The following is a 288,358-nucleotide window of genomic DNA, read 5'->3' as shown; positions in this document are numbered from 1 at the left end:
AATGGCGAGACAACAGCAGCCTATGCTGTTACTACTTTGCATACAGTAGTAAAAACTGCACGCATTACGGAGAATTCAGAGTTAATTGCATTAACAAGAGCATGTGTGTTGGCGAAAGGGAAAAGAGTGACTGTTTATACAGATAGCCAATATGCCTTTGGCGTTGCTCATAGTTTCGGCCGTTTGTGGAAGGAAAGAGGATTCTTTACTTCCCACGGCACTAAAATACAGCATGGTCAGTTGGTAACTGACCTTCTTGAATCATTGCCTTGCCTACTCAAGTAGCGATTGTGAAGTGCAGTGTGCATAAAAGGATAACCGATGATGTGGGTCGAGGGAATGCATTTGCGGATGAAGTAGTGAAAGAAACACCGAAAGATGTTAGAAGTCACATGTATGTTGCAGGCCCTGCAAGATGGGTCGCAGAAGGAGGTATGTGTGAAGACACAGTAGAAAGTGTGAAAATGATCCAGAAGGAAGCAACTGAGAAAGAATTAAGTAAGTGGAGAGAGAGTACGGGAATGTTAGACACAACAGGATGTTGGACAGAATTGTCAGAGCACCAGTGGTGGTTGTTACCAGACGCGTATGAATTACCTGTAGTTACTATGGCGCATGGTTCAGCTCATATTAATGCAAGGGGTATAGGTAAACTTCTGGCTCCAGTATGGCAGAATGAAGGTATTCCCAAATGCACAGAAAATGTGGTGAAGCATTGAATTGTCTGTTTGATGCACAATCCAGGAAAGGGAACACCAACTCCGGCAGGTAATTTTGCTCCCCCTACGTACCCTTTTGAGGTATTGCAAATAGATTACATTCACATGGAACGTTCCAACAATCTCAAGTATGTCCTGGTGGTGGTTTGTGCCTTTTCCAGATGGATAGAGGCCTACCCCCTAAAGGACAATACTGCTTTGTCCACTGCCAAAGTCCTTTCGAAGGAATTCTTCCCGAGGTTTGGTTTGCCGTGCATTGTCGGGAGTGACAATGGGAGTGAATTCGTAGGCCAAATTATGCAGAAGGTGTGTATGGGTCTTGGTATTAGACAGAAATTCTATGCGGCAAATCACCCTCAGTCAGCGGGTTTGGTAGAGTGTTATAATGGCACTAAGCATGGGCGGAAAATCTGTTCCGCTCGCGTATTTTGCGGATTGCAGCGAGGTGTAATGAGGCCATGCCCCGTTTTACACCTCTCTGCAACACCCCCCTGGCACATAGTAGAGGTTCCTTGTGGGTTAGTTGGCCCCCAGGGACCCCCAGAATTCAAGGGGACTTAATCCCCCAATTTAGATCGTGCCACAGGGCGTGTTTTCACAGTGGTGAAGGTAGGGGCGGGGCTTGAGGTGATGTTTGTGCAAACATGCCCTATGGCGCATTTTAAGTTGGGGAATTAATTCCTCTTAAATCCAGAGGTCCCCTAGGGGCCAACTAGCCCACCAGGTGTAGGACAGTGATTCACCACCCAATGTATTGCGGAGGTAGATTCTGCAGGAAGTATAACTTTTATTTATCGCGTTAGAAGAGCGCCGGGACCACATATGCAACCTTTGCGGGCTCCGCGTTCATTGCCAAAATGGTGGTCATGCTCTACGTAGTTGCGTCACAGCACAATGACTAGAGCGCAACACTACATATCTACCTCCTTTATAGATTGAACAAACATTAAGGAATAGTGTCACAGTGTCTATGCGCTTCCTCACTCATTCACCTCACCCATCTCATAGTCTCTGTTCCTCGCTGGTCTTACCACTGTCCTGCCAGCTTGGGTACGTCTCACCGAGGTACTGGAGGCGTTTTCAGTATCTTCTTGTGGAGTTCTTGAACCTATTCTTTCCGCTCTCACCGGATTCTCCCTCGGGGGTGATTCGCCTGTGTTTCTTAGGCTTTCCCCGGTGATGGGGTCGTTCATCCTTCACAGCTCTTCTTCTCTCTCAACTTCACCAGAGTTTGCCTCTCCTACCCCCTCTGGGGTGCTCTCAACATGGTGATCTTGCTGAACTTGCTGTCTCCCTTTCTTCTCAACTGGGCCAGTTTGACTCAGACCCACTGACCTCTCTCTAGCACAGTCTCCTTCACGTTCCGCCTTTTGTTGAAGTGTTTGGTGTATATTCTTTGAGCTCTTTCCAGATTTTGGTGGACTACAGCCGGGGACCATTTGCTTGTGATGGTGCATTCCTTCCACGCAGCATTGTCCTTGGTGAAAGGGTCCCTACCCCTTAGGATTTGGAAAGGACTGTATCCCGTGCTGCTTGGTGTGATCCTGTAGGCCCACAACGTGCTCCTCAATTATTTCTCCCAATTCTTTCCTGCTCCAATGGCCGATTGTATTGAGCCCATGATGACCCTATTGAACCTTTCGGCTAAGCAATTTCTGGCTGGATGATATATCGATGTGTGCCTGACCTTAATGCCATTCCTCCCCATGTAGGTGTTCCATTTTTCCGACGTGAACCTGGGCCCATTGTCGCATAGAATGGAGCGTGGAATACCCTCCCCCAGGAAGGTGGCAGTAAGGAACTTCAACACATTCTCTGTGTCCATGTCCTCTTGCAGTCTATCTCCGGCCATTTGGAGTACCTGTCTATGAGCGCCACCACATATTTCGGGATACCTTGTGAGTCCAGAACCGGACCGAGGATGTCTATCGACAATTCCTCCCACGGATTGGAGGGGTTGGCGAACTTCCCCAGGGATGGGCGCATCAAGCTTTGTGACTTGTCTGCATTTTGGCATTGTAAACACTCCCGGACATGCCTTTTTATCTGGCCATCCATAGCTGGCCACCAGTACATCTGTTTTTTCTGTAGTTTAGTTTTCACGATGCCTAGGTGCCCCTCATGTAGGTTGGCGAGAAGGCGCAGCACCAAGGATGTGGGGGGGACCACTTTATCTCCTCTCAGCAGGAAAGTCCCCTGGTCTCCAATAGATAATTCCTCCTGTACTTTAAAGAACTTCCTGTGCTCTGCCCTCAGGTGACTCTTCTCCGGCAATTCTTGTAGTATAAATTGCTTGACCATCTTGATGTCTGAGTTGCTCTCATAAGTTTCCTTCCGTTCCTGCGCGCTTATCACTTTTTCATGGTCCTCCATTAAGGCATCGCTGACATCCTCTTCCTCCGAGCAGAGTGGAGCCTCCTCCATGGCAGACTCCCGACTGAGATAATCAGCCACTTTGTTTTTCGTTACCGGGATGTATTCCACATCATACCTGTAGTCCAACAGTTTTAATGTCATCTTTGCAATGCGCGGGGTTGCATTTGCATGCCCACATGACGTGAGAACTTTGACCAGTGGCTTGTGGTCCGTCCTTAGTCTGAATCTCGTGCCCCAGGTTAATTGGCAAAACTTCTCCATGGCCCAGACTGCTGCCAACATCTCTTTTTTTACCACGCTGAACTTCTACTCCGTTGGAGACAACGACCTGGACGCGAAGCTGATGGTGGACACTTCCCCGTTCGTTGTCTCCTGCATCAGGACTGCACCCAGTCCCCTTTCACTGGCATCCATGGTCAGTATGGATCGTGCTTGTGGATCAAACCCATGTAGAGGGACTGCCGTGCCAATGTCCACTTTGATCCTCTGACATTCATCTTGTGTCTCCTCCGTTCACACAAAGGATGTCTTGACCCAGAGGAGTTGGCGCAGGTAGTGCGTCTTGGTAGGTAAATGCGGCATGAATTTACTATAAAACTCGGTCAACCCTAAGAACGAGTGAACATCTTCTTTGCTTTTCATTGGGGGCGCCTCCCAAATAGCTTTAGCGTTGGCGTGTTTGGGAGTGATTCCCTGATCGCTGATCTCATGGCCCAAGTAGGTGTCTGACGACATTCCGAACCAACACTTCTCCCATTCAGCTGGGAGCCCATTGCATTCCAAGACATGCAACACCAAGGACAGCTTTGCATCATTGTCAGTCTTGTTCTTGCCCATTATCAGGATGTCGTCTTGAAAGTACTGTACCCCTTCGGTGTTCTTGAATAGTCTGTGCATAAGCTTCTGAAATACGGCCGCCGCCGATGCCAGCCCGTACAGCATCCTGCGAAATTGACAACACCCAAATGGGGTAATGAAAGATGTCAACTTGCAGCATGTGTGATGCAAGGCTATCTGGTGGTATGCCGAGGTGAGGTCAATGGTGGAAAACCATTTCACCCCCTTCGTTTTTGCCAACATCTTTTCTATTCTCGGTAGCGGGAACTTTTCAACTATTATGTTATTGTTCAGTTCTCTGAGATCCACACACAGGCGAACCTTGCCTTTTTTGGGCTTTCTCGTCACAACCAACGGCACCAACCACTCTGCACTGTTTATCGGCTCAATGATACCATTGTCCTCCAGTCTCTGTAACTCCTCTTGTACCGTCTCTCTGATTGCCAGCGGGATGTTTCTTAGTTTGTGGCACACAGGCTTGGCATCCGCTTTGAGGTCAATCTTGTACGTGAATTTGGTCAATTTTCCCACTCTGCCTCCAAACACCGTGGGGAAGTTTTCCTTCAATCTGGCAATCTCTGGCTGTTGCTCAGGGCTGGTCATCAGAACTTGTGTGGTGCTCCCTCTGGATTCAGCTGTATGCCCAAGTCTCCTTGGTCGACCCATCCTAGAACTGACGGTCCTTTTTCGGCCACGTATAGCTTGCAGTCTGCACTTCGATCCTTAAATTCAAATTTCAGGGTCCTATACCCTACTATGGAGATGGGTTCTCCTGTGAACGTGACTGGTCAAATGTCTGGAGGTTCCAGGTTAGGTCCTAGGTGTTGTTTGAAACAATCGTCCCAAACCGTTCGTTGTATTATGGTATACGGGGATCCTGAGTGAGCCGCCATCTTTATTCGCGCTCCTCCTATAATCAGGTCGCATTGTGGCTTCTTGGAGCGGGCGCTATCGATGCCTAGTATGTGTTCTTCTATGCATAACACGTTATCTTCATCTTCCTCATCCTCTCTTTCAGCCGCTGGCCCCTGCGCAACGTACTTGACTGCTGTTCTTCTCTGTTTGCGGCAACACACTTTTGCAAAGTGCCCCATGATTACACAGAACATGCATTTGGCACGGAAAGCTGGGCAACGTTTGTCATGGGATGCATGGGAAGGGCTGCTGCACCTGTAGCACGTGTTCTTGCCGTCGCTTGTGGGTTTCTTCCCTTGAGAAGGTCTGAATGTCCACCTGACTTGTGTCTTCATGTCTCCTGCTTCTACTTTGCCCCCGTCTGGTGGATCTGCTTCAGTGACCCTGTTGACCATGGGCCTTGCGGCAATTTTCCTCTTTGCTGCCTCCGCGCACCTTTTGGATAGTTCCGCTTTCTTCACCATGGCAATGACTTACTTCAGTGATGCATCTCCGTTCACCCACAACTTGTCCTGGATTGCGGAGTTTGTGGTGTGCATGGCTATTTGAACTTTAATTAATTCATCATGATTGGTGCCGAACTTACATGTGACTGGCAGTTTCATTAGTGCTGCTACGTATTCGTCTATAGATTCCCCCACTGCTTGTTTTCTCTGTTGGAAGTTGTACCTATCTATGGACGTGCATACCGCTGGTCTTTAGTGGTTGTTCAGGTCTTCAATGGCGTGTCGTCGTCATCTGACGCTTGTCATGGTGTGGGAACCAGATTCTGGGTTACTCTAATGCCATCCTGACCTAGGTTATGGAGTAATATTCTCTTTCTTCTTTTGCTTCCTCGTTGGGTGCTGTGGGGGGGTCCCCAAGCCCCCCACGGTCCCTGCCGGCTCCCCACATCCTGCGGGAGCCGGCACTGCTTTTCTGCTTGGGGAGCAGCATGTTAGCAATCGCTTTGGTTTTTAAAAAAGAGAGTAGGCTCTCTTTCAAAAACCACAGCAGTTGGCTATGGTTGGGCGGGAGCCACGAGGCTCCCGCCCTACCATAGCAAACAGCATTGTCCCAGGGGCAGCCACCCTGGGACAATGCAGGAGCCAGCCCTGGGGGTGGCGGTCCCCAGGGCCATCAAGGGCTCTAGGAGGGGGCCATGTGGCCCCCCCCTCCAACCAGTTAAAAGCCCCGGGGGTGGTGGTTCCCGGGGCTGGAGGGTCTGTCACGGACCGCCTATTTAAAATATTAGTGCCCTGGGAAGATGGCGGTCCACGGGGCATGTGGGGGGCTTGAGCCCCCCCACACAGGTTTAAAAAAAAAATATTTAAATGAGCCCCCTGCATACTTCAAAATAAAGCCCTGTGGGTGGCTGTCCCTGGGGCTCGGGGGGCCTAAGGCCCCCCATCATTCACATCTAAGCCCTGGGGGTGGTGGTCCCAGGGCAGCGTGGGGGATTAGGGCACCCACACACATTTTTTTATAAAGCCCCTGGGATTTGGTCCCCCTGGGGTCTAATTTGAAAAAAAATCAGACCGGGGTTTTTTTTTTAGGGGTATCCCTTGGTTTTTTAAAAAATAATAATTTTTTGGGGCCTTGGGGGTCCTTGTGGGACCCCCTAAGCAGGCCTAGGGGGTCAGGGTGTTTCTACCCCACCCCCTTTGCGTGTTTTTTACGTTTATTTTGCTGCATTTGAGGAAAAAGATGGCTGCCAACACTTCCTGGTTTGGAGGGTTGACAGCCAATTAGCATAAAGCTCGTGCTCAGGAAGGTACAGAGTATGGTACTTCATCTCTAGATATATCTATGATTTTACTTTTGATTTTCTCAGGAACTACAGAACGGATGTACACTATTTAACAAAAAGCGTAATCTGCTAACCAAATTCTACCTTTTTGCCAAATTTGGTGTAATTCCGTTCAGCAGTTCGGGCTTTAGCCTCACTTAAAGTTCCCTATGGAAAATTGCATGGGGAAAACACATTTTGAGACCACCCTTTTTTTCACCCCCCACTTGACAAATCACCCCCAATCTTTTAGGGAAGGAGCGGAGCGGAGCAGGCCATTTTCTTGGAGAATTTCGCAAAGATTCCTCGACCGGCGCCAAAGTTATTCCAAATAGTATGTTAAGGATTTCCTATGGAAACTAGGTCCTAACTATAACTACCTACTGGCGACCGCCAGTAGGTAATATATATATATATGTATATATATATCTATATATTCAGGTTTCAGGCCTGATATAGTTAGGAATTAGCATTTAAAAAACCTTAGAAATTAACTGAAAAAACCATAGGTTTGAGGGGTGTTATAGTTAGCTGGACATTTTACTCGTACAAAACCATTCAAATTCCTCCGATATAGTTAGTTGGACTGACTACATCTCGCGCGTCCGCAATCCACTGCTGATGATGTCACATATTACATGATTCATGACATGGTCAGTGACATCACTGATGACATCTCAAATGACATCACTGATGACATCACATATGACATCATCCAGTGAATGTGGTTTGTTTCGTTATTTAAATATCTATTATATACATATATATAGCAATTTGCATTGAAGAGTGAGTGGATATATAAATATAAATATCTGGATGGAGGATTTAGCAGCAAATTTCGAAGGTTTTTTAAATGCTAATTCCTAACTATAACGTGGCTGAAACCTATGTTTTTTTCAGTGAATATATACATATATATATGTCTATCCTCGTAGGTGTCCATGAATAGATCAGCTATGTCTGGAGAAAATCCAACTTTCTTGGCCACTCCCTTTGTCTGGAAGAAAAAATAATTCCTGAACACAAAAACATTTTTTGTCATCGCTATCTCAAGAAGGCTCACTATAAATTCCGGAGGGACCAAAAGTGGCCTCTCCGTTTGCCCAAGGACTTCCTGGACTACCTCTGACGCCTCTTCATGTGGGCTACTGGCGTAGGGAGAAGCTATGTTCAATGTCACTAATCACTGTTTTTCTCTGTCAAAGGACTGATTTTCAACCAGTTTATTGACTTCCTTGGTGTTGTGAATGTAGGATCGCATCTTGGACACCCATGGTTGCAGGAACAAGCCAATATATTGACAAAATGGTTCCAAGATGGATCCAGAACTGGAAACAATGGGTCTACCTGGTGGTTCTCTTTGTTTTATGTACCTTAGGGAGGGTATAGATAGTAGGGATAAGGGGATCCTTTCTATTCTAGTGAAGTAGTGTGGCTCACTGGTTAGAGGCGGCAGACCCGAGAGCAGAGGACCGCCCGGGACCAGGGTTCGATTCCCGGCGCGGCAGGTTTCTGGACCAGGGTCAGCGGACTCGATAATTCTCTCGCATCGGTGCCCACTCTGATCAGCGATCACACTCGGCAAGTCTGGGCATTAGCTTGCCTCATCTTCACTAACGGCCCCACCAGACCGCCGGGGATGCCTGGTCTCACCCTGGAGATACCCATTAAGGGACCATCTCTCAGGGAAGACAGGAAGGGTTTCGCAGCGGTCGAAGCGCCTTGGGACCCTCCGGGTAAGTAGTGCGCTATATAAATAAAATGCCTATACATTCAGGTAACCAAATTTTACTAAGGTAACCCTCATTGAGTCCCGTGGAGGTCAGCTGATGTATAAGCTTAGCCACCTCCTCAGTGGGGTCGCCCTAAATCTTTCTGTAGTGTTCTGATACCTGTAGCTGTGTCATGATCTCTGTAAAGTAATCCAGGATATCCTGGATTGCGATGGCACGCCTTCATCCGCTGTCTTGATAACTATGCTAAGTCTCTCATCTCTCGTAATATGCTTAATGTAGCTCTTTGTTTCATACAGTTTCATCACAACCCTCATCACCACTTGCCCGAAGGCCAGTAGGCCATTACATTGTTGGACATAAGGTGTGAGGGAGGTAGGAAAGAGGAAGGAGTCATCAAGTAAGTGGCAGAAGGCCATGTATCCCGCATAGGGTCAGGATTTTTGTAAAAACAATGGCATACTTTTCTACTTTTCTAAAGAATTGATGTAGTTCAACTTTGTTACTGAAGCAACATGTGGGTGCTTCAGTTACTAAGGGGTAAAGACAGATGTGTGAGGCAGTAGTAAAATCTTCACTAGGTATTTATTGATAATGCAAGGGAAAAGAGAGCCGTCCCAACTGGTACAGCCACAGCACAGGTCCCAACTGACAAGTAAAGAATCCTGCAATCTGAACACTCCAGGTGACATCATATTCTATACAGGGTTCCTACAAAAATCATCATATCACCACACCTCCCCCTTTTTTATATAAAAAAATGAAACAATGTTTCAGTTTAAAAAAAATAAGAACTTTTGTACTGAAACGTAGTCTTGAAGTTTGCTAGGTCTAGTATGAATTCTTGTGCTTTTTCTGATACCACTATCTCTACTCAAAATATTTTTGTCATTTTTCACATTTCTATCAAAAGAGCAAGGGTCTTTTGCTATACGAGAGATATTCCACAAATTGCCATTTGCTAGTTTAACAGCATTCCTTCGGATTTCAACAACCTGCTGACTCTCTAAAAATTTAGAAAGACCTTTCCTGACAGAGACCTGGTTTTTCACTCTAACCCAATCTCCAATTCTAATCGTGTGAGCTTCTTTCTCAACTGTAGAATCAATTTTTTTATTGTTGAACTCAGAAGATCTTTTGTTGGCTGAATTCCACACGCTCTTCATATCACAACCATGGTAAAATGATTTCACCATCCAAAATGGATAGACTCGTGAAGAAGCTATCTTCCCCTCATGTGTTCAAATGGGATAAAATGTGTTGCTGCATGAGGAGAAGTGCGATATGACTAGACAAGATCTTTCACTGCTTCGAAAATACTTGATCTAAAAGCTGCTTGTACACATTCTACTACAACTCTATTAAACCTTTCAGTTTTACCATTGCTTTGTGGATGGTAAAGAGGAGATCTGGTGTGTTTAATGCCACAAGAATGCAAAAATAATTTAATTTCTTGTGAAATAAATTGGACACCATTGTCTGTGAGAATGTCCTCTGGATAACCTTCTCTAAGAAAAATCTTGTTAAGACAAGTGATAACACTTTTTGAATTTGGAATACTGATTGGTCCGACTTCAACCCAACTAGATAAATGGTCAACAAGAACCAAAAAGTACTTTGAATTTGAAGGAAGAACGTGAAAAGGTCCATGAAAATCCATGCCTAATTTTTGCCATGCTCTCCCAGGAGGAGATACAGGGCGTTCAACAGCACCCTCCAAAACAAGAACTTTATCGCTGGTACTACATTGTTTAACCAAATCATCAACTAGAATGTCCATTCTGGGCCACCAAAAGTCAGATCTGACGTTCCTTTTAGTAATGGTGGTGCCTAGATGGCCAGAATGAGCAGCCAAAATGATTTTTTCTCGGTAACAAGTGGGAGGGACAAGTTTGTCACCTCTAACCACTTTTCCACCTTCAATTGAAAGTTCATTGTTGACCTTCCAAAACATTTGAAGATCTTGAGAAAGACATTTCTCTTTGGGCCAACCTTTTTTTATCAACAAAGCAACCTCTTTAAGAATAACATCTTTATCAGTTTCAGTAACCCAATTTTCTTCAGCAAAGGAAGGAATGTCATAATTAATACAAGCTACGAAACATTCTTCTTCATCGGTTTCCCAGTTTTGTTCATCCGTATCATCAATCGGAAGCCTAGATAAGCAGTCTGCTCTGCTGTTCTTTCCTCCAGGGATGTACTCTACATTAAATGTAAACTCTAGCAATTTTGTAGATATTCTGGCCAACCGTGCAGTGGTGCGTTTGACATTTTTCCCTCATAAAATGTCAACCAATGGACGATGATCAGTTTTGAGGGTAAAAGATCTGCCGCATAGATACGATCTAAATTTCTCGCTACTCCAGATGCAAGCTAGTAGTTCTTTTTCAATTACTGAGTACTTTCGTTCTATAGGACGAAGTGTCCTAGAAGCAAACCCTACTGTGTACTCTATACCCTCAGCAAACTGCGATAAAACAGAACCTAAGCCATACTCGCATGCATCAACTGTAACTACAGTTTGTCTACCTTCTACAAAAGCTTGCAAAGCTGGTGCTTTGACAATGTGATTTTTAATGGATTGAAAACCCTTTTCACATTCTTCTGTACAGATAAATGTTGCCCCTTTTTTGAGTAGATTTCTAAAACACTCTGTGGTTTTAGCAAAATCTTTCATAAATTTTGCGTAAAAAGAAAAGACATGAGTTGTTCTTTATTCTGGCCACAGTGCTTCTGTGATGCTTTTAATTAAACCAAGTCTAGGCTTAATTCTTTGCTCCGAGATAATGTGACCTAAATAATAAATTTCTTTTGTTTTGAAAAAACATTTACTTTTTTGTAAGGTCACACCTCTGTCTTCTAACACAGTGAAAACTTCATTAAGAACTTACCCCCAGATGCATCAAGCATCTATTTTGTGATTCCTTACTAGCGAAAAATAATGGATCGCTAATAAGGAATAGCAAAATGGTATGCAAGAAGAAATCACTTTAAAAGTAGCGATTTCTTAAAATTCCTTAATTGCGATTCGCAAATTGCGAGTCGCAATTAAGGAATACCTCCCCATTCATTCCTATGGGCCTAGAGAAAATGAGAATGCGATTTCAAGGGTGCAGGAGTGTCCAAAGGACACCCCATTGCACCCCTGAAATTGATCTGTGCACATATGTTGTGCACACACATGCACTTAGGGCATGTGTGTGCGCAACATGAAACTTTGAAAAATGCACGTTAGTGCATTTTTCAACGTTTTTGCAAATTTGCCTGCCCTATTAGCGAAATCGCTATTTTTTAAACTTTAATGCATTACATTGCATTGCATATAAGGAATCTCAATTTGAGATTCCTTAAATGCAAGTAATCGTAATTTAGCGAATTCTCAATATGCGATTTTTGCATTTGGGATGCAAAGGTCGCAAAGGCAGAGGGGTAGATTCTGAGAATTTGCCCCTTTGCGACCAGATTTTCCTTTGATGCATCTGGGCCTAAATCATGTTCAGTTACATTTTTAGTAAAAATAAGAATGTCATCCTGAAAGACCACGACATTGGGATTGTGTTTAAACATTTCGGTCATGAGTCTTTGAAAGACTGCAGCCGCTGAGGGTAAACCAAACGGAAGTTGGCAAAATTGAAAAAGCCCATCAGGAGTGACAAATGCTGTGAGATGTCGAGCCTGAGGATGAAGTTCGACCTGATGATACACGGCTTTGTGGTCGAATTTGGTAAACCATGAAGAAGTCCCAACTTTCGCAATAAGATCTTCAATGTGTGGTTGGTTGTGAGCACTAACAAAGCAGTCCTAAATTGCACAGACACCCCCATTGTATTTTAACTCTCCAGCCCACAGTGTTGGGAAGTCTATCTCCTTGCGATGTGGTACAGGATACTATGGAGCCTACTATAGGAAAATGTAAACGGGGGAGGGAGGAGTGCTTCCAACCTTCACAGCCATGGCACTTTAACAATACTGTCATGGAATCTGGCTGGCCTCAGCAATAAGATCGATTGCCTAGAGTGGGGGCATTTATAGACGGGAATGATGTGTGTCTTTTCCAAGAAACAGGGGCCAGAGAGGACAAGACACTCACTGGATATGCCACCTATTCTGTACTAGCAAGATGGGGTGGGAGGGGACGCCCTTCAGGGGGCCTTGCAATCTGGGTGGGTTTCCACCTAGGCTGCACGGCCAAGCACCTGAACACATCATCCGATGATGTGCAATGTGTGATCCTGGAATCACCTAATGGTTCTAAGCTCCCACTGGTTAATGTATACTCTAGACCAGTGAGTGTCACCGCGGAGTCTAACACAGTGGAGGAACTGTCCTCATTCATAAGTTCCATACCCAGCGGCACCCAGTTTGTGATTGGGGGCGACATGAATTGCAACTTCGAGCCACTGGCAGGCCTCACAGATGGAGGTCTCCTTGAGGAGGATGTTTGCTGGGCTATACCCACTCTGGAGTCCTCGCCTTCCAGGCCTTGGACACCACTGGCGGTACAAATCACGTCATTAACATTCAAGCACTCCATCAGGGCATGCAATGGCTGGGTAATACAGACCTACCCCCAAAAAGCACTTTTAATAAGCATGGCCATGAGTCCCGGCTGGACTACATATTTGTGGAAACTAGATCATGGGCCACAATAAGGGACTTTTCCGTAATTCCACGGGATGACAGCGATCACAACGCCCTAAGCTTAAAAATACCTATGCCTGGTGTTGTAAGGGAGACTCTTGATGCAAGTGGTGCCCCAGACTCGAGAATGATCCTAACCAACGATAGGAGAAGAATAAAGTGGGCAAAAATAGTGGAAAGGCCGGAGCGAATCTCGGAGCTTTATGCTCTTATCCTCCCTATTTTAGAGGAAATTAGCGTTGCACTAAATGATGGATCCATCTACGACAATTCTTGTAAGGTAGGGACCTTACATGAATAGTTAATAAATATTTTGTCAGATGTATTCCACCCTCCCACGGCTAAGCAGCGCAGAAGGGTATTAGTCCTAATTAGTACAGCTCTGCCTGTAGAAGAGCTAAGGCTGCACTTGTTAGTTCTATTAAAAACAAGGCTACCAAGTCACTAGTTCAGACCCTGAGAGCTAATCATAAGCGCGTAATGAAGTGTGCAAGAGAGGAATGGGACCATGATATTTGGACTGGCCTATCTAATGCCCTTGCAACCAGAGACTTACTCAGATATTGGTCCATTGTAAATAATGGCTCAGCAGAGCCAGCTGCAGCTGTGGAGGCTACCATAGCTGAAGGAGTCTGGGAAGAACACTTTTGTGCACTCTACGCAGCAGGACCAATGAACCCGCAGGGAGACCTTGGGGGGATGCCGTTAGATCAGATACGGCAATCTGACATTATTGACCTCATGGTGAAGAAGGTCGGTAACGCCATATCCAAATTGGCAACTGGGAAAGCCCCAGGCTGGATAAGCTACTGGGTGATCTTTTTAAACATCAACCCACAATTTGGGCCCCATACCTACTAGTAATATTTAATGCAGTCCTGAGAGGGATGCCAGTGCCTGGTACTTGGCTGGTCGCAGAGATTGTCCCTATCTTCAAGAAGGGTTCACCTCTGCTCCCAGCCAACTACAGGCCGATCAGTTTGATCGATGTCCCGCAAAAAATCTTAGGAAGACTAATACTGGACCGTCTGCAGGACTGGATGGAGGAAAATTCCATACTAAGCCCATTTCAGTCAGGGTTCAGAAACAAATTATCGACCATGGACCAGATTTTACGGTTGAATATGCTATTCTGGAAGTCGGTTATTTTTGAAGGGGGTAGCCTCTATACTGTGTTCGTAGATTTGAGAACAGCTTTTGATTTGGTCCCAAGACACAAGCTTTGGGCCGTTCTTGCCGAATTGGGTGTTCCCCACCACTTGTTGCACATTCTAATACTCCTACACCAGGACAATTTCGCACGGGTCAGGTGCGGAAGAAATGGCCACCTTTCAGCAAAATTCCCGGTTGACAGGGGGTTGACAGGGTTGTGTCTTAGCACCTACCCTGTTTTGCCTTTATGTCAACGGGGTAATTTCCCACCTAAATGGGATAAATCATACTGACGACCCCAAACTCTCTGGTAGCAGGGTGCCGGTGATAATGTTCGCAGATGACACCCTGCTGCTTTCAAAATCCCCAATGGGTATTCAGAGGGTTTTGGATGGCTTTGTGGGATTTTGTGAGGAAAGGGGTCTGGAAATCAACGCTATGAAAACTAAATGTATGATTTTCAATCCCCCTGCACGGACGAGACCTAACCCGCGCATTGGAACGATCAGGCTGGAAAGAGTCCATATTTTTGAATATTTAGGGACAACTCTTAATGAAAATATGACGTGGGCCCCTCACCAAATAAAGTCTCAACTTAGGCAATCCCAGCTCATAGAAGGCATCCTAAAACTCTCTAACAGCTCCACAATAAAACCTATTCGACCTGTTGTGGAGATCTACACAACAAAAGTGAGAGGGGCTGTCACCTACGGGGGTGAGACCTGGGGACATGTCTGCAGTCCGGCGATTGTTGTCACAGAAAATAAATTCCTTAGACAACTGCTGACTCTCCCCACTAGCTCCCCCCTGCTACCTATTAGACTGGACATGGGTCTAAGACCGATTGATGAGGTGGTGGGCTTGAAGCCTTTAATGCTTTGGAGGAGATTATGGAGTACCCCGGAGCTTTCTGTTTACAGACAGGAATTATTAGAAATTTTAAATACAACTAATGCGGGGAAAATTACTTGGCTAGCTTACATCAAATATGAATTTATCAAGCTGGGCCTCCCGCAAATCCTGAAATTGGTTGCCCTAGAACCTCACGTAAAAGTCTGTCTAAACTTTTTTATGAAAGTAAATGAACTGCCTCGATATCTAGTACTCATAGCAGCACTTTAACAGATTCTTTTTTAAAGGTAAAAGATTTTTATCATTTTGAGACTGTCCTAGATGTTATCTTCCCGGTCTTTACAAGGAAGTTGTATTTGCAGTGGAGGTATGCTACATTACCAACCAGAGCTTTCACATGCAATTAGTCTCCATCTGCTTTGAAAAATTGTCCTAATTGCAGTTGTGATATTGAGAGTGAAGTACATATCATGTTATTTTGCTCTGCATATCGGAGAATGAGAAGGTGATGGTTGGTGCCCTTGTGTAAAAACATGTGAATCAGACATTGTATGCAAGCCCTCCGCATACTTAAAACGGATTTGTCACCTGTAGTTGTTTTAGCTGTTGCAAAATATCTGGCGGCGGTGTGGCTCAAATGCAGGGGCATGCTAAAAACTATTCAAAATTGCTAATGCACATGCACTTTATATGGAAATCTATCCAATTGATTTTTGGAAAGGCTACTGACTGTTTTGTATTTTCTGTTATACAGATCCTGGACAGCTGAAATTGAACACTGTTTTTAATGTTTTCTAATGAAATGACAAATGTTCTTTTTATGATTGTATGCTTGTCTTTTATGGCATGTATTGCCAAAATAAAGATTAATATGATGATGATTAGAACCTAGAGAAAATCTTGGATAGAATCTTGGCAAAGAAAGGAAAACCGTCAACCCAGATGGCCTCATTGAGATTCGCCACTGTAAAAACGGATGTCTGAGGCAATAGTAATACCTTCAAAAGATATTTATTGATAATACAAGGGAAAAGAGAGCCGTCCCGACTGGTACAGCCACAGCACAGGTCCCAACTGACAAGTAAAGAATCCTGAAATCTGAACACTCCAGGTGACATCAAATTCTATACAGGGTTCCTACAAACATCATCATATCACCACAAAAGGTGAAACTTTTCACGAGTACTGTCTGTTCATTGGGAGATAACCTGTATTTAGATAGATTGATGATGGGATCAGTTCTATAAAATGACTTTGCCCCTCCTGTTGGGTCCAAACCTGTGCTTCTGCTTCAATCACTGTAAGGGCTTACCATCTGTAAGTCTGTCGTCTGGTTTAGATCTCTCCATGTGCCACTTGTGGGTAGATTTTCACAGCCTCCCGTCCCTTCCCTCTGCCCCTGTTCCAACCTCTGTTCTGGCCCCTGTCGTGATTCCAAACCTGATCTAGTCCACCTCCCCTGTGTGTCAACGATCTTCCGTCCCCTAAAAAAGGACACAAAGATAATTCATGATAGTTTTGTCCCTGATCATATTAGTGGCAAGTCGTACTAACACCAGGTTGTTCACGGTCACTTGACCACAGGTAGTATTGTCAACAAGGCCTATAATGATGAGCTTTGAAAGTTGCTCCAAAAATATATTTTGTTTCTAGTTCAAACGTGACCCTGAAGTTATACTGAAGTTATACTGAATATCTTCAAAGTCAATCTCCCAATAGTGTGGTCAACATTTGATAGTGAGTGTTAATATGACACTGATTCACACTTTCACTTGCTTTATGAATAAACTGGCTAAAAGTATCAACAGTTTAAATTGTTCAGCATCTCCTGCGATGAGTAGTTTATAAATGCCGATGATTCTGTCGCAGACAGGGCTAAGGGTGGTTTGTTGACCCTGATTTCCACTGGGCTTACAGAATTCAAATTAGGTAAATGCCTTGAGGTCGGGCCTTATGCACTACTAACATGTCTCGAGCACCAGAAAACCGACGATTTAGTCATTGTCAATTTTTTTGACGATAGCAGAGGTTCAGTGGTACAGGATATAGAAGGAGCAATAGACAAACTTCTAGGAGATCATAAAGATTCCCCAGTTATACTCTGGGTAGGAGATTTTAATTTGCAAGTTTGCAAATATGCCCAGAAGGGGATCTGCGGCACTATCTATGATCACAAGGATAGAGGCACTATTATCTATAACCACTTCCCACACAACACATATGGACTGGCATTGAACAACCTAGCCGCCAAACTAGATTTAGAATTACTGGACTGCTCAAAAAAAAGGGGCAACATTAGGTTCCCTACCTTCAAAGGCAGGGACTTTATTTCCAACATCGATCACATATTAGTTTCTAGTGGCACGGCGTACTGTGATTTATGGATTGTTGAGCAAGCAGTGAGTGATCACAATAGCATCATATTGACAATACTAGGTTGGGGTTGTAAAACTCAAATTTATAGTAAACCGACACAGGAAATCACGGCCTCTAGACCGAATGGACCAAGATTTAAGTGGGCTAAAATTAATTCTAATAAGCTCCTAGCAGAGGTAAATACTAAATGTGGTGCTGAAATAAGTTATTGCCTTAAAGACGTGACTACCCTAGAAACTGTGCTATCTATGATCAGTAAAATAAATGTAACAATAGAGGGATTATTGACTGGAAAGAACCACAAACACAGAGCCAAACAATCGGGCTGGTTAATCAAAGACTGTACACACGCTTTTTCCTGATTAAAACATGCGTTGTCAATAAAACCAAGAGATCTGGAACACGTCAGGGAAAAGGGGCATATTTTACAAAATTACGCTAGAGGTAAGGAAATAACAGCTACCAGATGAGGCATGGCAAAATTTAGATATGGCTGTAACTACAAAAAATTGTAAACTGTTGTGGGAGATAATCAACTGCCCTTTTTTAAAGAATGAAACTATACCTGTAGTATCTTCCAACGTTAACTGCAGCACATGGATAGAACACTTTTCTAAGGTTTTTAACTCAGATGGGTTGATTTTAGATACTTTTGGTTCATGGCCGACCACCTCGTTATCTATTACTTTGAATGAGGTTCAGGCAGGACTTGAGAAAAGCAATGGTGGCAAGGCTCCCGGGCCGGATGGAGTGCCGATAGATCTATACAAACTTGAGATGGACTTATGGGCGCCCATCCTAAAACGCTTTTTTAATGCCGCAATTGAATTTGAACTCCCTCAGACTTGGGGCCAATCAATTATTGTACCCCTTTTTAGGAAGGGTTCAAGGTCAGAGGCATGCAACTACCGTCCCATCTCCCTTCTTGACTCATCGATAAAAGTACTAAGTAGAGTCCTCCTAGACAGATTAGGAGTTCTGCTTTTGATTTGGTTGAACACTTGGTTGAACACTCACTTTTATGGCCTGTTTTAATAGATATGGGTGCACCAAAAGAGATTATATACTTCCTGGCCAGATTATATGAAACATTGACATGCAAGGTGCGCTACGGGATGGCCGGTGAGTGCACCCCGTATTTTAAAGTTAACAGAGGTATAAGGCAAGGATGCGTTTCAGCACCACTTTTGTTTTCTTTGTTTATTAATGAGATAGATGCAATACTCAGAACGTCCGCTGTGGATGCACCTCTAATTGATGGTAAGCCTATCCCAATTCTGCTTTACGCAGACGACCCAGTCCTTTTATCACCCACCCAAAATGGCCTGCAACGTCTCATGGACAATTTTCATACGTTTATAGCTAAACGGAAATTGTTAATCAATAAAGACAAAACTTTTACAATGACATGTGGGAAGAAGACTAAACAAAATAGGGCCTTCTTTTTAGACAATGTTAGGTTAGAACCCGTCAAGAAATTTTGTTACCTAAGGATTACTTTTTCCGGTGATGGGGGATGGACCAGTGAACAGGAGAGTGTCCAGCTAAAAATGATTAGGAACACCAACAGTGTTTTCAGATTTGCCACCAAATTGGAGAACTGCAGAATAAAAGAGATGATCCATATTTATATTATGAGGTGCACTGTATGGGGCAGGTGTGTGGGGACATCAACATCAGGAAAACCTTTTTTTAAACTGCTTATTATGTACCCCCACTTCTGCTTCCATTGAGATCATACACAAGGAAGTAGGCTTACACTATATCAGAGATTTGGTCGCCCTATGCCCACTGTCCTTATGGCGGTCAAAAGCCGAAACAGAATTTACCCAAGGTGTAATTAAGGATTGCCTAAAATTGGAACACTGCATGCGTATCCTCTGGCTCAGGGACATCTGGTTCTGGTACAAGTCAGTTTTTGATTTTGACCCTTTTTAAAATATGGAACTGGGTGTTCCCTTCTCAAAAAAAGAGTTGAAGGAATCGTTTTTAGAACATGCAGAGAAGGCCAGGGCTGTCAAATATGCAAGTCAACGTACATATGCATTTTATCAAGAACATAATGCCAAAGAAGGTCTCCAGCAATATCTGATAGCCGTTACAAGAATCTCCCACCGCTTTGTATTGACACGGTTGAGATTAGGCACTGTGCACCACCTAGTGTCCTTTCCTTATACCGGGCGGAATAGTACCTTACCTTGCCCAAGTGATGGGACATCTAAAAAGAGTTGTTGCCATTTTATGCTTTTTTGTAAATTTTATATTTTCTTAAGGAAATTGTATTTAAAGCCCATATTTTTTAAATATTACAAAAGAACAACTAAAGATGCTCTGCGGTTAATGTTTGAACTGAATAGTACGGATATATGTTTTTATGTAGCTACCTATATTTTAAAATGCGTTTCAAGAAGGAAATCTATCATTATATGATTAAGAATTATACGATTCCTCTGTAATATTTTAACAAGTTTATGTATCGTTATTAGCACAGGTCACTTTAATATTGCACTTTTAGAATCAGAATTGTGTATTCAAGATGAAATTTGTACTATTAGCACATGTCACTTTAAATTGAACTTTTAGAATTAGATTGTATTTTCAAGATGAAATTCGTACTATTGTCATTAACATAGGTCATTTTAAATTTACACTTTTTGAACTGGGATTGTATATTTTAGAGTTTCATATAAGCGCCCACAAGATGGTAAGACTGACTATATTGCGAAATTTGCACATTTGGAAAATGTTTTACATTTATTTTGTCTGTGGAGACTTATCACATGCCCTCGTACAGTATGGTAATTGTATTTCAATCTAATGTACTACAATGTACTACATTTATACAATGTGTAATTTTATTTTGTCTGCTATATGGTTATAGTCTATATTCTATATACCGAATAAAGCATTTTGAATTTGAATTTGAGTAGTTTATCTTGAAAAAGGATCAGAATGTGTATGGCCAAGGAGGTGAAACTGCTTCTTCTAGATGCCAAACTGGCCTGTTTTTATGAAACCATTATTGTCAACTTCTAATTCTGCATAATTAAAGTGGGAAAATGACTCTTGTATAGCGGCCCTCCAGAGAGTTGGCTATGTACAGTGTCATTGCTGTAATTGAGAATACTCTTCATATAGGCTCTGTAAGCATACATACTATTATGTAAGCATACATATGATCACTTTGAGTAATGAGACAATCACCTAGAGTGTTGTCTACTTGGTTAATCAAAATAGTAATGAAAATAGTAGTAATGGGGTAAGAAATTGTTGCAACTCTGGTATCCACATCTATGTGGTCCCATATTTTTTCTGATTTTACATATCAGGTGTAAAAGAGTATGGATGAGATGCATATACATGTCTGCAGAACTCTATAAGTGCCAGAGGTGGTAAAGCTGCTTGAGACAAGACTTCCATGAAGAACTGCTTCCAATGCTGGTCTATGTGGGCTTGAGGGAAACAAGTCCAACTTGGCACATTCTTTGAAAGCACAATGTGCGAAGGCAATGCTATTGTCTACAGCATCTTCTTGATTTCACGTTTAAGTACTCTGAGGCTAACAATTGAAATATCAAACTGGAAAAAAACAAAACCATAACAATTAAAAAGAACCTTAAGAAAACACCTGTCTGGTTTTGGGATAAGACTCGTATAGACTCAGTTACAGAGTGCAAATACCTGGGGGTGATTATTGATAAAGGTGGGCACTTTGTAACCCAAAGAGATACAATTAAAAGGAAGGGTATAGCCCTAGCCGCCTCAATGAGAAACCTTAATTGTGTGGAGTGGTGTGGCTCACTGGTTAGAGGCGGCAGACCCGAAAGCAGAAGTTGGCCCAGGACCAGGGTTCGATTCCCAACGCGGCAGGGTCGTGGACCAGGGTCAGTGGACTCGATAATTCTCATCTCGGTGCCTACTCTAACCAGGGGTCCCACTCGGCAACTCTGGGCATCAGCTTGCCTAATCTCCACAACGGCCCCCTCAACGCCGGCGATGCTTGGCTCCACCTTGGGGATTCCCAGCAGGGACCATCCCACAGGGTAAGCCAGGACGGGTTCCCCAGCGGTATACAGAGCCAGGATGCCGGCTGGCAACAGTGCGCTTTACAAGTATACACATTACATTATTAAATCCAAACTGACTGGCCCCTCACTTGCCCCATATATTGAAGTTATACAAGCACAACTTCTACCTACAATAACCTATGAGAGGGAGGCACAGAGGGGAAGGAACTCGAAGCTCTTGGATGTGGTGGTCACAAAAGTGCACAGAATAATTTTTGGTTTACCAACACAAGTCTATAAAGCACAAATCAGGCTCAAGTTTGGTGTTCAAAAACAGACTATTGCAAGAAAAGGTGTGATAATCTTCTTCTGGGATAAAGTAAAGAAATCCTAAACTGGCATTTGTGGTCTGAGTTACAACAGAAAGAAGCATCACCAGCAGCACAATACTTAGCAACTAGTCTGTCCACTCTGGGTCTTACCGAACTCTGGGTAACTCCTATAAGTCACTGCCTCCTTTAAAAAAGCAACTAAGAAAATAGTAAAGAATCAATCTTGGTTGGAGGACAAGGCAGCTTTAACAAAAAGGTCACATGGATTTATGATCTTGAGCTCCAATACCTCCTTGGCTGCACAAAAGTATCTAGCTCTGGGGTTTGAAAAATATACTCAAATGCAATTTTTAAAATACAGATTAGGCCTGCTGCCATGCACAAAGCAGTTTCCACATTGGGTGAAAAACCAATCTATTCCACTTGTCCCCTATGCGGTATATCGCAAAAAGATATCCTACACCTTCTTTGTACATGCAAAGAACTAACAAAGGAAAGGAAACAATGTTTAAAACCATGTTTTAATCAGAGAGATATCTGCATATGGAGACGGGCTATGCTGGCATGTTTTTCACCTGAGGATACACAGTTTAACTGCCGCTTTGTAAAATTTATGACACAAGTGGAGAAGAAAATTCCTAGACAGAACAGCAATACAGCAGCCAAGGAAAGGTTGCACGCTGCTAAATAACTGCTTATTCTTTCAATGTATCACAAACATTAATTACTTTGTATTAATTTTTAATTGGTTTTATTATTTTAAAAATTGATGATATGTAATGAGAAATTTTGTAGCAATGGTTTTAAGTAACTGTGATAAATAAAATAAACTGCTCCTTAAAAATGGTGCACCTGGTACCTAGGGCATGGTACTGAAGATGGTCCACTGGGGTTGCAGCACAAATTGTGCCACTCCAGGGACTCCTCACAAAGACCATCCACACTGCCATTGCAGGCTGCATGTCTTTGTGCAGAGAGTACTGAACAGGCAACATGGCGCACAGCGCTGTATGCCATGTCACCAGGGACTGCATGAGGTATAGGTAAGTCACCCCTAATGCAGACCTTACAGCACTAAGGCAGGGTGCGATGTATCCCATGTGTGGACATATATGCATGAGTAGATATGGCCCTACAATATCAAGTCCATTCTTAGATATTGTAAGTTCCCAGGGTGGCAATAGAGAGAGCATCGGCTAGATACGAGTCTCCTAGCTCCATGATGGCTTCACTGTACCCTAAGATGTTTGGTAGCAAACAGCTTGTGCTAATAAATCCACACTTATGCTAGTGATGGATTTATTATTAAATGCACACAGGAGACCCTTTAAAGGGTCCCCTTTAAACCTATCAAACATTGATGTAGTCACTGACTTGTTTGTTTTAGCCAGCCTGCCACCACCTGACATGTGTCTGACCTCATGGGGTGAGGGCCAGTGCTCTCAGAGGCCAGACCTAAAGCCTGCTCTGGGCGGAGGTGTTACACATCTCCTCAAGGACAGGATGACCTTCCGAGGCAAGAAGCTTCAAAGGCGAAGTCACCTTTGAAATGTAACCCGGCATCCCAGAGAGTAAAAGATGCCACCCTTTTTCCTACTCCACTTATGGTGGGACAAAAGGCTGAAAAATGTGTTAAATGAGGAGGCGTGCCCACATTCAGCCAGCACACCCCTAAGGTGCAGCAGGCGATGTGGACCCCACTTTTGCAAATCCTCCATCTTGCGATGGTAGGAAAACAACCGATCAGGGCTAGGGTAGTGCATCTTCCCACAGGAACTCATCACTTAGAGGGCGTAGAAATCCTAAAGGAAGGTAGCCCATCGGCTACTACCTGTCTCCACCTTTAACACCCCTAAATGTAGTATTTAGGTGGCATCCCTTGACCCTGAATTTTAGATTCAACCGACACAAAGAAGGAAATGCCAAAGAAGTGCTGCTAATCCAAGGATTGAGCCAAACTCTTTCTGATGCCTTAAGGACTCAACAGTCATGGCGTGCTGTCTAGTTCCGCAACTGTGAGGACTCCAAGAAACGCAGAACCCTGCCAGACTTCAACAAATTGCCAAAGTACTTCCCTAGGAGTAGATGCTCAACTCCCCTCTGTCAGCAGGCCCTGAATGTCAGACTCTGATTTCACTGACTTGCTGCTCCCCAGAGATTCTGACACAACACTTTACCGAAGGTGGTATACCAGCTCTGAAGGGTCAGATCTTTTCTCATACCAAGTATGTGGACACCGGGACCTACTGAAGCCATGCTCCACCAATACCCAGGGTGCCGGACCCCTGCAGCATTCACAAAGACAAAGAGTTGGCTCTGGACTACAACTGCCCAGGAAGCAAGCACTAGTCAAGGGGCATCGAGTATCCTGAGACCCACTTTGCGAGTAGCCCAGCTGTCCCGAAATCGCCTCTCCAAGCTGCCTGTTCCTGACAGCAAGGACATCTTGAAGCACACTGCCCAACTGACCTATCTACTAAAACCCGGCCCAACCATGATCCAGCTGTACTCCCATGGTCATGAGGCACTTGCAACCTGCTCCTGACGAGTTGGACCCCTAATACTTACCTATAAGTCCTCTTGTGTAGTGTCTTTTCAGATGGCCCCCTTCTTGATAGCGCACCAGCTACGAACAAAATCAGCTCCATGCTCTCAGCCAAATCCAGGATGCTCCTGAGAATCTGCTGGTGGAACATTTGGCCTGGCCTTTCTGACCACCAAGATCCAAAATATGAACCTTGAAAGTCAACTACGATTTTACATGCATTTTTGTCTTTTTTCCCATTGACTACAATAGTGTGTAATTGAACACACAAGTAATTTATTTTGCGAACTCTAAAATTCATAACAAAAAGTACTTACTGTAGAACAAAGTTCTTGGTGAAATTATATAAAAATCAGGATTACTTTTGCAAATTGGTCTCGGATTTATTCTTGAGTGTGTGTCTAATTTATTGCCTCTGTGAGTACAACAAAACGCTTAGCACTGCCATCTGACAAGCCTAACTGCTCACCCACACTACCACAAAGATCGTGTTCATATTATCTACTTTTGTCTCTGTAAACCAGTCTGGGTCTCACTGGACTCTCTGCTCAGTGTACTTAATTTTAGTGCACTATATTGCAAGCCAGCATCTTCCACTAGGGTTTTGTTGATTGCACCTACCACTTCTGTCATGCTTGTAAAATACCCAGAAGGGAATCCAGCATGGAGTTACTGTACCACCTGGTGCCACTTAATTGTGAATTTAGCCCCGGCTCTAGCAAAGGTATTCCAGGTTAGGGGGTACTGTATTTACCGGAAGGAAACTTTCCAAACCCCTTTTATATTGACAGGCTTAGCCAGTTTCATTTACAGTTAGAGATTTGTTTGTTGGGGAACATATCTGGTCAAGTGTTTGAAGGCAAAGTGATGTAAAAGGATGAGGTCACCATATTTAAATTTTTTCAAGAGCTTTTAATGTGTATGTCCTTTAGAGATCTAGCCTCCACCCAACGTTACATTTCTGAGGCCACTCCTGCCATTTTATGAGCTCTTGCTTCTTTGCAGTTTAACCTATCTATTGTAAAGATGAGGTCCAGAATAATGAAGTGGAAAGTATTTTATTAGCCCAACAGGGAGGCAAGTCGTTCTCATCCAAGACCATGTAGCAACTGACACTACAAACACACCACATTCTAAAAATGACATGGCTGCATTCCCAACAAGGAATGCACATAATTAAAGGTAAAGATACAACACATCTCCCTTATTATAATAACAAAATGAAAGAGAAATGACAAGCAAGAAAAGAGAAGAAAAGAAAAAGAAAGTGTGGAAAAAAAAACAAAGAGAAGAAAACAGGAAAAAATGGGAACAAACAGAGAACAACGATCCAGGGAAAGGAATGAGTCACACAGGATAGTAATCTTGAAGATACAAAGGAGGTCTCCTAATTCTAGAGTTTGTCCGACGAGAAGAAACATGCTCATCTTGAGGAAGTTGAGACGAGCGTTCATGAACCGAGCATTTCACTGGAGCAGTTTCCCCAACACATTTGCCCGGAACAGGATCAGGTTCCTCAGAACCAGGTTTCACAACACCATCATCCCCCTCCATACACCTTGACAAACGTGACATGCTCCAGACACCTCCCCCAGCAAGCATAACCACATCCTTCATGACCTTAACAATTCGTCTAGGCCCAAAATATTTTGACTCACCTTTAGGGGACCAAACAGCCTTTTTGATAAACACAAAATCACTCACTTTCCAAGAAGAATTCTTTGCACCCTTCAAAACGTCAAACCGGCGCTTGTACTTATCTTGATAGTCTTCCAACCTAGAATCCTTGATCACAGAACCTCTATCCTGAACAGAAAACCACAAAGGATTAAGCTTGGAACCAGCAACCCTACCTTTGAGTTTTTTGAAAGGGGAAACACCAGTTACACTATTGGGAGTGTTCCTGTGCGCCCAAAGCTTTTCTCTGAGAATAGGTTTCAAAGGGAGTCTTCTCTCCAAAGCAGTCTGGGCACACGCCCTAATTAACCTATTCATGCTCTCCACCAAGCCATTTGCCTGCGGAGAAGACAGGGCAGTCTTATGATGAGTGATAGATAGATCCTTAAGAAAGTCAGACATTTCCTGGGAGGGGAATTGGACACCATTATCAGAGACCAAAATGTCAGGTACCCCTTCGCAAGTAAAAGCATCCTTTAAAAACTCAATAACATTCCTACTTAAAACAAAACCCATGCAAGAAGCAGACAACCACTTTGAAGTGTAATCTACTAGAACAACAACAAATCTCTCAGAGGGTCCAAGGTTCTCAAAGGGTCCAATAATGTCAACAGCAACTTTAGACCCAGGACGTTCGGGTATAGCAACAGGAGAAAGAGGGGCGGTGTTCACCTTCCTGGATTTATCATTACCAGCACAAATGTGGCAATCCTTTACAACAATTTCAACTTCATGGTCCAACTCAGGCCACCAATAGGATTCCCTGACCCTTGCTTTGGTGAGGCTACTACCCAAGTGTCCCTCGTGAGCCAAGTTAATTATCTTCTCCCTCATTCCAAAAGGGGAAATCAACCTGTCGCCTCTGAATAATTCGCCTTGAACAATGTTCAATTCAGCCCTCACATTCCAATAACCCTTAGCAGGATCAGGAACTTCCTTCAAAACAGGCCAACCACTGACCGTTGCTTTCAAGGCAAAATCCCTGTCCGGATCATCAGAAAAACTATCTTTCCATTCCACCTCATTTAATGCAGACTCCCTTACCCAAGAAACAGTAGGGGAATCAGAATCACACATGACCAGCTTCTCAAGGGGTGACCTAGAGAGAAAATCAGCGGGGACATTCTTAAGACCAGGTAAATATTCAACACAGAAATTGTACTCCATAAGTCCTTCAACCCATCTCTTAATTCTAGGAGTTGTACATTTGACATTTCTACATGAGAACAGCTGCACAAGGGGTTTGTGATCGGATCTGACCACGAAAGGTAGACCCCACAAATAAAACCTAAAATGCTTGATGGCCCAAAAACAAGCTAAAGCTTCGCGCTCAATGACCGAATACCGCTCCTCAGCACCCTTCAAAGAACGAGAAGCTAAACCAATGACCTTTTCCGAACCTTCCACAAGCTGTGACAAAACAGCCCCCAAACCACGTAAACTTGCATCCGTGGACAAAATAGTTTTCTTGTGCACATCAAAATGCCCCAAAGTAGGCATTTTAGCAATTTCAGACTTCACAGTTTCAAAAGCCTCAGAACAATCCTTGTTCCAATTGAAAACAGCACCCTTTTTCAAGAGAAGTCTAATTGGCTGCATCACACTAGCAAAATTTGGAATGAATTTAGAATAATATTCCGACAACCCATTGAAAGATTTTACTTGATCCTTGTTAGCAGGAGGTTGAGCTTGAAGAATAGCCTCCGCAAGGTCAATCTTCAGACTGATACCCTCCCCAGATATATTGTGTCCCAAATAAGACATAGACTTAACCCTGAATTTGCATTTTTCCCGTTCCAAGGTTAAACCAGATTCCTTGAGTCTAGCCAAAACAGCAAATAAGATGTCATCATGCCTGCCAACGTCAATCCCGTGGACCAAAATATCATCCTGGAAGAAAAGAACAGAATCAATCCCTGATTAGACATTCTTCATGATTCTCTGAAAACAAGCAGCTGCACTGGCTAAACCAAAAGGCATCCTCATAAACCTGTAGGCACCAATGAGGGTTACAAAAGAAGTCAAATGTCTTGACTCCTCATGCAATAAGACCTGGTGGTATGCTGCTGACAGATCCATAACGCTAAAAACAGTAGCACCCCCCCAACTTTGTCAAGATCTCATTGATTTTAGGCAAAGGCTGCCTGTCAACCCAAATAGAACTATTTAAACTCCTGAGGTCCACACACATCCTAATTTTGGTACCCTTGTCCTTAGGTGCCAAAACAATTGGCACAAGCCATTCTGAGGATTCTATCTCCTCACCTACACCAAGCTTCAACAACCTATCAATTTCATTTTGAAGAGGTTTTAACATGAGATTGGGCACCTTCCGAACCCTATGTACAACAGGCTTTGCATTCCCTTTCAGAATTATCTTGTGCTTGAAACCTTTTAGAAGACCCAAATCTTCACTAAAAACTTCAGGAAATTTCTCAAAAATGCCTGAAAAATCACCCAAATGAGAAACTAACATAACCTGTTCAGGAGCGTTTGGATTCAAAGTGATTCCTAAATTTCTTTGATGACGCCACCCAAGGAGGTTATCTCCCCTTTTAGCAACGTAAGCCTTACCAACAGTTTCTCTGCCTTTAAAAGCAATGATTTGGATGGAGTATCCTAACACCTCAATCTTTTGCTTAGCATACCCAACGGGATTAATGTCAGGAGCCAAAAGTTTGATCCTATCTCCATCAAAATTGGTAAACCAAAACTTATCACTGATAAGAGTGAATAGGGAATCAGAGTCAGCAAGTACGGGAACAACCTTGTTGGCAATTTGGATGTCACAAGAAGGCATACATACTTCATCATCATCAACTTGACTCACACCATTAACAGCATCATTGGTAATACAATGAATAGAATCCTGAGAGTACACTTCATCATCATCAATACAATTAACTTTGTTGCTTTTACACATCCTAGCATAGTGGCCTTTTCTTCCACAATTTCTACAGACAGTACTTATAGCAAAACAGTTCGGATAGTTCGGTCCATGTTTCTCGCTACCACATCTGGGACCTCTAAATGTATTCTCTTTGTTAAAACTGTTAGAATTGTAACTTTTTTTTAGGTCTTTCAACTTTAAGAGTGGTTTTCTCTTGTTTGGGAGGAGCTTTACTAACGGCAGCAACACTAGTCTCTGGTTGCAAAATTTGACGATGTTCATGACTTACACTGGAAACAGGATCAGTTTGAGAAGGACCCTTCCTAATCTCCTTAACCCAAGTAGAGGTATGTTCAACACTCTCAACAATAAGTATGGCCTCTTTCAAATTTGGATTTTTAGACAAAAGTTTTTCTTGGATTTTGAGATCATTAGTACAGCGAACAAGTTGATCGCGAATGAGAGAGTCAGTCAAAAGTTCAAATTCGCAAGTGTGTGCAAGGGATTTAAGTGCTGCAACATAGTTTCCAACTCTTTCACTCTTAGCCTGTGTGCGCATGAAAAATTTGTGTCTCTCCATGACAACGTTAATACGTGCACTAAAATGATTTTTTAATAGGAGTACACTCATTTCATACACATCCGAAGGTTCACCAGCACCCCTGCCAATAGGTATTGGATCCAAACTATCATAAATATTTCTTCCTTCGATACCAAGGTTGTTCAACAAAACAGCCTGTTTCCTGACGGCAGAAAACTTCTCCCCACCAATGGCAAGCAAGTAAGAGTCAAAAATAGGTTTCCACTTTTTCCACCGTAAGATAGGTTCACCTTGCTCACCTAAAAATTGGGGAGGTTGATTCATTCCACTGGCAGAAGATGACATGCTGAAAAGCAAAAATAACTAAACAAACTAACACAAAAAGTTAACTAAATAAGCTAACACAACAATCTAAAATAATAATTCAAAATAATGAATTAAAATAACAACGAGAAGAACTTCTCAGCAGCTTTCAGTTTTCTCCGTACTACTTTTCTTGGGTACTTCTTTTCCTTAAACAAACTACTTTTCTTCAAATGAACATCAATGAATTCCAATGTAAAAGGAATGACTTCCAGCTGATTTCCAACTGACTACAAGAATCCAATGGTCAAATTTGTATCAAAACATAAAAATATGACTTGCCTCAATCTATCCAGTAAACGAGGTGAAATGCGCAAAATGAAGAGATAATAACGCGCTTGTCAGGTGCCACACGCACGTCTGTAGACTGCTCTAGCAACAAACAATGCGCATCAGGACGGCAAAGGACGCGGTTGCTAAGGAACGAGGCAGCAACAACAATGCACGTCAGGACGGCAAGGACGCGGTTGCTAAGCAACGAGGCAAAGTGTTCAGCGTGTGGTTGCGTGTGACGACAAGACGCGCTTGGACACTGACAGCTTGTGCCGGTTTCTATAGTGACGATTGGACGTTCCAAGGAAATGGCAGGCACGCTCCAACACAGCTTGCACAGTTCACGTGCAGGATTTGAAACACGCTGACAAAATGAGGTAGGCACAACTTCAACAAATAATCCACAAACAATAAGTAGAAAGTTGTACTTGCCGCTGAGTGCCGCTAAGAAATCGCCCAACGAAGTCAAGCAAATCACACGAAAAACATATTCGAAAGTCCATGTAAATAAAATGTACAGCCGAGGGTTTTTCAAAAAAAAAAAAAATCCTTATCACGCTGGGTTCTCAATCGCCTGCTGGGCTCATCGTCGCCAGTATTGTAAAGATGAGGTCCAGAATAATGAAGTGGAAAGTATTTTATTAGCCCAACAGGGAGGCAAGTCGTTCTCATCCAAGACCATGTAGCAACTGACACTACAAACACACCACATTCTAAAAATGACATGGCTGCATTCCCAACAAGGAATGCACATAATTAAAGGTAAAGATACAACACTATCCATTTTAAAACCTTTTCGACCATAAAGACCCTGTGTGGCTCATCCAGAGTATTTTTTCAACTTCTCACCATAAAAGCCACCTCAGACAGCTTCACCATCATAATCTTGTAAGTGATAAATATAAACGTCTATTTTAGATGACCTTTCTTCACTATAAATGTTCCATCGCTAAAAGTCTGCTGATAACCCTTCATAAATACATCTGTCAGCTTAGACACTGTTATGTGATCACCTTCTTTCAGAAAGGGTTTCTTTAACCTCAGTATGAATCGATCACCATACACTGGTGGAGGAGTGTGGCTCAATGGTTAGAGCGGCAGACCCAGATGCAGAGGTCTGGCCTGGAAACCAGGGATCAATTCCCGGCTCAGCGGGGCTTGGGCTCAATTTCCTCGGACCCGATAATTCTTGCCTTGGTGCCTATTATAATCATGGGTCCCACTCTGCAACTCTGGGCAATAGCTTGCTTAATCTCCACAACGGCCCCAACAGCGCTGGGATGCCTGGCTTCACCTTGGGGGTGCCCAGGAGTGGACATTTCACAGGGAAAAGCCAGGAAGGGTTCCACAGCAGTATGCGGTACAGCACCAGGACACCCCATTTGGGGTATTAGTGCGCTTTACAAGTACAAATTACATTACATTACATTACACTGTCCTCCAAACAGCTGAAACATTCTGCCCTGATACCCAATCTTTGTATGCAGTGAGGCCCACTTGGACCCATGTTGGTTCCTTATTTTTGCTTTGTTTTATATTTCAGATTTGACACATTATAGCTGCGTTTCTTTTTCAATCAATCAATCAATCATGAGCTTGTAAAGTGCAGACTACTCACCTGGAACGGGTCTCAAGGAGTTGGGGGAAGAAGGTGGAGAGGGAGACCACAGTAATCTGGAGGGTGGTCACTGACTTTTTAGCAGTGGCATTTTACATACTTTGCTTGTACAATATTCTACGAATTGCTCATTTTAGTTTGCCGTTTCTCGACATATATAAACCGTATATTCTGTTCAAAGCTAGGAACAGAGTACATGATATTCTAATGCTGGCAAAGCCCATTCAGGAATTAGCTCCTAACATCTGGACATAGCATTACATCAGAGCTGCGCTTCTGACACAATGTGACTTTTATTATATAAAATATGCACTGACCCAGAAGGGGCAGAGGAACACTCCAGCAGCGACCGTCCTGGCACAAGTGCTGTGTTCGACATGCAGCTCTGCTGGTGCTAATCATCCAGCCTCCTGGCCGGATTGCCATCCACACAAGAGGCTGACTCCAGACACAGTTTCAATGTATGGGGAATATGCAAATCCTTTAGATCGGGCAAAGGCAGAGGCAGAATAGTCTCAGGGTTATGTAGGAACACCTAGAAATCATTTATCATTGTTGGTTTATTCATCCTCTTTACCAGGTTTGTAATGCTGGTTACTTTGCGTTGTTTCGTCTGCCTATTTATTACAGCTCATCCTCTCTATACAAGACTACGATTGTTTCAATGAATACATTGAATACCTACCTCGTTTCTCTCTTGTGTTTCATCTGCGCCTATATAAGTAATATAATGAAAGGGTGAGATCTGCTTCCATGACTTGCTTGGGAGCCAGATTTTCAAGCCCCGGCTGCCATAATCGTCTTCGAGCCTGTTAAGGTTAGGGGCTTTGGGTGAGTACTGTGAGCTAGCCAGGAACTGGACTGACAGGCCCGTAATGGTGTGGACGGACTTAGGGCCTAATTACGCAGTCCGTGGCATCCCTAGACTGCCAGACTGGCGGTCATCTGCTGCATTACAACTACAGCAGTGGGACCGCCACAGGACTGCAGCAACTACTGAAGATCCCTGGTCCTGCAGCAGTGTGAATCTGTAAGCTGCAGCACCTCCAAGCATGTTATGTTATGTTAAGAGTACTTATTGAGCGTACCTACACCAAGCGGTTTCATGTCTCTAAGAGCAAGGAGGATGCAGCATTGACAAGATAGTTGGCTTACTTGAATGCCTGGGAAAATAGATGGGTCTTCAGCATTTTCCTGAACTGTGCATAAGGAGTTGCCGATCTGACTTCCACAAGAAGCAAATTCCAGAATTATGGGGCCAAGACCGCAAACCTGAGCCCCGTGTTTTTTGGGTTTAAATGAGGGAGTGGTCAACAGATTTAGATTGGAAGAACACAGTTACCGAGAAGGGACATAGCACTGGATCCTTGAGGAAATATTGGCTGGGCCATTCCCCCCTGGGGCTTTAAAGATGGTACATCCCAGCCTAAATGCAAAGCGTTTAGCAATTGGAAGCCAATGTAGACTCTTCATCAGAGAATGTTGTCTAGGCTGGTGGGCAATTAACCTGACCGCATGGTTTTGCACCAACTGTAAACATTGTAATTGATATACAGGAATACCAGCATATAATGATTTGGTGTAATCAAATATGCGAGATTACCAAGGCTAGGATGACCAAAGTCAAGGCCTCAGTGGTCAAGAATCTGCTGATCTTCTGGATTCTTCGGAGGTGGAAAAAACAAGCGGAGACCACAGATCCAATCTGGGCCTTCATGGATAGATCGTTACTGATCTCAATCCCTGAGCTCTTAACAGAGCCTGCTGGTAGGGGGCTACCCACACTAGGAAGCCAAAACTTTGCTGTTCCACCTTTAAGAATGGGCTCAGTTTTATCTAGATCTAATTTCAGCTGGTTGTCATTTATCCAGTCACTGAAGAAGCTCAAGGAGGATTGGAAATGAAACACAGAGGAAGTGGAAGAATTGATGTCAAACATCAGATGTAGGTCATCGTCATAATTAAAAGTTTTGACCATTTTTTCGCGCAGAGACCAGACCAAGGGCAATAGGTACAAATTAAACAAAAGGAGCGATAGGGAAGACCCTTGGTGAACCCCACATGTTAGTTTTGTTTTGTTTTTTGGGAAGAAAAATTAACAAGGCGAACTGCTTGGAATCGGTTGCTGAGAAAGGAGAAAATCCACTTCAACCACAAAATATGCGAAACCTCTTGACAGACCTCTCTAATTTATCAAATGGTATTTAATCCACAAACAATTTCAACACAGATACAAAATTTCAGAAAAGAGTGACTTTCATTTAAATTTGTATTTTATTTTCACAATACATTTTTTCTCTCTTTTATTGTATACATATATCTATTTTTTTGTTTTTTGTTTTTTTGAATCAAAACAATTTATGAATGTTTACAATAACTTGTGAAAACGGAAAAAGAAGATCAATTAATGTTACAATTTTCATAGAATATCATTTCTGTGACCCCCACAAAAAGTACACACATCTGAGAATACCATCTAAGATTTAAATCAAGACAAATGACTATCTATACATGAAAATTATGGACTGATGCCCTTTGAAAAATACAAATATAGAACAAAGAGATTCTTTGTAACAGGTCTTTTTCTCAGATGTTGCTGTTGTCTTCATCATCATATTTGCACAGTATGATTTTGACTGTAATTGAGCTTTTAACTTTTTGTGGGGGTCAGAGAAATATTATTCTATGAAAATTGTAACATTAATTGATGTTCTTTTTCCATTTTCACAAGTTATTGTAAACATTCATAAATTGTTTTGATTTAAAAAAACAAAAAAGAAAACAATTGATATATGTATAAAATAAAAGAGAGAAAAAATGTATTGTGAAAACTAAAATACAAATTTTAATGAAAGTCACTTTTTTCTGAAATGTTGTATCTGTGTTGAAATTGTTTGTAGAGTAAATACCAATTGATAAATTAGATAGGTCTGTCAAGAGGTTTTGCATATTTTGTGGTTTGTCTGTCCCCCTCCTCCTGGACCTTAAAGCAATAGGGGATATCGTAGTCTCATAGGAAATCCACTTCACCGCCAGACCCTGGATCCCGGCATTGCAGACACGGTCGAGCAGGAGACCATGATCGATTGTGTCAAAAACAGCTGACAAATCCAGGAGTACCAAGGCCTGGGTAAGGCCCTTGTCAGCCCTCCTCTGAGCTCGTCCATAACTGCAAGAATAACTGACTCGGTTGAATGTGCAGGTCTAAATCCTGCCTGATGAGAGTCAAGGAAATGCGATTGTTCAATGAAGGAGCTAAGGCAGTTTGCCACATGAGCTCCCTAGGTAAGGCAATAGTGAGATGGGGCGATAATTGCTGAGAACCAGTGGATCAGAGTTGGGTTTCTTCAAGATCGGGATAATTTCAGCATATTGAAGATGTTGAGCACAATTCCAAGTTTAAGGGAATTATTAAGGAATGAAAGGGGAGGGTCCGGACAGGTGAGGAAAGCATTGCGTAAAATGTGAAGCAGGCAGCAATCAGTAGGGGAACCAGAACTAACTTTTTAAGGTAAAACAAAGAAGTTTTCCTTGAAATTGAGGGAATTTGATCAAGTACAAGTGAGTTTTTACAGAGGGCTGGGGAAACCATATTGGAGATGAGAGGAGGAATGCTGGCCTTGATTGTAGCAATTGCCTCAATGAAATAGGAATTGAGAGAGAAGCATAGGATTGCGAGGGAAAAGGTTTCGCCATGACCCCATCCAGATTAGTGAGTTCATCAACTATGGAGAAGATATCCTTGGACTTATTAGCTGAATTTATTATTTTTGAAGAGAAGTATTTATTCTGCCTTAGTCTGGAGGATAGCATTTTTATATTCTTTGAGCAGTGTTACATAGGAGGCTTTTTTGTCCAGGGAATAGTCAGGTCACCACCTACATTCAGCTTACCTTAATGCTAATTTCTTTAATTTTAAGTCATTAAAGAACCAACGTTGGGCGTTGTGTGACTGCATAGTTTTGATTTTCTTGAAGGGGGCAATGAGATCACTGGCGGATTCAAGCCACATTTTTTGCCTGAATGTGGAGAGACTCCTGTGCAGCAGGGGCTTTGGCAGTTAATAATGAGCAAACAGCTCCAATATTAGCACAGATCCAGTTTCTGGCCAGCAGATTTTTGGTCTGTAAATATTTAGTAGGGGAGATACTAGATATCACAAATGTGATAAAATGGTGATCCGACCAAGTACATGGGGAAATTATGAACTTAGAGATTTCCAGATTAAATGTCCACACTTGGTCTAAAATATGCCCCTTTATGTGAGTAGCTGTCTTCACATGCAGGGAACAATTCATTCCAGTAAGAAGATCGGTAAATGCTGTAGAGTTAACACTTTCCCGTGCATCATTTGGCCAATAATTAACGTCTCCAATTATTAGAATTCTGGCATGGTTGAGAGCTAGATGGGAAATCATTTCGCCTAGTAGTTGAGGGAATGCAGGCATGTGATGAGGGGGTCTATAAAATGAAGCACAAATAAAAGAAGACTGAGGGGATTCAAATTTCAATATTAGGCTGTCAACTGAGCGAATGCCTGTGATTCCCAATGAGGTGAACTTGAGTTTCTAGTGAATAATGGCTGCAACCCCTCCCCCGGCTTTACCCGGGGGCCTATTGGCCTGAAGAATATAGCAATTATCAGGTACTGCTGCCAGGATATCGGGGACAGACTTGGCAGTAAGCCATGTTTCAGAAAGGAGGAGGATATCTGATTTTTCAGAGTCAACAAGCTGGAAAATTTCAACCTGAAGTTTTACCATTGAGTGGGTGTTCAGGTACCTAATCATAATTCTGTTTGCCTCCTGTTGCTCGGGGATAGCTATAACTTGCAGGACCTTGTCATTGATGGGGACACCCCAATGCTAGATATGTTTTGAGATTTCTGAGTGGATATCCCTAAGACTCAGAATCCCTACCTCGTGGAGAATGGGTCAGGTCTCAGAATCTATGATCAAGTTTCTCTGCAGCCGCCTCAAGTCTGCTGACGGGTAGGTAGAAAAACAGGCTAGATGTATGGCACCTGGTCCCGGTCGACCATGGATGGGCGCAGATGGGCTTGCCTTTGGCGCGCCTCCAGCCCTACGGTAGAGCGCCCGCTGCGCAACAAGGAAGGTATGCGGTTTATGTAGGCTGCAGGCGCTTGAACGCTGACCATCCTGCTCCACCCCCAACAGCCCCCAGCAACCAGAAACCAGGATTCCTAATCGCCGGCACCCTCCACAGCAATCGGGGAAACCCCGTGGTGGACCAGGGTGCAGGCTTGAGCACAACTGACAAGCTAAAGTGCAAGTGCCGGTAGGAAAAAGCAGCAATACACGTTTTTAAAAGCAGTTAATCAAGTAACAACAGTGGGCTAAAATTAATGCTAGGCTTTAATAGGTTGCTGAGACTTAATTAATTTCACCGACTGACTTGTGGCTGCACGTGTCCGCTGCGCGACAAGGAAGGCATGCGGTTTATGTAGGCTGCAAGCGCTGGAACGCTGGCCCTCCTGTTCTGCCCCCCACAGTCCCCAGCAACCAGAGACCTGGATTCCTAATCGCCGGCACCCTCCACAACAATCAGGGAAACCCCGTGGTGGACTGGGGTACGGACTTGAGCACAACTGACAAGCTAAAGTTCAAGTGCGGGTAGGAAAATCAGCAATACATGTTTTTAAAAGCAGTTAATCAGAAAAAAACAGTGGACTGAAATTCATGCTAGGTGTTGCCTAACGTAAACAATTTTGCCGACGGACTCGTGGTTGCGCGTGTCCGCTGCGTGACAAGGAAGGCATATCCTTTATGTAGGCTGCACGCGCTGAACGCTGACCATCCTGCTCCGCCCCCAATAGCCCCAAGCAACCAGAGACCAGGATTCCTAATCGCCGGCACCCTCCACAACAATCGGGGAAACCCCATGGTGGACCGGGGTGTGGGCTTGAGTACAACTGACAAGCTAAAGTGCAAGTGTCGGTAGAAAAAAGCAGCGATACACGTTTTTAAAAGCAGTTAATCATGTAAAAACAGTGGGCTAAAATTAATGCTAGGATTATAGAGTTGCTGAGACTTAATCAATTTCGTGGCTGCGCGCGTCCGTTACGAGTTTCCTCACTGTGACACTTTACATTGCAGTGTCCATAGAAAATCCGGATTGTTACAGGAGGGCGGAGCGCTGGAGTGACAGTTATACCACCAAGCACCCCCAGGCACAAAACCATGGGGGGAAAAAACCACGGCACCGGGCTAAAACGTAGGATTTTTCGAGGCCTTGGGGTGTGGCCTGACAACCATGGAGTGCTAGTGCTGGTGCTGATGAAACTGGGAGGCTACCAACGGAGTTGAATTTGCTGAGGGACCGACAGTACGGCATCGCCGACTCCCATTCTTTGTACTTCCTTCTACAGAGACTGAGCCTAGGATATTCCCTCCATTTGTTGGTAAGAGGGAGTGGCCAAAATAAGTGGAGAGCCACAGGACATGGAACCCCTGCAAGGCAGAGGAGTTGGAGCAGATGTTTGTGTAGGTCAATATATTAATAATGTAATTAAGAAAATGATAATCAGAAACACATGGTTTTACCTTTTTCAAATTTAAAACGTGCAATTCGGAAGGATATTTTAGTGTGCCAACTGCCTGTCATCCATGCCTATAACATGAAATATTATGAGTGTGCTTTAAATAGATGCATTGAAGTAAAGTCACCAGTTTAGCATTTTTTTAGTTATAATATTAATGGCATAAAATAGGGTGTCCCTGTCTCCATGCCTATACAATTTGTATCCATAATACAATTGAGGCATTCAATAGTTGATACATTTCTTGGTCCATTCCTATTATTGAAATGACCAAGCAAACGTTTAAACACATCTTGCACTCCGATCATTTGTGGTAAAGTCAATCCATTTATTTATATGACACTTGAACAAATGCCAATATTGATCAATGTACTAACTAGGGGGGTCATTGCGATGGCGGAAGGCCGCCACTGCCAGCAGGCCGGCAAGCAGTACGGTGGCGGACCTTCCACCATCGGAAAACTATTTTGCCCGCCACATTACGATGGCGGGGGTAATCTGACCGTAACCGTGACAGGTGCAAAATCCGCCGGCAACGGATCTGCCACAGGTCATCATTACAATTACCTGGTGGACCGTCCAGATAGGCTAAAATGGTGGCGGTGCATACCAGGCACCATCTGCCAAATTAGGATGCACCGTGTGGTGCCTGCCAAGTAGTGCAGTGAAAGGCACAATCTGCTCTTTTGGCATTGCAGTGGGTGCTGCAGTCAGCAGCACCCGCCACAGTGTTAAATAGCCCGATACAACCGCCATGGTGTCAGTCATATCCTAATTCGTAGGGCGGGACCGCCGTATGCATGGTGTGCGGACCTGATCCTTGGTGTTTACTCATAAGTTGACAATGCACAATAGGCTATTACAGTATGTTTAATCCGTTGAAACAAAAAATATAAAATACTTCAAAGTTACAGGTTGTACTTCTGCTACTATTTAAGAAGCAGATATAGCAATTTTGCAATGCATATGTATCTATATGTAGCCTTATGTAAGAGTCAGACTGCAGACAGTCATTCTGTAATTTGTCCTAAAAGGTGAGGGCATAAACGTGTGTAACATTGATACATAGGCATAGCATTTTTTTAATACAGCCTTCTAAGGGCTAAACAACCTACAGGATGTTTAGTCTTTATAGAACATCACGCACATGTTTTCTACAGCTCTTTTAACATTAGATGAACATTTCCCATGTACACTCTAGTTTTATGTGAAGTCTCCATAAAGTTTGAATCCCTTTGAATGCGCTTGACAAGATAGAAATCAAATCAGGAGGCAAATGCTTTTCCAATCAAACTATACAACAGCCTAAGCAACATGTAAACGACGTGAGCTTCTTACAAAAACATATATGTCAAATACTCCTCAAAATGTATGATTTTGTAGGCACTTATGGGCATCTTGTTTAGGATCATTGATGTTATGTCCAGACCAGCACATGAAGAAATCATGTTTAAATTCCCAAGCATTATTGGGGGTATACCCCAGGAGTCCTTTTCAAAATCTCCAATATCATGAAAACAAATGCAATTCTTCCACATTTCTCTGTTTTGGGTAGGGGGAATTTCATTCTGTTTTGAACAGCATAAGCAGTAAAAATGTAGATGTGTACTCCGTCAATTTTTGTTGCTGGTTCCTTCCAGAAATAATTTTTTTTATTAAATATGTACAAACAAGGTGGCATGGCCTGGAGCCATCGGAAATGGCCACACACTAAAGGAGCTCCAGGGACCAGAGTATAAAAAAGCCAGATATCCGTAGAAAATCCGGAATGTTACAGGAGGGCAGAGCGCTGGAGTGAGTTATACCACCAAGCACCCCCAGGAACAAAACCATGGGTGGAAAAAGGCCACGGCACCGGGCTAAAACGTAGGATTCTTTGAGGCCGTGGGGTGTGGCCTGACAACCACGGAGTGCGAGTGCTGGTGCTGATGAAACTGGGAGGCGACCAACGGAGTTGAATCTGCTGAGGGACCGACAGTATGGCATCACCAACTCCTGCACTTTGTACATCCTTCTACAGAGACTGAGCTGAGGATATTCTCTCCATTTGTTGGTAAGAGGGAGTGGCCAAAATAAGTGGAGAGCCATGGGACATGTAACCTCTGAAAGGCAGAGCAGTCGGAGCTGGGGTGCTGTGGGAGTGGTGAGAGCGGAGTAAAGTGCCTCTGTAGAACAACCAAGAAGAGGCGGTCACTCATTGGGGTAGAGAGCACCCGAGATCCCTGAAGTGAAAGGTGCAGGGAATACAGTGCAGCTATTACAGATCTGAAGGAGTCACTTAAACCTAAAATAGACACAGTAATAGTGGAGATGAATCTCCTCAGGGTGGATTTCAGGGAAATGTCTGAAAAGGTAACCAAAGCAGTGGGGCACATTACCCAGCTAAAGGGCACTACACAAAACTTGGAGCAACAAGTGAAGCAACTGAAGCAACAATAGGATATGCTGGCAGCAAAACTCAATGATCAGGAGGGGCGGGCATGCCAGAACAACATATGACTGGTGGGTGTGCTGGAGGAGACGGAAGGACCTAGCATTGAAAGGGCACGTAAGGCCCCATCCCAAAACCAAGGTCAGGAGCTCAGCCACTAACAAAATTTGCCAAAATCCTTAATTATAGGAATAGGGATGTGGTGCTGCAAACAGCGAGACTACACAGGGACCTTAAGTATGAAAACACAACTATTCATTTCTTCCCCGACTTTACATTCCAAGTCCAGAAACTGTTTCAAAGCTTTGAGGAAGAGAGTGATGAGATCAAACTCATTCAATATATGATATTCTAACCAGCACGTTTGCGAGTGATAGCAGAGTGCAAAGCCTGGTACGTTACTGTACTGGAAGAGGCCTGGGAATGGTTGGAGGGCTGGCGAAGGGTAAAGCAAAACCCAAGAAAGATGACTGATCAGAGGAGACTCCAGGATATAGAAGAGACAGATAAAACTGAGAGTGATTGCAGAATGAATGATAGAGACATATGGTAAAGAAGAAACCTGATATCTAATTGAGAGGAATATACGTTTCCAAAATATTAAGTGGAGACGGGCATTGGGGGAGCCCTGTCACATATGCTTGGTGACTGGGGGAGGAGCGAACAGCAAAAAAGAGAGACGATGGTCTAGGACTTGAAATTCTAGACAGTGTGCAATGGAATAAAGAATAGCACGTTTTAAAGGGGCTGTCAGAGAACGAGAGTGAAACTGACAAGCCCTCCGGCCTACCCTAGCGAAAAGCAGGTTCTATGTCGTGACAAGCTCCCCGCAAGTTGTGAGGGCGGGTAGATGAAAATCTGTCTAGCAGGGAAGCGTGGAGTGGGGGGGCATATTTTAAAATCAGGGACATTACAAGTTAGCAGGTTTACTGTAAAAGTTATTAGTTATAGGCTCAGAGACAGTAATCAGGGAAATGTACTAGGGTATATCAGCAGAAATGTCCAGACATGCCAACTGACGATAGGAGTGGAGCCCACAGTACATAGTAGTACAGCTGACGGCCAGATGATCTGTATTTATCAAGATACAACCATTTTTCTAGGATGCCTCTTAGGGTGCTGACGTGGAATATCAATGGGTTGGGAAGTAAAACAAAATGATCACTAGTACTGCTGTACCTTCGGAAACAGTCCATAAATGGGGCTCCTCCAGGAAACCCACTTGTGGGGTAACTACTGTGGGGCACTAGATCTATATGGGTACAAACTACAAGTGCACACGGGATATACCTCTGGTTCCAGAGGTGCAGGAATACTAATCAACACCTCTGTCCCGCTGACTGCAAATAAATAATGGCAAAATAGGCTAGCAAGATATGTGGCAATGACGGCCACATGGGAGAGGAAAACTTTAAATGCATGCTCAGTGTACGTTCCACCGAGCCTTCACAGTGATACCCTGAGAGCGTTGGGAAGCATTATTTTCGAGATGCCCCTGGACATGCTCATACTGGGAGGTGATATGAACGCAGTCATGGATACGCACTGAGATAGGATGGCAGGAGCTACTGGGACACATGAAAGAGGACTGTTAGAGGGGGTTTGTAACAGCAATGGGCATGGTTGATTTGTTGCGTGAACACAATCCCATGGAGCGGAAATACACACATACACCGGCTGTACATAAAAGTCATTCCAGAATAGATTATATTTCTACATTCTTAGCGCAGGTAGGACAATTTAGAGGATCTGTGCAGAAGGCAAGGGGCATTTCATATCATTCCTCGGTTGAGGTGCAGCTGCAGGGACCGGTTTGAAGTAATACACTCCCAGCAAGTATAGACCCATGTCATTTTAGAAACAAACAATTCGCACAAAAAATAAAAACATGTGCGGCACAATATTTCCAGGAGAATGAGGGGTCAGTGAAATCGACAGCCATGTTATTATTTATTTTATTTATACCATTTATAAAGTGTGCAAATACCAGTGGGTGTCTCGGCGCTACGGACAGCGAGCAAGAACCAGGATCTGTTGACTATTGGCTAACAAGCCATGTTTTTATCATTTTCCTGAAGGCAAGCAAGGTCGGGTTTGTTTTGATGTGGAGAGGAAGAGTATTCCACAATTTGGCAGTGGCGACTGTGAATCGTCTGTCACCCCGTTACGTTACGTTAAACGTTACGTTAAAAACATTTGTACTGCGCACGTTCACCAACGGTTTCATGGCGCTCTTGACCAGGGAGGAGGATTTACTCAAATGCTGACTGAAATAACAGGGTTTTTAACAGACTGCAAAAGCAGTCGTAGCTGGGGCAGAGACGAAGTGCAGTTGGAAGGGAATTCCAGGTGGTGGGGGCCAAGACAGAGAAACTCAGCCCTCCATGCTTTTTCCGTCTGCTTTTGGGAACCACAAGATAATTAAGAGATGTTGAGCGGAGATCTCTGTGGGGAACATAACGTGTCAGGCAAGATGAGATAAAAGCGGGGGCTGAATCGGATAGGGCTTTGAAGATGGTACATCCAAGCTTGAAGGTGCAGCGTTTGGAGACAGGGAGCCAGTGAAGGTTACGCAGAAGGGGGGTGACGTGCTGATGTTTCGGCTGGTGGAAGATCAGGCGGGCTGCCTGGTTCTGCACCAGTTGCAGCCGGTGGAGGTGGAATGCTCACCCCATGAGGCTTTCTTAGTGCGGGGGATCTTCAACAGGTTTGTTGTTGATGAATGTAGGGATCTATTGGGGGTGTAGGCACCAAGAGATTCCTTCAACAACACAGGTCCAGTATTGTGCGTGGCCTTATAGGCGATGCAGAAGGCCTTGAATTTGATTCGGCTTCCAGTGGAACTGCTGCAGCACCTTTGAGATAGATTTATACTTAGGGGTGCCTGATAAAATCCTGGCAGTTGAGTTCTGCACCAGCTGTAGTTTGTTGAGGACCTTACTTTGAGCATTCATGAAGAGACTGTTGCAATAGTCAATTTTTGACATTAGTAAAGTACTGACAAGGGTTTTTCCAGCACTGAGTGGGAGGAATTGTAAGAGTTTTTTTTATCATTCTCAGTATGTAAAAAGATGATTAGACAACAGTGTTGACATGAGGTGCAAAGGACAACTTTTCGTCAAAGGTGACACCCAAATTTCTGACCTTTGGTACGGGGAGAGGAGGTGGTCCAAGTTTGGTAGGCCACCAGATGGAGGACCAACCCAGGGACAGATTGCCAAAAATCATCACCTCTGTTTTTTCAGAGTTTAACATTTAAGCAAATATTAGCCATCAACATACTGATGGCCACCATTCGATCCTGAAAATTGGCTGCAACTGCTTCTCCATCTTTATGCACTGCAAGCACCAATTGTGTGTCATCAGCGTAAGATGTGAGACCCATCTTGTGTGCTTTGATGACTCTGGCTAAGTCCGACACATAGTTGTTTAATAGTGTCGGACTCAGAGATGATCCTTGTGGCACACCACATGGGAGGGTAAATGATCGAGAGTTAAAAGTGCTAAGACTCACTAGTTTGGTGCGGTTAGATAGGAAGGAGACTAAGAGGGCTTTAGCCCTGTGACTGATACCAATAGTTGAGACACGGTCGATCAAAGTGACGTGGTCGACCATGTCAAATGCCGTTGACAGGCCCAGCAGCACCAGGACAGCGGCACCACCTTGATCTAGTATCGTCCTGATTTCTTCTGAGGCCTTAATAAGGGCTATCTCGGTTCCATGGCCCTAACGAAAGCCAAATTGTGTATCATCCAGTAAATTACTTTCTTCAATATATTTGGACAACTGGGAATTCAATTTTCAGATTTTTTTTGCTGCAAATGGAAGGCTGGTGATGGGCCTAACATTTTTTGTGTCTGTAGGATCAAGATTGTGTTTCTTAAGCAAAGGTTTGATGATGGCCTTTTTCTATAAGTGCAGATAGTAACCTGTTCTAAACATCGCATTACAGATATTTGAGAGGTTGGGGGCTATGAGATCGGCGATAAGTTTCAAAACCGAAGGTGGACAGGGGTCAGTGGAGGATCCTGATATTATAGGAAGCCTATTGCACTGCAGTGAGAAGATATGCAGAGGCTCAAATTGGCACACAGAAAAAGGAACAGAATGGAGAGCTGGAAGGACTTGAGGTGAAAATTGAAAATCTGGATAAAACAGGGGAAGAGTATTTTAGAGGAGGAATCAGTGTTTCAAAGACTTAAACTTAAACGACAGCAGTGAAAAGACTTACGGGAAGAAAAGGTGAGAACACAAGCACTAGCCGTTCAAAGGAAAATATACAAAGTAGGGGACAAAGCCAACTAGAGGATTGCCTGGCTGGAGAAGAGAGATAGGGACAGAAATTGGGTAGTGGAAATACAAACCAAAGGGAGAGGAGTTAAAAATACAAGTACAGAAATAGCAGATGCATTTGCACAATACTATGAGGATGTATATACGTCGTAAAAGATGAGAACAGCAGAGGATTGTAGTGAACTAGTGCGTGAAATAACACTCCCAGTCCTAGGGGTGGAAGACAGGCAGACATTTGAACAAGATATTAAAGTGGAAGAGATCACTGGGGCCATAGTGGGCCTGCGATCAGGAAAGGCAGCCGGACCTAATGGGCTCCCAACAGAACTCTATAACAGTGTAGCAAGCAAGGTTGCTCCCCATCTTCTTAATATGTATCAAGAGTCAAAAGAAACGGGGAAACTTCCACTGGACCAGCGTATTGCCACAATAGTAGTGGTCCCCAAAAAAGGTAAACTGCCGGAGGAATGTGGATTATATAGACCAATATCTTTGCTAAACATTGAAGTAAAGGTGCTGGCGAAGGTGTTGGCAACCAGACTGTGGGCAGTCATAGATACATTAGTACACCTGGACCAATCTGGGTTTATGCGGCATAAGGGCACACAACTGAATCTCCGAAGGTTGTATGGGGGTTGTGCCTGACAAAATTGGATACCACTGAAAAGGCAGTGCTGCTTTCTCTAGATGCACAAATGGCATTTGATAGTATTGAACAGCAATTTAATATTCGCAAAATTAGATAGATTGGGATTTGGACCCAACTTCACAGAGTGAGTAAAGCTCCTATATCAAGACCCACAGGCAAGGGTAAGGGTCAATCGGGAGGTGTCTCGTACATTCCAGCTTCGAAAGGGCACTCGTCAGTGTTGCCTGCTCTCACCGATGATCTTTGTCCTGGCATTGGAATCTGTGGCCGCGTGGGTCAGAAACGACCCCATAATGCAAGCATACAGGCAGGGGGCAACTGGGAGGACAGGACTATATGCTAATGATATACTCCTGTATTTGACCAAACCCAAGAGATCAGTCCACAGTGTACTCCAAATATTTCAGCTGTTTGGCACCTACTCAGGGTATACAACAAATTGGAATACATCTCTACTCTTGCCACTTGCCGGGACGGTACCCCAAAGGGTGGAGGGCTCCACGCAACTGGTAACTAAAACAAGATTCACAAACTTGGACATTTAAATATGCACGAAAGCGGAAAACTTCCTAACAGATAACCTAGATGCCCAAATAAAACAGCTGGAAACTGACGTGGAACATTGATGAAAACTACGGTCTCCCTGATGGGCAGGGCAGTTATTTTCAAAATAATGTCCCTGCCTCGGTTGCTGTATGTGTTACAAAACACCCTGTATAAAATACCCAAGTAGGTATTCCAGGATATAAATACTGAACTGTGAAAGCTCTCATGGTATGGAGGCAGCCCTAGAATTGCACTTAGTAAGCTCCAGAGAGGAACCTATGAGGGGGGCTGGCATTCCCGGACATAAATAAGTACTACTCTGCCTCACAATTAATAGTAAAAAATTACTGGGAGACCCAGCTTATAGGGCAGATCACTGGGCTATGGGGGAAAGGGGATATTTACCAGCATTGTATAATAGACACATAGGAAAAAAGCTTCCACCAAACAAACCAAACAGTGATACAAACCTGTAGAGAAGTACAAAAGCATATAGGCTGGGAAGGGAAATTTACGGGGAAAACTCCACTGTGGGATACCGACTAACTGACAGAAACAGGAGCACTGAGGGGATTCTTCAAGAAACGGGAGATATTGGGAACTGCAAAGCTTGAGCACATTTGGAGGGGACAACGCTGGCGTACCTTCGAGGACCTACAAAAGGAATATAAAATGGTAGAATCAGAACAATATCGATACATGCAACTGAACCACGCTATGAGCCAATACCTCGGGGGGGATACTCTATCTGATTATTCGCCATCAGAAGATAGCTTACTGATGGATCCGGTTACTGCACAAGCCACCTCACTAACATACAAGAAATTAATGTGCTACTCACTCAACCCAATAGTCTCCCTTGGGAGACAGGCTTGAGACTTTTGGAGGACGATGACTTGGAAGAGGCAGTGCAGAGCCCAAGGGAGGTAGCTATAAGAGCCAGGTTTTGCCTGATCCAATTGCTTATACTCCATGGACCCTATGCGTCCAAATCACTGCCGCACCGAATGGGGCATGAAGAGTTGCAATATTGTGTGAGGGGATGCGGGGAAATAGGTTCCTTATTTCACATCCTTTGGGAATGTAAAGGTATCCAAATCTTCTGGAGAGAGGTGACAAGAGTTATGACTGAAGTCACTAGCGTAGAGGTACTAACAGACCCGAGGAGAGGAAAACTGGCCAAAGTACTCACTAATATGGTTGAAAGTAGCAGCAATGGAGGCAAAAAGGAATATAGCTAAAAAGTGGGGGATGTGTCAGATACCGGAACTTGGGGAATTGCAGGCACACTTGGATTGGTGCTCTGGGGCAGAAAAAGTAGTCTATGAAAGTAGAGGATGTCCACAGAAATGCCAAAAAGTCTGGGGTAAATGGAATGAGTATAGAGGCCACTAAATAGGGAAGGAAGGAGGAATAGGGAGCTGAGACAGTGTATGTATATAAAATAAGGCAATTGTATTCTGCGATTTAACAGAGACAAGAGTGTTTCTGAAAGGGCGGGGATAAAGTGTTGATGTATGCTTATCTCCTGTATGATAAATGCAAATATAATCTGTAAAATTGTTTAATAAAAAGAGTTAAAAATATGTACAAGCATGCAGTTGAAAAACACAAGTGAAAATGTTTTACCCACTTCAGAGCCTGCTGCTTGTCCAATTAAACTTCCAAGCTCCTGAGAGTTGTGCACTTCCATAGATACATAACATGCATCAGGGTTTGTCTGTGGTCTCTGTATGAGAGTAGCATCAGAAAGGAGTTCATCCATAAACCCCACATCTAGATACACGAGTTAGGAACATTTGTAGATTCTTCCATAATTTCCACATCATCAAAGTTATTTTCAGATGGGTTGTCATCATCAGAGGCATCACTGCTTCGGTCTACCTCAATAGGTGAAATCAGCAGCACACATCATACAACCTTACGGTTGATAACAGCAGACCGAGCTCTTCTCATAACCTTTGATCTCATGACCAGGATCTTTAAATATCAGGTGCTGCCACTCCTCATCTGGCAATGGCAGCCTCAATCAATTGTAATATTTATACGGCTGTACGAGTGAGATCAGCCTGCACTATGAAGAGATCTAGCTTCTACAAGAAGCTTTTTTCTGGTAGTGGTGTCTATACTATTAATAATTATTACTATTGATTGAGGCTGCCATTGCCAGATGGGGAGTTGCAGCACCTTTTATTTTTTATGTATATAAAACTCTGTTCCTTTTTGTTAGAAGGGTATCTCTCTCACAATTGTTGACTTTTGGGTACAGAGTCATGAGTGACGTCAGTTGGATTTCTGGGTCAGGTGACATGGGTGTGATGTTACTTCCTGGCCACATGGACTGAACGTTATGTTACTACCATGTTGGGCAGGGATAGTTCAAGGGCAACATAATTTTTGTCTCAAGCGCCATTGATGACTTCATTTCCATGGAAAGAATTCCGGGTCAGGAGTCACAGGTGACATCACTTCTTGGTCGCATGGGGGTGGAAGTGATGCCACTACCTGGGAGGGACTTTTTAGGCACAGCCACCTCTCACATTATGCAAACCATGCCTACTTTTATACTTATGCTTTTACCATGACTATAAAGTGGTACATGATATTCTGGATTTAATCTTTTCAGGTGTTGATATAAAAACTTGATATTTGGATGTGAAATCTCTAAATGTCAATAGGTTTTAGAGGTGGTCCTCGAATGAGCTGGAATTGCAATCCATTCCAAAATGCAATTTCTGTAGCAATGGGTTGTGAGTCTCCATCAAAATATTATGTGTATGGTACAAACAATAGACAAGAGAAATAACATAAGTTATAAATCTGTGAAACCTTTGTGGCTATGGCCAGTTCCAGTGCAAATTGCAACAGGACACCGAACCAATAGATCACAAAATAAACCAACTGAATAGTAAGTACCTAACTCATTGAAGTATCTTTCGGTTGTTTCTCAGTCTGCATGGAGCCAGGGTTGCTCATTTGACTGTGCTGTTCCTTATTCATTTCAGGCTTGTAAATGTACTGCACAAGGGGGTAGGCCCAATTGACAGGACCCAGGAAGGGCCTTTTTACATTAAATTCAACAAGAAATACCTGGAGTCCTATTTCTTTATTTGAAAGAAACCACACTGTATGCTTTTAGTGGTTTAGGTTATTTATCTTACCCTTCAATCAATATTTTAAGAATTTATTCAATAGAAATTCTATTTTTCCAGAGAAATACATGTATTCAACAAAACAACTCCACGTTCAATATTTAGACATTACTAGACTCAAAAAATATGCAACATTATTACTTTCACATAAACTCATAGTCCACAACATGTAGAAAAACATAAGACAAATTAGACTCATATACATCACTTATATATATGGATAAAAAACAGCACATCAATTTTTCTATCTTTCATCAGGGCTTCTTACTGTGAGTCCTATTGGTCATATCTATTGCCTTGGCGTTTATCGTCTCCCAACCCCAATGCTGCCAGCAAGGTGTTTATATGTATTTTCTTTGAAAACGAGGCTAGAAACGCGTCGGCAGACATAATCAATTTATGCCTTTGAATTAAAACAAATAAATTGTTTCTTAGAAATCAGGATTGAATGAATATTTGGAGATTAAATATCTGTTTTTAGATATATATGTGCACTAAGAAAAATTGATGTGCTGTTTTTTATCCATATATATATAAGTTGAATTGAACCTTGTGCAATATTACTTGTGTGCTTAAGGTGCAGTTTTTTCTGGGCAAACAATGCTCCAGTACCTTTCACAGGCAAAAGATGTTCTTCAGTCAGAGCAACGCTAGTGGTTATACTCCCTAAGAGTTGGCTGATGAGTCCAGTGGCTACCATTAGTGCAGCAGATGCAGTGAGGTATCCCATGAATAATGATAGTGGCTGTATTTTTCTACACAAACAGCAACCAAAGGAGTTATTATCCTCTTAGACATTCCAGAGATGTTGGAAAGATTAAAAGAAGGACAAAGAGTACTTTCTCTCTCTACCCATCTTGGAGAGTGCAAAGAGTTAGAAGTGAACTGTAAGGCACCTTGCATTGCTAAAAAGGCTTATTGGAACAGGCTGCAGTTAGGGAGATTTCACCCTTCCAAATCAAAGTTCTTCCTGACAGCTTCATTATCTCTCCATAAAAATGTAGAGGTTATTTTATCAATATCCTGGATAAAAGTGTTGGACAACTTCAATGGGAGCATAGGGGATACAAAATTCACAGTGGGCGTTATCATAATCTTGAATGCTTGAAGTCTACCCCACGGTGAAATTAATTTAGGTGGCCAGTAAGAAAGTAGATCCTTAACTTTAAAAATGGTCTGGCATTTATTATATCGAAGTGTTTCAGACAAGTCCTTGCAGAACCAGATCCCTAGATATTTGAGTTGCTTGGGTAACACCTAAAACCGAAGTTACCTAAATGTGAGGAGAAGCCTAAGGGATTCAAAGAGAAGACTTCAGCCTCATCTTTATTTAGGGTCTATTTGGAAACATGAAAAAACCTCTGAATAATGCTAGTGATGCTAGAAATCGCATCTTCAATATCGTCGTTAAAAATAAAAACCTCATCCACATATGCTGCAGTTTTATAGATCTAGGAGTCAAATTGGAGACATTTTATATCTGTTGACAAATTAAGAAGTGCAAGTAAAGGGTCACTGGTGATTAGGAATAACAAGAGAGAAAGAGGGAAACCCTGTTTCGTACCTTGATGGAGGTTGAAAAGGTAGAAGTGGTGCAGTTAACTGTATTGTTAGGTTTGTGATTATCCTATGAAGCCATAACCATATTAATGAAAGGAGTACCATGGTTGAGCGATTCCAGAACTGCATGAAGGAAAGGCCAGGAGACCTTGTCGAAAGCCTTTTTGGCGTCAAGAGCAATCAACCCTGTTGGTGCCAAAGAGAGGTGGCCTTTTTCAATTATATGACAAAATGTGCGCATATTTTCTCTAACAAGCCTTCCTCTGATTAACCCTGTTTGAGAGATGTATGGTTAGATGGTTCCAGTCTTTTAGCAAGTATTTTAGCAAAACGTTTTTGATTCAATATTTAATAATATGGGGCGATAATTCTTATTTTTTATAAAAATTCATGGTGAACCCATCAGGTTCTGGAACCTTTCCAGAGCGAATTCAATTTATTATTAAGGTATTCTGATCCAAAATAACTGGTTTATTAGAGCATTCTCTATCTATGTCCGAAACAAAGGCTATAGGGAGGGATTTAAAATCCACTTTTGATCAGTTTGTTCTGATGCTTATATAAACGTGTGCAGAAATCCGTAGAAACCTCTAGTATTTCTTTGGGTTTAACTTTTTGTGGACCATCTAGAGCTGTGATTAACTTGTGATGATTGCCTATGTTTTGGGATTTAAGTGCATTGGCAAGTGCTTTACCCGTCCTATTATGGAAGAGGAGCTGCTTGATTTTTGGTCTTGCACAAAAAGACTGACAATTGTATTAAATGTGTATTTTACAGATATAATTTTCTCTAGTAGGGCATTATTATTAGTATGCCTGATAGCTTCCTCTTTCAATTTTATTTCTGCACCGAAGGATTGTAAAGAGTCCTTGATGTCTGTGTTCATTTTTCCTATACGTTAAATAATTTGACTTCCTATGACAAATTTAAATGTGCCCCAAAGCATCATTTCCTCTGAAAAAAAGGATAAATGTTCTTGTTCAGGTGTACATGCACAGATTTGCATATACACAGGTATTCGTTATTTACCACCAACTAATAGTTGGTGGTAAATAACGAATCCTTAAAGCCCTGTGGCACTGTTTACAGTGCCAGCTACATCTCAAAATACAGATTCTGTAATTTTACCGAATCGGTAAATTTACTGATTCGGTAAATTTACTGATTCAGTAAATTTACTGAATCTGTATTTTGAGATGCCCTACATCTCAGTATCCAAATACCGGTCGGTAACGGACGAAAATCGGTATTTTCAGCCGTTACCGACCGGTATTTGGATACCTACATCTGGCCCTTAGTTTTTTAGTAAGAGAAAGCCAGAATATTGGCTCATCAATGTTGGGAGCATATATATTCGTCACATATAAATCTTGATCTTCATTATTTAGCCTAGAGAGAAGACATTGACCATTGGAATCATGTTTTGATGCAATCACTGTTAAGCCAGATTTCCTGGAGAGAAGGGTGAGCACTAATTTTTGGGAAGAGAACTGAGGGAAAACAAAGAACATTGTGAAGCCTTGCAGACTCCAGGAAATACTGAAAATCCGCAAAGGGGTCTACCCAACAGTGAGATCTGTTACAGACAATATGCATGGGGGATGTCGTGGAGGAGTGCGAAAGAGGCAGCAATAAAACTGTCAAAGAGAGCTGGACGGATACAGACATTGTGAGCAGCAAGAAAAACTAGGCGTGTATGAAGGAAAATGTAACATTGTATCAATGGCAGCTTTATAGAGGGGGAACCCAGGGTGTTGTAATCGCAAACAGCGAAAATATATATAAAGACCGACAATCATCACATCTGACTGAAGATATGGAATATTCCTCCCGAATAGATAACACATGACACATTAAATATAGTCTTCTCTTCCACTAGCAAGAATCACAAATCACAATTCATACACCTTATACACTAGAGAATTAAAAAAGCAACTACCCCATGAAAACTCGATATAGGGATCCCAGTTTGGGACAATAAAACGGAAAGGCATAGATGGTTAGACTTATCATAGTGCGTATCCATGCCGAACATTTGCATGTGAGTCTAGACATAATGTTTGAAAGGAAAAGCATCACTTCTGTTTAGTATTTTGTACTGAATTATGATAGCTGTTTATGGGGTGTTTTAAAGGAATAGTATAAAAATGCAAAAATTAGAGTAAATGACTATCGCACTAGGATATAATACTATAGCTCAATATAAAGTATCCCCAGCCTAACAGATAGCTACAATCTTCTTCCTTTACAAGGACTAGTACATTAATAATCATTGGATTTTTTTTGGTACTCACCACTACCATGTCTCTGTTTCAATGCACTATGACTAACGTACCTACAATAGCTCAGTTTATTAGTACTGAATTTAACACCACTGGAAGAAAGAAGGATGTGATAGCCCTGCTGGAATTCATACTTATTTTCTGTAGCTCACTCTGCGATATCAGTAGTGAGTCCTTAACTCAATGAGCTCAACTCCTAAAGCGATTCCATCTATAATGATAGTCTACCAAGGTAGAAGAATATTATAGGAGGGGCACAACATTATAGTAAAATAAACAAACACTAGCTCTTACATGGCTTTCACTAATGGCCTCAATGTGAATCTTTGGGTGCAAGATGTGCAAGAATGGGTAGAAACGTAAGATATTGATCTATATATATAGTAATCCTCCAATTCCCAATTCGGCAGCCACCACATCAAAGCGACAGCCCTCATCACAGCTATTGACGACATCCAAGTTCTGCTCGACTAAGGAGAGACTGTGGCTCCGATCCACCTAGACCTCTCTGCAGCCTTTGATACTGTCTCCCACCACTCACTCATCACATGGCTGCGCAACATAGGCATCCAAGGAGCTGCCCTCAGCTGGATTGCCCCTTTCCTCACAGAAAGAACCCAAAAAGTCCCCTTCACTTCTGAACCTAAGGAAATCATCTAAGTGCTTTTCCAAGGATACGTGCTCTGCCCCACCCTCTTCAACACTTATAGAACACCTCTTGCCAGCATCACCAAAACCATGGACTCAACATGAGTTCCTATTCTGAAAACACACTACTCATCTCCTGCTCCGAGGACACCACCAATACCAACACCAACACAAAAGTTCCACAACTGCATGACTGACGTCGCTAACTGGATAAAGGACAACTGCCTGAACCTCAACACATACAAGACAAAGGTTCTGATTTTTGGAAACAAAAAAACTGCCCATGGGACAGACCCTGGTGTCCCTCAGAACTTGGACCTACTCCTAACCCCACTGATCACGTTAGGCACCAAGACATCATTCTGGACAACAAGCTAACCAATCCGGTAAACTCTGTCTCCTTCTCCTGTTTCTTTATCCTCCTCATGCTTCATAAGATATTCAAATGGCTACTCAGAACAGAACGCTGTAGCTAGACCCCATCCTGGTTCTCACGAGTGAACTCACATCATCTCCTACCTCAGGAACTCCACCGGCTCCTTGTATAGAAAAGATGCTAGGCTAGACTCCTGACATGTTCATACAAGGCTCTGCATAACTACAGGCCCGCCTACTTGAACCACCTTTTAAACTTCCATCCGCTCAATTTATTTATTTATTTTATTTATTTAAATTTGTATAACAGCGCACAGCTACCCCATGGGGTTTCCCGGCGCTGACAGTGAACAACAGGGGGAAAAGGAAGCTATTGGCAGAAGAGCCAGATTTTATAGATCGGCGAAAAGGCGTAAGGTCAGATTGTAGGCGGAGGGGCAGGTGTTGCGAATTCCACAAAGAAGGGCCAATGTAAGAGAAAGAACGCCCTCCCATCCGAGACAGTTTGACTCTAGGAACTTGGAATTTTTCTTGAAAAGAGGATCTAAGGGTGCGGGAGGGGGCATAAGTGATGGCAAGCTGTTGTACATAGTCAGGAGCCTTTGCATGCTTAATGCGGAACATGTACGTGAGGGCCTTGAATTTGACTCGATTTTCCAGTGGAGATCGGTCAATGACTTGGACGCTGAAACAGTTTTTGGAACTCGACAGAGTAATCTCTTCTCTTCGTGGAGAAGTGTGGCTCAGGGGTTAGAGGCGGCAGACCCGGAATCTGAGATCGGTCCTGGACCAGGGTTAGATTCCCCGCCCCGGCGGGTCTTGGGCTAAAAATTCCACGGACTCGATAATTTTCGTCCCGGTGCCTCCTCGACTCACGAGTTCACACTCTGTGACTCTGGGCAATAGCTTGCTTAATCTCCACAACGGCCCCTCGCGGCGGGATGCCTGACTTTCACCCTGTGGACACCCTGTCTGGGCTTCACACGGGGGAATACCAGGACGGGTTCCCTAGGCAAGCGCCAGGAAGCCCTTTGTGGTGACAGGTTGCGCTATATAAGTATACCTACATTTACATTTACATTTACATCTCGCGGCAGAGTTTTAAACTTGCTGTAGTTTGCATGTAATTTCCTTGTTAATGCCCAAATAGAGAATATTCCCGTAATCCAGCCTGGACGTCACTAAGGCTTGGACCACGGTACGCTGGGTGTGAGCTGGGAGCATCCACACGATCTTCCTTAACCATTTCAGAATGGTAAAGCAGGTGGCAGCAACCTTGGTGGCTTGCTGCCGCATGGAGAGAGAGTCATCCATGATGAAGCCAAGGTTACGCACCTGGGTAGCCGGTTGGGGTAGCGTACCCATTTCTGGGGGCCAGTGTTGAGGGCCCCAAAGACCGCGGTCTTTGCCAAGGATCAGAACCTCAGTTTTCTCACCATTGAGTTTCAGAAAATTTGTGTTCATCCAGGCCATCACTTTACTGAGGCTGGTTCTGAGTACCGAGGGCTCAGCTTGTTTGTCGGCTGACAGGCAGAAGAGGATCTGGGTATCATCAGCGTATGAAAAAAGCGACAACTCTGATTCCTCCACTAATACTGCCAGCGGTTGGATGTAAATATTGAACAGCAGGGGGCTGCGAATGGAGCCCTGGGGGACACCAAATGGCAGGGATGAGGTTTGGATTCAGAGGTAGCTGAAAAAACCTGCAAGGCGCGGTCAGAAAAGAACGACCTAAGCCAGCTCAGGGCAGAACCTCTGACACCCGAGCGATGAAGGGCCTTAATAAGTACGGTATGAGAGACTGTATCAAAGGCCGCGCTGAGGTCAAGAAGCACTAAGGCCATGGTCTTACCCTTGTCGGTGTTGTGACGAAGAGCAAAGTGGACTCAGTAGAATAACCGGTCCTAAAGCTGGACTGGGTGGGATGAAGCAGCTAATTTGTTTCAATGAATTTGGACAGATGACCATTGGCGTGTCTTTCAAGAGTCTTGGAAAGAGCCGGTAAAAGAGAGATAGGGCAAAAGTTAGAAGGAAGAGCAGGGTCCGCATTTGTTTTTGTCTCACAATGGGACCACCATTGCATGCTTCCAGCTCAGAGGAACGGTGGCGGTCATTAAAGAGGTGTTAAGTACACTGAGAACATGGGTAAGAGAGGATTGGTCAGTTTGACGCAAGACTGAGATGGGCAGTGTGTCGCAGGGAGATCCCGATTTAATGTGGCCGAGGTGAAGTGTAAGTGCCTTCATGTCCAAAAGTGGCCAAGATTCGAGGGTGGGCACCGTAACCAAAATGGTGCAGTTATTAAGGTTAGGGCAATCGGCGAATACAGTGGGGGGGGGATCAGGGAGGCAGGGGTAGAGCTGGTCAGGGAAGAGTAGATATTCTCTACTTTGCTCACGAAGAACTGTGCAAGATCTTTGCATTGAGTGGAGTTAAGTGTGGGAGAAGGTTGTATTGTGGTTGAGCCGAATAAGTCCTTGACCATATTGAGCAAAGTTTTGGGACAATTTTTTGCCTGTAGAATGGAGGCGGAGACATAGTTGGCTCGCGCAGCTCGACAAAGGGAATGATAGGCCCGTTTATAAATATTGTAGGCCAGTTTTGCTTCAGCAGAATAGTTCTTGCGCCACCGACGCTCCAAATTTTTGCATTTGGTTTTCTCTATCCTAAGTTCATCGGTGAACCAGGGGGCCGGGGGGCGGTGGTTATTGAATTTTCTAACAGTGGTCGGGAAACAGATATCGAGGGCCGATCCAACTTTGAAAAGCTGCTAGATCTGAAGTGACATTATTGTGAAATATGGGGGGATTAAGGGATAACAGTAAATTCAATTTAGTAATGTCCAGCTTCGTCCAATTCCTGGAAGGTATGGCAGAGATGTTGCAGGAAGTGGTCAGTCCAACTAAGGGGGGTGGACATACTACAGTGTAATGAAGATAAATTGGAATAAACGGGGTCAAGAAAGTGTCCTGCATTGTGTGTGGGCCCACTATTTAAGAGAAAAATGTTCATAGCTGCCAAATCAGAGATTAAGGTACTGGCAGTGTTACAGTTGGTGTCCTCAAGATGAAGGTTGAGGTCACCTAGAATAGAGAAATTAGCAGCTTGAAGTAACAGAGGGGAAATGAAATCAGGAAACTTTGTAACCCAAGGGCCGGCCGGTCCCGGGGGGCGGTTCACAAGTATACCTGACAGGGTGAAGTGCGGCATCAAAGTAAGATTAAAAGCAGCGGCTTCACAGTCTGGAATTAGGAGAGGATCGAATTTACAGCAAAATGTGGATTTAAAAATTATGGCGATTCCGCCTCCTAACCTGCCTTCTCTGTCCTTCCTCACAATGGCATATTTGGAGGGCAGGGCCCGTGCTCGATCAGGACCTGATCAGCCGGTAAGCCATGTCTCCGTTAGGAAAATGGCATCCGGTCGTGTGTCCATAAGGAGGTAAAAAATGTCTGCCTGGTGTTTGGGGAGAGAGCGACAGTTGACACTCAGAAAGGAAAAGCTTTTAGAAGATCCTGACCTGTCTTTAAGGGTATAGTGTATAGACTGGGGAATTGTTGTATACGGTTTAATAGCTTTAGCTGAATCCTCAAGGTGGGCATTGAAAGTAAAACTACAGCCAGGACAGGCACTGAAATTATCTGCTATCTTGAGACAGACGCACTGGGGATGTGGGTACGTACACAAATGCAGCAACTGGGTAGAAGTATACTTAGGGACCATGATTTTGCGGGGGCAGGGGTTTGGGCCCCGTGTCCCGGCCTGGCACAGACAGGCGCAAACGGGCTTGCCTTTGGCGCGCCTTCGGCGTGCCTTTGGCGTGCCCGCTGCGCGCATCCTCTGCGCGCTAGCCACATAGGGTGCTTTTAAAGGTCCCGCCTTGGGAAGGGAACGCAAAGACTAGAGCGTCCCTTGCCCCAAGATGGCGGCCACGAATGGCACAACCCGGAAGTGGGTTGAAAAATCGAGTGCTGGGTTCCCCTGTGACTTGCCTCCACTCAAACAGTCCGCTCTTGACTGCGGTGGACTGGGGGGCCACAGGTAATACAGTGCAATTTTTCAGCAGCAACACAGGGTAAGGCGAACTTTACAAACACATCCAAATTCAGCCCACTCTGAAACACGCCCCCACAACAATTAAGAACATGTACAATGTTATCAGGCACAGAAAAAGGTTAAAACAGATAAAAAATTATTTTAAAAAGAAAGCAGCAATTTAGAGAGTTGACTCGCAGCGCTAAGTTGTTATGAACTGATTTCCAGCGCGCGAGCCACAGAGCCTCCCTTTAAAGGTCCCGCCTTGGGAAGGGAACGCAAAGACTAGAGCGTTCCTTTCCCCAAGATGGCGGCCGCGTATGGCACAACCCGGAAGTGGGTTGAAAAATCGAGTGCTGGGTTCCCCTGTGACCTCCCTCCACTCAAACAGTCCGCTCTTGACTGCGGTGGACCGGGGGGGGCACAGGAAACACAGTGCAATCTTTCAGCAGCAACACAGGGTAAGGCGAACACAACCAAATTCAGGCGCACTCTGAAACACGCCCCACAACAATTAAGAACATGTACAATGTTATCAGGCACAGAAAAAGGTTAAAACAGATAAAAATGATTTTAAAAAGAGAGCAGCAAACACCCCAACTATGCGCCCCTTTCTCCAACCCTCACCCCTTTCCTACACCACAGCAGATGCGGAGGTCACTCCTTCTCCTACCTAGCAGTAAGGACATGGAACAAATTACCCTTTCATCTACAGACCTTCCATTTCTTCTGGAGTTCCAAAATTCTCAAAGACAAGCGATTCTGACGAGCAACGTGTGGCCCAGCTCTCCCATGGTCCTTGGGTCTCCAAATTATACGCTTCGAAAACTCTTCGTCTTATCTCGCATCTTCTACGAAATTCCATACAAAACTTCAACTAATGCGACTCCGATTCGGCCTAATTCCACTGATGGCCTAGAAGTTTGGCCAAGGATACAAGAAAGAAGTATCTTCGCAATGTCGCTTTTGCAAGCTGGACGACGAAAACCTTACTCATATCCTGTGCATATGTCGAAAACTCCAAGCTCAAAGAAACTTTTGGCTGCATCCAATTTGGCTGCTTCTTAACATCAGGACTTGCCAAGAAGCATTATACGCTTGCATGAGGGGCGACTCCCCGCAGTTGGCGGTGCGTTTTGTTAAGTTTATCTCAGAAATTAATTCCCCTAACTTTGTCTTTTGAATAGTCTGCGTCTGTTTCCCCCCCAGTGACATTATCATCTTAATTTCCAATTCTTCTGTGTTCGTTGGTCTGGCTCGATCAGCTCGTTATCAAATGCCGAGACGCCGAGTGGTTTCTGTAGCAGGCACAGGCTCTATTGGGGGAAATCAGACCCTTGCCGCCAGCAACCTAATCGGGCCTCCCCTGCCTCACCTGGAGAAAGCTTGTTTTACCGCTGGTCCCTGCCTTCTGTCTCCCCCCGCTGTCGCAGCCTGTGACATCCCGGCGCGGCCGCTGAGCGGGGGAAACTACGACCCCCAGTGTCCTTTGCATCAGGAAGCCGCCTGATTCCGTTTCCGCGCCTGGAGGCGCATTAAATTCAATCAGCAGCCCCTGTGGAGCGGGCTCTATTGGGGGAAATCGGACCCTTGCCGCCAGCAACCTAATCGGGCCTCCCCTGCCTCACCTGGAGAAAGCTTGTTTTACCGCTGGTTCTGCCTTCTGTCTCCCCCCACTGTCGCAGCCTGTGACATCCCGGCGCGGCCGCCGAGCGGGGGAGACTACGACCCCCAGTGCCCTTTGCAGCAGGAAACCGCCTGAACCCGTTTCCTCGCCTAGAGGCGCCTTAAATTCAATCAGCAGCCCCACGTCGCGGGACGTGAGCGGGACGTGCGCCGGGCCAAGCCCGGGCAAAGGGCGGGCCCTCTGTGGCCCTCGGAGGCCAGAGGAGGACGGGATAGGTCACCCCCCTTGGCACCTCGACAAGAGGAGGTATTTCGATTAGAACTATACATTGACACTCTATGGACACTCTATGGACAGTGTATTCTCCCCTTAAAGCCACCATCATCGCTAATATAGTACCACACGGTATTATGACATGCAAGGGGACTAATAAGAAATCTCCTTCACAGTGCAACCCAGGTCAGGGTACTTTAAATTTTACAGTGACCAGTAGAACATTGCCCACCTCTAGCGAAGCTGAGAATGACCCGCGCCAACCCATAGATACTAGGCAATCTCCCCCACTGATCCCTGATAGTCCGCAGAAATTGCATTTTTGGGAGGAAATACATGCTTTGTGTGGCACTAAGTATGCCCCAGTGGTATTACCATCCACCGTAAAAGGCATCAGAACCACTACCCCAATTAGGAAACCTTGTGACTCATTTTTACCATCTCAAAAATACAATACACAAGGTATTGCATTGTTTCAGGGCCCAAACGCCAAAAGGAAGCATGGCGGGACTATTGACAGCGGGAATCACCCGAAAATACTAAAACTGTGTGCTGGCCCTACATCGCCAGTCACTAACCCCACCTTAACTAAGGTGGAGGCAGGAAAATGTGACGACCAAGTATCTTCTCCCCGTTTCCCTTTATTGTCTCAGTTAGAGCTATTGTTAAATTCTATCATATTACCATTGGTAGAAAAAATTAACGCCATGGGTGATAGACTAACAGGTATTGAGAAAATCATTCAAGCCAACTCTCCACCAACCACTAAAGATCTATCTAGTGGGGGAAGAGCCCCTTTGCCAACTACCATAAGAAAAGAGAAAACCACTAAAATCAACTCTCCGTCCACTTCTAAGAAGGTAATACCCAACGGTTCTGACCTACTTATTGCCCCCAATGCTCCTTTGCCTGTTAACATAAGTAAATATGCCCAAACCCCTCCACAATTTCCTAAAAAAACCACTAATACTGCCCCTAAAGTCGCCCTTAAATCTGGGTTTACTAAGTATACTGCTGCCAGAGTGGACCCAAACAGAGCAGCATCCATACACTTACCCCCAGAAGCCGCCCCATTTGTTCTCGTTCTCTCAGGAATACCAGCACCCTCCCACGGGAAACCCGAAAGACGCCAGGAACTTTTAAATAAGGTAATATTCTGGCTATCTAAAAACAGACCACTCACACCCAATCACGACGGTGGAATCCGGTGTGTTAGAAGGGTGGGCTGGGTAGGGTCTTTAACCAAAGACACTAGCGGGGACCTGGTTCTAGTGAAATTCAGAAATAGGAACATTGTCCCCTATCTATGATCCAACCCGCCCCAAAAAGGAGACGGCCCCATATCTGTGTGGGACTTACATGACTTTTACCCAAGTACCCCATATATCCCGCCAACAAGATCAAAGGCAGATAATAACTATCTGCTGGGAAGTGGTTCTCATGCTCTCAGTGGTAGCAACTTTTTTGCATCTAAGAGACTTGATTTGCGGTATAATAACTGTAACTGCTGATGAAATTGTATAAAGGGACAGCCTCATGTATTAGCTTAGTTGGTAATCCCAATTTTAAACACAGCACGTTTTTAAATTTGGAAAGTACCTCAAAAGTCTGGGCACATGTTTTCTTTTTAACTTATAGTTATTTTAACTTGTAGATATTTGACTGCATTTTATCACTGTTTGTATGTTTGCTGCCTTTTTTAATTATGATTGTCTTTTATTTGTACGCTTTTATGATTTTGAAACAAAATCGAATAAAGCATTATCTGATCTGATCTGATCTGATCTGTGTTCGTAATTGATATGTGTACCTTCTCTCCTTTTTACTATGCAATGGTCATTTCTGTGAGTGCACTTTGCAATGATTTAAATTAATTGTGCAATTAAAAAACTTTACTTACTTACTTACTCTCAAAGACTTGGCTATTTAACTCTTCAAATGGGCGCTGCCAGGGCCTGGATAGTTGTGGCGTTCTATGTGCTTTACCATCTGATGTACTAACCCTGCTCTATGTGACAGTTAGGCTCCGGTGCCTTGGGCGTTCCAAGTCCTATACAATTGATGTACTAACCCTACTGTACGTGCCTGGTCAGCTCTTCCTCTAGAAATGCTTTGCATCTAAGGGACCTTCCGGGGCTCTGTTTACCTGCAGTCATCCTATGCCAGGGCTGTACTCTGCATCATCACTGTTCTAACTGTGCAAACATCTGTTGTGCCAAGAATGCTCCAGTGTCTGGGAAGCTGAATGTGTTATTGGTAATTTCATGCCAGGTTCCTTCTTCTGCCACGTCCACTAAATAAGCAACTGGTGCTCTATTTTTGGGGAAATGTATCTTGAATTAAAAAGAATTGAGACAATAATGGGTTTTTCAAAGCGGGTGAACCCTTTCACTGCGAGGATACCCCCACACAGCCATTCTAGGCTATTTTTTGGCTATGTGGGACAGTTAGCGCTGAGGTCTCCTTAAGTTTTTATTCCAATTAAGCTATACACGCCAAATTTCTGATTTTTAGGGGGGAACAATAGGAATTAAGTGCTCTGGATAAAAGTGTTAGTTTTTTTCATAAAGATGGTATAAAAAACGATTTGCTTTGCTAAAGCCTACATGCTTTCAGCAGCATGTCAAGATGAGTAAAAAAACAATATTCACCACAATTTTGGCATTTTTCAAAGAGGGAGGCAATTGTTTTTATTTTTTGTGCTTTCAACCTTCAGTTTGTGGTGCAAACCAGTGTGAAACCCACGGTTGATCCAGGAAAGCTATATATTTCTGAAAAGTAGACAACATTCTGAAGTCTGCAATAGGTCATATGTGTAGATCCCCAAAAAACGAACTGCTGAAATAAAGTAATATTGTAAATGAGTAGGAAAAACAGCCATTTGTGATAATATTTTCATCTGTAACTTTTTGTCACAATGGCCGATTTACAAAAGTAATGAACATTCACTAGACACTTTTGGCTGTGGGGATATTCAGGGTTTGTAGGTTCTCCAAGAGCCTGAGGTTCCCTGAGCCAAAAACAGAACTGGACCGTACAATGGTTTGTCATTGTGTACTGAGTACAGACCAGTTCATATGTAGAGTGAAAAATAGGGATCAAGGTCACTTATGTATTTCTGAAATGGGTCCAAGATATGGAATTAATGAGCAGTGGGTTTTTGTCCATCTCTGGATTTGTGGGTACCCATATGAGCATTTGATTTAGAGGGTATTTTTCCAAATTGTACTCTTTCTTAAATAATAGTGTACATTTGGATGGAACAAATGCAGCAAAATCGAACTGGTAATAATAAATGTCCACTATTCTACACTCCCACATGTCTTTTGATGAAAGTGGCATTTTACTTGTGCAGGAAGGCCTAGTGCCCATGACAGGAAATGACCCAAACCGCAACATGGATACATCACATTTTTTCACTCAAAACGCACCTGTGTGTTTTTTTAAGCAGGTAGCTGTGGATTTTTGGCCCTATCTCAGCTGGCACTTAGGAAAATCTAGCAAATCTGTAAATTTTTAAAACTAGACAACTAGATAAACCTACAATGAGGTGACTTGTGTGGCTCTCACCAGGTTGTTTTCATCAGAGTCCCTTGCAAATCTCAAGCTTTGACTGAAAACACATTTTACTCACATTTCTGTGAACAAAAGTTCTGGAATCTGAAGGGAACCGCAAACCTCCTAACATTCTACTAAAACTGGTACCTCCCTTGTATGGGTAGGCCTAGCGCCCGCAACAGGAAATGGCCCAAACCGCAACATAGGAACATCACATTTTTCCACAAAAAACGGACCTGTTTTTTGCAAAGAGGATAGCTGTGACATTTTGGGCTCTAGCTCAGCAGCACCAAATGAAGCCTACCAAAGCCATACATTTTTTGAAACTAGACAACTAGAGGAACCCAGAAAGGGTTGACCCACATGGCTCTCAATAGGTTGTTTGACCCAGAATCCCTTGCAAACCTCAAACTAGGAGGAACAAAACACATTTTCCTCACATTTCGGTGCTTGGAAGTTCTGAATCTGCAGGGAGCCACAAACGTCTTTCTACTCAGCCTTCTCCTGTGTCGTCTGATAAAAATGGTACCTGACTTGGGTAGGCCTACTTCCTGCAACAGGAGAGGTGCCAAAGTACAATGTGGAGACCAACATTTCCTGTCACAAAAAGGATCTGATTTGGCATGGGAGTAGGGGTTTTGTCTCTGCCAAGTATCAATGGCCACCCAGGGAAATGTACCAAACCCACAAGGTTTTCTGACTTACAGTGCTCTGCAAACTTAACACTTTGCCTAAAATTGCACATTTTCCTTCTTGAATTTCTGTGATGGAAACTTCTGGAATCAACAGGAATCCATAAAATATCTACTACCCACCATTCTCCCATTTGGACTGATTCAAATGCTACATCATGTTCTGCCTAGTGAGCTTTCTGCTCTCTGGGGGGAAGATTGGAGTTAAGAAGCTCCAATCTGCTTCTGGGGGCAGAAAGACTTTTGTTATAGGGGAGGAGGGTTCAGAAACCCATTGCCAGGGGGCACTCCCCCCCTTCAAATACTGTGCATGGTGGTCTTGTAGACAGTAGAAAGACTGGTGAATGATATAGGGGTAGGTGGGGGCTTGGCCCAATGCCTCGTAAGCCACCCACCCACTTTTTGCCCATGAGAAAATCCCTGGTGCCAGACAGTCCTCCTGCCAATACAGACAATCCTCCTGCCAATACCACTCATCAAACTCCCACTCAACATTACAGAACATATGCTCCAAATTCAATCTCAAAGGCGCATGGAGACTGCAACACCCCGATACGAGGGACTATACCTTCTACTCCAACTCCATAAATCACATTCAAGGATAGACTATATCCTAATATCAGAAAGCCACACACACTTGATTGAAGAATCGGCAATCGAACCAAGGTTAGTCTCAGACCACTCAGCCATCAATCTAAAACTAAGCGGCTGCCATTGCGAAGCTATCCCCAGAAGATGGTGGTTTAGAAACAACACTATCTCGAACTCAAGCAACAAAAAAGAAATAGAAGAAGCCATAGAGGAATTGTTTTGTATTTAAAAATATATAGTGCATGAAATAGCACTCCTAGTCCTAGGGGTGGAAGACAGGCAGACAATTGAACAAGATATTACAGTGGAAGAGATAACTGGGGCCATAGGGGGCCTGCAATCATGATAGGCAGCCGGACCTAAAGGGGTCCCAACAGAACTCTATAAGAGTGTAGCAAGCAAGGTTGCTCCCCACCTTCTTAATATGTTTCAAGAGTCAAATGAAACGGGGAAACTTCCACTGGACCAGCGTATTGCCACAATAGTAGTGGTCCCCAAAAAGGGTAAACTGCCGGAGGAATGTGGATCATATAGACGTATAGAGCAATATCTTTGCTAAACATTGAAGTAAAGGTGCTGGCGAATGTGTTGGCAACCAGACTGTGGGCAGTCATAGATACATTAGTACACCTGAACCAATCTGGGTTTATGCGGCATAGGGGCACAAAACGGAATCTCCGAAGGTTGTATGGGGGTTAAGCCTGACAAAATTGGATACCACTGAAAAGGCAGTGCTGCTTTCTCTAGATGCACAAATGGCATTTGATAGTATTGAACGGCAATTTATTATTTGCAAAGTTAGGTAGATTGGGATTTGGACCCAACTTCACAGAGTGAGTAAGACCCACAGGCAAGGGTAAGGGTCAATCGGGAGGTGTCTCATACATTCCAGCTCGTAAAGGGCACTCGTCAGGGTTGCCTGCTCTCGCCAATGATCTTTGTCCTGGCATTGGAATCTGTGGCCGCGTGGGTCAGAAATTACCCCAAAATCCAAGCATACAGGGAGGGGGCAACAGGGAGGACAGGACTATATGCTGATGATATACCCCTGTATTTGACCAAACCCAATAGATCAGTCCACAGTGTACTCCAAATATTTCACCTGTTTGGCACCTACTCAGGGTATACAACAAATTGGAATAAATCTCTACTCTTCCCACTTGCCAGGACAGTACCCCAAAGATTGGAGGGCTCCACACAACTGGTAACTAAAACAAGTTTCAAAAACTTGGACTTTTAAATATGCACTAAAGCGGACAACTTCCTAACAGATAACCTAGATGCCCAAATAAAACAGCTAGAAAATGACGTGGAACATTGATGAAAACTACGGTCTCCCTGATGGGCAGGGCAGTTATTTTCAAAATGATGTCCCGGCCTCGGTTGCTGTATGTGTTACAAAACACCCTGTATAAAATACCCAAGAAGGTATTCCAGGATATAAATAGTGAACGGTGAAAGCTCTCATGGTATGGAGGCAGCTCTAGAATTGCACTTAGTAAGCTCCAGAGAGGAACCTATGAGGGGTGCTGCCATTCCCGGACATAAATAAGTACTACTGTGCCTCACAATTAATAGTAATAAATTACTGGGCATTTACAGACCGTGGAGACCCAGCTTATAGGGCAGATCACTGGGCTATGGGGGAAAGGGAATATTTACCACCATTGTATAATAGACGCATGGGAAAAAAGCTTCCACCACACAACCCAAACAGTGATACAAACCTGTAGAGAAGTACAAAAGCATATAGGCTGGGAAGGGAAAATTATGGGGAAAACTCCACTGTGGGATACCGACTAACTGACAGAAACAGGAGCACTGAGGGGATTCTTCAAGAAATGGGAGATATTGGGAACTGCAAAGCTTGAGCACATTTGGAGGGGACAACGCTGGTGTACCTTTGAGGACCTACAAAAGGAATATGAAATGGTAGAAACAGAACAATATCGATACATTCAACTGAACCACGCTATGAGCCAATAACTCGGGGGGGGGATAACCTATCTGATTATTCACCATCAGAAGATAGCTTACTGATGGATTCGGTGACTGCAAAAGCCACCTCACTAACATACAAGAAAATAATGTACAACTCACTCAACCCAATAGTCTCCCTTGGGAGACAGACTTGAGACTTTTGGAGGACGATGACTTGGAAGAGGCAGTGCAGAGCCCAAGGGAGGTAGCTATAAGAGCCAGGTTTTGCCTGATCCAATTGCTTATACTCCATGGGCCCTATGCGTCCAAATCACTGCTGCACCAAATGGGGCATGAAGAGTCACAATATTGTGTGAGGGGATACGGGGAAATAGGTTCCTTTTTTCACCTCCTTTGGGAATGTAAAGGTATCCAAATCTTCTGGAGAGAGGTGACAAGAGTTATGACTGAAGTCACCAGCGTAGAGGTACTAACAGACCCGAGATGGCTAATACTCCTTTCACAGGAGAGGAAAACTGGCCAAAGTGCACACTAATATGGTTGAAAGTAGCAGCAATGGTGGCAAAAAGGTATATAGTTAAAAAGTGGGGGATGTGTCAGATACCGGAACTTGGGGAATTGCAGGCACACTTGGATTGGTGCTCTGGGGCAGAAAAAGTAGTCTATGAAAGTAGAGGATGTCCACAGAAATGGAAAAAAGTCTGGGGTAAATGGAATGAGTATAGAGGCCACTAAATAGGGAAGGGAGGAGGAATAGGGAGATGAGACAGTGTATGTATATAAAATAAGGCAATTGGGTTCTGCGATTTATCAGAGACAAGAGTGTTTGGGAAAGGGCGGGGATAAAGTATTAATGTATGCTTATCCCCTGTATGATAAATGCAAATGTAATCTGAACAATTGTTTAAAAAAAGAGTTAAACATATGTACAAGCATACAGTTGAAAAACACAATTGAAAATGTTTTACCCACTTCAGAGCCTGCTGCTTGTCCAAATAAACTTCCAAGCTCCTGAGAGTTGTGTACTTCCATAGATACATAACATGCACCAGGGTCCGTCTGTGGTCTCTGTATAAGAGCAGCATCAGAAAGGAGTTCATCCATAAACCCCACATCTAGATACACGAGTTAGGAACATTTGTAGATTCTTCCACAATTTCCACATCATCAAAGTTATTTTCAGATGGATTTTCATCATCGGAAGCATCATTGCTTAGGTATACCTGAACAGGTGAAATCAGCAGCGCACATCATACAACCTTACGGTTGATAACCGCAGACCGAGCTCTTCTCATAACCTTTGATCTCATGACCAGGATCTTTAAATATCGGGTGCTGTCACTCCTCATCTGGCAATGGCAGCCTCAATCAATTGTAATATTTATCCAGTTGTACGAGTGAGATCAGCCTGCACTATGAAGAGATCTAGCTTCTACAAGAAGCTTTTTCCTGGTAGTGGTGTGAATACTATTGATAATTATTACAATTGATTGAGGCTGCCATTGCCAGATGGGGAGTTGCAGCACCTTTTATTTTTTATGTATATAAAACTCTGTTCCTTTTCGTTAGAAGGGTATCTCTCTCACAATTGTTGACTTTTGGGTACGGAGCCATGAGTGACGTCAGTTGGATTTCTGGGTCAGGTGACATGGGTGTGATGTTACTTCCTGGCCACATGGACTGAACGTTATGTTACTACCATGGTGGGCAGGGATAGTGCAAGGGCAACATAATTTTTGTCTCAGGCGCCATTGATGACTTCATTTCCATGGCAAGAATTCCGGGTCAGGAGTCACAGGTGACATCACTTCTTGGTCACATGGGGGTGGAAGTGATGTCACTACCTGGGAGGGACTTTTTAGGCACAGCCACCTCTCACATTATGCAAACCATGCCTACTTTTATACTTATGCTTTTACCATGACTATAAAGTGGTACATGATATCCTGGATTTAATCTTTTCAGGTGTTGATATAAAAACTTGATTGTTGGATGTGCAATCTCCAAAAGTCAATAGGTTTTAGAGGTGGTCCTCGAATGAGTTGGACTTACAATCAATTCCAAAATGCAATTTCTGTAGCAATGGGTTGTAAGTCTCCATCAAAATATAATGTGTATGGTACAAACAATAGACAAGAGAAATAACATAAGTTATACATCTGTGAAAGCTTTGTGGCTATGGCCAGTTCCAGTGCAAATCACACCAGGACACCGGACCAATAGATCACAAAATAAACCAACTGAATAGTAACTCATTGAAGTATCTTTTGGTTGTTTTTTAGTCTGCATAGTGCCAGGGTTGCTCATTTGTCTGTGCTGTTCCTCATTCATGTCAGGGTTGTAAATGTGGCAGTTTAATTGTACCTTGTGCCATATTACTTGTGTTCTTAGGGTGCAGTGTTTTCTGGGCAAACCATGATCCAGTACCTGTCACAGGCAAAAGATGTTCTTCAGTCAGAGAAAGGTTTGTGGTTATACTTCCTAAGAGTTGGCTGATGAGTCCAGTGGCAGAGCTACCATTAGTGCAGCAGATGCAGTGAGGTATCCCATGAATAATGATAGAGGCTGTATTTTTCAACATAAACAGCAGCCAAAGGAGTTATTATCCTCTTAGACATTGTAGAGATGGTGGAAAGATTAAAAGAAGGACAAAGAGTACTTTCTCTCTCTACCCATCTTGGAGAGTGCAAAGAGTTAGAAGTGAACTATAAGGCACCTTGCATTGCTAAAAAGGCTTATTGGAACAGCCTGCAGTTAGGGAGATTGCACCCTTCCGAATCATGGTTCTTCCTGACAACTTTGTATGAGATCCTCACTTTATTATATCTCCATAAAAATGTAGAGGTTATTTTATCAATATCCTGGATAAAAGGGTTTCGCAACTTCAAAGGGATCATAGGGGATACAAAATTCACAGTGGGCGTAATCCTTATTTTGAATGCTTGAAGCCTACCCCACCGTGAAATTAATTTAAGTGGCCTGTAAGAAAGTAGATCCATAACTTTAAAAATGGTCTGGCATTCATTATATCTAAGTGTTTCAGACAAGTCCTTGCAGAACCAGATCCCTAGATATTTGCGTCACTTGGGTAACACTTAAATCCAAAGTTACCTAAATGTGAGGAGAAGCAAAAGGGATTCAAAGGGAAGACTTCAGCCTCATCTTTATTTAGGGTCTATTTGGACACATGAAAAAACCTCTGAATAATGCTAGTGATGCTAGAAATCGCATCTTCAATATCGTCGTTAAAAATAAAAACATCATCCACATATGCTGCAGTTTTATATGTCTAGGAGCCAAATTGGAGACATTTTATATCTGTTGACAAATTAAGAAGTGCAAGTAAAGGGTCACTGGTGATTAGGAATAACAAGGGAGAAAGAGGGCAACCCTGTTTCGTACCTTGATGGAGGTTGAAAAGGTAGAAGTGGTGCAGTTAACTCTAATGTTAGGTTTGGGATTAGCATATGAAGCCATAACCATATTAATGAAAGGAGTACCATGGTTGAGAGATTCCAGAACTGCATGAAGGAAAGGCCCGGAGACCTTCTCGAAAGCCTTTTTGGCGTCAAGAGCAATCAACGCTGTTGGTGCCAAAGAGAGGTGGCCTTTTTCAATTATATGACAAAATGTGTGCATATTGTCTCTAACAAGCCTTCCCCTGATTAACCCTCTTTGAGAGTTGTATGGTTAGATGGTTCCAGTCTTTTAGCAAGTATTTTAGCAAAATGTTTTTGATTCAATATTTAATAATATGGGGCGATAATTCTTATTTTTTATAAAAATTCATGGTGAACCCATCAGGTTCTGGAACCTTTCCAGAGCGAATTGAATTCATTACTTAGGTAATCTGATCCAAAATAACTTGTTTATTAGAGCATTCTCTTTCTATGTCCGAACCAAAGGCTATAGGGAGGGATTTTAAAATCCACTTTTGCTCAGTTTGTTCTGAGGCGTATATAAACGGGTGCAGAAATCCGTAGAAACCTCTAGTATTTCTTTGGTTTTAACTTTTTGTGAACCATCTCGAGCTGTGATGAACTTGTGATGATTGCCTATGTTTTGGGATTTAAGTGCATTGGCAAGTGCTTTACCCGTCCTATTATGGAAGAGGAGCTGCTTGATTTTTGGGCTTGCACAAAAATATTAGCTTTTTTATTGACAATTGTATTGAATGTGTATTTTACAGATTTAATTTCCTCTAGTAGGGCATTATTATTAGTATGCCTGAAAACGTCCTCTTTCATTTTTATTTCTGCACCCAAGTCCTTGATGTCTGTGTTCGTTTTTGCTGTACGTTAAATAATTTGACCTCCTATGATAAATTTAAACGTGCCCCAAAGCATCATTTCCTCTGAAAAAAGGATAAATGATCTTGTTCAGGTGTACATGCACAGATTTGCATAATCACAGGTATTCGTTATTTACCACCAACTAATAGTTGGTGGTAAATAACGAATCCTTAAAGCCCTGTGGCACTGTTTACAGTGCCATCTACATCTTAAAATACAGGTTCAGTAATTTTACCGAATCGGTAAATTTACCGATTCTGTAAATTTACTGATTTGGTAAATTTACCGAATCTGTATTTTGAGATGCTCTACATCTCAGTATCCAAATACGGGTCGGTAACGGACGAAGATCGGTTTGTTCGGTCGTTACCGACCGGTATTTGGATACCTACATCTGGCCCTTAGTTTTTTAGTAAGAGAAAGCCAGAATATTGGCTCATCAATGTTGGGAGCATATATATTCGTCACATATAAATCTTGATCTTCATTATTTAGTCTAGAGAGTAGACATTGACCATTGGAATCATGTTTTGATGCAATCACTGTTAAGCCAGATTTCCTGGAGAGAAGGGTGAGCACTAATTTTTGGGAAGAGAACTGGGGGAAAAACAAAGAACATTGTGAAGCCCTGCAGACTCCAGGAAATACTGAAAATCCGCAAAGGTATCTACCCTACAGTGAGGTCTGTTACAGACAATATGCATGGGGGATGTCATGAAGAAGCGCGAAAGAGGCAGCAATAAAACTGTCAAAGAGAGCTGGCCGGATCCAGTCATTGTGAGCAGCAAGAACAACTAGACGTGTATGAAAGAAAATTTAACATTGCATCAATGGCAGCTTTATGGAGGGGGGAACCCAGGGCGTTGTAATCGCAAACAGCGAAAATATATATAAAGACCGACAATCATCACATCTGACAGAAGATATGGAATATTCCTCCCGAATAGATAACACATGACACATTAAATATAGTCTTCTCTTCTACTAGCAAGAATAGCAAATCACAATTCATACACCTCATACACTAGAGAATTAAACAAAACAACTACCCCATAAAAACTCCATATAGGGATCCCAGTTTCGGACAATAAAACGGAAAGGCATAGATGGTTAGACTTAGCATAGTGCGTATCCATGCCGAACAGTTTCATGTGATACTAGACATAATGTTTGACAGGAAAAGCATCACTTCTGTTTAGTATTTTGTACTGAATTATGATAGCTGTTGATGGGGTGGTATAAAGGAATAGCATAAAAATGGAGAAATTAGAGTGCACGACTATCGCCCTAGGATATAATACTATAGCTCAATATAAAGTATCCCCAGCCTAACAGATAGCTACAATCTTCTTCCTTTACAAGGACTAATACATTAATAATCATTTGCTTTTCTTTGGTACTCACCACTACCATTTCTCTGTTTCAATGCACTATGACTAACGTACCTACAATAGCTCAGTTTATTAGTACTGAATTTAACAACACTGGAAGAAAGAAGGATGTGATAGCCCTGCTTGAATTCATACTTATTTTCTGCAGCTCACTCTGCGATATCAGGAGTGAGTCCTTAACTCAATGAGCTCAACTCCTAAAGCGATTCCATCTATAATGATAGTATACCAAGGTAGAAGAATATTACAGGAGGGGCACAACATTATAGTAAAATAAACAAACAAGAGCTCCTACATGGCTTTCACTAATGGCCTCAAAGTGAATCTATGGGTGCAAGATGTGCAAGAATGGGTAGAAACTTAAGATATTAAGCTATATATATAGTAATCCTCCAATTCCCAATTTGGCAGCCACCACATCAAAGAGACAGCCCTCATCACAGCGACTGACGACATCCGAGTACTGCTCGACTAAGGAGAGACTGTGGCTCTGATCCACCTAGACCTCTCTGCAGCCTTTGATACTGTCTCCCACCACTCACTCATCACAAGGTTGCACAACATAGGCATCCAAGGAGCTGCCCTCCGCTGGATTGCCCCTTTCCTCACAGAAAGAGCCCAAAAAGTCCCCTTCACTTCTGAACCTAAGGAAATCATCTAAGTGGTTTCCCAAGGATACTTGCTCTGCCCGACCCTCTTCAACACTTATAGAACACCTCTTGCCAGCATCACCAAAACCATGGACTCAACATCATTTCCTATTCTGACAACACACTACTCATCTTCTCCTGCTCCGAAGACACCACCAATACCAACACAAAACTTCCACAACTGCATGACTGACGTCACTAACTGGATAAAGGACAACTGCCTGAACCTCAACACATACAAGACAAAGGTTCTGATTTTTGGAAACAAAAACTGCCCATGGGACAGACCCTGGTGGCCCTCAGAACTTGGACCTACTCCTAACCACACTGATCGTGTTAGGCACCTAGACATCATTCTGGACACCAAGCTAACCATGATGAATCCGGTAAACTCTGTCTCCTTCTCCTGTTTCTTTATCCTCCTCATGCTTCATAAGATATTCAAATGGCTTCTCCAGAGCTCCAGATACAGCATCACCCAGGCCCTCATCTTCAGCGACTTGACTACAGCAAGCTCTCAATGCTGGGATTGCAGATAATTTCCTATGACAATTAAAGACCATACAGAACGCTGTAGCCAGACCCCGTCCTGGTCCTCACTAGATGAACTCACATCATCTCCTACCTCAGGAACTCCACAGGCTCCTTGTATAGAAAAGATGCTAGGCTAGACTCCTGACATGTTCATACAAGGCCCTACATAACTACAGGCCCGCCTACTTGAACCACCTTCTAAACTTCCATCAGCTCAAGCGACACCCCAACTATGCGTCCCTTTCTCCAACCCTCACCCCCTGCCTGCACCACAGCAGATGAGGAGGTCATTCCTTCTCCTACCTAGCAGTAAGGACATGGAACAAGTTACCCTTTCATCTACAGACCTCCCCATTTCTTCTGGAGTCCCAAAAGTCTCAAAGACTTGGCTATTCAACTCATCAACTGGACCCTGCCGGGGCCTGCATAGCTGTGGCGTTCTATGTGCTTTACCATCTGATGTACTAACCCTGCTCTATGTGACAGGCAGGCTCCGGTGCCTTGGGCGTTCCAAGTCCTATACAATTGATGTACTAACCCTACTTTACGTGCCAGGTCAGCTCTTCCTCTAGAGATGCTTTGCATCTAAGGGACCTTCCGGGGCTCTGTTTACCTGCAGTCATCCTATGCCAGGGCTGTACTCTGCATAATCACTGTTCTAACTGTGCAAACATCTGTTGTGCCAAGAATGCTCCAGTGTCTGGGAAGCTGAATGTGCTATTGGTAATTTCATGCCAGGTTCCTTCTTCTGCCACATCCACTAAATAAGCAACTGGTGCTCTATTTTTGGGGAAATTTATCTCGAATTAAAAAGAATTGAGAAAATGATGGGTTTTTTAAAGCGGGTGAACCCTTTCACTGCTAGGATACCCCCACACAGCCATTCTAAGCTATTTTTTGGCTATGTGGGATAGTTAGCGCTTAGGTCTCCTTAAGTTTTTATTCCAATTAAGCTATACACGCCAAATTTGTGATTATTGGGGGGAATAATAGGAATTAAGTGCTCTGGATAAAAGTGTTCATTTTTTTCATAAAGATGGTATAAAAAACGATTTGATTTGCTAAAGCCTACATCCTTCCAGCAGCATGTCAAGATGAGTAAAAAAAACAATTTTAGTATTTTTCAAAGACGTAGCCAATTATTTTTATTTTTTGTGCTTTCAACCTTCAGTTTGTGGTGCAAACCAGTGTAAAAGCCACGGTTGATGCAGGAAAGCTATATATTTCTGAAAAGTACACAACATTCTGAAGTCTGCAATAGGTCATATGTGTAGATCCCCAAAAAATGAACTGCTGAAATAAAGTAATATTGAAAATGAGTAGGAAAAAACAGCCATTTGTGATAATATTTTCATCTGTAACTTTTTGTCACATTGGCCGATTTACAAAAGCAATGAACAATTGCATTCACTAGACATTTTTGGCTGTGGGAATATGTAGGGTTGTAGGTTCTCCTAGAGCCTGAGGTTCCCTGAGCCAAAAACGGAACTGGACCGTACAATGGTTTGTCATTGTGTACTGAGTACAGACCAGTTCATATGTAGAGTGAAAAATAGGGATCAAGGTCACTTATGTATTTCTGAAATGGGTCCAAGATATGGAATTAATGAGCAGTGGGTTTTTGTCCATCTCTGGATTTGTGGGTACCCATATGAGCATTTGATTTAGAGGGTATTTTTCCAAATTGTACCAATGGTCAAAGCAATGCCTACCTTTCTCCAAGACACTAAAGATGTCTTAAGACTCCTTCCAACGATACAATATAACATCGAAACTGACATGCTAGTATCGTTCGATGTAGAGTCTCTTTACACATCGATCCCCCAAACTGAGACCTTAGAAGTAGTGGGTACACTTCTGGAGCAGAACAACCATCAATCCATGACACCAATACCCTTCATCATGCATTTAGCAGAAATTGCAATGAAGGAAAACTACTTCCGCTTTGAGGATACATTTTACCTGCAAACGTCCGGGACCAGCATGGGCAGTGTTTTCGCGCCGAGCCTGGCGAACTTGTACGTGCACCATTTTGAACAACAGAATGTCTTAACAACCACCAATCCATATCTACCATCAATATATATATGGAAACGCTATATTGATGACATTCTGGTGGTGTGGCGTGGCACGGAAGAAGATCTTATGTCATTTCACGGTTGGTTGAACAGCAAGAATGCATACCTCAAGTTCACCATCGAGCACAGCAGAACATCTCTGGCTTTCCTTGACCTGAAATTGCACGCGACTCCCACCGGCATTGAATCGGAGCTATATCGCAAACCCATGGCCAAGAACGCATTGTTGCGATACGACAGCTGCCATCCACGAGCCCTGAGGGACAACCTACCCTTTGGTCAGTTCCTCAGGGTACAGAGGAACTGCTCGAAAAAGGAATCTTTTGAGGTGCACTCCAAAAATTTGGAGGAACAACTGAAGGAGAAACAATACCCTAAGAAAATCATCCGCAGGTCTAAAAAGAGGGCCTCAAACAACCACAGGGAGGCCCTACTTGAAATCCACCCTCCAAAGGAGAAAACGGATCGCATTGCCTTCGTTAACACCTTCAACAGCCGATCAAACCAGTTGCAAAAAATCATAAAGAAACACTGGTCTATCCTCAAAACTGGAGGTGACGACATTCCCCAGCCCATGTTTGCATACAAGAGAGGACCGAACTTGAAAGATCAACTGGTCCACACACGCCCACGCAGCAAGGAAGGGAGGCAAGTGGGTACCCTATGGGACCTACCACCTGTGGTCGGACACCATCCATGCGGGAATTGTACCGTCTGTCCCCAGACCAATAAATCCACTGAGGTCGACATCGGCACTAACCGCCCATGGACACAAAACAAGTTTACGAATTGCAACAGTAGTAACTTGATTTACCTGATCAAATGTCCGTGCCAATTACAGTACGTCGGGATGACAACCAGAAAGGTACGGACACGTATCCAAGAACATAAAAGCACAGTGCGGTGCCTAAAACAAGCTACCAGACTGACCGCACATTTTCTGGAGAAGGGTCATGGTCCTGAAGAGTTTTATTGGACAGTCCTTGAGCAACCGCACATCCCTGACTCTTGTGCGGATGTTAGCCGTTTTTTGTTCAAGATTGAACAAAAATGGGTATACCGCCTCAACAGTGACAAGGAGGGCCTCAATGAGCCTATACCCTGGATGTCCCTCTGAATGGTGTCCTGTATGGTGTCCCTCTGAATGGTGCTTTGTATAATGTCACTATGCATCGTCTACTAATATTTGTCAGTAAGCCATCAAGCAACCATACTCCAGTATACATACACCACAATACTCATGCCATAGCAGTTGCGATACCACGGAATGAGTTTTGCAATATATACACAGTGTGGTACAACTTAAAAGCATACCTTCTTCCATCAAGTAGAGGTTGAACTGGGCAGCAAACTACATCTCCCAGAATCCCAAGCATCACGTGACTGCTTTGGTCACGTGTTGTCTGTAGAGTTAGAACCATACAAAACATTACCTCACTCCGCGATCGGCGCCCCCCCGAGCAGTACTGAAGACTGCCCGGAGACACCGACGGAGAGGTGAGTGAACGCTAAGCGCGTGGCGTTGGTTCTTTCCCTGCGCGGATACGCCGCTAGAGGCCACTCCGCTATCAAAAATACGAAGGGTTACAGGAATCGAAATGACTTCGTTTTGTTTGTGCGGTTTTAAACAAAATCGACACGGAGCGCTTTCCATGCATAACAGGTCTCTACTGGGTAGTCATCCCTACGGACTGTGATAGATTACGGCGGTTACGCCTAGCCTGGTCACCACTTGATTTTACAAGAGGTTTAGACTACCTCTCGTCTCGAAGTACACTCTATTTTTCATTCACTTTATTTTGTCTAGTGTCACATCACTAACCGCTCTGTAAACATCATATGATTATCCAAGGAGCGGTGCTCCTTTTACCTGCGCTGCAGCCAGGTGGGGTGAAGCTCCTCAACCTACACATAAGGGTGAGTGTATACTTGAAATGATGTCCTAGTATGATTGAACATATTGCAATGCCATTATCAATACAAACAGAAACAATGTGAATAACATTAAGTGCCCTATTTGTTTCTTCGTTTGTTTGTTTGTTTGTTTTACATGTTGGATCCCCTGCCATTATGCACTGACAGTATACGGTTGAGTACGCCTGGATGTCCAGGTGATATCTTTATTATTCATTCTTTTACAAAGCAGTAGTGTATCTTTTTTAGGTCCTGAGGAATGCATTAAGAAAATCTTGTGAAATGCTGAAACATGTCGACCACCATTACGTGCGGTTATTATTTAAAACCTGCACCTACACCTGCCTTTTAATCTTAGGGTTTGGGGGATATTAATAAAATTTCTTTTTTCCACCCATTCACCTAATTTTATAATTACCCTTCACTTTTCCACTCTAATCACTATACACTGCTTTTGTCATTAGCCACTATCATACCCTTCTGTTCTGCCCTCACATCACATCTCGGTCACGGTAATCATTTACCGGCCGTCTTGCCTCCTGGGTAAGGAGATCCCATATGATGACAACAAGGGCGGTACAGTGTGGCTTCTGATGGGAACAATACATTTTTCTCCATGTACTCTTGAGTCTTGACTTGACCATTCACTAACTATTATTTCTCACCGATACTGTCCTGCATGCATTTGGTATAGTGGTCCTTCCTGCTAGACTTACTGACTCTCTTTTTGACTCCCAGATATTATTTGTTGTGGTATATTGAGTTCGGGGCTCATATCTGGTTGGTCGGTAAACCTGCCCTTAGACCCTCCCTAATTTTTGTTGAACGAGTACAGCAAGTGGCCTGGGGAAGTGCACAAGGCGGCATGCCTTTGAAGCCTTCCCTGCCGATCCTGTTGGAGGAGACCCTGCACCTCGTCCCAGGATGTGCATTGTTGCAGGCCCCAGAGAGCAGAGGGATCTCTTCCCAGGGGTCCAGCAACATGTCTGCTGGGTGGCAGCCTAGTCAGCCTCTCAGTCCAACCACAGGATGTGGGTTAGTTTCAGGGGGTAATTCTAAGTTGCTCTCTTTCCTGCATTTTACATTAAATCCCACACTGGCATCAGTGTGGGCTTAATGTGCTGAGAAGTTTGAAAACCTCCCAATGCCAAGGAATGGACCCCGGTACTGTAGGGGCACAGAGCTGATGCCCTTGTACCAACACCACTGGCATAGTGCACCCAGCTGGAGGGGTGACTGAGGTATGCCAGGGCAGTGTGTTTGTGGGCATGGCACACAGGGATGTGTACCATGTCGACTCTCTGTTTTGTTCTGCACCAAGACACTCAGCCCGCAAGGGCAGTATGTTTGTGTCAAGGTTGAGGGCCTCTAAGGGTGGGACAATAAGTGCTGCAGCCCTTAGAGGTCTTCCCTGGTCACAGTGCCCTGGGTACCTCTGGTACCATTTACCAGGGGCTCACTTGTGGCCAGAGATGCTAATTTGGTTTTGGTTTTGGGGAAAGAACACAGGCCCTGGGAGCCTGATTGGCAGGGACCCATGGCACATCAAGTCAACGTGCATCAGAACTCTAGCAAAAAGGGGGGGTTTACTGCAACAAACACCCATTTCTTCACACAATCCTTCTGTCCAGGTCAGTCCCTTTGGGGAGCTGACCTACCTCAACAGTTTCAGGACCTAATTCCCAATGCTCCTTTCCTAGCTCTCCACCCATCTGTTTTGTTTGGGTTCAGAGGTGCCACCCTCTGAAAATTCTAATTTAGCTAGGGCAAGGCCTAGCTTACCCACAGAGGTTACCCACAACTTGAGCAACCCACCTCTTCACAAACTGCCTTCAACACAAAATGGCCTATACATTCACTGTGAGTGATTCAGAAACAGTTAGGGGAGAATGCATGCAAAAAAACAACTCTCCTCTGCAAGAATCTTCCTGTGTGAACTGGAGAGCCTGGGATTGAAGCTGTCTTCAGTGTGTGGGTGAGGGTTCAAGGTCCTGTGTGAGCATTGTCAGCATTTATCAATCTGCATAATGAATACTCCAATTATTTTTACACAACTGGATTGCCTAATGATGAGTGTTGTTTCCAAATTTGGATAGGCCGCATCAGGGCAATCCCGGCTCCTCTCTCTCCCTCTTTGGGTGTACCAGGAGGGACTATCATGTTTGAACCCTCTTTGGATGTACCAGGAGGGACTATCATGGTAGAATAGACGTGTAAGGTTCTGCATCTGGCACTACTGCCAAGCAGGCTTGTTGATTGGATGTCGAGGCTGCAGGCTTGTTGATTGGATGTGAAGGCTGGGGGTCCCAAATGGTTTTCTATTTCAGGAAGCTGAAGTAGAAAGTGAAGTGTAGTACAGAGTTTGGGTCAAACAAGGAATAGGTGTGCTGGGTGGAGGCGGCTAATTAGTAACAATCTTGTAATCAAGTGTAATGTGAAGCAAACAAAACAGGAACAGATGACGTGAAAGGCTCCACAACCCAGGGACTTCCTCAACAGAAAAGATTTTTCTACACTCTGCTATATTATAAAATCCCTCCTAAGTGTCCCTACTAAATCGACTGCCTCTGAGCCAAGGTGGTTTGATTGTTATTGTTCAGCAGCTAATAAAGCCCTTCGTAGGGCTTTAAACTATAAACCTAGAAGTATAAGGGATGTACGGGCCGCTAGACAAAATTATAAAACAGCTATAGGTTCAAGGAAGGCGGCTTTACTAGCTGAGCAATGGGAGGCACTAACAACTGCTGCTGCACTAGGGAGCAGTACGACTTTCTGGCCTGCTGATAAAAAGATGCGGGACATGGGTAAGCAGCTAACTCCAACTAGCTGTACCATAGCAAGTGAGCAATGGGAATTGCATTTTTCCAAAATATATGCTAGCCCGGGAGCTGCCGTAGGAGATTATGCCCCATGAACACTGGAATCTTTAGAAATTACCTTGGGGGAAGACACCGTGGCCATTAATCAGAGCCTTGGTAACAAGGCACGTGGGCCTGATGGCTTCCCAATAGATATAATCAAGTATAAGCCGGTACTCTGGGGACCAATTTTTGTAAACATTTTTAATAGTCTACCGTTTGTCTCAATACCTGCAACCTGGTCCACGAGCATAATTGTGCCCATTTATAAAAAGGGCAAAAGATCTGATCCTGTAAACTACAGGCCCATTTCGCTCCTGGACAACACACTGAAGATCTTGGGTAGAGAATTGTACAATAGGGTTAATGACTGGGCTGAGGAAATGGGGGTACTAGACCGTTGTCAAATGGGTTTTAGATGTAAGGTTGGGACTATCGAACAATGCCTAAATCTAAATCTTTTAATAAGTAAATACAACATAGCCAAGGCATCGCCCATCTACCTTGCATTTATGGATTTATCGTCCGCATTTGACCTGGTAAAATGGTCAAAATTGTGGTCGACTCTTTTGTCCTACGGCCTAGATGCCCCCCTGGTACACTTCCTCGCCCACCTGCACAAAGATACAAAGGCGCAAGTACGGATTGACATGGAGGGTACAGTTTCCGGGCCAATTAATGTTGAAAGAGGTGTGAGACAGGGGTGCGTTTTAGCACCCCTGTTATTTATTATCTATATAAATGGCCTGAGCAACTCCCTGAAGAATGCTACCTCAGATGTTCCCAAAATTAAAGGAGGCTTACTACCCTGTCTTTTGTATGCGGATGACGCTGTGTTCATGGGATTAACACCTAATGCCCTATGCGCATTAGTCAGGGATTTTTCTTCCTATATGGGGAACTTGGATCTTAAAGTAAATTTAAAAAAATCATTTATTATGTCCTGTGGGCCGGGTGCCAGGCAACTAAATTCTATCACGATAAGAGCTGATAAGTTGCTCTCAACTAAAACTTTCCCATACTTTGGTATAGTCTTTGCTGCGAACGGCCTGTGGAGTGGGCACATTGCCCACGCCACAAGCAAGTTCTCAAAGGCCATAAACTCAATCCTATCCCTTCCCTGACCGAGGAAAATTGGAGCAACTAAGGCAATCCTAAAGATATACAGGCTACAATGCACTCCTGTGGCAACCTACGGCGCCGAAATCTGGGGGTTAGTAAAAACCCCTACATTACAAAGAGAAGAGAATCGGCTCTGTAGGAAACTACTGGGGGCTCCCATTTCATCATCAGGGTACATTTGTCACTCAGAGTTGAATATACCGTATATCAGTGATTTTATTGCTGCAAGGCCCGCACTACTTTGGTTGGCTATTTGGGCAAATGACTATGCTAGTTTAACACAGGATATCCTGAGGGAGTGCTTAGCCTGCGATAAATGGAACAGGATCCCATGGCTTTGTGCTATACAGGGAAGTTTGTCTAGCATAGGCAGAGGTAATCTCTTTGATAATCCATCTCACATTAAGAGTAATGATAAAATTGAAGTCCAATTTGAATTATATGCCACCTATAATGAAAAAAGACTGTCAGATGAGATGCGGAAACAAACTGCTGTGTCCTATACCAACAACAGCTTATTTATTCAACAACTCCCATTGTATTTAATACTGCCAATGTGTAATTGGGAAAGATCCTTACTCTTCAGAATGAGAGCTGGAACGATTAAGTTTTCACTCTGTTTCCCTCTGGGACACAGCACAGCTGGAAATATTCTGTGTCCTTGCAACGGAATCAGTAAACAAAACGACTTACATTTCTTTTTTATTTGTACGTTTTATATGAAATATATTAAATGGTTTTTAGCCCCATATTTTAAAAAACATAGACCGCTCTCCTTGAATCAGTCCTATTTAATGCTCCTAAAATTAGAGGATGATGAACTTATATTCCGCACAAGCACTCTCTTAAAAGTTATTTTTATCGTATGCAAAACTATGGAATGTCCCTGATTTATTTGCACTCTTCATGATTGTTGACCTCCTTTGCACTTTATACAATGGAAATATGTTACTTTGTAATTGTACTGATATGCACTTTATAACATTTATTACATTTACTGTAATTGTAAATATGTTGAATTGTACTTTAAACTGTGCTTTTATGGATTTCTTGTAATCCGAATAAAGATTTTGAATCAAATCGATTGGATGTGGAGGCTGTGGGTCCCAAATGGTTTTCTATTTCAGGAAGCTGAAGTAGAAAGTGAAGTGTAGTACAGAGTTTGGGTCAAACAAGGAATAGGTGTGCTGGTTGGAGGTGGCTAATTAGTAACAATCTTGTAATCAAGTGTAATGTGAAGCAAACAAAACAGGATCAGATGACGCAAGAGGCTCCACACCCGAGGGAGTCCCTCGACAGAAAATGAATAAAATGAAATTCTGTCAAGTTGTAGCATTGCCTTAAAAACTTTGAAGAACAGTCAATCACAACTTAGAATGTTACGAGGGAATTCTATGAGATTACATACATTCATTCAGCCATGCTCCAAATCACATTGAACAAAGGTGCTGTTTGTTATGTAGGTAACATCTACAGTGAGACAAGAAGAAAATCAGAGTTTGATGCCTCAGAGAGAAGTTGAATGAGAATTTAAAAGATAATAGATTTGGACATTAGTATTTCTTTTAGCAATTGTTAACCTACTTTGCTCAGAGCTTTTGTAAAAGAAGCATGTACCTTTACTTATTTGTGACATGTATGAAATTTGATAAATAGATTATCATGCATTGCTTCACGAGTGGAAAAACACTTTTACAGACGGAATATTTTAAAATCATAATGCAATTTTTTGCTATGAATGAAACGGTGCATATGACATAGAATACATTTAGAATGTGGTAACTACATATCTAGTAAATATTTCAGCAATTTGTCAGTGGTCACAGTAGTAATGAGTGCATTTCCCTTCAGAGCCTATGTTTATGAAATGATGATAGGTAGACACAATCTGAAATACAGAAAGACACTGATGCAAAAGACAAAAACTTGTGCACATTCTGAAAGAGCACAAATGACAAAGGGCCCGATGTAGGTAAATCCCATTTACCGATTTTGAAATACCGAATCCTACCGATTCGGTATTTCAAAATCGGTAAATGGTATGTAGGTCCCAACATCTGGATTCGTTACCGAATCCTTAACAATTCTTTAATTACCGATTCGGTAAATACCGATTCGGTAATGCCCATTCATTCCTATGGGCTTTGAAGCCCATAGGAATGATTAGGCATTACCGATTCGGTATTTACCGAATCGGTAATTGAAGAATTCACAAGGGTGCAGGGGGTGTCACTTTGACACCCTCTGGCACCCCCAAAACAGGCACAGGTGCCATGTGGCAGGCATACCTGCCCTAAGGGCAGGTCTGCCTGTCACATGACATAGGTGTGCATGCACACATGTGCATGCACACCGGAATCGGTATTTTACCATGGATTTGTATTCCATGGTAAAATACCGATTCTGTAAGCCATGTGCAGAAGGTACATTGCCTACCTACATTGCATTTTCGGTAATTTTACCGAATCGGTAAATATTACCGAATCGGTATTTATTTTACCGATTCGGTACATATTACCGAATCGGTAAATTTACCGATTCGGTAATGATACCAATTCGGTAAAATTACCGAAAATGTGCCCCTACATCTCAATAGCCCTTTACCGATCGGAAACGGACGAAAATCGGTATTTTCGGCCGATTCCGATCGGTAAAGGGCTACCTACATCTGGCCCAAAGTCACTACACTTTGTCAAATAAATAATTCCCTCTGGCCACATTAATCAAAACAACATAAATTACAACAAACAATGCAAGCAAACTTACTAGTGCAGTAGAAACCAAAACTTTGAAACAGCAAATAAATTACCAAATGCATAAGTTTATTAAAATATTATTAAAAACCGAACAAATAATATTAGTAAAATCAAGGGAAAACAGACAATATAAGGAACAAATAATCTTCACAAATCATCACACAAGTTCCTAAAGCACAATGGAGGGAGGAACTCAATAAGGTTATATTCAGCTTCAATCAGAATAGTCCTCAATTAATCATATGAATTCTCTCCCCCGATCCTCAACGCGTTTCGACGGGCTAGAAAAAACTTGCAGCCGTCTTCTTCAGGAAAATAATTAGCTGTGTTCCCCAGAAATACTTTAAAAAGGTGCAAGATCGCTCCTGTTGGTTAAAAGGGGGAATATTTTCTCTTCTCTATGCCTTGTATACACGAAAGGTATGATATTTATTATATTCCTCTCAATAATCGGCGCTCATCATCACTCGAGCGTAACCCAACGATCGGTATATTCCTAATGTATTTTACGTCAAGTGACGTCTAGTAATCTAGTGATCACGCGGTAGTGGGGTGATACGTCTTAAATCATCCCGACAATGGAGGCAATGGAATAATCCTAACGCCAACTCGAGACTGAAATGGGGCTGCCTTCGTCCTCCCAATCAGTGGTGGCTACTGCCTCTGTTGAACAGAATCTTTAGGCTTCCCGCGTGTCTTCTCCGTGGAGTGCTTTCCGCTGGGATAGCGGAAAGCACTCCACGCGGGAAGGCTAAAGATTCTGTTCAACAGAGGCAGTAGCCACCACTGATTGGGAGGACGAAGGCAGCCCCATTTCAGTCTCGAGTTGGCGTTAGGATTATTCCATTGCCTCCATTGTCGGGATGATTTAAGACGTATCACCCCACTACCGCGTGATCACTAGATTACTAGACGTCACTCGACGTAAAATACATTAGGAATATACCGATCGTTGGGTTACGCTCGAGTGATGATGAGCGCCGATTATTGAGAGGAATATAATAAATATCATACCTTTCGTGTATACAAGGCATAGAGAAGAGAAAATATTCCCCCTTTTAACCAACAGGAGCGATCTTGCACCTTTTTAAAGTATTTCTGGGGAACACAGCTAATTATTTTCCTGAAGAAGACGGCTGCAAGTTTTTTCTAGCCCGTCGAAACGCGTTGAGGATCGGGGGAGAGAATTCATATGATTAATTGAGGACTATTCTGATTGAAGCTGAATATAACCTTATTGAGTTCCTCCCTCCATTGTGCTTTAGGAACTTGTGTGATGATTTGTGAAGATTATTTGTTCCTTATATTGTCTGTTTTCCCTTGATTTTACTAATATTATTTGTTCGGTTTTTAATAATATTTTAATAAACTTATGCATTTGGTAATTTATTTGCTGTTTCAAAGTTTTGGTTTCTACTGCACTAGTAAGTTTGCTTGCATTGTTTGTTGTAATTTATGTTGTTTTGATTAATGTGGCCAGAGGGAATTATTTATTTGACAAAGTCAACAGTTGGTACCCCATCCCTTTGGTAGAGGGTCCCTCTCTCTTTTATTAGAGCCAAAGTCACTACACGCCAAAAGTAGTAGAGCACAGTAAAAAGGCACATACTTTAGAGGCAGCCTTAAAAAAGCATGTGTGTGCACATCTTTATATTGTCAAATGCAAATATCATTGGAACATACATAAAACACCAGTGTTTGATTTACATCTTTATGAAAGCCTGTGTGTATATCTTCAACAACAAGGTATTGTGATATAGAAAAAAACCTGAATTACCTAGCAAGGGCAGTTAATGTATAAAACTGTGTTTTATAAAAGGATATGACATCCAAAGAGCACACGGTTCATCAGTTAATCAGCTATAAAGCAGTAATTAAAATGTCGCCACTCATGCAAAGTAAAAACATTAAATAACACACAGAGGCTCTTAATTACAAAATATGCTCCGAGTCACGTATGCAGTCAAACAAAGTCCCATCTCAAAAACCTAAGTCGAAAGTAATGTTTATTTAGACCTTGGTTTTAAAAGAACAGTAAAAGCGAGGTGCACAATATTGATATTAAGGGGTCTATTATAATGGCAGGCGTATCGCCACCGCCCGTATGGCGGTGGCGATCCACCCGCCATTATTTACCCCCTGCCATTGTAATATGGCAGGGGGCACCCCGGCGGACGGAAAGACCGTCCGCCAGTTTTCTGCCGGTCGAAGAGTCGACCGGGCGGAAAATGGGCTGGATATGATGGTGGTGTCTCCAAGAAGACCGCCATCCATATTACAATTCAGGCAGAGAAGTGGCAGAGTAGTGCCTTTCCATGGCGGCGTTGCCACCATGGAAAGGCATACGGAGCCTGAATGTGGGGTCAGTTGCGGGCCCCCAGGGTGCTGGGGAAGTGGGGGGTGCACACATGGAGGGTACCTATGGTACCCCCCTGCATTTTCATGGCCAAAGTGGCAGGCACCACATTGTGCATGCAAATGCACAAATGCCTTTTTTTACATTGAGGCAGGTGCTGCTGAAAGCACCGCCCGCTGCAATGTAAACAAGCATTTACAATGCAATGGTCTCAGCATTGTTAAAGTTAGAGCTTTTGGCATTGCTCATGACATTATTTTTATTTATGTTTTTGTTTTTAAAACATAAATACATGGCATTGTCATTTACAATGCCAATTGCTTAATCGCTCACAAATGCGAGACCTATTGCATTTGCACCCACACAGAGCCACACACACAAAGCCACCCACACAGAGTCATTCACATAGAGCCACCCACACAGAGCCACCCACACACACACAGAGCCACCCACACAGAGCCACCTACACATACACAGAGCCACCCACACACACACACAGCCACCCACACACACACACACAGAACCACCTACAAAAAAGCTACACACACAGACAGAGCCACACAGACAGAGCCCAACACACGAGCCCCTCCCACACACACACACAGAGCCCCCCCCCCCACACACACACACACAGAGCCCCCCCACACGCAGCCCACCCCACAACCACACAGTGCCACCCACACACACACAGCCACCTACAAAAAAAATACACATAGACAGCCCAACACACACAAACAGCCGAACACACACAGAGTATAATTCAGAAATAATATTTGTAATTTACGCGGCTCGCAAGCTGTACATTATACAACAACATTTATTGCTATCTTTTGTTATAATTATTATGAGAAAAAAAAGGACCTGGAGATAAAAGTTAAAAACGAGCAGCAGTGGCATTAGCTGAAACTATTCATCACATACACGCCCTTCCCTATAGAAATACAATACTCGCCCAAAAGACACCGGCACAAAAAACAGTCTAGACTAGAGCAACACTAGCCACTACTCACATGCTTCTGACGGCGTTCACCCATGACACTCGACTCGTGATGTTGTTATTTTCTAGTCATTCATTTGACATAGAGCTCTGGCTGGGGAGAAGATGTCTTCGCCTGTGATAGAAATCTTCCTGCAGCTGTTACTTACATGAAGGAAAGGGAGACACACCCTCCTCAGAGGTTGGAGGGGTTCAAGTGGGGAGGGCAATGGGTGGAGTACCGCTGTCAGCACCACACTCACAAGGGACATTCACAACTGTAAAGAACGCAGAGTTCATTTTACCCATCCAGCACCTGCTGAAGGCCAAACCCAAGAGTGTAGTTTGGGCAGCATCACACAGAACTACGGAATCTCCATTTAGAAACTCTAGGGGTTGGAAAGTAATGGATTGGTGCTGGAACATAAGCATGCAAGACCATGTCCACAATGGAAGGGTTTTGGGACGAGCTTTGTTACGGGGTAGATTTTTGGGAACAGAAGCATGCCAAACCATGTCCACAATGGAAGGGTTTGGGGACGAGCTCTGTTACTGGGTAGATTTTTGGGAAGGTGACCAAATTATCGTTTTTGAAGCGGTTTTTCGTGCAGCTGCTCGGATATACTAGGGGGCAGGACAGCAAGCATAAGCAACGAGGGGGCGGGGGGGGCAGGAGAGCAAGCACAAGCAACAAGGGGGGCAGGAGAGCAAGCACAAACAACGAGGGGGCAGGAGAGCAAGCACAAGCAATGAGGGGGGGCAGGAGAGCAAGCACAAGCAACGAGGGTGGGGGGGCAGGAGAGCAAGCACAACCAACGAGGGGGGAGGGTCAAGAGAACAAGCAAAACCAACGAGGGGGGGCAGGAGACAAGCACAACGAACGAGGGGGGGTGAGGAGAGAAAGCACAACGAACGAGGGGGGTCAGGAGAGCAAGCACAACCAACGACAGGGCAGGACAGTAAGCACAACCAACGAGGGGGCAGGACAGCAATCACAACCAACGAGGGGGGGGCAGGACAGCAAGCACAAGCAACAAGGTGGCAGGACATCAAGCACTAAGAATGAGGGGGGGGCAGTACAGAAAGCACAAGCAACGAGGGGGCAGGACAGCAAGCACAATGAACGAGGGAGGAAGGGCAGGACAGCAAGCACAAGCAACGAGGGGGGATCAGGACAGCAAGTACAACCAACGAGGGGGGGTCAGGAGATCAAGCACAGCGAACGAGGGGGGGGTCAGGAGAGCACGCAAAACCAACGAGAGGGCAGGAAAGCAAGCACAAGCAACGAGGGGGCAGGACAGCAAGCACAACAAACAAGGGGGGGCAGGAGAGAAAGCACAAGCAACGAGGGTTCAGGACAGCAAGCACAATGAACGAGGGGGGCAGTACAGCAAGCACAAGCAACGAGGGGGCAGGACTGTAAGCACAATGAACGAGGGGGGAGGCAGGACAGCAAGTACAAGCAACGAGGGGAAGGACAGCAAGCACAAGCAACGAGGGGGCAAGGGCAGGACATCAAGCACAAGCAACGAGGGGGCAGTGGCAGGAGAGCAAGCACCACCAACGAGGGGGGAACAGGACAGCAAGCATAAGCAACGAGGGGGCAGGACAGCAAGCACAACAAACAAGGGGGGCAGGACAGCAAGCACAAGCAACGAGGGGGTAGGACAGAAAGCACATTGAACGAGGGGGGGCAGGACAGCAAGCACAAGCAACGAGGGAGCAAGCAAAAGCAACGAGGGGGCAGGAGAGCAAGCACAATGAACAAGGGGGGGTCAGGACAGCAAGCACAAGCAGCGAGAGGGGGGTCAGGACAGCAAGCACAAGCAACAAGGGGGCAGGACAGCAAGCACAAGCAACGAGGGGGGTCAGGAGAGCAAGCATAAGCAAAGAGGGTGCAGGACAGCAAGCACAAGCAACGAGGGGGGTCAGGACAGCAAGCACAACCAACAAGGGGGGGTCAGGAGAGAAAGCACAACGAATGAGGGATGAGGGGCAGGATAGCAAGCAAAAGCAATGAGAAGCAGGACAGCAAGCACAACGAACGAGGGGGGACAGGACAGCAAGCACAAGCAACAAGGGGGCAGGACAGCAAGCATAACGAATGAGGGGGGCAGGACAGCAAGCACAAGCAACGAGGGGGCAGGACAGCAAGCACAGCGAACGAGGGGGGAGGGCAGGACAGCAAGCGCAAGCAACGTGGGGCAGGACAGCAAGCACAAGTAACAAGGGGGCACGGACAGGACATCAAGCACGAGCAACGAGGGGGCAGGGGCAGGAGAGCAAGCACAACCAACAAGGGGGGGTCAGGACAGCAAGCACAAGCAACGAGGGGGCAGGACAGCAAGCACAATGAATGAGCCGGGGCAGGACATCAAGCACAAGCAACGAGGGGGGCAGGAGAGCAAGCACAAATAACGAGGGGGGCAGGAGAGCAGGCACAAACAACGGGGGGTAGGAGAGCAAGCAAAAGCAACGAGGGGGAGGACAGCAAGCACAACGAACGAGGGGGGAGCAGGACAGCAAGCACAAGCAACGAGTGGGCAGGACAGCAAGCACAACGAACGAGGGGGGCAGGACAGCAAACAAAAGCACCGAGGGGGCAGGGGGGCGCAGGGGCACAAAAATTGGATCACAAGCAGGGCACAGCCCTCTGCACTCACCGGGCTGCTCTGGGAACTCCGCTCTCCGGGTTGCGATGCCGGGGCCAGCTTCCTCCACGTCGAAACGAGGCTTAGACCTGCTGGGCTTTTCCCTAGCACGGGAGTCCCGCGGGTCAACCTGCTTACTTCCTAGAGCTTCTGCCGCAGCCCCGTCCTCTTCCGGGTCACCTCCGGCAGTGCAGCGGCTCCCGCAGGCTTCTCCCCGTGCCTCGGGGCAGAGGCAAGAAAAGCGAGGCAGAGTCTGCTCACGCTGCCTGCACGCGCCAGTCAGCCCTCTGATTGGTTAATAAGGAACACCAACCAGAGGGTCGACTGGCACGTGCAGGCAGCGTGATGAGAAGCGTGCTCTCTCCCGATGACGTCAGGGAGAGAAAGAAGAGCAAAAACACACCCCTCTGTCCCAAAAAGACGGGGCTTAAATGGAGTGACGCCCCTCTCCTCCAATGGCTGGCCAGCATTTATGAGGCCAGCCAATGGAGAAGAGGGGCGGGTTTAAGCCCCCAATACTGTAAACATTAAATCTCGGCTGCCCGAACACTGCTGTGCAATGTAACGCTAGGCCGAGTCCTAAAAGTGAGGTAGGCGCATCCTAATTGGATATGCCGGACCGCCGCTGCACACATAGCAGGCAGTCCCATTTGCCGATACGATGGCGAGCGGTCATAATAGACCCCTAAGTCTAAAAGCAGTATGTATCCTTAAAACCACTAATTCTAACAATTACTTTATAAACAAGTCTTCCTGTTTTCCGTTTTTACTGATTTTTACAGATAAATACAGACAGAAAACTATTTACTTTCTTGTCTGTATTTATTTTTAAATGTGGATAAATACAGAAATTCAGTGCTTTGTGAGTGATTCTAAATACACTTTGCCATGACTGCCATGCCAATAACTGTATGGATTGATATGTAACAGGGTTAAAATAGCACAAATTTTAGGAAAGAGGCTTAAACAGCAGTAGTATCTTCTGCGGGTGTTCATATCACTGAAACCTGGCAGGCATTCAAGCATGACTGCATAAATATACTTGTTTCAGCTTTACTTTTTTCACAAACACCATAATAACAAGCATTGGCATAGCCAATAGGTCTCGCCTTTGTGACCTTTTAAGTGTTTAGCCATGCAACAGTTGTTATTGCACCAAGAATATTGTTAATGTTAATGTTAATGTTAATTGTCATTTATTGAGCGCTCGTACGCCCGGAGGCTTCATGGCGCTGTAGGAAGGAACAGGGCGCGTCAGTCAATTAGTAGAAAAAAGCAGCTCAATGATGTGCCTGAGAAAAAAGCCAGGTCTTCAGGAGATGTCTGAAACTGAGGAGATTATCACTAAGTTTTAGGTGAGGGGGGAGAGAGTTCCAGAAGGCAGCTGCAAGGTGGTCAAAGCAGCTGCCTCCGAGACGTTTCCTTTTGTACGGAGGAACAATCCGGAGGGATTTATGGGTGGACCGGAGGTTGCGGGGAGGGCTGTATCTTTGGAATAAGTCTCTGATGAATTGGGGACCAATGTCATGTAGAGATTTGAATAGAATGCAGCCCGCTTTGAAGGCCACGCGTTGCTCCACCGGCAACCAGTGTAGCTGTTTCAGGCCAAGTCTGACTGATTGCCTTCTAGGGATGTTCAAAAGAAGTCTGGCTGCTTGGTTCTGAACCAGCTGGAGGCGTCTAAGCTCTCCCTTTTGGAGCCCAAGATAGAGACTGTTAGAGAAGTCCAATCTGGACAGGACCAAGGAGATGACGATCTGAATGAGGGCGGCAGAAGAGAAGAAACAGGCAATTTTTTTGATTTTTTTCAACTGGAAAAAACTGGAGGACACGACTGCTCCCACCTGTTTTTTTAAGGAAAGGTCTTCACTGATGTAGATGCCCAGGCTCTTGACCGAGGGTGACTTAGATGGGGGGGCACCCATGCAGGAGGGCCAGAAGCTGGGATTCCAACTATGTATACTCTGTCCAGGCAAGACCAGTTCGGTCTTGCCTGGGTTAAGTTTCAAATGATTGCAGCTCATCCAACTCAGAATGTGGGACATGGTGTTTTGAAATTCTACCACAGAGTCCTTGGTGTTAAGAGGAAAGATGAGCTGCAAATCATCAGCATAGTTGAAGATGGTTACCTTTGCGTTTCTAAGGGAGAACAAAAGGGGGCGCAGGTACAAATTAAAAATCAGGGGAGATAACGAAGAGCCTTGAGGTACTCCGCAGATGGTGGATATGGTAGGAGCTGTAAAAGTGCCCAGTCTAACCGATTGAGTTCGGCCAGAGATGAACGAGCGGATCCAGCTCAGTGCCGGGCCCCTGAGGCCTGCCTGCTCGACACGGTCGACCAAGATGGTATATTGTGCTGCATAACTAAATACTTAGAAGATCCCAAAAGCGAGAACTATTGGCTGTGCCACTACTTGTTTTTTCTTGTGGCAGTCATCTCTTTTGCCCCTTCTGACATGACATTTAGAATCATGGTATGCCTATTATTTTTCCTATGTTGGTTGTTGGTAGCTGTTAGAATTGGGGGTCTCTGGTTGGCGCAAGCATGCACTTGTGACAAGCAGGGACCCTCTCCTCCAAGTCAGGGCAAAGGATGACCCCTTAGAATTACCCTTGCTCACCCTCTAGGTGCGTGGCGTGAGCAGCCAAGGCTATTCTTCAGGCGTTAGTTAGTTAAGCATTTGTAATCACACACACAGTAAAATGTACCAATCCCCCCACAAATGGACACCAGGCTGTGAATAAATAAAAAATGTGCTTCTTTATGTAAAAATATATATATATGTATCTCAGCAGACTTATCACAAGACCAAATAACGTTTGTGGTGAGGCCACAGATTGTAAATAGGCAAGCTTTTCTTTGGTTCCAAGTTCAAATGTGGATTTCCTTGTAAAATCACTTCTAACACAGTTCTCTCAGTTCCAGTTATGCAATAATGGGGCCTCTTGCCCTGTTCCTGGAAGGTATGGCGCTCCCAAGCGCCTCTGTGGGCTTCGCAGCACTCCTCTGTGCTCCACACGGAAGAAAAGCCCGGGCCCTACCAATGCTCACGCATCTCGCGGTAGGCTTTGAATGGAGACCAGACAGGGCCTCGAAAAACCCTGGGCCTTTTCCAGAGGTGGGGGCTGAGCTGCAGAGCAGCAAGCAGGCGATGAGAGGAGCCTGGAGGAGCCCGGGCCTTTTCCAGAGGTGGGGGCTCCTGGCTGCACTGAGGAGCAGGGAGGGATGAGAGGAGCCTCTTGGGCCAAGGCACAGTTACAGGCTGACGGGGAAATAAAACATTGTGGGCCCCGAGCCCGTTTTTTTTGTAGAGACTCTTCTCTGGCAGTGTCTCCGGGTCTTGTCTGCAGCAGGTGGGTGCACACAGGCGGGCGCGGCCCACGACCCCGGTACTGGGGTCTCCCAACAGGGGGGCAGCCGGCCTGTAAACTCCTCGGGTTGGCGAGCGGGGGCAGCAGGGCACCTGCAGTCCCGGCTTAGGTCACCGGCCTGGAGGAAATTCCGGCGGGAGGGGCGAGAGCACTTCACCGCTCCAGTGGCAGGCAGGGGCAGAGGAGCAGGCAGCCTGACCCGGGGCAGAGAGCGACTCCAAGGAGCAAGGCTCTCACGGGTGAAGGGCAGGTGAGCTCCCGAGTGCCACAGCCCTAGGAGGGGGCGATGAGGGGTGCAGTCTAACTCCGGCGGGAGGCACACACGGCTGGCAGATAGAGACGAGCGAAGGCACCATGAACCCACTAGTCCTGGGGTTCAGATCAGGGGGCAAGCTCAATCAAGCCCTTGGAGAATGTTTCAAAGCACAAGTCTGCAAAGTCTTTTAGAAAAGTCTTCTCCTCTCCTTCCTCAGCAAGGCAAGCAGCAGGCCAGTCCTTCCAGCGTCTTCTTCTCCTTCTATTCGGGCAGAGGTTCTTTGTGGGAAACAGGATTCTGATTTCTTAGGAGCAGGGCTCCTACCTTTATACTGCATTTCTTTTGTTCTTACAGGCCAGGGGGCCTTTGCATAACTACTTTCAGTCTCTGAGCACTGTGTTTGGGGTACTCTGACTCTTGCTTTCAGTGTGAGGGGCAGGTACATCAGACGCTCCACAGGAGGTGGAGCCGGCATTGTGTGGACAGGGGCAGCCAGGAGTACCTTGTTGATGGTGCTTCGCCCTTCCTGGGCCAGGTGCAGGCTGAGTCATCAGTTGCTCCCCAGGGGGGCGGAGCCAGCATTGTGGTGGCAGAGCACAGCCTGATTAAGAATCCAGGGCCACTCCTACCTCCCACTAAGGTGTAATCCTTGCATTCACCACCTGTCATCCCCCATCCCTGTCACTCACACATCCCAGACAGTCAGATACACATACTAGCAGAGGCGGGCTGAAATGGTTAGGCAAGCAAATACTAACTTTCTAAAAGTAGCATTTGCAAACCCAGGATATTAAAATAAACTTTACTAAAATAAGTATTTTAATATTCTGAGTTCAGGCATACTAAACATTAATTTCTACCATGTTCCCTGAGCCTGCTGGGATTATAGAGTGTAATAATTCCAGCAGCCCATCTTGGCCTAAGAGAACAGGTAGCCTTACAATAGTGAAAAACGAATTTGGCTGTAATTCACTATTAGGACATGCCACACACATCAGGGCTTGTCCTACCTTACACTTACAATGCACCCTGCCCTAGAGCCTACCATAGGGGTGACTAATATGAAGCAAAAGGAAGGTTTAGAGGCTGGCAAGTGTGTGCACTTGCCCAGCCAGAATGACAGTACCAGACTGCACGCAGGTTCTGCAATGGCAGACCCTAGATACATTTTAAGGCTGCTTCTGTGGGTGGCGCAACCAGCGCTGCAGTCCCACTAGCAGTATTGGTATTTACAAGCCCTGGCACTCCAGGTGCACTTTACTGGGGACTGACAGTAAATCCAATGAACCAATCAGGAACATCAATCACCCTCAGATGAGGAATTCCGGCGGGAGGGGCGAGAGGGAGCACACAACGCGCTCCAGTAGCAGGCGGCAACAGAGGAGCCTGGCAGCCCATGTCCTGTGAGAGCCTCGCTCTTCTTTGAGTCGCTCTCTGCTCCGTGGACCGGGCCGCCTGCTCCCCTTTTGCCGCCTGCTACTGGAGCGCGTTGTGTGCTCCCTCTCGCCCCTCCCGCCGGAATTCCTCATCTGAGGGTGATCTACGCCTCGGGCAGCCGCCGTACGTCTACAGCATACCCGGCTGCCTCGCTTCGCCCTTTGCCCCGAGGAGAGGCCGTGCCGCCCCCTGAAGTGCTCCCAGTACATGTGGTACTGCCAGAGCCGGGCCGCACCTGCCTCCTGAAGCCGCCGCCACCTAAGAGTCCGAAGGTGCCACCGCCGCGCACTAGAAGAGTGCGGGCCGTCCTGCTTCCCTGGGACATCAAGAGAAGGTACGTCTCCCTCACAACGGGCTCGGGGCCCGCAACGCCTTCTTTCCCCGTTATTTCATTGTGCGCCTTCATCGTGCGCGGTACGCCTATCTGCCACCTGGAAAGCCGATGGAGTGCGACGCGTACCCGGGACAGCTGTCCCCCTTTGTTCACATCTAAATAGACGGTGCGCGTTGACCTGTGCGCTTCGTCCCTTTCATTGTGAACTATACGCTGAGTGATCTATGCGCATTGTAGTGCCTGAGTGATCTGTGCGCGTTGTAGTGCCTGAGGGAACTGTGCGCTTCGTCCCTTTCATTTAAACTGTACGCTGGATATCTGTGCGCATTGGATTGCCTGCGCTAGCCAGGACGCTTCCTTTTCCTTGATGAAGCTGTACGTCGCGTACCCCGTCTCACGCGAGATGCGTGAGTGTTGGTAGGGTCCGGGGGTACGCTTCTCACGCGAGATGCGTGAGACTTGGTAGGGGCAGCCGATTCCACCCGTTCTAAGCGCACAGAAGCGCTACAAAGCACCCAGAAGGCCTAAGACTGGTCTGAAGTCCTAGGAACTGCCCAAGAAGCATTTTCAACGGACTGCCAACCTGGTCAACCAAGAACTGGGGCATTTTCCTGTCTGATAAAATACATTGGACTAAGAGAACTATTGAACTGGAGAGAAAAGCAGTTTCAAGTGAATAAAATACCGGAGGACCACATTTGAACTGTAACATAAGAAGTTTGCCTATTTACAATCTGTGGTGCTAGAAAAACGTTATTTGGTCTTGTGATAAGTCTGCTGAGATACATATATATATTTTTACATAAAGAAGCGTATTTTGATATATACTTCCAGCCTGGTGTCCATTTGTGGGGGGATTGGTACATTTTACTGTGTGTGTGATTACAAATGCTTAACTGAATAACGCCTGAAGAATAGCCTTGGCTGCTCACCCCACGCACCTAGAGGGTGAGCAAGGGTCATTCTAAGGGGTCATCCTTTGCCCTGACTTAGAGGAGAGGGTCCCTGCTTGTCACAAGTGAATACTTACGCCAACCAGAGACCCCCAATTCTAACAGTAGCTTTCTACAGCACTGGTGGAAAGGAAACCTTGGGGGTGAATGATCGCCGAACACATCAGACGTTGCATCAGGAGTCGGTGGTCACGGTAGCCTGTGTTAAAGCCGGTTCCTTCCGCAGCCTGAATAACTGCTGTGTGTGCTGCAGCCTGCTCTTGACCAATATTCTAAAAGTGAAGGGTTGAGTTGGTTGTGCAACAAAGTGTTGCTAGCTCAATGCAGCAGCGTAACTTGTGTTATAAGATTTTATATGAATCCTGCATCTTGGGTGGGCTTTGCAGGCTGTTTCAATGACAGTTCTGTGGCGGAAGATGCTCTCTCTGATAGTAAGATGTGGCTGGGTCTTAATGGGGATTGGTTGTCCTTTACGTTTTAATAGTTTCAATATTCCTATTTTATACCATTAAATATCTCATTTCATAGGGCTGTCGGCCCCAGGAGATACTAGCATCCTGTAATAAACACTGATTCGGTTCACCCTGGAGTGAATCTCTCAATATTTGTAATTTCGGCCGCAGCCAGCATTCCCGAAATATCAGCCTATTAGACGGATCCGGAGCCGCCGCTCGGCCAAGGGTGAGTGCAGAGTGGGGTCTCCACAGAGGTCTGAGCGAGGGCAGCGTGGAGGCTGAGGAGAGGGGGGCGGGGGGCTGTGGAGAGGCAACCTTAGGGGAGAGAGCGTGGATGATAAGAGGCAGGTGAGGAGAGAGTGGGGAGGAGAGGGGGGAATGGAGGAGGGCCCCTGCACTGGGATGAGTGGGGTTTGAACGAGAGAGCTGGAGAGGATAGAATAGCTGCGGGGGAGCTGAGGTGGCAGGGGGTGAGTGGGAATGGAGAAGGGAGTGAGCTCAGAAAGGGCACAGCAGGGAGAGGAGAGGGGGATGAGGGCCATTGTCCGAGTGAGAAACAGGGAGAGGCGAGAGAGAGTGTGTGCGTGCGCGCGGGCGTGTTGTCATACCAGTTCATTTTGTATTAAAACATGCATGTGCCACTAGGCCCAGTGATACCATCCTGGCGTTCTGCTGACAATTACAAATGTCTCCTGAGATACCCAGCCCCTCCCCTTCCAAGGAGAGCCTGGTACCCTGTCCCTCTGCCGCTTCCGGCGGCTCCCTGGCAGGACCGATAAGAATGGCACACTGGGCACAATCCAGGGCATACACAGACCATAAACTCTTTAAAGCCCCTGCCTGCCGCTGACTCGTAACAATTGTGCCATAAAATAAACATGCTTGTTGTAAACATTAACCGGTGAGCCAGACATGCAGTGTTTACCTCTGCTGTCCGAGAGGTCGTGCCCGTGGGGTCTATGTGCAGGATCACACAGAGAGAAACGCATCGCCAGGCCCCAGAGACACTGCACGGACCAGTGGAGTAGGAGGGGCAAGCACTGATATACCAAAATATAAACTACAATTTTAGTGATAATAATTTCCAGACATTAACGTACTCACATCCCCTTTCTTTTTTGACAGTTGCGCAAGGAGCCAATATCTGGCGCACTATAATGCCGCAAAAAGTGACGTACACATCTCAACTACCGTGCTTGGTATTCGTCTTATAGCAGTTTATCGATGATAATTAACGCTCTTTGTTTGTGGATTCAAAATCTAGGATGTATTGTTTTGACCTGGGGCTGCACTGGGCTCTTTTTCATTGCTGCGCTTCTGTCTACTTTCGCTGGCGGGCACGTTAGAGGGAGACATCGAATGCCAGCTTCCCCACACGTCCCCAGTGTGTGTGTGTGTGTGTGTGTGTGGGCATGAGGGTGTGCTTGTGCGCATTATATCCTGAGAAAACAAGCTCACCCTTTGCTCCTGTCGGCCAAAATTAAAGTTCTTACCATTGGACTACCTGAAAGCTATTATGACCCTGTTAAAATGCACACGTACCGTGCACATGACAAGCCATAGAAGATGGGCAGCCCCTGTGCCCTCTGAGCAGCCCCCACCCCCACGAAGGGTTGGTATGGTTAGAAACCGTACCGCAATTTTATTTACCTAGACTATTTCACGCGTCCCACTTCAGCAGGTGAACACCTGTGAAAAAGGCTTCAAAATCAGAATTAAACCAAACTAGGGGAACAAAAAAAGCACAGAGGTAAGCAAATAAACATATCACAAGAGTTTTGCTTTGCAAGAGGCAGGGAACCTTTACAACATAAAACAAGCGCTGAAACACAAACACGGCCAAGCGGCCGTGAAAGTGAAACAGTACTGGGCTAAATGGGAGGGGTGGGGGGAGGGCGAGACAACACACAGCGATTCCCTTTCGGCAGCAGGCAAACATATGTTGCCAAAGTTTGCTCCCACAAGGGAATCGCCAAACATGCACGCATTGTCATTGAAAGTAATGCAATGCGTGCAGCTTTTTGGCTGAAAAGCCGAAGCCATTTCTATAGGTCTTTTTCCTACGCAGCGCATCTAAAAAAGCATAAATACAGATAAAGTTGATAAAAAATAAATATGGATAAATACAGACTGAAATGTCAAAAAATAAATACCATAAACTGGGAGCCCTATTTATAAAGTACTGTAAGACTGAGTTAAAAGGTACTACATTTAGAAGGTAGATAAGAATGTGCCACCAATACAATGTATGCCTAAAAACACTACCCCCAAATACCTGATTATAAACCCTAAACTGGGGTAAAAGTCCCTCTCAGGAGCCATAAATCTCCACAAGGCACAAGGAATCTCATATCAGTTCAAATACACAGGGGAATATTCTCAAGAACGTGTGATAATGACCGCAAAATTAGCTTAACGCAACTCTTCATATCGCTGGAAAACAACGCAGTGTTAACTCTGTATTTACAGCACGGAGGTACCATGCGATAGGCCCACGACAACGCATCAAATGTCCGTGATAAACACAACGTAACGCTGCAAAAATGCAAAACACCAACCCAAAAAATGTTGCGATGGGGCCAATTGCGATACAAAAAGCAGCGAAAACCGGTGACAGGCCTGCAAATCCCACACATAAGGCAGGAAAATGCACTATAAACACAACAAAAAGAACACACCAAAAACAATTCAAAGTACCCAGACCTAGTGCAGAGGCCTTCACAAACCCCACAAGCCCCACAGACCACCAGCAAGGAATCTCGGGGTCAGGGAAGGCCAAGGAGAAGAGGAAGAGGAAGACAGGGTGCAGTCCGCAGCAAAACTAGATCAGCGTCACAGAGGTGACAGTACACTACCATCAACTGACCCACAAGTAGACTAACGTGAATGCAGTTGAAGTGTCGAGGAGGTCAATGGAGGAGACCAAGAGGTGCTGGCATGATGTGAAAAGCAAAACCAAGCACAAACCCACTGCCAACAGCAAGACAGCAACAGCAACAGGAGGTGAGAGTCCTGCACCAAGGGAGGAGCTGGAGGAAATGAAGGCCACAGGCATCAATCTGGAGACGGTGCAAGGAGTTGGGAGTATGGACTCAGCTCGATAGGACCTGAGACAACATCAACAGGGTGAGTAATGACCAGGCACTGGGGGGACAGGTGGAGATGGGCACAATGACACACAGGCACAATGACATGTAGCACACTGCACACCCACATGTCCCTGATCCCAGTGGCACACTGCAGCACACAGATAGCAATCACAGCACATCCGACGACAATGTGGTACAACACCGACACTGCAGAACAGGGGACACAACTGGGTCCGCTCATGCGCATAAACAGGCCTATCGCATCTAACAGATCAGGAAACTGATTGAAATGTATGTGGACATCCTCACATCTGTCACGTAGTCCTAATGTCCACTGTCCCGCATCAAATTGCCAGCACCTCCCAAACAGTCGCAATGTACATTGTCATACAGTCTGCATGTCAACAAGAACAATGTGCCAACATACATGTCAACACATGTCAACATGCATCTCCCCTTCACATTGCAGAGGGACATACAACACCTCCAGCAGAACAGATCAGACAAATGATCAGTGATGCTGAAGACGACCGCCACACCTTCTACATCGACGCCCTGCAACAGCTCATGGACATCTTAGGCAACCCACTCCCAGGAGCAGGGCAGCCAATCTACATAGAGGAGAACCCCGCCCCTCCACAGATCACACAGCAGGAAGAACACAGCAGGAAGCACCCGCCACCATGGCCTGCACCCAAAACTCCACCAAGGCACACATCGAATTCAGAAACCAGGTGTCAGAATGCCAAAAGAAGGTGGCCAAACAGCTGCAGGTGGGGACAGAGCTCAGGAAAGCTGAACTACATCACATACAGTGTGTCTAAGTACCATCAGGGACCACCTACACCCCACAAAGGAGACCCACACTGCGATAGAGACACATGTAATTGCACATTTCCTGTACTGAACCACGCCCAGAGCCCCCGAAGTACCATTCACACACCCACGCTGGACCTCCGTTCGACGGCCCAGTACACTCCTCCTACGTATTGAGTGGCTGACAACAAAGCTTCATGTCCAAGGTTGTACCGGCTGCCAGCGGGGGCATGGTTGTGCCCGCTCTACACAGCACAGTGTAATGTTGTAAGGCCCGGGCCCTCATGCACACATTATGACCACATGGACACACTTATATAGTTGGTGGGACTGGCTACGGGTGCGTGCACCCAACCCTTTATTGGCAGGGTCACATGTACAGTGATGTCTTTGCTGGATGTGTGTAGAGTGAGTGAAAGCCAGCCCTCACAGAGTTGTTTATGCTGGAAACAGAAAACACCAGCATTACAGAGCCACAGCGGAGCATCATGGCGGTAGCCGGAGCAAGTGCAAAGGTCACCCAATGAGCAAACAGAAGTGTCCATGAGTTGCAGTGCACTGAGGTTGGGGCACTAGAGATGAGCGCGCTCGTGAAGAAAATGTCTAGGATTGTGTCCCTTCGGGATATTTCTGATGCAGCTGCAGTGGGGGGTGTCACCCCTGCATCATCTCCCTCATCATCGTCCCAATCTCCCCCACTCCTAGAGGTGGCATTGCTTCGTGAGCTCTCCACAGCAAATAACCAAAACAAAAATGGACAATGACTCATGGTGCACTGAGTCAATGGCACCTGGAGTGCTGAGGAGGGTATCAGGCAGATGATGGCATCCACGACAGGTGTGAGCAACTCCGTTAGTCTGCCAGTACAGCTGTTTCGACTCTGGCAGTTGGCGTTTGGAGGTGGTCTGGCGGTGGATGCGTGTGCCTCCTGCGGTGATGCGACGTCCGGGCCGGTCAGGACTCAATTTAATGTGTGAGCCCTGGTGGACTGCAGTGTAGGCCGGAGGCAGCGGACAGAGCAGGGCCACAGACACATGCCGTTGATTACCCAAGGCCATCGTCTCAGAGGCCATCCAATATCTCAGATGGCAGAGTCCCTGACTTGAGCTGCACAGAGTTAGTGGCCCCGATTGCACTGCGGCCGGCATAGGCACACCGCCACAGGACAGTGACTTGCGGTGCACTGAGGTAGGGCCACGCAGACTGAGCAGGTCCTCATCGATGTCCAAGGGGAATTTGGCAGGGGGCTGCTGGGGACAGTGGAAGGTGTCCTCCAGGGCATGATGCAGAGGGCAGAAGCCACCCGGAAGTGGAAAATTGAGGAGTTTAATGCTATTGCCTCGTTACTACGACCAAGTCTGCATCAGCTACATGAGAATGAAGACAACCCCTCATAGACTCAGATGTCACCAAAGTTCACCCAGAGAGTGTCCATGAATGTCTGGAAACAGACTTATTGGCACCGGGGCTGAGGTGATGCAGTTTGCGATGAGGCTGGTACAATGATATGGACTCTGCCATTGTAAAATCAAGACTCAGTCCCAAATGTGTGACCAACTCGACTGCAGTGTAGGCCGGAGGCAGCGGTCAGCAGTGGCCTACAGCCACATGTCTTTGGCTCGCGATGCACAGAGTTAGTGACACCATGGCAGTTGTCGGTATTGTTCGATCACTTTCGCAATGATGATCCTTTTTTTCCTCATGACTGAAATGCATCATCCTGTTACATCACTCCTTGCTTGCAATGATATGTACTCTGCCACTGAAAAATCAAGACTAAGTTCGAAATGTGTGACCTACTCGAGCTTAGTGTGGCCCAAGGGTAGTAGTCTGCGTGGGGCCACAGACATGTGTGGTTGTAATGTTATGCACAGACTTGTCACGCCGGTGTCAGCAGGTGAGCAGTGAGGCCTTGCTGCTCAGGGGCGGGCAAGACTGGTCGGGGACCAGCGGCCTGGGGTGCAGCAGGTGCACAGGATCACAGGTAACACCACTCATGGCGACGGCATTGGCCTCGTGGCGGGGCGAGGGACGGCGTACTGGCAGAGATGTTGGGCTTTCCAGAAGAGAACCAGGCCCAGAGCTACGTGATTTTATTCACACACCTACGCTAGCCTGGCGTATGCCTGGCCAGCCCACTCCTCTCACGCTTACAGGGGGGATGTAACAAGCTACATTTCCGCGATCTTCTCCAATGGCTGGGGTGACATGGTTGGGTCCACTGTCCACTACACTCCAAATACCAGTGGTGTATGTCGACATGAATATGTTTGTGGTCTGCATACTGCAGTCTGTCCATCATATCCAGGGCACACTTGGCATAGTGTACGTTCTCATTCATCTGTCACTTACCTCATTCGCACATGCCTGGTTCCCACCTCTTCCCACAAACTTCTATCGTGTGGCTGAGGTGCCATGCCATTGCTGGAATATGTGTACGGCTGGCCCAGGTTCCCACACTAAGTTTTGCTATTGTGTCTGTTGGTTGGGCATGTTGTTTGGCATGTTGTATGTGAATTTGTAACATGTGCATTACCAGTGTTGTCAGTTGCATGATTGTGGAGTTGAGGTGTGTTCATTTGGTACTTGCCAACAAGCAGTGCATTTCCTAAGGTGCCATCCTGGTGACGCTGGTTGATGATAGACTGTCGGTAGATGAATGAATCATGCACACTGCCTGGGTGGGTGTCGTCGGCGTTAGTGGAGATTCCCCAGTGGTCCACTATTGCCTGCACATTGATGGAATACGTGTGCTTTCTGTTGTGGGTAATACGTGCAGTGTTGCCAGTGGACACAAGTAGGACACGTGTGCAGTCAATTGCCCCAACACGTGTGGGAAGCCAGCTATGGCATAGATGCCTTGCTAGGTCTCCAGCTGTTCCTGTGCAGTGTGGGAGAAGTTAGGATAGTGGGGTACCAAACAGATGATGTCATCCACAACCGTTGTGAAGAACTTGGATTGGTCTGGCTGTGAGACTCCTCCATCTCTGGCAGTTGTTGATTGGAAGGTACTAGAGGCCAACACGTGCAGCACGGCTAGCAGCTTTGTATGAGGTGGGATGTTGGTTGTCCGCTGTGTTGGTACTGTCAGCCTGTGGGCAATGGTGGTCAGGATAGGGTGGATGGTTGTTCCTTTGAGCCTGTGGTGGGCAATGACATTCTCTGGTGTTGGGTCTGTGAGGTTGGTGCGTTTTCAGGCGGTCACTTTCTTTGTCTGCGCTGCCTCAACGTTGGTCCGGTTCCGGTAAGGGGGGTCCTGGGGGTGGTGGCAGTGGGTGTAGTAGCCCTCTTGGGTGTCCGTGCTGCATGATCAGTGTCTCCATGGCATCTGTTGTTCTTCAGGTGTGGCTCTGGCCTGGGCTCCCTTTTCTGGTTCAGGCTGTCGTTCGACTTTACACCAGGTAAGAGCAGGTGTTACATTCCTACTGCTGACGTGCCTTATCGCCTGTTTTGGGATCTTATCGACGATCTGGCTGGTCTTTGAGAATGTTGCAGAGTGGTGTTGTCGCTGCTTTTGGCTCAGGAACGCCAACTCTGCATCTCATTAGTGATTGTTACATGGGTCATCTGTGGCAATGTTTTTTGCGGCTGCTATCGCAGGTAAACTTGCGATATGGGCTGCTATCACCACTTTGTGAATGGGGCGTTAGGTTGATCGCAACTTTGACTGCGATTAAGTGCCGATGACGCGGCAATATTTTCTTGAGAATATGCCCCACAGTTTCTTGCAGGAGATCCCGAATGTCGAACTTTAATAAGAGTGGCAATAACACTTTTTTATATGGATTGCGCAGTTAGACAGTTCAATAGGATATATAGGCAGTCACACCTAATTAATAAATCACAGGTGCAGTTTTCCTATCACGGCCAGTTTCACCTTACTGCACTAGAAAGGATTAAGGTCAGTTCTTAATCTGTGTACCTCATGTAATGCCTCTATGTCTGGGAACCATTCCTAATTTTACCACGAGTCACATACAAATTGGGGGATGTCTTACCCCTTAAATTCCCCACGTCATGTTCTCTGGTTGCATTTATTGTTAAAGTGGGAAGCTTCCTCTTAGTGGTCTTAATTTCCAGATCTTGTCTATGTATAGCCAACACTACTCTGCTACATGAGCCTCCCAGTTTTTACTCTGACTACCTTGGCCCATTTCAGTTCACTGTGTGTTATCTCATTTTTACAGTGTGTTGCTACCTTTTGTCAATCACCTGTTGTTAGGAAAAGCCAGAATCTCACCACCTCAGCATCTGCAGAGTAGCTCCAGGAGGGTAAATCCGATTCCATCCTTTTAGACTGTATCATTGTTGTCTTGGGTAATGTCTGTCGGTTGATGACCCAACAGACCTCAAGAACTTCAGACCCATCTCCCTCCTCCCCTTCCCAGCCAAGGTCATTGAGAAGGCCATCAACGTGCAACTCTACGAGTTCATTGAAGTGAACCACTTCCTGGACACCTCCCAATCCAGCTTCAGAAGTAACCACAGCCTGAAGACCAAACTCCTCGCCGCCACCGACAACAGCCCCTCTCCCTCCACAACCGGGCGAGACCGCAGCCCTCATCCTACTAGACCTCTCAGCCACCTTCAACACCGTCTCCCACCCTAATCACAAGACTCCACAACGCCGCCATCTGCAACAAGGCACTGGACTGGATACATTCCTTCCTCCCCGGCCGGACACAGCGAGTCAGACCACCACGTTCCTCTCAGAACCTCAGAGATCAGCCGTGGAGTCCCACAGGACACCTCCCTGAGCCCCTCCCGCTTCAATGTATTGATGGCCCACCTCGCAGCCATCATCAGAAGCCATGGACTCAATATCATCTCCTACACCAACAACACCCAGCTGACCTTCTCCCTCACCAATGAAACCACAACTATCAGAACCAACATCCACAGTGGAATGAAGACCGTTGCTACCTGGATGAAAGACAGTTGCCTCAAGCTCAACTTGGACAAGACCGAAGTACTCATCCTTTGACCCACCCCTTCAGCTTGGGACGACTTCAGGGGGCAAGCTGCTCTGGGCACCCCCCTGACCCTGACGGACCAACCTCAGCATCATACTGGGCTCATCGCTCACTATGAACCGCCAAGTCAGTGCAGTTTCCTCAGCCTGCTCCCACCTGCTATGAAAGACATTCAGATGTATCCCCAGTGAATCCAGAAAGACGACATCCACGCATTTATCACTAGCAGACTTGACTACGACAACGCATGGTATGTCCTACCACTGCATAGCCTCATAATTCTGTTGTAGGTTGCCTGGAATCACCCGGAAACAGCTCAATAAACTACAGAAAGTCCAAAACACCACAGCCTGACTAGCCCGCAGCCACATCACGCAACACCTCCAACAACTCCACTGCCTCCCAATCAACAAGAGAGCCACTTTCAGGCTCCTCACTCACGCCTACAAAGCTCGACATGACGAAGGACTAGCATATCTAAACCACAGCCTCACATTCCACCTACCTGTCAGACAACTCTGATCCTCCCAACTTGCCCTTCCCTCTGTCCCCAGGATCCACATGGCCGGAACTGATGGAAGTTTATTCTCCTACCTCGCCGCCAAGACCTGGAACACCTGGCATCACCACCTCAGGCAATGCGCAATGCCGAACCTATTCAGGGCAGACCTAAATATCTGGCTCTTCGAATAATCCTCTACCTAGTCCGACCAGCAGCCCCCGCGCCTTGAGGCCCTCACAGGTGAGTAGCCACGCTATACAAGACCCTGATTGATTTATTAGCTGATTGATTGACAGCAGGCTCTTTAAACATTTTCCCTCTTCCTACTTCCAATCCCACTTTCCACTTAAATTTAACATCACAACATAGTGGAATTGCAGGCAAACCCTAGCCACATATGCATTTAGCACAGGTCCTAAATACATACCACTGTAACCTTTGTTTTTCATTTTTTTTAGACCTCTTACTGAGACTATTGCTCTTGTTTTTAATGCTTCGATGAGCTCTTTTCACAAAAGCTTCTTTGCAAACCATACTCCTAGGTATTCATATTTGCCTACAATCTCTAGTTTATTTGTACCTTCCTATTTGGCTACTTTTTTCCCTAACACCATCCCTTTCATTTACCACATTTCTTCTTGTGATAATATTCCATAAAGACATCCAAGTTCCAATAATTACAAGATCGTCCGCATATAATAAGCATGCCAAATGTGTGCTGTTCATATGGGGGCTTAACCCTCTTGCTGCAGCGAGCAGTGATGGCGAATCTGCTTTAGACAGGGAGAAAAGAAGCTGGGCCAAGACACAGCTCTGGCGCAACCTGTTAGTGATTGGTATTTTCCGGGACAGTCTTCCTTCAGTGTCCGTTATTACCTGCGCCCTTTTCTGACAATAAAGTGCTTTGAAAATAGCCAAAAGCTCCCAGGGATACCTAGATTTGGTCATTTTTCCCAAATGCAGTGATGATCCACTCGATCAAACGCTGCACTGAAATCAACAAAGCAGCAGCCAATGGATCCCTTTGTTCTAGAACCTACAGTGAGAGCCCATAGGCTAAAAGAGTGATCTGTAGTCGAATGGGCTCCTGAACCTCTCTCCCGTCCTAATGGGACTGAATTATGCTGTTCTGCCCATTCTTTGGGCCTTCCCAACATTACTTTAGAAAAACATTTTCGCCCACTTTAAGGAGGTTCACTAAGTTATAGTTTTTGGGGTCCCTAAACTCCTCTTTATTTTATATATTCACTTTATTTTTGCAGTATTCCAGCTGTCTTGGATCTTAACAGTTGCTAAAATGTTCTGGAAAGCTATGTAGAAGGGTGTGGCCCTCCAATCTATCTTGGTTTTAATTGTAACAGCTGCGCAGATTGCCTGGCTCCACTGTCCTGGTTAGTTTTAGTGTCCCTATGGTGGCTTTAATAATCTGTCCTAATTTTCCCCGCTACAGTCGACCTTTCCTCCCTTTCTTTTGCCTTCTCCTCACACCCATCACCAGACAGTTCTTGTAGGTGCTTTACTCATTCTTCTTCTTCTACAACTCACCTCAATGACCTTCCTGTACCTTTCTGCGCCCGCTGCCAGACCTTTCTTGTATTTTTAGTTTCTATTGCTTTCTGCAGGTTTGTCCAGCAACTCTCCTTAAAAGACCTTTTCCTAACGACTATTAATGTTCTATATCTCCGCTTAGCGCTGAGTAGCTGGGAGTGTTTCTCGTGATCATGTTTTATCTTCAAACTCTTCTCCCATTTTCATATCTGGCTTTTTCAGTTTCTTCATTCCCTATCAATCCATAGGTTCTCTTTCACATACCTACACTGGTCCTTTATTCTAATATTCTATTGCTTGGGTAATCATATTACACAAAACAGTGGTCCCTATTAGTGGACAGAATAATGTACAAGAACAATAATCATACACTTGATAAGTGATATGTCTTTTGTCCAGTTGGACAAGAAATTTATTTTAAACGTTCAAATGGATTTCACAAGATGATGCGAACCAATTAATGACAAGCGGGCACAGCCGTGACCCTTAACATTCAAGACAAAACAACGAAAAATTGGCCAAAAGGGCAAAGCAAAGATCTGTCTGTATACTTGTAGTCAGTGTTACAGACTTAAATTATTTAGAACACACCAATGCAATTTCTCAATATTACATTAATATATTGCATATGGAGTTTTTTGGTCGACGACGTTTCGATGCCGTTTTACATATAGGGCATCATCATCAGGACAAGAGATAACATCATTGTTGTCTTACACATGAATTATTTGCACTATGCCTTTTGTCGCATTATTTCACACAAAAAAATTACATGGGAGGAAAGGGGAGAAAAAACAAAAGATAAACATGAATTTTAGGCATGTTAATTTAAACCTCAGAAAGTTGTGTGAAGTGATAAAAAACGGCGAGTGAAGAAGTCCGGTTTAAAAACCAAGTGAAAATCATGGCGATTATTTTGAATGCGGCACAAGTCGTTCGTGTGGTCAAGGGGGAGTGATAAATGGAGCAAGGTGAAGGTGAATCATTTTGTTAGCAGCAATGGTACTATGGCAAAGAGTCTGGGTCCTAAAACTGACGGTCTAGGTGTCATAACCAGGCACGAAAGAAGGTTCAATGTTAAATGATAAAAACAGTAAATAGTGGTTTATATTCACTTTTTTAACCCGCGTACTGCAATGTAATAAATACCACCAGTCACTGTTTTTACCATGCCCGGGCATCCACCATTGAACCTTCTTTCGCGCCTGGTTATGACACCTAGACCGGCTGGACAAAAGACATATCACTTATCAAGTGTATGATTATTGTTCTTGTACATTATTCTGTCCACTAATAGGGACCACTGTTTTGTGTAATATGATACTGCCCAAGGTCCCCATGGCATACCTTTTGGGTTCCCTTGTCTTTTTGTAAATGGGTAATCATATCACTATTTCTTGCTATGACGTTCTCAGGTATGTCTTCCCACTGCATCACCTCAGAGTTCTGTTGTAGGTTGGCCAGACCTTGCAGCTAATCTTCCAAGGGGTCTACCTTTTTAGAGCTGGTCCCCACTGAAATTATTACCAGATTCAGGGGCTATGATCCATGCAGCAGCATTACCTTAAAGCTTATGATTTTATACCATGAGTTTCAAAAGATATAATCAATCAGACACAATTGCTTTTTCCATTTCAAAAGGTCTGTCTAACGGGACTATCTAGGTTATTGCGGCCATTTATACTGAACTTTCCCATTTGGCCCAGATGTTTTACCAGTGCAGCCTCACACGCTGTAGTTTTACATGCTGGGAATCTTGCAGCCCTAATAGTATATGCTTTGGAGTAACTTTGACCGAGGGGTCTCTTTTACTTGGATCCAATGTATGATTAAAATCTCCTAGTAATATGATCATATATTATGTTATGTTATTATAAGCTTGTAAAGCGCTATATCACCCAGAGGTATCTATGATCATATCCTTACATATAATTTGTGCAAAGCAATTTAAGATCATCCTTGAAAATTCTTAACTCTGACCCGAAATCCTCCAAGCTCCCTGCATGAATTATACAATAATTATGATCAGATCATCATAACCCTTATGCTTATTATGCACCCCCACTTGACAGATCACAGACCAATTCCTGTTTGCCTATATTTGTATTATTTTCTTTTCAATATTTCTTGAGATTGGAGTTATCAGCCCTCCCCCAATGGCCGTCCCAAGGCCCCATTTTTATTTAACCTGCAAAAACCCATCGACAGGAGATTCATCACACAGCTATGATTGTTGTAAGCATATTATCCCATATAATTCTGTAATTTCTTTAAATACTGCTCAATGTAGCGTTTTTGTTAAACCTGACACATTCCAAGATAAGATGCATAGGCTGTTTGACAACCTTCATTCCTTCTCTAGCTCTGCTGCGGGGATCCTGCACATACACAGAACTATGCGCAGGAATTGTACCTTCCTACCACCTTAGTGCCCAAAATCCCCAAACCGACTAGCTGTCGTGTCTCACTCATTCTCCTATATAATCACAAAGCTACAAATGATTAGACAACCCCGAACACAAACCTCCTGACTCTCTCAGGAATCGCGGTAGCAAGACACATCCTTTTGCTCACTCGTTCTTCTCCACAACAAGGATTGTCAGAGTCACTGTATAGTTCAAAATGTTTATTTTAACTATCGTGCTCTGTAAAGCAGTATACGAGCCGATATCAGCAGCATAATGCATAAGCCTAACACAGTTAGCATTGTTACAATACCATAGAATATGAAAGGGGGTGTCATTATATACAGACAGTGGAAAAACAACTATAAGGCCTAACCACCCTCCCCTTGGTAAGTTGAGGTTTATTATATAAAGGAAGATCTCTGGGCTTTGTCAGCAAACCCCATATCTTAGAGCCTAGATGGCAGCTTTACATCAAAGGAACAGCATAGCTCTTCTCCAAGGAAAGATTTCAATCCAAGTCTGTGTGAACAACATGCAACTCCGTAATATCAAAGCACGAGCTCTCCAGCAGTGCAGCTGTGTGTAGCATGTTTTGTCTAGGTAATAGGGACTGACCAGAACAGAATAACAAGGGGCATGTTTATCGACCTTGCACATCGTGTTCAGAATAAACTCCAGGATAAACAGAGAACACAGAAAGCAGACCGTTCACATATGAAAGGCACCAACAGAGTCTTGCAAAATAAAGTCATGTAGTAACGAACGGAAAAGCAGCATCATGGCAGCAGAGCTCATGCTAACTTAGCAATGTCGAGAATGACCCTAACGTCCATATAACAGCTCGCTCAGCCACCTCTCCACATTATAGGCAGGGGAGGCTAAGATCGCATTACAAATCCCCACTCCCTTTGGCTTCTAGTTTTCTTTGAACCAGTACTGTGAAACGGGGACTTTTAATGTTCCTTCTTTATTGTTCTCTACCTGTCTTCTATGCCGATTCTCTTGTTGAGCCAATCTTACTTCGCTGTTCCCTAAACCTGCCGGTGTTTCAGAAAGGGGTTGTTCGAGTCATCCTCATCTACTGTTTCATTGTTGGGGACCAATTTAATTCCTTCACTTTACACCTCCTCTTCCGCTCAATCAAATGCGTCTTTCATCATTTCCGAATAAACTAAAACTTTTGTGACCTCCTTCCCTGCTTTACTTTTAGTAAAACCTACTAGCCTTATATCCCTTGATGCTAATGGTTTCAGACTAGAACATTTAGCTAGGGAGAACAATAACTGTGTGCACTGTATGGGGTATTAACTTCCTCAAATTAACTTCCGGGTAAACTCCTCAGTGGCCTCACTTACCTCCTAGAAGCTGATCGATGTATTATTAGCTGTTGCTTCCATTTAATAACATCCAATTGAAACAAGCTCATGATGTTAGCTTTCGATCTTGGCGGAACACTATACGTTTTCATCATAGATTAGACTGTAACTATGTCTCACCTGTATTGTGCTGGGTCTGGTGGCTCAGTGGACTAATGCATCCACTGCAGCGGCCTGTGCTGACCTCATGGTCTCAGGTTCAAATCCTGGTGGGTCCACTCAGCCTTCCATCCATCTGAGGTTGATAATGGTGTCTCAGTGGACTAATGCATCCACTGCAGTGGCCTGTGCTGACCTCATTGTCTCAGGTTCAAATCCTGGTGGGTCCACTCAGCCTTCCATCCATCTGAGGTTGATAATGGTGTCTCAGTGGACTAATGCATCCACTGCAGCGACCTGTGTCTGACCTCATTGTCTCAGGTTCAAATACTGGTGGGTCCACTCAGCCTTCCATCCATCTGAGGTTGATAATGGTGTCTCAGTGGACTAATGCATCCACTGCAGCGACCTGTGTCTGACCTCACGGTCTCAGGTACAAATACTGGTGGGTCCACTCAGCCTTCCATCCATCTGAGGTTGATAATGGTGTCTCAGTGGACTAATGCATCCACTGCAGCGACCTGTGTCTGACCTCATTGTCTCAGGTTCAAATACTGGTGGGTCCACTCAGCCTTCCATCCATCTGAGGTTGATAATGGTGTCTCAGTGGACTAATGCATCCACTGCAGCGACCTGTGTCTGACCTCACGGTCTCAGGTACAAATACTGGTGGGTCCACTCAGCCTTCCATCCATCTGAGGTTGATAATGTTGTCTCAGTGGACTAATGCATCCACTGCAGCGACCTGTGTCTGACCTCAAGGTCTCAGGTACAAATACTGGTGGGTCCACTCAGCCTTCCATCCATCTGAGGTTGATAATGGTGTCTCAGTGGACTAATGCATCCACTGCAGCGACCTGTGTCTGACCTCACGGTCTCAGGTTCAAATCCTGGTGGGTCCACTCAGCCTTCCATCCATCTGAGGTTGATAAAATGAGTATCATTTAGTTGGGTAGCAATCAGCATCTGTTATTCAGCCCCAAGATACCTATGGGTGAACGTGTTATGTTGGCTAAGCAGAGAGATGTGTTATTGCTTCCACTTCCTCCTTATTCATTCCTCTCTAGTTCACTTGTAATTAAAACCATTACTGTGTCTGCTGAAGTAAGAAAGCCCCCTTTAACTCACTCATCTGCCTTTTTATATTTTATTACTATACAGTATACAAATATGTATAAGTAATATTTGCTTTTCTCTTTTTCATGATGTCTAGAGTTTCTATTGTTATTAGCTTAGTTACATATATTCTTATTCTTCCCACCTTTCTCTGCCCATATGCACCTTATACATTTACAAGTTTTGCAGCGTAACATGTATTTTTCACCATACTCATATATTTCAATAGGATTTTATATTTATTACTCCTGTCCTATTTGATTATCTTTGAATTTGTCAATTATTATGTTCTTTTCTTTTTTTTCGATTTCAAAGTATTGTGTTACATTTTTAAATACAGTTATCATCGCTTTACCATTACAGGGTATCATCCCAAACTGTCTGACTTTGCCAAGGATACAGGTAAGTGGTTTACATGTTTGGCTGTTCCCCTTTCCGCTGTCTTGCTAGGAGAATACGAGTGGATGAAAGGGAAAAGAACGAGAATAGAAGAGAGAAGGGAGGAGATAGTATTCAAGAAGATTACTTTAGTCGTGGGTCTTTTCTGGGCCTGTGGGGATATGCTTTGTGGGCAGGCGCCCTTCTTCAGCTGAGTTCATGGGAGTTCGTAGGGGTCCAGGTACTCGTCCAGTGATGCCCACATTCCCAGAACCCTTTAATTTTTGGACAGTAGAAGATGAGGTGTGCTAGGTCCCCCTTTTCGTTGTCGCAGTTCCATCACAGGTTGTTTTCCCATGAGGCCTAGCGCTGCTAGGCGAGCTGGGGTCTTTTCTTTGTTCTAAATCAACTCGAATTAACACAAAACAAAAATGAGTTTCTGTTCTAGAGGGATATTTCCACGTCGTAATATAGCGAGAATCCTATACCTCCCATTGTACACTAGCGCCATCTTGTGGCCTTTGATAAACAGTTCTAGAGTATAGCTTTTAGGTGTCCCAGCTAAGTGGGTAATTGGAACTGCACAGTTTTATCCCACTTCAGGACACGGTTCAACACACAGTTTCATCTCATCAGCTGTAGAGGCTTTCCCAAGTGTAACTCTTTTGCGTGACAATCTCGGGTAATCTGGGAAAATTACCGAAAGTGTGTTATTCTAACGTGAGATGCGTGGCACTTGGCAGGGATTCTAAATATTATATCCCTAAGATCATAGGGGTTGTGAAAGATCCAGGCATCATACCAAAAACAGTGCAGCACATGTGCCATGCACCTTCAGCGGAAGAGTGGCACGGGTGTGGCATGAAGCTGGAGATGTATTTATGAGCACTAGTGTAGTAGCGTTTGTGTTTCATGAAAATTAATCATTTGCGCATCACCAAGTAAAGTTGTTGATTCTAACAAAATCTGTGTTTCAATCACATTGCAGAATTACAAAAAACATGTTTAATTTGTGCTTTCCTAATTGCTGATATAATTTAAAATATGTGTAATTACTGTATTGATTACCTACAAATAGTAGGTGCAATCCCGATAGATCAGCCCCATTAAATTGTGTTGAGTTGGACCTGGCTCATTCTGCAAGGTTATCCCCAAACTTTTTGCCTTCCGGCACCTATTTTTCTGACTTCTTTTGTTGTCATTAGGACTCTGGGCACTTTACCACTGCTAATCAGTGCTAAAGAGCATGTGCTCTCTCCTCTAAACAAGGTTTAATTGGTCATATTTGATTTACTTGTGAATCCCTTGTAAAATGGTATCCCATATACTGAGGGCCTGCAAATTAAATGCTACTAGTGGGCCTGCAACACTGCTTATGCCACCCACAGATGTAGTCTTTCAAACCTGACTCAGGCCTGCCACTGCAGGGCCTGTGAGTGCAGTTTACTAACACTGTGGCCTGGCATTTAAAACTTCTTTTCAAACCTTAAATTGCCCTTTTATTACACATAGGTCACCTCTAAGGTAAGCCCTATGTCGTCCCTGAGAAGGGGGTGGTCAACATAAAATAACATGTGCATTTATGTGTGGCATGTCCTGGTAAAGATAAACAATCAATTCTCTCACTGATGTGAGACCTACTCCTCTCATTTGTTAACAATGGGAATTCCATTATAGATTTTTTATGGTAGCTCCTGATCTGAAGGGAGTAGTGTTGCCATGTTTGGTATGTTTAGAATGGTGGTAATGAAATCTGGTTACTGGTGCAGTTAGATTTTACATTACTATTTTAGAAATGCCACTTTTACAAAGTAGCCAATTCTCTGTGCATATGGCTCTTTGTGCTTTGAAGCCTGACTCCAACACACATCTAGGACTGAGTGTCAGCTACACGTGGTGCATACTTTCCAGACAGCCAAAACACAGGAAGGGCAAGGTGTGACAGGGTTACATCTGCATTCACCATCATACTGATGGTCTCCATGGGTTGGGAGAGAGAAAGGTTGTTCACACTTTACATTTCAAGAGGTTGTGTCCGGCCCTCAAACAAAGGGCTGATTTACCCCCCATTGATCTTCTAGAGCCAAGGCTGGGCTGAAAGTGATTGTTGCGCACATCCAAGGGGTCCTTTGAAGTCACCACTTAATCAAAGATAATTTTGAGTATAAGTATTGGGGCTCTGACCCCATGTTTTCTAGACACTGTGTGGACTGCTGGCTTTACAACTGCACATTGCCAGAGGACAGCTGTACTGCCAGGAGGAACCACCACTTGGACTACTTGCTTTGTTGTGCCACCCTGCTTCCTGCTGAGCTGCAAGAGGAACTGCCACTCTGCTACAAGTCACTGTGTGCGCTGGCCTACTTGCTTCTTTTTGTGCCCTAAGTGTTCTCCCACGAAATATTGGCTTTCCCGCTGTTCTCAGAGTTTCAGGCCAGAAAAGACTTGCACCATTGCTATTGCTTTTGGACTTGGAGTCTGTCAATTAAACGAATCATCAAAACCCACCAGAGCTCTACCCTGCCCGAGCACCGTGCTTTGTGCTACCTGGAATTCATGCGCTCTGGCCTGATTGACAATGTGTTTTGAGGAGCACTGAGGTGCACGAGTTTTCATGAGGACCGAGAGTCCTGGATGGTGAAACTGGACCAAAAGCACCAAAGAATACCCTCCAGCGCGGCCCACTCTGTGACAACTAGCCTTACGGGTGGAGGTAAAGTTAGTGCTGGCCGATTGCCAGGTGGGTGTATCGCTCAGTTTGTATTTCACCCAAAAGAAATGGACCTGAGCCCTGGGTCCCGATGACAGTCACCACACAGGGACCGAACACAACACATCTCCCACATGGCTCTAAGCGAGGAGGACACTGCTCCCATTGTCTGTAAGATACATGTTGTTTTTGATTCTTGCATTGTATAGCATTACATTTGTGGTGTATTCATTGTGTTTCTGTGTGAGTGTGATGCACTTTATACATTGCCTCTGATGATAATCCAGCCTGCTCTGCGCCAGCCCACCGAAGGGTGAGCACAGGTTATCTTCGGCTTGTAAGAGTGGTGGGTTAAGCCTAGTTAGTATTTTTCTGGGCCCACTGACTGCAGGTCAATTGGCCATGCTGTGGCTTGCCGATGGCCTAGGATGCTTGATTCCGGTCCAGGGAAGTCATGGCTTGGCAGTTCGGGCTGGACTGTTCCCATGAGGCACAGGGTCAAGGCTGATTTGCATATGGCCATGTCTGAACTGGGGTGGTGTGGAGTGCAAAAAACGATGGATTTAGGCCCAGATCTCTGTACTGGGGTGAATGCATGACATTGTTCTGCATTCTGTCCATTAACTGTTGTTTTTGCATTTCTCACCCAAGCCTCATTTTTCTTCTGGCCCGAGGTCTTTTTGTTTTCTCCTTTCTGAAGCTGCCGTTGATAGTCTGTGCAAGTTTCAGACTATACTGCATGGCACACTCTTCCCCTACTTGCAGTGCTTGATTTGTGAAATTAAAATCAAGTGTCAGGGCCTTCGTCAGGAGGCCATGCAGCGTGCACCACCCATTGACCCTGGCGGCGCTGCCAGTGACAGTGCCAACACAACTACTAACCCTCACATTCCTACAAGTCTGGTAATTCAGACTATTCCAGGAGCCCAATGCTATGAGAATGGCCCGGGAGGCAGGTATTAGTTCTTAATGTATATTGAAGTAATAAACAACTGTTGTTGTGCTAGCTTCTAAATTAGACAGACAGAACCACCACGTGGCAGTCTCTTGTAAGTGCCTTTGTTGACAATTAAGTGCTGGTGCTGAGCACGGGAAACCACTGGTTCAAATTAAGCTCTATCTACAGGCATTATCGCTTCAGTCATCTCTAGTTTTCGACCCACTTGCCTGCTGCTATGGAGAGCTGCTTGGGTTCAACATTCTGAAAGCCTGGCATGTGCCACCTGTGCTCCTGAGGCATTTTACCTGAAGGCGTTGGGACTGAAAATGACACATTTTAAGCCGCTGCAAGATGTAGAGAATCAGTGCCCATCCCCGAGCTCAGGTATGGGCGACCTCTTGCTGTGTGTTACTCTTCCGAACCGGTCCTGTTTGCTCAGTAACTCAAGGCTGTCGCAGGTGTCTAGGCGCTATATTAGTGACACGAAGGAGGGCCCTGTGAGTAGCCTGGCCTCTGTCCTGTGTACTGTTTGCCAGCGTCATCTTTAGGTTTTATGAGGCCCTGGGGGGGGGCATAAGGTTCCCCGTTCAGAACATCATCAAATGTGTTACTTATCTTTAGCTCGTCCAAGCCCTTGTGATTGGTGAGTTGAGGTGACGAGGGGCGGGAGCCGCGCTTGAGGCAGAGAGAGGCGACATTCTACAATGTGGAGGTAGAGAGAGATGAAGTGGAGGAAGGTGAGGTTGAAAGAGAAGAGACAGACAGAAAACATCAGGACATAAAAGTAACTTGTAGGGAGGTCGACAGTAATGTAGGGAGCGAGAGATGATAGAACCAGCGATGAGTGTGGAACAGAAAGAGAGGACAGTAGAAAGGTAGAGAGTGGAGCTTCGGGACAGGTAGCGAGAGGTAGAGAAGGGGGTAGGTGGAGAAAGAGAAAGTAACTGAGGAGAGAGAGGTCAACATAGAGAGGAAGTGGGAGAGGAAGAGAGAGAAAGAAAAAAGATACAGAGAGAGAGAGAAAGAAAGATACAAAGAGAGAGAGAGAGAGAAGGGGAGGGAGAAAGATACAGAGAAAGAGAAATATGGAGAGAGAGAAAGAAAGAGTGACAGGCAGAGACAGATAGAGAGAGACAGAGAAAAAATGGGAGTGAAAGAGATACAGACAACAGAGAGAGAAAGTGAGATACATTGAGACAAACAGAACACCAGAGAGAGTAAGAAAGATACAGAGAGACAGACAGGTAGAGAGCTCTGACCATGGATTTCCCCAGACCCCCCCCCCGACGCCCCTCCCAATCCCTGGCACTGGGGGTTCCCTCCTGGTCCACGCTTTGCAGCTCCTCCTCTGTGTCTTGCTGTACAGTTCATGGCTGCAGCAAGTTTTGTCCGCACGAGTGCGTAGCTCAACTGAATACTGGAATTTTAAATAATTTTCTCCAGGAACCCATCAATTGGGGTTAAGGTGTGGTAAAGGAAAGGAAGTGAAGTCATGAGGGGTGGAGTTTAAAAACAAGAGCCTCACTGTTGGACAGGCCCCAGAAAAGGGCTTGCTCCCTCCCCGCATGGCAGAGCCAGGGCACCGACCCTCCAGAAGCTACCCACAGAAGCAACCTGTGACCCGTCCCACACGGGCCGCCGGCCCCCGAACATCTCTGTATCACTGGCCCAGGCCACCGCCAGCACCATTGCCCGGGCCCAGCCGCCATCTTGGACACTGCACCACGAGGCCGCGTGGCCTCAGCTCGACCCTAACCCTGGGCCTGGCCAGGCCCCGACATCCCGGCACCACCATCCACCCAGGAGGTGAACGGACCACTTGGCAGGTCAATGGGAGAGAGGAGTTTCGATGGCTCTCCCCCGCCAGGTGCCGATCGCCCCCAGCCTCCCCGGGCGCTGGCTCCACCCCCCTGCTGGGTGTCTGGACTCCCTCATCCCGGACCTCCCGACCTCCAAGTGCGAGGGTCCGGACATCAAAGGGCACCAGACCTATAACTGGGGCAGCTCCAGAGCAGGAAAGCAGTTGTATCCTGGAGTCGAGAGACACTGTGAAGAACTCATCCTTGACGGACTGCTGGCGCTGCCGCAGCCCTGCCTTGTGAACCATCGTCCTGCCTGCTGGCGCTGCCGCGGCCTTCTGCAACCTTCATCCTTGTCGGGACCTGCTGGCGCTGCCGCGGCCCCTTGCAACCACCATCCTCGTCGGGACCTGCTGGCGCTGCCGCGGCCCGTTGCCACCTACGATCTCCTCGGGACCTGCTGGCGCTGCCGCGGCCCGACCTACTAGAACGCCGAGCTCGAGGATTGTGAGCTAACCATCATTCCATCTACTACCAGTTCGGTAACAAGACTGTCCCGCTACCCCCTTTTTCTTCAAAGAGACTAGAACCGAGGGGACCCCTGTGTCCTGACCTCCTTGTACCATACTACCGTACTTCAAGATTTGCTTATAAAGAACGTTAAACCTTATCTTTGTGTGGTGTCCATCTGTGGGGGGGAAGTTACTTGTCTGTACGATCGCTGGAGACGGCTCTCCCCGGAGGCCTCTCCCCCTGTCCTCGGCCGACCCTCCAGGTCCCGTCTAACACTCACAGTCAGCAAATGATTTTTTTTTAAATCTGCTGGAAAGAAATTGACAAGGACAAATGTGACAGCAAATCTGGTGAGAGTAAGTCATTGGTCTCAGGGAGGCGACATTGTCAAATATCTTACAGGGTTCAGACACCTGCTGCAGAGATCAATGTGTGCCCAGCAAGTTACCATGGACAGCAGGGCCAAGACTGGTTTGCATATGGGGTGCACACTGGAATGGCGTGGTGAGCAAAGAACAATGGATTAACCAAGACCTCTGTCCTGGGGGTGAATGTTTGTGAATGTTCAGCATCCCCTCCATCATTCCTTTGAGTTGCTTTGTCTTCACCCAACATCTGGAGCCGCATGTACTGGGCCACGTTAACCTGACCGTTCACCTTTGATGCTGTCCTGGTGTCTTGCACAAGTCCTCGTCAGGGCACAGCTGCACAGGACACACTAAATGGTTGCCTAGATAGACAAGGATGGTGATAGTGAGAGAGAATGGAAAAAACAAAAAGAAGTGTGAGGCAAATGGAATGACGAAGCAAAGAAAGGATGGAGAATAGAATGAAAATAAGGAAAGAAAGATGAAAAGACAGAAGAGGAGAATAAAAACAAGGAAGGAAAATAAAGACCGGATTTTATGAAGGGTAGAAGGAAGGGCAAAAGCATGATGAAAGAAGAAAGGAGCAAAAAAGTATGAAAGAATAAGAATAGGGAAATATGGAAAGGGGACAAAGTATGACTATAAAGAAGAACAGACAGAAAGGATGAGAGACAAGATGAAAGGACAAACAGAAAGATGGAAAAAAGAACAAAATGAAACTGGAAAGAAGAAAGAATAGAAAATATATGAAGAAAGATGGATAGAAAGAAAGACAAGATAAAAGAAGAAAATAAGGACAAAAGAAGATTAAAATGAAAAACTGAATAAAAGAACTGCTAGACACATTTCTTTCATGCTTTAACATTCAAAATTAAATGCAAATTTCCACCAGAGGATCAATTCTCACTGGCTTCCAGAAGGAAGGCCAGGGTCGCTCACTCTGCTCTGTTAATTAGTGTCATACAAAGTGGCAAGTATGTTATTGTCCTGGCTACTCCATCAGTGTGAGAACCTCCAGGCCTTGATCTGGTATCGTATGCTTTCCTAAACGGGCATGAACCCATCCATAGGGGTTCTATCCAGCAGGCAGTGGCGTCTTAAAGATTTAGGGGGGCCCTGTTTGTACAGCTTAGAGCTTATGATCCAGTTGAGCTCTTTCATGCCCTCTTTGGCCACGTCACTGACAGTGCACTGTCCAAATTCAAAATCTAAATACATCTGATATTCAGAAATTGTGACGTGTGTTTTCAATAGTGTAATAGAGCATCCCTCAGTAATAGTTCTGACAATAATCTCTGTGACACGCTCCTATTCACTGAAGTGAGGTCTTGTTTTGACCTGAAAGAAACTTTTTTATGGATGTTGCATGAAATATAAACACACATTTCTATGAAAAATGTCTGTAATAAACACTCACACATCAGCCAAAATAAAGAGAAAGGAAAGGAGCATGGTCCTTAAAACAAGCTTATCAGGGCAAGACTCTGTAGAACAGAGCTGACTCTATCAGGGGCCCCTGGAAGGCTGGGGCCCCGGGCCAGAGCCCTCGTTGCCCATGTCAAAGGTGTCTGCCAGCAGCAGTGTTACCAGCCCTGACTCTCGAGCTTTGCCCGTGTCAGAGGTCTCTGCCAGCAGGAGTGTTACCAGCCCTGACTCGCGAGCTTTGCCCATGTCAAAGGTCTCTGCCAGCTGGAGTGTTACCAGCCCTGACTCTCAAGCTTTGCCCACGTCAAAGGTCTCTGCCAGCAGGACTGTTCCCAGCCCTGACTCCCGAGCTTTGCCCATGTCAAAGGTCTCTGCCAGCAGGAGTGTTACCAGCCCTGTCTCTCGAGCTTTGCCCACGTCAAAGGTCTCTGCCAGCAGGAGTGTTACCAGCCCTGACTCTCAAGCTTTGCCCGTGTCAGAGGTCTCTGCCAGCAGGAGTGTTACCAGCCCTGACTCTCAAGCTTTGCCCACGTCAAAGGTCTCTGCCAGCAGGAGTGTTACCAGCCCTAACTCTCGAGCTTTGCCCATGTCAAAGGTCTCTACCAGCAGGAGTGTTACCAGCCCTGACTCGCGAGCTTTGCCCACGTCAAAGGTCTCTGCCAGCAGGAGTGTTACCAGCCCTGACTCTCGAGCTTTGCCCATGTCAAAGGTCTCTGCCAGCAGGAGTGTTACCAGCCCTGACTCTCAAGCTTTGCCCATGTCAAAGGTCTCTGCCAGCAGGAGTGTTACCAGCCCTGACTCTCAAGCTTTGCCCACGTCAAAGGTCTCTGCCAGCAGGAGTGTTACCAGCCCTGACTCTCAAGCTTTGCCCACGTCAAAGGTCTCTGCCAGCAGGAGTGTTACCAGCCCTGACTCTCAAGCTTTGCCCATGTCAAAGGTCTCTGCCAGCAGGAGTGTTGCCAGCCCTGACTCTCATGCTTTGCCCATGTCAAAGGTCTCTGCCAGCAGGAGTGTTACCAGCCCTGACTCTCGAGCTTTGCCCATGTCAAAGGTCTCTCCCAGCAGGAGTGTTACAAGCCCTGACTCTCGAGCTTTGCCCCTGTCAAAGGTCTCTGCCAGCAGGAGTGTTACCAGCCCTGACTCTCGAGCTTTGCCCATGTCAAAGGTCTCTGCCAGCAGGAGTGTTACCAGCCCTGACTCTTGAGCTTTGCCCATGTCAAAGGTCTCTGCCAGCAGGAGTATTACCAGCCCTGACTCTCGAGCTTTCCCCTGTCAAAGGTCTCTGCAAGCAGGATTGTTACCAACCCTGACTCTCGAGCTTTGCCCATGTCAAAGGTCTCTGCCAGCAGCAGTGTTACCAGCCCTGACTCTCAAGCTTTGCCCATGTCAAAGGTCTCTGCCAGCAGGAGTGTTACCAGCCCTGATTCTTGAGCTTTGCCCATGTCAAAGGTCTCTGCCAGCAGGAGTGTAACCAGCCCTGACTCTCGAGCGTTGCCCACGTCAAAGGTCTCTGCCAGCAGGAGTGTTACCAGCCCTGACTCTCGAGCTTTGCCCATGTCAAAGGTCTCTGCCAGCAGGAGTGTTACCAGCCCTGACTCTCGAGCTTTGCCCATGTCAAAGGTCTCTGCCAGCAGGAGTGTTACCAGCCTGACTCTCGAGCTTTGCCCATGTCAAAGGTCTCTGCCAGCAGCATTGTTACCTGCCCTGACTCTCGAGCTTTGCCCATGTCAAAGGCCTCTGCCAGCAGGAGTGTTACCAGCCCTGACTCTCGAGCTTTGCCCATGTCAAAGGTCTCTGCCAGCAGGAGTGTTACCAGCCCTGACTCTCGAGCTTTGCCCATGTCAAAGGTCTCTGCCAGCAGGAGTTTTACCAGCCCTGACTCTCAAACTTTGCCCATGTCAAAGTTCTCTGCCAGCAGGAGTGTTACCAGCCCTGACTCTCGAGCTTTGCCCACGTCAAAGGTCTCTGCCAGCAGGAGTGTTACCGGCCCTGACTCAAACTTTGCCCACGCCAGAGGTCTCTGCCAGCGGGAGTGTTACCAGCCCTGACTCTCAAGCTTTGCCCATGTCAAAGGTCTCTGCCAGCAGGAGTGTTACCAGCCCTGACTCTCAAGCTTTGCCCATATCAAAGGTCTCTGCCAGCAGCAGTGTAACCAGCCCTGACTCTCAAGCTTTGCCCATGTCAAAGGTCTCTGCCAGCAGGAGTGTTACCTGATCAAAGAAGGACAAGGGGAACCCATAAAATCGCTCGGGACCATGGGTGGCAAGTACTTATCAAAACAACAAGTGGTCCTGACCTTACAAGAATGAGGGAAACAAATGTATATAGATCACAATGGAATTCTATATAGTTCAGGATTCCTTTACCAGCCGGCCAGGGAATGTTTATTTGTTCAATGAGTATAGAATCTCAGAATACAACATATAACCCAAAGTATAAGGGTTACATTAGGGCACAGTCCTGTGCCAAGCGAGAGGAAGAGAGGTGAGAAGGTGAAGGCACGTGAGGAAAAATATCAGGCAAACAGAGTGAGCTTGCAGGTCACTGAATTAAATTTACATTGACAGTGTATCCTGGAGTCATTCATACAAACAATAGTATCAGGGAGTTAACTGTATGAACTACTCTACGGTCGTCGACGTTTCGATCCCCAGCTCAGTTACAACGGGATCATCATCAGGACAAGTAAAATAATTTTGCCTGAACAAAAGTCAATTACAACACCTGTTTTTGAATAAAAAGGAGGGAAAAAAACAGAAATATATGTACAGTCATTATTAATCTTGTCAGCGCTCATATTGTAACTACAGACATTGCATTCGGAATCGCAGTGTTCGGTGTTGCCGTGAGGCGTGAGTCTTCTGTGAAAGGTCTCTAATACTCATGCAATTTTTGAAAGTATGCTTCCTTAATTTGTGAAATGCCACACATAGATTTGTGGTAGTGAGTACACAATTGGCTGTGACAGGTGAGACCGGTTGTTGGAAAGAATGGTGAGCCGTGAAAATTGTGAGGCTTGTGGTAGTGAAACAATTGCGGTGTCATTCGGGCGTGCTGGGGCCAGTGCTATCAGGTCGGGGCGTGTGACAACTGTTGGCTAATCGAACCTTCCAAGTTGGTGGGTTGAAGTGCGATTATCCTCAATGGGCAGGTCTTGTTTGTGTCATCAATGCGATTTGTTCTGTTGAGAATAAAAGATATCAAGGGATGTCCTTTGCAGATGGAAAGTGGGGACATAAAGCCAATTCTGGCCTATTTACCATTATATGGGAATCGTTCCTTTTTGGGTTGCAGTCAACCGGAGATTCTGTGCAGGCGCAGGGATTAATGTAGAGTCATGCCTGATCTGTAATAGATATTAAAGTGACGACAAGAATTTTACATCAGGAAACACATTCTCTTTGTGGGCAAGGTCGGGGAAGTTAAATTACCAATTGACTTTCTGGGGAGTATGCCACCGAAAAACCGTCTTGTGAATAGTCAGCCAGGGACTGTGGTCCTTAAAAATTACCTGGCTGTAGAGATACACAATGCAGTTAAATAAGGCAATCCACTGTTCTCAGAGGATTAGAAAAACGTTGGCAGGGCAGTATTACCATGGTTAAAATTGGAGGTTTCAGTGGTTTGCAGAAGGTCTGGTGAGTTGGCGTACAGTTTATAAAGCCAACCTCTGTGGAGAAAGAAAATAAAGGTTTTTTAAAGAAATAGTGAGGGGATCGTGGGGCCACCAAAAGCAGAGCGCTAAATTACCAGCAGCTTCTGGGCAGGATCGCCTTCCTCCAATGGTATAGATAACCGGCGAATACAGTCGTGCGGCCAGGCGGATCCCTGGTCCGCTCTAGGACAAAGTAACAATTGTTAAAAGATACCCGTGCAGGGTTTTAGCTTGCTGCTCTGCTTAGATGCAGTGGTTTCGCAATCTTACCGGGTTTCAATGTTCGGTTCTCCTCGGGAGCTGCTCACGATGGGGCGCTTCCGTGTGTGGAGAAACCTGCCACGTTATTGGTTTGGTAGGGAGTCACGTGATTCGGGCTGGCTGGGACTCGCTCCATTTCATTGGTGGACCGCCGGACATGTAATAGGTAGGGAGTCACGTGATTCGGGCTGGCCGGAGCTCGCTCGATTTCATTCGTGGCCCGCCGGACATGTGATAAGGGGGAGACCAAGAGCCAGATCGGCTTCATTGTTTAGGCGAGAGGACATTTTGGGCAGGGAAGAGTATTCTATAGAAGGCAACAATTGAATACTTCCTTCAGTTCGAGGGAGTAGAATTTGGCAGAATTATTTGCGGGGGTGTGAGATTTTAGGTAATTGGAGTGAAATAATTGTAATAAAAAATAAATAATAAAAAAGTGCTCATACGGTGACCAACATCATTTTGGTGAGCCCTGTGTGGATGGTATCAAATTGTATAATTGTCTTTAGTTCCTCTCGATTGAGGAGTTGTGCCAGGTTGCCCCCTCTTTTTGGAAGTTTCACTGTTTTTAACACCGTCCACTTGATGTCATCTGCCGTATGCTTCAGTTCTGCATAGTGTTCAACGAGGGGTGCATTTGGAGTTCCACAACGTATACGGCTTCTGTGCTGGCCGATGCGGGTCTTTATTTTCTGGGTAGTTTGGCCAACGTACATTTTTGGACATGGACACATAATGGCATAAATGACATTGTGGCTATTGCAGTTGGTGAAGCTTTTCATTGTCAATGTCACATTGTTATGGCTAAAATTTCGTGCCGGTGTTAAAAACAGTGAAACTTCCAAAAAGAGGGGGCAACCTGGCTCAACTCCTCAATCGAGAGGAACTAAAGACAATTATACAATTTGATACCATCCACACAGGGCTCAACAGGAGTGAGGATTGGACAACCCTGTTGTAAGCCTACAAAGTGCCCTCAATTATAAACTTTGGCCCAGAACAGCCGGAATTCAGAAAGGACTTTTTGGCAAAAATCTGCAAAATGTTTTTATGCATACTGTGTTATACTCATGTATAAATCTATAAGTTTCTTTAGAATTAATCACCCAAAAAAATGTTGGTCACCTTATGAGCACTTTTTTATTATTTATTTTTTATTACAATTATTTCACTCCAATTACCTAAAATCTCACACCCCCACAAATAATTCTGCCAAATTCTACTCCCTCGAACTGAAGGAAGTATTCAATTGTCGCCTTCTATAGAATACTCTTCCCTGCCCAAAATGTCCTCTCGCCTAAACAATGAAGCCGATCTGGCTCTTGGTCTCCCCCTTATCACATGTCCGGCGGGCCACGAATGAAATCGAGCGAGCTCCGGCCAGCCCGAATCACGTGACTCCCTACCTATTACATGTCCGGCGGTCCACCAATGAAATGGAGCGAGCCCCAGCCAGCCCGAATCACGTGACTCCCTACCAAACCAATAACGTGGCAGGTTTCTCCACTGTTAGACGGACCGGGAGGGTCGGCCGAGATTACGGGGAGAGGTCTCCAGGGAGAGCCGTCTCCAACGACTGTACAGACAAGTAACTTCCCCCCCACAGACGGACACCACACAAGGTTGAAGGTTAACGAGACTTTATATGCAATTCTTAGGTTACGTTGGTATGATACAAGGAGGTCTGGACTCAGGGGTCCCCTCGATTCTAGTCTTTGGTTGAGGAAAGGGGTAGCGGGACAGTCTTAGTTACCAATGAGTACAAAATAGCTCTCAATCCTCGAGCTCGGCGTTCTAGATGATCGGGCCGTGGCGGAGCCAAGCAGGTCCCGAGATGGACGAAGGAAAGACGACGGTCCGCGGCGGAGCCTGCAGGTCCCGGTGAAAGATGACGGTTACAACGGTCCGCGGCCACGCCAGCAGATCCCGACGACGATGAAGGATGAAGGTTACGACGGCTGTGGCAGTGCCAACAGGCAGGACGATGGTGCACAGGACAGAGCTACGGCAGCGCCAGTAGTCCGTCCAGGATGAGTTCCTCTTTACGTCTCTCGACTCCAAGATACAACTGCCTTCCTGCTCTGGAGCTGCCCCAGTTATAGGGCTGGCGTGTTTTGATGTCCGGACCCTCGCACTTGGAGGTCGGGAGGTCCGGGATGAGGGAGTCCAGACACCCAGCAGGGGGGTGGAGCCAGCGCCCGGGGAGGCGATGGGCGAGCGGCACTTGGCGGGGGAGAGCTATCGGCACCTCTTTCTCCCATTGACTTGCCAAGTAGCCCGCTCACCTCCTGGGTGGAGGGTGGTGCCGGAATGTCTGAGGCCGGGCTAGGCCCAGGGTTGAGGTCGATCGGGGGCCAGGCGGCCTCGTGGTGAAGTGTCCAAGATGGCGGCCCAGGCTGGGCGCGTGGGCCGGCAGTGGATCGGACCCACGAGGTTAACGTGCTCGAGGGCAGGGGTCCCTGAGGGGATGGAGGACGTGCAATGGTGGTGTGTGGAACTTGCGTGACCGGGCTCGGGCCTGGTTGAGCCGGGGGAGAGCGGCCCTTCATGTGGCCTGTCCAACATGCGTCCCCCCCAGCTGAAGGCGGGGAGAGTTACCCATCCTCTTGGGGACTCTCCTCGTCGAGGCGGAAAAACCGGGACAGGCCATCTGCGTTGGCGTGATCTGGCCCAGGCCGGTGTTCGACTGTGAAGTCCATACCTTGCAAGGAGATGGACCAGCGTAGCAACTTTGGGTTTTCCCCCCGCATATGCATCAGCCACTGCAGGGGTCGGTGGTCGGTCTGCACCCGAAAGTGGGTGCCAAAAAGGTAGGGCCGGAGCTTCTTGAGGGCCCATACCACCGCGAAGGCTTCCCTCTCTATGGTGCTCCAGCGTTGCTCCCGTGGTAGGAGTCTCCGGCTGATGAAGGCCACCGGTTGATCAAGGCCTTCGGTGTTCACTTGAGACAGGACCGCCCCAATGCCCTGGTCGGAGGCGTCCGTCTGGACGACGAACTCCCGGCTGTAGTCTGGGGCCTGGAGCACAGGAGCGGAACACATGGCGGCCTTCAACTGTTCGAATGCCGTTTGACACTCTGGGGTCCAGTTCACTTTCTTGGGCTGATTCTTTGACGTGAGTTCTGTGAGAGGCCCCACTATGGTACCATAGTCTTTCACGAACCTTCGGTAATAGCCCGTGAGGCCCAGGAAGGCTCGTACCTCGGTTTGGGTGATAGGGGGCTGCCAGTCCTGGATGGCGGCAATTTTCAGCTGTAGAGGGGCCACTAGGCCGCTTCCCACCTGGTGTCCGAGGTAGGTCACAGACCCTTGTCCAATTTGACACTTGCTGGCCTTGATCGTGAGGCCAGCTCGCTGAAGGGCTTGCAGCACTGCTCGGAGGTGGTGGAGGTGCTCGGTCCAATGGTGGCTGTACACAGCGATGTCGTCTAGGTAGGCGGCGCTGAACCCTTCGAGCCCCGCCAGGACCTGATTGACGAGCCGTTGGAAAGTCGCTGGGGCATTCTTCATGCCGAAGGGCATGACCGTAAAATGGTAGTGGCCATCGGGGGTGGAGAAGGCAGAACGTTCTTGTGCTCGTACGCCAGTTTCTTTTCCTCGAGCTCCCTTTGTCTCTGTTTCTCCTCTCTTTCTTCTCGGAGACGTAGGTGCTCTAAGTTGATTTTTTGTTCGGCCAACTTGAGTTCTACGTCCATCTTGAGTCGGGCCATTTCTAGCTCGTGTAGTCGGGCTTTTTCTCTTTCTTGGATCTCGTCTTGCGAGAGACCGGTTCTTTGCCCTTCAGGGGCCGTGTTGGTTTTTTTCGCGGTGCTTTGCTCAGGGGCTTCGGCATTCCCGGTCTCTGCCCAAGATTCTAGGGCATGCTTAAAATCGTCCTTGGTGCTTAGTCCGGTAGTAGCGATACCTAGTTCGATGCAGAACTGCTTTAGTTCACGATGACTGTACTCCTCTAGTTTTTCCATTTGGAACTTCTCAGTTGATCCGCTTTCTTTAGTTGTCATTGTGGTTCGTTGTGGGGTGAGCTACTCTCTGTACGTTATGCGGTGATTCGGATCGCGCCGCTGGCCACCAATGTTAGACGGACCGGGAGGGTCGGCCGAGATTACGGGGAGAGGTCTCCAGGGAGAGCCGTCTCCAACGACTGTACAGACAAGTAACTTCCCCCCCACAGACGGACACCACACAAGGTTGAAGGTTAACGAGACTTTATATGCAATTCTTAGGTTACGTTGGTATGATACAAGGAGGTCTGGACTCAGGGGTCCCCTCGATTCTAGTCTTTGGTTGAGGAAAGGGGTAGCGGGACAGTCTTAGTTACCAATGAGTACAAAATAGCTCTCAATCCTCGAGCTCGGCGTTCTAGATGATCGGGCCGTGGCGGAGCCAAGCAGGTCCCGAGATGGACGAAGGAAAGACGACGGTCCGCGGCGGAGCCTGCAGGTCCCGGTGAAAGATGACGGTTACAACGGTCCGCGGCCACGCCAGCAGATCCCGACGACGATGAAGGATGAAGGTTACGACGGCTGTGGCAGTGCCAACAGGCAGGACGATGGTGCACAGGACAGAGCTACGGCAGCGCCAGTAGTCCGTCCAGGATGAGTTCCTCTTTACGTCTCTCGACTCCAAGATACAACTGCCTTCCTGCTCTGGAGCTGCCCCAGTTATAGGGCTGGCATGTTTTGATGTCCGGACCCTCGCACTTGGAGGTCGGGAGGTCCGGGATGAGGGAGTCCAGACACCCAGCAGGGGGGTGGAGCCAGCGCCCGGGGAGGCGATGGGCGAGCGGCACTTGGCGGGGGAGAGCCATCGGCACCTCTTTCTCCCATTGACTTGCCAAGTAGCCCGCTCACCTCCTGGGTGGAGGGTGGTGCCGGAATGTCTGAGGCCGGGCTAGGCCCAGGGTTGAGGTCGATCGGGGGCCAGGCGGCCTCGTGGTGAAGTGTCCAAGATGGCGGCCCAGGCTGGGCGCGTGGGCCGGCAGTGGATCGGACCCACGAGGTTAACGTGCTCGAGGGCAGGGGTCCCTGAGGGGATGGAGGACGTGCAATGGTGGTGTGTGGAACTTGCGTGACCGGGCTCGGGCCTGGTTGAGCCGGGGGAGAGCGGCCCTTCATGTGGCCTGTCCAACATCCACACACGGAAGCGCCCCATCGTGAGCAGCTCCCGAGGAGAACCGAACATTGAAACCCGGTAAGATCGCGAAACCACTGCATCTAAGCAGAGCAGCAAGCTAAAACCCTGCACGGGTATCTTTTAACAATTGTTACTTTGTCCTATAGCGGACCAGGGATCCGCCTGGCCGCACGACTGTATTCGCCGGTTATCTATACCATTGGAGGAAGGCGATCCTGCCCAGAAGCTGCTGGTAATTTAGCGCTCTGCTTTTGGTGGCCCCACGATCCCCTCACTATTTCTTTAAAAAACCTTTATTTTCTTTCTCCACAGAGGTTGGCTGTATAAACTGTACGCCAACTCACCAGACCTTCTGCAAACCACTGAAACCTCCAATTTTAACCATGGTAATACTGCCCGCCAACGTTTTTCTAATCCTCTGAGAACAGTAGATTGCCTTATTTAACTGCATTGTGTATCTCTACAGCCAGGTAATTTTTAAGGACCACAGTCCCTGGCTGACTATTCACAAGACGGTTTTTCGGTGGCATACTCCCCAGAAAGTCAATTGTTAATTTAACTTCCCCGACCTTGCCCACAAAGAGAATGTGTTTCCTGATGTAAAATTCTTGTAGTCACTTTAATATCTATTACAGATCAGGCATGACTCTACATTAATCCCTGCGCCTGCACAGAATCTCCGGTTGACTGCAACCCAAAAAGGAACGATTCCCATATAATGGTAAATAGGCCAGAATTGGCTTTATGTCCCCACTTTCCATCTGCAAAGGACATCCCTTGATATCTTTTATTCTCAACAGAACAAATCGCGTTGATGACACAAACAAGACCTGCCCGTTGAGGATAATCGCACTTCAACCCACCAACTTGGTAGGTTCGATTAGCCAACAGTTGTCACACGCCCCGACCTGATAGCACTGGCCCCAGCACACCCGAATGACACCGCAATTGTTTCACTACCACAAGCCTCACAATCTTCACGGCTCACCATTCTTTCCAACAACCGGTCTCACCTGTCACAGCCAATTGAGTACTCACTACCACAAATGTATGTGTGGCATTTCACAAATTAAGGAAGCATACTTTCAAAAATTGCATGAGTATTAGAGACCTTTCACAGAAGACTCACGCCTCACGGCAACACCGAACACTGCGATTCCGAATGCAATGTCTGTAGTTACAATATGAGCGCTGATAAGATTAATAATGACTGTACATATATTTCTGTTTTTTTCCCTCCTTTTTATTCAAAAACAGGTGTTGTAATTGACTTTTGTTCAGGCAAAATTATTTTACTTGTCCTGATGATGATCCCGTTGTAACTGAGCTGGGGATCGAAACGTCGACGACCGTAGAGTAGTTCATACAGTTAACTCCCTGATACTATTGTTTGTATGAATGACTCCAGGATACACTGTCAATGTAAATTTAATTCAGTGACCTGCAAGCTCACTCTGTTTGCCTGATATTTTTCCTCACTTGCCTTCACTTTCTCACCTCTCTTCCTCTCGCTCGGCACAGGACTGTGCCCTAATGTAACCCTTATGCTTTGGGTTATATGTTGTATTCTGAGATTCTATACTCATTGAACAAATAAACATTCCCTGGCCGGCTGGTCAAGGAATCCTGAACTATATAGAATTCCATTGTGATCTATATACATTTGTTTCCCTCATTCTTGTAAGCTCAGGACCACTTGTTGTTTTGATAAGCAGGAGTGTTACCAGCCCTGACTCTCGAGCTTTGCTCATGTCAAAGGTCTCTGCCAGCAGGAGTGTTACCAGCCCTGATTCTTGAGCTTTGCCCATGTCAAAGGTCTCTGCCAGCAGGAGTGTAACCAGCCCTGACTCTCGAGCGTTGCCCACGTTAAAGGTCTCTGCCAGCAGGAGTGTTACCAGCCCTGACTCTCGAGCTTTGCCCATGTCAAAGGTCTCTGCCAGCAGGAGTGTTACCAGCCCTGACTCTCGAGCTTTGCCCATGTCAAAGGTCTCTGCCAGGAGTGTTACCAGCCCTGACTCAAGCTTTGCCCATGTCAAAGGTCTCTGCCAGCAGGAGCGTTACCGGCCCTGACTCAAGCTTTGCCCACGTCAAAGGTCTCTGCCAGCAGGAGTGTTACCAGCCCTGACTCTCGAGCTTTGCCCATGTCAAAGGTCTCTGCCATCAGGAGTGTTACCAGCCCTGACTCTCAAGCTTTGCCCATATCAAAGGTCTCTGCCAGCAGCAGTGTAACCAGCCCTGACTCTCGAGCTTTGCTCATGTCAAAGGTCTCTGCCAGGAGTGTTACCAGCCTTGACTCAAGCTTTGCCCATGTCAAAGGTCTCTGCCAGCAGCAGTGTTACCAGCCCTGACTCTCAAGCTTTGCCCATGTCAAAGGTCTCCGCCAGCAGCAGTGTTACCAGCCCTGACTCTCGAGCTTTGCCCATGTCAAAGGTCTCTGCCAGCAGCAGTGTTACCAGCCCTGACTCTGAAGCTTTGCCCATGTCAAAGGTCTCTGCCAGCAGCAGTGTTACCAGCCCTGACTCTCGAGCTTTGCCCATGTCAAAGGTCTCTGCCAGCAGGAGTATTACCAGCCCTGACTCTCGAGCTTTGCCCACGTCAAAGGTCTCTGCCAGCAGGAGTGTTACCAGCCCTGACTCTCAAGCTTTGCCCATGTCAAAGGTCTCTGCCAGCAGGAGTGTTACCAGCCCTGACTCTAAAGCTTTGCCCATGTCAAAGGTCTCTGCCAGCAGAAGTGTTACCAGCCCTGACTCTCGAGCTTTGCCCATGTCAAAGGTCTCTGCCAGCAGGAGTGTTACCTGCCCTGACTCTCAAGCTTTGCCCATGTCAAAGGTCTCTGCCAGCAGAAGTATTACCAGCCCTGACTCTCGAGCTTTGCCCATGTCAAAGGTCTCTGCCAGCAGGAGTGTTACCAGCCCTGACTCTCGAGCTTTGCCCACGTCAAAGGTCTCTGCCAGCAGGAGTGTTACCAGCCCTGACTCTCAAGCTTTGCTCATGTTGTGGGGTGCGTGTCTTACAATGGAACTGTGCCCGCGTGGACACACCCTGCTGCGCTCTGCTGTGCGCTGGAAATGCTGGCACCGGCTCCAGGACGTCAAACACCGGGACAGGCAGGGACAGGGGGCGGCGACTCTTAATGGGAGGCGGAGTCAGTGCAAGAAACAGGTCCATCCTCCGCCCCTATTGGCCAGCCTTGCCAAACAGACAGGCAGAGGCCTATAAATATGGTGGTTCCACCACTTGGAGTTCAGAGCATCCCTCGGATATCAAGATGAAGAGCGCTGGCTGTTACCTGCTTGCCCTGGCCCTCGTGCTGGGCCCCGTGCTCCAGATGTGTGCAGCTCGTGAGTACAGACTCTGTGTGGCTTCTCTACACACTGCCCAGGGGCGGCTCCTCTGCTATGGTAGAGGAGGGTCCCCCACTGCTGATGAGGGAGAGGGTGCGAGCTTCCTTGGGAGGGAGCTGTGTGCAGCTGAAGCACATGAGGGAGAGGGTGCGAGCTTCAATGGCAGGGAGCTGTGTGCAGCTGCAGCACATGAGGGAGAGGGTGCGATCTGCATTGGGAGGGAGCTGTGTGCCGCTTCATCAGATGAGGGAGAGGGTGCGAGCTTCCTTGGGAGGGAGCTGTATGCAGCTTCAGCATATGAGGGAGAGGGTGCGAGCTGCCTTGGGAGGGAGCTGTGTGCCGCTTCATCAGATGAGGGAGAGGGTGCGAGCTTCCTTGGAGGAAGCTGTGTGCAGCTGCAGCAGATGAGGGAGAGGGTGCGAGCTGCCTTGGGAGGGAGCTGTGTGCAGCTTCCGCACACAAGGGAGAGGGTGCGAGCTTCAGTGGCAGGGATCTGTGTGCAGCCTCAGCACACGAGGGAGAGGGTGCGAGCTTCCTTGGCAGGGAGCTGTGTGCAGCTTCCGCACACAAGGGAGAGGGTGCAAGCTTCAGTGGCAGGGAGCTGTGTGCAGCTGCAGCACATGAGGGAGAGGGTGCGAGCTTCCTTGGCAGGGAGGTGTGTGCAGCTGCAGGACATGAGGGAGAGGGTACGAGCTTCCTTGGGAGGAAGCTGTGTGCAGCTGCAGCACATGAGGGAGAGGGTGCGAGCTTCCTTGGCAGGGAGCTGTGTGCAGCTGCAGCACATGAGGGAGAGGGTGCGAGCTTCCTTGGCAGGGAGCTGTGTGCAGCTGCACCACATGAGAGAGAGGGTGCGAGCTTCCTTGGGAGGGAGCTGTGTGCAGCTGCAGCACATGAGGTAGAGGGTGCGAGCTTCCTTGGGAGGGAGCTTTGTGCAGCTGCAGCAGATGAGGGAGAGGGTGCGAGCTTCCTTGGGAGGGAGCTGTATGCAGCTGCAGCACATGAGGGAGAGTGTGCGAGCTTCCTTGGCCGGGAGCTCTGTGCAGCTGCAGCACATGAGGGAGAGGGTGCGAGCTTCCTTGGGAGGGAGCTTTGTGCAGCTGCAGCAGATGAGGGAGAGGGTGCGAGCTTCCTTGGGAGGGAGCTGTGTGCAGCCGCAGCACATGAGGGCGAGGGTGTGAGCTTCAGTGGCAGGAAGCTGTGTGCAGCTTCAGCAGATGAGGGCGAGGGTGCGAGCTTCCTTGGGAGGGAGCTGTGTGCAGCTTCCGCCCACAAGGGAGAGGGTGCGAGCTTCCTTGGTAGGGAGCTGTGTGCAGCCGCAGCACATGAGGGAGAGGGTGCGAGGTTCCTTGGGAAGGAGGTGTGTGCAGCTGCAGCACATGAGGAAGAGGGTGCGAGCTTCCTTCGGAGGGAGCTGTGTGCAGCCGCAGCACATGAGGGAGAGGGTGCGAGCTTCAGTGGCAGGGAGCTGTGTGCAGCTTCAGCAGATGAGGGCGAGGGTGCGAGCTTCCTTGGGCGGGAGCTGTGTGCATCTTCTGCACACAAGGGAGAGGGTGCGAGCTTCCTTCGGAAGGAGGTGTGTGCAGCTGCAGCACATGAGGGAGAGGGCGTGAGCTTCCTTGGGAGAGAGCTGTGTGCAGCCACAGCACATGAGGGAGAGGGTGCGAGCTTCCTTGGGAGGGAGCTGTGTGCAGCTTCAGCAGATGAGGGCGAGGGTGCGAGCTGCCTTGGGAAAGAGCTGTGTGCAGCTGCAGCACACGAGGGAGAGGGTGCAAGCTTCCTTGGGAAGGAGCTGTGTGCAGCTGCAGAACATGAGGGAGAGGGTGCGAGCTTCCTTGGGAGGGAGCTGTGTGCAGCTTCCGCACTCAAGGGAGAGGGTGCGAGCTCCCTTGGGAGGGATCTGTGTGCAGCACATGAGTGAGAGGGTGCGAGCTTCCTTGGGAAGGAGGTGTGTGCAGCTGCAGCACATGAGGGAGAGGGTGCAAGCTTCAGTGGCAGGGAGCTGTGTGCAGCCGCAGCACATGAGAGAGAGGGTGCGAGCTTCCTTGGTAGGGAGCTGTGTGCAGCCGCAGCACATGAGGGAGAGGGTGCAAGCTTCAGTGAAGGGGGATGTGTGCAGCTGCAGCACATGAGGGAGAGGGTGCAAGCTCCCTTGGAAGGGAGCTGTGTGCAGCTGCAGCACATGAGGGAGAGGGTGCGAGCTTCAGTGGCAGGGAGCTGTGTGCAGCCGCAGTACATGAGGAAGAGGGTGCGAGCTCCCTTGGAAGGGAGCTGTGTGCAGCCGCAGCACATGAGGGAGAGGGTGCGAGCTTCAGTGGCAGGGAGCTGTGTGCAGCCGCAGCACATGAGGGACAGGGTGCGAGCTCCCTTGGAAGGGAGCTGTGTGCAGCTGCAGCACATGAGGGAGAGGTTGCGAGCGTCAGTGGCAGGGAGCTGTGTGCAGCTGCAGCACATGAGGGAGAGGGTGCGAGCGTCAGTGGCAGGGAGCTGTGTGCAGCTGCAGCACATGAGGGAGAGGGTGCAAGCGTTAGTTGCAGGGAGCTGTGTGCAGCTGCAGCACATGAGGGAGAGGGTGTGAGCGTCAGCGGCAGGGAGCTGTGTGCAGCTGCATCACATGAGGGAGAGGGTGCGAGCGTCAGTGGCAGGGAGCTGTGTGGAGCTGCAGCACATGCGGGAGAGGGTGCGAGTGTCAGTGGCAGGGAGCTGTGTGCAGCTGCAGCACATGAGGGAGAGTGTGCGAGCATCAGTGGCAGGGAGCTGTGTGCCGCCGCAGCACATGAGGGAGAGGGTGCGAGCTTCCTTGGAAATGAGCTGTGTGCAACTTCAGCACATGAGAGAGAGGGTGCGAGCTTCCTTGGGAGGGAGCTGTGTTCAGCTGCAGCACATGAGGGAGAGGGTCCGAGCTTTCTTGGGAGGGAGCTTTGTGCCGCTTCATCAGATGAGGGAGAGGGTGCGAGCTTCCTTGGAGGAAGCTGTGTGCAGCTGCAGCAGATGAGGGAGAGGGTGCGAGCTGCCTTGGGAGGGAGCTGTGTGCAGCTTCCGCACACAAGGGAGAGGGTGCGAGCTTCAGTGGCAGGGATCTGTGTGCAGCCTCAGCACATGAGGGAGAGGGTGCGAGCTTCCTTGGCAGGGAGCTGTGTGCAGCTTCCGCACACAAGGGAGAGGGTGCAAGCTTCAGTGGCAGGGAGCTGTGTGCAGCTGCAGCACATGAGGGAGAGGGTGCGAGCTTCCTTGGCAGGGAGGTGTGTGCAGCTGCAGGACATGAGGGAGAGGGTACGAGCTTCCTTGGGAGGAAGCTGTGTGCAGCTGCAGCACATGAGGGAGAGGGTGCGAGCTTCCTTGGCAGGGAGCTGTGTGCAGCTGCAGCACATGAGGGAGAGGGTGCGAGCTTCCTTGGCAGGGAGCTGTGTGCAGCTGCACCACATGAGAGAGAGGGTGCGAGCTTCCTTGGGAGGGAGCTGTGTGCAGCTGCAGCACATGAGGTAGAGGGTGCGAGCTTCCTTGGGAGGGAGCTTTGTGCAGCTGCAGCAGATGAGGGAGAGGGTGCGAGCTTCCTTGGGAGGGAGCTGTATGCAGCTGCAGCACATGAGGGAGAGTGTGCGAGCTTCCTTGGCCGGGAGCTCTGTGCAGCTGCAGCACATGAGGGAGAGGGTGCGAGCTTCCTTGGGAGGGAGCTTTGTGCAGCTGCAGCAGATGAGGGAGAGGGTGCGAGCTTCCTTGGGAGGGAGCTGTGTGCAGCCGCAGCACATGAGGGCGAGGGTGTGAGCTTCAGTGGCAGGAAGCTGTGTGCAGCTTCAGCAGATGAGGGCGAGGGTGCGAGCTTCCTTGGGAGGGAGCTGTGTGCAGCTTCCGCCCACAAGGGAGAGGGTGCGAGCTTCCTTGGTAGGGAGCTGTGTGCAGCCGCAGCACATGAGGGAGAGGGTGCGAGGTTCCTTGGGAAGGAGGTGTGTGCAGCTGCAGCACATGAGGAAGAGGGTGCGAGCTTCCTTCGGAGGGAGCTGTGTGCAGCCGCAGCACATGAGGGAGAGGGTGCGAGCTTCAGTGGCAGGGAGCTGTGTGCAGCTTCAGCAGATGAGGGCGAGGGTGCGAGCTTCCTTGGGCGGGAGCTGTGTGCATCTTCTGCACACAAGGGAGAGGGTGCGAGCTTCCTTCGGAAGGAGGTGTGTGCAGCTGCAGCACATGAGGGAGAGGGCGTGAGCTTCCTTGGGAGAGAGCTGTGTGCAGCCACAGCACATGAGGGAGAGGGTGCGAGCTTCCTTGGGAGGGAGCTGTGTGCAGCTTCAGCAGATGAGGGCGAGGGTGCGAGCTGCCTTGGGAAAGAGCTGTGTGCAGCTGCAGCACACGAGGGAGAGGGTGCAAGCTTCCTTGGGAAGGAGCTGTGTGCAGCTGCAGAACATGAGGGAGACTGTGCGAGCTTCCTTGGGAGGGAGCTGTGTGCAGCTTCCGCACTCAAGGGAGAGGGTGCGAGCTCCCTTGGGAGGGATCTGTGTGCAGCACATGAGTGAGAGGGTGCGAGCTTCCTTGGGAAGGAGGTGTGTGCAGCTGCAGCACATGAGGGAGAGGGTGCAAGCTTCAGTGGCAGGGAGCTGTGTGCAGCCGCAGCACATGAGAGAGAGGGTGCGAGCTTCCTTGGTAGGGAGCTGTGTGCAGCCGCAGCACATGAGGGAGAGGGTGCAAGCTTCAGTGAAGGGGGATGTGTGAAGCTGCAGCACATGAGGGAGAGGGTGCAAGCTCCCTTGGAAGGGAGCTGTGTGCAGCTGCAGCACATGAGGGAGAGGGTGCGAGCTTCAGTGGCAGGGAGCTGTGTGCAGCCGCAGTACATGAGGAAGAGGGTGCGAGCTCCCTTGGAAGGGAGCTGTGTGCAGCCGCAGCACATGAGGGAGAGGGTGCGAGCTTCAGTGGCAGGGAGCTGTGTGCAGCCGCAGCACATGAGGGACAGGGTGCGAGCTCCCTTGGAAGGGAGCTGTGTGCAGCTGCAGCACATGAGGGAGAGGTTGCGAGCGTCAGTGGCAGGGAGCTGTGTGCAGCTGCAGCACATGAGGGAGAGGGTGCGAGCGTCAGTGGCAGGGAGCTGTGTGCAGCTGCAGCACATGAGGGAGAGGGTGCAAGCGTTAGTTGCAGGGAGCTGTGTGCAGCTGCAGCACATGAGGGAGAGGGTGTGAGCGTCAGCGGCAGGGAGCTGTGTGCAGCTGCATCACATGAGGGAGAGGGTGCGAGCGTCAGTGGCAGGGAGCTGTGTGGAGCTGCAGCACATGCGGGAGAGGGTGCGAGTGTCAGTGGCAGGGAGCTGTGTGCAGCTGCAGCACATGAGGGAGAGTGTGCGAGCATCAGTGGCAGGGAGCTGTGTGCCGCCGCAGCACATGAGGGAGAGGGTGCGAGCTTCCTTGGAAATGAGCTGTGTGCAACTTCAGCACATGAGAGAGAGGGTGCGAGCTTCCTTGGGAGGGAGCTGTGTTCAGCTGCAGCACATGAGGGAGAGGGTCCGAGCTTTCTTGGGAGGGAGCTTTGTGCAGCTGCAGCAGATGAGGGAGAGGGTGCGAGCTTCCTTGGGAGGGAGCTGTGTGCAGCTGCAGCACATGAGGGAGAGGGTGCGAGCTTCCTTGGCTGGGAGCTGTGTGCAGCTGCAGCACATGAGGGAGAGGGCGCGAGCTTCCTTGGGAGGGAGCTGTGTGCAGCTGCAGCACATGAGGGAGAGGGTGCGAGCTTCCTTGGGAGGGAGCTTTGTGCAGCTGCAGCAGATGAGGGAGAGGATGCGAGCTTCCTTGGGAGGGAGCTGTGTGCAGCCGCAGCACATGAGGGCGAGGGTGCGAGCTTCAGTGGCAGGTAGCTGTGTGCAGCTTCAGCAGATGAGGGCGAGGGTGCGATCTTCCTTGGGAGGGAGCTGTGTGCAGCTTCCGCCCACAAGGGAGAGGGTGCGAGCTTCCTTGGTAGGGAGCTGTGTGCAGCCGCAGCACATGAGGGAGAGGGTGCAAGGTTCCTTGGGAAGGAGGTGTGTGCAGCTGCAGCACATGAGGAAGAGGGTGCGAGCTTCCTTCGGAGGGAGCTGTGTGCAGCCGCAGCACATGAGGGTGAGGGTGCGAGCTTCAGTGGCAGGGAGCTGTGTGCATCTTCAGCAGATGAGGGCGAGGGTGCGAGCTTCCTTGGGGGAGCTGTCTGCAGCTTCCGCACACAAGGGAGAGGGTGCGAGCTTCCTTCGAAAGGAGGTGTGTGCAGCTGCAGCACATGAGGGAGAGGGTGCGAGCTTCCTTGGGAAAGAGCTGTGTGCAGCCGCAGCACATGAGGGAGAGGGTGCGAGTTTCCTTGGGAGGGAGCTGTGTGCAGCTTCAGCAGATGAGGGCGAGGGTGCGAGCTGCCTTGGGAATGAGCTGTGTGCAGCTGCAGCACACGAGGGAGAGGGTGCGAGCTTCCTTGGGAAGGAGCTGTGTGCAGCTGCAGAACATGAGGGAGAGGGTGCGAGCTTCCTTGGGAGGGACCTGTGTGCAGCTTCTGCACTCAAGGGAGAGGGTACGAGCTCCCTTGGGAGGGATCTGTGTGCAGCACATGAGTGAGAGGATGCGAGCTTCCTTGGGAAGGAGGTGTTTGCAGCCGCAGCACATGAGGGAGAGGGTGCAAGCTTCAGTGGCAGGGAGCTGTGTGCAGCCGCAGCACATGAGAGAGAGGGTGCGAGCTTCCTTGGTAGGGAGCTGTGTGCATCCGCAACACATGAGGGAGAAAGTGTGAGCTTCAGTGGCAGGGAGCTGTGTGCAGCCACAGCACATGAGGGAGAGGTTGCGAGCTCCCTTGGTAGGGAGCTGTGTGCAGCCGCAACACATGAGGGAGAGGGTGCGAGCTTCAGTGGCAGGGAGCTGTGTGCAGCTGCAGCACATGAGGGAGAGGGTGTGAGCTTCAGTGGGAGGGATCTGTGTGCAGCTGCAGCACATGAGGGAGAGGGTGCGAGCTTCCTTGGAAGGGAGCTGTGTGCAGCCGCAGCACATGAGGGAGAGGGTGCGAGCTTCAGTGGCAGGGAGCTGTATGCAGCCGCGGCACATGAGGGACAGGGTGCGAGCTCCCTTGGGAGGGAGCTGCGTGCAGCTGCAGCACATGAGGGAGAGGGTGCGAGCGTCAGTGGCAGGGAGCTGTGTGCAGCTGCAGCACATGAGGGAGAGGGTGCGAGCTTCAGTGGCAGGGAGCTGTGTGCATCTGCAGCACATGAGGGAGAGGGTGCCAGCGCAGCAGCAGGGAACTGTGTGCAGCTGCAGCACATGAGGAAGAGGGTGCGAGCGTCAGTGGCAGGGAGCTGCGTGCAGCTGCAACACATGAGGGAGAGGGTGCGAGCGTCAGTGGCAGGGAGCTGTGTGCAGCTGCAGCACTTGAGGGATTGGGTGCGAGCGTCAGTGGCAGGGAGCTGTGTGCAGCTGCAGCACATGAGGGAGAGGGTGCGAGCGTCAGTGGCAGGGAGCTGTGTGCAGCTGCAACACATGAGGGAGAGGGTGCGAGCGTCAGTGGCAGGGAGCTGTGTGGAGCTGCAGCACATGAGGGAAACGGTGCGAGCGTCAGTGGCAGGGAGCTGTGTGGAGCCGCAGCACATGAGGGAGAGGGTGCGAGCGTAAGTGGCAGGGAGCTGTGTGCAGCTGCAGCACATGAGGGAGAGTGTGCGAGCGTCAGTGGCAGGGAGCTGTGTGCAGCCGCAGCACATGAGGGAGAGGGTGCGAGCTTCCTTGGAAATGAGCTGTGTGCAGCTTCAGCACATGAGGGAGAGGGTGCGAGCTTCCTTCGGAGGGAGCTGTGTGAAGCCGCAGCACATGAGGGAGAGGGTCTGAGCTTCAGTGGTAGGGAGCTGTGTGCAGCTGCAGCACATGAGGGAGAGTGTGCGAGCTTCAGTGGCAGGGAGCTGTGTGCAGCTGCAGCACATGAGGGAGAGGGTGCGAGCGTCAATGGCAGGGAGCTGTGTGCAGCTGCAACACATGAGGGAGAGGGTGCGAGCGTAAGTGGCAGGGAGCTGTGTGCAGCTGCAGCACATGAGGGAGAGTGTGCGAGCTTCAGTGGCAGGGAGCTGTGTGCAGCTGCAGCACATGAGGGAGAGGGTGCGAGCTTCAGTGGCAGGGAGCTGTGTGCAGCTGCAGCACATGAGGGAGAGGGTGCGAGCGTCAGTGGCAGGGAGCTGTGTGCAGCTGCAGCACATGAGGGAGAGGGTATGAGCTTCCTTGGCAGGGAGCTGTGTGCAGCTGCAGCACATGAGGGAGAGGGTGCAAGCTTCCTTGTCAGGGAGCTGTGTGCAGCTGCAGCACATGAGAGAGAGGGAGAGAGCTTCCTTGGCAGGGAGCTGTGTGCAGCTGCAGCACATGAGGGAGAGGGTGCGAGCTTTCTTGGGAGGGAGCTTTGTGCAGCTGCAGCAGATGAGGGAGAGGGTGCGAGCTTCCTTGGGAAGGAGCTGTGTGCAGCTGCAGCACATGAGGGAGAGGGTGCGAGCTTCCTTGGCCGGGAGCTGTGTGCAGCTGCAGCACATGAGGGAGAGGGTGCGAGCTTCCTTGGGAGGGAGCTGTGTGCAGCTGCAGCACATGAGGGAGAGGGTGCAAGCTTCCTTCGGAGGGAGCTTTGTGCAGCTGCAGCAGATGAGGGAGAGGGTGCGAGCTTCCTTGGGAGGGAGCTGTGTGCAGCTGCAGCACATGAGGGCGAGGGTGCGAGCTTCAGTGGCAGGGAGCTGTGTGCAGCTTCAGCAGATGAGGGCGAGGTTGCGATCTTCCTTGGGAGGGAGCTGTGAGCAGCTTCCGCCCACAAGGGAGAGGGTGCGAGCTTCCTTGGAAGGGAGCTGTGTGCAGCCGCAGTATATGAGGGAGAGGGTGCAAGGTTCCTTGGGAAGGAGGTGTGTGCAGCTGCAGCACATGAGGAAGAGGGTGCGAGCTTCCTTCGGAGGGAGCTGTGTGCAGGCGCAGCACATGAGGCCGAGGGTGCGAGCTTCAGTGGCAGGGAGCTGTGTGCAGCTTCAGTAGATGAGGGCGAGGGTGCGAGCTTCTTTGGGGGGGAGCTGTGTGCAGCTTCCGCGCACAAGGGAGAGGGTGCGAGCTTCCTTCGGAAGGAGGTGTGTGCAGCTGCAGCACATGAGGGAGAGGGTGCGAGCTTCTTTGGGAAAGAGCTGTGTGCAGCCGCATCACATGAGGGAGAGGGTGCGAGCTTTCTTGGGAGGGAGCTGTGTGCAGCTTCAGCAGATGAGGGCGAGGTTGCGAGCTGCCTTGGGAATGAGCTGTGTGCAGCTGCAGCACACGAGGGAGAGGGTGCGAGCTTCCTTGGGAGGGAGCTGTGTGCAGCTTCCGCACTCAAGGGAGAGGGTGCGAGCTCCCTTTGGAGGGATCTATGTGCAGCACATGAGTGAAAGGGTGCGAGCTTCCTTGGGAAGGAGGTGTGTGCTGCCGCAGCACATGAGGGAGAGGGTGCAAGCTTCAGTGGCAGGGAGCTGTGTGCAGCCGCAGCACATGAGAGAGAGGGTGCGAGCTTCCTTGGTAGGGAGCTGTGTGCATCTCGAACTCACGAGGGAGAGGGTGCGAGCTTCAGTGGCAGAGAGCTGTGTGCAGCCGCAGCACATGAGGGAGAGGTTGCGAGCTCCCTTGGTAGGGAGCTGTGTGCAGCTGCAACACATGAGGGAGAGGGTGCGAGCTTCAGTGGCAGGGAGCTGTGTGCAGCCACAGCACATGAGGGAGAGGTTGCAAGCTCCCTTGGTAGGGAGCTGTGTGCAGCCGCAGCACATGAGGGAGAGGGTGCAAGCGTCAGTGGCAGGGAGCTGTGTGCAGCCGCAGCACATGAGGGAGAGGTTGCAAGCTCCCTTGGTAGGGAGCTGTGTGCAGCCGCAACACATGAGGGAGAGGGTGCGAGCGTCAGTGGCAGGGAGCTGTGTGCAGCCGCAGCACATGAGGGAGAGGGTGCGAGCTTCCTTGGTAGGGAGCTGTGTGCATCTGCAACTCACGAGGGAGAGGGTGCGAGCTTCAGTGGCAGGGAGCTGTGTGCAGCCGCAGCACATGAGGGAGAGGGTGCGAGCTGCCTTGGGAGGGAGCTGTGTGCAGCTGCAGCACATGAGGGAGAGTGTGCGAGCTGCCTTGGGAGGGAGCTGTGTGCAGCTGCAGCACATGAGGGAGAGGGTGCGAGCTTCAGTGGCAGGGAGCTGTGTGCAGCTGCAGCACATGAGGGAGAGGGTGCGAGCATCAGTGGCAGGGAGCTGTGTGCAGCTGCAGCACATGAGGGAGAGTGTGCGAGCTGCCTTGGGAGGGAGGTGTGTGCAGCTGCAGCACATGAGGGAGAGGGTGCGAGCGTCAGTGGCAGGGAGCTGTGTGCTTTGTGCGCGTTGACGCTTCCTCAGGGTTGTCCTGCACACAGACGGTGCTCACGGATACGTGTGTCTGGACTCTGATGCTTTTGGTGCTCTGTGGAGACCATGTCTGTGCTCAGCCGAAGTCCGCATGAAAAGACTTCAGGGGCTGGCTCTGAATGATGAGGCGGCAGACTCACCGATTCTTACATTTTTTTTTATTACAGAGATTTGCAGTGGTCCGTTTTCTCCGTTTCCTTCGGATCCTAATGTTCCGCCAGTTGGGTGCGAGGGTGGTGTTGACTACGCTCAGTGCAACAAGGACAAGAATTGCCCTTTTAAGATCCAGATGTGCTGCCTGGACATCGCCACCTGCGCCACGGTTTGCGTTCCAGGTAAGGGGGCAATGCAGGGGTCTCCATGGCAACGCCTGGGGGGAGGGGGCCCACACACTTCCGGCTGTTTTGGGTCCGGCAGCCCCACGGACCTGGCACAAAGCAGAGGCCTGATCTTTACCATAAGTGTCATACTGAACATACATTCAGATGTGTAGGGCTGGAGCACAGAGGGCGCATTCCAGGGCATCGTCAGAGTCCAGCCTGTCCCTCTCTGAGAATAAACCCATCACAACTTCACACTTCACAGGTGACCCAGAGCAGGCCCAGGCGCACCTGACTGAGAGACGTCATCCCTGATGCTAAGGTGCGGGAGAAATATCTATATATGTACAATAATGAACCTCAATACATGACATGCCGTAGCCATGGTGAGGGGTCCCAGTGCAAAAAAAAGGTTCCTGTGAACTTTATTAAGATGCAGAAAAGCAGTGCAAGCGTCCTCCACACACAGAACAGGGGCAGCACTGGCTGCAGCAGTGCAAGCTTCCTCCACACACAGAACAGAGGCAGCACTGGCTGCAGCAGTGCAAGCTTCCTCCACACACAGAACAGAGGCAGCACTGGCTGCAGCAATGCAAGCTTCCTCCACACACAGAACAGGGGCAGCACTGGCTGCAGCATTGCAAGCTTCCTCCACACACGGAACAGGGGCAGCACTGGCTGCAGCACTGCAAGCTTCCTCCACACACAGAACAGGGGCAGCACTGGCTGCAGCACTGCAAGCTTCCTTCAAACACAGAACAGGGGCAGCACTGGCTGCAGCAGTGCAAACTTCATCCACACACTAAACAGGTGCAGGACTGGCGGGAGCAGTGCAAGCTACCTTCACGTGTAGAACAGAGACAGCACTGGCTGCAGCAGGGGAAGCTTCTTCCACATACAGAACAGGGGCAGCACTGGCTGCAGCAGTGCAAGCTACCTTCACGCATAGAACAGAGACAGCACTGGCTGCAGCAGGGCAATCTTCTTCCAGATACAGAACAGGGGCAGCACTGGCTGCAGCAGTGTAAGCTTCCTTCACGCATAGAACAGGGCAGCACTGGCTGCAGCAGTGCAAGCTTCCTCCAAACACAGAACAGGGGCAGCACTGGCTGCAGCAGTGCAAGCTTCCTCCACACACGGAACAGGGGCAGGACTGGCTGCAGCAGTGTAAGCTTCCTCCACACACGGAACAGGGGCAGCACTGGCTGCAGCAGTGCAAGCTTCCTCCAAACACAGAACAGGGGCAGCACTGGCTGCAGCAGTGCAAGCTTCCTCCGCACATAGAACAGGGGCAGCACTGGCTGCAGCAGTGCAAGCTTTCTCCACCCACAGAACAGGGGCATCACTGGCTGCAGCAGTGCAAGCTTCCTCCACACACAGAACAGGGGCAGCACTGGCTGCAGCAGTGCAAGCTTCCTCCACACACGGAACAGGGGCAGTACTGGCTGCAGCAGTGTAAGCTTCCTCCACACACGGAACAGGGGCAGCACTGGCTGCAGCAGTGCAAGCTTCCTCCAAACACAGAACAGGGGCAGCACTGGCTGCAGCAGTGCAAGCTTCCTCCGCACATAGAACAGGGGCAGCACTGGCTGCAGCAGTGCAAGCTTTCTCCACCCACAGAACAGGGGCATCACTGGCTGCAGCAGTGCAAGCTTCCTCCACACACAGAACAGGGGCAGCACTGGCTGCAGCAGTGCAAGCTTCCTTCACGCACAGAACAGGGGCAGCAATGGCTGTAGCAGTGCAAGCGTCCTTCACACACAGAACAGGGGCAGCACTGGCTGCAACATTGCAAGCTTCCTTCATGCATAGAACTGGGGCAGCACTGGCTGCAGCAGTGCAAACTTCCTCCACACACTGAACAGGGGCAGCACTGGCGGGAGCAGTGCAAGCATCCTTCACACACAGAACAGGGGCAGCATTGGCTGCAGCAGTGCAAGCTTCCTTCATACATAGAACAGGGGCAGCACTGGCAGCAACAGTGCAAGCTTCCTTCATGCATAGAACAGGGGCAGCACTGGCTGCAGCAGTGCAAGCGTCCTCCACACACAGAGCAGGGACAGCACTGGCTGCAGCATTGCAAGATTCCTCCAAACACAGAACAGGGGCAGCACTGGCTGCAGCAGTGCAAGCTTCCTCCACACACAGAACAGGGGCAGCACTGGCTGCAGCAGTGCAAGCTTCCTCCACACACAGAGCAGGGGCAGCACTGGCGGGAGCAGTGCAAGCTTCCTTCATGCATAGAACAGGGGCAGCACTGTCTGCAGCAGTGCAAGCTTCCTCCACACACAGAGCAGGGGCAGCACTGGCGGGAGCAGTGCAAGCTTCCTTCATGCATAGAACAGGGGCAGCACTGGCTGCAGCAGTGCAAGCTTCCTCCAAATACAGAACAGGGGCAGCACTGGCTGCAGCAGTGCAAGCTTTCTCCACACACAGAAAAGGGGCAGCACTGGCTGCAGCAGTGCAAGCTTCCTCCACACCTAGAACAGAGGGCAGCCCTGGCTGCAGCAGTGCAAGCTTCCTTCACGCACAGAACAGGCGACGCACTGGCTGCAGCAGTGCAAGCTTCCTTCACGCACAGAACAGGGGCAGCACTGGCTGCAGCAGTGCAAGCTTCCTCCGCACATAGCACAGGGGCAGCACTGGCTGCAGCAGTGCAAGCTTCCTTCACGCACAGAACAGGGGCAGCACTGGCTGCAGCAGTGCAAGCGTCCTTCACACACAGAACAGGGGCAGCACTGGCTGTAACATTGCAAGCTTCTTTCACACATAGAACTGGGGCAGCACTGGCTGCAGCAGTGCAAACTTCCTCCACACACTGAACAGGGGCAGCACTGGCGGGAGCAGTGCGAGTGTCCTTCACACACAGAACAGGGGCAGCACTGGCTGCAGCAGTGCAAGCGTCCTCCACACACAGAACAGGGGCAGCAGTGGCTGCAGCAGTGCAAGCTTCCTCCACACACAGAAAAGGGGCAGCACTGGCTGCAGTAGTGCAAGCTTCCTCCACACCTAGAACAGAAAGCAGCCCTGGCTGCAGCAGTGCAAGCTTCCGTCACGCACAGAACAGGCGACACACTGGCTGCAGCAGTGCAAGCTTCCTTCACACACAGAACAGGGGCAGCACTGGCTGCAGCAGTGCAAGCTTCCTCCACACACAGAACAGGGGCAGCACTGGCTGCAGCAGTGCAAGCTTCCTCCACACACAGAGCAGGGGCAACACTGGCGGGAGCAGTGCAAGCTTCCTTCATGCATAGAACAGGGGCAGCACTGTCTGCAACAGTGCAAGCTTCCTCCAAACACAGAACAGGGGCAGCACTGGCTGCAGCAGTGCAAGCTTCCTCCAAATACAGAACAGGGGCAGCACTGGCTGCAGCAGTGCAAGCTTCCTCCACACACAGAAAAGGGGCAGCACTGGCTGCAGCAGTGCAAGCTTCCTCCACACCTAGAACAGAGGGCAGCCCTGGCTGCAGCAGTGCAAGCTTCCTTCACGCACAGAACAGGGGCAGCACTGGCTGCAGCAGTGCAAGCTTCCTCCACACACAGAACAGGGGCAGCACTGGCTGCCGCAGTGCAAGCTTCCTTCATGCATAGAACAGGGGCAGCACTGTCTGCAGCAGTGCAAGCGTCCTCCACACACAGAACAGGAGCAGCACTGGCTGCAGCATTGCAAGCTTCCTCCAAACACAGAACAGGGGCAGCACTGGCTGCAGCAGTGCAAGCGTCCTCCACACACAGAACAGGGTCAGCACTGGCTGCAGCATTGCAAGCTTCCTCCAAACACAGAACAGGGGCAGCACTGGCTGCAGCAGTGCAAGCTTCTCTAAATACAGAACAGGGGCAGCACTGGCTGCAGCAGTGCAAGCTTCCTCCACACACAGAAAAGGGGCAGCACTGGCTGCAGCAGTGCAAGCTTCCTCCACACCTAGAACAGAGGGCAGCCCTGGCTGCAGCAGTGCAAGCTTCCTTCACGCACAGAACAGGCGATGCACTGGCTGCAGCAGTGCAAGCTTCCTTCACGCACAGAACAGGGGCAGCACTGGCTGCAGCAGTGCAAACTTCCACCGCACATAGCACAGGGGCAGCACTGGCTGCAGCAGTGCAAGCTTCCTTCACGCACAGAACAGGGGAAGCACTGGCTGCAGCAGTGCAAGCGTCCTTCACACACAGAACAGGGGCAGCACTGACTGTAACATTGCAAGCTTCCTTCACGCATAGAACTGGGGCAGCACTGGCTGCAGCAGTGCAAACTTCCTCGACACACTGAACAGGGGCAGCACTGGCAGGAGCAGTGCAAGCGTCCTTCACACACAGAACAGAAAGCAGCCCTGGCTGCAGCAGTGCAAGCTTCCTTCACGCACAGAACAGGCGACGCACTGGCTGCAGCAGTGCAAGCTTCCTTCACGCACAGAACAGGGGCAGCACTGGCTGCAGCAGTGCAAGCTTCCTCCACACACAGAACATGGGCAGCACTGGCTGCAGCAGTGCAAGCTTCCTCCACACACAGAGCAGGGGCAGCACTGGCGGGAGCAGTGCAAGCTTCCTTCATGCATAGAACAGAGGCAGCACTGTCTGCAGCAGTGCAAGCTTCCTCCAAACACAGAACAGGGGCAGCACTGGCTGCAGCATTGCACGCTTCGTCCAAACACAGAACAGGGTCAGCACTGGCTGCAGCAGTGCAAGCTTCCTCCAAATACAGAACAGGGGCAGCACTGGCTGCAGCAGTGCAAGCTTCCTCCACACACAGAAAAGGGGCAGCACTGGCTGCAGCAGTGCAAGCTTTCTCCACACCTAGAACAGAGGGCAGCACTGGCTGCAGCAGTGCAAGCTTCCTCCACACACGGAACAGGGGCAGTACTGGCTGCAGCAGTGTAAGCTTCCTCCACACACGGAACAGGGGCAGCACTGGCTGCAGCAGTGCAAGCTTCCTCCAAACACAGAACAGGGGCAGCACTGGCTGCAGCAGTGCAAGCTTCCTCCACACACAGAACAGGGGCAGCACTGGCGGGAGCAGTGCAAGCTTCCTTCATGCATAGAACAGGGGCAGCACTGTCTGCAGCAGTGCAAGCTTCCTCCACACACAGAGCAGGGGCAGCACTGGCGGGAGCAGTGCAAGCTTCCTTCATGCATAGAACAGGGGCAGCACTGGCTGCAGCAGTGCAAGCTTCCTCCAAATACAGAACAGGGGCAGCACTGGCTGCAGCAGTGCAAGCTTTCTCCACACACAGAAAAGGGGCAGCACTGGCTGCAGCAGTGCAAGCTTCCTCCACACCTAGAACAGAGGGCAGCCCTGGCTGCAGCAGTGCAAGCTTCCTTCACGCACAGAACAGGCGACGCACTGGCTGCAGCAGTGCAAGCTTCCTTCACGCACAGAACAGGGGCAGCACTGGCTGCAGCAGTGCAAGCTTCCTCCGCACATAGCACAGGGGCAGCACTGGCTGCAGCAGTGCAAGCTTCCTTCACGCACAGAACAGGGGCAGCACTGGCTGCAGCAGTGCAAGCGTCCTTCACACACAGAACAGGGGCAGCACTGGCTGTAACATTGCAAGCTTCTTTCACACATAGAACTGGGGCAGCACTGGCTGCAGCAGTGCAAACTTCCTCCACACACTGAACAGGGGCAGCACTGGCGGGAGCAGTGCGAGTGTCCTTCACACACAGAACAGGGGCAGCACTGGCTGCAGCAGTGCAAGCGTCCTCCACACACAGAACAGGGGCAGCAGTGGCTGCAGCAGTGCAAGCTTCCTCCACACACAGAAAAGGGGCAGCACTGGCTGCAGTAGTGCAAGCTTCCTCCACACCTAGAACAGAAAGCAGCCCTGGCTGCAGCAGTGCAAGCTTCCGTCACGCACAGAACAGGCGACACACTGGCTGCAGCAGTGCAAGCTTCCTTCACACACAGAACAGGGGCAGCACTGGCTGCAGCAGTGCAAGCTTCCTCCACACACAGAACAGGGGCAGCACTGGCTGCAGCAGTGCAAGCTTCCTCCACACACAGAGCAGGGGCAACACTGGCGGGAGCAGTGCAAGCTTCCTTCATGCATAGAACAGGGGCAGCACTGTCTGCAACAGTGCAAGCTTCCTCCAAACACAGAACAGGGGCAGCACTGGCTGCAGCAGTGCAAGCGTCCTCCACACACAGAACAGGAGCAGCACTGGCTGCAGCATTGCAAGCTTCCTCCAAACACAGAACAGGGGCAGCACTGGCTGCAGCAGTGCAAGCTTCCTCCAAATACAGAACAGGGGCAGCACTGGCTGCAGCAGTGCAAGCTTCCTCCACACACAGAAAAGGGGCAGCACTGGCTGCAGCAGTGCAAGCTTCCTCCACACCTAGAACAGAGGGCAGCCCTGGCTGCAGCAGTGCAAGCTTCCTTCACGCACAGAACAGGGGCAGCACTGGCTGCAGCAGTGCAAGCTTCCTCCACACACAGAACAGGGGCAGCACTGGCTGCCGCAGTGCAAGCTTCCTTCATGCATAGAACAGGGGCAGCACTGTCTGCAGCAGTGCAAGCGTCCTCCACACACAGAACAGGAGCAGCACTGGCTGCAGCATTGCAAGCTTCCTCCAAACACAGAACAGGGGCAGCACTGGCTGCAGCAGTGCAAGCGTCCTCCAAACACAGAACAGGGTCAGCACTGGCTGCAGCATTGCAAGCTTCCTCCAAACACAGAACAGGGGCAGCACTGGCTGCAGCAGTGCAAGCTTCTCCAAATACAGAACAGGGGCAGCACTGGCTGCAGCAGTGCAAGCTTCCTCCACACACAGAAAAGGGGCAGCACTGGCTGCAGCAGTGCAAGCTTCCTCCACACCTAGAACAGAGGGCAGCCCTGGCTGCAGCAGTGCAAGCTTCCTTCACGCACAGAACAGGCGACGCACTGGCTGCAGCAGTGCAAGCTTCCTTCACGCACAGAACAGGGGCAGCACTGGCTGCAGCAGTGCAAACTTCCACCGCACATAGCACAGGGGCAGCACTGGCTGCAGCAGTGCAAGCTTCCTTCACGCACAGAACAGGGGAAGCACTGGCTGCAGCAGTGCAAGCCTCCTTCACACACAGAACAGGGGCAGCACTGACTGTAACATTGCAAGCTTCCTTCACGCATAGAACTGGGGCAGCACTGGCTCCAGCAGTCCAAACTTCCTCGACACACTGAACAGGGGCAGCACTGGCAGGAGCAGTGCAAGCGTCCTTCACACACAGAACAGAAAGCAGCCCTGGCTGCAGCAGTGCAAGCTTCCTTCACGCACAGAACAGGCGACGCACTGGCTGCAGCAGTGCAAGCTTCCTTCACGCACAGAACAGGGGCAGCACTGGCTGCAGCAGTGCAAGCTTCCTCCACACACAGAACATGGGCAGCACTGGCTGCAGCAGTGCAAGCTTCCTCCACACACAGAGCAGGGGCAGCACTGGCGGGAGCAGTGCAAGCTTCCTTCATGCATAGAACAGAGGCAGCACTGTCTGCAGCAGTGCAAGCTTCCTCCAAACACAGAACAGGGGCAGCACTGGCTGCAGCATTGCACGCTTCGTCCAAACACAGAACAGGGGCAGCACTGGCTGCAGCAGTGCAAGCTTCCTCCAAATACAGAACAGGGGCAGCACTGGCTGCAGCAGTGCAAGCTTCCTCCACACACAGAAAAGGGGCAGCACTGGCTGCAGCAGTGCAAGCTTCCTCCACACCTAGAACAGAGGGCAGCACTGGCTGCAGCAGTGCAAGCTTCCTCCACACATAGCACAGGGGCAGCACTGGCTGCAGCAGTGCAAGCTTCCTTCACGCACAGAACAGGGGCAGCACTGGCTGCAGCAGTGCAAGCGTCCTTCACACACAGAACAGGGGCAGCACTGGCTGTAACATTGCAAGCTTCCTTCACACATAGAACTGGGGCAGCACTGGCTGCAGCAGTGCAAACTTCCTCCACACACAGAAAAGGGGCAGCACTGGCTGCAGCAGTGCAAGCTTCCTCCACACCTAGAACAGAGGGCAGCACTGGCTGCAGCAGTGCAAGCTTCCTCCACACACAGAACAGAGGCAGCACTGGCTGCAGCAATGCAAGCTTCCTCCACACACAGAACAGGGGCAGCACTGGCTGCAGCATTGCAAGCTTCCTCCACACACGGAACAGGGGCAGCACTGGCTGCAGCACTGCAAGCTTCCTCCACACACAGAACAGGGGCAGCACTGGCTGCAGCACTGCAAGCTTCCTTCAAACACAGAACAGGGGCAGCACTGGCTGCAGCAGTGCAAACTTCCTCCACACACTGAACAGGTGCAGGACTGGCGGGAGCAGTGCAAGCTACCTTCACGTGTAGAACAGAGACAGCACTGGCTGCAGCAGGGGAAGCTTCTTCCACATATAGAACAGGGGCAGCACTGGCTGCAGCAGTGCAAGCTACCTTCACACATAGAACAGAGACAGCACTGGCTGCAGCAGGGCAATCTTCTTCCACATACAGAACAGGGGCAGCACTGGCTGCAGCAGTGTAAGCTTCCTTCACGCATAGAACAGGGCAGCACTGGCTGCAGCAGTGCAAGCTTCCTCCAAACACAGAACAGGGGCAGCACTGGCTGCAGCAGTGCAAGCTTCCTCCACACACGGAACAGGGGCAGGACTGGCTGCAGCAGTGTAAGCTTCCTCCACACACGGAACAGGGGCAGCACTGGCTGCAGCAGTGCAAGCTTCCTCCAAACACAGAACAGGGGCAGCACTGGCTGCAGCAGTGCAAGCTTCCTCCGCACATAGAACAGGGGCAGCACTGGCTGCAGCAGTGCAAGCTTTCTCCACCCACAGAACAGGGGCATCACTGGCTGCAGCAGTGCAAGCTTCCTCCACACACAGAACAGGGGCAGCACTGGCTGCAGCAGTGCAAGCTTCCTCCACACACGGAACAGGGGCAGTACTGGCTGCAGCAGTGTAAGCTTCCTCCACACACGGAACAGGGGCAGCACTGGCTGCAGCAGTGCAAGCTTCCTCCAAACACAGAACAGGGGCAGCACTGGCTGCAGCAGTGCAAGCTTCCTCCGCACATAGAACAGGGGCAGCACTGGCTGCAGCAGTGCAAGCTTTCTCCACCCACAGAACAGGGGCATCACTGGCTGCAGCAGTGCAAGCTTCCTCCACACACAGAACAGGGGCAGCACTGGCTGCAGCAGTGCAAGCTTCCTTTACGCACAGAACAGGGGCAGCAATGGCTGCAGCAGTGCAAGCGTCCTTCACACACAGAACAGGGGCAGCACTGGCTGCAACATTGCAAGCTTCCTTCATGCATAGAACTGGGGCAGCACTGGCTGCAGCAGTGCAAACTTCCTCCACACACTGAACAGGGGCAGCACTGGCGGGAGCAGTGCAAGCATCCTTCACACACAGAACAGGGGCAGCATTGGCTGCAGCAGTGCAAGCTTCCTTCATGCATAGAACAGGGGCAGCACTGGCAGCAACAGTGCAAGCTTCCTTCATGCATAGAACAGGGGCAGCACTGGCTGCAGCAGTGCAAGCGTCCTCCACACACAGAGCAGGGACAGCACTGGCTGCAGCATTGCAAGATTCCTCCAAACACAGAACAGGGGCAGCACTGGCTGCAGCAGTGCAAGCTTCCTCCACACACAGAACAGGGGCAGCACTGGCTGCAGCAGTGCAAGCTTCCTCCACACACAGAGCAGGGGCAGCACTGGCGGGAGCAGTGCAAGCTTCCTTCATGCATAGAACAGGGGCAGCACTGTCTGCAGCAGTGCAAGCTTCCTCCACACACAGAGCAGGGGCAGCACTGGCGGGAGCAGTGCAAGCTTCCTTCATGCATAGAACAGGGGCAGCACTGGCTGCAGCAGTGCAAGCTTCCTCCAAATACAGAACAGGGGCAGCACTGGCTGCAGCAGTGCAAGCTTTCTCCACACACAGAAAAGGGGCAGCACTGGCTGCAGCAGTGCAAGCTTCCTCCACACCTAGAACAGAGGGCAGCCCTGGCTGCAGCAGTGCAAGCTTCCTTCACGCACAGAACAGGCGACGCACTGGCTGCAGCAGTGCAAGCTTCCTTCACGCACAGAACAGGGGCAGCACTGGCTGCAGCAGTGCAAGCTTCCTCCGCACATAGCACAGGGGCAGCACTGGCTGCAGCAGTGCAAGCTTCCTTCACGCACAGAACAGGGGCAGCACTGGCTGCAGCAGTGCAAGCGTCCTTCACACACAGAACAGGGGCAGCACTGGCTGTAACATTGCAAGCTTCTTTCACACATAGAACTGGGGCAGCACTGGCTGCAGCAGTGCAAACTTCCTCCACACACTGAACAGGGGCAGCACTGGCGGGAGCAGTGCGAGTGTCCTTCACACACAGAACAGGGGCAGCACTGGCTGCAGCAGTGCAAGCGTCCTCCACACACAGAACAGGGGCAGCAGTGGCTGCAGCAGTGCAAGCTTCCTCCACACACAGAAAAGGGGCAGCACTGGCTGCAGTAGTGCAAGCTTCCTCCACACCTAGAACAGAAAGCAGCCCTGGCTGCAGCAGTGCAAGCTTCCGTCACGCACAGAACAGGCGACACACTGGCTGCAGCAGTGCAAGCTTCCTTCACACACAGAACAGGGGCAGCACTGGCTGCAGCAGTGCAAGCTTCCTCCACACACAGAACAGGGGCAGCACTGGCTGCAGCAGTGCAAGCTTCCTCCACACACAGAGCAGGGGCAACACTGGCGGGAGCAGTGCAAGCTTCCTTCATGCATAGAAAAGGGGCAGCACTGTCTGCAACAGTGCAAGCTTCCTCCAAACACAGAACAGGGGCAGCACTGGCTGCAGCAGTGCAAGCGTCCTCCACACACAGAACAGGAGCAGCACTGGCTGCAGCATTGCAAGCTTCCTCCAAACACAGAACAGGGGCAGCACTGGCTGCAGCAGTGCAAGCTTCCTCCAAATACAGAACAGGGGCAGCACTGGCTGCAGCAGTGCAAGCTTCCTTCATGCATAGAACAGGGGCAGCACTGGCTGCAGCAGTGCAAACTTCTTTGACACACTGAACAGGGGCAGCACTGGCAGGAGCAGTGCAAGCGTCCTTCACACACAGAACAGAAAGCAGCCCTGGCTGCAGCAGTGCAAGCTTCCTTCACGCACAGAACAGGCGACGCACTGGCTGCAGCAGTGCAAGCTTCCTTCACGCACAGAACAGGGGCAGCACTGGCTGCAGCAGTGCAAGCTTCCTCCACACACAGAACATGGGCAGCACTGGCTGCAGCAGTGCAAGCTTCCTCCACACACAGAGCAGGGGCAGCACTGGCGGGAGCAGTGCAAGCTTCCTTCATGCATAGAACAGAGGCAGCACTGTCTGCAGCAGTGCAAGCTTCCTCCAAACACAGAACAGGGGCAGCACTGGCTGCAGCATTGCACGCTTCGTCCAAACACAGAACAGGGGCAGCACTGGCTGCAGCAGTGCAAGCTTCCTCCAAATACAGAACAGGGGCAGCACTGGCTGCAGCAGTGCAAGCTTCCTCCACACACAGAAAAGGGGCAGCACTGGCTGCAGCAGTGCAAGCTTCCTCCACACCTAGAACAGAGGGCAGCACTGGCTGCAGCAGTGCAAGCTTCCTCCGCACATAGCACAGGGGCAGCACTGGCTGCAGCAGTGCAAGCTTCCTCCAAACACAGAACAGGGGCAGCACTGGCTGCAGCAGTGCAAGCTTCCTCCACACACAGAACAGGGGCAGCACTGGCTGCAGCAGTGCAAGCTTCCTCCACACACAGAGCAGGGGCAGCACTGGCGGGAGCAGTGCAAGCTTCCTTCATGCATAGAACAGGGGCAGCACTGTCTGCAGCAGTGCAAGCTTCCTCCACACACAGAGCAGGGGCAGCACTGGCGGGAGCAGTGCAAGCTTCCTTCATGCATAGAACAGGGGCAGCACTGGCTGCAGCAGTGCAAGCTTCCTCCAAATACAGAACAGGGGCAGCACTGGCTGCAGCAGTGCAAGCTTTCTCCACACACAGAAAAGGGGCAGCACTGGCTGCAGCAGTGCAAGCTTCCTCCACACCTAGAACAGAGGGCAGCCCTGGCTGCAGCAGTGCAAGCTTCCTTCACGCACAGAACAGGCGACGCACTGGCTGCAGCAGTGCAAGCTTCCTTCACGCACAGAACAGGGGCAGCACTGGCTGCAGCAGTGCAAGCTTCCTCCGCACATAGCACAGGGGCAGCACTGGCTGCAGCAGTGCAAGCTTCCTTCACGCACAGAACAGGGGCAGCACTGGCTGCAGCAGTGCAAGCGTCCTTCACACACAGAACAGGGGCAGCACTGGCTGTAACATTGCAAGCTTCTTTCACACATAGAACTGGGGCAGCACTGGCTGCAGCAGTGCAAACTTCCTCCACACACTGAACAGGGGCAGCACTGGCGGGAGCAGTGCGAGTGTCCTTCACACACAGAACAGGGGCAGCACTGGCTGCAGCAGTGCAAGCGTCCTCCACACACAGAACAGGGGCAGCAGTGGCTGCAGCAGTGCAAGCTTCCTCCACACACAGAAAAGGGGCAGCACTGGCTGCAGTAGTGCAAGCTTCCTCCACACCTAGAACAGAAAGCAGCCCTGGCTGCAGCAGTGCAAGCTTCCTTCACACACAGAACAGGGGCAGCACTGGCTGCAGCAGTGCAAGCTTCCTCCACACACAGAACAGGGGCAGCACTGGCTGCAGCAGTGCAAGCTTCCTCCACACACAGAGCAGGGGCAACACTGGCGGGAGCAGTGCAAGCTTCCTTCATGCATAGAACAGGGGCAGCACTGTCTGCAACAGTGCAAGCTTCCTCCAAACACAGAACAGGGGCAGCACTGGCTGCAGCAGTGCAAGCGTCCTCCACACACAGAACAGGAGCAGCACTGGCTGCAGCATTGCAAGCTTCCTCCAAACACAGAACAGGGGCAGCACTGGCTGCAGCAGTGCAAGCTTCCTCCAAATACAGAACAGGGGCAGCACTGGCTGCAGCAGTGCAAGTTTCCTCCACACACAGAAAAGGGGCAGCACTGGCTGCAGCAGTGCAAGCTTCCTCCACACCTAGAACAGAGGGCAGCCCTGGCTGCAGCAGTGCAAGCTTCCTTCACGCACAGAACAGGGGCAGCACTGGCTGCAGCAGTGCAAGCTTCCTCCACACACAGAACAGGGGCAGCACTGGCTGCCGCAGTGCAAGCTTCCTTCATGCATAGAACAGGGGCAGCACTGTCTGCAGCAGTGCAAGCGTCCTCCACACACAGAACAGGAGCAGCACTGGCTGCAGCATTGCAAGCTTCCTCCAAACACAGAACAGGGGCAGCACTGGCTGCAGCAGTGCAAGCGTCCTCCACACACAGAACAGGGTCAGCACTGGCTGCAGCATTGCAAGCTTCCTCCAAACACAGAACAGGGGCAGCACTGGCTGCAGCAGTGCAAGCTTCTCCAAATACAGAACAGGGGCAGCACTGGCTGCAGCAGTGCAAGCTTCCTCCACACACAGAAAAGGGGCAGCACTGGCTGCAGCAGTGCAAGCTTCCTCCACACCTAGAACAGAGGGCAGCCCTGGCTGCAGCAGTGCAAGCTTCCTTCACGCACAGAACAGGCGACGCACTGGCTGCAGCAGTGCAAGCTTCCTTCACGCACAGAACAGGGGCAGCACTGGCTGCAGCAGTGCAAACTTCCACCGCACATAGCACAGGGGCAGCACTGGCTGCAGCAGTGCAAGCTTCCTTCACGCACAGAACAGGGGAAGCACTGGCTGCAGCAGTGCAAGCGTCCTTCACACACAGAACAGGGGCAGCACTGACTGTAACATTGCAAGCTTCCTTCACGCATAGAACTGGGGCAGCACTGGCTGCAGCAGTGCAAACTTCCTCGACACACTGAACAGGGGCAGCACTGGCAGGAGCAGTGCAAGCATCCTTCACACACAGAACAGAAAGCAGCCCTGGCTGCAGCAGTGCAAGCTTCCTTCACGCACAGAACAGGCGACGCACTGGCTGCAGCAGTGCAAGCTTCCTTCACGCACAGAACAGGGGCAGCACTGGCTGCAGCAGTGCAAGCTTCCTCCACACACAGAACATGGGCAGCACTGGCTGCAGCAGTGCAAGCTTCCTCCACACACAGAGCAGGGGCAGCACTGGCGGGAGCAGTGCAAGCTTCCTTCATGCATAGAACAGAGGCAGCACTGTCTGCAGCAGTGCAAGCTTCCTCCAAACACAGAACAGGGGCAGCACTGGCTGCAGCATTGCACGCTTCGTCCAAACACAAAACAGGGGCAGCACTGGCTGCAGCAGTGCAAGCTTCCTCCAAATACAGAACAGGGGCAGCACTGGCTGCAGCAGTGCAAGCTTCCTCCACACACAGAAAAGGGGCAGCACTGGCTGCAGCAGTGCAAGCTTCCTCCACACCTAGAACAGAGGGCAGCACTGGCTGCAGCAGTGCAAGCTTCCTCCGCACATAGCACAGGGGCAGCACTGGCTGCAGCAGTGCAAGCTTCCTTCACGCACAGAACAGGGGCAGCACTGGCTGCAGCAGTGCAAGCGTCCTTCACACACAGAACAGGGGCAGCACTGGCTGTAACATTGCAAGCTTCCTTCACACATAGAACTGGGGCAGCACTGGCTGCAGCAGTGCAAACTTCCTCCACACACTGAACAGGGGCAGCACTGGCGGGAGCAGTGCGAGTGTCCTTCACACACAGAACAGGGGCAGCACTGGCTGCAGCAGTGCAAGCGTCCTCCACACACAGAACAGCGGCAGCACTGGCTGCAGCAGTGCAAGCTTCCTCCAAATACAGAACAGGGGCAGCACTGGCTGCAGCAGTGCAAGCTTCCTCCACACACAGAAAAGGGGCAGCACTGGCTGCAGCAGTGCAAGCTTCCTCCACACCTAGAACAGAAAGCAGCGCTGGCTGCAGCAGTGCAAGCTTCCGTCACGCACAGAACAGGCGACACACTGGCTGCAGCAGTGCAAGCTTCCTTCACGCACAGAACAGGGGCAGCACTGGCTGCAGCAGTGCAAGCTTCCTCCACACACAGAACAGGGGCAGCACTGGCTGCAGCAGTGTAAGCTTCCTCCACACACAGAGCAGGGGCAGCACTGGCGGGAGCAGTGCAAGCTTCCTTCATGCATAGAACAGGGGCAGCACTGTCTGCAGCAGTGCAAGCTTCCTCCAAACACAGAACAGGGGCAGCACTTGCTGCAGCAGTGCAAGCGTCCTCCAGACACAGAACAGGAGCAGCACTGGCTGCAGCATTGCAAGCTTCCTCCAAACACAGAACAGGGGCAGCACTGGCTGCAGCAGTGCAAGCTTCCTCCAAATACAGAACAGGGGCAGCACTGGCTGCAGCAGTGCAAGCTTACTCCACACACAGAAAAGGGGCAGCACTGGCTGCAGCAGTGCAAGCTTCCTCCACACCTAGAACAGAGGGCAGCCCTGGCTGCAGCAGTGCAAGCTTCCTTCACGCACAGAACAGGGGCAGCACTGGCTGCAGCAGTGCAAGCTTCCTCCACACACAGAACAGGGGCAGCACTGGCTGCCGCAGTGCAAGCTTCCTTCATGCATAGAACAGGGGCAGCACTGTCTGCAGCAGTGCAAGCGTCCTCCACACACAGAACAGGAGCAGCACTGGCTGCAGCATTGCAAGCTTCCTCCAAACACAGAACAGGGGCAGCACTGGCTGCAGCAGTGCAAGCGTCCTCCACACACAGAACAGGGTCAGCACTGGCTGCAGCATTGCAAGCTTCTCCAAACACAGAACAGGGGCAGCACTGGCTGCAGCAGTGCAAGCTTCTCCAAATACAGAACAGGGGCAGCACTGGCTGCAGCAGTGCAAGCTTCCTCCACACACAGAAAAGGGGCAGCACTGGCTGCAGCAGTGCAAGCTTCCTCCACACCTAGAACAGAGGGCAGCCCTGGCTGCAGCAGTGCAAGCTTCCTTCACGCACAGAACAGGCGACGCACTGGCTGCAGCAGTGCAAGCTTCCTTCACGCACAGAACAGGGGCAGCACTGGCTGCAGCAGTGCAAGCTTCCACCGCACATAGCACAGGGGCAGCACTGGCTGCAGCAGTGCAAGCTTCCTTCACGCACAGAACAGGGGAAGCACTGGCTGCAGCAGTGCAAGCGTCCTTCACACACAGAACAGGGGCAGCACTGACTGTAACATTGCAATCTTCCTTCACGCATAGAACTGGGGCAGCACTGGCTGCAGCAGTGCAAACTTCCTCCACACACTGAACAGGGGCAGCACTGGCAGGAGCAGTGCAAGCGTCCTTCACACACAGAACAGAAAGCAGCCCTGGCTGCAGCAGTGCAAGCTTCCTTCACGCACAGAACAGGCGACGCACTGGCTGCAGCAGTGCAAGCTTCCTTCACGCACAGAACTGGGGCAGCACTGGCTGCAGCAGTGCAAGCTTCCTCCACACACAGAACATGGGCAGCACTGGCTGCAGCAGTGCAAGCTTCCTCCACACACAGAGCAGGGGCAGCACTGGCGGGAGCAGTGCAAGCTTCCTTCATGCATAGAACAGAGGCAGCACTGTCTGCAGCAGTGCAAGCTTCCTCCAAACACAGAACAGGGGCAGCACTGGCTGCAGCATTGCAAGCTTCGTCCAAACACAGAACAGGGGCAGCACTGGCTGCAGCAGTGCAAGCTTCCTCCAAATACAGAACAGGGGCAGCACTGGCTGCAGCAGTGCAAGCTTCCTCCTCACACAGAAAAGGGGCAGCACTGGCTGCAGCAGTGCAAGCTTCCTCCACACCTAGAACAGAGGGCAGCCCTGGCTGCAGCAGTGCAATCTTCCTTCTTTTCACAGAACAGGCGACGCACTGGCTGCAACAGTGCAAGCTTCCTTCACGCACAGAACAGGCCAGCACTGGCTGCAGCAGTGCAAGCTTCCTCCACACACAGAACAGGGGCAGCACTGGCTGCCGCAGTGCAAGCTTCCTCCGCACATAGCACAGGGGCAGCACTGGCTGCAGCAGTGCAAGCTTCCTCCACACACAGAACAGGGGCAGCACTGGCTGCAGCAGTGCAAGCTTCCTCCACAGACAGAGCAGGGGCAGCACTGGTGGGAGCAGTGCAAACCTCCTTTACACACAGAACTGGGGCAGCACTGGCTGCAGCAGTGCAAGCTTCCTCCACACACAGAAAAGGGGCAGCACTGGCTGCAGCAGTGCAAGCTTCCTCCACACCTAGAACAGAAAGCAGCCCTGGCTGCAGCAGTGCAAGCTTCCGTCACGCACAGAACAGGCGACACACTGGCTGCAGCAGTGCAAGCTTCCTTCACGCACAGAACAGGGGCAGCACTGGCTGCAGCAGTGCAAGCTTCCTCCACACACAGAACAGGGGCAGCACTGGCTGCAGCAGTGCAAGCTTCCTCCACACACAGAGCAGGGGCAGCACTGGCGGGAGCAGTGCAAGCTTCCTTCATGCATAGAACAGGGGCAGCACTGTCTGCAGCAGTGCAAGCTTCCTCCAAACACAGAACAGGGGCAGCACTTGCTGCAGCAGTGCAAGCGTCCTCCACACACAGAACAGGAGCAGCACTGGCTGCAGCATTGCAAGCTTCCTCCAAACACAGAACAGGGGCAGCACTGGCTGCAGCAGTGCAAGCTTCCTCCAAATACAGAACAGGGGCAGCACTGGCTGCAGCAGTGCAAGCTTCCTCCACACACAGAAAAGGGGCAGCACTGGCTGCAGCAGTGCAAGCTTCCTCCACACCTAGAACAGAGGGCAGCCCTGGCTGCAGCAGTGCAAGCTTCCTTCACGCACAGAACAGGGGCAGCACTGGCTGCAGCAGTGCAAGCTTCCTCCACACACAGAACAGGGGCAGCACTGGCTGCCGCAGTGCAAGCTTCCTTCATGCATAGAACAGGGGCAGCACTGTCTGCAGCAGTGCAAGCGTCCTCCACACACAGAACAGGAGCAGCACTGGTTGCAGCATTGCAAGTTTCCTCCAAACACAGAACAGGGGCAGCACTGGCTGCAGCAGTGCAAGCGTCCTCCACACACAGAACAGGGTCAGCACTGGCTGCAGCATTGCAAGCTTCCTCCAAACACAGAACAGGGGCAGCACTGGCTGCAGCAGTGCAAGCTTCTCCAAATACAGAACAGGGGCAGCACTGGCTGCAGCAGTGCAAGCTTCCTCCACACACAGAAAAGGGGCAGCACTGGCTGCAGCAGTGCAAGCTTCATCCACACCTAGAACAGAGGGCAGCCCTGGCTGCAGGTGTGCAAGCTTCCTTCACGCACAGAACAGGCGACGCACTGGCTGTAGCAGTGCAAGCTTCCTTCACGCACAGAACAGGGGCAGCACTGGCTGCAGCAGTGCAAGCTTCCACCGCACATAGCACAGGGGCAGCACTGGCTGCAGCAGTGCAAGCTTCCTCCAAATACAGAACAGGGGCAGCACTGGCTGCAGCAGTGCAAGCTTCCTCCACACACAGAAAAGGGGCAGCACTGGCTGCAGCAGTGCAAGCTTCCTCCACACCTAGAACAGAGGGCAGCCCTGGCTGCAGCAGTGCAAGCTTCCTTCACGCACAGAACAGGGGCAGCACTGGCTGCAGCAGTGCAAGCTTCCTCCACACACAGAACAGGGGCAGCACTGGCTGCCGCAGTGCAAGCTTCCTTCATGCATAGAACAGGGGCAGCACTGTCTGCAGCAGTGCAAGCGTCCTCCACACACAGAACAGGAGCAGCACTGGCTGCAGCATTGCAAGCTTCCTCCAAACACAGAACAGGGGCAGCACTGGCTGCAGCAGTGCAAGCGTCCTCCACACACAGAACAGGGTCAGCACTGGCTGCAGCATTGCAAGCTTCCTCCAAACACAGAACAGGGGCAGCACTGGCTGCAGCAGTGCAAGCTTCTCCAAATACAGAACAGGGGCAGCAGTGGCTGCAGCAGTGCAAGCTTCCTCCACACACAGAAAAGGGGCAGCACTGGCTGCAGCAGTGCAAGCTTCCTCCACACCTAGAACAGAGGGCAGCCCTGGCTGCAGCAGTGCAAGCTTCCTTCACGCACAGAACAGGCGATGCACTGGCTGCAGCAGTGCAAGCTTCCTTCACGCACAGAACAGGGGCAGCACTGGCTGCAGCAGTGCAAACTTCCACCGCACATAGCACAGGGGCAGCACTGGCTGCAGCAGTGCAAGCTTCCTTCACGCACAGAACAGGGGAAGCACTGGCTGCAGCAGTGCAAGCGTCCTTCACACACAGAACAGGGGCAGCACTGACTGTAACATTGCAAGCTTCCTTCACGCATAGAACTGGGGCAGCACTGGCTGCAGCAGTGCAAACTTCCTCGACACACTGAACAGGGGCAGCACTGGCAGGAGCAGTGCAAGCGTCCTTCACACACAGAACAGAAAGCAGCCCTGGCTGCAGCAGTGCAAGCTTCCTTCACGCACAGAACAGGCGACGCACTGGCTGCAGCAGTGCAAGCTTCCTTCACGCACAGAACAGGGGCAGCACTGGCTGCAGCAGTGCAAGCTTCCTCCACACACAGAACATGGGCAGCACTGGCTGCAGCAGTGCAAGCTTCCTCCACACACAGAGCAGGGGCAGCACTGGCGGGAGCAGTGCAAGCTTCCTTCATGCATAGAACAGAGGCAGCACTGTCTGCAGCAGTGCAAGCTTCCTCCAAACACAGAACAGGGGCAGCACTGGCTGCAGCATTGCACGCTTCGTCCAAACACAGAACAGGGGCAGCACTGGCTGCAGCAGTGCAAGCTTCCTCCAAATACAGAACAGGGGCAGCACTGGCTGCAGCAGTGCAAGCTTCCTCCACACACAGAAAAGGGGCAGCACTGGCTGCAGCAGTGCAAGCTTCCTCCACACCTAGAACAGAGGGCAGCACTGGCTGCAGCAGTGCAAGCTTCCTCCGCACATAGCACAGGGGCAGCACTGGCTGCAGCAGTGCAAGCTTCCTCCAAACACAGAACAGGGGCAGCACTGGCTGCAGCAGTGCAAGCTTCCTCCACACACAGAACAGGGGCAGCACTGGCTGCAGCAGTGCAAGCTTCCTCCACACACAGAGCAGGGGCAGCACTGGCGGGAGCAGTGCAAGCTTCCTTCATGCATAGAACAGGGGCAGCACTGTCTGCAGCAGTGCAAGCTTCCTCCACACACAGAGCAGGGGCAGCACTGGCGGGAGCAGTGCAAGCTTCCTTCATGCATAGAACAGGGGCAGCACTGGCTGCAGCAGTGCAAGCTTCCTCCAAATACAGAACAGGGGCAGCACTGGCTGCAGCAGTGCAAGCTTTCTCCACACACAGAAAAGGGGCAGCACTGGCTGCAGCAGTGCAAGCTTCCTCCACACCTAGAACAGAGGGCAGCCCTGGCTGCAGCAGTGCAAGCTTCCTTCACGCACAGAACAGGCGACGCACTGGCTGCAGCAGTGCAAGCTTCCTTCACGCACAGAACAGGGGCAGCACTGGCTGCAGCAGTGCAAGCTTCCTCCGCACATAGCACAGGGGCAGCACTGGCTGCAGCAGTGCAAGCTTCCTTCACGCACAGAACAGGGGCAGCACTGGCTGCAGCAGTGCAAGCGTCCTTCACACACAGAACAGGGGCAGCACTGGCTGTAACATTGCAAGCTTCTTTCACACATAGAACTGGGGCAGCACTGGCTGCAGCAGTGCAAACTTCCTCCACACACTGAACAGGGGCAGCACTGGCGGGAGCAGTGCGAGTGTCCTTCACACACAGAACAGGGGCAGCACTGGCTGCAGCAGTGCAAGCGTCCTCCACACACAGAACAGGGGCAGCAGTGGCTGCAGCAGTGCAAGCTTCCTCCACACACAGAAAAGGGGCAGCACTGGCTGCAGTAGTGCAAGCTTCCTCCACACCTAGAACAGAAAGCAGCCCTGGCTGCAGCAGTGCAAGCTTCCTTCACACACAGAACAGGGGCAGCACTGGCTGCAGCAGTGCAAGCTTCCTCCACACACAGAACAGGGGCAGCACTGGCTGCAGCAGTGCAAGCTTCCTCCACACACAGAGCAGGGGCAACACTGGCGGGAGCAGTGCAAGCTTCCTTCATGCATAGAACAGGGGCAGCACTGTCTGCAACAGTGCAAGCTTCCTCCAAACACAGAACAGGGGCAGCACTGGCTGCAGCAGTGCAAGCGTCCTCCACACACAGAACAGGAGCAGCACTGGCTGCAGCATTGCAAGCTTCCTCCAAACACAGAACAGGGGCAGCACTGGCTGCAGCAGTGCAAGCTTCCTCCAAATACAGAACAGGGGCAGCACTGGCTGCAGCAGTGCAAGTTTCCTCCACACACAGAAAAGGGGCAGCACTGGCTGCAGCAGTGCAAGCTTCCTCCACACCTAGAACAGAGGGCAGCCCTGGCTGCAGCAGTGCAAGCTTCCTTCACGCACAGAACAGGGGCAGCACTGGCTGCAGCAGTGCAAGCTTCCTCCACACACAGAACAGGGGCAGCACTGGCTGCCGCAGTGCAAGCTTCCTTCATGCATAGAACAGGGGCAGCACTGTCTGCAGCAGTGCAAGCGTCCTCCACACACAGAACAGGAGCAGCACTGGCTGCAGCATTGCAAGCTTCCTCCAAACACAGAACAGGGGCAGCACTGGCTGCAGCAGTGCAAGCGTCCTCCACACACAGAACAGGGTCAGCACTGGCTGCAGCATTGCAAGCTTCCTCCAAACACAGAACAGGGGCAGCACTGGCTGCAGCAGTGCAAGCTTCTCCAAATACAGAACAGGGGCAGCACTGGCTGCAGCAGTGCAAGCTTCCTCCACACACAGAAAAGGGGCAGCACTGGCTGCAGCAGTGCAAGCTTCCTCCACACCTAGAACAGAGGGCAGCCCTGGCTGCAGCAGTGCAAGCTTCCTTCACGCACAGAACAGGCGACGCACTGGCTGCAGCAGTGCAAGCTTCCTTCACGCACAGAACAGGGGCAGCACTGGCTGCAGCAGTGCAAACTTCCACCGCACATAGCACAGGGGCATGTTAGACGGACCGGGAGGGTCGGCCGAGATTACGGGGAGAGGTCTCCAGGGAGAGCCGTCTCCAACGACTGTACAGGTAAGTAACTTCCCCCCCACAGACGGACACCACACAAGATTGAAGGTTAACGAGACTTTATATGCAATTCTTAGGTTACGTCGCTATGATACAAGGAGGTCTGGACTCAGGGGTCCCCTCGGTTCTGATCTCTGGTTGAGGAGAAAGGGTAGCGGGACAGTCTTAGTTACCAATGAGTTAAATAGCTCTCAATCCTCGAGCTCGGCGTGGTTGCTGATCGGGCCGTGGAGGAGCCAAGCAGGTCCCGAGATGGATGAAGGATGGTCGACGGGCCGTGGAGAAGCCAAGCAGGTCCCGATGAAGATGATGGTTACAACGGTCCGCGGCCTCGCCAGCAGATCCGGACGACGGTGAAGAATGAAGGTTACGACGGCTGTGGCAGCGCCAACAGGCAGGACGATGGTGCACAGGACAGAGCTACGGCAGCGCCAGTAGTCCGTCCAGGATGAGTTCCTCTTACGTCTCTCGACTCCAAGATACAACTGACTTCCTGCTCTGGAGCTGTCCCAGTTATAGGGCTGGCGTGCTTTGATGTCCGGACCCTCGCACTTGGAGGTCGGGAGGTCCGGGATGAGGGAGTCCAGACACCCAGCAGGGGGGTGGAGCCAGCGCCCGGGGAGGCGATGGGCGAGCGGCACTGGGCGGGGGGAGAGCCATCGGCACCTCTCTCTCCCATTGACTTGCCAAGTAGCCCGCTCACCTCCTGGGTGGAGGGTGGTGCCGGATTGTCTGAGGCTGGGCTAGGCCCAGGGTTGAGGTCGATCGGGGGCCAGGCGGCCTCGTGGCGAGGCGTCCAAGATGGCGGCCCGGGCTGGGTGCATGGGCCGGCAGTGGATCGGACCCACGAGGTTATCATGTTCGAGGGCAGGGGTCCCTGAGGGGACGTAGGGCGTGCAATGGTGGTGTGTGGTGCTTGCGTGACTGGGCTCGGGCCTGGTCGAGCCGGGGGAGAGCGGCCCGTCATGTGGCCTGTCCAACATGCGTCCCCCCCAGCTGAAGGCGGGGAGAGTTACCCATCCTCTTGGGGACTCTCTTCGTCGAGGCGGAAAAACCGGGACAGGCCATCGGCGTTGGCGTGGTCGGACCCAGGCCGGTGTTCGACTGTGAAGTCCATACCTTGTAAGGAGATGGACCAGCGTAGCAATTTTGGGTTTTCCCCCCGCATATGCATCAACCACTGCAGGGGTCGGTGGTCAGTCTGCACCCGAAAGTGGGTGCCAAAAAGGTAGGGCCGGAGCTTCTTGAGGGCCCATACCACAGCGAAGGCTTCCCTCTCTATGGTGCTCCAGCGTTGTTCCCGGGGTAGGAGTCTCCGGCTGATGAAGGCCACCGGTTGATCGAGGCCTTCGGTGTTCACTTGGGACAGGACCGCCCCAATGCCCTGGTCGGAGGCGTCCGTCTGGACGACGAACTCCCGGCTGTAGTCTGGGGCCTGGAGCACAGGAGCGGAACACATGGCGGCCTTTAACTGTTCGAATGCCGCTTGACACTCTGGGGTCCAGTTCACCTTCTTGGGCTGATTTTTTGACGTGAGTTCGGTGAGAGGCCCCACGATGGTACCATAATCTTTCACGAACCTTCGGTAGTAGCCCGTGAGGCCCAGGAAGGCTCGCACCTCAGTTTGAGTGATAGGGGGTTGCCAGTTCTGGATGGCGGCAATTTTCAGCTGTAGGGGGGCCACTAGGCCGCTTCCCACCTGGTGTCCGAGGTAGGTCACCGACCCTTGTCCAATTTGGCATTTGCTGGCCTTGATCGTGAGGCCAGCTCGCTGAAGGGCTTGCAGCACTGCTTGGAGGTGGTGGAGGTGCTCGGTCCAATGGTGGCTGTACACAGCGATGTCGTCCAGGTAGGCGGCGCTGAACTCTTCGAGCCCCGCCAGGACCTGATTGACGAGCCGTTGGAACGTCGCTGGGGCGTTCTTCATGCCGAAGGGCATGACCGTAAAGTGATAGTGGCCATCGGGGGTGGAGAAGGCAGAGCGTTCTTGTGCTCGGGGTGTGAGGCCGATCTGCCAATAACCTGCCGTCAGGTCGAAGATGCTGAGGTAGCGGGCAGCGCCCATTCGGTCGACCAGTTCATCTGCCCGGGGGATGGGGTGTGCGTCCGTTCTGGTGACTTCATTCAGACCCCGGTAGTCGACACAGAACCGGAGTTCTGGTGTGGTCCCGGGGGCGGCTGCTTTGGGGACCAGTACGACCGGGCTGGCCCATGGACTGTCTGAGGGCTCGATGACCCCGAGCGTGAGCATCTTAGCTACTTCCGCCTGGATGCAGGCCCGTACCCGATCAGGTACGCGGTAGGCCCGGTGGCGGATAGGAGGGCTGTCTCCGGTGTCCACATCGTGCACACACCAGGAAGTGACACCCGGGGTGAGGGAGAACAGACTGGCGAACCGTGATAGGAGGGCTTGGCACTCTTGCCGTTGTTCTCTGGTGAGGGTCTCCGAGAGTCGGACCCCATCCACGGAGCCGTCTTGCTCCTGGGTCCGCAAGAGGTCAGGGAGAGGCTCGGAGTCGTCTTCAACCCCATTGTCTGTGGCCATCAAGAGGCTGAGTTCTGTTCGTGCAAAGTGGGGCTTCAGTCTGTTGGTGTGGAGGACTCGGAGCGGATTCCGGGCGGACTCCATATCGATCAGATAGGTGGCAGGACCCTTGCGCTCGATTACCTTGAAGGGTCCCGTCCATTTGTCTTGGAGAGCGCACGGTTCGGTGGGGGACATTACCCAGACCTGTTGCCCCGGCTCGAATTCAATGGATGAGGCGTTCTGGTCATACCATTTCTTCATGTCCTCTTGACTGGCCTCTAGGTTGGCTTTTGCGAGGCCTCTGAACCGCCGGGACTGGTTGCGGAGGGTGAGGAGGTACCGGAAGACATCTGGAGGACTCTTGGCCGGAGGCATCTCCCAGCCTTCTTTGATCAGGCTGAGTGGCCCCCGTACTGGGTGCCCATAGAGCAGCTCGAAGGGGCTGAAGCCTAGGGACTTCTGTGGGACCTCCCGGTAGGCGAAGAGGAGGCACGGCAGCAGCACGTCCCACTGGCGACGGAGGGGCTCTTCCAATCCCCCGATCATCCCTTTTAGCGTGCGATTGAACCGCTCAACAAGTCCGTTTCCTTGGGGGTGATAGGGGGTCGTGAAGCGGTAGGTGACCCCACACTGTTGCCAGAGGGACTTCATATATTTAGAAATGAAGTTCGTGCCTCTGTCACTGACGACTTCTCGGGGGAACCCCACACGGGAGAAGATCCCCATCAGGGCCCGGCCGACCACTGGGGCTGTCACGGTCCGGAGAGGAATAGCCTCAGGGTAGCGGGTGGCGTGGTCCACTAGTACCAGGATGAAGCGATGGCCTTGTCTTGTACGCGGGTCCAGGGGTCCCACAATGTCTATCCCGACCCTCTCAAATGGGGTTGTGACTACTGGAAAGGGTTGCAGGGGAGCCTTTAATTTGCGGCCGCTCTTCCCACTGGCTTGGCACGTGGGGCAAGATCGGCAATGCTGGTGCACATCGTTTCTCATTTTGGGCCAGAAGAAGTGGGTCACTAGGCGGCTGTAGGTTTTATCCTGTCCCAGGTGCCCTGCCAGGGGGGCATCGTGGGCCAGGTTTAGCAGGAAGTCTCTAAAGCGGAGGGGCACCACTAGTACTCGGTTGGCCCCCAGCTCGGCGATTCGTTGCTCGCTGTACAATAGATCATTGTCCCAGTAGACCCAATGAGTTCCGGAGGTATCCCCGGCGCTTTGGGCGAGCGCTTGTTGTCGGAGTCCCTCAAGGGAGGGACAGGTCTTCTGTTCCTGACGAAATTGTTCTTGTGTGGGTCCCCCTTCTTGAGCCCACTGATCAAGATTAGCGAGGTCGGAAGGTTGAGCAAGTTCGAGGGGGATGCCATGATCGGGGGTCTCGGCGGGGGCGACCGGAGGCGGTGGCGCCGGCCATTCTGGTTCTTCCGGGTGATGGTTGGCACGGGCGGCCATGGACCGGGTGGTGACGCACGCCCAGTCTGGGACGCCCAACATCCCCAAGTGTTCTTTTCGCTCCACGGCTGCCCACGGGGAGCTTTCCAGGTCATTTCCGAGGAGGCATTCCACGGGGGCGTCGTCTCGGACCGTTACCTTCAACATGCCGGAGACCCCTCCCCACTCAAAGGGGACGCAGGCCATCCGACACAGACTTTCCGAGTTGTCGGCTGATCGCACAGGGCAGAGAACGTTCGGTAGATATTGTTCTGGGGTCACCAGATGACAGCGGACGGCTGTCACACTGGCCCCGGTGTCTCGAAGGGCTTCGGCCCGTTGTCCATTGATGCTCACCCATTGGCTGTACTTCTGGGTGTTAGCGGGTAGGGGGACCCGCGGGACCATGTCTCTTCCCCCTAAGCACGCGAGAGTCATGGCGGCTGGCTCCCACTCTTGATACTCTTGCTCGCCTGTTTCTTGTTCCTCGGAGATCTGTTCTTCCCCTAGTGCCGCGGCGGCCACCTGGCGGGGTCTTGGACTCTGATACTGCGGGCAGCTTGGGTCGTTTGCATAGTGGCCGACTCGTTGGCATCGGTGACATGTAACATTGGCTCTGTATCCCGGTCGCGCCGGGGTGCTGCCCCGGTTGGCCGGGGGGGTGGTGCTGGTAGCGGGGGCGGCCGGAGTATTGTCTCTTCCTCGTCCTTGGCCCCCTCCTCTTCCTCTGGGTCGGTAGTGACCATTGTTGTTCCTGTTCTGCTCGTAGGACCCATTCCGGCCCACTCTGGTGATCTCCCACCGGTCAGCTTCGGCTGCGAGCTGCCGGGGATCGGTTAACTTGCTGTCGAGGAGGTGTTGGCGTAGTTCAATGAAGCAATTGTTGGACAGATGCTCCCATACCATCAGATTGAACAGCTGCTCGTAGGTCGTGACGTTGTTCCCTCTGATCCAGCCTTCGAAGGCTCGGCTAAAGTACGTTACATAGTCCACCCAAGTTGTACCTGGAATGCGTGTGCAGTCTCGGAACCTCTGACGGTACATCTCGGGCGTGAGGCCATAGCGGGTGAGGAGGGCCGCTTTCATATGGTCGTAGGAGGTCATCTGGTGGTCTGGGAGCTGTAACAGAGTATCGCGGCCCTCATTGAGGAATTTGCCCCATAGGCCGGCTCCCCAGTCGGTTCTATCGATCCGGTGCGCAGTCATCGCGATTTCATAGGCCTTAAACCATTGCTGGATGTCGTCTTCTCGAAAATATTCTCGGACCACATCCTTGGGGATGTGCACTTTTTTCTCCGCGGTCCCTGGGGTGGACGGTCTGTCGGGCACCCCTAACTCTTTATTTTGTTTGCGCAGGTTGATCTCGGCTAGGTTCCGTTCGTGCTCGTACGTTAGTCTTTTTTCCTCGAGCTCCCTTTGCCTCTGTTTCTCCTCTCTTTCTTCTCGGAGGCGAAGGTGCTCTAAGTTTATTTTTTGCTCGGCCAATTTGAGTTCTATGTCCATCTTGAGTCGGGCCATTTCGAGTTCGTGTAGTCGGGCTTTTTCTCTTTCTTGGATCTCGTCTTGCGAGAGACTGGTTCTTTGCCCCTCAGGGGCCGTGTTGGTATTTTTCGCGGTGCTTTGCTCAGGGGTTTCGACATCCCCGGTCTCTGCCCAAGATTCTAGGGCATGCTTAAAATCGTCCTTGGTACTTAGTCCGGTGGTAGCGATACCTAGTTCGATGCAGAACTGCTTTAGTTCACGATGGCTGTATTCCTCTAGTTTTTCCATTTGGAACTTCTCAGTTGATCCGCTCTCTTTAGTCGACATTGTTGTTCGTTGTGGGGTGAGCTACTCTCTGTACGTTATGCGGTGATTCGGATCGCGCCGCTGGCCACCAATGTTAGACGGACCGGGAGGGTCGGCCGAGATTACGGGGAGAGGTCTCCAGGGAGAGCCGTCTCCAACGACTGTACAGGTAAGTAACTTCCCCCCCACAGACGGACACCACACAAGATTGAAGGTTAACGAGACTTTATATGCAATTCTTAGGTTACGTCGCTATGATACAAGGAGGTCTGGACTCAGGGGTCCCCTCGGTTCTGATCTCTGGTTGAGGAGAAAGGGTAGCGGGACAGTCTTAGTTACCAATGAGTTAAATAGCTCTCAATCCTCGAGCTCGGCGTGGTTGCTGATCGGGCCGTGGAGGAGCCAAGCAGGTCCCGAGATGGATGAAGGATGGTCGACGGGCCGTGGAGAAGCCAAGCAGGTCCCGATGAAGATGATGGTTACAACGGTCCGCGGCCTCGCCAGCAGATCCGGACGACGGTGAAGAATGAAGGTTACGACGGCTGTGGCAGCGCCAACAGGCAGGACGATGGTGCACAGGACAGAGCTACGGCAGCGCCAGTAGTCCGTCCAGGATGAGTTCCTCTTACGTCTCTCGACTCCAAGATACAACTGACTTCCTGCTCTGGAGCTGTCCCAGTTATAGGGCTGGCGTGCTTTGATGTCCGGACCCTCGCACTTGGAGGTCGGGAGGTCCGGGATGAGGGAGTCCAGACACCCAGCAGGGGGGTGGAGCCAGCGCCCGGGGAGGCGATGGGCGAGCGGCACTGGGCGGGGGGAGAGCCATCGGCACCTCTCTCTCCCATTGACTTGCCAAGTAGCCCGCTCACCTCCTGGGTGGAGGGTGGTGCCGGATTGTCTGAGGCTGGGCTAGGCCCAGGGTTGAGGTCGATCGGGGGCCAGGCGGCCTCGTGGCGAGGCGTCCAAGATGGCGGCCCGGGCTGGGTGCATGGGCCGGCAGTGGATCGGACCCACGAGGTTATCATGTTCGAGGGCAGGGGTCCCTGAGGGGACGTAGGGCGTGCAATGGTGGTGTGTGGTGCTTGCGTGACTGGGCTCGGGCCTGGTCGAGCCGGGGGAGAGCGGCCCGTCATGTGGCCTGTCCAACAGGGCAGCACTGGCTGCAGCAGTGCAAGCTTCCTTCACGCACAGAACAGGGGAAGCACTGGCTGCAGCAGTGCAAGCGTCCTTCACACACAGAACAGGGGCAGCACTGACTGTAACATTGCAAGCTTCCTTCACGCATAGAACTGGGGCAGCACTGGCTGCAGCAGTGCAAACTTCCTCGACACACTGAACAGGGGCAGCACTGGCAGGAGCAGTGCAAGCATCCTTCACACACAGAACAGAAAGCAGCCCTGGCTGCAGCAGTGCAAGCTTCCTTCACGCACAGAACAGGCGACGCACTGGCTGCAGCAGTGCAAGCTTCCTTCACGCACAGAACAGGGGCAGCACTGGCTGCAGCAGTGCAAGCTTCCTCCACACACAGAACATGGGCAGCACTGGCTGCAGCAGTGCAAGCTTCCTCCACACACAGAGCAGGGGCAGCACTGGCGGGAGCAGTGCAAGCTTCCTTCATGCATAGAACAGAGGCAGCACTGTCTGCAGCAGTGCAAGCTTCCTCCAAACACAGAACAGGGGCAGCACTGGCTGCAGCATTGCACGCTTCGTCCAAACACAAAACAGGGGCAGCACTGGCTGCAGCAGTGCAAGCTTCCTCCAAATACAGAACAGGGGCAGCACTGGCTGCAGCAGTGCAAGCTTCCTCCACACACAGAAAAGGGGCAGCACTGGCTGCAGCAGTGCAAGCTTCCTCCACACCTAGAACAGAGGGCAGCACTGGCTGCAGCAGTGCAAGCTTCCTCCGCACATAGCACAGGGGCAGCACTGGCTGCAGCAGTGCAAGCTTCCTTCACGCACAGAACAGGGGCAGCACTGGCTGCAGCAGTGCAAGCGTCCTTCACACACAGAACAGGGGCAGCACTGGCTGTAACATTGCAAGCTTCCTTCACACATAGAACTGGGGCAGCACTGGCTGCAGCAGTGCAAACTTCCTCCACACACTGAACAGGGGCAGCACTGGCGGGAGCAGTGCGAGTGTCCTTCACACACAGAACAGGGGCAGCACTGGCTGCAGCAGTGCAAGCGTCCTCCACACACAGAACAGCGGCAGCACTGGCTGCAGCAGTGCAAGCTTCCTCCAAATACAGAACAGGGGCAGCACTGGCTGCAGCAGTGCAAGCTTCCTCCACACACAGAAAAGGGGCAGCACTGGCTGCAGCAGTGCAAGCTTCCTCCACACCTAGAACAGAAAGCAGCGCTGGCTGCAGCAGTGCAAGCTTCCGTCACGCACAGAACAGGCGACACACTGGCTGCAGCAGTGCAAGCTTCCTTCACGCACAGAACAGGGGCAGCAGTGCAAGCTTCCTCCACACACAGAACAGGGGCAGCACTGGCTGCAGCAGTGTAAGCTTCCTCCACACACAGAGCAGGGGCAGCACTGGCGGGAGCAGTGCAAGCTTCCTTCATGCATAGAACAGGGGCAGCACTGTCTGCAGCAGTGCAAGCTTCCTCCAAACACAGAACAGGGGCAGCACTTGCTGCAGCAGTGCAAGCGTCCTCCAGACACAGAACAGGAGCAGCACTGGCTGCAGCATTGCAAGCTTCCTCCAAACACAGAACAGGGGCAGCACTGGCTGCAGCAGTGCAAGCTTCCTCCAAATACAGAACAGGGGCAGCACTGGCTGCAGCAGTGCAAGCTTACTCCACACACAGAAAAGGGGCAGCACTGGCTGCAGCAGTGCAAGCTTCCTCCCCACCTAGAACAGAGGGCAGCCCTGGCTGCAGCAGTGCAAGCTTCCTTCACGCACAGAACAGGGGCAGCACTGGCTGCAGCAGTGCAAGCTTCCTCCACACACAGAACAGGGGCAGCACTGGCTGCCGCAGTGCAAGCTTCCTTCATGCATAGAACAGGGGCAGCACTGTCTGCAGCAGTGCAAGCGTCCTCCACACACAGAACAGGAGCAGCACTGGCTGCAGCATTGCAAGCTTCCTCCAAACACAGAACAGGGGCAGCACTGGCTGCAGCAGTGCAAGCGTCCTCCACACACAGAACAGGGTCAGCACTGGCTGCAGCATTGCAAGCTTCTCCAAACACAGAACAGGGGCAGCACTGGCTGCAGCAGTGCAAGCTTCTCCAAATACAGAACAGGGGCAGCACTGGCTGCAGCAGTGCAAGCTTCCTCCACACACAGAAAAGGGGCAGCACTGGCTGCAGCAGTGCAAGCTTCCTCCACACCTAGAACAGAGGGCAGCCCTGGCTGCAGCAGTGCAAGCTTCCTTCACGCACAGAACAGGCGACGCACTGGCTGCAGCAGTGCAAGCTTCCTTCACGCACAGAACAGGGGCAGCACTGGCTGCAGCAGTGCAAGCTTCCACCGCACATAGCACAGGGGCAGCACTGGCTGCAGCAGTGCAAGCTTCCTTCACGCACAGAACAGGGGAAGCACTGGCTGCAGCAGTGCAAGCGTCCTTCACACACAGAACAGGGGCAGCACTGACTGTAACATTGCAATCTTCCTTCACGCATAGAACTGGGGCAGCACTGGCTGCAGCAGTGCAAACTTCCTCCACACACTGAACAGGGGCAGCACTGGCAGGAGCAGTGCAAGCGTCCTTCACACACAGAACAGAAAGCAGCCCTGGCTGCAGCAGTGCAAGCTTCCTTCACGCACAGAACAGGCGACGCACTGGCTGCAGCAGTGCAAGCTTCCTTCACGCACAGAACTGGGGCAGCACTGGCTGCAGCAGTGCAAGCTTCCTCCACACACAGAACATGGGCAGCACTGGCTGCAGCAGTGCAAGCTTCCTCCACACACAGAGCAGGGGCAGCACTGGCGGGAGCAGTGCAAGCTTCCTTCATGCATAGAACAGAGGCAGCACTGTCTGCAGCAGTGCAAGCTTCCTCCAAACACAGAACAGGGGCAGCACTGGCTGCAGCATTGCAAGCTTCGTCCAAACACAGAACAGGGGCAGCACTGGCTGCAGCAGTGCAAGCTTCCTCCAAATACAGAACAGGGGCAGCACTGGCTGCAGCAGTGCAAGCTTCCTCCTCACACAGAAAAGGGGCAGCACTGGCTGCAGCAGTGCAAGCTTCCTCCACACCTAGAACAGAGGGCAGCCCTGGCTGCAGCAGTGCAATCTTCCTTCTTTTCACAGAACAGGCGACGCACTGGCTGCAACAGTGCAAGCTTCCTTCACGCACAGAACAGGCCAGCACTGGCTGCAGCAGTGCAAGCTTCCTCCACACACAGAACAGGGGCAGCACTGGCTGCCGCAGTGCAAGCTTCCTCCGCACATAGCACAGGGGCAGCACTGGCTGCAGCAGTGCAAGCTTCCTCCACACACAGAACAGGGGCAGCACTGGCTGCAGCAGTGCAAGCTTCCTCCACAGACAGAGCAGGGGCAGCACTGGTGGGAGCAGTGCAAGCCTCCTTTACACACAGAACTGGGGCAGCACTGGCTGCAGCAGTGCAAGCTTCCTCCACACACAGAAAAGGGGCAGCACTGGCTGCAGCAGTGCAAGCTTCCTCCACACCTAGAACAGAAAGCAGCCCTGGCTGCAGCAGTGCAAGCTTCCGTCACGCACAGAACAGGCGACACACTGGCTGCAGCAGTGCAAGCTTCCTTCACGCACAGAACAGGGGCAGCACTGGCTGCAGCAGTGCAAGCTTCCTCCACACACAGAACAGGGGCAGCACTGGCTGCAGCAGTGCAAGCTTCCTCCACACACAGAGCAGGGGCAGCACTGGCGGGAGCAGTGCAAGCTTCCTTCATGCATAGAACAGGGGCAGCACTGTCTGCAGCAGTGCAAGCTTCCTCCAAACACAGAACAGGGGCAGCACTTGCTGCAGCAGTGCAAGCGTCCTCCACACACAGAACAGGAGCAGCACTGGCTGCAGCATTGCAAGCTTCCTCCAAACACAGAACAGGGGCAGCACTGGCTGCAGCAGTGCAAGCTTCCTCCAAATACAGAACAGGGGCAGCACTGGCTGCAGCAGTGCAAGCTTCCTCCACACACAGAAAAGGGGCAGCACTGGCTGCAGCAGTGCAAGCTTCCTCCACACCTAGAACAGAGGGCAGCCCTGGCTGCAGCAGTGCAAGCTTCCTTCACGCACAGAACAGGGGCAGCACTGGCTGCAGCAGTGCAAGCTTCCTCCACACACAGAACAGGGGCAGCACTGGCTGCCGCAGTGCAAGCTTCCTTCATGCATAGAACAGGGGCAGCACTGTCTGCAGCAGTGCAAGCGTCCTCCACACACAGAACAGGAGCAGCACTGGTTGCAGCATTGCAAGTTTCCTCCAAACACAGAACAGGGGCAGCACTGGCTGCAGCAGTGCAAGCGTCCTCCACACACAGAACAGGGTCAGCACTGGCTGCAGCATTGCAAGCTTCCTCCAAACACAGAACAGGGGCAGCACTGGCTGCAGCAGTGCAAGCTTCTCCAAATACAGAACAGGGGCAGCACTGGCTGCAGCAGTGCAAGCTTCCTCCACACACAGAAAAGGGGCAGCACTGGCTGCAGCAGTGCAAGCTTCATCCACACCTAGAACAGAGGGCAGCCCTGGCTGCAGGTGTGCAAGCTTCCTTCACGCACAGAACAGGCGACGCACTGGCTGTAGCAGTGCAAGCTTCCTTCACGCACAGAACAGGGGCAGCACTGGCTGCAGCAGTGCAAGCTTCCACCGCACATAGCACAGGGGCAGCACTGGCTGCAGCAGTGCAAGCTTCCTTCACGCACAGAACAGGGGAAGCTTTGGCTGCAGCAGTGCAAGCGTCCTTCACACACAGAACAGGGGCAGCACTGACTGTAACATTGCAAGCTTCCTTCACGCATAGAACTGGGGCAGCACTGGCTGCAGCAGTGCAAACTTCCTCCACACACTGAACAGGGGCAGCACTGGCAGGAGCAGTGCAAGCGTCCTTCACACACAGAACAGAAAGCAGCCCTGGCTGCAGCAGTGCAAGCTTCCTTCACGCACAGAACAGGCAACGCACTGGCTGCAGCAGTGCTAGCTTCCTTCACGCACAGAACAGGGGCAGCACTGGCTGCAGCAGTGCAAGCTTCCTCCACACACAGAACATGGGCAGCACTGGCTGCAGCAGTGCAAGCTTCCTCCACACACAGAGCAGGGGCAGCACTGGCGGGAGCAGTGCACGCTTCCTTCATGCATAGAACAGAGGCAGCACTGTCTGCAGCAGTGCAAGCTTCCTCCAAACACAGAACAGGGGCAGCACTGGCTGCAGCATTGCAAGCTTCGTCCAAACACAGAACAAGGGCAGTACTGGCTGCAGCAGTGCAAGCTTCCTCCAAATACAGAACAGGGGCAGCACTGGCTGCAGCAGTGCAAGCTTCCTCCACACACAGAAAAGGGGCAGCACTGGCTGCAGCAGTGCAAGCTTCCTCGACACCTAGAACAGAGGGCAGCCCTGGCTGCAGCAGTGCAATCTTCCTTCTTTTCACAGAACAGGCGACGCACTGGCTGCAGCAGTGCAAGCTTCCTTCACGCACAGAACAGGGCCAGCACTGGCTGCAGCAGTGCAAGCTTCCTCCACACACAGAACAGGGGCAGCACTGGCTGCCGCAGTGCAAGCTTCCTCCGCACATAGCACAGGGGCAGCACTGGCTGCAGCAGTGCAAGCTTCCTCCACACACAAAACAGGGGCAGCACTGGCTGCAGCAGTGCAAGCTTCCTCCACAGACAGAGCAGGGGCAGCACTGGTGGGAGCAGTGCAAGCCTCCTTTACACACAGAACTGGGGCAGCACTGGCTGCAGCAGTGCAAGCTTCCTCCACACACAGAAAAGGGGCAGCACTGGCTGCAGCAGTGCAAGCTTCCTCCACACCTAGAACAGAGGGCAGCCCTGGCTGCAGCAGTGCAATCTTCCTTCACGCACAGAACAGGCGACGCACTGGCTGCAACAGTGCAAGCTTCCTTCATGCATAGAACAGGGGCAGCACTGGCTGCAGCAATGCAAGCTTCCTTCACACATGGAACAGGTGCAGCACTGGCTACAGTAGTGCAAGCTTCCTTCACGCATAGAACAGGGGCAGCACTGGATGCAGCAGTGCAAGCTTCCTTCATGCATAGAACAGGGGCAGCACTGGCGGGAGCAGTGCAAGCGTCCTTCACACACAGAACAGGGGCAGCACTTGCTGCAACAGTGCAAGCTTCCTTCATGCATAGAACTTGGGCAGCACTGGCTGTAGCAGTGCAAACTTCCTCCACACACTGAACAGGGGCAGCACTGGCGGGATCAGTGCAAGCTTCCTTCACACACAGAACAGGGGCAGCACTGGCTCCAGCAGCGCAAGCTTCCTCCAAACACAGAACCAGCAGCACTGGCTGCAGCAGTGCAAGCTTCCTTCACACACAGAACAGGGGCAGCACTGGCTGCAACAGTGCAAGCTTCCTTCATGCAGAGAACAGGCGACGCACTGGCTGCAGCAGTGCAAACTTCCTCCACACACAGAACAGGGGCAGCACTGGCTGCAGCATTGCAAGCTTCCTTCGCGCATAGAACAGGGGCAGCACTGCCTGCAGCAGTGCAAGCTTCCTCCACACACAGAGCAGGGGCAGCACTGGCTGCACTGGCTGCAGCAGTGCAAGCTTCCTCCACACACAGAACAGGGGCAATACTGGCTGCAGCAGTGGAAGCTTCCTTCACGCACGGAACAGGGGCAGCACTGGCAGGAGCGTTGCAAGTTTCCTCCACACGGAACAGGGGCAGCACTGGCTGCAGCAGTGCATGCTTCGTTCATGCATAGAACAGGGGCAGCACTGACAGGAGCGTTGCAAGCTTTCTTTACACACAGAACAGGGGCAGCACTGGCTGCAGCAGTGCAAGCTTCCTTCACGCACAGAACAGGGGCAGCACTGGCTGCAGCAGTGCAAGCTTCCTCCGCACATAGCACAGGGGCAGCACTGGCTGCAGCAGTGCAAGCTCCCTCCACACACAGAACAGGGGCAGCACTGGCTGCAGCAGTCCAAGTTTACTGCAGAAACAGAGATAGTAGCACCAGTACAAGCACCCACAACATGCATAGCACTGACTGCAGCAGTGCAAGCTTCCTTCATGCATAGAACAGGGACAGCACTGGCAGGACCATTGCAAGCTTTCTTTACACACAGTAGAGCGTACTACCCAAATGGAACAGGCACACAGCAAGTAGCAGCGGTTCAAGTATGATTCACGCATCCATACCAGGGACACCAGTGGTAGTAGCAGTGCAAGCTTCCTCCGCACATGGACCTCATGCAGGATTACACATACACCTCACAATGCAACACATTACACATACAAACATAGCAAATACATCACACAAACCCACATTCCACCTCCAGGTGTAAAACGGTGCAAACTTTCTGTTGCACTGTTCTGATGTTTTGTGACAATCAATAATCTTTATTTATGATTTAGTCACACTTAGCATCGATTCATTCACCTTTAACGTTCTGTTGCTTTAACTGATCTGCGCCAAACCTGCTACTCTTAGAACAGTCAAGTAAGATTTGTGCAGTTCCATAAAGAGAAAAAAAAGAGTCAAAAAGCGGTACACAAATTCCCATTTTAGCTCCTATGGGAACTTTTGCTCTCACCTACAGCCAAACCCAATGAACATATTTACACCAGCTTGGCAGGAATTTCAAACTTCACTCAAAGTGTGTTTTCGTTGATTCGATCCAAATTCCCTCAATAATTTTAGAGATATTAGCGTTTGAAAAAGGTACAGAATAGGCCTGAAAGGGTTAACACTTTGTATATCTTCTTTACATCTTTTATTTGGAATTTATTGATTTTAAGAACAAAATCACATTACTCTTCAGTAACTTGACCCATCCCCCAAACCCACTAATCAAAGAGATATAAATCCATAAATGACACTGGATCACCTGGACAAATCTACTCTCATATCAAATTAGAGCAGACAAACATCACAGACACATCTAAAAAGTATTTTCTTCTTTATATCTTGTCAGTTGAAAAGTCATTTATTGATTTGCTTTTTGCTTTGTCTTTGTTTGACATGCAAGACGTTTCGCAAACACATAGGGCCTGATTACTTGTTTGGCGGTGCAATGCCAGGTCTGCCCCGCAGCCGCACCGCCAAACCCGTGGTCAGGCCCTATGTGTTTATGAAACATCATGCAAACGTCAAGTCTCCTCCTATATGACTGGCTTTTTTCTAATGTTCCCACAGCGCTGCCCTGAAAATGGACACCGCAATGGGAACGCTGAAAACAGTTCCTGCATGGCATGGACCGTAAAGCCAATCAGGAACTGGTCTGCATGCACACGGGGGGCGCATGTTGAGCCCCCGTGAGCGCATCCGCAGGGTGTGATGCATCCGCAGGGTGTGATGCATCCACAGGGTGCGATGCATCCACAGGGTGTGATGCATCTACAGGGTGTGATGCATCCACAGGGTGTGGTACATCCACAGGGTGTGTGCATCCGCAGGGTGTGATGCATCCACAGGGTGTGTGCATCCACACGGTGTGATGCATCCACAGTGGAGTTCTGGACTTTTTGGTTCCGTCCAGAGGTGTCAGGGGACAACACCCAAAGACCCCGGAGTTCCACCTGTCTCGGTGCACAAATAAACAGAAACACGGGCTTCTCGATGGTGGCGTCAAAGACCAAAGGTTTATTACTGCAGGGACACAGAAGTCACAGAAACTACACACGGGCAGATTCTAGGAGCCTGTTCGATTTGTACAAAAGTGGTTGCTCCTTATATACTAAATATTGGCCTTCAGGCAAATTCTTCACATGTTAGTACATTCCCAAACCTTTGTGTCCTAAACAATAAATATTTGGCGTTGCACAGGAATCGTTGGCAATATCTGATGTCAAAACATTACGAACGAGGGGTTCCCACTTTTCCATCATAATCTCATGTCAACCTTTCATTCAAGACCCGGACCGCCTCATCGTAAATGTCGTTACCTCCCCCTAATAAAGGCCCAGAAGGAAAGGAGTAGAGCCAGGTGCAGAAGATAGAAAAGCAGGATAAGAGATGTTTGTGGGTCGTAAATGGGCAAGGCTACCAGCTTAGGCCGCCTAATCATGATCAGGCCAACGAACACGAGAACCAGTATAGCAGGATTGGCCTCGGGCAGAGGGGGCAGCCTTTGTCGAGTCATGCAGATACAGCGTGTTCTGATCTAAGGTGCACGTGTCACTAGAGAGGTGAATCTCTGGCTAAGCCTGCGTGTCCTTAATTGAAATGGAGAAATCAGAGGTTATTGCGTATGTGAGGGCAAGAAACACAAAATGGCTGCCATGATCTAAGATGGATGCCATGGGTAGATCGGAGATGTGTTCGTAACAGGAGTACTCTTGCTCGTAGCGTAGCTAAAACACCAGGATATGCTAAATGGATCATTTGCGGTTCGCTGATACCAATATTATGTATTTCCGACAATATTGAAAACACGGGATCAAATCGTCACGGAACCTCAGACCCTCCTTTTGCCCTTACATAGGCAATTACTCAGTCTATGTCGGAATCTAGTTCTATGCTCATCAGGTCAGTGACATGCTGTTGTACCATCATCCTTTCTCGTGCCTTTTCTCCAAACGCAGGTGGTTTTCTGAAACAGGTTGCAGCACAAAGACTACACAGAGCAGGACCACACTGGATAATCAGGCAACATGAGAATAGGATTACTAAGATGACACCAATGACCATCAGAACCTTCCATCCCCACGCTGATATCAGAGTCCAAAACCACTCCATGAAGGACCAGTTTCCCTTGTCTACGTGTATAGAGTCGGAAATCTTGTGTAGCTTAGAGATCGCCTCATAGACTGTTGGAGCATTATTGGGAATAAAGACACAGCAGCTCGATTGGATCATTCTGCATACCCCACCTCGATCTGCAAGTATTACGTCTAGAACCATACGGTTCTGCAACGTCATGAGTCTATCCGCCTGAAGCTCAGCTGTCAAATTGCTAAGGGCACCAGCAGTTTCGGTAATAGTAGATTCAACTACCCGTGTTAGCTGACGTATGTTTCTACTATTGGCCATAGGCCCCCAGAACGGAAGGAAACCTTTGAAGAAGTCTCCAGCTTCCTGACCAGCGGTGTCTTCCTTGCTGAAAACACCTCTTGCTACTCTTGTCTTGTGATAGTCAGATGAAGCAGTGTACGTTGGAGGCAATAATCGAGCAATATAACATGAACCTGAAAAGTCAGCAGGCAACCATGTATACGCTCTGTCCTGACAGATGAAGTAGGTACCCCTAGCAGTAAGGAAGGCAGGGGAAGAGTTAGACGGAAACACATAAGTCTCAGCGCACTCACTCCTCCCTAGCTGAGCTCTCGAATTTCTCCCATTTCCTTGCAAACAGACCTGACCTCGGTGAGGTACGACCCAGATTGGAGTTGAGCTTTTACGCTTGCTTTCTCCCAAACTAAGGCGATACTCTGAAGAGTTCCAACTCAAATATACTCGCAATTCGTCTCTAGGGTAAGATGGAGTATTATTGACGTCCTTAATCATGTCAATAATTCCCTGGACTAAAGCTTTGTTGGCAGAGTTATATTTAGTGGAACGTGGTGGGCGCGGAGGATAGGTTTCAAGGGCATAAGCAAAGATGGTCTGAAAGGCCTGAAATGATCCATTATAGCTGAAAGGCAAAACCAGATAGGGAATACCTTTATCCATAGTGTGGGGTATCAAGCCACACACCCAGCAGTCTGTAGTGTTAACTACCAGTTGGTGTTGGTGCAAGAGCTGTACGAACGTGTTGTTAATGAATTCTGAGCGTCGAGCTTGCTCATGTTCAGGAAACGAGTGAAAAGAGTGTATAGAAGAAACAGTAGAGGTAGCAGGATCAAGGGGAGGTACTGTAGTTACTGGCACAAAGATCAAATTTATACCAAAAACGATTCCACCCACCAACGTTATCAAAACAATTAAAAATGTAATAGCACATTGCATCAGAAAACATTTACTATGAAGGATTCTGTAAAGTCTGTTTCTGCGAACATAAATCACATTTTCTCGTTGCAGCGCAGGAAGCTCCATCTTCTACAATCCGCTCGCGACCACTGATGATGTGTACGTAGATGAAAATGCCTCTATTAGCCCTGGGAGTTCCCAGAACCAACAGAAAGATCGACCTTGTGTCTGACCCCCGCAGATTCAACTAGGCACACAGCCACAACCCTACGGCTACCCAGACGGCAAGGCAATTAAAAAAAACAATAAAAACAGTAGCAAACTTCCTGGCTGAAGGCAAAGTGTTAAATTTTCAAATATCACAATGGGCAGTTTCCTGCTTTATTTGTCCATATTACGAGATCGTAAGTTGTATCTTAGTTTTGCAGGAACTGTTTGATCAGGAAACAGTGTAGTGTCAGTAGAGTTTGCAATGTTCAAGTTTGCAGATGGTAAAGTTTCTTCTGATGCAGAGGGCAAGTGTTCAGGAGTCAAAGAAGTAGTTTCAGGAGGAGAGTCAGAGTTCGGAGTGTCAGTTATCAATTCGGCATCGCTGAAAGGGATAAACCTGGGTGTTCGCTCGAACTCAGAGGCACCAATTCCCTTCTTAATCCAGTTGTCATAAGGAAGTGGCAGGGGCACACGCTTGACATGTGTTGCATGAATCCAATGCTTGCGACCAGCCACACGAACAGCAGTTCTCGTCGCCAATAACACCTGGAAGGGGCCAACAAATCTGGGCTGAAGGTTCTTCGTCCTCGCAAAATTGCGCACCACAACGTGGTCGCCGGGTTTCAGCTGGTGGCCTGGACTCTCCGGTGGCTTTGGCAATGCATCGAAAAACCTGTTGGTGAATAAGACTCAATTTAGCAGTCAAGTCATAAAGGTAATCAATCAACATTGGATATTCCAGAGAACAAAACTCCTTTGGCCTTGGCACTCCCCAAATGTTAGCAGGACGACCAAAGACAATCTCATATGGACTAAGCCCAACTCTAGAATGTACAGTCGCTCTCGTGGATAACAAAGCCAAGGGTAGTGCGTCTGGCCAGGATAAACCTGTGGATGCCTGTATTTTAGCAAGTTTTAGTTTGAGGGTGCCATTGTAACCCTCAACTAAACCAGCAGACTGGGGATGGTTTGCACTGTGGAACTTTTGTTTAATGCCCAAACCGGCACACACACTCTGCATAACTTTCCCTATAAACTCACTTCCGTTATCTGACCATACAATCCGTGGCATTCCGTACCTAGGGAAATATTCTTTTAGAAGAATTTTGGCAGTTGATAGGGCAGTATTGTCCTTTAGTGGATATGCTTCGATCCATCTGGAGAAGGCACAGACTACCACCAGGACGTATTTTAAGTTATTGCACCGATCCATGTGAATGAAGTCTAACTGAATCACTTCAAAGGGGCAGGAAGGAGGAGCGAAGTGACCAGCAGGAGTAGGGGTTCCCTTGCCAGGATTATGCATCAAACATACCATACAATTTTTCACCACTCTCTCTGCACATTTACTAATCCCATAATTCCTCCAGACTGGAGCCAACATTTTACAGATTCCTTTAGAACTAATATGCGCTACTCCATGTGCCATTGTCACCACTGCAAGCACATACGCATCTGGCAACATCCATCGCTGTTGTTCCGACAAGTCAATCCAACACCCACTCGAATCCAACTTGCCCGTACTTTCTTTCCATGCACGTTTTTCCTCCTCAGTTGCCTCTTTCTGAATCTCTTTCACACTTTCCACTGTATCTTCACATATTCCAGACTCGGAAATCCATCTTGCAGATGTAGCAACATACATTCTACTCATCATATCTCTAGCTGTCTGTTTAGCGGTTTCATCAGCAAAAGCATTCCCACGACCAACATCATCCGTGATTGCTTTATGAGCACTGCACTTCACAATTGCAACTTCAGTCGGCAAGGTTAGAGATTCCAACAAGTCGTTAACTAGCTGACCATGTTGAATCTTAGTCCCATGGGACGTAATGAAACCTCTTTCTTTCCACAAACGGCCAAATCTATGGGCCACGCCAAACGCGTACTGACTATCTGTGAACACATTCACTCTCTTTCCCTTTGCTAACACACACGCTCTCGTTAGAGCGATTAATTCTGCAGCTTGGGCAGAATTCTGACTCACTCTTGCAGTCTCCACAATCGTCCTCAAAGTCGTTACTGCATAAGCAGCAGTCACATCACCATTCTCCAATTTAAAACATAATCCATCCACATACAACGTGCCATCTGGATCTGACAATGGGGTGTCTTTTAAATCAATTCGACCTTTTGTCTCCTCCTCGGTTCTGAAACAACAATCATGGGGTTCAGAATCATTCGACTCTTGATTAGCCGGCAACAGTGTTGCTGGATTCAATACATTGCATCTTTTGATCTGAATATGACTCGCTAGCAGTGTCAGCTCGTAGCCAGATAATCTAGCACTGGTAAGGTGTTGCGTCTTAGTTCGATTCATGAGTGTATCCACAGCATGAGGAACCATGACCACTAGCATGTTATTCATCACCAAACCAGCAGATTGTCGAATGGAAGCCGCAGCTGCCGCTGTAGCTCTCAAACAACTAGGTAACGCTCTAGCTACCGGATCTAATGTTGATGAATAATACGCACAAGGGCGTTGTTTATCACCAAATTTCTGTGTCAGAACACTCAACGCGCAACCTTCTCTTTCGTGAACATAGAGCGTGAATGGCTTGCTGTAATCGGGTGTACCCAATACAGGAGCTGAACACAATGCTTTTCGTAACGCAGAAAAACTCTCCTGACATTCAGCAGACCATGGCACCGGACTCGGAACACCTTTCCCAGTCAAAGCTACCAATGGTTTTGCTAAAAGAGAAAAATGTGGGATCCACTGCCTACAGTAAGAGGTAATACCTAGAAAGGCACGTACTTCTCTCTGTGTGCGAGGAACACTCATCTGCGTAATTGCTTTTATTCTCTCTGGGGTCAACTTCCTTCCCTCCTTTGACAAGAGATGACCTAGGTAGGTCACTTCTTGGCAGCAATATTGCATTTTCGAAGGTGACACTTTGTGATTCAAATTAGACAAATGATGCAATAACGAAATCGTAGCTGCTTTGCAAGTTTCCTTGTCATCGGCAGCCACTAGAAGGTCATCTACATACTGTACTAAAGCAGAACCTGGAGGAAGTACAAAGGAATCTAACTGACTTTTTAATGCCTGACTGTAAATGGATGGGCTCTCACAATAGCCTTGTGGAGCGCGTTTAAATCTGAAACTTCGACCTCCTAGACAGAAGCCGAAAATATCTCTGCTTTCCTCGGCTATCGGAATGCTGAAAAAGGCATTTTTCAAGTCGATGACTGAGAACCATGTGGCTGTAGCAGGAATCAAAGTTAACAAAGCAGTAATGTCCGGAACCACAGGAAACTGTGGAACCACAATTTTATTAACCTCTCTGAGATCGATAACAAATCTATATACTGGAGGCTTTGAGGGATCAGTCCGTTTCAAAATCGGTAATACAGGACTGTTACAGACATTTCCTCTGGTTTCTTCAACCACACCTTTCTTAATCAAATCTTGTACAATCAGTAAAAGTGCACGTTCACCTTCACTAGAGATTTTGTATTGAGGAATTCGTGGAAATTTTACATTTGCTTTCAAAGTGACTACATATGGTGGTATTTCCAAAAGGCCTACATCATTAGGACCAGTCGCCCAAAGAGTATCAGGGAGTGAACGCAGCTCCGGCGGGAGTGCATCCATTGACAAGTACATCGGAGAGGTGATTCTTTTACCCAATGTAAGCTGTACTCCTTCCGGAGAACAGTACAATGTCGCATATAGGCGTTTTAACAAGTCTAAACCAAGCAGATTTTCATTACAACCTGTCGTCAAAATCAGGGGTGCTTTCAATTGACACGATCCCACAGAAATAGACAAAGGACCAGATACGGGATTATAAACAGGGGCGCCTGAAAAACCTACAGAAACATTTGTTAAGCCGGACAAAGGTGCGCCAGGGAGTTTCGCATGCATGATCGAACTTTTTGCGGCACCAGTATCCAACAGAAATGGTTCGACTACACCTGATGTTGCTACTGCGACATAAGGCCCACTCTGATCCACTGGAACTGATACTACTCCCTCTCTCTGTCCATGGCTGTCCTAGTACTTGTTTTGTTGAAATCCCTCAACGTTTTCACAATAATCTTCAACATGATACTGTTGCGACCTATTCTGTTGAGCAGACTGTCCATTACGCTGATCAAAGTGGTTGGAAGGGCGATCATTCGTCTGTGGAGGCATAGCACCTCGTCCTCGACCTCTAGAATTCTGTACAAAACCACCACGACCTCTCTGAGCTGCGGCTGCATTATTTTGCGCTAAGACTGGACACTCATTTTTATAATGACCCTCTTTCTTACAATACGCACACTGATTCCACTGATATTGTTGTCTCTGAGAACCATAATCTGTCCTTTGATACGACCCTTGCTGCGTATTGGTCTGATTCATGCGAGGCGGATACGCCTGTTGCAAAAGAACTTTAGTCTTTAAATCTTTCGTTTTCTTATCTGATTTCTCCTTCTCCTCTTTATCCCTATTTTCATAATACTGTGCAGTTGCAAGTATTTGCGCAGTTGTAGAGACAGCCCACGCACTCTCGGAATCTTTTAATTTATTGCATAGCTCTGCTAGCAAATTGTGTACAAATTTATCGACAGACAATCTCTGTCCTCCTTCTGTGCTCATATCCTGACCGCTATGATCTACAAAAGTCTCTTCAAACCTTGTGAAGAAGTCGGAGACACTTTCGTCTTTCTTTTGCCTGCATGCGGACAACTTGTCCCAATTAACACGTAATGCTGGCATCAGAGTCTTCATTAAGTCGATTATCCTACCTGGAAGATTAGCAATTAGAGGTTCGGGTTTGGAACCCCCTATTTGCTGACCATCTGCTGCAATGATAGCTGCCCAATCACCACCTAGAGCAACTGGATGATTCTCTTTACGAATTTTAGCCCAAATTGGTTGTGGAACTACATTCCCAAATAACATATCGATGTCTGCTAGATTCATTACACAGGCCTCAACTGTTTGTGCTAATTCCTTATAGTACCCAGCAGGATTCTTACGCGGATCTGGCAAGGCCTGCTTCACTGCTAACACTTCAGCTCGCTTCCACGGAATGTGTATCCACACTCTCTGGAATTGCGCCGGAGCGGCTGCAATACCACGGACCGCATCAGCTTGCACAGCATCGCGCCAAATTGGTGGAACTTCCCTCATTGGAAATTGGCGATTCTGCTTCGTACTGCTCTTCTCTAAATCCCTCGGTGAACGAAGAGATGGATCATTCCTATAACTTAAAATCAGTTCCATCGCTTCTTTTATATTTTGACCTACTATCATTCCTGCAGCGAACTCTTTCTGAACCTTAATTAAGTCTTCTACATTCACTTCAGAGTCATCTTCTTCTAATTCCTCACGTAAAAGAGAGCACATCTCGTCAAAAACATGTCTTTGCGTTGGTTCATTCCACTGCATAAATGTATCTAATACATCTCTCGTACTGTATCTTCTACTTTTCGAAATCCATCTGAGAGCCGTGGAATCTAAGATTCCCCGTTCCTCAGTACTTGGGAGCTGACTACGTCTTTGTACAGAGTCAGAAGTAGGAGTCTTAATTAAAGATTTATAGAAAGGAGACAGCATGTTAGAGACAGAATCAGTGATTCTTCGACGAACAGAAAGCGGAGTCATAATGCTAGCAGATGTAGAGAACACAGTAGCAGTTGGGACAGATAGCGAGGCAGTAGGAGTATCGAGTAAGATAGCTTGTGAAACAGTAGGTGTAAGCGATACAGGTATAGGCAGAGAAGTCAGCAACCCAGGAAGAGGAGGTGCCGTAGGAACATTTACATTAACCACAGGTAGTACAGGAGCTTGATTCTGGGGTGCAGGAGCAGGAATACCAGGTTGTCCAGCAACCGGCAATTGAACATTTGGTACAGGTGGAGCCGTAGCACCTTGTGCGTACGGTGGAGGTGATCGTAACAAGTAAGACAACAGAGGATCGTTTTCGGGGTCCTCTATTATCTTAGTTGTTTTCGATGGCAGGGCAGGATAGCACTTGTCAATCGCTAAATTATGCTCTCTAATGGCCACATCTATGGCCTTTTCAGACTCGTTGATTTGCAGCTGCTTAGCCGCCTGTTCCAAAGTCAACTCTTGCTCTTTCTGTTCTTTCTTCAACCTTTTAATTTCTCTCTGTTTAGATTCTTTTCGCCAGTAACGGAAAGAATCAAACATTGCCGGCCGGGCTTTCTTCCTAAACAATTTCGCTTCTAAATTGTCAAGGATTTCGGGTTCAAAACTACCATGCAGTGGCCACCTAAGGACACCATCCTTTTCAGTGTAGCGGACCCATACCTCATTATACGATATAGGACCCACACCATGCTTACAATACAAATCATATAGAGGAGTCCCAATCGGAGGAACCAGACATGAGTCCTCCAACCGTGAATCACTGTTGCAACTAAAACATGACAACATACAATTTTTCCGACTTACCATTTTGCAATCCGGAACACAGAACGAACAAAACAAGAAACAGATATGTGCACTTGAACCAAGAACTTAGGCCTACCAAAAGCGAACTGATGTATCGATACCCAAACTAAACCAAATAGATTATCATAACCAGAACAACCAGTGATAATCTTACGAAACCAAACCAAACCAAGAACCAAAAAGGATTTTAACAACCTTCACGAAGTAACCAACTAGCAACCACTAAATACTTAACTGAGGTACTGAAGACGTCACCAAGGAGAAACCCGTCACGTTCCGCCGTACTAAGGACTGCACCTCGGGTCCAAGACAGGGCGACGGTCAAGGCAACGGCCCACTGCAGCCGTCCTGAACGGGAACCCTCGTGGAAGAGAACGTCAGGCCACTTTTGCGATATGCCGGGATCGATGAAGTGGGACGCCTCCCTCAGGAATCTTCACACGAAGCTTCTCGAACTCTTCAGGCTTTTGGACCGGTACCGAATGACGTCGCCCCACGTTGGGCGCCAATTGGAGTTCTGGACTTTTTGGTTCCGTCCAGAGGTGTCAGGGGACAACACCCAAAGACCCCGGAGTTCCACCTGTCTCGGTGCACAAATAAACAGAAACACGGGCTTCTCGATGGTGGCGTCAAAGACCAAAGGTTTATTACTGCAGGGACACAGAAGTCACAGAAACTACACACGGGCAGATTCTAGGAGCCTGTTCGATTTGTACAAAAGTGGTTGCTCCTTATATACTAAATATTGGCCTTCAGGCAAATTCTTCACATGTTAGTACATTCCCAAACCTTTGTGTCCTAAACAATAAATATTTGGCGTTGCACAGGAATCGTTGGCAATATCTGATGTCAAAACATTACGAACGAGGGGTTCCCACTTTTCCATCATAATCTCATGTCAACCTTTCATTCAAGACCCGGACCGCCTCATCGTAAATTTCGTTACCTCCCCCTAATAAAGGCCCAGAAGGAAAGGAGTAGAGCCAGGTGCAGAAGATAGAAAAGCAGGATAAGAGATGTTTGTGGGTCGTAAATGGGCAAGGCTACCAGCTTCGGCCGCCTAATCATGATCAGGCCAACGAACACGAGAACCAGTATAGCAGGATTGGCCTCGGGCAGAGGGGGCAGCCTTTGTTGAGTCATGCAGCTACAGCGTGTTCTGATCTAAGGTGCACGTGTCACTAGAGAGGTGAATCTCCGGCTAAGCCTGCGTGTCCTTAATTGAAATGGAGAAATCAGAGGTTATTGCGTATGTGAGGGCAAGAAACACAAAATGGCTGCCATGATCTGAGATGGATGCCATGGGTAGATCGGAGATGTGTTCGTAACAGGAGTACTCTTGCTCGTAGCGTAGCGAAAACACCAGGATATGCTAAATGGATCATTTGCGGTTCGCTGATACCAATATTATGTATTTCCGACAATATTGAAAACATGGGATCAAATCGTCACGGAACCTCAACAGGGTGCGATGCATACACAGGGTGTGATGCATCCGCAGGGTGTGTGCATCCACAGGGTGTGTGCATCCACAGGGTGTGATGCATCCACAGGGTGTGTGCATCCACAGGGTGTGATGCATCCACAGGGTGTGATGCATCCACAGGGTGTGATGCATTCACAGGGTGTGATACATCCACAGGGTGTGTGCATCCACAGGGTGTGTGCATCCACAGGGTGTGATGCATCCACAGGGTGTGATGCATCCACAGGGTGTGTGCATCCACAGGGTGTGATGCATCCACAGGGTGTGTGCATCCACAGGGTGTGATGCATCCACAGGGTGTGATGCATCCACAGGGTGTGATACATCCACAGGGTGTGTGCATCCACAGGGTGTGTGCATCCTCAGGGTGTGATGCATCCACAGGGTGTGTGCATCCACAGGGTGTGTTCATCCACAGGGTGTGTGCATCCACAGGGTCTGTGCATCCACAGGGTGTGTTCATCCACAGGGTGTGTGCATCCACAGGGTCTGTGCATCCACAGGGTGTGTTCATCCACAGGGTGTGTGCATCCACAGGGTGTGTGCATCCACAGGGTGTGATGCATCCACAGGGTGTGATGCATCCACAGGGTGTGTGCATCCACAGGGTGTGTGCATCCACAGGGTGTGATGCATTCACAGGGTGTGATGCATCCACATGGTGTGTGCATCCACAGGGTGTGATGCATCCACAGGGTGTGAAGCATCCACATGGTGTGTGCATCCACAGGGTGTGATGCATCCACAGGGTGTGATGCATCAACAGGGTGTGTGCATCCACTGGGTCTGATGCATCCACAGGGTGTGATGAATCCACAGGGTGTTATGCATCCACAGGGTGTGATGCATCCAGAGGGTGTGATGCATCCAGAGGGTGTGATGCATCCACAGGGTGTGATGCATCCACAGGTTGTGATGCATCCGCAGGGTGTGATGCATCCGCAGGGTGTGATGCATCCACAGAGTGTGCATCCACAGGGTGTGATGCATCCACAGGGTGTGTACATCCACAGGGTGTGTGCATCCACAGGGTGTGATGTATCCACAGGGTGCGGTGCATCCACAGGGTGTGTGCATCCACAGGGTGTGTGCATCCACAGGGCGTAACGCATCCACAGGGTGTGATGCATCCACAGGGTGTGTGCATCCACAGGGTCTGATGCATTCACAGGGTGTGATGCATCCACAGGGTGTGATGAATCCGCAGGGTGTGATGCATCCAGAGGGTGTGATGCATCCACAGGGTGTGTGCATCCACAGGGTGTGATGCATCCACAAGGTGTGATGCATCCACAGGGTGTGTGCATCCACAGGGTCCGATGCATTCACAGGGTGTGATGCATCCACAGGGTGTGTGCATCCACAGGGTCCGATGCATCCACAGGGTGCGGTGCATCCACAGGGTGTGTGCGTCCACAGGGTGTGTGCATCCACAGGGTGTGATGCATACACAGGGTGTGATGCATCCACAGGGTGTGTGCATCCACAGGGTGTGATGAATCCGCAGGGGGTGATGCATCCAGAGGGTGTGATGCATCCACAGGGTGTGTGCATCCACAGGGTGTGATGCATCCACAGGGTGTGATGCATCCACAGGGTGTGATGCATCCACAGGGTGTGTGCATCCACAGGGTCCGATGCATTCACAGGGTGTGATGCATCCACAGGGTGTGTGCATCCACAGGGTCCGATGCATCCACAGGGTGTGTGCATCCACAGGGTGTGTGCATCCACAGGGTGTGATGCATCCACATGGTGTGTGCATCCACAGGGTGTGATGCATCCACAGGGTGTGATGCATCCGCAGGGTGTGATGCATCCACAGGGTGTGATGCATCCACAGGGTGTGTGCATCCACAGGGTGTGATGCATCCACAGGGTGTGTACATCCACAGGGTGTGATGCATCCACAGGGTGTGATGCATCTACAGGGTGTGATGCATCCACAGGGTGTGATGCATCAACAGGGTGTTATGCATCCACAGGGTGTGATGCATCCACAGGGTGTGATGCATCCACAGGGTGTGATACATCTACAGGATGTGATGCATCCACAGGGTGTGATAGATCCACAGGGTGTGTGCATCCACAGGGTGTGATGCATCCACAGGGTGTGATGCATCCACAGGGTGTGATGCATCCACAGGTTGTGATACATCTACAGGATGTGATGCATCCACAGGGTGTGATGTATCCACAGGGTGTGATGCATCCACAGGGTGTGATGCATCCACATGGTGTGTGCATCCACAGGGTGTGATGCATCCACAGGGTGTGTGCATCCACAGGGTGTGATGCATCCACAGGGTGTGATGCATCCACAGGGTGTGTGCATCCAAAGGGTGTGATGCATCCACAGGGTGTGATGCATCCACAGGGTGTGATACATCTACAGGATGTGATGCATCCACAGGGTGTGATGCATCCACAGGGTGTAATGCATCCACAGGGTGTGTGCATCGTTTGATGCATCCACAGGGTGTGTGCATCCACAGGGTGTGATGCATCCACAGGGTGTGATGCATCCACAGGGTGTGATACATCTACACGATGTGATGCATCCACAGGGTGTGATGCATCCACAGGGTGTGATGCATTCACAGGGTGTGATGCATCCACAGGGTGTGATGCATCCACAAGGTGTGTGCATCCACAGGGCGTGATGGATCCACAGGGTGCGATGCATCCACTGGGTGTGCATCCACAGGGTGTGATGCATCCACAGGGTGTGATGCATCCACAGGGTGTGATGCATCCACAGGGTGTGCTCATCCACAGGGTGTGATGCATCCACAGGGTGTGATGCATCCGCAGGGTGCGATGCATCCAGAGGGTGTGTGCATTCACAGGGTGTGATGCATCCACAGGGTGTGATGCATCCGCAGGTTGTGATGCATCCGCAGGGTGTGATGCATCCACAGGGTGTGATGCATCCACAGGGTGTGATGCATCCAGAGGGTGTGTGCATTCACAGGGTATGATGCATCCACAGGGTGTGATGCATCCACAGGGTGTGATGCATCCACAGGGTGTGATGCATCCGCAGGATGTGATGCATCCACAGGGTGTGATGCATCCACAGGGTGTGATGCAACCGCAGGGTGTGATGCATCCATAGGGTGTGATGCATCCACAGGGTGTGATGCATCCAGAGGGTGTGTGCATTCACAGGGTGTGATGCATCCACAGGGTGTGATGCATCCGCAGGGTGTGATGCATCCACAGGGTGTGATGCATCCACAGGGTGTGTGCATCCACAGGGTGTGATGCATCCACAGGGTGTGTACATCCACAGGGTGTGATGCATCCACAGGGTGTGATGCATCTACAGGATGTGATGCATCCACAGGGTGTGATGCATCAACAGGGTGTTATGCATCCACAGGGTGTGATGCATCCACAGGGTGTGATGCATCCACAGGGTGTGATACATCTACAGGATGTGATGCATCCACAGGGTGTGATAGATCCACAGGGTGTGTGCATCCACAGGGTGTGATGCATCCACAGGGTGTGATGCATCCACAGGTTGTGATACATCTACAGGATGTGATGCATCCACAGGGTGTGATGTATCCACAGGGTGTGATGCATCCACAGGGTGTGATGCATCCACATGGTGTGTGCATCCACAGGGTGTGATGCATCCACAGGGTGTGTGCATCCACAGGGTGTGATGCATCCACAGGGTGTGATGCATCCACAGGGTGTGTGCATCCAAAGGGTGTGATGCATCCACAGGGTGTGATGCATCCACAGGGTGTGATACATCTACAGGATGTGATGCATGGACAGGGTGTGATGCATCCACAGGGTGTAATGCATCCACAGGGTGTGTGCATCGTTTGATGCATCCACAGGGTGTGTGCATCCACAGGGTGTGATGCATCCACAGGGTGTGATGCATCCACAGGGTGTGATACATCTACACGATGTGATGCATCCACAGGGTGTGATGCATCCACAGGGTGTGATGCATTCACAGGGTGTGATGCATCCACAGGGTGTGATGCATCCACAGGGTGTGTGCATCCACAGGGCGTGATGGATCCACAGGGTGCGATGCATCCACTGGGTGTGCATCCACAGGGTGTGATGCATCCACAGGGTGTGATGCATCCACAGGGTGTGCTCATCCACAGGGTGTGATGCATCCACAGGGTGTGATGCATCCGCAGGGTGCGATGCATCCAGAGGGTGTGTGTATTCACAGGTTGTGATGCATCCACAGGGTGTGATGCATCCGCAGGTTGTGATGCATCCGCAGGGTGTGATGCATCCACAGGGTGTGATGCATCCACAGGGTGTGATGGATCCAGAGGGTGTGTGCATTCACAGGGTATGATGCATCCACAGGGTGTGATGCATCCACAGGGTGTGATGCATCCACAGGGTGTGATGCATCCGCAGGATGTGATGCATCCACAGGGTGTGATGCATCCACAGGGTGTGATGCAACCGCAGGGTGTGATGCATCCATAGGGTGTGATGCATTCACAGGGTGTGATGCATCCAGAGGGTGTGTGCATTCACAGGGTGTGATGCATCCACAGGGTGTGATGCATCCGCAGGGTGTGATGCATCCGCAGGGTGTGAAGCATCCGCAGGGTGTGATGCATCCGCAGGGTGTGATGCATCCACAGGGTGTGATGGATCCACAGGGTGCGATGCATCCACTGGGTGTGCATCCACAGGGTGTGATGCATCCACAGGGTGTGATGCATCCACAGGGTGTGATGCATCCACAGGGTGTGCTCATCCACAGGGTGTGATGCATCCGCAGGGTGCGATGCATCCAGAGGGTGTGTGCATTCACAGGGTCTGATGCATCCACAGGGTGTGATGCATCCGCAGGTTGTGATGCATCCGCAGGGTATGATGCATCCACAGGGTGTGATGCATCCACGGGGTGTGATGCATCCACAGGGTGTGATGCATCCACAGGGTGTGATGCATCCAGAGGGTGTGATGCATCCACAGGGTGTGATGCATCCACAGGTTGTGATGCAACCGCAGGGTGTGATGCATCCGCAGGGTGTGATGCATCCACAGGGTGTGTGCATCCACAGGGTGTGATGCATCCACAGGGTGTGTACATCCACAGGGTGTGTGCATCCACAGGGTGTGATGCATCCACAGGGTGCGGTGCATCCACAGGGTGTGTGCATCCACAGCGTGTGTGCATCCACAGGGCGTAACGCATCCACAGGGTGTGATGCATCCACAGGGTGTGTGCATCCACAGGGTCTGATGCATTCACAGGGTGTGATGCATCCACAGGGTGTGATGAATCCGCAGGGTGTGATGCATCCAGAGGGTGTGATGCATCCACAGGGTGTGTGCATCCACAGGGTGTGATGCATCCACAAGGTGTGATGCATCCACAGGGTGTGTGCATCCACAGGGTGTGTGCATCCACAGGGTCCGATGCATCCACAGGGTCCGATGCATCCACAGGGTGCGGTGCATCCACAGGGTGTGTGCATCCACAGGGTGTGTGCATCCACAGGGTGTGATGCATCCACAGGGTGTGATGCATCCACAGGGTGTGTGCATCCACAGGGTGTGATGAATCCGCAGGGTGTGATGCATCCAGAGGGTGTGATGCATCCACAGGGTGTGTGCATCCACAGGGTGTGATGCATCCACAGGGTGTGATGCATCCACAGGGTGTGTGCATCCACAGGGTCCGATGCATTCACAGGGTGTGATGCATCCACAGGGTGTGTGCATCCACAGGGTCCGATGCATCCACAGGGTGTGTGCATCCACAGGGTGTGTGCATCCACAGGGTGTGATGCATCCACATGGTGTGTGCATCCACAGGGTGTGATGCATCCACAGGGTGTGATGCATCCGCAGGGTGTGATGCATCCACAGGGTGTGATGCATCCACAGGGTGTGTGCATCCACAGGGTGTGATGCATCCACAGGGTGTGTACATCCACAGGGTGTGATGCATCTACAGGGTGTGATGCATCCACAGGGTGTGATGCATCAACAGGGTGTTATGCATCCACAGGGTGTGTGCATCCACAGGGTGTGATGCATCCACAGGGTGTGATGCATCCACAGGGTGTGATACATCTACAGGATGTGATGCATCCACAGGGTGTGATAGATCCACAGGGTGTGTGCATCCACAGGGTGTGATGCATCCACAGGGTGTGATGCATCCACAGGTTGTGATACATCTACAGGATGTGATGCATCCACAGGGTGTGATGCATCCACAGGGTGTGATGCATCCACACGGTGTGATGCATCCACATGGTGTGTGCATCCACAGGGTGTGATGCATCCACAGGGTGTGTGCATCCACAGGGTGTGATGCATCCACAGGGTGTGATGCATCCACAGGGTGTGTGCATCCAAAGGGTGTGATGCATCCACATGGTGTGATGCATCCACAGGGTGTGATACATCTACAGGATGTGATGCATCCACAGGGTGTGATGCATCCACAGGGTGTGTGCATCGTGTGATGCATCCACAGGGTGTGTGCATCCACAGGGTGTGATGCATCCACAGGGTGTGATGCATCCACAGGGTGTGATACATCTACAGGATGTGATGCATCCACAGGGTGTGATGCATTCACAGGGTGTGATGCATCCACAGGGTGTGATGCATCCACAGGGTGTGTGCATCCACAGGGCGTGATGGATCCACGGGGTGCGATGCATCCACTGGGTGTGCATCCACAGGGTGTGATGCATCCACAGGGTGTGATGCATCCACAGGGTGTGATGTATCCACAGGGTGTGCTCATCCACAGGATGTGATGCATCCACAGGGTGTGATGCATCCGCAGGGTGCGATGCATCCAGAGGGTGCGATGCATCCAGAGGGTGTGTGCATCCACAGGGTGTGATGCATCCACATGGTGTGTGCATCCACCGGGTGTGATGCATCCACAGGGTGTGTGCATCCACAGGGTGTGATGCATCCACAGGGTGTGATGCATCCACAGGGTGTGTGCATCCAAAGGGTGTGATGCATCCACAGGGTGTGATGCATCCACAGGGTGTGATACATCTACAGGATGTGATGCATCCACAGGGTGTGATGCATCCACAGGGTGTGATGCATCCACAGGGTGTGTGCATCGTGTGATGCATCCACAGGGTGTGTGCATCCACAGGGTGTGATGCATCCACAGGGTGTGATGCATCCACAGGGTGTGATACATCTACAGGATGTGATGCATCCACAGGGTGTGATGCATCCACAGGGTGTGATGCATTCACAGGGTGTGATGCATCCACAGGGTGTGATGCATCCACAGGGTGTGTGCATCCACAGGGTGCGATGGATCCACAGGGTGCGATGCATCCACTGGGTGTGCATCCACAGGGTGTGATGCATCCACAGGGTGTGATGAATCCACAGGGTGTGATGCATCCACAGGGTGTGCTCATCCACAGGGTGTGATGCATCCACAGGGTGTGATGCATCCGCAGGGTGCGATGCATCCAGAGGGTGTGTGCATTCACAGGGTGTGATGCATCCACAGGGTGTGATGCATCCGCAGGTTGTGATGCATCCGCAGGGTGTGATGCATCCACAGGGTGTGATGCATCCACAGGGTGTGATGCATCCAGAGTGTGTGTGCATTCACAGGGTATGATGCATTCACAGGGTGTGATGCATCCACAGGGTGTGATGCCTCCGCAGGATGTGATGCATCCACAGGGTGTGATGCATCCACAGGGTGTGATGCATCCACAGGGTGTGATGCATCCGCAGGGTGTGATGCATCCACAGGGTGTGATGCATCCACAGGGTGTGATGCATCCAGAGGGTGTGTGCATTCACAGGGTGTGATGCATCCGCAGGGTGTGATGCATCCGCAGGGTGTGATGCATCCGCAGGGTGTGATGCATCCGCAGGGTGTGATGCATCCGCAGGGTGTGATGCATCCACAGGGTGTGATGGATCCACAGGGTGCGATGCATCCACTGGGTGTGCATCCACAGGGTGTGATGCATCCACAGGGTGTGATGCATCCACAGGGTGTGATGCATCCACAGGGTGTGCTCATCCACATGGTGTGATGCATCCACAGGGTGTGATGCATCCGCAGGGTGCGATGCATCCAGAGGGTGTGTGCATTCACAGGGTGTGATGCATCCACAGGGTGTGATGCATCCGCAGGTTGTGATGCATCCGCAGGGTGTGATGCATCCACAGGGTGTGATGCATCCAGAGGGTGTGTGCATTCACAGGGTATGATGCATCCACAGGGTGTGATGCATCCACAGGGTGTGATGCATCCACAGGGTGTGATGCATCCGCAGGATGTGATGCATCCACAGGGTGTGATGCATCCACAGGGTGTGATGCATCCGCAGGGTGTGATGCATCCACAGGGTGTGATGCATCCACAGGGTGTGATGCATCCAGAGGGTGTGTGCATTCACAGGGTGTGATGCATCCACAGGGTGTGATGCATCCGCAGGGTGTGATGCATCCGCAGGGTGTGATGCATCCGCAGGGTGTGATGCATCCGCAGGGTGTGATGCATCCACAGGGTGTGATGCATCCACAGGGTGTGATGCATCCACAGGGTGTGATGCATCTGCAGGGTGTGATGCATCCGCAGGGTGTGATGCATCAACAGGGTTTGATTCATCCACAGGGTGTGTGCATCCACAGGGTGTGATGCATCCACAGGGTGTGATGCATCCACAGGGTGTGGTGCACAAGGAGGCCTTGGAGGGCCCCTTTTGTTTCCTCTCCGCCACAGTTTTCGTGGTGGAGAAGAAGCTATTAATATGCTTGGCAGAACTGCGGCGGTCCTGCCAAGCATTTTGGTGCCTCTACACTTCCACACCACCACCAGGGAATGGCTGATCCCTGGCAGCTACGTGGGCAATGGTAGTCTGACAGCCTTATTGTAATAGGGCGGTCGGGAGACCGCCCCCGCTGCGCCCCCACGAGTCTGGAGGTCAATGGACTGCCAGACTCGTATATAAGCCCTTAGTATGTGGCGATTACTCTTGTATTTTCAACTTTGTGCAGATCCTCCACATATGAGTCATAGTCAGAGAATGAGTGAGATAGAGTGAGTCAGAGTGAGAATGAGTGAGATAGAGTGAGTCAGAGTGAGAATGAGTGAGAAAGAGTGAGTCAGAGTGAGAATGAGTGAGAAAGAGTGAGTCAGAGTGAGATTGAGTGTGATAGAGTGAGTCAGACTGAGATTAAGTGAGATAGAGTGCGTCAGAGTGAGAATGAGCGAGACTGAATGAAATTAACTAAAAATGAGTGACACTGAGTAAGTGAGTGAGTTGGAGTGTGTCAGAGTGAGAATGACTGTGAATAAGTGAGTCTGAGTGAGTCCGAGGGAGATTGACTGAATAATAATGAATGGACCTGGGGTTAAACTAAATGAATGAATGAATGAATGAATGAATGAATGAATGAATGAATGAATGAATGAATGAATGAATGAATGATCAACTTGTAAAGCACTAACAATGCCCAAAGGTGTCAAGGCGCTGGTAGCGGAAGCCAGGTCACAGGAACGAAGATATCAGTACTTTAAAGATTAAAGGGGAAAAAGCCAGGTCTTTAATGATTTATGAAAGAGGGGATGTGACTCTAGACAAGAAATTGAAATAGGTAGGGTGATCCAAAGCTTGGATGCTGCCGCAGCAAAGGCTCTTCCTCCCCACTTTGCCTTTCTGAACCTGGATACTACCAGCCAGTTCTTGTTGGCAGAACGCAGCTGTCTGGCAGGGACATAGCGCTGGAACAGGTATTTGATGACTTCTGGGCCAAGGTTAAAAAGTGGTTCATGTGTGATACATAGGGCCGTAAACAGAATTTGCTTTATGGCAGAAAGCCAGTGCAGTTTCCGAATGGCAGGGAAAATCAAATGAAATTTCGGAAACTAAGCAAGACTAAGCAAGAATGAGTGAGTCAGAGTGAACTTGAGAGAGACTAATTGAGTCAGAGTGGGATTGAGTGACAGTAAGTGAGAATGATTGAGACTGAGTGAGAATAAATGAGACTGACTGACATTGAGTAAGACTGAGGGGCATTTGTATGAAAATCACCGTTTGCGATTCTCAAATAGCGATTTTTGGAGAATCGCTATTTGAGAATTGCAAAAAGGGATGTATGTAGAAAATCGCAATTTTTTAGCGTTTTTTAGTTTTCCTTAATTGCGATTCGCAAATTGCAAAATCGCAATTAAGGAATACTTTCCCATTCATTTCTATGGGCCAGGAGGCCCATAGGAATGAATGTGAAGTCATTCTCAATTTGCGATTCGCAATTTGAGAATCACAAATTGAGAATAATTTCAAGGGTGCAAGGGTGTAATAAGAACACCCTGATGTACCCCTGAAATGAACATGTGTGCGGATGTATGTGCGCCACACGGCAAAATCGCAATTAAGGAATACTTTCCCATTCATTTCTATGGGCCAGGAGGCCCATGGGAATGAATGTGAAGTCATTCTCAATTTGCGATTCGCAATTTGAGAATCACAAATTGAGAATAATTTCAAGGGTGCAAGGGTGTCATAAGAACACCCTGATGTACCCCTGAAATGAACATGTGTGCGCATGTATGTGCGCCACACGGCAACTTTACAAATGCAAAAAAGTGCATTTGAGAAAGAAATCGCAAATTACCACCAACTTGAAGTTGGTGGTAATTTGAGATTTCTTAACGAAAAATCGCACAACTTGGGTGCTTGATACATAGCATTTAGGGAATCACAATTTGCGGTTCCTTACATGCTTACGCAAAATGAAGGAATCGCAAATTTTGCGATTCCTTAATCTTGTGATGAGAAAACAGGTCATGCATCGCGTTTAGCGATTTTTCATTCGCAAACGCAGTATTTTTGCGAATCGCAGCGTTTCCAAATGAAAAATCGTTTTATACATATGCCCCTAAATGAGGCTAAGTGAGACTGAGACAGAATGATTGTGAATGAGTGAGACTCCGTGAGTCTGGGTGAGTTAGGGTGAGAATGAGTGAGTCAGAATGAGTGAGAATGAGAGGGACTGAGTAAGTATAAATGAGATTAAGTGTGTATGGGTGAATCTGAATAATATTGAATAAATCAGAAGGTGTTAATCAGGGAGAGCTTATGAGTCAGAGGGAGGCTGAGTGATAAGGAGTGAGACTGAGTATGGGTGAGTCAGAGTGAGACTGAGTTGAACAGGGACTCAGTGAGAATGAATGAGTCACAGTGCGATTGAGCGAGTCAGAATGATTTAGGCTGAGATGGACTTAGTGCGACTGAGTGAGTCAGAGTGAGATTAAGTTAATCAGAATGAGTGAGAGTAAGCGAGATTGAGTGAGATTAAGTGAGAGAGTAAAACACTGGGTGAGTCACTGAGACAGACTGAGTCAGAGTGAGTAAAGGTAAGCAAAAGTGATAATGCGATTAAGTAAATGAGGGTAAGGGAGAATGAGTGATAGAGTAAGATTGAGTGCCAGTGAGTGTGAACAAACACCACTCACACTCTGAAAAGCAGCCAGGCTTACTCATTAGAATTTGGAACAAGGATTGCACTTCACCACTTTTAAAAATCACCAGCCACCACTGCTCTGTCAGCTCATCATAGGGAGGGAAAAAATTAAAGACTGTCAATGTCAAGACAGTCGTTTTGCTTATAGCTTTGGTGTTTGATGAATCAGCATCGAATGCAACAAGCAGTAGGCAAGATACACCACAACCAGTGTTTCAGGTGTTATTATGCAGATCTAATGAGAGGAGAATAAAAGGAAGGATTCAACTATGTTTTAATGTACTTATAACTTTGGCACAGTTTCACGATCAACACAAATTATGGCAGCCATCTTATATGTTTAGCCTAATTCTGGGCGAACTTTTTTATTTAAACGAAGCGCGGGCTCTCTTCGTTTCCATGAGACCCCGGTTGCGCCAGGTACCAGGGGCAATGTGCCATACATCTGCGGGGGCCGCGTGGGCCCCCAAAGCCCCCGGGACTGCCACCTCCCCAGGGCTTTATTTATTAAGCATGGGGGCACGCGGCCCCCAGCAACCTGGGAGACTACCACCTCCACAGGGCTTTTCACAAATATGGGCGGGGGCCTCGTGGGTCCACCAAGCCCCATGGACTGCTACCTCCCCAGGGCTTCAATCTAATTAGAGAAGTGTGGGGGGGCTCCTGCCCCTCCCCACTGACCCGGGACCACAACCTCCTCTGGGCACTAATTATATTAATGGGGGGTCCGTTGCAGACCCCCAGGCCTGGTGACTACCACCTCCCCGGGGCTTTGAACTTGTTGGAGCCCTCCATGGTCCAGGGGACCACCACCCCCCAGGGCCAGCTCTAGTAAATGAGTGGCCACCCCAAGGACATTGCAGTTTGCTCCCACCCTGTCATTACAAACTCTGCTTTGTTTAATGGAGTGAGAGCAGAAAACCTGCTCTCACTTCCATGAAGCAAAGCAGATTGCTTTTGGACAAGGGGGGGCTGTATGTCGGCAGCTCCCCTTGTCCAAAAGCAATGCCGGGTCCCGCAGGGGACCACGGACCAGAGGTTATCCAAAGCCATCACCCTTTTAACACCACTCTGCAAACGCGCCTCTTGGCACACTGCTGGAGGTGCGTTTGTAGAGTGGTGGCAAAAGGGGGCGTGGCCTGTGTCCACCTCGCATCAATCCCACTATCTGGGGCCTACTGGAGGTATCATGTAGGCTAGTTGGCCCCTAACCACCCCCAGCATCGAAGGGGACTTTAATCCCCATCGAAGAGCATGCCAGGGATCATGTTTGCAGACTAGTGGTCAAAAGGGGGCATGGCCTGGTATGAGTACTTACCAACGCTGCTGTGTTGGACTTATTGGAGGTAATAGGCGGGATAGTTGCCCCACAGGGTTGTTCTTGGGGACGAACTACCCCTCCTGTTTCTTCCAGTAATTTCCACACAGTGGGATTGCTATGAGGTCTTCGGAGGCCACGCCTCCCTTTCTCCACCACTCTGCAAAAGCCCCTCCTTGCACACTATGTGTTGAGTCCACTATTCTCCTGAGGGACATTGGGGGCTAAAAAGCCCTCCTGGTACCTCCTGTTAGTCCTACGCAGCGTAATTCCCGTGGGCTGGTCGGAGGTCCAGCCTCCTTTCTCCACCACTCTGCAAACGCAACTAACAGTTAAAGGAGCATTTGTAATGTAAAAGGTGACAAATTTGCAAGAGTTAGACGTTGGTGTTGTAAATGTAAACATTTTTACTAATGTTTTTTGGAGTGGAGTGGATGTATGTTGTGTGTAGTGGAATTATGTGGTATGTTGTGCAGTGAAATTATGTGAATAGAAAACATGTGGTATTTAGTGTATAGGTATTATGCAGAGTGGGACTATATATGTTAAGGAGATTAATTATGTGGTATGGTAGTCTGTGTTATGGAGTGATAACCTCAGGTTTAGTCTTCCTCGTTTCCATAGAAGCTAAACTATGAACTCAATGAGACAAAAAAACAGAAGGAATCACTGAGGAGCACTTCTGGACCTAGTCAGAGAAAGGAGCAGGGCCACTGGAATTATGCGACTGTTTGGCTGCACTGACTTCTCCACAATTAAACATTTTCCGCATTAGCCACATAATCCATCATCTGCTGCCTAATCTACGGATTTGAACAAAAAAATGCCTTGTTTCTAGCTCAAACGGCTCAAACATTACCAAAAATGCAGCGACAAGTGGTACACCATGGTGAAGGTCCTTTGCAAACTTAGAATGGTCACCTGTTTCATATTGCTAAATGTGGGTGTTAAATTGGTACTAATGGTGTGCAAGCCAGCCAGTCTTGCCACTTTCTGCATTTCTGTTGCTTCCTTCTGTACCTTTCTTTCTTTGACTACACTTCTCTTGCCACTTTCTGCAATGTTCTTCTACTTTCTGTACCTCTTTTGCCTCTTTCTGCACCTCTGTTGCCTCTTTCTGCACCTCACTTGCTTCTTGGTGCACCCCTCTTGCCTCTTTCTGCACCTCTCTTGCCTCTTTTTGCAACCCTCTTCCCTCTTTCTGTACCCCTCTTGTCTCTTTCTCCACCCCTCTTCCCTCTTTCTGCATCTATTGCACTTCTTTTGTCTTTCTCCACCCCACTTCCCTCTTTCTTCACCTCTGTTGCTTCTTCCTGCACCTCTCATACTTCTTTGTGCACCTATGTGCCACTTTCACACCCCTCTTGCCGTACCCCTCTTGCCTCTTTCTGTACCTCTGTTCCTTCTTTCTGCACTTCTTTTGTTTCTGTCTGCACCTCCCACGTCTTTCTGCAACCCTTTTGCCTCGTTCTGTACCCCTCTTCCCTCTTTCTACACCCCTCTTGTCTCTTTCTGCTCCCCTCTTGCCTTTTTCTCCACCATTCTCCCCCTTCCTGCATTTCTGTTGCTTCTTTCTGCACCACTCTTCCCTCTATCTGCACCTATATTGACTCTCTCTGCAACCCTGCTCCTTCTTTCCGTACTTCTTTTGTTTCTTTCTGCACCTCTCTTGATTCTTTCTGCACCCCTCTTGCCTCTTTATCTTCCCTTCTTACCCATTCTGCATCTCTGTTACTTGTTTCTGTACTTCTCTTGCCTCTTTTTGCAACTCTGTTGCTTATTTCTGCACCTATCTTGCTTCTTTCAGCATCCCTTGTGTCTCTTTCACACCCCCTTCCCTCTTTTTGCACCACTCTTGCCTCTTTCTGCACTTCTGTTTTTGTTTCTGTACCTCTCTTGCTTCTTTCGGCACCCCCTTTCCATCTTCCTGCAGCCTTCTTCCCTCTTTTTGCACCCCTCTTGTCTCTTTCTGAACCTCCTTTCCTTCATTCTGCACTTCTTTTATTTCTTTCTGTACCTCTCTTACTTCTTTCTGCACCCCCTTGCCTGCTTCTGCACCCATCTTCCCTATTTCTGCACCCCTTCGGTCTCTTTCTGCACCTCTCTTGCCTCTTTCTATTCCTCTGTTCCTTTTGTATCTTTCTACTTTGCTTCTTTCTGCAGTTCCCTTGCTTCGCTCTACACCCCATTGCCTCTTTCTCCACCCCTCTTCCCTCTTCCTGCACCCCTCTTGCCTCTGTCTGCACAAATAGTGGTTCTTTCTATAGTTCTCTTGCCTCTTTCTGCACCTCTCTTACATTTTTCTATGCATCTCTTGCAGCTTTCTTCTCTTCTCCTGCCTCTTTCTGCACATCTCTTGCTTCTTTCTTCACCTCTCTTGCTTCTTTCTGCACCCCTCATGCCACTTTCTCCACCCCTGTTCCCACATTGTGTATCTCTCTTGCTTCTTTGTGCAATCCTCTTGCTTCTTTCCTTAGCTCTCTTGCCTCTTTCTTCACCCCTTACCACTTTCTGCATCTCTGTTGCTTGTTCCTGCACTTCTCTTGCCTCTTTCTCCACCCTCCTTCCCTCTTTCTGCACCTCTCTTCTCCTGCCTCTTTCTGCACATCTCTTGCTTCTTTCTTCACCTCTCTTGCTTCTTTCTGCACCCCTCATGCCACTTTCTCCACCCCTGTTCCCACATTGTGTATCTCTCTTGCTTCTTTGTGCAATCCTCTTGCTTCTTTCCTTAGCTCTCTTGCCTCTTTCTTCACCCCTTACCACTTTCTGCATCTCTGTTGCTTGTTCCTGCACTTCTCTTGCCTCTTTCTCCACCCTCCTTCCCTCTGTCTGCACCTCGCTTGCCTCTTTCTGTACTTCCCTTGCCTATTTTTGCACCTATGTTTTTTCTTTCTGCACCTCTCTTGCCTCTTTCTGCACCCCTTGCCCTTTTCTGTACACCTCTTGCCTCATTCTGCACCTCTGTTCCTTCTTTCTGCACTTCTTTTGTTTTCTTTCTGCACCATTTACTTCTTTCGGCACCCCTTTTGTCTCTTTCTGAACCCCTCTTGCCTCTTTCTGCTTTTCTGTTCCTTTTTATGCACTTTGTTGGTTTCTTTCTGTAGCTCTCTTGCTTTTCTGCACCCCTTACCTCTTTCTTCAATCCTCTTCTCTTTCTGCACATCTGTTCCTTAATTCTGCATTTCTTTTGTTTCTTTCTACAGCTCTCTTGCTTCTTTCTCCATCCCTCTTTCCTCTTCATGCATCCCTTTGCCTGTCAGCACCAGTGTTGGTTCATTCTGTAGTTCTCTTGCCTCTTTCTGTACCTCTTTTGGGTTTTTCAACGCATCTCTTGCAGCTTTCTTCTGCTATTCCCTTGCCTCTTTCTGCACTTTTCATGCTTCTTTCTTCACTTCTCTTGCTTGTTTCTGCAACTCTCTTGCCACTTTCTCCACCCCTATGCCCCCTTTGTGCATCTCTGTTGATTCTTTCTGCAATCATCTTGCTTGCTTCGACTCCTCCCCTGCCTCCTTCTATGCCCCTTACTACTTTCTGCATCTCTGTTGCTTGTTTCTGCACTTCTCTTGCCTCTTTCTCCACCCTCCATCCCCCTCTTTCTGCACCTCTGCTGCTCCTTTCTGCACTTCTCTTGCTTCTTTCTGCACCCCTGGTGCCTCTTTCTGCACCTCTCTTGTCTTTTCCTGCACTTCCCTTGCCTCTTTTTGCACCTCTGTTGTTTTTTCTGCACTTCTCTTGCCTCTATCTGCACCTCTGTTACTTCTTTCAGCTTTCCTTATGCATCTTTCTGCACCCCTTGTGCCTCTTTCTGCATCCCTCTTCTTGTACTTTTTTACCTCTTTCTCCACCACTGTTGTTTTTCTGCACTTCTCTTTCCTGTTTCTGTACCTCTGTTCCTTCTTTCTGCACCCTCTTGCCTTTTTCTGTACCTCCCTTCCCTCTTTCTGCGCATCTCTTCACTCTTTTTTGCACTTCACTTCCCTCTCTCTACCTTTCTCCCACTTCCCTCTCTCTACCCTTCTCCTTTTCCTTTACGTTTCTTGTTTCTTTCTGCAACTCTTGTCTGTTTTATCACTTCTCTTGCTTCTTCATGCACGTCTGTTGCTTCTTTCAGGACTTCTCTTGCCTCTTTCTGCACTTCTTTTGCCTGTTTCTGCAACTTTCTTCTTTCTGTTATCACTGTCTGTACCTCTGTAGCTTCTTTCTGCACCTCTCTTGCCTCTTTATGCACCCCTTCCCTCTTTCTGCACCTCTCTTGCCTCTTTCTGCACCCCTCTTCCTTCATTCTGCACCTCTCTTGCCTGTTTCTGTGCTTCTCTTGCCTCTTTCTGCACCTCTGTGGGTTCTTTCTGCACGTCTCTTGCCTCTTTCTGTACCGCTCTTGCCTCTTTCTGCACCTCTGATGGTTCTTTCTGCACTTCTCTTGCTTCTTTCTACAACGCTCTTGCTTTTTTCTTCAACCCTATTGCCTCTTTCTGCATCCCTCTTCTCTATTTCCACACCTCTTTCCCACCTGTCTGTACGCCTGTTCCATCTTTCTGCACCTTGTTTGCCTGTCTGTGCAACTTTCATGCCTGTTTGTGCACTTCTCTGGCCTCTTTCTCCACTTCTCCTGCTTCATTCTTCATCCTGTGTGCCCCATTCTGCACCTCTCTTGTCTCTTTCTGCACCACTGTTGTTTTTTTTGCACTTCTCTTGCCTCTTTCTGCACCTCTGTTCCTTCTTTCTGCATCCATCTTGCCTCTCTCTGTACCCCATTCCCTCTTTCTGTACATCTCTTCCCTCTTTCTGCAATTTTCTTGCCTTTGTCTGCACCCCCTTGCTTCTTTCTGCACCTCTGTTGCTTCTTCCAGCACTTTTCTAGCTTGTTTCTCCACCTCTCTTACTTCTTTCTGGACCCCTCTATCGTTTTTCTGCATCCGTCTTTCTGCACCTCTCTTCCTTCTTTCTACAGTTCTCTTGCCTCTTTCAGTACCTCTGTTGATTCATTCTGCACTCCTAGTGACTCTTGCAGCACCTCTCTTGTCTCTCTTTGCACCTCTGTTGGTTCTTTCTGCAGTTCTCTTGCTTCTTTCTGCACCTGTCTTGCCTTTTTCTGTGACACTATTGCCTCTTTCTGCACTTCTCATTCCTATTTATGCACTTCTCCTGCCTCTTTCTGCACTTGTCTTGCTTATTTCTGCACCGCTCTTGCTTCTTTCAGCTACTCTCTTGCTTCTTTCTGCACCCCTGTTGCCTCTTTCTGCACTCGTCTTCCCTCTTTGTGCACCTCTCTTGTCTCTTTGTGCACCTCTCTTGTCTCTTTCTGTACCTCGTTGCCTCTTTCTGCACTTCTCTTCCCTCTTTCTGTATTTCTGTTCCTTCTTTCAGTATTTCTCTTGCCTCTTTCTGTACCTCTGCTACTTCTTTCAGCACTTCTCTTGCCTCTTTTGGTACCCCTGTTCCCTCTTTCCGCACCTCTCTTGCCTGTTTCTGCACCTCTTTCTGTACCTGTTCCCTCTTTCTGCACCTCTTTGCCTGTTTCTGCAACTCTCTTGCCTCTTTCTGCAGTTCTCTTTCCTGTTTTTGTACCTCTCTTGCCTCTTTCTACTCTTCTCTTGTCTCTTTCTATACTTCTCTTACCTCTTTCTGCACGTTTCTTGCCTCTTTCTGCACATTTATTACTCTTCCTGCATCTCTCTTATTTTTTTCTACACTTCTCTTGCTTCCTTTTGTACTTCTCTTGCCTGTTTCAATATTGAAATGGGAAGTGCAAGCTGTTAAGTTTAAAGGTCTGCGTGCTCTTGTGACTGAGGTATATGTCTACTTGTACATGTATTCTCACGTGTTATGGATCTGAAGATGGTAGCTTAAAATGGGGGTAGCTTCTCTTTGTAGATGGTCAAACCTTGCTAGTTCTGCTCTTTCATTCGGTTGCACAGGCAGACACGTTTTATGTAGGTGTGTAGAGCCCCTCAAATGTACTATTGAATATGCATGTGCCCTGTATTAGGAGGAGAAAGAAATACATGCACCTTCTTGTACAGAAATTTACAGAGTATGCCGTTTGAAATACGGATATTCAAGTTTTTGTATGTTTAATTTTATGTAACATGTCAACAGGTAAAAGCAGAGACACACACATGCATACTTTCACAAACTTGGTCAGACTTGCAAAAGTGATATGGTTAGGATAGTTGTTTTACATTTGGTAGGCCAACAAATTCTGAACAGTCGATGAATAATAAACCTTCAATAGAAAAGTGAGGTTTAAGACATCTTGGGAGAAGAATTAGTGATTAGGCTACTTTCTATGGGTCTGTGTAAGGGTACAGTCAAAGTAGGCTTCTTTCTGCACCTCTGTTGCTTCTTTCTGCACTTCTCTTGCTTCTTTTTGCACCTTTCCTCCTCTTTCTGGACTTATGTTGCCTTTTTTTGCACTTCTCTTGCTTCTTTTTGCACTTTTCTTTCTCTTTCTGCACATGTCCTACCTATGTAGGCATATGTAGAAATTAGCATTTTAAAAAACCTTAGAAATTCACTGAAAGAACAGAGGTTTCAGGAGAGTTATAGTTAGGAATTAGCAGTTAAAAAGCCATTCAAAATCACTGAAAAACTATAGGTTTCAGGGACGTTGTAGTTAGAAATTAGCAGTAAAAAAACTTAGAAACTCACTGAAAAAAACACAGGCTTCAGAATGTTATAGTTAGTTGGACTTTCACTCGTACAAAACCAGAGAAATTTGTCTGTTATAGTTAGTTGAGCTAACTATAACTCACACCCCCTCAATGCACTGCTGATGAAGTCCCATTTTACATCACTCATGACATGGTCAGTGACATCACTGATGGTATCACTACTGACATCTCAAATGTCATTACTGATGACATCATCCACGTGATCATCTGATGCACCTCCACACACCCTAATATAACCTTTGATACACCCGCTCTAAAATACAGACTAACACTCTCTCAACCATAGACACACCAAAACCAGTTAGTACATACCCACTCATGGTTTCCTAGGCCACACACATATCTATTCACTCACACATATAGTCACTCATACATGGAGTCACTCATCAATACATCCACTATCATATGCCAGTCAATCAATGTTAGAAGGTGGTTCTGGCACTATGGGCCGCCCGGATTTTTCGCTTTTTGAGCACCTAAGTGTTGAGCTTTTACTGTGAGGGAACCTCATAAGTTGGGACTCACCCACAGTGAACTCAGGATGAAGGAGATTGCATGGGGATTTTACTGGCGTCCCCCTGGCTTGACCAGGCCACTGCGCAGCAGCTGGAGTAAAGGACACTGGGCTGGTTACAAGCAGACACATGTGTACATGCGTGCGCACATGTGTAGGGGCTGCGCTGGGAAGATTCCTAGCGTGTGCAGCCAAAGAGCAGGAGCAGATAGACTGTTGTGGCAGGACTTATGCAGAATGGGGTGGTGGCATGGATCAGGCTTTATACACTGGGAAGAAACATGCCAAGGGAAAGTCAGTGTGTTTTACTTTTTTTACTTCATTATTCTCCTATGGGGATGTGGAGCCCATGGGCTAGAGTAACTTTCATAAGGCCTACAGATTCCAGACACGCACTAAAGTCCACTGTGACGGACGTGAGAAAGAGTATTCGGAAGAGTCCAAAGTCATATTTGTACTGCTTTTGGGTCATCCAAAACTGTCATATTTCTCTGAGCCAGCCATAACCAGAACCTGGCTGAGGGCTGACCTCAGCAGGATGGATTGATAACCTTTCTTCCACAAGCTAAGGCCTCTTCTCCATGAAGAGAAGACGGGTGGGGCTACAGGCTCATCCATCAGCAGCTATCACTGAGTGCCAGGCACCAGGCTGCACCGAGGAGGGAAGGCAGCGAGGGGGAAGGGGCTTTTTTAGAGACCATGTGGCCAGACACCCTGGACGACTCCATTTTGAACAAACCAAGAGGCTGGACATGCAGGAGGGAGCAGGGGCAGGGAAGTGATGTGTCGCTGTTTGATAGGACAAACAGATACTTCCTGCCAGCCCACTACTCAACGTTAAAAAAGTGCTTGCACAGGAAGAGAATCTCTCTCTGGGGTGTTGGCTGCAGAGGCAGAGGGTGCTTGAAACTGGCACTATGGGCAGTTGTAAGGAGGAACCCCCTGATTGTCCCAGAAGGCAGAATAGCGCTAGAAGAAGAGTCCAGGACCAGTGAGCAGCAACCTGGGCCTTTGCGCAAGCAGAAGAGAGGCGTAGGGGGATAGACAGGCGAAAGGCTGGTGCAGGGAGCCAGTGAAGGCAGCTCCTTGCTGAATACCCCCTCTGAGAGGCCCCGAGGTTAAAGGAGAGTGCTCCCAGTGGCTGGGGGCGCCGCCAGGAGCAAGAAGACGTGAAAATGGAGAGAATCGGCAGCCTGGGGGCTGAGATATGCCCCCAGAAGGTAAGCGACCTGTTACCCCACCTGGGACCGACGACGAAGTGCGTGGTGCTCCACCGCCGGTTGCAATTATTCCCCCGGGTGAGTCAGGCCCCAGGGGCTGCCCCAGGAGGAAGCAAAGTCAGGGGTGCCATCACGCCCCCCATGAAGTTGCCCAAGAAGGGGGCCAGGAGCCCACCCTGGCTCCTGGTGATATGGGAGGAGAGGGAGCGCTGTCGCGCCCCCCACGCAAAAATGTGTGCAAGGGGGCCAGGTACCCCATCCCCGGGCCCGAAGATGAATAGGAGGAAGAGCGGCGTCACGCCATTGTGGAAATGTGCGCAAGGGGCCCGGGACCCCAACCCCGGGCTCCAAAGATGCAGAGGAGCTGGGGCGGGGAGCGCCGTCGAACTACCCGCAACAGGGTCTAGAGGGGCCTGGGACCCCATCCCTGAGCCCCAAAGCAAAGTAGGAGAGCGTCATCACGCTCCCCATGAAGATGCCCCCCAGTGGAGCGCCAGGAGCCCACCCTGGCCCCCGCTGACGCTGGATGAGGGAGCGCCGTTGCGCCAACCCCAAAGTTGTTCAGGGGCCAGAGTGCTGGCTGGCGAGTGGGGGAGTGCCGTTGCACTCCCCCGTAAAGCCGGAGGAGCTGGCAAAGCCCCAAGCACCTGCCCGCCAGAGCGGGCAGACCAGAAGAGGAAGATGGCTACCGCGGCAGCACGCAAGGGTGCTAGGCAAGCGGGGAGCCGGCGGGGGCTTCCTGAGCTGCCCTCCACTGAACTGGCATTTGGGGATCCCGGGTGGGACCGGGACCCTGAAACAGCAAGGAAGTGCGGCGAGGGGCCCGGTTGGGACCGGGCCCCCGAAAGTTTGAAAAGGCGGCCAGAGTTGGGCTCCCCGAGCAGTTGCACTCACCTGGGGCAATGAGGGATGCCACAGCCGGAGGCCCACATTGCGGCTCTCCCCAACGCAGCGGGAGAGACGCTGCTATAATATTCATAAGAAGGAGCCTGAAGCGCCCCATAATGCCTTGCAAGGATTGGGGAAATCAGCATTTTTGGTTCCTGGTGGCCCCCAGAGGAGGGGGGTTCCCCTCAATTATTAATAAGCTGCTTGGGGAGGTGCTGGAGGAGCGCAGTCTCCCCCCAGAAAGAAGAGAAGTCCCTCCCTAAGTCACATGGGGAATTGAAAGGAATAACCCCTCAAGGGCTCAGCCAGCATTTGATACCTTCTAGGCTGGAACCTTTGTTCTACAGTTAAGGGTGTATTGAGAAGTACATTAAGGAGTGAAGGGCTGAGTTGGGGATGTCTTCAGAAGGGCATCCCATAGAGGTGAAGAGGTGTAATTGTACCAGAAATACTTTTACTAACGTCATTTCTTTTGGAGGGACTGAAGTTCATGTGTCTAATGTGAAGTACATGATAAAGGTGATGTCATAAGCAAAGTGTGGTTATGTTGCCAGACATTCCTGCTGGGGTGTCTGGCTGTATATGCGTAATCCTGTAATTTCATCAGTGATGCCTTTAGAGGCTGGAATTTCAATGCAGTCTAATGATACACAAATGTGATGAGTACCTTCATTCTAAAGTGATGCTTAAACATATATTCTTGCTGCTGCGCTTAGGTGAAGAACCCAGACGGATAGCCCTTAAGATGTAGAGGTGCATATTTCATGGTCAGTAGGAAATGCTCAGTCAGGGTTGTGTATCATCAAGGCAGGGTTACCTATTTTAAATGCTTGTTGAGATAATGGGGTGGGTCGCCACTGGGATGGTGCCAGTGTGCAGGGCCCTCGCTCCAGGTTATGTTCAACTAATGGCATTGGGGGCAAGATGATGTGCATACATGGGAGTGGTGGTACTAGACTCCCCCCTGTGGGAGGGGTGGAGATGTTATGCAATGTCACAAAGTAATTCTAACAACTTATGTATATTTGTAAGTTGGTGCATAGTATTGAGTAGTGTGTGTGTTTAATAAATGTACTCTTACTTTTATAAAGCAGAGTACAGACTAGACAATCAAATATTGAGTGTTATTTCTGCGCACCTGCAAATGGTGATTACTAGCCCACACCACCTCCCTTGAGTAAGCCTCAGATATGCTCTGCAACGCTACTCTCTGAGAATCAGGTGCTACAATTAGGTGTTTGGTTCCAGGTGAAGGACAAATGTAGTCATGTTATTTGTGCAGGCCTCACAGATACTGCCTCGTTTTCCAACAGTCAATAACTTTATTTCGGCCGTTGAGACTATAAAAGTATCACATGCATACAATACCCCAGCAGCATTAGAATTAAGCATGGGTGGAAAAACCGTTCCGCTCTCAGATTTTGCGGATTTTCGGTAAATTCGCAATCCGCGAACGCTCGCGAATTTACCGAAAATCCGCTAATTCGCACGTAGCGGATTTTTTTTTCTGGTGATACAATTTTGCGGCGTGCGTCGTAAGTTCGCAATTGCGAACATGTAGGTGCGGCGGGCAGCAACAATCTCGCACTCGCGAAATTACAAAATTTGCAATTCTGCACAAGAAATCCACTAGCAAGCAGCATAGACCTTCTGAAAATGATGATGATGATTTTTATCAGAATAACTCCTCAGGTTGACATTTGCCTACACTTTTTTGGATTTGAGGCCTTTTGACTTTCTTTGGATCACTTTTGGATTAGAAATCAACTTTCACAAGTAAGTTTGTTTGGGGCATTACAGTTGCTGTTCTGCAGAAAAAAAACGAGTTTTGCTAAACTGAAAGCACTCAGCAGGTGCAAAAGTTCAAATTCATCATTAGTAACCATTCCCTGTAGTGCTTCCTGACTGGGGCCCCTCCAGAGTTCAGTTTCTAGTTGCAACAATTGTATGACCCTGCTCTGACCCCCACAGCCAGATCATAGAATAGCTACAAGTAGGCCACAAAGGTCCTGGAAAAAAAAATTGCACTGCAACAGAAAGCAAATTACAGATAAGGAAGCAGGTGCCAGACTGGAATTTTAAAACAGTGACACATTAATAAATCAACCCCAAATTAATTCATGTCATTTAAAGCAGGGCAGGTGTGCTTGCTTTTTCCTCCCATAATCTACAGTGATGATGATGAACCAGAGGGTGGCATTGATGTACCAGAGGGTGGCATGGGTGAAACAGAGGGTGGCAGTGTTGAAACAGAGGGTGCTGTGAACCTGTGATGATGAACCAGACGTAGAAACAACATAGTTGCGACCGTTGCGTGCCGACAAGTAAGTTTGCAATTGCGAACTGGTACACAATCCCAGCGAACTGGCAGAAACCCTTGCGAACACTATAAAAAGAAAAAAATCCGCAAATTCACGAGAATTCGCGGATTTTGCGGAATGCGAGTTCGCATATACGCAAATTTGCGAACGCCAGATTCGCAAAATTCGCCCATGCTTAATTAGAATTCCCCCAGCAGCAACAGCTAGCACACGTGTTCAAGACCTACCAGAGCCTTAAATAAGGAAATAGCTAATGCAGAAAAAGAACTGGGACTGGGTATTAGTTAAGATCTTGGGGAGGGTAATATTGTAAATGAGGTCTCCCCCAGAATACCTGTACCCCTGGAGCCAAGCGTGCTGATAAAAAGTCTGAATGTAGTGAGAGGAGAATCAACACATGATGTTGCTCTGTCTAGGGGTACGGATGGTGTAATCGGAGATAATTTGACAAACTTGAACAGGTCAACAAAAGGGGCGATTAGGGGGCCTCTAAGGAAAAGGAGGATCACCAAAAAAGTAAATAAACGTGATAAAGGTCCAAAAAATGAGAAATTCTACACATGAGGATGTCGTGGATAAGAACACTCAACTAATATTACGGAAACTGGTGGAGGACATGTTTAGCTCGCGATTGGAATCTATACTTACAAGCATTGCTAAAGGTATAATTGACTCATTGAATACTTCTGTGGTGGGCATTGATTCTTTTTGGAGGGACTCGAAAATCTCATTAGATACCCCTAATTTAACTACAATAGCCGAGGTTTAAAGAGAGTCTACAATACCCCAGGTCCAAAGTGATTCTAGGTTTCATATGGGTGAGGAACGTCCTGGTACTCAATCTCAATTGCAATCTCTGGATAGGACAAAATCTAGCCCCTTGAGTAGGACAGGAGTAGTCCAGTGGATCCAAGTGGGGGCAGAAGCTCTAATCAGGACAGTCAGAACCAAGGTATACAAGAGAGGAACATGTTGTAAATGAAGCCAGTAGACAGATGTATAGCTTAATAGGTGTTTATTAAGCACCACAGAGAATAGCTGGTGTTCCCATCAGAAAGCAGGGAGCTAACTGACAAGGCAGAACACAGGAGAAGATGACATCAGGGAAAATAGAATGCAGGACTTAAAGAGGTACAGAGAAACATAAGTGCAGAGAATACAACATATCCTCTTCCCTTCATATGGAGCAACAAAGAAAAAAGAAAAACAAAGAAAAGTAAGTCTATATAAAACATACTAAGTCTATGTAAAACATACTAAGTACATGCTCTTCGTTACAGAGAGAGACCTTACTTACAAACAAAGTCACGTAAATAACCTGGAGGTCTTCTCACTCTCTGAGTTCTGCTAGCACAAGACCCATTGGTACTACTGGCACTAGACTCATTGGTTCTCGTCGGTTCTCGCTCGGCTTTTTTATACAGTGCCACACGCCTCAAGTTCCAACTCTCACCGTTAAATAGAGTGACAAATCTTTTATGGACAGACTTGACCTTAAATGGTCCCCTGAACTTCGTCAATCCAACACCCACTCGACCCGGTTTGACTTTCACCCAATCATTCACAGCAAATTTACACGCTCCATCTGATTCACACACGGTGTCAGGCTCACCAGGACCAGCAGGAAGGTCAGCGTTCAGATACTCTTTCATCCACGCAGCAACCAGCTTAGTGCCCGCTGAACGTCCCCTCATGACAGAAAACGGAATCAAACCGGTCACACCATTTTCAGTAGTCCTGTAGGCCCAAACCAGGTCATTAACCAAACTCCTCACCTTTTATCCTAGAGGAAATCGCCATTTGAATGGCACCTTTAACCATGCGGTTGGCCCTCTCAACTATGCCATTCCCCTGGGGGTTGTAAAGTGAGGTCCTTGAGTGTGCAATACCGCACCTTCCCAAGAAATTAGCCATCTCCAGGGAGGTGAGCTGCGTCCCATTATCGGTAATGATCCTTGTGGGAAAACCTTCCTCTCTAAAGATCTCACTCAGCACAGCAATAGTGCTGTTCGTAGTGATCTCCTTCATGAATTTGACTACTAACCACTTGGAAGAGACATCAACCACTACTAACCCAAACCTCATATCTTGACTCAACTGGTAGAACGGGCCAATAAAATCAAGACATATAGTGTGCCATGGACACCCGGGATCTACTATTGAGCCACAACCAGTATGGCTACCCACTTTAAGTCTCTTCTCGCTTTCCAAGCAATCGGTACATCTCTCCACCCACTGAGAAATTTCGGAGTCCATTCCGGACCACCAAAAATTCTCTCTGACTCTCCTCTTGGTAAGGGACTGCCCTAGGTGACCCTCATGGGCTAACTTAAATAAAGTAAATCGCACTTCTTGTGGAGGAATGAATTTGTCATCCATTAAAATCATGAACCCATCTTTGTCCAAGACAGACAATTGTTCCAGAACCTTTAAATAAGGACGAAGTGCAGGAGATAAGCAACTCTCTCTCCTTGGACCCTTCGCAATCAGGTCTTTGACCTCACACAACACCACATCTTTAGCCATGGATGTATTCCACAAACTCCTACTAATTGCCCCAGCACACATATCTACAACTTCATCCACAGCAGCCACAGAACCCTTTGAGTTGAGAGATTCCACTCCTAACTTGTCCACCCTCTCCCAAGGTAGCGGAAGTCTAGAGAGTCCATCCGCCTGGCAATTCCTCCCACTGGGAATATACTCCACAGTGTACAAGTACTCCTGGATCCTAGCAGCGAGTCTAGCTAACCTGGCAGAACCCTTGCCAGCGCCGCCAGGCGAAAGTATTTTAACTAAGGGTTTGTGATCTGTCAATAACGTGAACTTGAACCCCCACAGGTACATCCTATAATACTCGCAACCCCATGCTGCGGCTAGAGCTTCACGCTCGATTATAGAGTAATTCCTTTCGGCTGTAGTGAGTGTCCTCGAGGCAAACGCTACAGTCTTAAGGCCAGAATCGTGTACTTGAGCCAGAACCGCACCAACACCCACAGCACTCGCGTCCACTGTCAAAACTGACTTGCGGTTGGTGTCGAACGGTGTCAAAATGCCTGCCTCGCAAATTTCCACCTTGATTCTTTTAAAACACTCGTCTTGTTCCACACCCCACACAAACTTGCATCCATTCCTCAACAGCACCTTGATCTTTTCGGTTTTCTCTGCAAAATCCCTTACAAACTTAGCGTAGTACTCGATGAGGCCGAGGAAAGACCTCAACTGATCTTTATCGCATGGAGGTGGTGCATTTCTAATGGAGTCCAATAAGTCTCTCTTGGGTTTTACCCCGTCAACAGACAAGGTATATCCAAGATATTCAACCTCCTCCACTGCGAATTTACATTTCTCTTTCTTAAGAGTCAATCCTGCCTGTTCCATCCTCTCCAAAACGGTCTTCAAAAACACATTGTGTTCTTCAACAGTCGCTCCAAATATCAGAACGTCGTCCTGAAAATACACTACGTTGTTCACACCCTTCAGTACAGCACCCATCATCCTTTAAAATACCCCGGCTGCAGAGGCGAGTCCAAAAGGCATTTGCGTAAATTGGTATATTCCCTCAGTTGTTATGAACGCTGTCAGTGCTTTTGAGTCTTGGTGTAGTTTTATTTGATGATAGGCGCTGCGAAGGTCCAACTTAGAAAAATACTTTCCACCTTTTAGTGATAGGACCAACTCATTGATGTTCGGTAAGGGGAAGTTGTCTACTACAATGTTTTGGTTCAGGGTGCGAAGGTCCACACAAAAACGAAATTTTCCATCGGATTTGGTCGTAATAACTACGGGGGAAATCCAGGGTGACGTTTCGATCTGCTCTATCACACCCTGGTCTAGCATCTCTTTCAGCATCTTCTTCACCTCCTCGCGTGCAATGAATGGAACCTTTCTCACCCTGTGTTGCATAGGTATGGCATCATCCCGCAGAACAATTTTATGCACATAACCCCTCAACTCTCCTATATGCTCGTCAAACAGACCATTCATCCCTTCAACTATCGAATCTGTGGTTATGCTATCTACCACCATCACTTGTTGTGCTGCCCTAGGATTTATTATTATTCCGAGGTCATACTGTTGCCCCATCCTAAAATTGCAGGACCAGATTTGGCTACATACACCTTTCCTTCAGCTGAGCGATCCTTGAATGATATTACGCATACCATAAACCCAATCACATCTATACTTTCACCCTGATAACCACAGGCATTAATGTCACTAGCAGATAGCTGCACATCCTTCCAATTTGCTAAATACATATCCTTGGGAATAATAGTCCATAAGGATCCAGGATCAACCATCAGTTGGACCTCAATTTTATCAATAAGGAACAGAGCTTTTGCTCTGAATCTTCTTCCAGGCTCACCTTCATTCACACCATCCCCACTTAGACACAATATTTTGTTGGCACCCTCAATACTAACGATGTCTCTTACTTCTTCCCTGTTTTCGACAACAGCTACTTTATCAACGTTTGCACCCCTACACATCTTTGCAAAATGTCCTTTCCTCCCACACTTCCTACACATCTTATCGATTGCAAAGCATCTCCTGAAGTCCGAACTGTGAAAAGTACTCCCACACCTACTGCACATTCTTCCTTGAAATCTATTCCTGTCATTGCCTGAGAACGCATTGTTAAATCTCCTCTGACTACTTCCTCCCTGATCCACACTTTTCTTATTCACAACAGCAACCTCATCATGATCAACACAAGAAACACCATTCCCTTGAACATTTTCCTTTGTGTTATCTTTCCTTTCCATCTCTTTCATGCATGCGTTCGATTCCTCAACCACTTTTGCTATATCAATGGCCATTTGTAGGGTAGGATTTTTTGCCGCCCACAGTTTTTCCTGCATCTTTTTGTTCCGGCATTGTACTATCAGCTGGTCTCTTATCATTTCGTCTCTTATCTCTCCAAAATTACATTTAATTGACAGCTCGCGTAACCTAGCCACAAATTGGTCTACTGATTCCTCATTCCTTTGGGGTTGGGTGTAAAATTTGTGCCTCGCCATGACAATATTTACTTCTCTTGCGTATTGTTTTTTCATCCGAGCTTTGGCTTCTGTGTATACATTGGTTATTGCCCTACCATCTTGGTTTACTGCTACCGGAAGATATTTAAAAGAATGTTGACCTTCTTTGCCTAATGCACTTAACAAGAGGGCTTTTTTCCTAACTGCGCTGAAATCTTTCCCATCAAGTGCCTCGAGATAGTTCTCAAAAACGTCTATCCATTCATCCCACTCGATGGGTGGATCTCCAGTAGTTTGTAGGAACAATGGAGGTGCAATGACATTCAGATTTTCCATCCCAAAATTCTTTAAAGGGGTACTACTCCCTTTGACACAGAGATAGTCAAACTCAATTGAAATGTCGACTCTTCCTCATTAAACGTGCAATATGTGCTTCCCCACTCTTTCTCTACTTTCTCAATATAGGAAATTGTGTTAGTGGTAAACTTTCAATGTACGCTGCTTTGAGTCCTATAAACAAATAAATTCAATTTGTAAATAACTCTCTCACCCTTTAATTCTCCTGCGGACACTCGTTTCCGTTTTTAGATGCTCTTTCCAGTCACTCGATATGCCATTGGAAGCGTCTGTTTCCACTTGGTGCAATGTTTATTGCTTGCGATGTTTTGTTTTACGGAAGCGGTGTCGGTTGCTTAGATACCTAACAAGCTTTAAGATGGCCGCCACGCACGTTACGTTGCGCAGTCGCGTACGTTTCGTTGCGCAGTCGCGTCACTGCAGGTGCGTCACCTCCGTCTATGACGCTTGTTTCCTTCTTGTCCGAGTGCTTCCTTCCTGACACTGGCGTCGATGGCTCCTTCAAAAGAAAACAATGGCAGTGGAATCGAACGGTGAGTCTGCTCGTGTGTCTCTCCGCTCGAGGAGTCTGCTCGTGTGTCTCTCTGCTCGAGGAGGCTTTTTTTAAAAGATGCAGCCTGTGAGTTGTCTCCGTTTGTACCGGTGGTGCCGGTTCACTCGAGGGAAAAGCTAAATGTTCACAGAATGTCACAGATACAACACAAATCGCTCCGTTTTCTTTGCAGAAGCTGCGCTCTCGCTCTCCTTAATTTTAAAATGTGCACAAAAATTTCTTTTTACTCCAGAGTTTCCGAAATATAGCATGGAATACAATTCCTTTAGCAGGGTGCGCCTCTTTACAATCCCAACACGAACAAAGTCACAATTAGATACAAGGTATAAACAGGCAAATGTTCTCCCAAACTCACCAGTTGTTTTGGGAACTTAGTAGGCTTCTGTTCAAAGCGTAATATTTCTTCTCTTCAAGGTAGCAAAGATATTTCTATTACAGTACTTTTGACATGAAATAAAAGGTTCTTCTTTTCTTCAGAACTTGCGTGGTTCTTTGAAATGGGTGAGCTTTTTTTCCTTTTCCTCAAAATCTGCGTGGTTCTTTTCACCAGTGGAGTTCTCCTCCCTCTGTGGTTGTTCAGCTCCTTCTGCTCATCGTCGCCATGTGTTGTAAATGAAGCCAGTAGACAGATGTATAGCTTAATGTGTGAATCAGATGGAGAAAAACAAAGAAAAGTAAGTCTATATAAAACATACTAAGTCTATGTAAAACATACTAAGTACATGCTCTTCGTTACAGAGAGAGACCTTACTTACAAACAAAGTCACGTGAATAACCTGGAGGTCTTCTCACTCTCTGAGTTCTGCTAGCACAAGACCCATTGGTACTACTGGCACTAGACTCATTGGTTCTCGTCGGTTCTCGCTCGGCTTTTTTATACAGTGCCACACGCCTCAAGTTCCAACTCTCACCGTTAAATAGAGTGACAAATCTTTTATGGACAGACTTGACCTTAAATGGTCCCCTGAACTTCGTCAATCCAACACCCACTCGACCCGGTTTGACTTTCACCCAATCATTCACAGCAAATTTACACGCTCCATCTGATTCACACACGGTGTCAGGCTCACCAGGACCAGCAGGAAGGTCAGCGTTCAGATACTCTTTCATCCACGCAGCAACCAGCTTAGTGCCCGCTGAACGTCCCCTCATGACAGAAAACGGAATCAAACCGGTCACACCATTTTCAGTAGTCCTGTAGGCCCAAACCAGGTCATTAACCAAACTCCTCACATCCATCCTAGAGGAAATCGCCATTTGAATGGCACCTTTAACCATGCGGTTGGCCCTCTCAACTATGCCATTCCCCTGGGGGTTGTAAAGTGAGGTCCTTGAGTGTGCAATACCGCACCTTCCCAAGAAATTAGCCATCTCCAGGGAGGTGAGCTGCGTCCCATTATCGGTAATGATCCTTGTGGGAAAACCTTCCTCTCTAAAGATCTCACTCAGCACAGCAATAGTGCTGTTCGTAGTGATCTCCTTCATGAATTTGACTACTAATCACTTGGAAGAGACATCAACCACTACTAACCCAAACCTCATATCTTGACTCAACTGCTAGAACGGGCCAATAAAATCAAGACATATAGTATGCCATGGACACCCGGGATCAACTATTGAGCCACAACCAGTATGGCTACCCACTTTAAGTCTCTTCTCGCTTTCCAAGCAATCGGTACATCTCTCCACCCACTGAGAAATTTCGGAGTCCATTCCGGGCCACCAAAAATTCTCTCTGACTCTCCTCTTGGTAAGGGACAGCCCTAGGTGACCCTCATGGGCTAACTTAAATAAAGTAAATCGCACTTCTTGTGGAGGAATGAATTTGTCATCAGTTAAAATCATGAACCCATCTTTGTCCAAGACAGACAATTGTTCCAGAACCTTTAAATAAGGACGAAGTGCAGGAGATAAGCAACTCTCTCTCCTTGGACCCTTCGCAATCAGGTCTTTGACCTCACACAACACCACATCTTTAGCCATGGATGTATTCCACAAACTCCTACTAATTGCCCCAGCACACATATCTACAACTTCATCCACAGCAGCCACAGAACCCTCTGAGTTGAGAGATTCCACTCCTAACTTGTCCACCCTCTCCCAAGGTAGCGGAAGTCTAGAGAGTCCATCCGCCTGGCAATTCCTCCAACCGGGAATATACTCCACAGTGTACAAGTACTCCTGGATCCTAGCAGCGAGTCTAGCTAACCTGGCAGAACCCTTGCCAGCGCCGCCAGGCGAAAGTATTTTAACTAAGGGTTTGTGATCTGTCAATAACGTGAACTTGAACCCCCACAGGTACATCCAATAATACTCGCAACCCCATGCTGCGGCTAGAGCTTCACGCTCGATTATAGAGTAATTCCTTTCGGCTGTAGTGAGTGTCCTCGAGGCAAACGCTACAGTCTTAAGGCCAGAATCGTGTACTTGAGCCAGAACCGCACCAACACCCACAGCACTCGCGTCCACTGTCAAAACTGACTTGCGGTTGGTGTCGAACGGTGTCAAAATGCCTGCCTCGCAAATTTCCACCTTGATTCTTTTAAAACACTCGTCTTGTTCCACACCCCACACAAACTTGCATCCCTTCCTCAACAGCACCTTGATCTTTTCCGTTTTCTCTGCAAAATCCCTTACAAACTTAGCGTAGTACTCGATGAGGCCGAGGAAAGACCTCAACTGATCTTTATCGCATGGAGGTGGTGCATTTCTAATGGAGTCCAATAAGTCTCTCTTGGGTTTTACCCCGTCAACAGACAAGGTATATCCAAGATATTCAACCTCCTCCACTGCGAATTTACATTTCTCCTTCTTAAGAGTCAATCCTGCCTGTTCCATCCTCTCCAAAACGGTCTTCAAAATCACATTGTGTTCTTCAACAGTCGCTCCAAATATCAGAACGTCGTCCTGAAAATACACTACGTTGTTCACACCCTTCAGTACAGCACCCATCATCCTTTGAAATACCCCGGCTGCAGAGGCGAGTCCAAAAGGCATTCGCGTAAATTGGTATATTCCCTCAGTTGTTATGAACGCTGTCAGTGCTTTTGAGTCTTGGTGTAGTTTTATTTGATGATAGGCGCTGCGAAGGTCCAACTTAGAAAAATACTTTCCACCTTTTAGTGATAGGACCAACTCATTGATGTTCGGTAAGGGGAAGTTGTCTACTACAATGTTTTGGTTCAGGGTGCGAAGGTCCACACAAAAACGAAATTTTCCATCGGATTTGGTCGTAATAACTACGGGGGAAATCCAGGGTGACGTTTCGATCTGCTCTATCACACCCTGGTCTAGCATCTCTTTCAGCATCTTCTTCACCTCCTCGCGTGCAATGAATGGAACCTTTCTCACCCTGTGTTGCATAGGTATGGCATCATCCCGCAGAACAATTTTATGCACATAACCCCTCAACTCTCCTATATGCTCGTCAAACAGACCATTCATCCCTTCAACTATCGAATCTGTGGTTATGCTATCTACCACCATCACTTGTTGTGCTGCTCTAGGATTTATTATTATTCCGAGGTCATACTGTTGCCCCCATCCTAAAATTGCAGGACCAGATTTGGCTACATACACCTTTCCTTCAGCTGAGCAATCCTTGAATGATATTACGCATACCATAAACCCAATCACATCTATACTTTCACCCTGATAACCACAGGCATTAATGTCACTAGCAGATAGCTGCACATCCTTCCAATTTGCTAAATACATATCCTTGGGAATAATAGTCCATAAGGATCCAGGATCAACCAACAGTTGGACCTCAATTTTATCAATAAGGAACAGAGCTTTTGGTCTGAATCTTCTTCCAGGCTCACCTTCATTCACACCATCCCCACTTAGACACAATGGGCCTTATTTATGAAGGACTTGCGCCGCCGGTGCGTCACTTTTAACATGGGAAAAAGTGACGCACCGGCGGCGCAAGTCCTTCATAAATAAGGCCCAATATTTTGTTGGCACCCTCAATACTAACGATGTCTCTTACTTCTTCCCTGTTTTCGACAACAGCTACTTTATCAACGTTTGCACCCCTACACATCTTTGCAAAATGTCCTTTCCTCCCACACTTCCTACACATCTTATCGATTGCAAAGCATCTCCTGAAGTCCGAACTGTGAAAAGTACTCCCACACCTACTGCACATTCTTCCTTGAAATCTATTCCTGTCATTGCCTGAGAACGCATTGTTAAATCTCCTCTGACTACTTCCTCCCTGATCCACACTTTTCTTATTCACAACAGCAACCTCATCATGATCAACACAAGAAACACCATTCCCTTGAACATTTTCCTTTGTGTTATCTTTCCTTTCCATCTCTTTCATGCATGCGTTCGATTCCTCAACCACTTTTGCTATATCAATGGCCATTTGTAGGGTAGGATTTTTTGCCGCCCACAGTTTTTCCTGCATCTTTTTGTTCCGGCATTGTACTATCAGCTGGTCTCTTATCATTTCGTCTCTTATCTCTCCAAAATTACATTTAATTGACAGCTCGCGTAACCTAGCCACAAATTGGTCTACTGATTCCTCATTCCTTTGGGGTTGGGAGTAAAATTTGTGCCTCGCCATGACAATATTTACTTCTTTTGCGTATTGTTTTTTCATCCGAGCTTTGGCTTCTGTGTATACATTGGTTATTGCCCTACCATCTTGGTTTACTGCTACCGGAAGATATTTAAACGAATGTTGACCTTCTTTGCCTAATGCACTTAACAAGAGGGCTTTTTTCCTAACTGCGCTGAAATCTTTCCCATCAAGTGCCTCGATATAGTTCTCAAAAACGTCTATCCATTCATCCCACTCGATGGGTGGATCTCCAGTAGTTTGTAGGAACAATGGAGGTGCAATGACATTCAGATTTTCCATTCCAAAATTCTTTAAAGGGGTACTACTCCCTTTGACACAGAGATAGTCAAACTCAATTGAAATGTCGACTCTTCCTCATTAAACGTGCAATATGTGCTTCCCCACTCTTTCTCTACTTTCTCAATATAGGAAATTGTGTTAGTGGTAACCTTTCAATGTACGCTGCTTTGAGTCCTATAATCAAATAAATTCAATTTGTAAATAACTCTCTCACCCTTTAATTCTCCTGCGGACACTCGTTTCCGTTTTTAGATGCTCTTTCCAGTCACTCGATATGCCATTGGAAGCGTCTGTTTCCACTTGGTGCAATGTTTATTGCTTGCGATGTTTTATTTTACGGAAGCGGTGTCGGTTGCTTAGATACCTAACAAGCTTTAAGATGGCCGCCACGCACGTTACGTTGCGCAGTCGCGTACGTTACGTTGCGCAGTCGCATCACTGCAGGTGCGTCACCTCCGTCTATGACGCTTGTTTCCTTCTTGTCCGAGTGCTTCCTTCCTGACACTGGCGTCGATGGCTCCTTCAAAAGAAAACAATGGCAGTGGAATCGAACGGTGAGTCTGCTCGTGTGTCTCTCCGCTCGAGGAGTCTGCTCGTGTGTCTCTCTGCTCGAGAAGGCTTTTTTAAAAGATGCAGCCTGTGAGTTGTCTCCGTTTGTACCGGTGGTGCCGGTTCACTCGAGGGAAAAGCTAAATGTTCACACAATGTCACAGATACAACACAAATCGCTCCGTTTTCTTTGCAGAAGCTGCGCTCTCGCTCTCCTTAATTTTAAAACGTGCACAAAAATTTCTTTTTACTCCAGAGTTTCCGAAATATAGCATGGAATACAATTCCTTTAGCAGGGTGCGCCTCTTTACAATCCCAACACGAACAAAGTCACAATTAGATACAAGGTATAAACAGGCAAATGTTCTCCCAAACTCACCAGTTGTTTTGGGAACTTAGTAGGCTTCTGTTCAAAGCGTAATATTTCTTCTCTTCAAGGTAGCAAAGATATTTCTATTACAGTACTTTTGACATGAAATAAAAGGTTCTTCTTTTCTTCAGAACTTGCGTGGTTCTTTGAAATGGGTGAGCTTTTTTTCCTTTTCTTGGTTCTCGTCGGTTCTCGCTCGGCTTTTTTATACAGTGCCACACGCCTCAAGTTCCAACTCTCACCGTTAAATAGAGTGACAAATCTTTTATGGACAGACTTGACCTGAAATGGTCCCCTGAACTTCGTCAATCCAACACCCACTCGACCCGGTTTGACTTTCACCCAATCATTCACAGCAAATTTACACGCTCCATCTGATTCACACACGGTGTCAGGCTCACCAGGACCAGCAGGAAGGTCAGCGTTCAGATACTCTTTCATCCACGCAGCAACCAGCTTAGTGCCCGCTGAACGTCCCCTCATGACAGAAAACGGAATCAAACCAGTCACACCATTTTCAGTAGTCCTGTAGGCCCAAACCAGGTCATTAACCAAACTCCTCACATCCATCCTAGAGGAAATCGCCATTTGAATGGCACCTTTAACCATGCGGTTGGCCCTCTCAACTATGCCATTCCCCTGGGGGTTTGTTAGACGGACCGGAAGGGTCGGCCGAGGATAAGGGGAGAGGTCTCCGGGGAGAGCCGTCTCCAGCGATCGTACAGACAAGTAACTTCCCCCCCACAGACGGACACCACACCAGGATAAGGTTTAACGATACTTTATAAGCAATTCTTTAAGTACGGTAAAATGATACAAGGAGGTCTGGACTCAGGGGTCCCCTCGATTCTGGTCTCTGGATTGGGAAAAGGGGTAGCGGGACAGTCTTGTTACCAATAGATGAAAATAGCTCTCAATCCTCGAGCTCGGCGTTCTAGATGATCGGGCCGCGGCGGAGCCAGCAGGTCCCGGGATGGATGAAGGAAGCGACGGTCCGCGGCGGAGCCAGCAGGTCCCGATGGAGATGGTAGTTACAAACGGTCCGCGGCCACGCCAGCAGGTCCCGACGACGATGAAGGTTTACGAAGGTTGCGGCAGCGCCAGCAGGCAGGACGATAGTTCGCAAGGCAGAGCTACGGCAGCGCCAGTAGCCCGTCAAGGATGAGTTCTTCTCTGCGTCTCTCGACTCCAGGATACAACTCTCTTCCTGCTCTGGAGCTGCCCCAGTTATAGGGCTGGTGCCCTTTGATGTCCGGACCCTCGCACTTGGAGGTCGGGGGGTCCGGGATGAAGGAGTCCAGACACCCAGCAGGGGGGTGGAGCCAGCGCCCGGGGAGGTTGTGGGCGAGCGGTACCTGGCGGGGGAGAGCCATCGACACCTCTTTCTCCCATTGACCTGCCAAGTAGTCCGCTCACCTCCTGGGTGGATGGTGGTGCCGGGATGTCTGAGGCCTGGCCAGGCCCAGGGTTGGGGTCGATCGGGGGCCACGCGGCCTCGTGGTGGAGTGTCCAAGATGGCGCCCAGGCTGGGCGCGCGGGCCGGTAGTGGATCGGGCCCACGAGGTCGATATGTTCAGAGGCAAGGGTCCCGGAGGGGACGGAAAAACGTGAAGTGGTGGTGTGTGACACTTGAGGGACCGGGCTCGGGCCTGGTCGGGCAGAGGGGGAGCGGCCCTTCACGTGGCCTGTCCAACATGCGTCCCCCCCAGCTGAAGGCGGGGAGAGTCACCCATCCTCTTGGGGACTCTCCTCGTCGAGGCGGAAAAAGCGGGACAGGCCATCCGCGTTGGCGTGATCTGGCCCAGGCCGGTGTTCAACAGTGAAGTCCATCCCTTGTAGGGAGATGGACCAACGTAGTAGTTTTGGGTTCTCCCCCCGCATCTGCATCAGCCACTGCAGGGGTCGATGGTCGGTCTACACCCGGAAGTGTGTGCCAAAGAGGTAGGGCCGGAGCTTTTTGAGGGCCCATACCACGGCGAAGGCCTCCCTCTCGATGGTGCTCCAGCGTTGTTCTCGAGGTAGGAGTCGCCTGCTGATGAAGGCCACTGGCTGATCAAGGCCTTCGGTGTTCAATTGAGACAGGACCGCCCCAATGCCGTGGTCGGAGGCATCCGTCTGGACGACAAATTCCCGGCTGTAGTCGGGGGCCTGGAGCACAGGGGCGGAGCACATGGCGGCCTTCAGTTGTTCGAAGGCTGTTTGACAATCTGGGGTCCAGTTGACCTTCTTGGGTTGATTTTTGGACGTGAGTTCTGTGAGGGGCCCCACTATGGTACCATAGTCTTTCACGAACCGTCTGTAATAGCCCGTGAGTCCCAGAAAGGCGCGTACCTCGGTCTGGGTGATGGGGGGCTGCCAGGACTGGATGGCGGCAATCTTGAGCTGCAGAGGGGCCACCAGGCCGCTTCCCACCTGGTGTCCGAGGTAGGTTACGGACCCCTGACCAATTTGGCATTTGCTGGCCTTGATCGTGAGGCCAGCTCGCTGAAGGGCCTGTAGCACCGCTCGGAGGTGGTGGAGGTGGTCGGACCAATGGTGGCTGTACACAGCGATGTCGTCTAGGTAGGCGGCGCTGAATCCTTCGAGCCCGGCCAAGACCTGATTGACGAGCCGCTGAAATGTTGCTGGAGCATTCTTCATGCCGAAGGGCATGACCTTGAAATGATAATGGCCATCAGGAGTGGAAAATGCAGATCGTTCTTGGGCCCGGGGTGTGAGGCCGATCTGCGAGTAGCCCGCCGTCAGGTCGAAAATACTGAGGTAGCGGGCAGCTCCCATGCGGTCGATTAGCTCGTCTGCCCGGGGGATGGGGTGTGCGTCTGTTCTGGTGACCGCATTCAAGCCCCGGTAGTCGACGCAGAACCGGAGTTCCGGTGTGGTGCCGGGAGGGGCTGCTTTGGGGACCAGTACTACTGGGCTGGCCCAGGGGCTGTCTGAGGGCTTAATGACCCCGAGCGTGAGCATTTTGGTTACTTCTTCCTGGATGCAGGCCCGTACCCGATCTGGTACGCGGTAGGCCCGGTGACGGATAGGGGGGCTGTCCCCCGTGTCCACGTCGTGCACACACCAGGAAGTGACACCTGGGGTGAGGGAAAACAGGCCGGCGAACTGCAACAGAAGGTCTCGACATTCTTGGCGTTGTTCCAGGGTGAGGGCCTCCGAGAGTCGGACCCCATCCACGGAGCCATCTTTCTCCCGAGTCCGTAGGAGGTCAGGGAGGGGTTCGGAGTCTTCTTCGGCTCCATTGTCTGTGGCCATCAGGAGGCTGAGTTCTGAACGTACAAAGTGGGGTTTCAGTCTATTAGCGTGGAGGACTCGGAGGGGGTTCCGTGAAGATTCCATGTCGATGAGATAGGTGACAGGACCCTTGCGCTCGACTACTTTGAAGGGCCCCGTCCACTTGTCTTGCAGGGCGCAGGGTTCGGTGGGGGACATCACCCATACCTGTTGTCCGGGTTCAAATTCGATGGAGGAGGCATTTTGGTCATACCACTTTTTCATGTCCTCTTGACTGGCCTCCAAGTTTGCTTTTGCCAGCTCTCTGAACCGTCGGGTCTGGTTGCGGAGGGTTAGGAGGTATTTGAAGACATCTGGAGGGTTCTTTAGAGGGGGCATTTCCCAGCCTTCCTTGACTAGACTGAGAGGCTCCCGTACGGGATGTCCATACAATAATTCAAACGGGCTGAAGCCGAGGGACTTCTGGGGGACCTCTCAATATGCGAAGAGGAGGCACGGCAGCAGCACATCCCACTGGCGACGGAGGGGCTCTTCCAACCCCCCAATCATCCCTTTGAGCGTGCGGTTGAACCGCTCAACGAGTCCGTTTCCTTGAGGGTGATAGGGGGTCGTGAATCGGTAGGTGACCCCACACTGTTGCCAGAGGGACTTCATATATTTGGAAATAAAGTTCGTGCCTCTGTCGCTGACGACTTCTCGGGGGAAGCCCACACGGGAGAAGATCCCCATCAGGGCCCGGCCGTCTACCGGGGCTGTCACAGTTCGCAGGGGAACAGCCTCGGGGTAGCGGGTGGCGTGGTCCACCAGTACCAGGATGAACCGATGTCCTTGTTTTGTACGGGGGTCCAGGGGCCCCACAATGTCTATCCCGACCCTCTCGAACGGGGTGGTGACCACGGGAAATGGTTGCAGGGGGGCTTTTAGTTTGCGGACGCTCTTTCCACTGGCTTGGCACGTGGGGCAAGATCGGCAATGCTGGAGTACATCATTCCTCATTTTGGGCCAGAAGAAGTGGGTCACTAGGCGGCTGTAGGTTTTATCCTGACCCAGGTGTCCAGCCAGGGGGACATCGTGGGCCAGGTTTAGCAAGAAGTCTCTAAAACGGAGGGGCACCACTAGCACTCGGCTGGCCCCCAGCTCCGCGATCCTTTGTTCACTGTATAGCAGATCATTGTCCCAATAGACCCAATGTGTTCCGGAGGTATCCCCTGCGCTCTGGGCGAGGGCTTGTTGGCGGAGTCCCTCGAGGGAGGGACAGGTCTTCTGCTCTTGGCGAAACTGCTCCTGTGTGGGCCCCCCCTCTTGATGCCACTGGTCGAGGCCAGCGAGGTCCGGAGGTTGAGCTGGTTCTGGGGGGACGGCACGGTCGGTGTCTTCGACTGGGGCGACCGGGGGAGGAGGCGCCGGCCATTCGGGTTCCTCCGGTCGGGGATTGGCACGGGCGGCCATGGACCGGGTGGTGACGCACGCCCAGTCCGGGATGCCTAACATCCCCAGGTGTTCTCTTCGTTCTACGGCTGCCCACGGAGAGCTTTCAAGGTCATTTCCCAGGAGGCAGTCTACGGGGGCATCATCCCGGACCGTCACTTTCAACATGCCGGAGACCCCTCCCCATTCGAAAGGGACGCAGGCCATCCGACACAGACTTTCCGAGTTATCGGCTGAACGGACAGGGCAGAGAATGTTTGGTAGGAACTGTTCTGGGGTCACCAGGTGACAGCGGACGGCTGTTACACTGGCCCCGGTGTCACGGAGGGCTTCGGCCTGGCGTCCATTGATGCTCACCCATTGGCTGTACTTCCGGGTGTTAGCGGGTAGGGGGACCCGCGGGACCATGTCTTTCCCCCCTAAGCATGCTAGAGCCATGGCGGCTGGCTCCCATTCTTGATGCTCTTGCTCATATTCTTCCTGCTCCTCGGAGATCTGTTCTTCCCCCGGGGCAGCAGCGGCCACTTGGCGGGGTCTTGGGCTCTGGTACTGTGGGCAATTTGGGTCGTTTGCATAGTGGCCGACTCGTTGGCATCGGTGACACGTGACATTGGCTCTGTATCCCGGTCGCGCCGGGGTGCTGCCCCGGTTGGCCGGGGGGGTGGTGCTGGTAGCGGGGGCGACCGGAGCGTTGTCTCTTCCTCGTCCTTGGCCCCCTCCTCCTCCTCGGGGACGGTGCTGACCGTTGTTGTTCCGGTTCTGTTCATTGGATCCATTTCGGCCCACTCTGGTGATTTCCCACCGGTCAGCCTCGGCTGCGAGCTGCCGTGGATCAGTCAATTTGCTGTCGAGGAGGTGCTGCCGGAGCTCAATAAAGCAATTGTTTGATAGATGCTCCCACACCATGAGATTGAATAGTTGTTCGTAAGTTGTGACATTGCTTCCTTTGATCCAGCCCTCGAAGGCTCGGCTAAAATAGTTCACGTAGTCCACCCAAGTTGTACCCGGGATGCGGGTGCAGTCTCGAAACCTCTGACGGTACATCTCGGGTGTGAGCCCATAGCGGGTGAGGAGGGCAGCTTTCATGTGGTCATAGGAGGTCATCTGATGGTCCGGGAGCTGTAGCAGGGCATCGCGGCCCTCATTGAGGAATCTCTCCCATAGACCGGCTCCCCAGTCTCTTCGATCGATCCGGTGGGCGGTCATAGCGATTTCGTAGGCCTTGAACCATTGCTGGATGTCGTCCTCTCGGAAGTATTCTCGAACGACATCCTTGGGGATGTGTACCTTCTTATCTGTTGTCCCTGGGGTGTGGGGTTGCTCGGGCACCCCTAATTCTTTGTTCTGCTTGCGTAAGTCTATCTCAGCTAATTTGCGCTCGTGTTCATATGCCAGTCTCTTTTCCTCGAGCTCCCTTTGTCTCTGTTTTCCTCTCTTTCTTCTCGGAGACGCAGGTGCTCTAAGCTCAGTTTTTGTTCGGCCAACTTAAGTTCAACATCCATTTTGAGCCGGGCCATTTCTAGTTCATGTAGTCGTGTTCTTTCTCGTTCCTGGATCTCGTCTTGCGAGAGACCCGTTCTTCGCTCCTCGGGGGCCGTGGTGTTTTTTTCTACTGCTGCGATGTTTTGGTCGGTGGTTCCGACGGCCCCGGTTTCTGCCCAGGACTCTAGGGCATGCTTGAAATCGTCTTTGGTACTTAGACCGGTGGTAGCGATACCTAGTTCGATGCAGAATTGTTTTAATTCACGATGGCTGTACTCGTCCAATTTCTCCATCTGAAATTTCTCGGTGGATCCGCTTTCTTTGGTTGTCATCGTGATTTCGTCGTGGGGTGAGCTACTTTCTGTACGATTATGCGGTGATTCGGATCGCGCCGCTGGCCACCAATGTTAGACGGACCGGAAGGGTCGGCCGAGGATAAGGGGAGAGGTCTCCGGGGAGAGCCGTCTCCAGCGATCGTACAGACAAGTAACTTCCCCCCCACAGACGGACACCACACCAGGATAAGGTTTAACGATACTTTATAAGCAATTCTTTAAGTACGGTAAAATGATACAAGGAGGTCTGGACTCAGGGGTCCCCTCGATTCTGGTCTCTGGATTGGGAAAAGGGGTAGCGGGACAGTCTTGTTACCAATAGATGAAAATAGCTCTCAATCCTCGAGCTCGGCGTTCTAGATGATCGGGCCGCGGCGGAGCCAGCAGGTCCCGGGATGGATGAAGGAAGCGACGGTCCGCGGCGGAGCCAGCAGGTCCCGATGGAGATGGTAGTTACAAACGGTCCGCGGCCACGCCAGCAGGTCCCGACGACGATGAAGGTTTACGAAGGTTGCGGCAGCGCCAGCAGGCAGGACGATAGTTCGCAAGGCAGAGCTACGGCAGCGCCAGTAGCCCGTCAAGGATGAGTTCTTCTCTGCGTCTCTCGACTCCAGGATACAACTCTCTTCGTGCTCTGGAGCTGCCCCAGTTATAGGGCTGGTGCCCTTTGATGTCCGGACCCTCGCACTTGGAGGTCGGGGGGTCCGGGATGAAGGAGTCCAGACACCCAGCAGGGGGGTGGAGCCAGCGCCCGGGGAGGTTGTGGGCGAGCGGTACCTGGCGGGGGAGAGCCATCGACACCTCTTTCTCCCATTGACCTGCCAAGTAGTCCGCTCACCTCCTGGGTGGATGGTGGTGCCGAGATGTCTGAGGCCTGGCCAGGCCCAGGGTTGGGGTCGATCGGGGGCCACGCGGCCTCGTGGTGGAGTGTCCAAGATGGCGCCCAGGCTGGGCGCGCGGGCCGGTAGTGGATCGGGCCCACGAGGTCGATATGTTCAGAGGCAAGGGTCCCGGAGGGGACGGAAAAACGTGAAGTGGTGGTGTGTGACACTTGAGGGACCGGGCTCGGGCCTGGTCGGGCAGAGGGGGAGCGGCCCTTCACGTGGCCTGTCCAACAGGGTTGTAAAGTGAGGTCCTTGAGTGTGCAATACCGCACCTTCCCAAGAAATTAGCCATCTCCAGGGAGGTGAGCTGCGTCCTATTATCGGTAATGATCCTTGTGGGAAAACCTTCCTCTCTAAAGATCTCACTCAGCACAGCAATAGTGCTGTTCGTAGTGATCTCCTTCATGAATTTGACTACTAACCACTTGGAAGAGACATCAACCACTACTAACCCAAACCTCATATCTTGACTCAACTGGTAGAACGGGCCAATAAAATCAAGACATATAGTGTGCCATGGACACCCGGGATCTACTATTGAGCCACAACCAGTATGGCTACCCACTTTAAGTCTCTTCTCGCTTTCCAAGCAATCGGTACATCTCTCCACCCACTGAGAAATTTCGGAGTCCATTCCGGGCCACCAAAAATTCTCTCTGACTCTCCTCTTGGTAAGGGACTGCCCTAGGTGACCCTCATGGGCTAACTTAAATAAAGTAAATCGCACTTCTTGTGGAGGAATGAATTTGTCATCCATTAAAATCATGAACCCATCTTTGTCCAAGACAGACAATTGTTCCAGAACCTTTAAATAAGGATGAAGTGCAGGAGATAAGCAACTCTCTCTCCTTGGACCCTTCGCAATCAGGTCTTTGACCTCACACAACACCACATCTTTAGCCATGGATGTATTCCACAAACTCCTACTAATTGCCCCAGCACACATATCTACAACTTCATCCACAGCAGCCACAGAACCCTCTGAGTTGAGAAATTCCACTCCTAACTTGTCCACCCTCTCCCAAGGTAGCGGAAGTCTAGAGAGTCCATCCGCCTGGCAATTCCTCCAACCGGGAATATACTCCACAGTGTACAAGTACTCCTGGATCCTAGCAGCGAGTCTAGCTAACCTGGCAGAACTCTTGCCAGCGCCGCCAGGCGAAAGTATTTTAACTAAGGGTTTGTGATCTGTCAATAATGTGAACTTGAACCCCCACAGGTACATCCTATAATACTCGCAACCCCATGCTGCGGCTAGAGCTTCACGCTCGATTATAGAGTAATTCCTTTCGGCTGTAGTGAGTGTCCTCGAGGCAAACGCTACAGTCTTAAGGACCAGAATCGTGTACTTGAGCCAGAACCGCACCAACACCCACAGCACTCGCGTCCATTGTCAAAACTGACTTGCGGTTGGTGTCGAACGGTGTCAAAATGCCTGCCTCGCAAATTTCCACCTTGATTCTTGTTTATAGGACTCAAAGCAGCGTACATTGAAAGGTTACCACTAACACAATTTCCTATATTGAGAAAGTAGAGAAAGAGTGGGGAAGCACATATTGCACGTTTAATGAGGAAGAGTCGACATTTCAATTGAGTTTGACTATCTCTGTGTCAAAGGGAGTAGTACCCCTTTAAAGAATTTTGGGATGGAAAATCTGAATGTCATTGCACCTCCATTGTTCCTACAAACTACTGGAGATCCACCCATCGAGTGGGATGAATGGATAGACGTTTTTGAGAACTATATCGAGGCACTTGATGGGAAAGATTTCAGCGCAGTTAGGAAAAAAGCCCTCTTGTTAAGTGCATTAGGCAAAGAAGGTCAACATTCTTTTAAATATCTTCCGGTAGCAGTAAACCAAGATGGTAGGGCAATAACCAATGTATACACAGAAGCCAAAGCTCGGATGAAAAACAATACGCAAAAGAAGTAAATATTGTCATGGCGAGGCACAAATATTACTTTTCTTCAGAACTTGCGTGGTTCTTTGAAATGGGTGAGCTTTTTTTCCTTTTCCTCAAAATCTGCGTGGTTCTTTTCACCAGTGGAGTTCTCCTCCCTCTGTGGTTGTTCAGCTCCTTCTGCTCATCGTCGCCATGTGTTGTAAATGAAGCCAGTAGACAGATGTATAGCTTAATAGGTGTTTATTAAGCACCACAGAGAATAGCTGGTGTTCCCATCAGAAAGCAGGGAGCTAACTGACAAGGCAGAACACAGGAGAAGATGACATCAGGGAAAATAGAATGCAGGACTTAAAGAGGTACAGAGAAACATAAGTGCAGAGAATACAACAGAACACTAGACCGAATAGCTGTAGGCTTAACCTCCCCCCAGAAGCCACTCCTCTGGTAGCTGTTCTTATAGGGGTACCTCCACTTGGAGACCGTGACAATGAATCCACCCGGGCTTTGCTTCGGAAAACTAAATAATGGTTTGAACAACAGTGTAAAGGGAATTCCGAGGTTTTATCTCACATTATAATGGTTAGATGTGTGGGATGGGTGGGAAACTGCTCCAACCAGCCTGAAGGTGATTGTATTATTGTTAATTTCGATCAACGGGATATTGCTGGCCGGTTGTTTTGGGACAGTTCTTTGATGGGGAGGGGGGCATCAGGGCTATGCCCCTGCGTTTCTTTTACCCACCAATAAGGGGAATAAAATTAGACCTCTAAGATCCCCTAGTGAGGCATTCCCAATGATGTATTATCAGAATGGAGATTGTCTTTCTCGAAATAAAGAACTAGCGACCCATTCAGATAGGCCGAGCTGGAGACAGGTAACAGTCCCACAGTCATTAGCCTTGCTGACCGTGTATGAAGGAGATGGTTTCGCTTTAAGAAATAGATTTCTCCCACTGTCCCAGCTAGATGTGAATGACTGACTGGAGGCGTCCCATGAGAGCTCCCACGGAGACAGCTAAAATGGCCAGGTTATAGATGTAGACACAACCCCTAAAAGCGAGATTATCAGCGGGAATACAGCGGGCCTTAGAAATAAAAGAGATGATTCAAGCTGGCTTGATTTCTTAAAACAACACAACATAATCGGTCTTCAGGAGACGTGGGATAAGGTGGATAATTTTGGCTGGATGGGTATAAATCATATTGTTCCCCCAGACGCTCTGCTCCGGCAGGCAGAGCTAAGGAGGGCCTTCTAATGCTTTTTTCGCGAAATCTGAAAGGGTCCCTTAGGAGTCTGGAGGCGGGTTCCCAAAATTGCTTGATAGTAGAACTGTTAAGCCGTAACTCCCCCAAAATATTTTTGTTAATTTTATAACTCTGGGGAAAGTGATTTCATAAATCAACATGTATGATACGTGAAATGTTTCCTGGAAGGATATAGGCTGAAGCAAACTACTTTTTATCACATTGTACTTATGGGCAATTTTAACATTCATATTTGTGAATTGAACTGTTCTGTTGATGACCATTTAGGGCCATCTCCTTCTGTGACACCCCACTTTGCGCACACACAACAGGGGGAAGCCATGGAGGACCTTCTGGCTGGTGCAGACCTTTTTGAACCTAGTTTTAATGATCCGATTGATCGGATCCCCAATTTTAAAGCTAGGGAGAGGGACACTGTTATTGACTACATATTTATCTCCCTCCCCCCATTTTAGCTCTGGTAGTGTTTTACAACGCCAGGCTGTCGCCTTTCAGCGACCACAATCCAGTAATACTAGTGCGAGATAAAGATTGTGGTCTTTTGGGAAAAACGAGTTAAGAAAGTGGGAGTTAGTTCTGTGGTAACAATCGATCAGGGGAGGAGGCTTAAATGGGCCAAGGAAACTCCGGAACGTTTTTTATCGAATCTCTGTGACAAGGCCAAAGATAACATTGCAATATGTGTTGATAATACCACTCCAAGGGTTGAAGTCCTTAGAGCCTTTGGAGGCATTTGTGGTTAGGTAGCCTCTGATCTGAATATGACATCCAAACCCAGACGAACTATGAGTGAAAGGTGGTTTGACAGCAACTGCTCACGAGCCCATCGCAATCTGGCTCAAGCCCTGAAAAATATACCTTGAGATAAGGAGCAGGTAGGCCTGCTAAGGAAACAGTATAAGACCTATGTGGAAAAAAGAGATCAAAGAGGAGGCCTGGAATGCACTCTTATCTGTGGAACTTTTAAAGGATAGCTCGAAATTTTGGGCCATTGTTAATAAACCTTTCCTTCCTGGTATAGAGAATGGCAATTTGGAATGTAATATTACAGAGGACCAGTGGCTCTCCCATTTTGAAGTTATCTATGGGCCTAATGTCACTGTGGATTCCCCCTTTAGCATGGAAGTTGATAGGTTTTTACCTCCTGTGGTTTTAAGGAGGAGGATGTAGAAAGGGTGATAATACAGATGTCTAGTAATAAAGCACCTAGCCCTGATTCCGTCCCTGATGATTTGTAGAAAAGTAACCCAAAATTTTGGGCCAAGATATTAACTAATGTTTTTAATGTTTCAAGTGCACAGGGATTGCCTGCCTCATGGTCTTTAACTATGATCATACCAGTTTTTAAAAAGGGCCGGAAAGGGGATCCACGGTGTTATAGACCGATAACTTTAATGAATTCTGCCGTTAAAATCTTAGGCAAAGTGATTCTAGCTGGGTGAATGATAACAAGGTCTTATCCAACCTACAATATGGCTTTAGACAAGGAGGAAGCACTATGGACCAGTGCCTTAACCTACATCTAATAATAGGCAAATATACCATAGCCAAAGAGGGTACCTTGCAGATGGCCTTGGTGGACCTTTCTTCGGCGTTTGATCTGGTTAACAGGTCAAAGCTGTGGTCCATTCTGCTTGATATCGGCATTGACTCCTTGTCTACTTTTTGGCAGATTTACACCGGGATCTCTCAGCAGCAGTTAGGGTCACCCAGGAAGGTAAATGCACTAGGCACTTTAAATTGGGTAGAGGTGTCCGTCAGGGGTGTATATTCGCGCCACTACTTTTTACCCTCAATATTAAAAAATTAGATAAGACTAACCCTGGGCATAATACTACGCTACGCTAATAGAGCATGCAAAGTTTGTGCTAATTCGCACTTCGCAAATTACACGTAGTACAGCACAAAACTGTGCTTAATCAAATAGCATAGCAACTAAATCAACAACATCCTCAGATGCTTTGAAAATGCAATTTTACATGCTTATACGCATATAACCAATTCACAAAAGTGAACTTTTACAATTAAAGTATTAGGCAATGAGAGAGCTGATGATTTTGCCCCCCCCCCAACCTAGGGGGAGGACCAAGCAGATGCCTTGAACACAAAGAGCATAAACAAAAAGCACATTTTGTTGAACTTCAGTGGAGGTCCCATCCTCTTAGGACCACCCCAAGAACAGTTATTGGCAAAAAAAGCAATCCCAACCAAGGCCCTGCAAAGCATTATGGGACGAAATTAGCAGTGGGCAGTGAATATTATAGTATCCAATATCAAAATAATTCTACAAAGAGCTGCAGTTCACCTAGTCGTTACTAGATGTCCCTCAGAGTTTTTAAGCTTTGATGTAGTTTATAATTGATCCTGTTGTATTAATTCTTCTTTTAACATCGCCCATAAGTTTTATTGATCATGTGATTTTATTATATTGTGTATCGTGTACTGTACTTTTAAGATTTTAATTAAGCGAATAAAGTGGTTTGACTGACTGACAGTACAGGCATACTGAACAATCAATTTTTAAAAAAACAGTCTTTAATAACGTGGATTTTTCTTCTTGGAGTCCAGACTTCCTAAAGCTCTGAGAGAGAAAAAGGGTTCACAAAAGTGCATGTGCATTCGATATAATGAATTAATAACCATCATACAAAAGCAGGAGTCTAGAGTTAGTAAAGTCTGCCTGACCCCCAATTGACGAATACGGACCTTAAAAGTGCCAGTGCCTAAAGTGCAAAAGGATCTGAATATTGATTACAAAGATCCAAAATCTGGTTTGGTTCAAACGATCTAAGACAATAATAAGAGCAATAAAAACAATTATATTCAAGACCAGGAAGTGTAGCAGCAAAAGTCTATGCCGTAAGAGTTAAAGGTATGACCCGTCATGCAGTACAATTCCATGTTTAGTACAAAACTAAATTAATAGATAGCTACTTTTACAAAATCATTTAAGAAATATTAAAATACAAAATGGTTACCTCAGTTACATGATCAATGCGTGTCATCTACTAATCCACATTTTACATAGAAATTTTGCATCTGCACAGAGAATTAGCATGCTAGAGTCAGTTTTTAGGACATGCAACGCATCACTGTGACAGCGGGTACCTAGCTGTTTGCAGATAGGAGCTATCCGCCTAGATCTCAAATGGTGGTACCTAGGGCATGCCAAAAGTATGTGACTATCATATGAACTCATACACCCATACAGACACTCAAACACCGCCACTCACCCATTGAATTACTCACACACCTAGGCAGTCATGCAAACAATCAATCACACTCCCATTTACTCACCTATACAGTTATACAAACACCACCTCACTTATTTATACAGATACCAACGCATACTTAGGGGGCATATGTATCAAGCCCTTTTCCCATTCGCAAACGGGCCGATTCTCAGAATCAGCCCGTTTGCGAATGGGAAAAGGCCTTTTGGGATGTATCATCCCAAAAGGGTATAGCGAATTAGAGAATAGTAAAATTTGCGATTCTCTATTTTGCGATTACATTTAATGAATCACAAATTGCGATTCCATAAATGCGATGTAGAAAGCACCTAAGTTGAGCGAATTTGGAATAAGAATTCGCAAATTACCACCAACTGACAGTTGGTGGTAATTTGTGAATTCTTTGAAAAAAGCACTTTTTTGCTTTTTTCAAAGTGCCACACATACATGCCCTAAGGGCATGTAGTGCACCACATGTGCACACACATATTTCAGGGGTGCAACAGGGTGTCCTTTTGACACTCGGGCACCCTCGGAATTGCATTCTCAATTTGCGATTCTCTAATTGCGAATCGCAAATTGAGAATGTCTTCCCATTCATTCCTAGGGGCCTCCTAGTCCATAGGAATGAATGGGAAGGAATTCCTTATTTGCGAATCTCAATTTGCGATTCGCAAATAAGGAATATGTAGGATTCGCAAAATTTTGTGAGAATCCTACATACATTGCATTTTGCGATTCTCTAATTGCGATTCTCCCTCTGACGCTCCCGGCCCCGTAGCGCCTCCCAACACATTCCATAATGGCGACCAGAACTTCACGAAGTAAGTCCGCCCAACCAGGTCTAAGTACCCTGGAAAAATTCTTCCCAAAGGCGAGTAATCAAGCTAGCAAATGCTCGTCAATCACAGAGGCGCACCTCGAGATGGGTCCGGAAAGTGTGTTCCTGGAACAGGGGGATACTGTTTCTATAGACGCTAGCACACCGATCCCACTGGATGCCACCCATTTGTCATTAATGGATAGTATTGATCAGACGATTGAGTCGGTCCTTCAGCAGTTAAGAACTCCCTTGACGCAGAGGGATAGGAACTCCTCCCGGCTATCTGGGATCTCTGACCATCCTACCATTCCGGAAATTAGGGGAATAGACTTGCAAGATGCAGGCCAAGTTGACCTGCTTCCAGACCCGGCAGGCAGTGGCGTGTAACAGCCCCCAAAAAGGAAAAGGTCCAGGAAAGCAAAGAAGGCAAAGAGGGCTAAAATCGATATAACTGAGCTAAATCAGGTTGACAGCACAGACATTTCCGCCTCCCCTGATCTTAATTTGTCTGGGTCCAGGTCGAATCACATGGGTTCTCCAACTACTGCTGCCCCACTTTTGCACTCGGGCCCTTTTATTTTTGGTGGGGCAACTTCTAATAGCACTGACACATTGATTAATTCACTCACAGATATCATGAGGAATTTGCTAAACCCCATCTCAGCTAAATTGGACGCCATAGAGACTAGACTGAAGGCCATGGAAAACAGTCACTTAAGGAAAAGTCCTGGGTCAGTCATAAATGCGATAAATGCCCCTCCAGCCCACCGGGCACCATCAGGGAATAGACCGTTGCTCCCTGCACCGTCTCAGGGCGCCAACACGATACTGCTGAGTACGGACGGTGCGCCTGTTCCCCAGACGCACCCTCTGCTACCTTCAGCACCTAGGCCCCCTGTACCGGCCCCAAGGAGATCTAAGCAACTTCCTGCACCACAAATAGGGGGAGTGGTGAACTCTACCAATGGTCCTACTGATGGTACCACGCCCCCTTTTGACAGGCGCAGGGTGGTTAACCTGCCCCCAGAAGCAGTCCCATACACGGCAATCATGGTGGGAGTACCTGAGTTAACTGGTGATATGAGGGAGCCTCAAGACTCCTTACGCAACAAGGTGATAAGCTGGCTTAGTATTAATAGGCCGCTGCCTCCTAACCTGAAAGGCAAGGTCCTGATGGTCAGGAGGATCCCTTGGATTGGTCTTACCCCAAAGAATAGGGTAGGGGATTGTATTATTATAAGTTTTAAAAGTCCCCACGTTGCTAACTACATCTGCAACTGGCTTGTAAGGCCTGACAAGTCCAAGATCGAACTAGTCCCCCTCTCATACTTCTACCCAAATGTTAGCAATATAGAGGCAGGGGGGGAGAATGGGTGGACTAGAGTAGGCTTCGCGGTAGACGGCTCATGTTACAGACCAAGGCATTACCTACCACCGGCCCAGGTAAATTTCATACATCATAATAGATTTTCCTGCCTAGACCAGGTCGACTGACCACAAACCAAAGTGACATCCTTCAGCCCTGGGAAGATGGCGGATGAGGTGCAAAGTCGGGCGGGAGAGAGTACAGCCCCTGTAACTGAGCATGGTCCGCAGGATAATGCTATAGATGAGGTGCAAAATCGGGTGGGAGTGAGTGTAGCCCCTGTATTTGAACATGGCCCGCAGGATAATGTTAAAGATCGATCACTTAGTATGGGTGACAGTCTGGGTCAACAGGGGCCTCCACCCAACATCGGGACTGACCATATTCTGCAACCGGGGGTGGCGGAGTTGGCTGGTCCATCCGCCATCGCGGAGTGCATTACTGTTTTGCCAGGAATCCATCCACCCACAGGCTGTGCGGCACCTCCTATTGTAGGCCAAGGCCCTCCACCAACAGATCAGGGCCTGAGAATTGTCTCATGGAATGTGGCAGGGATTGCAAATAAGGAAGGCACACCGGAGTGGGACCATCTGGTGGGTAGTAGCGACATTCTCCTTCTCCAGGAAACATGGGCGAGGGACACCCAAGCTAGGAGAGGGTTTGAAGTATTTGAAATCCCTGCCAGATGGGGTGGGAGGGGGAGGCCGTCAGGTGGCTTGGCAATCTGGATCGCGAGTCACACTGGGTGCCAGGCGGAACAGGTGCACACGTTCTCGCAGGACATCCAGTGCGTTCGGCTCACATGGCCTGGTAAACCATCATGGGCCATTGTGAATGTCTACTTGCGACCTGTTGCCGCGCCAAATGAGTCACCAACCCTAAACGACTTGTCCTCCTTCCTGGGGCAACTCCCGGGAGATCTCAAGGTGGTGCTTGGAGGAGACTTCAACTGCCACTTTGAACCTCTCGAGGGCTTATTGGAGGGTGCCCTCACGGCCGAGGATGACTACTGGGGGGTTCCACCCTCGTCTTCCCCTCATCCCAAAGTCTGGTCCCCCCTTGCAATACAACTTATGTCCCTTACCCTGAACTACGCACTGAGGGCTTGTAATGGGCGTACCCCGTCCGATACCCCCTCAGTGTGTACTTTCAATAGGAGGGGACATGAGTCGAGGATAGATTATATCATGTTAGATATTACACTCTGGCCCAAAGTCCTCGACTTTAGGGTAATAAGCAGGTCAGATAGTGACCACAATGCCCTTTGTTTAAACATCCAGTGGCCCCTGCACTTAGCGGGTACATTGGTAGAAAGTCCGGGGGGAGACGCAGGGGAACTGGTCCTTACAACTAACAGGCGCCGGGTTAAGTGGGGTAAGCTTGTGAGCTCAGAAGAGGCAATCAGTAAGCTATACGAGTTGGCACTCCCAAGGCTTATGGAGGTGGACGCACTTCTAAATGCACCAAGAACCCCAGAATACAATGTGAAACTGGGTGGCATCCACCAGGATCTTGTCAGCGATTTGGCTGAGGTATTTCACCCGGTGGTGAAAAAGACCCATGTTCCCACCTGGTATACCTCCTCCTGCAGGGCAGCAAAGTCTGAACTTATTGCTGCAATAAAAGAGGGGTCTAATAAGGCCAAGGTATGTGACCTTAGGAAACACTACAAAGCAGTGATGGCGACTGCTAGGACCGAGTGGGACTGGAATCACTGGCAAGATCTTCATGATGCCCTAAAAGTCAGGGACTCCCGTAAATTTTGGGCCCTTGTCAATAATGGGACAGGGGAACTTAAAAAAGCAGTGGAACCCAACATTGCCCCCGAGGTTTGGGAGGCCCATTTTGGGGCGCTTTACCAAGACACTAACTCCTGCCCTGATATAGCCCTCTTAGTGCCCTGCGGCGCACAGGACCATGACTTGGAACTATCCCTGGGGGAAGTGGAGGCAGCCCTGAAGCATTTATCATTGGGGAAGGCGCCAGGTCTGGATAGGCTACCTGGGGATCTGTTTAGGCATCACTTGGACATCTGGGGCCCATACCTTCTCATTCTTTTCAATGCCATTCTAGGAGGTATGTCAATCCCCGGGTCGTGGCTGGGGGCAGAGATTGTTCCGATCCATAAGAAGGGGTCTACTCTGCTCCCCGCGAACTACAGGCCCATTAGCCTAATAGATGTACCCCAAAAGCTTTTTGCACGCCTTATCCTTAATCACCTCCTGGACTGGGTGGAGGACAACGACATCATGAGCCCCCTCCAGGCTGGCTTCAGAAAGAACACGTCGACCATGGACCAGATCTTCCGCCTTCTCCTTCTATATTGGAAGACTGTAACTCTAGAGGGAGGAAGACTGTACATGGTCTTCGTGGATCTGAGGTCAGCCTTTGACCTAGTCCCTAGAGGGAAACTATGGGAGGTTCTGCAGAAGCTAGGAGTACCCCCCACCTCCTTAGTATTATCATCAGGTTGCATGAGAACAACTATGCACAAGTGAGGTGTGGGAGGGATGGTAAGCTTTCGGGCAAATTTCCGGTCCGCCGAGGAGTCAGACAGGGCTGTGTCTTGGCGCCGACCCTGTTCTGTCTTTTCATTAACAGTGTCATTCAACATCTTGACACTGTTAAGGACAATGATGCCCCGCTTTTGGCAGGCAGGAGGGTCCCGGCAATTATGTTTGCTGACGATACCCTCCTGCTTTCCAAATCCCCCATGGGAATCCAGAGGATTGTGAATGGTTTTGGCCTTTTTTGTCATCAACATGGGCTGGAGGTGAACACTGAAAAAACTAAGTTCATGATCTTCAATCCTCCTACCAAAACCAGACCCAATCCAAAACTCGGGGAAGTTAGTCTTGAGAGGGTCTCGACCTTTATATATCTGGGGGTAACATTACAAGAAAACTTAGCTTGGGACTGTCAGATAGCGAGGTCAAGGCTGAAACTATCCCAGCTATCGGGCGCACTCTTGAAGGTAGCAAACAAGTCCACCTTTAAGCCTGTAAGCCCGGCCCTGGAAACATATAGATCCCAAGCGAAGGCAGCAGCCATGTATGGCAGCGAGTTGTGGGGTCACAAAGCAGGGAAGGCACTGGCAGCGGTGGAAAATAATTTTTTGAGACGCTTACTCGCTCTCCCGCAAGGTACGCCACTCCTCCCCCTACGACTAGACTTGGGTTTACACTCCATTGCCGAAGACCTCCTGTCGAAACCCGTGAAGTTTTGGCACCGGATATGGACTACCGAGGAACTGTACCATTACAGACAGGACCTTGTTCATGTATTGAGGCTGAATGGTAGCAACAAAATTCCCTGGCTGGCTTTTATCAAGACGGAGTTGCACAGTTTGAACTTGCCAGACCTATGGGATGATCCAGCTCAGGGCTGTCAAAGGATTACGCGCAAAACTCTCACCCAGCTCTATAAAAACAAAAATCTGGCTGACATGGATAATGCTCACAACAGCGGCACCTTGACGGGACGTTTTATGGAATCCAAAAATTCTTATCTTTTCGAACCTTTTATGGATTTTATCTTTCCTCTTTTGGCGAGGAAATTGTTCCTGCAATGGAGGTTTGGTACACTTCCCACCAAAGTATTCACCCATAAATGGTCCACAGGGGGTGACAAACTTTGCCCTTGTTGCAAAACCCAGGACGAAGATGATTTACACATAATGTTTGTTTGCCATGCCTACCAGAGTCCCAGGAAGCGCTGGATAGCACCCCTGTGCCGAAACCTGGGTTTTAGGGAGTACTTACAGGCATACAGGGTTATGAAAACTAACACCCTGGGCCATATTGTCTTTGCTGTCTCAAAATTCTTAATGGCAGTATGGATAATAAGGAAGAAAATGTCCCCCTGAACTGGTACCATGTATTCCTTACCCCATGCAGATCTAGTAGATCTTTTTATATGTAAATACTGTGTTATATATGTACTGTATTTTATTGTATCTTTTATGGCCCATGTGGCCGAAATAAAGAATTTTTGGAATTGGAATTGGAATTGGAATAAGAATTCGCAAATTACCACCAACTGACAGTTGGTGGTAATTTGTGAATTCTTTGAAAAAAGCACTTTTTTGCTTTTTTCAAAGTGCCACACATACATGCCCTAAGGGCATGTAGTGCACCACATGTGCACACACATATTTCAGGGGTGCAACAGGGTGTCCTTTTGACACTCGGGCACCCTCGGAATTGCATTCTCAATTTGCGATTCTCTAATTGCGAATCGCAAATTGAGAATGTCTTCCCATTCATTCCTAGGGGCCTCCTAGTCCATAGGAATGAATGGGAAGGAATTCCTTATTTGCGAATCTCAATTTGCGATTCGCAAATAAGGAATATGTAGGATTCGCTAAATTTTGTGAGAATCCTACATACATTGCATTTTGCGATTCTCTAATTGCGATTCTCTAAAAATCACAATTTGAGAATCGCAAAATGCATTTTTGATACTTATGGACTTTACTCTCTTATACAATCACTGGCATAGGCACACAATCATCCATACATCCACACTCACAATCACTCACTCTCACACATAGTAGCTTATATATTCCAACACTCACATATACTGCCTTTCACATACGTAGTTACTCACATATGTACTACTGAGACATCTATTCACTCTCCAACACAGCCATACACACACTCACCTACCCATATAGCCCCTCGTACTTGCACTCTTGAACCCATACACCCAGTGAATCACCCACTCACACATCCATGCAGGGAGTCATACACACACCTCCCATCCACGCAGACACTCAGGCACCCTTACAGGTACTCAGACAACCAATCAATAACCCATATAGACACTCATGTAGCTACTCACCAACCCACACAGCCGCTTACACACCAACTGACAGACTAATACAGATTTTCACACAGATTAGTCTCCCATACATTCAGTAAAACACGTTTAATCACTCACTTATACAGTCAGTCACACACCTACTAAATCATCCATTCAGACACTCATACACCCACTCATTTTTAAATACACTTTGGCGTATATATATATATATATATATATATATATATATATATATATATATATATATATAAATTGAAAGAGTGAAGCTACAAAAACAGAGGAGCTTATTAAATGGAATCACTCATGTTTGTTAAAAGGGCCCTCACTCACCAACCTAGTTGGTGACATGCTTCATCATTGGGCCCCAGCAGAGAGACCGAGTGCCTCTCCAGTGTGCTTCGACGCCTGATTACAGCGGAGCAGGTTTTTTGGGGTGACAAGTGCTGGTGCATAAGGTGAGATTAAAATGGCTTACTGCTTCCCAAGAACATTTTAATTAGGTAGAGAATAAAGCAGGGTTAGAAAATGTTAAGGTGGGTGCTGTGATTGAGTAAATTGCTCATGTGCATCCAAGGTTTAGAAGGTCAGGTCTACATGTTTCAGCCTTTGAATGGTAATTGCCAGGCATTCGTCAGGACCGGAGACCATGGCGGTGTTCACATGCTAAGGCACACCCTGAACTATGGTCTACAAATGGGACCGTATTACTCATGGTTCCACGTTATTTGTCATCCAGATATGGCCAGATAATTTTTCCTATCCTTTACCATAGGGAGATCACCACCCGAGCTGAGGATTCTCCCTATGGTAAATTATAAGTAAAGGAAGAAAACGTAACTAATTCTTATCCACTCCTTCTTTGGTGCAGCTCCTGTTTTCTGATCCGAAAGGCCTCTGATGTCTTGGGAATATTCAAATTCCATCAAAAACTAAAAACCTACCTGTTTAAACTCTATCTTGACCTGCAACCCCAGCTCACTGACTCTTTCCTTTTCTCCTTTCCTAGTCCCCCCCCCCCAACTGATTTTGCTTCCATCTCTTCCTCTCCAACTTAACGCCCTTTCAGCCTGGGTGTTTCTGCAATTTCAATGATGCTGAATTTGGGATCAGTTTTAACATATTTGTCCCTCTTACGTTATTGTAATGAGATTCCTTTCACCTCGAGGTCTGAGGTCCAGATGCACAGCTGTTGATCCTTATGTAAAGCGCACTGATGCCTATTTTAATTAGAGTTGCACTATATAAAATTTTGAAATGAATGAATAAATAAATATCGGTAACCTCCATCATACAAGTACTTCCTTATCATTGCTCTTGTGAGTGAGGGAGATGAGGATGGGGGGGGGTGATGTACCACTGCCATGGTTTTTACCAACAAGCATATATGCATTTGAAGAGAGAGTGCAGAATATGTAAACCTGCTTCCAGCCAGTGGGAATAGAAAGGATGTCAGCAGGTTTGCTGCCCCCCTGATCCATCCCTCTCCAGGTGCACTCCCTCCTATTCTTGGGCATGAACAGGATGCCTGGGTGGGACTGAGGCCCTGCAGACTCTTCTTTACTCAAGGCCAACACTCACTTGGATCTGGGACATGTTTATGAGACAGATGTGTGCCTTCCAAAGGCCCTCTCTTACTGCTGACTCTACATGGGAATGATTTACACCAGCGGTGCATTCAGTATAAAATGGCGCTTGATCAATCCCCTCTACAGTTTTCTGAAGTCATGTTTTACTCTCTCAAGCATTGGTTTTTATAAACTCTAGTGCATATACATTGTGGGAGCGAACAGTAGGTAGATGAAGATAGTTGTTATAATGGAGGGTTGTTAGCTTGTCTATATCTTTACAGCTTCATAATTGTATTGATTTTATTCTTCATTTGCTCCTTAGCTCTTTAATGTCACTGGAGGCGCCGGACAGACCTTGCTCTTCTGTGACCGGCATCAAGAATCCTTGCCAGAGTCCACTGCATGAAGGACCCTTCGATGAGGGAAGGATGTGCTTCGCTGACACCTCTGCATCTTGCTGATCATACCGCGTTAGACAGAATATTAGACAGCCCTTTGTGAGCCCAAAGCATTCAGTAACTCATTGTACATTGCATGTTACTTGTGGCAGACAGACACTTGTGTCTGGATAAGGTCTACCCCTGGACTTCTGAAGATAGATTTGCATAGCCCATCTCTGACAATACCTTCTAGCTTGCTCAGCGGTGGGGCGCTGTTTAGGGATCATACGGAGACCGATGCAAATCATGAGTGTCTGATAAGAGTATTTGTTGAGCCAGACACAAAGCCTGATTTACTTTTGACAATACCAGCGGCCCTTCTTGACCCTGTCCCTTGGATGAGGGCAGAGCTTCTATTGACACTGTCCCTTGGATGAGGGCAGGGCTCCCCTTGACACTGACCCTTGGATGAGGGCAGAGCTCCCCTTAGGTTCCCCTGGACACTGTCCCTTGGATGAGGGCAGAGCTCCCCTTGACACTGTCCCTTGCATGAGGGCAGAGGATCTCCTTGACACTGTCCCTTGGATGAGGGCAGAATATCCCCTTGACACTGTCCCTTGGATGAGGGCAGAGCTCCCCTTGACACTGTCCCTTGCATGAGGGCAGAATATCCCCTTGACACTGTCCCTTGGATGAGGGCAGAGCTCCCCTTGACACTGTCCCTTGGATGAGGATAGAGATCCCCTTGACACTGTCCCTTGGATGAGGGCAGAGCTCCCCTTGAGTTCCCCTGGACACTGTCCCTTGGATGAGGGCAGAGCTCCCCTTGACATTGTCCCTTGCATGAGGGCAGAGGATCTCCTTGACACTGTCCCTTGGATGAGGGCAGAATATCCCCTTGACACTGTCCCTTGGATGAGGGCAGAGCTCCCCTTGACACTGTCCCTTGGATGAGGATAGAGCTCCCCTTGACACTGTCCCTTGGATGAGGGCAGAGCTCCCCTTGAGTTCCCCTGGACACTGTCCCTTGGATGAGGGCAGAGCTCCCCTTGACACTGTCCCTTGCATGAGGGCAGAGGATCTCCTTGACACTGTCCCTTGGATTAGAGCAGAATATCCCCTTGACACTGTCCCTTGGATGAGGGCAGAGCTCCCCTTGACACTGTCCCTTGGATAAGGGCAGAGGATCCCATTGACACTGTCCCTTGGATGAGGGCAGAGAATCCCCTTGACACTGTCCCTTGGATGAGGGCAGAGGATCCCCTTGACACTGTCCCTAGGATGAGGGCAGAGCTCCCCTTGACACTGTAGCTTGGATGAGGGCAGGAGCTGATTTAGATCCAGGTGTTGTGTTACTTTGCCTTCTGTCTGTCTTCCATCTGTATCCTTGTCTTGTACACTGTGTTACTGTTTCAGAGAAAAGGAAGAATGCCTTGCTTGTAGTTCTGTAATTGATTAAACCAATGTTGAAACTTCAAATACGCAATAAAATCATAATGCTTTACCATAGTGGGGTGTCATTCTTATTTGCACTACACAGAGATTTTATTACTGTACATCACACTAAAGTAAACAGTGAGGTTTTAATGGACAAACCCTGTGGGAGCCAAACACCTTTACTTTATTGTTTGCTCTGGTTCATTTGCCCATCAATGTGAGTAAATACAAAATGTATGCCACAATTTAAAAGTATAAAATCTTGATAATATACTTCGGCTAAAGAAATTATTTTGTTTCATAAATGCTAAAAAAAATACATTAGAATCACAGAAATCATATCATTCACGACATTAAAAATAAACTCCATAAAAATATCTACACCCTTTGCATTCAATCTAACATCAGGACTTGATTAATTTTAAGCTTATACCTCATGCCTTCTGCAAAAAGCTGGATACAGCAAACAGTATCCAAGTATTGGTATCTGTTTTGAATGTCATCAACACCAGCTTTATTTTTCTGAGTTCACACCATGAATGTATATTAACAACATTAAAAAATATCTCAATAAAAATGCAATACTAGACAAAACGTTGTAAAATGATTCATTTAAAACCTCAATTGGATATTAGAAATGACAAAAATAGGGTGGAAAAAAGTAAAAAAGAATCAAAGGGACTGATTTGGATCTTGGCAGATGGGATACTCCATCACATAGGTGACGGACATGCCGTCCGCTATATATGAATCCCCTAATACCTTATGGCATTTAGATTTCGACATCCACTGAAATCTGAATCAGGCCCTAAGTAGTCAGACAGCTTGCAAACCAAATCAAGTTGACTGTTCTGGTTGGTTAAATAAATCTCAAACTGTCTACCAAAGCCTCATTTTTGGATCTGGGGAGTATTCCGCCTGTGGGTTGAAAAAGCCTCCGAGGAGCCAAGAGATATACATAGGGCGATGGATAACAATGAGTTTTTTCTTTCCAAGGCTGATATGTCCAAAACTAACCAGGGTACACAATTCAATATCTCTTCATTCGATCACATAGTAATGGATCGTAAACAAAGACATCAAAGGGCACAGTATACAATTGTGGCAATTAAATAAAGTGCATCTAATATATCAATGTAAAAATGCTAAGACCTTAAAAACAGTAAATACATCAAGTACCAAGTGTATATGTATCATCAACATATTAAAATGAATAAGAGTAACAAATCAATACCATTATTAAAACAGCTTTGACTTTCGCAACCGTAGAGCGTTCTTTAAAAAGGAACCAACTGCTTTACATACCAATTGTCATCCGAGTTGCTGAAGAAAAAGTAGCACAGCTCTCCACCTCCTGATGTTTGGATTTCATAATAGTGGAATCACCTTTTGAACAAGGGGCCATAACACGTACAAAACAATAGGAGGAGCAACAGCGACTACGGTGAGGTCTCACCACGAGGGCATTGTAAAATGTGAGCAGATGCAAATCCATTGCAGGGGCCTGTGTTCGACCCCATGGTCACAGGTTCAAATCCTGGCGGGTCCACTCAGCCTTTCATCCATCTGAGGTCGATAAAATGAGTACCATTGAGTTGGGTAACAATGAATGTCGCTGAGGGAAGCACAGAAATCATCTGATAGAGCAGGTTCAAAAGAGCGTTAATAGCACCCTTTCCTAGGAATTCTGTACAAGACGAAGGAAGGGAGCCACAGCGTCCCCTGTTGGGACATGGCAGAAATCTCTTACAGATGGTTTCACTACTTCCTCCCTCTCTACACAGGCCTTTCTATGGGAGAGGAAGCAATCCTCTATCCACCCTTTATCCTTCTTGGTGATGCTTAGAGGGTTGTCAAAGACATGGGGAAGCCTAGGACAAAGGTGGTCTCTCTAACACATCTGAGCTCCAGGGATGCTAGGACCATGGTGATACCATAGTAACAAGGGAGCGAGGCGTATATGATCCTTGACATATTCTAGTCCAAACTCCTGATGGTCTATAAAATGGGAGGTAGACGGCGGAACCCCCACATGCGGTCAACAGACTCTGTTCTCTTCCACTTGTGCCCTTATGATGTCTTTGTGTCCTCATATCCCTGAACCATTTATCAGGGAAGGAAGACACTTCATCCTGAAAATGTCTAAAATAGGTTTCCCCCCCAGGGTAGTAACTAGACCCAACTGCACTAGAATACCGGCTTACTAGAGAATGCTAAAGTGATTCTGGTATTTTACTGACCTCTGCTGTTCATTTTCTATCAAGAAAGTTAAATAGAAGTCGTTGCCAGAAAAATAAAAAAAGTCCCTGAGCAGAAAGCAACTCTGGTATTTTGCTGACCTCTGCTGGTCGTTTTCTATCAAAACAGTTAAATAGAGGCAGTTGAACAGAAAAAAAATTCCCTAAGTAGAAGCAGACAAGTCCTAGGGCTGATCTCCAGAGCCCACAAAGTACATAGACATATACGTATCTAATAACTATATATTAAGTTAAATACAAGAGGTCTGGAATGCTCAACCTAAAATTTTATTATAAAGCTAACGTGTCTGGAACCCCACCTTGACTCGAAGGCTTGCATAAACACATCGCCCAACCATAATGGGGATATTTTTAACCCTTGCATCCAAGTCACCCTGTACTGGTCCCCATCAGATGGAGAGGCAACAATGGTATATGCGATATACCCATCGAGGGCAACATCCTCTTGTGACCTTGTCTGCTGAGGAAAAACAACATTGTATCCCTTAATAAAAGTAATCCACTCATCATTACGTAGGTTAGAATGTACACCCGAAATAGTCCAAATAAGGGAATTAAGTGGAAAACTGAGATTCCTATCAGAACCACACAAGGGCGATACACGACTGCTCAATCCAGGCCCTAGAAGAGTTTGACAAAGAACCGGGCAAAATTAACCCCAAAGTACATGAGTCCAAGAGTGGGGTGGGCGGGGCAACCGGGGCCAGAAATGGGGTAACAGCCGATCTAGATACACTTTGATGCGAGTTCATTGGCTTTATAGGGTACACAGTTAATACTCTTTAGATTAAATATAACATTTTGATTCTCACATACAAGTTTAATAAGACAAAATGAGCCACAGCAAAAACTAAAATATCTTGAGTGTGAATTTTAAACCCGTAAAGCCTCTGTGTGCTGTGTGACGTGTAACAACTGGTGTGTGGGTAATATCCACTTCTTTCAATGGGCCACACATGGTGGGTAGAGATAGATGTAGTGGAAATCCCAGGTCAAACATCAAAGGGCTGAGAGGAGCTGACATTACCCCAACTGCTGGAGAACCCTGTTGGGGCAGAATTCCAAACCATTTGACACATTAAACTGTTGGCCATGGTTTGGTGAAATAACATCTAGAAATGGGTCGAACTGCGGTCATTTTTAACAATCAGAAAAATATAGCTAATGCTCCCCCTGTTTTTCATATCTAATGCCTCCCTCTGCCTTGACATTCCCATAAGGTGGCCCAAGGGAGCAATCCATTTAGATCTTATGTTATGCTAAAATCTACAAAAGAATAAGAGATGTTCGACACTTTCAGGAGAGCTATTACACGCCAAAGATGAGAGCTGGACCAATCACATGTCCATTTAAAGGTTAAGTGGGCAATGGAAGTGTACCAAGCCTAAATCTGATGGACAGGGCCTTCTTCTGAGGGAAAGTGATCTAATTTAGCAAATCCTCAATTAGTAGATCTCATTTGAATATAAAAAACAATCTATAAAAAACTCACAGGCGATGCCAAGCATTTTCATGTCATCATTTCTCAATATCTAGTTGCAATATTACTGAACCGTGTCTAGGAATCTGCTAGGGATCCAACCAGAACAGTCCAGGCTCAAGGTGTTTAAGGAGGATTTCACATAGGCAGCCCAGATAATCTCTAAGGCGCCTGGTCTGGTTATGTCATCTAGTAGTCCTTCTCTATCTGTATCTCGTCTACAGTCCACGAGCATATCCAGCACAAGAGAGGTTTTATCTTTGGAAATAAGGGAAATGGGGTTTCAGGCTCAATCAAATCTCAATGGAAGAGTCTGAGTGCTTCTCAGGACCTTCAATAAAGGTTTATTCTTTCTTTTATCTAACACTTCAAACTTGGGATGGCCCCAGAGGTCCAAACCATAGAGCACTGTTCTGACAGCCTTAGCCCTACATATTTCTAGAACAGGAGATATAGAAAAAGTGGACAAGCAGTTGGCAAATGTAGGTAACGCGGTCGTCCTGTGATTCAACACTAAATTGCTCTTTTAGTTTTAATCACATTTTATTGATTTTGCAATTTAAACTGAAAACACCAGATAAATGACAAATAAAATTACAAAGGAAAATTCAACTGCCTGCACACACATGCCTCCCCCAACCGACATCCATCGACAAAATGCAACACAAAGCTACATGTGACAATCAGTATCACCCACCCACCCCGTCCGCCCTCAACTCATAAATGCCCAGATCTCATCATCAATCGATTGATACTTGAGATGAACGGGTTCCAACTCTATGCCCCGGTAATCCGCCCACCCCTGCCCTATCTTGCGTTGCTTCTGGGGGCAACCCCTTGCTTTAAATACTGTCACTTCCAGACCCATAGAATGGTCTATTCCTATCTTCCCAACAGCCAGGACAGGGGAGTCGCATTCTTCCATTCCCACGCTATGTCAGGCTTTGCTAAAGTGAGTCCCAAACACAAGAGAGATAATCAGTACCTATTGCCACCCAAATCGTCAGTGAGATGTAGATGGGTACGTTTTGCATCCATTGGGAAACGACCAAGAGAAAACCCTGCTAAAACAGGCAGAATTTCTGCAAATCAGGTCAGCTCCACACTGTATGAATACATGTGCCCTAAACAATGCCACACTGAATACAGTTTGGGAAGTCGTTCACACCCATGCACTAGAGTCAACTGGCATGTAAAATATACCCTATGGAGATACTTAAGCTGGATCAGCCTGAGTCGAGCCGCTACTGCAGTCAATCAAGGTGCCCCCAGCGCCTCTCTCCAGTCCTCATAACCAAGAACCTCAACATCTGCCTCCCATGCAGCCCTGTGGAAAAGAAGCCTGTTGGTATGATTGGAGAACTAAATCACAGTTAACTAGAGCGACCATGTGCTTGAAGCTATGGGCTTTATCCAAGGAAAAAATCTTTGTAACACTCAACCTATGAAATGATTTCTGGAGACTGAGTACCATGACATTTAACTTTGTGGCATTCATTTCTAGGCTATCATTTACGCAAAACTTAGAAAAGCTCTCTAAGAAAATGTTAATGCCCATTGGAGTCCTGGATAATAATAAATTGTCGTCTGCAAAGAGAAAACCCGGGACTTTCTGACCGGACTCTAGTGGAGTCATTAGAACAATTTGAGAAAATCTCAAAACAACAATTCATAAAGAGTTGGAGCCAGGCCGCAGCCCAGGTGAACTCCATTGTTTATTTTTATTTTCTTTGTAAATTCTCCGTGTACCCCCCGCCGAACTTGAGCAGAATTCTCTGAATGCAATTGGATTATTATATAAAATAAATGTAGAGGGTCTCCATATTTTGCAGGCACCTCCCACAGGTTTGATCTCTGGATAAGATCAAAGGCCTCCTGAAAGGTCCACAAAAGCCAGATCCTAGTGTTCAGTTCAGTTCAGAAAAACTTTATTTCGGTCAGTACGACCTAAAAAAGTACACTTCTAAAATCATATACAATATAGATACATAATTGCTCATCAATATACAAACTGGGACATTAATAACAGCATTCCAACTGTCTTCAAACCGTGCAGAAATCACAACAAAATGTGTGCTTCATAACAAAAGAAGGTAAATATGTTGTTAGTTATTTTAAGTTATTTAAATTGACCACATTGGAGCCAAAAGTAACGCTGGATGGTCGACGGCGTTTTGACCTGTCTGACTTCAGGTCATCAGCAGGACCAGGTTACTTGATTTGGTAATAGTGCTGAATGAAAGGAGAAGGCGTCCCAAGTGTGGGCCGGTCCAAAAGGAATCTGCAGGCGATTGGAGCAGGGAAAGATATGAGTGAAGGGTGTGTCTTCCGTTGGCAAAGGAACAACTTAGACAAGCTGGCGCTGGTAATTGTAGCGCACGGCAAGGAGAAACAGCGACTGATAAATGTGAAAAACTAGGTCTGTTTGTAGCGACAATCCTCCTGGTAAAAAAATGTAATACGGTTTGTGCGGTTATGGGGATACCGCAACTGCCGCACACACTTGCACAGGACTTCACCTGGAGACTGCGTAGTTATTAATTGCAGGTCACCAATGCTTGCAGGACAGCTGCGATTTTATCTAATCTGGGGCCTAGTCCAGGGATTAGCATTGTACCACTTGGTTGTTTACATAGGCATCTTAAATCCACAGGCTCAATCTCCCAACTAAATGTGTTTAACGCTGAGAACCCAAAGTCGAGTCATGAGCTCTTCCAGCTCGAAACAAGAAATAGATACCAAGCTCTCACTGATCTGGACACGCCCGATTGACTTAACCCTGAAACCACGGTATTATATTAATGACTTGTGAGGCAGTCTCCGCTATCCAGCTGGAAGGTGCTACTAAAATTAAGAACTCTAGTGAAACTGTATATTGTGGTCCAGCTACCAAGTTATGTCACCCCGCACTAAACACACGTAGAGAGTAAATCCTACAGAAAGATATTAATACCAGGAGTCCATAAAAATTGATCAGGATTTGAAAATCTTATCCTAGAATATTTCGGGAATAAGGCCAAAACTAAACAACCCAGAATGGTGTAATTGAGTGGATGGATTCCACCTATGTCTGTTCCAAGAAACCTGAGCGGGGGAGCAGGTACACAGATTGGGGTTTACTACTTTTAGAATTGAGGCCACGCGTTCTCGAGCTGGTCGTCCAGTGTTATGGCAGAGTTTTTGGCTTTACTTAGAAGTGATATAGATCATTAATCCTGCTCGCATCTAGTATAGGTATTCTTAGCCTGTGTTGGCCCTTTTAAGCCCTTTTTCCAGACCTAGAAGAGGATAGCTGTTTAATATGCCTTTATTCTTGACTTTAACCTGTCTATTGCCTATTGGCTTTGACATATTAGACACATTGGTATGGTGTATGTAGGTATTCTGACAGAGCTAAGGAGCATTTCACCCCTTTCAGGCCTAAAGCTAGAGAGACTCCATCTTGATGGAAGCAGGGAGGCTTTTCAGGGCAAAGGCGAAGTTTATAGTTAAGGCTGTTTTCCACTTGGAGAGAACCGGTCTGGGCCAGCCCTTATCGGTAGGCTGTATTATTCTCTGTGTTGAAGACACCACAAAAGGCTGGCCAGCTGGGTGTGTGTCCTTGATGCGAAGTGGTGCAGAGATCTGGTAAGCGGAGGGCTGATGGATGGAACTTTCCATGAGGAAACAGCATTCTATATTTGTGAAGTGCAGAGGCGGAGTCAGTGAGTCAGAGAGGAGTCGAGGAGAGAGTGAGTCGTGCAGAGGAGAGTCCAGCAGAGAGGAGCAGTGGAGTGGAGTTGGCAGAGAGAGAGAGAGGGTTCAATCTGGAGAAGAGCTGAGTTGAATAGTGAGCTGGAACTGAAGGAAGCAGTCAGAAGCAGTGGTTTATCAGGAGGAAGTGTGAATAGCTGGAGTCTGAAGTAATGCCTTTTAGACGAGATAGAGGAGAGCTCGTGGATTAACCTATGGGAGCAGATGGAATTGGACATTGGTGCAGAGATAGAGCGAATAAGAGAGACAGAATGAACGGTGATCAGAGCGGCAGGAACTATTAAAAGATTGAAGACGCAAGGTGAAGAGACGGTTTGTGTGAGGGAGAGGAGTCCAGAGACAGAGCGATCAGCGCAGAGGTGTACCCAAGAGTGCAGGAGAGGAGAGAGAGCATGAGATGAGCCAAGGCACAGACGAGAGAGGAACCCAGATGACAGCTAGAACAAGACTTCACACTAATCAGGTGATATTGTTTTCATCACATTAGCTATACTTAATCTTTTCCTTTTCAGCGGAGTGTTCCTGTTATGTGTAATCTTTTCTCTTTCAAGCGGTGTGTTCTACCTATAGCCTTTGTTAGATTTGCATAAATGTTTATATTACTGTAATAAATGTCCCCAGTTTATAACTAACTGGCGTGTAGTCCCTATTCTTGTTCACTAAAGGTAAATGGCACTTCTAGGTAATTGCTAGGCGCATGAATGGATGAGTAATCCCAATCAGGTGAGTGGTGATCACATAAATAGGGAGTGAGTGGACCTTTGATGCCAAGAGCAGAGAGTACATTATATAATCCGGACCCACATCTAAAGTTATTATTGTAGTTTCATCCCGAGTAGACAGCTGAGATAATATCCCAATATATATATATATGTATAGGTGTTCATAGGAATGTGGTCGTCGTTTGACACGCGGCGTTAATGAGAGCACTGGGGAGGATTACCAGTGTGTAAAGCCACCGGATTGTGGTAAAAGACTAAGTGAGAGCGGTGAGAGGGAGATAGATCACCGTGTATGTTTCGCAGGATCGCGAACGCTGGAAAAGGGAGAGCACTGGGGCTGCAGACCCACGTGTGTAGACGCACCAGATTGTGTGTCAGATCTGCCCTAGGGTAGAACGGTCTGGGTCAGGGTGGCCGCGAGACCAACTGATGTGAATAAGTGTAGTGTATGGATATCCCTAGTAATATTCTTAGTATCCCTATAGATTTAGTGGTGTTCTTAATAATATGAGCTTGTATATTGCGAGTTCCCTATCCTCAGGTAGGTACCAGGTGCCTGGATAGGTGGTCCTGAGGACGGAAGGTGAGTACGTTTTGGCTGGGTCATAGGGGCCCCTGGGGGCTGATCCCATCTAAACAGAAAATCCAGCCATTACATTTTGGCGTAGTCGGACAGTTTACGAACTCTGTGTGCCTGGCCATGTGCTTAGAGAGTTGCCCATGTGTTCTGAGGGAATGCCCTGAACGCTAGTTCCATCTGGCGTAATGTTGCAGTTTATGTAGCCTGTTAGACCTATTGGCTTGAACAGTTGCAGCGTGAGGAGATTGTATTACATCATGGCATTTGGTTTATTCAGGGTGGAAGGAATGGTTTTCATCTTGGTGTTTAAACTGTCAGAGTTGAAGGATGGCATTACATGAGGAAGCCAGTTACATCTATGTGATGGTCCAATTGTATAAATGTGTGTAAAAAGTGCTTTTAAATTGCCCATTAAATTGCTTGCTGCATCTGCTTATGCTGTGCAATGTGAAATGTGTTCATTTTAATATGATCTGTGGAGTTCTGTGAATATAGCTCCTTGTAAATATGGCTTTAGAATAGCGCCATTTTAATGTGCCTTGTGAGGTGCAGGTTCTCATGTTGATCTGCTGTGTTGCTTGTGAATGGTGCTTTGAATATATTCCTTGTGACAAGCGTGTCATTTTTTGAGTTTGGTTATTGTCTTGTAAATATGGCTTTAGAATAGCGCCATATTAATGTGGTTTGTGAGGTGCATGTTCTTATGTTAATCAGTTGTGTTCCTTGTGCATTGCGCCTTGGAAATGTTGTTTGTGAAAGGCTTGTCTTGTAAATTTGGCTTGTAAATAGCGCCATGTGGTCATGGCTTGGACAGGGCATGTTCTCATTACGTTTGGCAGGAGAGAGCTGGATCTTTCTCGGGTGCTTGGGGATAACGTTTTTGAAAATATGTACGTGTCTTTTGTAAACGTGAAGAAATGTGCTAATGATTTTCCCATGTATAAATGGACGTTGGGAAATGTTTCCATTTGAGCTGCCAAAGGGTTAATATCTTGAGTTGAGATGGCAGCCTTTATTTTTTACATGCTGTCAACATGCATGGTTATTTGACCTGACTATAAAAGTCAGTGAATTATTTTAAGGATTTTTGATGGTTTGATTTTGACTTTTTTTTTGGTTCCTTGGTCAGCCTACGTGCTTTGTCAGTTTCTTGACGGAAAGGTAACATCTTGTGTTTTGAGAAGAGTTCTGTTCATTTCACATTCCTTTTGAAATGCGTCTACGTATTTGTGTGGGTTCACTTTGGAACTGAAGTGTTTATAAATCAACCAGTGAATTACGGAGAAAGCTGTTCTTTTAAAATGAGAGAAATGTTAAAAAGATAGCCCTAGAGTGCACGCTACGAGCTGTTTTCATTAATTATTTCTGTGAGGGGTTTCCATCTAGACAGGAATGTGATGGTTGCAATAATAATAGGTTTAGAATAATAAATCTTGCCCGACAGTGCGTGGTAACATGTGCTTTTAATTAGTGTGAGGCAACCATGTGCTTTTAAATGAAAAGAGTTAAAACGTGACATTATTATTTTCCCAAATGTGAATTAAAATGTATGCTTTTATAAATGTGTCATCAAAAAATGTGAACTTAAATATAATGTTGAAATGAATATGCATTTTATGCTGTTTTACAAATTATTTCTTTTTGACAAATGGGCCATGTTAATTCGTTTCTCAAATGCAGAATGTATATAATTTGGTGTGCAAAAGATAGTTGCCCCTTTTAAATAAGTGCTCATATTTTTAAATGTTTTGTGGACAAACGTCTTTTTAAAAAAAAATTGGATCTTTTTTAATTGGCAATACACTGTAACAGAATTGTTTTTTTTATTAATATTCGCCTCCGTTAGTTTGAGAATCAGGCCATGAGAACAGGCAAAAGGAATTTGTTTTTTGACCTTGGCAGCCCAGCTGGTCTGCGCAGACAAACTTTTTTTTCATTCTGCAAGTTTAGATCACGTCCCAGTGTGTTATGATGGGCTACAATCCAATTTTCTTCCGCGCACGGCTTGTTTATTTAAGGGCGGGGTGGCCTGGGCTTCTCTGACCATGGAAATTGGGAAGCTTGCAGTGCCCTGCTGATGCTGTCATCATTTGGCAGTGTTACAATTTTTTTTTCACACTGTAGCATGACTCTTGCCCAGAAGGGTGAGACTGACTTAGTTAGGATTAGGGTATGTTAGGCCCCACTCAATGTTGCTAAAAGTTAAATTTTGAATGTTTTAATTAATTAGGATATTTTCTTTTCAATAATGAAAGGCACCCGGGGTGCTTTTTAAATGGAAAATTTTATTTTACAAGAATAATGATACTTTTTCTCTGGTTTCTAGGATTGCTGCAGTTGGGGTGCGTGCGTGCATCTGCCCACTCCCTTTATTTGTTTTAGCTTTTTATTTTCATGTTATTATTTTAGTTTATTGTTTTGGATGATGGAACCAGACCAGACCAGACCAGACCAGACCGGGTGATGGATGGCCACATTGGAGGAAGTATCCAGGATGCAGGGTGGTGGCCTACACTGAAGAATTTGGACATTAAATAATCCCTTGGACAATCAGGCCCCACTTTTAAAGCAAAAAAACGTGTCACCTATTGTGACTAAGTTATTTAATTCCTTGGCCTGCAATACTACAAGCAGGCCCCACTTTTAAAGAACAAGAAAAAAAAATGTTTTCTTTGTAACAGTATTATAAATGAATTTGGACATTGAATGATCCCTTGGACAAGCAGGCCCCACTTTTAAAAAGAAATGAAACCCAAACATGTTTTATTTGTTACAGGATTGTAAAAGGACTTGATTCATAATTCCTTGTACAAGCAGGCCCCACTTTTTAAAGCAAACAAAAATATGTCACCTATTATAGTTTTTCCCAAATGAAGGACTTTTTTGAATGATGGCGCACACATGTGCTCCACTGTGTGGTTTAAGCTTGATGTTACACTAGTTATCTTGTAGACTGGGGTTGTAGTTTTTTACTGTTCTTGCATTTTCACCTTAATTGATCAAAGGGTGGTTACCTTACAATTTAGATGGTTCTGGGTGGTGTGTCTTTTAGTATGATTATGTGTTAATGTTTATCCAGACCTTGCAACAGTTTGTCATGTTTATTTCTCAGATTTCACCTTAAATTGACTAATGTCAGCAGGTAGGCCTCATTTAGGCCTATTGTTATTTTCATCTCACATATTAGCACCTATACCAATAGTTTCATGATTCATCATTAGCTTAACTTGCCTATAGTAGGTAGAGCTCATTTAGGCCCTTTCTTGTTTTCTCATTAGGAGTTGAAACACATTTAGCCTTAAGTTGTCCGAAGTAGGCCCATTTAGGCCCCTTGCTATTTTCATTCAACACATAAGTCCCTACATCACTAGATTTCACCAGTTATCATTAGAAGTTGAGGAACATTTAGTTTGAGGATGCTTTGGTTAGTTTCTGTTGTTATCAGATCCAATCTCAGATATGTTTCAGCATTCGAGTCAAGGGTGCTTTGATTTGTTTTTAGGTTTCTATTCCCTACAATTGAGTTTCAGGTGGAATTTTTTTTTTTTTTGAGTTGTCATTGTTTTTCGGGAGTTTTTTTTAGGTTTTGATTTGTTGATAGATTGTGTTGATGTTTGTTTATTTAGATGTTATTGTTTGTTAGATGTTCGCAAGATAAGGATCTAAGGGTGGATGGCAGGGATATTTAGCAGTGATATAGATCTTAATCTTGCTCACATCTAGGATAGGTATTTTTAGCCTATGTTGATAGATTGTGTTGATGTTTGTTTGTTTGGATGTTATTGTTTATATAGATGCTCGCATGATAAGGATCTAAGGGTGGAATGTTATGGCAGAGTTTTTGGCTTTACTTAGAAGTGATATAGATCATTAATCCTGCTCGCATCTAGTATAGGTATTCTTAGCCTGTGTTGGCCCTTTTAAGCCCTTTTTCCAGACCTAGAAGAGGATAGCTGTTTAATATGCCTTTATTCTTGACTTTAACCTGTCTATTGCCTATTGGCTTTGACATATTAGACACATTGGTATGGTGTATGTAGGTATTCTGACAGAGCTAAGGAGCATTTCACCCCTTTCAGGCCTAAAGCTAGAGAGACTCCATCTTGATGGAAGCAGGGAGGCTTTTCAGGGCAAAGGCGAAGTTTATAGTTAAGGCTGTTTTCCACTTGGAGAGAACCGGTCTGGGCCAGCCCTTATCGGTAGGCTGTATTATTCTCTGTGTTGAAGACACCACAAAAGGCTGGCCAGCTGGGTGTGTGTCCTTGATGCGAAGTGGTGCAGAGATCTGGTAAGCGGAGGGCTGATGGATGGAACTTTCCATGAGGAAACAGCATTCTATATTTGTGAAGTGCAGAGGCGGAGTCAGTGAGTCAGAGAGGAGTCGAGGAGAGAGTGAGTCGTGCAGAGGAGAGTCCAGCAGAGAGGAGCAGTGGAGTGGAGTTGGCAGAGAGAGAGAGAGGGTTCAATCTGGAGAAGAGCTGAGTTGAATAGTGAGCTGGAACTGAAGGAAGCAGTCAGAAGCAGTGGTTTATCAGGAGGAAGTGTGAATAGCTGGAGTCTGAAGTAATGCCTTTTAGACGAGATAGAGGAGAGCTCGTGGATTAACCTATGGGAGCAGATGGAATTGGACATTGGTGCAGAGATAGAGCGAATAAGAGAGACAGAATGAACGGTGATCAGAGCGGCAGGAACTATTAAAAGATTGAAGACGCAAGGTGAAGAGACGGTTTGTGTGAGGGAGAGGAGTCCAGAGACAGAGCGATCAGCGCAGAGGTGTACCCAAGAGTGCAGGAGAGGAGAGAGAGCATGAGATGAGCCAAGGCACAGACGAGAGAGGAACCCAGATGACAGCTAGAACAAGACTTCACACTAATCAGGTGATATTGTTTTCATCACATTAGCTATACTTAATCTTTTCCTTTTCAGCGGAGTGTTCCTGTTATGTGTAATCTTTTCTCTTTCAAGCGGTGTGTTCTACCTATAGCCTTTGTTAGATTTGCATAAATGTTTATATTACTGTAATAAATGTCCCCAGTTTATAACTAACTGGCGTGTAGTCCCTATTCTTGTTCACTAAAGGTAAATGGCACTTCTAGGTAATTGCTAGGCGCATGAATGGATGAGTAATCCCAATCAGGTGAGTGGTGATCACATAAATAGGGAGTGAGTGGACCTTTGATGCCAAGAGCAGAGAGTACATTATATAATCCGGACCCACATCTAAAGTTATTATTGTAGTTTCATCCCGAGTAGACAGCTGAGATAATATCCCAATATATATATATATGTATAGGTGTTCATAGGAATGTGGTCGTCGTTTGACACGCGGCGTTAATGAGAGCACTGGGGAGGATTACCAGTGTGTAAAGCCACCGGATTGTGGTAAAAGACTAAGTGAGAGCGGTGAGAGGGAGATAGATCACCGTGTATGTTTCGCAGGATCGCGAACGCTGGAAAAGGGAGAGCACTGGGGCTGCAGACCCACGTGTGTAGACGCACCAGATTGTGTGTCAGATCTGCCCTAGGGTAGAACGGTCTGGGTCAGGGTGGCCGCGAGACCAACTGATGTGAATAAGTGTAGTGTATGGATATCCCTAGTAATATTCTTAGTATCCCTATAGATTTAGTGGTGTTCTTAATAATATGAGCTTGTATATTGCGAGTTCCCTATCCTCAGGTAGGTACCAGGTGCCTGGATAGGTGGTCCTGAGGACGGAAGGTGAGTACGTTTTGGCTGGGTCATAGGGGCCCCTGGGGGCTGATCCCATCTAAACAGAAAATCCAGCCATTACATCCAGCTGGTGGATTATTGATCTGGGTTAAGACTACCCTGGCATGCAAAATTAAGTTATTGAAAGGAGATACTTGGCTTAGAACTGACATCACTGAAAGATAATATCCATATCAGGTTGCTTAATCTATATAATCACTTTAGCAGCCCCCACAAGCCCTCCGATACGATAACCTCACTAACCAACTTCCTTGATACATCTGGGAAAGAGCACCATCTCCTAGTCGCTGGTGATTTTAACCCAACTTTTGAGCCAATTGACTACGTACAGGGGTTAGTGCAGGATGAAGATCAAGCTAGATGGGTTAACAAGCTCCAGATTCCAGTGATTAAGAAATGCACTAAGGTGAGGAAACAGGTACTATCTTTTGCCCTTGCGTATGGAGTCCAAGCCTGTTGTGGACGGACACGCTCGGACGTAGATGCATGCTTTACATTTAAGAGGAGGAAAGCTAGGAGCAGGATCGATTATATTCTGTTAGATCTTGACTTATGGCCAAATGTGTACTATATGATCTTATTAAATCGGGAGGATAGCAATCACAATGTTTTGGCACTGATGGTATCTGGTCTTGCAATGTTTTTTGTGGCCAATTCCGACAGATGGTAGCCCATGTTGTTACCAATCATAAAAACAAGAGTAAAATGGACACAGATACTGGCCAAAGGAAATCTCCTCCTCAAAATCTATGCCGATGTAGCACAGATCCTTCCTGTCATGAATAATCCAGACACTAGTGACGGGAATATGTGGTACTTAAAATTCTGGACCCGTGTTATAAACATCGTCACATCATGACGATTGTGGTACCAACAGACCGGTAATGAGGCGTATACCATACGTGAGCATTTCCGCCATGATCGAGTGACGAAATCACCCTGAAATCAGCATTTCCGTTCCGAACCCTCGGGTTCTATTTTGTGAACGGCATCCATTTTGTGATTGCCCTCACATAGCCAAATGACTAAAAGCCAAAACCTGGTCCGAAGGACACGTACACCTTAGCTGACTCCTCTGTGACCTGGACGAGCTGACTCCACTGCCCAAAGCCAAACCTGTTCGGCCAGGTCCTCTCCCAGCGGCCGAGCTAGATTCGTATCAATGCACAACATATCATAAACCTTTCATCGCACACAAACCATGCCTAATCTTGCACACACCTGTCCCTGTTTCTTGCTTTATGACTTACTTTACGAGGAGGAGGTGCCCGATTTTATTGGGGGTCCGTCGATATCTGATGGTAATACTGGACCTTGCCGGGTCATTAATTAGGAGTTGGACGAACAGAAATGTGGGCTTGTCATCATGACTCTGCTTTTCCTTTGTAGTGAAAATATTTGGATGGTCAACTGTAAAATAAGGAATGTTTGCCTAAAGCACATTATTTGGTATAAAAGAAGAAGGCTGGCTTCGTAAAAGAGAGCAGTCTCCTGAGAACATACATGCCGTTGTACTTCTAGGATATCTGTTACTGGCTGCAGCAAATAAATACGATCTTTGACTTCACCTAGAAGACTCTGTGTTTCTGTGGTCCGAAACAGGAAGGACTCGGAGTTTTCAGGTGTTCTCCCTGGCACCGCCGGGTCCATAAAAACCCGGTACTCCAGTTGGCGCCCAACGTGGGGCGGTATCAGCGGTACCGGTCCAAGCCAGAGGTTCGTGAGGAGCTTTGTGTGAAAATTCCGGAGGACGGCCAACAACTTCAGCGACCCCTGTATGTCTACGTGGTCCGAAGGTCTTTGCTGCGAGGTTCCCCTCGTCCCGATGGCTACGAAGGACTGCTGCCCTGACTATCGCCCTGTTTTGGACCCTTGATGATTGGTAGAGCGAAACAATAGACAAGTCTTCTGGTGACGTCATTGATACCTCAGTTAAGTATAAGTGGAGAGTCTCCCAGTCCTTAGTTTGATTCTTAGTTTTTGGTATCCTTCGGGATTAATTTGTTTGGAACTTGCAAGTGCCAAAACTGAAGGACTCGTGTATTCACGCGACTATCGTATTCGATAATCCTTCGAAGTTTGAAGCTAGACTAGAGATCGAAGATGCCTGGTCTTAGCAGACTTGGAAATTTGTTTTGTCTTGGTTGTAATAAGGATTCCCGGTTGGAGGACTCGTGTCCGGTTCCTCAGATTGGAACTCCAACATATGAGCTCTATGTGAAACACGGCGTAGGCCCCATCACATATAATGAAGTATGGATCCAATACACCAGAAAAGATGGTGTTTTAAAATGGCCCCAATATGGTCGTTTTCACACAGAGATTTTAGATAATATAGAGGTTAAACTTTTTAAAAAGAAAGCCCGGCCGGCAATGTTTGACTCTTTTCGCCTATGGCGCAAAGAAGCCAAACAGAAAGAAATGAAATTAGCGAAGAAAAATAAACTAAGTATGTCAATGGTCCAAGCTGCCGTTGCGTTCAGGGATAATGAGGAAGAGCGAGAGAGTGAACAAATGCTTAGAAGTAGGAAGTTAGTGGTAGATAAGTGCTACCCAGTTTTGCCACATAAAGGACAAGAATCAAAGGAAAAACTTGATAAAGATCCTTTAATGTCTCATTTACTGAGTTCATCACCTCCCTATGCGCAGAGTGCTACAGCACCTCAGCAACGTTTGGTTGTGCAACCCCCCGTTGTTGGACCACAGGTTCTACCACAATCACCAGCTCCTCTTCAGCTGGTTCCTACTCCTCCAGCGCAGCCCCCTCAAGGGCCGCCGCCTTTGCTACCTACTCCATCTGTGTTCCCTATGACTCCGCCTTCTGTTCCGACTGTTTATCCTAATACTCCCTCTGCTACTGCCTCCACCTCTGTTTTACCTCAGCATGTCTTTCCTGGTGTTTCTATCCTTCCGTCAGTTTCTCCTTCTGTTCGACAGAGAATGGCCAGCACTGTTACTGGTCTTTTCTCACCTTTCTTTGGGTCGCCTAATACGACCCCTAGCGTAGAACGAAGACAGTTGCGGAGTCAAGTGCCTGACTATCAAGAGAGAGAATTACTGAATCGGTTAGCACGTAAATGGGTTGTCGATACTGTGAGATATGATGTACAGTCTGTCGTGGAAGTCTTCCATCAATGGGAAGCATCGAAGCAAAGATATGTTTTTGAGCAAATGTGTGTATTTCTCTGTGAAGATTTGGAGGGAAATGATCCGGAACACGACATGCCTGAATTGTGCTGTGTGCGGTTCAAGTTCTCGGAGGGCATGATCGTAGGCAGCGATGTTGAGAAAGCGGTTGCGACATTGTTGTCGTATCGGAGTAAGGGAGGCACTTCTCGATCACTATTTGAGCCTGACACATCCAGTAGGAAAAAGGCGCAACAGTATCCCATGAGAGAGGTTCCCCCAGTTTGGAGGGAAGGGGACGCAAATGCTAATCCAGCCATTTCGCCGCATTTTCAGCGTGTGTGGGTGCATGTTCCTTGGAAACGATCTGAAGTCTTGGCCCTTAAACAGACATTGCCTGATCCCCGTAAAAATCCTGCAGGGTATTATAAGGAGTTATCACAGACTGTAAGCTCATGCATTATCAACTTAACTGATATAGACATGTTGTTTGGAAACCTGGTTCCACAGCCTTTATGGGGTAAGATTCGCCACACCGATCACGATCAGGAGTTAGGTAATACATGGGTTAATATTGCTGCTGTAGATAACAGACAAATTTGTGGTGCTAAACCCGAACCTTTAATCGCGGAACTCCCTGGTAGAATAATAACTTATATGAAGACTCTAATGCCTGAATTACGTGTCAACTGGGACAAGTTGTCTGCATGTAAGCAGAAGTCGGACGAGACTGTGTCTGACTTCTTCACATGGTTTGAAGAGACTTTTGTAGATCAAAGCGGTCAGGATATCGTTACTGAAGGTGGCCAGAGATTGTTCGTCGACAAATTTGTGCATAATTTACTTCCGGAGTTGTGTGCTAAGTTGAAGGATTCCGAGAGTGCTTGGGCTGTCTCAACGTCAGCACAGATTTTAGCTACAGCCCAGTATTACGAAAATAGGCGCAAAGATGAGTTAGAGAAAGCGGATAAAAAGACTAAAGAATTAAAAACTAAAGTTCTGATGCAACAAGCGTATCCACCCCGCACTAATAATCAGCGCGATTATCAGCAGCCTCAGCAGTATCCGAGAAACTCGCAAAGAAACGAGTCTTCTCAACAGCGTTTACCGTATGGCCCCAATCAGTGTGCGTATTGTAAAGAGGAAGGCGATTTTAAGAATAGTTGCCCGGTTTTGTTACAATGCATGAATGGTGCTTCCGGTGTGCGAGGCCGCGGTGTTCAACAAACACCTAGAGGTAGGGGACGCGGTGCGTTCCCACAAAACGCACGTTCGTTTCCACCACAGAGTTCAATGAACAGTTTTGACCAACAGAATAACGTGTCTGGTAGGACGACTCAGTACTATGCTGATGACTACTATGCAGAGGATGGCGATATGGTAGGTAATGATTGCTAGGACAGCCATTGGCAAAGAGAGGGAGTTGTTTCAGTTCCATTAGATCAGAGTGTACCTTATGTTGAAGTGATTACATCAGGTGTGTGTCAGAGCCTTTTCTGTTGGATACTGGTGCTACAAAGAGTTCTATAATGCACTCAAAACTCCCTGGCGCACCTTTGTCTGGCGAAATGAATGTTTCAGTAGGTTTTTCTGGCGCCCCGGTTAGGAACCCGATTTCTAGTCCTATGTCTCTTTCTGTTGGACCTTGTGAATTCGAAGCACCCCTTATTCTTACAACAGGTTGTGGCGAAAATTTGTTGGGATTGGATTTGTTGAAAAGACTATATGCGACTTTGTACTGTTCTCCTTCGGGAGTACAACTCACACTAGGTAAGAGAGTGGTTTCTCCAATGTATCTATCTAAGGATAAAATTCCGACGGAATTGTCTTCTCTTCCGGATACTCTTTGGGCTACTGGTCCTAATGATGTGGGTGTTTTGGCAATATCACCATATGTTGTGACATTGAAAGCCAATGTTAGAATGCCGCGCATTCCTCAGTACAAAATCTCTAGCGAAGGTGAAAAGGCATTGTTAGCGATCATCTATGACCTGATTGATAAGGATGTGATTGAAGAGACAAGAGGCAATTTTTGTAATAGTCCTGTTCTGCCTGTGTTGAAGCGTACTGATCCTTCCCAGACACCTGTTTATAGGTTTGTGATTGATCTTAGAGAGGTGAATAAGATCGTTGTGCCACAGTTTCCAGTTGTCCCTGATATCACTGCCCTATTGACTATGATTCCAGCTTCAGCGGCTTGGTTCTCAGTGATTGACTTGAAGAACGCTTTTTTCAGCATCCCAATTGCCGAAGAGAGCAGAGATATTTTTGGCTTCAGTTTAGGAGGCCGAAGCTTCCGCTTCAAGCGCGCTCCTCAAGGCTACTGTGAAAGTCCATCAATATATAGCCAGGCTTTAAAAACACAGCTTGATACGATTGTTGTACCTGGTGGCGCTACCCTTATTCAGTACGTCGATGATTTGTTAGTCGTCGCAGATACTGAGGAGATTTGTAAAGAAGCCACCTTGTTGTTGTTACATCGCTTGTCTGATTTGCATCACAAAGTGTCTCTCTCGAAGCTGCAATATTGTCGACAAGAAGTGACCTACTTAGGTCACCTCTTATCGAAGGAGGGAAGGAAACTGACCCCAGAAAGAATTCAGGCAATTGCAAAGTTGAGTGTGCCTAGGACACAGAGAGAAGTGCGTGCGTTCTTGGGCATTTCGTCATATTGTAGGCAATGGATACCGAATTTTTCCTTATTGGCCAAACCTTTGGTGGCATTAACTTGTAAAGATACACTGAATCCCATTCCGTGGTCTGAAGAGTGTCAGAAAAGTTTTTCCGAATTGCGTGATGCATTGTGTTCGGCTCCTGTGTTGGGTACCCCCGACTCCAGTAAGCCCTTTACACTGTATGTCCATGAGAAGGAAGGTTGTGCATTGTCAGTTCTGACACAGTCTTTTGGGGACAAGCAAGGTCCATGTGCGTACTTTTCGTCGACTCTAGATCCGGTAGCTAAGGCATTGCCGAGTTGCTTGAGAGCCACAGCCGCAGCAGCTGTTTCTATCCGACAGTCTGCTGGGTTAGTGATGAATAACATGCTGGTCGTGATGGTTCCACATGCGGTGGACACTTTGTTAAACAGAACAAAGACACAGCACTTAACTAGTGCTCGATTGTCAGGTTATGAATTGACACTCCTAGCGAGTCATGTGCACATCAAAAGGTGTAATACATTAAACCCAGCTACGTTGTTGCCGATCCCAGTCGAGACAGGGAATGTTGAAGAGTCACATGATTGTTTCCTTAGAACTGAGGAAGAAGCGAAAGGGAGAATAGACCTTAGGGACACTCCTCTTGCAGAATGTGATGGCACTTTATGGGTTGATGGTTCGTGTTTCAAGTTGCCGAATGGTGATACGACTGCGGCATATGCTGTTACGACCTTGCATACGATTGTTGAAACTGCACGTATCCCACATAACTCAGCGCAAGCAGCAGAGTTGATTGCATTGACAAGAGCGTGTGTGTTGGCAAAAGGAAAACGAGTGAATGTGTACACTGACAGTCAGTATGCCTTTGGTGTTGCTCATAGTTTTGGATGTTTGTGGCGTGAACATGGGTTCCTGACTTCACATGGAGCTAAGATCCAGCATGGTCAGTTGGTGAATGAGCTTCTTGAGTCACTGACCTTGCCGTTGCAAGTGGCTATTGTGAAATGCAGTACACACAAAAAGATTACAGATGATGTTGGTCGTGGAAATGCGTTTGCGGATGAAGTTGCGAAAGAAACAGCAAAGAATGTAATGAGTCGAATGTATGTTGCAGGCCCTGCACGATGGGTGGGTGACATTGGAATGTGTGAAGATACGATTGAGAGTGTGAAATCTATCCAAGCTGAAGCTACAGAGAAAGAGCTGAATGAATGGAGAGAAAGTAAGGGTAAACTGGATGCAAATGGTTGTTGGGTCGAATTGTCGGAACATCACCGATGGTTGTTACCCGATGCATACGTGCCTGCAGTGGTTACAATGGCGTATGGAATGGCACACATCAGTGTGAAAGGGATTTGCAAGCTACTGGCTCCAGTATGGCAGAACACTAGAATACCTAAGTATGCAGAGAATATAGTCAAGAACTGTATGGTCTGTCTGAAATACAATCCTGGTAGGGGAACCCCAACTCCAGCTGGTCATTTTGCTCCTCCTACGTACCCGTTCGAGGTTTTGCAGCTAGATTTCATCCACATGGAGAGGTGCAACAATCTGAAATACATACTCGTTGTTGTTTGTGCCTTTTCAAGATAGATAGAGACTTACACCCTGAAGGATAACACTGCCTTATCCACAGCTAAAGCCTTTGTCAAGGAGTTCTTCCGAAAATTCAGAATGCCGAGAATGGTTTGGAGTGATAATTGGAGTGAATTTGTGGGTCGAGTGATGAAGAAAGTATGTGAAGGGCTAGGCATACAGCAAAAATTTCACGCTGCAAATCACCCCCAATCAGTTGGATTAGTAGAGTGCTATAACGGTACACTAAAACTAAAACTGGCCAAAATTCAAGCGAGTTCTGGTCTTTCTTGGCCTGACGCTCTTCCCTTGGCACTCCTATCGACAAGAATGACTGTACACTCAAGAGTGGGACTTAGCCCCTACGAAATAGTGTTCCGCCGTCCGGCCAACATCAGGGGAGTGCCAAGGCCAGCCAAATTCAGCGAGTTAGAGCACCCTGTACTGCTTGATTATTTGTACGAATTGACGGCTAAATTGCGTGTTTTACACCAACAGGTACATGATACTCTACCTCAAGCTACTGAAGCTCCTGGACACCCTATCGATCCTGGAACCTATGTGCTCATGAAGAATTTTCAGCGGGCAAAGAATGATGAGCCCCGCTGGACCGGTCCCCACCTAGTACTTCTCTCCACAAGATCAGCTGTCCGAGTGGAAGGAAAGAAACACTGGATCCACGGGGTCTATTGCAAGAGGGTCCCTTTACCTCTGCCACACGACCGGTGGGTCCTGGAGGGGATTGCTGATTCTGAGACTGAAACTTTGCCTCGCTTCCTGCTCTTTAGTGATGCACAGGTAAAAGGAACAAACTCTGTACACGAGAGTGACGACATTCTGCAAGGATCTGTGCCACCGTCAATGTGATTGAACATTACAGAACCTGAACTGTTGTTCGAAAATCAGACAATACCTGGAAGAACACGTTACAATTTGAGGCCGAGAACTATGACTATGGACAAATAAAAATATTGGTTTTTTTTTAACCATTTTTGAAAGCGCAGCGCTCTCATCTGAGAAACTTGCTTATTTTTGTTTTTCGAACCGCCATTCGGGTTCTACTGCTAGGGTCGCGGTTGCCCAAGTCTATGGGGTGCAGCCAAAGACGTTAGGTCAACGGTTCTGGTTGGTCTAAGGGAGTTGCCCTGGACTGACAGAAGCATTCCTTAGCATAGAACACCCTACCGCCGCGGGCAGAAATTATAGAGGATGGAGTTTTCCGAGATGGAGAGACCTGCCAAACCAATGAACTTTAAAGCCAGAATGTGTACGTTAATGACAAAAACACGATTTCTGATATTATGTATTTGTATGTTGCTCAGTATGATGACATTTTTAATAGGATATGTTTTATTCACTTTTCAAGTGGCGTTCGCACCTACTACACAGCCCATACCTCCTCCTACTGTTTCCTCACATTCCTTTCACCCCCTGCCTGAACATGAGTCTGCTAGAAGATTGGAGTTTGTCAATAATTCATTTGTTCAGCTTCTACACCAACACCAGTTAGTAATGAACACGACTAATTGTTGGGTATGTGGTCTTATGCCATACACTACAGATAAAGGGATCCCATATTTTGTCTTGCCATTCGCTACTATGGTTCTTTGTGGGCGTTTCAGACGATGTTCATATTTGCAATCGAACCATATCCCCCACGTTCCACGAGAAGTAACTCGAGCAACAAGGCATTAGTGGTAGGAATCACGAATATGAGTAGAGACATTGACTCGTATGGAACCATTCCTGGAGATGAGTTGCAAGCATACACTACATGGAACATAGCCGGATATAGAGTTGCTCTGGATGAGAACGAGCAAGCAAAGAGATCCTCCCCGATTTGGATTGTACCCCATAAAGGTCACCTATGTCTGCAAGGTAATGGCAGGAATTCCGGAGCTCAGTTAGGGAAGAGTGTCTGTACTGAAACGTATGTCTTTTCGTCTCAGACCTCCCCTTCATTCCTAGCAGCTAAGGGCGCATACTACATCTGCCATGATAGAGCGTTTACATGGCTGCCCCCCGACTTCTCGGGCACATGTTTCATTTCGTTCCTGTTGCCTGCTACCTACACGGCCGCAGCAGATTACCATAGGACAAGGACAGTTAGAGGTATCGTGAGTAAAGACAACACTGCGGGACAAGAATTTGGAGACTTCGTAAAGGGTTTTCTTCCGTTTTGGGGGCCTATGGTGAACAGGAAGGCACAATCGCCAATTGACGAGGGTAGTTGAATCTACAATAGTTGAAACTGCCGGTGCCCTTAGTAACCTGACTGCGGAGCTCCAGTCGGACCGCCTTATGACTCTTCAGATTAGGGTCGCCTTAGACGTCATACTTGCAGACCGAGGTGGGGTATGTAAAGTGATCCAATCAAGTTGCTGCATTTTTATCCCAGATAACGCTTCGACAGTATACCAGGGCACCTCCAAACTGCATAAAATCTCTGAACCTATTCACGTGGATAAAGGAGACTGGTCACTGATGGGGTGGTTCTGGGAACTGATATCAGCCTGGGGTTGGAAGATATTGATAGTCATTGGGATGGTCTTAGCCATCCTTTTACTGCTCTGTCTGTGTGTACAGTGTGCTCTTGCAATATGTGGCCTCTGTGCTACATCGTGTATAAGGAAACCTGTGTCAAGAAACGAGTTAAGTAATAGAAAGATGCTACAGCAACATCTCAATGACTTTATGAATACAGACCTAGACACAGATTAGCGTGAGTATAGGTTAGATTGCCTATGTAAGGGCAAAAGGAGGGTCTGTGGTACTGAAAATTCTGGACCCGTGTTATAAACATCATCACATCATGACGATTGTGGTGCCAACAGACCGGTAATGAGGCGTATACCATACGTGAGCATTTCCGCCATGATCGAGTGATGAAATCACCCTGAAATCAGCATTTCCGTTCCGAACCCTCGGGTTCCATTTTGTGAACGGCATCCATTTTGTGATTGCCCTCACATAGCCAAATGACTAAAAGCCAAAACCTGGTCCGAAGGACACGTACACCTTAGCTGACTTCTCTGTGACCTGGACAAGCTGACTCCACAGCCCAAAGCCAAACCTGTTCGGCCAGGTCCTCTCCCAGCGGCCGAGCTAGATTCGTATCAAGGCACAACATATCATAAACCTTTCATCGCACACAAACCATGCCTAATCTTGCACATACCTGTCCCTGTTTCTTGCTTTATGACTTGCTTTACGAGGAGGAGATGCCCGATTTTATTGGGGGTCCGTCGATATCTGATGGAAATACTGGACCTTGCCGGGTCATTAATTATGAGCTGGACGAACAGAAATGTGGGCTTGTCATCATGACTCTGCTTTTCCTTTGTAGTGAAAATATTTGGATGGTCAACTGTAAAATAAGGAATGTTTGCCTAAAGCACATTATTTGGTATAAAAGAAGAAGGCTGGCTTCGTAAAAGAGAGCAGTCTCCTGAGAACATACATGCCGTTGTACTTCTAGGATATCTGTTACTGGCTGCAGCCAATAAATACAATCTTTGACTTCACCTAGAAGACTCTGTGTTTCTGTAGTCCGAAACAGGAAGGACTCAGAGTTTTCAGGTGTTCTCCCTGGCACCGCCGGGTCCATAAAAACCCGGCACTCCAGATATTATGGCCACTTTTCATCAATTAATTTTTACCCTAATACCCACTTCAATAAACAGTGCAATCTTAATCTAATCCAATGGAGCACTGCCCCATGGCATAATGAGGCTTGCAGACAATCAAAAGACTAACTAGTTATGACAGCTAAGAAAGAAATGCGGATAGACATTATAAACGGAAGGAAATTGTATAAAAAGGTACAGGCAGAGGCAAAAAGGGATTGGGAGTCAGAGAACTGGCGTACCCTTATAGAAGCCTCAAAGCAGAAGGCCTGACAATCATTCTGGCACCTATTGTCAAAAGGGCCACCCAAGCAGAAAATTGAAACAGATTTTTATAATCAGCCCCATGTTTGGGAAGAGTACTTCCTGAATCTCTACACAGGTGAAGTGGATGATTCCTGTCTAGATCAACAGTTTTCTAGCATAAAATTAGCACAAGCTGATGGAATTAGTTTCTCAGTAGAGGAAACTGTTATAGCCATTAACTTCTTTCAGAATGCAAAAGCTACGGGTTTAACACCCTACCGGGAGATTTGTTCATATTGGAGCCTATTATAAACAGGCAATCTCAGCTGCCAAAACTGCCTACTTCTCCACAAAAATTCTCAACTCCGCGCAAAAATCTAAGGACATCTTTGCTATTGTGGAGGATCTCTCTCACCCGGATAGAGTGACCATCAAACCCCTCCCATCTCAGGTACTTTGCAATTCCCTCAACTGTTTTTTTATAGACAAAATTAGCAAAATCAAAAACAGTATCTCCTCTGGTTCCCTGGCGATGTCCCCCCCAGAGGCCACTTCCTTTTTTAATTCCCTTTTCCTGACCCAGCTTCCTCCTATATCCGAAGAAGACTTCCTCTCCCTGCTTAACAAAGTCTCATCTGGTTCCCCCACAGACTGCTGCCCTCCGGCGATTCTCCGGGCCGCTTTTTCGGCCTTTCCTGCTCCTCCACTGGCCCTCCTGAACAACTCTCTCTTGCTTGGTGAGGTCCCCAGTCAGTTCAAGTACGCTGAAGTGGTCCCCATATTAAAAAAAAACAACGCCGACCCCACGGTTTTGGGCAATTTCCGTCCTATCTCCCTTCTCCCCTACCTGAGCAAGGTACTCGAGACACATCTGACCAGCGTCCTCAGCTCCTTTATTGAGGACTCCAACTTTCTAGACTCCCAGCAAGCCGGGTTTAGACCTGCCCATTCGACAGAGGCGGTTATCCTCTCTGTTATGGAGGAACTTCGTAGAGGCGCTGACTCCAACATCAGTCAGGCCTTGGTGCTCTTAGATCTGTTGGCGGCCTTTGACACGGTCGACCACACCATCTTAGTCGACCGTGTCAAAGAGGCAGGCATCAATGGGACGGCCCTTAACTGGGTTGATTCCTTCCTGGCGGACCGCCACCAATCGGTCCGCCTTTCCCAGTTTACGGCAGACAGGACGAGGGTCACCTGTGGTGTTCCGCAGGGTTCATCCCTGTCACCCCTTCTTTTCAACCTGTACCTTACCCCCCTGATCCGCTCCCTCCGTGGCAGGAATGTCACTGCATTTAATTATGCAGATGACATTCAGCTCATTTTCAATCTCAACTCCTTGGACGAAGCGGCTCAGGATTTCCAGTCCACCCTCTGCCATATCAGTAATTGGATGGGCGCTCACCATCTTAAACTTAATCCCGACAAGACGGAGCTCGTTCTTGTCGGAGGCCCATCCAATCCCTGGAATTCCACCTTCTGGCCCCTTTCCCTCGGTCCCTCCCCCCACCCTGCTGACAAAGTGAAAAGCCTGGGGGTTTACATCTCCCAGGACCTCTCAATGAAGCACCAGGTCAGTGCTACTGTGTCCTCCTGCTTTTTCCAGCTTAGGAAGATTCAGAAAATCGCCCACTTTCTGACCACTGAAGCCCTCACCCTGGTACTGCTGGCATTAGTCATCTCTCGGATCGACTATGCCAACGCTCTGTACGCTGGCATCCCACAATACCAAATTAACAGATTGCAGCTGATACAGAATCAGGCAGCCCGCCTGATCTACCACCAACCAAAACATCACCACGTCCGTCCTCTCCTCAAGGCCCTTCACTGGCTTCCCGTTTCGGAGCGCTGTAAGTTCAAACTGGGCTGCCTGACTCATAAATCTTTGGCCGGCATCGGTCCCTCCTTTATCTCCTCTCTCCTGCACCCCTATGTTCCCTCCAGACACCTCCGTTCTTCTCATCTTGCGCTCCTTCAGACACCTCGTTTCAGGCGCAAAAAACACGGAGGTCTCAGATTCTCCTTTTTGGCACCTTCATTCTGGAACTCTCTCCCGCTGGAACTGAGACTCTCTTCCCCTTACCTTCACTTTAGGTCTCTCCTAAAAACTCACCTTTTCCGCAGCATTCACACATAACCTTTCTCTCCTCGCCCTCTGCCTCTCACCGAATAAAGTGTACAGCGCCAAGAAACCGTCCGGTGAATGCCGCGCTTTATAAGTAATTTTTACATTACATTACATTACATTATTATGTGGGGTCCTCTGCTACAAACTGTTTTTAAAGCTATTCTGCGTAGTGGAGTCATACCTGCGACCTGGAGTGGTGCGGGAATAATCCCGATATTTAAAAAGGGAGACAAGGGGACACCAGCGAACTCCAAGCCAATCAGCCTTATAGATGTCTCTCAAAAAGTTTTTAGTAAATCTATTTTACCTCGGATCCCAGATTGGATCGCAGAGAATAACATATCCAATCTACATGCAGGGTTTAGGGCTTTCACAAGCACTCTAGACCAGGTATTTAGATTTCCCTGCTCACATGGAAAGAAGTGACAAATAGGAAGGGTCACTTTTATGTCGTGTTCGTTGATCTTAAAACAACATTTGACTCCATAGACCGTACTTATCTCTGAGATTTAGGACTCTCTATGAATTTACTTAAACTTCTGATTTGCCTACTCGTAGATAATTACACCAATGTCAGGTGGAATATTGATGGCAGTTTATCCAACAACATTCTGGTCTCTAAGGGAGTACAACATGGCTGCGTTCTTGCCCCAACTCTTTTTACCCTGTACATAAATTGTCTTATAGGAGAGTTGTTTGATTGTGGAGGTGACCCCCCAAAATTAGCAGGTAGTCCTGTGCCCTCCTTGCTATTTGCGGACAATATGCTGCTTATATCAAAGACACCAATGGGGATCCAGAATGTCCTAAACAAATTTGCAAAAGCGTATAAGGACAGGGGCTTAGAAATCAATTGCTCCAAAATGAAATATATGGTGTTTAACCCCTACAATTCCATCAAGGGGAAACTGATTTTGGGCTCCCAGGTCGTGGAACAGGTTACGGTGTTCGACTGCTTGGGAGTCTGAATCAGTGACAGTCTAGCGTGAACACCCCGAATAGAAAAGAGCATTCTAACCCTTCTGGATGTCGATTGTGCAATAGCCAGGAGGGAAAAGGGGTTTAGCTTTCGATCCTCTTCCCCATTTCTGGAACTATATAGGGCAAAAGCACATATTACTTCATTCATGACATGGTCAGTGACATCACTGATGACATCACTGATGACATCTCAAATGACATCACTGATGACATCACTGATGACAACATCCAGTGACTGTATGTTTCTGTAAAGTTAAAATATGTCTTACATACTGAAGAATGAGTGGATGTATAAGTGTCTGGATGAAGGATTTAGTAGGTGCATGACTGACTGTATGAGTGAGTGATTAAATGTGTCTCACTGAGTGCATGGGTTAGTGACTAAACTGTCTTAATTTGTGCATCATTATGTCTGTTGTTCTGTAAACTGTTGCATGTGTTGATAAGTAGCTATATGAGTAACTATATGGGTTATTGATGGGTTGCCCAAGTATTTGTATGGGAGACTGAGTGTGTGTGTGGGTGGCTGGGAGGTGTATGACTCTGTGCATAGATGTGTGAGCAGTTGATTCACTAGATGTATGGTTTCAAAAGTGCATGTGGAAACAGCTGTATGGGCGGTTGACTGTGTGCATGAGTGTATTGGTGAGTGAATGGATGTCTCAGTGCTACATGTCAAAGTAAGTACATATGTAAAACTCAGTACATGTGAGAGTTGACATATATAAATAACTGTGCATAAGAGCCAGTGAATGTGTGAGTGGCTGTATGGATCATTGTGAACTTGTATCAGGGATTGTATAAGAGAGTAAATATGTGTTAGTATATGTTTGAATAAGTAAAGTTTGTATAACTGTATAGTTGAGGAAATGGAGGTGTGATTGATTCTTTGCATGACTGACTAGGTGTGTGAGTAACTCCATGGATGAGTGACAGTCTGTGAGTGTCTGTTATATTAGAGTCTGAAGAGGTTCATCGTATTATCACATGAATGATATCATCAGTGATGTGATCAGTAATGTCAAATGAGATGTCATCAGTGATGTCATCAGTGATGTCATTTGAGATGTCATCAGTGATGTCATTTGAGATGTCATCAGTGATGTCATCAGTGATGTCACTGACCATGTCATGAATGATGTAATATGTGACATCATCAGCAGTGGATTGCGGGTGCGCGATATATAGTTAGTGCAACTAACTATATATGGAATTTCAATGGTTTTGTGTGAGTAAAATAAGGTTTTGTAAATGCGAATTCCTAACTATATATGGTCTATAACCTAGAAAAAACCATAGGTTTCACACCAGTTATAGTTACCTGGAAATTTTGTCATGAGTGATGTCACTGACCATGTCATGAGTGATGTAATATGTGACATCATCAGCAGTGCATTGCAGGCGCGCAAGTTATAGTGAGTCCAACTAACTATAACGTGGGAATTTCAATGGTTTTATGTCAGTAACATTTCCAGGTAACTATAACAGTTTTTTTCAGTGAATTTCATAGGTTTTTTAAATGCTAATTCCTTTCTATATCGAGTTTGTAACCTATGATTTTTTTTATTTGCTGTTTTGTGTGAGTATTAATTAATATTATTTTTTTTTATAATAATATATATATATATTTTTTTTTTAATCATTTTATTTTGGGGCGCTCTGGGTCCGCGCACTGGTAAGCCCTCCGGAAAGCGCACCCAGAGCGCTACTTACATTCGTGTAAAAAAATATGAATGAAAAGTAAATAATAACGCAAGACATTTAGTACCATACTTATAAAAGCAATATTCTTTAGAACACTCTGGGACATTCTGTCATTGGGCTATAGTTGGGCTACATCTGTCTGATATTTGGGCTACATTTGTTTTTTTTTGTCTCTGGTGGCCATCTTTGGGCTACATTGGGCTACATTGGGCTACATTTGGGCTCTAACATATATATAGCCCAATGTAGCCCAATATATATTTTTTCAAAGTTAATTTTCGTAAAAACCACTGGAGCACATATCTTGAGACATAGCAAAGGCACATCGGGCTACCAGTCCCTACAATTTTGCCAAGTTTGGTGGAAATCCATTCAGCCGTTCGGGCTAAAAGTGAGTTCGACCGCCCTATGAAAATTAACACGGAGAAAACACGTTTTGGGACCCCCTTTTATCTCTGCCCCCGCTTGACGAATCCCCCCCACATTTTCAGGGAAGAGCGGAGCGGAGCGGGCCACCTACTTTGAGAAATTCGCGAAGATTCGTCCACCGGCGCCAAAGTTATTCCCAAAAGAATATTAGGGATTTCCTATGGAAAGTAGATCCAAACTATAACTACCTACTGGCGACCGCCAGTAGGTAATATATATATATATATATATATATATATATATATATATACACACACACACACATACATATTTTATTTTACACAGCTCCCAAAAAGCTTGAAGAATAGACTTACATGAGTGAAGTCACATGGTTAGCCTTTATCTCAACGTATAAAGATGCAAGCACATAAACTCTCTAATTTATGAATGAATATAGGGTGAAATTGGAATTCTATGTACAATGCGCAAAACATACTGGTACCTAGGGCAGCGTTATCAAGAGAATATAGTTACTCATTGCACATTAACCAGATATCATTAAAATGACCCAACCAAGAATCGCGCTTCAGACACAAAAAGGCAGATCGCAAGGAGTTCAAGGACTGAAAATCATTAGTTCTCTCCAGAAGGCGCAAAGCCAGACTTCTTGAACTATTTAAAACAGCATTCATACATACTCAATTCATAGGAGTCTAAAAGCATCAGACTATAGCCTTTCCTGACAGACTTATATCACATCAATAGGGCATGCTATTCATGCCTAATAGAAATGGGGTCTCTATTTGGCAGTGGTTTGCCCCCTATCCAAGAGGGGACTCTCAATCTAGTCAGGGTAAGAGAGTCACAAAGCTAAAATAACACCTTCTCACCCGATTGGTAGCTTGGCATGAGCAGTCAAGCATATCTCAGAGGAAATGTGAAAAGTATTTGTACACAGACACAGTAAAACAGTAAAAATCCTACAAAAGGAGTCCACACCAGTTTAGAAAAATAGCCAATATTTTTCTGATTGAAACAAGACCAAAACAACAAAAATTCAACATACATGAGTCACAGTATCATTTTTAAAACATTAAGTTTAGTCCATAGAAATCAATGAATGCATTTCTTTTAGCACAAAGTACTTCAGATGCATCAAAAATCAAAGATGAAGCAGTCGCAGGGGAGGTGAGGTACAGGAAAAGAAAAGTGGTGCATCGCTTCCTTACTACACTGGAGAGGTGATGCATCTTTTCCTCACACCGGAGGCACGCCAGAAGCAAGCCCGTCTGCGCTGGGCCGCGCACCGGCCGCGCCTAGCGCCTGTCACGCTGCCCGATCGGATCAAGCTCAGGGCGGGATAGAGTATTCGAGAGAGAGGCTGCTCACCATTGGTAAGAGGGTAGAGGAGAAGAACCATCAATATACAGCTCACTTGATGGGGGATAGACAAAATAACAAATACTTAAATTGTGGGCTGATGAATTGTAGGTCCCTAATTAAACATCACTTGGAGGTCTCTAACATGGTAGACAAAGCAGCAAATAATGCACCCTACCCCTCAGAATGCCAAGGATGAGTAAACACAAGGGCAGTAGCTCCCTTTGACTTAGCGTTTTGAAAGTACGGGTATTTCAAGGCAATCCCCATGTTACCTTATTGGAGAGATAGTCCTTAAAATAGTGAAAAACAAAATGAGCAGTATTTTACCATGAGGACATGTAAAACATACAGTGAAAGGTCTAGGACATCTTTTCAGGGCTACTCACGTGGGTGGCATAATCAGTGCTGCAGGCCCACTAGTAGGATTTGATTTACAAGCCCTGGGCCCACCTGGTGCACTTTACTAGGGACTTATTAGTAAGTCAAATATGCCAATCATGGATAAACCAATCACCACTACAATTTAGACAGACAGCATATGCACTTTAGCACTGGTTAAATGTGGCAAAGTGCCCAGAGTACCAAAGCCAACAAATGCAGGTCAGATAATAAATAGGAGGAACAATGCAAAACGTTTGAGGATATTCCTGCAAAAAGGGCCAGGTCCAACAATGCCCAACTATTACCATGCAACTTGAACAATGACCTGCTACTCTGGGGGACTGGTCCAATAACAGGGCATCTGACTGACATCAGTAAGTTACATCCCTGCCCAGCCCTGTTTACCAAAGAACAAATCTCGGCAACAGCCCTTAATTGGCATGAATCTTGGAGTGGCAGAACGAATACCCACTCCACCTTTGGACTGAAGTCTACCGGACAGAACCCTCAAAGACAGAGTCTCTCCTACTCTCCCTTTTTATCTTCACTGCCTGACTACCATCTTTCCCCAATGTCATCCCACAAACCTCCATATGCACTGCCACTTGAATTGCCTACTCCAAAGCACATGCAGAACTCATCCTTGAATGAGTGCACTGAAGTGGCCAAAAGTAACACCACAACACTGCATAAAACACACTACATGAATTGAGGAACTATCATTCCCAAGCACGCCTGAGGAATAATAATAATAATAATAATACTAGAGCAACAGCCTCCGATGTATCCACAATTCATAGTTAAAATGCATAGTTCTATAGAACAATGTAAAATTTAATACAGATAACTAAAGAATACCTAGACTAGAGGTCACTTACCGAACCAACTACAGCCCTCCTAACTCCTGATAAAATCCCACCAATGCTCTTTTTTACATGGCCTTTTCCCCAAGAAGTGAATACATTATGATTTTGATCTAGGACATATGTCACTCATTAATGACCTGCTTGGTTCTGCATATTGTTGTTACTCTTTCGATAACTTTATTTCGGTGGCAGCGGACCATAAAAGCACAGAATAAAATACATGCATACACAGAAGGGCACAAATAAATAGTATAGGACAATACAAAAACAATCACAATCATATATATACACTTAATTTCACAAAGTTAAAAACTGTAACCTATACATCCCATCATAAAATCAAATTAAACATTCAATGTAGTTATCGATGCTATACATTACATTTTATAAAAATATTCCAATCATCATGTTATTTCTGTAAAAAGTTCTTGCGTTTGTGCCACATCCCGTGCAAAAAACAGGAGACGGCAAAAATGATAAGGGGATGCGTATCGTACCTTAGTACTCTAAAAGCTAAAATACCATGTCTGAAGCCTAGGTTTCTACAAATGGGTACCACCCACCGTTTACGTACAGCCTGATAAGCGGGGCAAAAAAACAGGACATGGATCTCATTTTCAAGTTTATAATTGCATGCTGGGCACTCAGTGTTTTTTTTATTGGCCCATTTGCTGGTAAACGACATAAGCGGAAGACGGCCCATCCTGAATTGCATATATAATTTCCTAGCCAAAGCTGGATAAATCAGGTCTAGGAAGTCTTCCTTTTTATACTCGTCTTTTATTGGAAGGAACTGGATTGTCAGCCTACCTGTTGTAGAACTCATATGAAGAGACAATAGGTTGGCATCCCTGTAATGGCGAAGCAGATCAGCCCTAGAAAACTGCCAAACACGCTACCTCTGGTGTTCCCCACAAATCGGGTAATCCAATCCTATTGCTAGTTTCCTTAATGTGCGTTAACCACGGTATTTTCTTAGTTCTCATATAAGACCATACTTCCCTAAATTCATTTTTATAGGCGGCTAGCTCAGGGACTGTCCAAAATCTTTTCCAATACATAATTGGCCGTAGTACCACTTTCTCCTCAATAGGGAATAGCCCTAGGTCCAACCTAGGGGTACTAGCGGCGTACTAGCTGGAAGTCCCAACAGGTTCCTCATAACTGTGTGCTCTACCCTAAGATTAATAGGCCTATGGTGCCCCCAGAGTTCTGCCTCATAGACTGAAGCTGCTCTAGCGTGTGTTTTATAAATTTCAATAACAGGGCTCAGAGGCTCTGTGCATTTTTGATAACCCATCAGCCATTTGAGTTCACTTTAGAGCAGCCTTTACAAGGTGAGTATCCCAGTCCAGATGTTCTACACGGATAATACCTAGGTACTCAAACGTTTTCACTCACTCCAGTGGAGTACGATTCAATACTGGATTTGGGCGGGACTGCCTGGGGGATTAAAAATCATAAATTTGGTTTTAGATAAATTTATCTCCAGACCTCTCAGAGCACAGAAATTAGCAAAGCCATCCAGGGTTCGTTGGATGCCTATTGATGTCTTAGAGAACAACAAAGTGTCGTCCGCGAACATCAATGCGGGCACCTGACCTGAAACTAACCTTGGGGCATCTATGTCCTTAGTGCCAAGTAGGTGATCTATAAGCCCATTAATATATAGGCTAAATAAGGTGGGGGCAAGGACACACCCCTGGCACACACCCTTTTTCACTGGGAAGCGGGCTGATAGTTCTCCGTGCTTCCCGCACCTCACTTGTGCATATGTTTCAGTATGAAGCCTTGTTAGCACATCCAAGAGATATGGTGGGATACCAAGATCTAGAAGTACACTCCACAGTTTTTCCCTAGGGACCGGATCAAATGCAGACCTCAAGTCGATAAAAATGAGGTAGAGGCTGCCACCCTCCACACTCACCGTTTTCCAATACAAGACCTGAAGTCTGAATATCTGGTCGATGGTTGATGTACTCATTCTAAAACTAGCCTGGAAAGGGCTTAAGATCTCATTTTCCTAAATCCGAGCCTGAACTCTTTCTAAAATAATCCGTCCCATTAATTTTTGGGTGATGTCTATCAGGCTGATAGGCCTATAGTTGGATGGCAATAGGGGACAACCTTTTTTGTGGATAGGCACTATCTCTGCACCACGCCAGGTATCCAGCGGGTCCATGCCCTTTAAAATGGTATTAAACAGAACACATAGATATGGGGCCCATAGTTTTGATTCTGACCGAAATAGATCCCCTGGAATCTTATCTAAACCGGGGGCCTTATTTGGTAGTAGCTTGGCAATAGCAAGTTCAAACTCGACATGTGTTATGTCCCAAA

The 288,358-nt window shown here is 48.0% G+C and overlaps 1 long non-coding RNA gene across 1 annotated transcript; it reads left to right on the top strand.

The window, feature by feature from the left end:
* Nucleotides 1-133,568: 133,568 nt before the first annotated feature.
* On the top strand, nucleotides 133,569-252,519 carry LOC147709778 (uncharacterized). Its single transcript, XR_015296729.1, has 3 exons — nucleotides 133,569-133,663; nucleotides 144,167-144,334; nucleotides 250,958-252,519. It is a non-coding gene; the product is annotated as an uncharacterized LOC147709778 (long non-coding RNA).
* Nucleotides 252,520-288,358: the final 35,839 nt, after the last annotated feature.

This window comes from Lissotriton vulgaris, chromosome 6, assembly GCF_964263255.1.
Source record: "Lissotriton vulgaris chromosome 6, aLisVul1.2, whole genome shotgun sequence".
NCBI classification, from domain to species: Eukaryota; Metazoa; Chordata; class Amphibia; order Caudata; family Salamandridae; genus Lissotriton; species Lissotriton vulgaris.
The sequence above is the reverse complement of the archived record's forward strand: the minus strand, read 5'-3'. Positions and strand labels throughout refer to the sequence as shown.